The following is a 277,929-nucleotide window of genomic DNA, read 5'->3' on the forward strand; positions in this document are numbered from 1 at the left end:
GAGAAACCAGAGAGAGAGTGAGAAACTAGAGAGAGAGTGAGAAACCAGAGAGAGAGTGAGAAACTAGAGAGAGAGTGAGAAACTAGAGAGAGAGTGAGAAACCAGAGAGAGAGTGAGAAACTAGAGAGAGAGTGAGAAACTAGAGAGTGAGTGAGAACCCAGAGAGAGAGTGAGAAACTAGAGAGAGTGAGAAACTAGAGAGTGAGAAACTAGAGAGAGAGTGAGAAACCAGAGAGAGTGAGAAACCAGAGAGAGTGAGAAACCAGAGAGAGTGAGAAACCCAGAGAGAGAGTGAGAAAGTAGAGAGAGAGTGAGAAACTAGAGAGAGAGTGAGAAACCAGAGAGAGAGTGAGAAACTAGAGAGAGAGTGAGAAACTAGAGAGTGAGTGAGAACCCAGAGAGAGAGTGAGAAACTAGAGAGAGTGAGAAACTAGAGAGTGAGAAACTAGAGAGAGAGTGAGAAACCAGAGAGAGTGAGAAACCAGAGAGAGTGAGAAACCAGAGAGAGTGAGAAACCCAGAGAGAGAGTGAGAAAGTAGAGAGAGAGTGAGAAATTAGAGAGAGTGTGAGAAACCCAGAGAGAGTGAGAAACCAGAGAGAGTGAGAAACCAGAGAGAGAGAGTGAGAAACCAGAGAGAGAGTGATAAACGGGCGAGAGAGTGTGAGAAACCCAGAGAGAGTGAGAAACCCAGAGAGAGTGAGTGAGAAACCAGCGAGAGATTGAGATACCAGAGAGAGAGAAACCCAGAGAGAGAGTTAGAAACCAGAGAGAGAGTGAGAAACCAGAGAGAGAGAGAGAGAGAAACCAGAGAGAGAGTGAGAAACCAGAGAGAGAGTGAGACACTAGAGAGAGTTAGAAACTAGAGAGAGAGAGAGAAAAACTAGAGAGAGAGTGAGGAACTAGAGAGAGAGTGAGAAACAAGAGAGAGTGAGAAACCCATAGTGAGAGAATGTGAAACTAGAGAGAGAGAGTGAGAAACCAGAGAGAGAGTGAGAAACTAGAGAGAGAGTGAGAAACCAGAGAGATAGTGATAAACGAGAGAGAGCGAGAAACCCAGAGAGAGTGTGAGAAACCTGTGAGAGAGAGTGAGAAACCCAGAGAGAGTGTGGGAAACCAGAGAGAGAGAGTGAGAAATGAGAGAGAGAGTGAGAAACCAGAGAGAGAGTGAGAAACCAGAGAGTGGGTGAGAAACCCAGAGAGAGAGAGAGAGAGAAACTAGAGAGAGTGAGAAACTAGAGAGAGTGAGAAACCAGAGAGAGTGATAAACTAGAGAGAGTGAGAAACTAGAGAGTGAGAAACCCAGAGAGAGTGAGAAACTAGAGAGAGAGTGAGAAACCCAGATAGAGTGAGTGAGAAACCAGAGAGAGTGAGTCAGAAACTAGAGAGAGAGCGAGAGTGAGAAACTGGAGAGAGAGAGAGTAAGAAAGTAGAGAGAGAGAGTGAGAAACCCAGAGAGAGAGAGTGAGAAACTAGAGAGAGAGAGAGTGAGAAACAGGAGAGAGAGTGAGAAACCCAGAGAGAGAGAGTGAGAAACTAGAGAGGGAGAGAAACCAGAGAGAGTGAGAAACCAGAGAGAGTGAGAAACCAGAGAGAGAGTGAGAAACCAGAGAGATTGAGAAACCAGATACAGTGAGTAACTAGGGAGAGTGGGAAACTAGAGAGAGTGAGAAACTAGAGAGAGAGTGAGAAACTAGAGAGAGAGTGAGAAACTAGAGAGAGAGAGTGAGAAACCCAGAGAGAGAGAGAGTGAGAAACAAGAGAGAGTGAGAAACCCAGAGAGAGAGAGTGTGAAACCAGAGAGAGAGAGAGTGAGAAACCAGAGAGAGAGTGAGAAATTAGAGAGAGAGTGTGTAACCAGAGAGAGAGAGAGTGAGAAACCAGAGAGAGAGAGTGAGAAACTAGAGAGAGAGATTATGTATATAGAGAGAGGGAGAGACTGGAGGGAGAGGAATAAACCAGAGAGAGAGTGAATAGAGAGCGGGAGAATGAGTGGGAGAGAGCAGAGAGACAGATGGAGAGTTTTCCACGGGTGCTATTGTCTTTCTGATGAGTGTCTCTGGTTGCAGGAGAACAACACTCTGAAGAATTTCAGAAAGTGAACATACTAAAGAAGGTGCCAGTGATAAAGGATGGGGACTTCACCCTGGCTGAGAGGTAAGCTGCACACGGGCACTAGGAGCTTCATGAGTAACATCTGAAGGCAGGCTAACAGGAGGGCGGTGCCACAGGTAAAATCAACTGACTTTCTGACTATCCTGATGTCTCTGATTGGGGACTGTCTGCTTTCAGATGGACCTCCAGTGTATCAATTACTCATCACTTCAATGATCATTACCTTCATTAACCAAACAGAGCCAGCAAGATCAACAGTGCCTCTCTGGGACCCTGTACAATGAAGCACAGCATTTCTACAGCACTCACCATGACCTGCAGATGTCCCAAAGCAATTTATAGCCATATGAAAACTTTGGAACGGTAGCTACTAGTTTACTGTAAGATGCATATTTGCTCAACTCAAACCCCACTTCAAACAGCTTTGGAGTCCAGGAAAGAGCAGGTTGGGTCCATATTTCAATATCACATTTGAAAGACAACAACTCCAACAGTGCAGTACTCCATCAGTACTGACTCTCAGTCAGTGCAGTACTCCCTCAGCACTGACCTTCTGACAGTGCAGCACTCCCTCAGTACTGACTCTCTGTCAGTGCAGCACACCCACAGCACTGACCCTCTAACAGTGCAGCACTCCCTCAGTGCTGACCCTCTGTCAGTGCAGCACTCCCTCAGTACTGACTCTCTGTCAGTGCAGCACACCCACATCACTGACCCTCTAACAGTGCAGCACTCCCTCAGTGCAGACCCTCTGACAGTGCAGCGGTCCCTCAGTACTGACCCTCTGACAGTGCAGCGGTCCCTCAGCACTGACCCTCTGACAGTGCAGCACTCCCTCAGCACTGACCTTCTGACAGTGCAGCACTCCCTCAGTACTGACTCTCTGTCAGTGCAGCACACCCACATCACTGACCCTCTAACAGTGCAGCACTCCCTCAGTGCAGACCCTCTGACAGTGCAGCACTCCCTCAGCACTGACCCTCTGTCAGTGCAGTACTCCCTCAGAACTGACCCTCTGACAGTGCAGCCCTCCCTCAGTACTGACCCTATGTCAGTGCAGCACTCCCTCAGCACTGACCCTCTGTCAGTGCAGCACTCCCTCAGCACTGACCCTCTGTCAGTGCAGCACTCCATCAGTACTGACCCTCTGACAGTGCAGCACTCCCTCAGCATTGACCGTATGTCAGTGCAGCACTCCCTCAGTACTGACCCTCTGACAGTGCAGCACTCCCTCAGCATTGACCCTATGTCAGTGCAGCACTCCATCAGTACTGACCCTCTGACAGTGCAGCACTCCCTCAGCATTGACCCTATGTCAGTGCAGCACTCCATCAGTACTGACCCACTGACAGTGCAGTACTCCCTCAGTACTGACCCTCTGACAGTGCCACACTCCCTAAGTACTGACCCTCTGACAGTGCAGCACTCCCTAAGTACTGACCCTCTGACAATGCAGCACTCCCTCAGTACTGACCCTCTGACAGTGCAGCACTCCCTCAGTACTGACCCTCTGACAGTGCAGCACTCCCTCAGTACTGACCCTCTGACAGTGCAGCACTCCCTCAGTACTGACCCTCTGACAGTGCAGCACTCCCTCAGTACTGACCCTCTGACAGTACAGCTCCCTCAGTACTGACCCTCTGTGAATGCAGCCCTTCCTCAGTATTGACCCTCTGACAGTGCAGCACTCCCTCAGTACTGACCCTCTGAAAGTGCTCACTCCCTCACTACTGACCCTCAGTCAGTGCAGCACTCCCTCAGTACTGACCCTCTGAAAGTGCTCACTCCCTCACTACTGACCCTCTGACAGTGCAACACTCCCTCAGTACTGACCCTCTCACAGTGCAGCACTCCCTCTGTATTGACCCTCTGACAATGCAGTAATCCCTCAGTACTGATCCCCTGACAGTGCAGCATTCCCTCAGTACTGATCCTTTGACAGTGCAGTACTCCCTCAGTGCTGACCCTCTGACAGTGCTCACTCCCTCAGTACTGACCCTCTGACAGTGCAGCACTCCCTCAGTACTGATCCTCTGACAGTGCAGCACTCCCTCAGTACTGACCCTCTGACAGTGCGGCACTCCCTCAGTACTGACCCTTGACAATGCAGCGCTCCCTCAGTACTGACCCTCTGACAGTGCAGCTCTCCCTCAGTAGTGACCCTCTGACAGTGCAGCTCTCCCTCAGTTCTGACCCTCTGACAGTGCTCACTCCCTCAGTACTGACCCTCTGACAGTGCAGCACTCCCTCAGTACTGACCCTCTGACAGTGCAGCTCTCCCTCAGTACTGACCCTCTGACAGTGCAGCACTCCCTCAGTACTGACCCTCTGACAGTGCAGCACTCCCTCAGTACTGACCCTCTGACAGTGCAGCACTCCCTCAGTACTGACCCTCTGACAGTGCAGGTCTCCCTCAGTATTGTCCTGGTGAATCAGCCTGGGTATTGTGCCCGTGTTTGTGAGCAGTACCTGAATTCACAAGGCACTGACCTGAGGTAAGAGTGATACCATCTGATGAAAACTGAAGGTTCAGATTGAAGCCCTACATTTTACCTGATATCGATACCAGACCCTCCCAACCAGCGGTCAAAACCACTCCAGTTCAATGGTGAAAGTCTTTGCTTCTGGTAGGTAATTGAACCACAGTGAACACAATGAATGGGGCTTGCCTCTTTGCCAATGATGTTTTGTTGCTTCTGTTGAAGGAAAAACAGCCAGGCTCCCTGCTCCAGATTACCATTCAATCAACAATTCGGGAAGGTACCTATCCAGTCTGAAAGTTGGCCCGAGCCTGGCATCACATCTGTTGGGGACGATTAATGAAGCACTGGAGAAGGGGGAGTTGCCGGAGCCGATGAAGCAGGCAGCAATCACACTAATCCCCAAAAAAGGGAAGGATCCGGTGGAATGTGGGTCGTATAGACCCATATCACTATTGAACACGGATGTGAAAGTATTGGCTAAGTTGTTGGCGGGGAGGATGGAGGATTGTGTCCTGGGGGTGGTTGCAGCTTGTTTATCTTTCAGGCTCTCCCGATCTTCATACCAAAGACCTTTTTTCGGAAAGTGGACACAATCATCTCTGACTTTGTACAAGCGGGGAAGGTGCCGAGGGTGGGGAGGACCCTGCTACAGAGGCAGAGGCAGCAGGGGGGGTTGGCGTTGCCAAACCTGCTTCATTATTATTGGGCGGCGAATGTAGACAAGGTGCAGCGGTGGTGGAAAGGAGAAGGGGTAGAGTGGGTTAGGATGGAGGAGGAATCTTGTAAGGGGTCTAGTTTGAGGGCTATGGTGACGGCAGCATTGCCAATTGCTCCGAGTAGGTGTTCAGGGAGCCCAGTGTTGCAGTCCACGGTGAAGATATGGAATCAGCTGAGGAGGCATTTTAGAGTGGAGGGGATGTCGGTGCTAACGGCGCTGTGTGAGAATCATGGGTTTGAGCCGGGGGGGGATGGATAGTGTATACAGGAGGTGGAGGGAAGTGAGGCTGGTAAAGGTGAGGGATTTGTATTTGGAGGAAGGGTTCGCCAGTCTAGAGGAGCTAAGGGAGAGGGTAGAGCTGCTGACGGGTAGTGAGTTCAGATATCTACAGGTTAGGGACTTTGCACAAAAGGTCTGGAAGCGGTTCCCTAGATTGCCGGGATACAACCTGCTGGAGCGACTGCTGCTTCCGGATGTGGAAGGGGAGGGAATAATTGGGGATATATATAAGTGGCTGGGGAGCAAGGAGGCGAGCGGGTGGTGAAGATCAAGGAGAAATGGGAAGCGGAGTTGGGTGGAGATCAATTGGGGAGTATGGAGTGAGGCACTGCAAAGGGTAAACGGGATCTCCTCTTGCGCAAGGATGAGCCTGATACAGTTTAAGGTGGTGCACAGGGTGTATATGACTCGGGTGAGAATGAGTGGGTTCTTTCAGGAGGTAGCAGCTGAGTGTGTGAGGTGTGGGCGGGGGCCAGCGAATCATGCGCACATGTTTTGGGGTTGGGAAAAATTGCGAAGGTTCTGGGCGGGAGTGTTGCGGTCTTCGCCAGAATAGTGGAGGAGGGAGTGGACCCGGACCCTTTGGTGGTGATATTTTTTTTTTTTTTTTATAAATTTAGATTACCCAATTATTTTTTCCAATTAAGGGGCAATTTAGCGTGGCCAATCCACCTACTCTGCACATTTTTGGGTTGTGGGGGCGAAACCCACGCAGACACGGGGAGAATGTGCAAACTCCACACAGACAGTGACCCAGAGCCGGGATCGAACCTGGGACCTCAGCGCCGTGAGGCGGTTGTGCTAACCACTAGGCCACCGTGCTGCCCTTGGTGGTGATATTTGGGGTTTCAGAGAAGCCGGAGCTCATGGAGAGGAGGATGGCCGATGTCACGGTGACAAATTTTGCTGGAGTGGCGGTCGGCATCGTCACCGGGGGGTAGCAGCATGGTTGGATGACCTGTATGACTTCCTGCGGTTAGAGAAGTTAAAGTATGAGTTAAGGGGCTCAGCAGGGGAGTTTGAGAAAAGGGGGGGATGTTTGTGACCGTGTTTGAGGAGCTGTTCATCACAGGGGGGTGGATGATGGGGGGGGGGGGAATGGGACAACTCATCGCCGCCGACTCATCGCCGCCAACTCATCGCCAGCCCAACTCATCGTCAGCCAACTCATCGCCAGCCAACTCATCGCCAGCCAACTCATCGCCAGCCAACTCATCGCCAGCCAACTCATCGCCAGCCAACTCATCGCCAGCCCAACTCATCGCCAGCCAACTCACCGCCAGCCAACTCATCGCCAGCCCAACTCATCGCCAGCCAACTCATCGCCAGCCAACTCATCGCCAGCCAACTCATCGCCAGCCAACTCATCGCCAGCCCAACTCATCGCCAGCCAACTCATCGCCAGCCCAATAAAAACAGTACAGTCAACAGACTTCTTAACAGCGCTCTGGAGTGAATGGAATCTATTTAAACCAACAGACTTCTTAACAGCGCTCTGGAGTGAATGGAATCTATTTAAACAATTTAAACCTATAGAAAACAAAGGACATTTTAACATATTTTTCAGTAAGTTGACTCTATATATATTGCATATATATTTATTAACATGATAATCCTCCCACATCTATCCACGCAAACGCATCCACACACACACACCTGCATAGGGTTATCAATCGTGGCATCTCAAAGAAACTTATTAGCATGAAACCAGTGGCATATATCAGCTGACTTGTACCAGAGTGCACTTTGCAACTCACAAAGTTGCTCAATGTATATTCGCACCTGCCACATATAATTTTGTGCTTTTCGTCTGAATAGCTGAAATTGACAAACACCAGGGTTATGGAACATGCGAGCGACAAATGTGAAATTGATTAGGTTCAGATTTGGTCAGTTGACTGTTTACTGTATATTTTTCAGTAAATTGACTCTATTTAAAAAGTGCCCAATATAAAAACGATTGTATTTAACCAGAGACGGACGGAAAACACAATACAAAAAACAGTAACTTACAATTAACAGCGTCTATTTCAATAGAGCCCGACAGTAAACAGTCAACTGACCAAAATATGTTAAAATGTCCTTTGTTTTCTATAGGCTTAAATTGTTTAAATAGATTCCATTCACTCCAGAGCGCTGTTAAGAAGTCTGTTGGTTTAAATAGATTCCATTCACTCCAGAGCGCTGTTAAGAAGTCTGTTGCCTGTACTGTTTTTATTGGGCTAGCGATGAGTTGGGCTGGCGATGAGTTGGGCTGGCGATGTGTTGGGCTGGCGATGAGTTGGGCTGGCGATGAGTTGGGCTGGCGATGAGTTGGGCTGGCGATGAGTTGGCTGGCGATGTGTTGGGCTGGCGATGAGTTGGGCTGGCGATGAGTTGGGCTGGCGATGAGTTGGGCTGGCGCTGAGTTGGGCTGGCGATGAGTCGGCGGCGATGAGTTGGGCTGGCGCTGAGTTGGGCTGGCGATGAGTTGGGCTGGCGATGAGTTGGCTGGCGATGAGTTGGCTGGCGATGAGTTGGGCTGGCGATGAGTTGGCTGGCGATGAGTTGGGCTGGCGATGAGTTGGGCTGGCGATGAGTTGGGCTGGCGCTGAGTTGGGCTGGCGATGAGTTGGGCTGGCGATGAGTCGGCGGCGATGAGTTGGGCTGGCGCTGAGTTGGGCTGGCGCTGAGTCGGCGGCGATGAGTTGTCCTAGACCCGATTTGGGGGGGGGGGGGGGGGGGGGTGAAAAAGGAGAAAAATCTGAACAAACTGTACAATTGATTGTTGGGAAGAATGTTTCCCGGGGTGTTTATTTGCTGTAACCTACTTTGATACAAGTTTGAATAAAATGCGTTTATAAGAAAAAAAATAAAGTTGGCCCGAGATTGTCATCAGGCTTGACCATGATGCATTTCCCAGTTGAATATCCCAATTCTATTAATTGTGTTGAAAATGGCCATTCAGGCTGCACGGCCAAATGTCAGAAGTAAATTGGGAAGAGAGAGAGTACATTGATGTCAATATTGACGGTCAATGGCCTGGATTTTGTGCTCAGCAGTGAATGATCAACGTCCACCATTCATTACGCTCACCCACAGATTTTCTGTGGGATTTTACATTGGAACTTACTGTGAATTGAGAGGCATTTTGGTGCAGTGTCATTGACCGGGACTGGGGACCTATGTGTATCTCTTCAACCAGCAGATTACAGGATGTTACTCAGTGTGAACCAGGAACTTTCAATGTCAAATCCGGTCGAGAAAGTGAAATAAAGTGAGGGAATGAAAGATAGGTTGAGGAGAGAGAGAGAGATATAAGAGATGAAAAGTTTTTAAACATGTATTTTTTCAAATCTGCAATAATAGTTAAAATCTGAAGGGATAACTCTTCTGGCTTAAATGTAATTTTCAGTGCCAAAGTCTATAATTAAGACTATCCCATTGTTAAAAGGGTGCACACACTGAGATATACACCTTTTTCAGGTGAGCCTAGCTGGTTAATTGGTTTTAGAAATGACATTTATGGGGCGGAATTCTCCCATCGGGCGGCTAAGTGTTGACGCCGGCGTAGAAACGGGAGTGTTTTACTCTGGCGTCAGTGCCCGTTCCGGGACCCCATTCCCCAGCCCACAGGGGGCTAGCACAACGCTGGAGCAGCCAACGCTGCTCCAGCTGCCGCTCCTGACGTGAACCCGGCGCTGCGGGGTCCGCGCACGCCCTGTTGGGCCGGGGCCAACTAGCGCATGCGCAGTGGCCTTCTTCCCCGCGCGGCCCCGGCGACAAATGGCGCAGGAGCCGGCGCGGAGGAAAGGAGGCTCCCAGCCAGAGAGGCCGGCCCACCGATCGGTGGACCCCGGTTGCGGGCCAGGCCGCTACGGAGGCCGCCCCCGGGGTCGGACCAACCCCCCACCCCCCCTCCACAGGCCACTCCTGGACCCTTCAACGCCAAGGTCCCGCCGGCTCAGAGGATGTTAGAACGGCGCCAGCGGGACTTGCATTTTTTGTGATGGTCGCTCGGCCCATCCGGGCCGGAGAATCGGTGCTGATGGAGAGTGACTCTAACTCTTTCTGTTGCAGTGTGGCGATCCTGAAATATCTGGCTGGTAAATACCAGAGCCCTGACCACTGGTACCCAGCAGACCTGCAGAAACGGGCTCGGGTGGATGAATATCTCTCCTGGCAGCATACTACACTCAGACCTCAAGCTGGCAATATCTTCAGGATGAAGGTGAGACATTTTCAGCATAATAGACAGTGTACAATAGTCTACTTAACCAGCCCGTGCTGGCAAAACCCAAATGAAAACATGTACTGTGAGATGTGATTCTGTGATGGACAGCACTGCTGAACAATCCTGAGTGCATTGATAGCTACATAAACAACCAAAGGCAGCACAGTGCCACAGTGGCTAGCACTGGTGTCCCACAGCATCATGGACTTGTGTTCAATTCCGGCCTTGTATGACTCTCTGTGTGGAGTTTGTACGTTTTCCCTGTGTCTGCGTGGGTTTCCTCCGGGTGCTCCGGTTTTCTCCAGTAGTACAAAGATAGATGTGCAGGTTAGGTGGATTGATCATGCTAAGTTGCACCCTAGTATCCAGGGAGGTACAAGTTAGATTGTGGGGTTACGGGGATAAGGAGAAGTGGGGCGGGGGGGGGGGGGGGGGCCTAGATGGAGTGCTCCTTCGAAGTGTTAGTGCAGACTTGATAGTCAAAATGGCCTCCGTCTGCCCTGTGGGATTCTATAATTTAAGATAATAAGTCAAACGCATAACGTGGCTCATTTACACTTTCTAGAAACAACATGGGCGAAATTCTCCCCCCCCCACGACGGGTGGGAGAATAGCGGGAGGGCCTTCCCGACTTTTTTGACGCCCTCCCGCTATTCTCCCCCCCCCCGCCGAAATCCCGACACGAATCGCTGCCGCCGTTTTTTTACGGCCGGCAGCGATTCACAGCTGTTAGAAGGGCCGAAGTCCCAGCCCTTTACGACCTTTTTACGAACGGCAAACACACCTGGTCCTGCCGTTCGTAAAAACGTCGTGACCACCTGGAAAAAAATAACCATGGCACCGATTGGCACGGCAGTACCACGGCCGTGCCAAGGGTGCCATGGGCCCGCGATCGGTGCCCACCGATCGCGGGCAGCGGGCCCGATGCCCGCGCACTATTTGTCCTTCCGCCGCCCCGCAGTATCAATACGCGGGGCGGCTGAGGGGCAACCCGGACCGCGCATGCGCGGGTTTCGCGCAAAAACACGATGACGTCACCCGCGCATGCGCGGGTGGAGTCTTCCCACCTGCGCATGCGCGGCTGATGTCATATGACGCGTCAGCCGGCGCTAAGTCCGACAAGCGGGCTTAACGATTTTCGTTAAGCCCGACTTGTCGGAGCCTCCGATGTCGGGCTGCTAGCCCCGACGGGGGACCAGAATCGGTCCCCCGTCGGGAAGGGGCGCGATGCCGTAAAACCCGCCCGGGTTTTACGGCAGTTTGACGATTTCTCCCGTTTTGGGAGAATTTCGCCCCATGTGTTCTTATACAGGGACCCACTCACTGCAAAAGGAGCTTTTGGGAGCTTGGGAAGCCTTTAGTTCTCCATGGCTCTCTCTTATGGCAATACCTCAGCCAATCAGAAGCAGCATCCAATTTTTCCTGCAGTATAAATTGCTGTAATTGTTTGAAATTTGGTATTCTTCCATTTGTCCTGGCGAGTGTAAGGTGACAACCATCGGTAACATGTCTCTCTTTTCAGCGATAATCCCGTTCTGTACTACATAACACTAGTCCACCTCTCCCAGGGTAAATACCCCCATGGTTCTGCCCACCAGGGTAAATACCCCCATGGTTCCTCCCCCCCAGGGTAAATACCCCCATGGTTCCTCCCCCCCAGGGTAAATACCCCCATGGTTCTGCCCACCAGGGTAAATACCCCCGTGGTTCCTCCTCCCCAGGGTAAATACCCCCGTGGTTCCTCCCCCCAGGGTAAATACCCCCATGGTTCCTCTCCCAGGGTAAATATTCCATGGTTCCTCCTCCCCAGGGTAAATACCCCATGGTTCCTCCTCCCCAGGTTAAATACCCCCATGGTTCCTCTCCCAGGGTAAATACCCCCATGGATCCTCTCCCAGGGTAAATACCCCCATGGTTCCTCTCCCAGGGTAGCTGCCCCCATGGTTCCTCTCCCAGGGTAAATACCCCCATGGTTCCTCCTCCCCAGGGTAAATACCCCCATGGTTCCTCCTCCCCAGGGTAAATACCCCCATGGTTCCTCCCCCCCCCCAGGGTAAATACCCCCATGGTTCCTCCTCCCCCCCAGGGTAAACAACCCCATGGTTCCTCCTCCTCCCAGGGTAAATACTCCCATGGTTCCTCCTCCCCAGGGTAAATACCCCCATGGTTCCTCTCCCAGGGTAAATACCCCCATGGATCCGCCCACCATGGTAAATACCCCCATGGTTCCTCCTCCCCAGGGTAAATACCCCCATGGTTCCTCCTCCCCCCCAGGGTAAACACCCCCATGGTTCCTCCTCCCTCCCAGGGTAAATACCCCCATGGTTCCTCCTCCCCAGGGTAAATACCCCCATGGTTCCTCTCCCAGGGCAAGTACCCCCATGGATCCGCCCACCAGGGTAAATACCCCCATGGTTCCTCTCCCAGGGTAAATACCCCCATGGTTCCTCCTCCCCAGGGTAAATACCCCCATGGTTCCTCTCCCAGGGTAAATACCCCCATGGTTCCTCTCCCAGGGTAAATACCCCCATGGTTCCTCCTCCCCAGGGTAAATACCCCATGGTTCCTCTCGCAGGGTAAATACCCCCACGGTTCCCCCCCCCCCGGGTAAAGACCCCCATGGTTCCTCCTCCCCAGGGTAAATACCCACATGGTTCCTCCTCCCCAGGGTAAATACCCCCATGGTTCCCCCTTCCCAGGGTAAATACCCCCATGGTTCCTCTCCCAGGGTAAATACCCACATGGTTCCTCTCCCAGGGTAAATACCCCATGGTTCCTCCTCCCCAGGGTAAATAACCCATGGTTCCTCCTCCCCAGGGTAAATACCCCCATGGTTCCTCTCCCAGGGTAAATACCCACATGGTTCCTCTCCCAGGGTAAATACCCCATGGTTCCTCCTCCCCAGGGTAAATACCCCCATGGTTCCTCCTCCCCAGGGTAAATACCCCATGGTTCCTCCTCCCCAGGGTAAATACCCCCATGGTTCCCCCTTCCCAGGGTAAATACCCCATGGTTCCCCCTTCCCAGGGTAAATACCCCCATGGTTCCTCTCCCAGGGTAAATACCCACATGGTTCCTCTCCCAGGGTAAATACCCCATGGTTCCTCCTCCCCAGGGTAAATACCCCATGGTTCCTCCTCCCAGGGTAAATAACCCCATGGTTCCTCCTCCCCAGGGTAAATACCCCCATGGTTCCTCCTCCCCAGGGTAAATACCCCCATGGTTCCTCCTCCCCAGAGTAAATACCCCCATGGTTCCTCCTCCCCAGGGTAAATACCCCCATGGTTCCTCCTCCCCAGGGTAAACACCCCCATGGTTCCTCCTCCCCAAGGTAAATACCCCCATGGTTCCTCCTCCCCAGGGTAAATACCCCATGGTTCCTCCTCCCAGGGTAAATGCCCCCATGGTTCCTCCTCCCCAGGGTAAATACCCCCATGGTTCCTCCTCCTCCCCAGGGTAAATACCTCCATGGTTCCTCCTCCCCAGGGTAAACACCCCCATGGTTCCTCCTCCTCCCCAGGGTAGATACCCCCATGTTTCCTCCTCCCTCCCAGGGTAAATACCCCCATGGTTCCTCCCCCAGTGTAAATACCCCTATGGTTCCTCTCCCAGGGTAAATACCCCCATGGTTCCTCCTCCCCCCCAGGGTAAATACCCCCATGGTCCCTCCCCCCCCCAGGGTAAATACCCCCATGGTTCCTCCTCCCCCCCCTGGGTAAACACCCCCATGGTTCCTCCCCCCCAGGGTAAACACCCCCATGGTTCCTCCCCCCCTGGGTAAACACCCCCATGATTCCTCCCCCCCAGGGTAAACACCCCCATGGTTCCTCCTCCTCCCCAGGGTAAATACCTCCATGATTCCTCCTCTCCCAGGGTACATACCTCATGGTATCGCCTCTCTGTGTAAATACTCCATGGTTCCTCCTCTCCCAGGGTAATTAACTCCATGATTCCTCCTCTCCCAGGGTAAATCCCCCCATGGTTCCTCCTCTGTCTAAATACCCCCATGGTTCCCCCTCTCTGTATATCCCCCCACGGCTGCAGCTTTGTAGATTCATGTCTTCTGCTTCTTCCTGTGAAATCTCTGTGGGGGTCAGTGTTTGATGTGCTTTGATCCAACTTCTCTGAGGCTGGTTTCACTGGAAGATGCTCCCATTATTTGGCCCAATTGGCTCTATTTTACAGCCAGGGCTGATGTTGTGCACCACGTGTCCTTTACGAGGGCTGCACACGGGGTTGGAGTCACAGAGGTAAGAGAACTTGGGCCTTCCCTTTCAGACCTGACCCACCTGATTACTCTGACCCATCAATGGTACTCGTCCTCAGGAGGATATGACCCCCTCTGATAGTTCTCGCAATTGGCTGAGCATTTTGGACAGCTTTATCGCTGTTGGACGATTCCCCATCCCACCCCACCCACTCAGTTAGTAGCTCTGGATCAGAAAGTCGTGGGTACAAGTCCAACTCCAGGGATCTGAGCACAAAGCCAAGGCTGACACTCTAGTGAATGCTACACTGGCGTGGGTGCCATCTTACATTAAACCCAGGTGTGATAAGGAGCAAGGTTCTACAAACAGCGATATGTCAATGACCAGACAAACTGCTTTAGTGATTTAAGGAATAAGAGAGTGCCAGGAAGCTGGACAAGATCCCCTGTACTGCAGACGGTGCCAGCTAATCTGATCCTCAGTTTAACGTTATCTGAAAGGTGCCACCTCTGACTGTGCTGTACTCCCTCAGGGCTATACTGGAGTGTCTGAGTTCATCATGAGCTCAAGACTCTGGGTCGGGATTTAAACTCCAAGGCAAAGCCATTGGGTGGGATTGTGGTGCGATGCCCCCCCACCCCCCCCCCCCAGCAGCGGGACTCTCCGTCCCTCCAGCCGGCCATTGTGGGCACCCCACGCCGTTGGGAAAGTGTCCGCTCGAAAAGGTGCCATTTGTGTTTTATTTCTGGCAGAGGTGAAATGTTTGGGCTGGAAGATGTGGAAACATGGAAGGCAGTGATGCTAAATCAGCAAAACCTTCCCCACAAGAACAAAAATATGAATTTTGGGATCAGAAAGCAAACTGAATGGGGGCTCAGGCAGCAATAATTTGTATTTATCTGGTGCCTTAATGGAGAAAAATGTCCCAAAGCGGCGATCAGACTGAATAGGAAGAGATGTGAGGGCAGAAAACCCCCTTGGTCAAAGAGGTAGAGGGAGATAGAAGCGGGGGGAGGGGCGGGGGGGAGGTTAAGGAAAGGAACTGCAGAACTTGGCACCAAGGCAGCTGAAGGCACGACCATCATGAGTGGCACTTTGGAAATCGGGCACCAGAATTCGAGGAACGCCTGAATCTTGAAAGATTGTCGGAGGAGGCTACAGAGGTAGAGAGATGAGGCCCTGGAGTGAGCTGGAGATATTAGACTGCTTTTGGGATTTGGTGGGTAACTGGGGAAGAGCACAGACGAGCTGTCCATGCCAACTGTTAACCATCGTGCTGCAAGTTGGAAAATCGTTCCCACAGGTTGGGAAGGTGGGGTGTGAATCAGTATTCCTCTCGTGGTGGCCGTTTCTGATTCCTCACAGGATCTCCAACTGATGGCCCACAAGATCAACCCAGAGTTCCCAGTCTCCCTCTCCAGCTCCTGACAATGACCTGCTTGTCAGGAAGTTTAGTTGGGACTTGCCTGCACTTGTTCTCTCCCCGCCCTAGCCAAAGGAAATTAACCATCAACATTTGTAGATTCACACAGATAAAGAACTCAGAACTAATCACTTTGTTTTTGGTTTGTTGTTTGGCATTGCCCAAGGAAAATGAGCAAATATGCAGTTCATAAACCTCTCCTTTATTTGTTTCCTTCCCAAGGTTTCGAGTTACAGACGTGGTGTTGTAATCCGATAATAGCTAAACACACAAATGTTCTCCATGCACCACACTCAACCCTAAAACCAAGGCCTCACCACCCCCGCAACGGAGACCCCGCCCCTGTGAGGGAGACCCTGCCCCTGTGACGGAGACCCCGCCCCTGTGAGGGAGACCCCGCCCCTGTGACGGAGACCCCGCCCCTGTGAGGGAGACCCCGCCCCTGTGAGGGAGACCCCGCCCCGGCCCTGTGAGGGAGACCCCGCCCCTGTGAGGGAGACCCCGCCCCGGCCCTGTGAGGGAGACCCCGCACCGGCCCTGTGAGGGAGACCCCGCCCCTGTGAGGGAGACCCCGCCCCGTGAGGGAGACCCCGCCCCGGCCCTGTGAGGGAGACCCCGCACCGGCCCTGTGAGGGAGACCCCGCCCCCGGCCCTGTGAGGGAGGCCCCGCCCCTGTGAGGGAGACCCCGCCCCTGTGAGGGAGACCCCGGCCCCCGGCCGCGTGACGGAGACCCCGGCCCCGGCCCAGTGACGGAGACCCCGGCCCCGTGACGGAGACCCGGCCCTCGTGACGGAGACCCCGGCCGCGTGACGGAGACCCCGGCCCCGTGACGGAGACCCCGGCCCCCGGCCCCCGTGACGGAGACCCCGGCCCGTGACGGAGACCCCGGCCCCGTGACGGAGACCCCGGCCCCCGGCCCCGTGACGGAGACCCCGGCCAGTGACGGAGACCCCGGCCCCGTGACGGAGACCCCGGCCGCGTGACGGAGACCCCGTCCCCCGTGACGGAGACCCGTCCGCGTGACGGAGACCCCGGCCCAGTGACGGAGACCCCGGCCGCGTGACGGAGACCCCGGCCCAGTGACGGAGACCCCGGCCCCCGGCCCAGTGACAGAGACCCCAGAGCACCTTCTACTGAAATGAATGATCACCAAACTCATTCACTGAGTTACCTATTCTGTTACTCATGTTGTTGGGGTCTTGTGTCCACAGGTCCTTTTCCCAATCATGACTGGAGGTCCAGCCCCCGAAGATAAAATGCAAGAGGCTCAGGATGAACTGACCAAAGGACTTGAGAGTTTTCAGGAGAAGTTCCTTCAGGATAAACCCTTCATTGTTGGAACGGAGATCTCCTTGGCGGACCTGGTTGCCATTGTTGAGCTGATGCAGGTAGGTGTCGGTGACAGGTATCAGTGAACAGGTGAAGGCTTTTTGATCCTTTGTGTGAATGCTAGCTCTTCACCTGAAGCTGTCTGCTCTAACCCTGGATTCCCATGTGGTGAGATATCCGTGTATGAAGAGCTCTCCGTGGGAACACACTGCTTTCATTCTACCTGTGAAAACTCTGTCTGCCTTGTTAATCATTCACCAATCAGTGGAAACAATCTGTACTTGTTACTCTCTCGGGAACTTACATTAGTTTCGAAAGCTGCTGTTAGTTTCTCCCCCAATATTCTCTGTTGCAGCAATTCTCAACTTTTGTGAAATATTTTATTTGAATAATAGTCGTGTCAGGTATTCAGCTGTAGCTACACGAGCAGATCAGAGACTGGGAATTCTGCATAGAGTAACTCACTCCTGACTCCCTGATGTGACCATCAATTCACTCGAGACACGCTAGGAAGTAAACTGTGGCTTTAATGGACTTACAACTGAGCCTGCCTGCAACCAGAAGAACTGAGGGCAGACTCACAAGGCTGCAGCATGTTATACTTCCGGCAGAGGGAGGGGCCATGGGCGGAGCCGAGGGTGGAGCCCTGTACAAGCTCCTCATCTCCCCCTGTGGGCAGAGCCGCGCAATGGCTCACATACAGAGCCCACAGGGACACAATGCTATACAGTGTGAACACAATACTATACAGTGTGAATTACATGATGTACATTCACCACACTCCCTAAAGCCTGTCCACCATCTAAAGTGCATTGGTCAGTTGCTTATTCTCCCCGTATCTGTGTGGGTCACACCCCCACAACCTAAAGGTGTGCAAGGTAGGTGGATTGGCCCCTTACTGGGCCACCTGTCTGGATGATGCAGTTCCAACAATACTCAAGAAGCTCAGCATTGTCCAGGACAAAGTTTGATTGGCACACCATCCACCACCTTAAACATTCACTCCCTCCTCCACCGACTCACAGTGACAGCCGTGTGTACCATCCACAGGATGCACTGCAGCAACTGACCAAGGCTCCTTGGGCAGCACCTTCCTAACCCATGACCACCACCATGAGTTAGTTGGAGCAGTGATAGGTGATCTATAACAGACCTGGGGCTCGCTGCGAATAGGGGAGGTGTGAGTGGAGGATGAAATATGGAATCAGTTGTTATTCCCTGTGGCTTGTGCGAGAAAATGCACACACATTGATTTTAGAATTTAGAACAGTACAGCACAGAACAGGTCCTTCGGCCCTCGATGTTGTGCCGAGCAATGATCACCCCACTCAAACTCACGTATCCACCCTATACCCGTAACCCAACAACCCCCCCTCCCCTTAACCTTACTTATTAGAACACTACGGGCAATTTAGCATGGCCAATCCACCTAACCCGCACATCTTTGGACTGTGGGAGGAAACCGGAGCACCCGGAGGAAACCCACGCACACACGGGGAGGACGTGCAGACTCCGCACAGACAGTGACCCAGCCGGGAACCGAACCTGCTGCTTGATTGGCAGCACGACTATTTGCTGCTTGATTGGCAGAGATGTCATCTGGAGTTGGAGAGTCTGCTCAAAGTGAATGCTAGACTTTGCGCCCTTGGCTGAATAGCTCATCAACAATTGGCTCACACTAGGAGAAGGTTGGGAACTGAGAAGTGCCTTTCATATAAAACCACAGGATGTTACCAATGGGGCTTGGGACCAGAGGCAGGCCTTAATTTAACAATATTCACTGGATGCCAACAGTGCAGGTGGGCACTTTGGGCACCTAACAGGAAAGCCAATGCAGCATAAAATGGGGTGAACTTCTGGCCCTGGATTGTTCGGTTAAGCTGTGACCCAAATTGTGAGGTTTAACACTGACATTTTCAGTTGTAAATTGCCCTGTCATTAATGCTTCTCCCTCTTCTGCTTCCTAAACCCTACCCAATGTTAACCAATTCTTTCCTCCCCTCCCCCCGACTGTAGCCTCTCGGTGGCGGGTATGACCCGCTGGAAGGTTCGGCCACGCTCACTGCTTGGCGTGACAGAGTGAAGACGGCAATCGGCAAAGATTTATTCAACAAGGCTCATGAAGCAATCCTCAACGCTGCAGAGACACTAAAATTGCTGACCCAGGGCCAGCCCGAGACATTGGCAGCTGCCAAAGCCTCCTTCAGGAAATATTTCAAATAAAATGATGGAGTGTAATAAAATCACAATTCTATAATCCTAATAATCTTTATTAGTGTCACAAGTAGGCTTACATTAACACTGCAGTTAAGTTACTGTGAAAATCCCCATAACCAGACTGTGCGGTTTATGTGTAAAACGACTAATTCCATATAGATCTGCTCAGTAGCATGGTGGTTAGCATAAATGCTTCACAGCTCCAGGGTCCCAGGTTCGATTCCCGGCTGGGTCACTGTCTGTGTGGAGTCTGCACGTCCTCCCCGTGTGTGCGTGGGTTTCCTCCAGGTGCTCCGGTTTCCTCCCACAGTCCAAAGATGTGCGGGTTAGGTGGATTGGCCATGCTAAATTGCCCGTAGTGTCCTAAAATGTAAGGTTAAGGGGGGGTTGTTGGGTTACGGGTATAGGGTGGATACGTGGGTTTGAGTAGGGTGATCATTGCTCGGCACAACATCGAGGGCCGAAGGGCCTGTTCTGTTCTCTATGTCATATAGAATCAGCGAATTCCTACAGTGCAGAAGGAGGCCATTCGGTCCATCGAGTCTGCATCGACACTCCGAAAAAGCACCCCACCCAGGCCCACTCCCTGCCCCATCCCTGAAACCCCACCTAACCTTTGGACATTAACGGGCAATTTAGCATGGCCAATCCAGCTAACTGCACTGTGGGCTGGGGGAACCCGAGGGAGAAAGTACAAACTCCACACGGATAGCCACTAGAGGCTGGAATTGAACCCGGGACCCTGACACTGGCGATGCACCAGTGCTAACCACTGTGCTGCCCCACATAGTTCTATTTGGACCTGCTCATCATCTGGTACCACAAAGACCTATTGATCATATAGATCTATATGGACTTGTTGATCATATAGATCTATATAGGCATGCCCAGTTAACATGTCAAGATAACAAGAATAACAAGAAACATACAGTGCAGAAGAAGGCCATTTGGCCCATCGAGTCTGCACCAGCGCACTTAAGCCCTCAGTTCCACCCTGTCCCCGTAACCCAATAACCCCTCCTAACCTTTTTTGTCACTAAGGGCAATTTATCATGGCCAATCCACCTAACCTGCACGTCTTTGGGCTGTGGGAGGAAACTGGAGCACCTGGAGGAAACCCACGCAGACACAGGGAGAATGTGCAGACTCCGCACAGACAGTGACTCAACAGGGAATCGAACCTGGGACCCTGGAGCTGTGAAGCCACAGTGCTAGTCACTTGTACTACTGTGCTGCCCAAACATGTCCCAAACATGACTACTTAAACATGTATTCAGCTGCATAAGGATTCCCACATTCTTGTTACTTAAAGGACCAGGTATCCAATTGATAGATGAGGTGCTTTTGACTTCCGATTGCTGAGAGTATGTGGTGGGTTTGTGGAGGATGTTTGATGGCCTGTTGGACTTTGAACAGAGTGTTGGGCAGCACGGTTATAGGGGTTCAAGTTGGCTTGTAACACAACAGATAGGTGGAGCACGGCTGCAGAGAGGAAGCTGTGCACAGAGGGAGGAGAAGGCCGTACTCAGCAGTTTTTCAGGAGGTATATCTCTCCAACTCAGCCAGGACAGAGAAAGAAGGTACCTATGATTCAGCAAAAAGGTGGTCATTGAATTGAATCCCCGCCCCCGCACTCAACGGGACTTGCACAGCAGAGCAAGGACAGCACAGTTGGGGCGATGATGAGGTTGTGGTGATGTCACTAAGCTAATCGGTACAGCAGGTGGAGGTAGGAACTCCCGAGGGGTGGAATGTCGGAGGGCAGACCCCCCCCACCCAGGGACTATCTGTCGTCCAGGCGGGTTTCCGGCTTCTGGAAGGAACAGTCCCAACGATAGTGGAGATGCAGCCACAGACCCAGGGACTACCGGAGGGGATGTCAGTGAACGTCCAGTATCTGCAGGCACAGTTGGAGAGGTCCAACTGCATGCAGCACAGCAGGAGGTGGCGCCACCCAGGCCAACAAAGCCCAGGTGGCATCTGCGGTGCAGGCATTGGAGGCGAAGGGTTTGGCTGCGGATCAGAATGCCCAAGGGGCATTCTGTGCAGGCGCTGGCTGAGGCCCAGGACAGGGTTGCCACCTCATGGCAGCCATGAGACACTGGGAAATTGCAGCGGCGCTGCTGAGCATGGCTCAGTCACAGCAGGCCATGGCAGCATTGCCCAGGCCGATGTGGTGCAGACACAAAGGAGGTGGCCCAGTCCCAGAGGGATATGGCGCAAACACTGGCTGGTGTGACACAGGCCCAGAAGGTGGTGGCACAGTCAGTGGGTGATGTAGCGCAGTCCCAGACGGTGATGGTCTACTCTCTGTGCTCCATGGCCACAAGCATGCAGACCCTGGTCGAAACCAGAGCGGGTCTCCAGGACTGGCAGCGCTATGTGTCGGGGGAGACTCAGGGGCTTGCTCCGCATACACCCCTGTCCCATGGAGTAGCCTGGGGCCATTGGGCATCCCGAGTGAGGAGGAGATAATGGGGCCCGTGCCGGGGACTCCCGCAGGGGAGGTGCCGGAACATTGCAGCACCTCAGACTCCCCCGCCCCCAGTGCATCTGGTGGACAGTGGGCAAACCAGGGCAGTTCCGTGCCACCTGAGATACCTGCCCAGCCGGGCACGGTCACCCCAGAAGACGGTTGCCATCAAGGACCCATGTCGCAGGGAATCAGCAGGCCACCTCCACTCCCGATGTCCAATCTGGGGACCCACCATAACGTAGCATTAGGGCCCATAAGGCCAAAAAGGTAGACACCAGTTAAGTCGGCATGGGTGTAGGGCACAATATAGTGATAGTGGCCAGGGCCCATACCTGTAAATATTTGTGCACATTAAACACCTGTTCACGCTGTTACAACCTGTCTCGATGCTCTGTCAGGTGGGTGGGCTGATCTGGGCTGGCCGGGGGAGGGACAAGAATAGGCAGGTGTTGTGGGTTGGCTGGGCTCCTCACCCTCCACCTCGATCAACCGCAGCAGTGTCATCCCAGGGATCCGATGGCACCGAGTGATGGAATGATCAGCTCGCATGCAGGGATCACTCAGGTGGACAGTGGGAAGTGCTACTGTGGGCAGGAGTCAGACTTTGTCCTACGATCTGGAACACCAGGGCTCATCGCAGAGCGAGTTTTCATCATCCATAATGGACCAGACCAGGTGTTACTGCCAACCCAGGGCCCGCACCCTGTACTGCAGCAGGTATGTTTCACAGAGGTTGCAGGCTGGGGGCTGTGGGCAGGGAATGTGGGGGTGGATTGCCATGTCCATGCCTCTGGCCAGTTCCCCCCCCCCCCCCCCCCCCCCCCGCCCAGTCGGTGAACCTGGAGATGATCAGAGCATCCCATGCACATTGGTACTGGCACACATGTCATGCGGCCACCTGTGTCTGCCTGGGCCCCATATTATGTCCATCCTTGCCATCCCCTCCCCTGCATTTTCCTCATCAGACGAAGCCTGGTGTTCATCCTCCTCCTCAGCATGTTGCCTTTCTGCTGCACGATGTGGAGGACACAGCAGGCCACCACGATGCGGGCGATTGTCTCATCATTATACTGGAGGGCCCCTCCAGAGCAGTCCAGCATCTGAACCGCATCTTCAGGCGGCCAAAGCACCGCCTCGATCATGCCCCTGGTCGCTGCATTGGTGTCATTATAGTGGGTCTCAGTGTGAGACTGTGGCCTCCGGATAGGCATTCATCAGTCACAAACGCATTGGATAACCCATTGCCCAGGAGCCAACTCCCCAGTCGGAGGGGCGGCACAAACATGTCAGGAATCGTCATGTGCCAGGATAAAGGCATCATGCATACTGCCCGGGTAGAAACAAAATATCAAACAATACATTAAAAAGTCAAGCACGTGACAAATAGCATAAGGCACAAATAAATCACTTTAAACACAAACAAACAGATGATGATTCAAGAATTCAGGAACAAAGACCTTGACCACAGGGTCCTACTTTTAAGGGAATACTTATCTCTGGTTTAATCCCTCATTTACTTTCATTGGCTTCTAATTCTCAGCTGGTTTGTTCAAATAAATGCCTATTACTTCGAAGATGATTTATGAATCAAACATTGGACATTACTTAAGATTTGGGCTGGTTTAGCTCAATGGTCTTTATAGGTGGTTTGTGATGCAGACCAAGGCCAGCAGCGCGGGTTCAATTCCCATACCAGCTTACCCAAACAGGTGCCAGAATGTGTTCACAGTAACTTCATACTTGTGACAATAAAAGATTATTAGATTGACTGGTGCCTATCAAAACTAGCTTAGCGTCTGCGAGCGCAGTCTGAGGAAAATTACTGGATATATTTCTCACGCGTTCCATGTTATGCAGCTTGGCGGAGACCTTGCTGTAACTGATTAGTTGATTAGACTGAGAACAATACCTTTGTAGTGCTGCATACAATGGTTAATTCATTATGTGAAACAATAATTGGATTCCCACAGTCAAGACACTTTTAATAATTTTACTCCTCGCTAAATGCATTCAACTAGCACCTATATGAATAAAACTATGAATAAATCAATACTTTATCAGTGGTGTTCTGCGCCCGACCATCTCAGCTGCTTCATCAATGACCTTCCTTCCATCATAAGGTCAGAAGTGGGGATGTTTGCTGACGATTGTACAATGTTCAATCTCATTCTTGACTCCTCAGATGCTGAAGCAAGCCTGGACAATATCCAGGCTTGGGTTGACAAGTGGCAAGTAACATTCATACCACACCATTGCCAGGCAATGACCATCTCCAATAAGAGAGAATCAATCCATCAACCTTTGACATGTAATGGCATTACCATCGCAGAATTCCGCATTATCAACATCTTGGGAATTGCCATTGATCAGAAACTGAATTGGACTAGCTATATACATACAGTGGCTACAAGAGCAGGTCAGCGGCTAGGAATCCTGCTGTGAATAGCTCACCTCATGACTCCCCGAAGCCTGTCCACCATCTACTAGGCACAAGTTAGGGGTGTGATGGAATAGTCTGCATTTGCCTGGATGACTGCAGCTCCAACAACACTCAAGAAGCTCAACATCTTCCAGGGAAAAGCAGCCCGCTTGATTGGCATCCCATCCACAAATATTCACTCTCTCCACCACCGATGCACAGCAGCAGCCATCTATACTATCTACAAGATGCACTGCAGGAACTCACCAAGGATCCTTAGGCAGCACCTTCCAAACCCACGATCACTACCATCTAGAAGGACAAGGGCAGCAGATACCAGTAACACCACCACTTGGAGGTTCCCCTCCAAGTCACTCACCATCCTGACTTGGAAATATATCGTCGTTCCTTCACTGTCGCTGGGTCAAAACCCTGTAACTCCTTACCTAACAGCACTGTAGATGTACCTATACCTCATGGACTGCAGCGGTTCAAGAAGGCAGCTCACCACCATCTTCAAGGGCATTTAGGAATGGGAAGCAAATGCTGATCTAGCCAGCGAAGCTCACATCTCGTAAAAATTACATTTTAAAAATTCATGTTTCGAATCATAGAATTTACAATGCAGAAGGAGGACATTCAGCCCATCGAGTCTACACCTTGAAAGAGCAATCTACCTAAGCCCATGCCTCCACCCTGTCCCTGTAACCCAGTAACCCTACCTAACCTTTGGATACGAAGGGACAATTTAGCATGGCCAATCTACTTAACCTGTCTTTGGACTGTGGGAGGAAACCAGAGCACCCGGAGGAAACCCATGCAGACACGGGGAGAAAGTACAGACTCCACACAGGCAGTCACCCAAGACTGGAAATGAACCAGGGTCTCTGGAGCTGTGAGGCAGCAGTGCTAACCACTGTGCTACTACTGTGCTACCGTGACACCCACAACATCCTTTCGACTCACCACATCTGAGTCCTTTTCAGCTAAATGACAGAATACAGTATATCAGGTGCATCTCCTCAGATCCTGGTATCTCCATCAACAGCCTATCAGCCTATCCAATTCCTCCTCTTTATCAATTTTAAACCCTTCAGGGTTCTGAATAACCTACTTTTTCGCCATGATCTGTGTATCACCATCCTGACCATCTTCCTTGGTAAAGTATTAGTTTAATACCTCAGCCATGCTCCCTGCCTCCATGCAGTTTCTTTTCCTGAACAAACCCACTTTCTCCTCTCTGCCCTCTACATTACTATCTTGGTCTATATTCAGGTAATTAAAGGCCCCCATTATAACTACTCAATAATTCTGGCTCCTTTGTGTAATTTCCTTGCAAACCTGTTCCTCCACCAGTTGGTGGCCTATAGGCTACACCGAGCAGTATTCTAATTTCAATTCTCTTCCCACACCTAGTGGCATGTTAAGACAAACTTTCGTCTGTGCCCATAACTAGGTATTCCTGGAACAGATTGTCAGTCTGTCGCTAGAGGCTGATAGCTTGGGGGGTACCACTACCCATCAAGTGTGGCTGACCAGGAGTCTCTTCCGTTCTTACCACCAGCCATTGGAGTGTTTGGAACAGTTTTTCAGATTGACACTCAACCTGTCTTGGCCACATTGTGGTAAAATGGCGAACGACGTGAATTTTAGGCCCGATCCAGAATTGACACTTTAAATTAAAGCCACAGTCAGAACCACAGACACGCCTGATGGGAAGTCAAATACACTGGACAGAGACAGACGGCTGAGGCAAGTCTGGGATAAGGTTACATGCTGACAATGCTCCTGAGCAGGGCTTCCGGTGTGGACCATGGAGTAAGTGGTCACACACAAGGCAGCTCCTGCCCAAGGTTACAGAAAAGAGCTCTTTTTTAATCAATACGGGGTGGAATTTTGATGAAAAGATGTAGGTGAATGTTGGGGGAGTACTTTCCCCCAGGAATGGTATGTTTCTTGGTTACCAGACCCGGCAGAAACAGTGAAAAATTTGGATGGAGCTGCAGCAAAGACAAAAGCCTCTTCCAGCATTCAGGCGGGGGAGGGGCAAGCTTAAAGGCTTCAAGCTGACTTGAGGGCCTTTATTAAAGCTGAATTCCAGCAGCAGAGGGAGCAACTGTGAAAAGATCTCGCCAAGGCCATTGAAGAAGCGGTGACGAGACTTCCTGTGGCGGCCATGGAGGAGTAGGTCGCGCATTCGGCAGCTCCCGCCTGGAATGGACTCTCTGACCTTTTTCAGGAGTTTTCACAGACCTTTTGGGGCAGATTGGTGAAGCGAACACTGCCAAAAGGATTCCCTCTCTGTTGTATGGATAGCTGGACCAGGAGTGGCCAGGTGAGGTGTTTAAGTCCCAGCAGACAGCAGCGTGGGGAGCGGGCGCCGAGGCACGGCATGGCGGCCGGTATAGACCAGGGTGTGTGGTGAATGTAACTTAGTAATTCACACTGTATTTACCAATACCATTGTAAGTGCAGTAGCGTTATCCGACCACTAGGGGGAGTAGCTCTGGGAATGCTGAGGAGTTTGTACAGGGCTCCACCCTTGGCTCCATCCACGACTCCTCCCCTGGACTGCTGTATAAATATCCTTGTCCAGAGCCAGCCTGCAGTTCATCGAGAGTTCAACAGGTAACAGGCTGGCTCTGTAGTAAGTAGATTAAAACCACTGTTCATATCTTAAAGCACGTGTCTAGTGAATTGATGGTTCCACCAGGGTCCATGGGCGCAGTGGGCACAGGAGTAACAGGAGTTCCTTAGGGGCTGCTTTGCTGATCTTAAAAAGGACATACTGGCCCCGATGAAGGCATCAATAGATCAAATGATCGGAACACAGGCGACACAAGGGAAAGCGATTAAGGAGATGGAGAAGAAGCTGTCCGACCATGAGGACGAGTTGGTCGTATTGGCCCTGAAGGTGGAGGCGCAGGATGACCTCCACAAGAAGTGGCAGGAGAGGCTGGAGGAGCTAGAAAACAGGTCCAGGAGACAGAACTTGAGAATTGTGGGCCATCCCAAAGGTGTGGAGGGGTCGGATGTGGGAGCATTTGTGTCCAAGATGCTGGAGACGCTGATAGGGACGGGGGTATTCCTTCAACCCCTGGAGCTGGGCAAGGCGCACAGAGCCCTCGCAAGGAAGCCCAAGGCGAATGAACCACCGAGGGCCATGGTGGTGAGATTTCATCGCTTCTCGGACAATGAACCTGTCTTGCGGTGGGCAAAAAAAGAACAGAGCAGCAGGTGGGAGAACAGCGTGATACGCATCTACCAGGACCTGGGTGCGGAGCTGGCCAAGAGGCGTGCTGGATTCAACTGGGTGACGGCGACCCTCTTCAGCAAGGGCGTGAATTTGGGATGCTACACCCAGCGAGGCTATGGGTCACGTACAAGGAACGGCATCACTATTTTGAGACGCTGGATGGGGTGTGGTCATTCATCAAACAAGAAAAGCTGGACTCGAATTAGAGGACAGTTAAGTTTTGGTGGAATGCGGCGGTGGGGCTGGGTAACACGGTACCGTTTCTAATATACGATTGTATACAATGTTGGGTGCGTGTAAGGGCTGTGGTGGTGGCTGGAGGGTGCAGTGTTTTCGGCAAAGTTGAGATACGGTGGGGGGGGAGGGGGGGAAGTTGGAGCCTTGGCTCAACAAGTGTCTCCTCACGGGGCAATGTTAGTGCCTTCTGTTTATTTTTCGTTTTGTATTACTATTTACTCACTGGGGCTGGAGAGGTAGTTTAATTGGTTTATTCACGTTGGGAGAGGGGTCCGGACAATGAGGCGACAGTCTGATTGGTGGCAGGGGCGGGAGCTGCCGGTGTCAGCATGGGTCAGCTGACTCTCGGGAGCGTAGTGGGGGGTGAGCAAGTGCCCAGCTGGTGCTTGGCGGGGGTTTTTGGGTCGTGGAGCTGTTGGGGCGAGGAGGGGAGGGGGGATGCTGCTTTGCTGACAGCGAAGGTATCAATTTCGGGGTACCAATTGAGGGTCGGGGGCGGTGGCTCCCTGTGGGGGCGCTCGAGGAAGCGAAGGGCACGGGCTCAAGGGTGGCCAAGAAAGGGTGATGGCTAGTCAGCCGGGGGGGGGGGGGGGTTAGCCCCCATCCAGGCTGATTACGTGGAATGTGAGGGGTTTAAATGGGCGGGTCAAAAGAGCGCGCATGTTCGCGCATCTAGAGGGGTTAAAGGCAGACGTAGCAATGCTTCAGGAGACACTGGCAGATCACACAAGATTGAGAAAGGGATGTGTAGGCCAGGTGTTCCATTCAGGGCTGGATTCCAAGACCAGGGGGTAGCAATTCTGATCCGTAAGGGTGCGGCATTCGAGGCTGGTAGAATTGTGGCAGATAAGGGGGGCAGGTATATAATGGTGAGTGGAAAATGGGAGGGGGTCCGGGTGGTATTTGTGAATGTCTATGCTCCGAATTGGGATGATGTGGAATTTATGGGACGCATGCTAGGCAAAATCCCGGACTTAGAGTCACACCACCTGATCATGGGGGGAGACTTTACCAGAATCATCGACCCTGAGCTGGACCGGTCGAAGTCCAGGACAGGGAAGCGACCGGCAGTGGCTAAGGAACTGAAGGGTTTGATGGAGCAGATGGAGGGGGTGGGACCCTGGAGGTTCGTGCGGCCGAGGGCGAAGGAGTTCTCTTTTTTCTCCCACGTTCATAAGGTTTATTCCCGCATAGACTTAGCAGGGCGTTAATCCCAAAGGTGGCTGGGACAGAATACTCAGCAATCACAGTCTCGGACCATGCCCCGCACTGGATGGGCCTGCGGCTTAGTGAGGAGAGAGGGCAGCACCCACTCTGGAGACTGGATGTGGGGCTGCTGGCGGACGAAGAGGTTTGCGGGCGGATTAGCAGGAACATCCAGGATTACCTGGAAACAAACGATACGGGTGAGGTAGCAGCGGCAATGGTCTGGGAGGCTCTGAAGGCAGTTGTCAGATGGGAACTCATCTCAATTCGATCCCATAGGGAAAAGAGAGAAAGAGCCGAGAGGGAGAGACTGGTGGAGGAGATACTCCGAGTGGACAGGAGATACGCGGAGGTCCCCGAGGCGGGGCTACTGAGGGAGTGGCGGAGTCTGCAGGCGGAGTTTGAACTGCTGACCACAGGGAAAGCGGTAGTACAGCTGAGGAAGGCAAGGGGGGCAGTCCATGAGTACGGGGAGAAAGCGAGTAGAATGCTGGCACACCAACTGCGAAAGAGGGAGGCCGCCAGGGAAATCGGGGGAGTAAAGAATAAGGAGGGTAACACGGTCTTGGATCCAGGGGGTTAACGGAGTCTTTAAGGAGTTCTATAGTAAGCTATACGAGTCGGAGCCCCCGACGGGGGAGTGGAAGGGATGAGACAGTTTTTGGACCAGTTGAGGTTTCCAAATGTGGAAGAGGACCTGGTGGAGGGGCTGGGGACCCCGATTGAATTGGAGGAGATTGTCAAGGGTATAGGGGGCATGCAATTGGGTAAAGCCCCGGGGCCGGATGGTTACCAGGTAGAATTCTATCAGAAATTTTCGGAAATATTGAGCCCATCCTTGTCAGGATGGCCAAGTGATCTAAGGCGCCAGACTCAAGGAGTGTGTTTCCTTGCCTTGTTTAAGCCGGGTGATTTCTGGTCCCTTTCTAGGGGCGTGGGTTCAAAGCCCACTCCTGACATTGTCCTTTTACATAAGGGGAAGAGTCGACAGGGAAGAGATGATGAACGCAAAGGGACAGGTGGTCTGAGGTGCATTTGTTTTAATGCGAGAAGTGTAGCAGGTAAGGCAGATGAACTTAGGGCTTGGATCAGTACCTGGGAATATGATGTTATTGGTATTACTGAGACTTGGTTGAGGGAAGGGCAGGACTGGCAACTGAATATCCCAGGGTATAGATGCTTCAGGAGGGATAGAGAGGGAGGTAGAAGGGGTGGAGGAGTTGCATTACTCGTCAGAGATGATATCACAGCTGTGATTAAGGAGGACACTATGGAGGATTCGAGCACTGAGGCAATATGGGTGGAGCTGAGAAATAGGAAGGGTGCAGTAACATTGTTGGGACTTTACTACAGGCCTCCCAAAAGTGAGCATGAAGTAGAGGTACAAATATGCAGACAGATTATAGAAAAATGTAGGAGCAATAGGGTGGTTGTGATGGGAGATTTTAACTTCCCCAACATTGAATGGGAATTGTGTAGTGTTGGAGGCGTAGATGGAGCAGAGTTTGTAAGGAGCATCCAGGAGAGTTTTTTTAGAGCAGTATGTAAATAGTCCAACTCGAGAAGGGGCCATACTGGACCTGGTATTGGGGAATGATCCCGGCCAGGTGGTTGATGTTTCAGTCGGTGATTACTTTGGGAATAGCGATCACAATTCCGTAAGTTTTAGAATACTCATGGACAAGGACAAGAGGGGTCCGAAAGGAAGAGTACTAAATTGGGGAAAGGCAGAGTATAACAAAATTCGGCAGGAGCTAGGGAATGTGGATTGGGAGCAGCTGTTTAAGGGTAAATCCACATTTGAAATGTGGAAGTCTTTTAAGGAAAGGTTGATTAGAGTGCAGGACAGACATGTTCCTGTGAAAATGAGAGATAGAAATGGCAAGATTAGGGAACCATGGATGACGGGTGAAATTGTGAGACTAGCTAAGATGAAAAAGGAAGCATATGTAAGATCGAGGCGACTCAAAACTGATGAAGCTTTGGAGGAATATCGGGAAAGTAGGACGAATCTCAAACGCGCAATAAAAAGGGCTAAAAGGGGTCATGAAATATCTTTGGCTAACAGGGTTAAGGAAAATCCCAAAGCCTTTTATTCGTATGTAAGGAGCAAGAGGGTAACTAGGGAAAGGATTGGCCCACTCAAAGACAAGAGAGGGAATTTATGCGTGGACTCAGAGGAAATGGGTGAGATTCTTAATGAGTACTTTGCATCGGTATTCACAAAGGAGAGGGACAAGACGGATGTTGAGGCTAGGGATGGATGTTTAAATACTCTAGGTCAAGTTGTCATATGGAAAGGGGAAGTTTTGGGTATTCTAAAAGACATTAAGGTGGACAAGTCCCCAGGACCGGATGTGATCTATCCCAGGTTACTGAGGGAAGCGAGGGTCGAAATAGCTGGGGCCTTAACAGATATCTTTGCAGCATCCTTGAGCACGGGTGAGGTCCCGGAGGACTGGTGAATTGCTAATGTTGTCTCTTTGTTTAAGAAGGGTAGCAGGGAAAATCCAGGGAATTACAGACCTGTGAGCTTGACGTCAGTGGTAGGCAAACTGTTGGAGAAGATACTGAGGGATAGGTTCTATTCACATCTGGAAGAAAATAGACTTATCAGTGATAGGCAGCATGGTTTTGTGCAGGGAAGGTCATGTCTTACAAACCTAATAGAATTCTTTGAGGAAGTGACAAAGTTAATTGATGAGGGAAGGGCTGTAGATGTCATATACATGGACTTTAGTAAGGCGTTTGATAAGGTTTCCCATGGCAGGTTGATGGAAAAAGTGAAGTTGTATGGGGTTCAGGGTGTACTAGCTAGATGGATAAAGAACTGGCTGGGCAACAGGAGACAGAGAGTAGTGGTGGAAGGGCGTGTCTCAAAATGGAGAAGGGTGACTAGTGGTTTTCCACAAGGGATCCGTGCTCGGACCACTGTTGTTTGTGATCTATATAAATGACCTGGAGGAAGGTATAGGTGGTCTGATTAGCAAGTTTGCAGATGATACTAAGATTGGTGGAGTTGCAGATAGCGAGGAGGACTGTCAGAGAATACAACAAAATATAGATAGATTGGAGAGTTGGGCAGAGAAATGGCAGATGGAGTTCAATCCAGACAAATGCGAGGTGATGCATTTTGGAAGATCAAATTTAAGAGCGGACTATAAGGTCAATGGAAGAGTCCTGGGGAAAATTGATGTACAGAGAGATCTGGGAGTTCAGGTCCATTGTACCCTGAAGGTGGCAATGCAGGTTGATAGAGTGGTCAAGAAGGCATACAGCATGCTTGCCTTCATCGGACGGGGTATTGTTACAGTTGTATAGGACTTTGGTTAGGCCACATTTGGAATACTGCGTGCAGTTCTGGTCGCCACATTACCAGAAGGATGTGGATGCTTTGGAGAGGGTGCAGAGGAGGTTCACCAGGATGTTGCCTGGTATGGAGGGGGCTAGCTATGAAGAAAGGTTGAGTAGATTAGGATTGTTTTCGTTGGAAAGACGGAGGTTGAGGGGGGGCCTGATTGAGGTATACAAAATTATGAGAGGTATGGACAGGGTGGATAGCAACAAGCTTTTTCCAAGAGTGGGGGTGTCAGTTACAAGGGGTCACAATTTCAAGGTGAGAGGGGGAAAGTTTAAGGGAGATGTGCATGGAAAGTTTTTTTACGCAGAGGGTGGTGGGTGCCTGGAACGCTTTACCAGCGGAGGTGGTAGAGGCGGGTACGATAGCATCATTTAAGATGCATCTGGACAGGTATATGAATGGGCGGCAACAGAGGGAAGTAGACCTTGGAAAATAGGAGTCAGGTTTAGATAAAGGATCTGGATCGGCGCAGGCTGGGAGGGCCGAAGGGCCTGTTCCTGTGCTGTAATTTTCTTTGTTCTTTGTTCTTTGATGAGGACCTTCAATGAGGCTAGAGAGAAAGGAACCCTCCCCCCAACAATGTCACAGGCTTTGATCTCACTCATTCTTAAACGAGGGAAGGACCCGGAACATTGCGGGTCATACAGGCCGATTTTGCTTTTAAACGTGGATGCCAAATTGCTAGCTAAGATTCTGGCCACATGAATTGAGGATTGCGTCCCAGGGTGATAGAGGAAGACCAGACTGGGTTTGTTGAAGGCAGACAACTCAATACCAATGTCCGGAGACGTTTGAATATTATTATGATGCCCTCAGAGGGAGGGGAGGCGGAGGTGGTAACAGCGACGGACGCAGAGAAAGCCTTTGACCGGGTGGAGTGGGAGTACCTGTGGGAAACGCTGGGGAGGTTCAGGTTTGGTGAGGGCTTTATTGGCTGGGTGAAATTGCTGTACCAGGCGCCTGTAGCAAGTGTATGTACAAACCGGTTGAGGTCGGGGTACTTCGAGCTTCATCGGGGAACGAGGCAGGGGTGTCCCCTCTCCCCGTTACTATTTGCCCTAGCTATAGAACCACTAGCTATGGCACTGAGAGCCTCGAGGAACAGGCGGGGACTGGTTCGGGGGGGGGGGGGGGGGGGGGGGGGGGTGGAACATCAGGTCTCACTATACGCGGATGATTTGCTCCTGTACATTTCGGACCCTGTGGAGGGGATGAGGGAGGTTTTGTGGATCCTGAGGGATTTTGGTAGTTTTTCAGGGTACAAACTGAACATGGGAAAGAGTGAGTTGTTTGTGATCCAGGCCAAGGGGCAGGAGGAGAGACTGAAAGAGCTGCCGCTCAGGATGGTAGAGAAAAGTTTTCGTTACCTGGGTATACAGGTGGCCAGGAAATGGGATGCCCTGCACAGGCTCAACCTGATCCGGTTGGTGGAGCAAATGGAAGGGGACTTTAAAAGGTGGGACATGCTCCCGCTGTCACTGGCAGGGAGGGTGCAGACCGTGAAAATGACTGTCCTCCCCAGATTTTTGTTTGTCTTGCCGTGCCTCCCCAACTTCATCCCTAAGGCCTTTTTAAAGCGGGTGAGTAGGATCATTACGGGCTTTGTGTGGCCGAATAAGACCCCACAAGTAAGGAGATCGCTGTTGGAGCGCAGTCGGAGGGGGGGGGGGGGGGGGGGGGGGGGTTGGCTGCTGCCGAACTTTCACAACTACTACTGGGCAACCAATATAGCTATGATTAAGAAGTGGCGGATGGGTGGGGGGGAGGTTGGGTGCGGCGTGGAAGCAGCTGGAGGCGGTGTCATGTAAAGGTACTGATGTGTTAGGCAGGTTGGTTCAACGTTGACTGCAACTGGATGCAGTGAAGCTAGAAACAGACGTCTGACACAGGAGCTGATCCAACACTGTTTTATTTAATTAGTGTGGTGAACCACTGTGTGCACCTGTATTAGGGGATGTAAGGTAGGACCTGTACTACGGGTTCGCCGGTAGCCCCTGCCGGCTAGCTCCGCCCACAAGGAGCCGTATAAATATGCGTGTCCTCCTCTGATCTTTTTTAAAAATAAATTTAGAGTACCAATTCATTTTTTTTTCCAATTAAGGCGCAATTTAGCGTGGCCAATCCACCTAGCCTGCACATCTTTTGGGGTTGTGGGGGCGAAACCCACGCAAACACGGGGAGAATGTGCAAACTCCATACAGACAGTGACCCAGAGCCGGGATCAAACCTGGGACCTCGGCGCCGTGAGGCAACAGGGCTAACCCACTGCGCCACCGTGCTGCCTTCCTCCTCTGATCTGCCATTTCGCCAGCTGCAGTAGGAGGCCACGCATCTGACTGCAATAAAGCCACAGTTGTACCAATCTGAGTCTTTTGTGCAATTGATCGTGCATCAATTTATTACAGTCAGATTTTCTAAGAGATGGATATCAGAATCAAACCATAGAACATAGAACATAGAACATTACAGCGCAGTACGGGCCCTTCGGCCCTCGATGTTGCGCCGACCTGTGAAACCATCTGAAGCCTATCTGACCTACACTATTCCATTTTCATCCATATGTCTATCCAGTGACCACTTAAATGCCCTTAAATTTGGCGCGTCTACTACTGTTCTAGGCAGGGCGTTCCACACCCCTACTACTCTCTGAGTAAAGAAACTGCCTCTGATATCTGTCCTATATCTACCACCCCTGCAGCTGGATCCGCACTCGCTCGACGCCAGAAAGAACTTTAATCACTGGCTAGCTTGTTTTGAGGCTTACATCAACGCAGTGACCCCCACGCCGACGGAAGCTCAGAAGATTCAGACCTTATACTCCAGGTTGAGCTCCAACATGTTCCCGTTGATCCAGGACGCCCCGAATTACGCGGAAGCGATGGAACTCCTAAAAGAGAACTACGCACAGAAAGCAAACACGCTCTTTGCCAGGCACGTACTCGCCACTCGCGCTCAACTCCCTGGTGAGTCTATCGAAGACTTCTGGCGGGCCCTAATCCCACTTGTACGGGACTGTGACTGTCAGGCCATTACAGCCACTGAACATTCCAATCTCCTCATGCGCGACACGTTCGTAACAGGGATTGCGTCGGACCCCGTCTGACAACGACTGCTGGGAGGGGTCACACGCGACCTAACGGAGACACAAACTTTAGCGCTCTCCATGCCGGTCGCATCTCGCAATGTCCAGGCCTACCCCGCTCGCCGCGAGGCCCACCCTTCCTACCCCTCCTGGACCCCGCAAATGACCCCCTGGCTGGGGCCCTGCCTACTCAATACGCCTGCGCCGCCCGCCAATCCGCGTACCCTGGGGGTCCCCGCTGCTACTTCTGCGGTCAGCAGAAGCACCCCCGCCAACGGTGCCCGGACCGCGCCGCCACTTGCAAGTCCTGCGGTAAAAAGGGCCACTTTGCAGCTGTGTACCAGGTCCGTGCAGTTGCCGCTACCGCGCCCGCAATCGCCCACTTCCTCCGGCTGAACGCACAATGGGCTCCGCCACCTTCCCCTCCCGGGGCCACGTGCGGCCAGTGGGCACCGCCATCTTCGCCTCCCAGGTCCACATACGGCCAGTGGGCGCCGCCATCTTCTCCTCCCAGGCCCAGGTGCGGCCAGCAGGCGCCGTCATCTCCCCCCCTCAGTCCACATGCGGCCCATGGGCGCTGCCATCTTGCCCCGCCCCTGCAACATGCGCCCCATGGGCGCCGCCATTTTGTTCCCCACAGGACCTCCGGACGCCGCCATCTTGTCTCCCCCACGCGGCTGTTTAATGAACCCAGCCATGTCACTGATCCAGGAGTCCGGGCTTGGGGGCCTCGCGTACCTCCACTCTAGAAGGATTCTGCGCTGGGCTACTAGGGACGCAAAGGCCAGAATACCGGCCTCTCTCGCCTCCACCCTGGAACCAACCACCCTGGACAGGATCCCCGCCACCCCCTTCCTGAAAACCCTCCAGAGCCGGACACGCCCAGAACATGTGGGTGTGGTTCACTGGGCCTCCCAGACACCTCCCACACCTGTCCTATCCCTCAAAGAACCGTCTCAGCCTGGTCCCAGTCATATGCGCCCTATGCAGCACCTTCAGCTGAATTAAGCTGAGCCGAGCGCAGGAAGAGGACGAATTCACCCCCCCCAGGGCGTCTGCCCACGTCCCCTCGTCGATCTCCTCCCCCAGCTCCTCCTCCCACTTCGCTTTCAGCTCCTCCACCGAGGCCTCCTCCTCCTCCTGCATCACCTGATAAATTGCCGAGATCCTACCCTCACCGACCCACGTCCCCGAGAGCACCCTATCCTGTACCCCCCTAGGCGACAGTAGCGGGAACTCCGCCACCTGCCACTTAACACACGCCCTAATCTGCATATACCTGAAAGTATTCGCGGGGGGAAGACCCCACTTCCCCTCCAACCCCTCTAAAGTCGCAAACTTCCCGTCGAGAAAAAGGTCCCCCATCCGCTTGATGCCTGCCCAATGCCAACTCAAAAACCCACCATCTATTCTCCCTGGTGCAAACCGATGGTTGCCCCGTATCGGGGCCCACACTGAGGCCTTCACTTCCCCGCTATGCCGCCTCCACTGCCCCCAGATTTTGAGGGAAGCCACCACTACTGGACTCGTAGAGTACCTTGCCGGGGGGACTGGGAGCAGGGCCGTCATCAATGCCTCCAAACTCGTACCCACACAGGACGCCACCTCCAACCTCTTCCATGCGGCACCCTCCATATCTCCATCACCCACCTACAGATCATTGCCACATTCGCAGCCCAGTAGTACCCACACAGGTTGGGCAACGCCAAACCACCTACCCTCCTGCCTTGCTCCAAGAATACCCTCCTCACTCTTGGGGCCTTCCATACCCACACGAACCCTAGAATACTCTTATTCACCCTCCTAAAAAAGCCTTCGGAATCAAGATGGGGAGACACTGGAAGAGAAACAAAAACCTCGGGAGCACCGTCATCTTAACCGACTGGACCCTACCCGCCAAGGAGAGTGGCAACACATCCCACCTCCTGAACTCCTCCTCCATCTGTTCCACCAGCCTCGAAAAGTTTAGCCTATGCAGGGCTCCCCAGCTCCTGGCTATCTGGACACCCAAGATATCTAAAGCTCCTCTCCGTCCTCTTCAACGGGAGCTCTCCTATCTCCCTCTCCTGGTCCCCCAGGTGCAACACAAACAGCTCACTCTTCCCCACGTTGAGCTTATAGTCCGAAAAATCCCCAAACTCCCCAAGTATCTATAACACCTCTGGCATCCCCCCCGCCGGATTCGCAATGATGTACAGCAGTAAATCATCCGCATACAACGACAGCCGATGCTCGCCCCCCCCCCCCCCCCCCCCCCCCCCCCCCCCCCCCCCCCCCCCCCCCCCCCCGCACAATCCCCCTCCAGGTCTTCGAATCCCTCAGCGCCATGGCCAGGGGCTCAATCGCTAACGCAAAGAGCAGGGTCGTCTCCCGGGACAACCGAAAGTCCTCTGACCTCCTCCCGTTTTTTATCACGCTCGCTACCGGAGCACTATACAGCAGCTTCACCCACCTAATGAATCCCTCACCAAACCCAAATCTCCTCAGCACCTCCCACAGGTAGCTCCACTCCACCCTATCAAAGGCCTTCTCCGCATCCATCGATGCTACTATTTCCGCCTCCCCATCCGCCGCCGACATCATTATAACATCAAGTAGCCACCGCACATTGACATTTAGCTGCCTCCCCTTCACAAACCCAGTCTGGTCCTCATGGATAACCATCGGGACCGCATCTTCCACCCTCCTGGACAGTATCTTAGCCAACAACTTTGCATCCACGTTGAGGTGCGAGATCGGCCTGTAAGACCCACACTGGAGGGGGTCCTTATCCCGCTTCAGAATCAGTGAAATTATTGCCCTGGACATCGTCGGGGGCAAAGCCTCATTCAGGGTCCTCACTAACAGCGAGCCCAGCAGGTCTGAGAACTTCTTATAAAACACCACCGGAAAACCATCCCGGTTCTTTCCCTGTCTGCATGCTCCCCAGTGCCTCAATCAGCTCCTCCAACTAGATTGGGGCCCCCAGCCCCTCAACCCGCTCCTCCTCCACTCTTGGGAACTCCAGCTTGTCCAGAAAGCGGTCCATCCCGCCCCCCTCCCTAGGGGGCACCGACCGGTACAGCTCCTCGTAGGAGGACCTGAACACCCCATTAATGTCCCTAGCACTCCGCACCAGGTTCCCTCCTGCATCCCTAACTCCCCCTATCTCTCTCGCTGCCTCCCGTTTCCGGAGCTGGTGGGCAACCGACTTGCCTTCTCCCTGTACTCGTATACCGCCCCCTGCACCCTCCTCCACTGCGCCTCCGCCTTCCGGGTGGTCTGTATATCGAACTCCGCTTGGAGACTACGACGCTTCCTCAAAAGCCCCTCGTCCGGGACATCCGCATACCTCCTGTCCACCCTTACCATTTCTTCCACCAACATCTCCCTCTCAACCCTCTCCCCCCTTTCTCCCTAACCACTGCCTTCGGATTTTCCGTTTTGGTCACTATGTCCCCACCCTGTCGTGAAAACGATGGTCTTTTACACCAGGAAAACTGGCGTCAATCCACCATCTTGCAGGGGGTTAGCAGGCAGCTGTCGTAGAGCTCGCATCTCCAGCTGCCGATATGGCCCCCCGCACTTACCGGGTCAGAGGCCGCACATGCACAAAGCGGTGGCCTCCAGTGGCCGCGCTGTGCTCCATGGTGGACTCCTGAACTGCCGAAATAGTGCCCTGCATCGGCCACTCGCTCACCCTGGACTGCCCACACACATAGCCCCCATTTCCAAATGAAGGCCCTCCCCGACTGTGGGCGCCCCGGACAGAGTCCGCAGCGCCATCCGAGGTTCCCGAACGCCAGGACCATGTTAGAGTCATGCCGTTGAGAATTCAGCATGGCGAGGATGGAGAATAGCAATGGCTGAGGTGGTGGACACTCGGTGTGGTGTACTCCACGAGTACGCCGATTCCGGGGGGGGGGGGGGGGGCGGAGAATTGCGAAACCGGTGCGGTCCCGATTTCGTGCCCAAAAACAGATTCTCCGCCCCGTCGCTGAACACAGTTTTGCCGTCGGGGTGTGGAGAATCCAGCCCCTGATGTCCTGCCAAGTTGCAATTGGCAACTCCATTGGGTGTTGCAACCCCCGCCCAGCGACATCATTGGCTGAGGGCCAGAGAAGCTTCTGGAAGGGTGCAAAGTGGGTATAAGAAAGAGGCATCCAGAGACCCACCCCAGCAAAGACTCAACAGTGAGGCAGCGGAGAAGACTCGATGTTGAACCAGAGGACAGAAGGAAGCAGTGTGTGAGACCCACCTTCGCAGACGAGAGCCCTGAGATGACCGAGACTCAGAGGGTTGGACCCGCTGCATCGACACAGGCAGTATTAGAATCCTGGGCATATATAATCCTGGGAAAATTAAGGAGGATAACTGTTTTGTTGTATTTGAAAATAAACTTGGGTTGAATTGTGAACCTGTGTCTGTCCTTTGTTCATCTCGCAAACAAGGGCACCTGGGTAAAAAGTTGAATAATAAACTGGTCAAAGTGTCTGAATTTTACATACAACGATATGAAGGCCATTGTAGTAACTCCAGGAGGCACAGAGTGAAAGGCCAAACTGGTTTATTTAAAACTGAAAATAGAACCACACCAAAACAAAGGTCAGCCCAGGACTGTCAGGAACTGCGGGTCCGGGTCTGGGAGCTTCATCTAAAGGTCCCGCTAACCAGCCCCAGCTGGACTGGGCCTCCGCCTGCTCACCACAGGAACCCGTATTCGATGACAGGGAGATCAATCAGTGATTCCCCGTGGCCCTCGTGAGGGTTATCACAGCCAGTAGGACTTGAACCAGGAACATCCGGCTTAGAGGCAGGGAAGATACCCAATGCACCACAAGACCTCCCAGTGCAACGTAATTGCACCTTTTTTATTCCTTAGTTCTAGCCAAATAGATTCTGTCCGCGACCCCTCTAGAACACCCTCTCTGTCCAGCACTGCAGTGTTATCCTTCAATACTGCCACCTGTCCTTCCTTCCTGAGCACCGTGTGTCCGGGAATATATAATACCCAATCCTGCCCTTCTTTGAGCCAAGTATATTTCCACAATGTTATCTGTGTTTACTGTGTTTTGTTATGCTCTTGACGTAGCATAAGCTGCTTCCTTGATGTGCACTCTAACAAAGGAAGGCTCAGACTTGGAAATAGCTTTAACACATTTATTAAGCTGTTAACGATTCTCCTACTTGGATTCGACTCTCCTGTTAATCTTGCTATAGCTACTCAGACTGACGAAGCAGTCTGCTACAATCCATGTGGTGGGTGTAATGTGTTTCAAATCAACCCTGTGTACTCACTGAGTGTCTCCACTGGAAAGAGGAAGATCATGTGTGCTGTGTCCATTTATATGGGTTGGTGTGATGCCCTCCTGTGGTAGTGTCACCTCTGTGTGTCGTGAATGCCCATTGGTTGTGTCCTATCTTACTGACCTATTGGTTGAATGTCTGTGTGTCATGTCTCTGGTGCTCCCTCTAGTGTCTATCTAGTCTACGTGTATTTTCATTAACCCCTTGTGTATTTACAGTGATGCACATCACCACATACTGATCTGATTTAACACACTCTGTGCATTCCCATACGTGCTCAGTAAACCCACTTTACACTTTATTACTGTCCACCTTACTCTGAGCCCAGAGAAAGACTTGTCTGCGACCTTGTGCTTTGAGGAGCTGGCACACAAACCACCTACCCCCTTGGCCTGGTTGAATTCCACATTTACCCTGTGACTCCCCATGTGCTGGTATCGACCCTATACAACGCTGTAAGGTAGGCTCTGTGCAGTATCTCAGCTGACAGCTGTGAGTGTCAGATCAACCTGTGGTTCTTCATCCTCTGAGGCTTGGAGCAGCTCTCACCCATATTCACGAGGTTGTAGTATCAGGTTAGGAAGCAGCTCTCGAGTATCTGAAAGTAGAACTATAGAAGGGGAGAGTTGGGATGAGGGTGGGAATGTGTAATGGTACACAGGATATCCATGGATATCCATGGTCACTCTGGAGGGTCTGTTAGCTGGGGGCCCGCAAATTAGTGAGGGAAGACAAGGTGTGAAGTGCCCATCTTCTTCCCACTACCATGTCATCTTACCAGCAGCGGGAAAGGTGGAGGACGGACCTCGCCAAGCCTAGAGGCCGGCTGATTCAGTTACCAATTAAGTTCTGTTTCCCACTGCATTGGCATTTTACCAATGTAGCCCCTCTCTGTCACACAGAGAGACAGCCAGGTGAAGCCTGTTTGCAGGGCTTTTGAGCCCTCTTAATTTGGCCCATAAAGGGCTTTCCCCACCTTACCCCAGTGACAATGGCTATCTCAGAGGCAATGAAGCCACCTGCAATTGCCAACTACCTATCCAGCTTCCCCCAGCTGAGTCAGCCTGACTAGCACTGCACTCTCAGACTCCAGGGAGGGTGCCCTATTCCATGGCGTTCTCTTACTCAGGTGAAGTCCCAACAGTGACCATCACTCCCGATGGCGCTGCTGAGTTTCTGGCCTACTGGTGGGCTGGCAGCTCCTGGAAAGGGCTGAGGATGGTGGTGGGGTGAATGTCATCTTTTAAAGGCACAGCAGCCCTGATGTCAACTAATGAGTCACCTAGCTTCCATAAAATATGACCATGGGTCCCACAAATAGCCCACAAACCCCACCCCTTTCTGCTCTTGTCTGCATGACACTGCTCCTAGATTATAATTCTGTCAACTAGATGCAATTTACCCTTTCGCAGATAGCAAGTTGAAAGTAAAAGGAGAAGTTTTACAAGGCAGGAACATATCAACATCCCAAAAACGTGGAGAGATTTTAAGCACAGACGGAGACCATTTAGTCCATTATAAGACTTAATAAATAAGAGTCGGAGTAGATAACACTTCCGATCAAGCCTGCTCCGCCATTCAATATCACTATGGCTGATCTGTGAATTTAACTTCACTTTCCCGGCTGCTCCCCCATCCCTTGATTCCACGCGAGGCCAAAAATCCTCATCATTAAATATGTTCAATGATTCCACAACCCTCTGGGGTAAAGAATTCCAAAGGTTCAAAGTCTTTAAATGAAGTTACTTCTCCTCATCCTCAATAGGGTGCTCTTTCAGAGGGTTGGTGCAGACTCGATGGGCCAAATAGCCTCCTTCTGCACTGTAGGGATTCTATGGTTCTCAGTCCTAAATGATTGTAATAAATTGATTCCATGTGCCCCCTTGTTCTAGATTCCCCAGCCAGAGGAAGCAACCTTTGTGTCAACCCTGCCTAGCCCCTTCAGAATCTTGTTCCAACGAGTTCTCTGCTCATTATTTTTAACTCCAGAGGATAAAGACTCAAGTTACTCAGCCCTTCATCATAGGGCAATGCTCTTATCCCAGGGACCAAGCTAGAACTCCTGCACTCCACTGCCTCCATTGCAAGTATATCCTTCCTGAAGGATCAACACCACAACTGTGCACAGTAATCCATAGTGCTACACAATGTGGGCAGCACGGTAGCACAATGGTCAGCACTGTTGCTTCACAGCTCCAGGGTCCCAGGTTTGATTCCTGGCTCAGGTTTGTGCGGAGTCTGCACGTTCTCCCCGTGTCTGTGTGGGTTTCCTCCGGGTGTTCCAGTTTCCTCCCACAAGTCCCGAAAGACGTGTTGTTAGATAATTTGGACATTCTGAATTCTCCCTCTGTGTACCCGAACAGGCGCCGGAGTGTGGTGACTAGGGGCTTTTCACAGTAACTTCATTGCAGAGTTAATGGAAGCCTACTTGTGACAATAAAAATTATTATTAATTGGAGCAAGAGTTGGCAGGGTCAGAGAAGGGAAAAACATGAAGTAAAAGCAAATGAGAAAAACACAGGAGTTAATGTTCTCGTTGTTTCGGACAGTTTATTTGATTGTAGGAGATGTTGGAAGACTCTAAGATAAACTGCAGTGGACAGGCACCACAGACATTATGGTTTCTGACTCATCCTTTATTTATATCTTTTTTGCAGGGTTTTTGCAAGTTGTTGCATCATAGGAGAGTTACAGTCCAAAGCCTTTATCGAAATCTTACTCTTCATCAACGTCGCATGGGCCTCATCGAATAACGCCTTGCCCACATCACCTTTGACTCGCTCCCGCCATTCGATGAGTTTGGGCCAGCCTTCCAAGGGATCAACTCCAGTACCTAGAGGCTGTAGGGGAAGAACAAGAGATGCAAAAGTGAACCAGAGACTGGGACTGAAAAATTAGAGAGAGAGTGACTGGAACTAAGGGATTAGAGAGAGAGAGAGAGAGAGGCAAGGCCTGAGAGATTAGAGAGAGAGACTGGAACTGAGGGATTAGAGAGAGCGAGAGAGAGACTAGGCCTGAGGGATTAGAGAGAGACTGGAACTGAGAGCTAAGAGAGAGAGAGAGGGATTAGGAGTGTGAAATTAGAGAGATTGGGATTGAGAGAATCATAGAATCACAGAATTTACAGTGCAGAAGGAGGCCATTTGGCCCATTGAGTCTGCACCCTACCTAAATCCACACTTCGACCCCATCCTCATAACCCAGTAACCCCACCTAACCTTTTTTTGGGCACAAAGGGCAATTTAGCATGGCCAATCCATCGAACCTACACATCTTTGGACTGTGGGAAGAAACCGGAGCACCTGGAGGAAACCCATGCAGACACAGGGAGAACGTGCAGACTCCACACAGACAGTAACCCAAGCTAGTAATCAAACCTAGGACACTGGAGATGTGAAGCAACGGTGCTAATCACTGGGCTACCTTGCTGCCTTTAGAGAGATTAGAGAGAGAGAGAGACTGGGACTGAGAGATTAGAGAGAGAGAGCGAGACAGGGACTGAAAACTTTGCGAGAGAGAGAGATTGGGTTTGAGAGATTAGAGAGAGAGAGAAACTGGTCATTTGAATAATGTATTGAAGAGCTGGCTAGGCTACTGTCAAGGAATAATTTCTGAAAACTCTCTGGATCCATCAAGACCAATTGATCTCTTTGTAGGACCATGATGTCACTCTATTAATTGGAAATGTAATTTAGCTGATTCCAATTCTCTCACCTGCATCAATTCAACGAGTGCGACCAGGTCTGCCAGGGATACTTTCTCACCCACAATGTACGGTTTGCCCTGAAGGAATTTATCTTCGAAGATCTGCATTGATTTTTGCAGATCCTCCAGGGCCTCATCCATTCTGTCCTTGGGAATTGGCTGCCCAGTTAAAGCTGGCAATAGGCCCTAGGATAAAACAGATGAAGACAGGTCAGCAGCACAAGGTGCTCTCACAAGATGGTAATACACAGCCCTGAGGACTTCCGGTTGCGGTGATGCGGAGCTAAGCCGCACGGTCGGTGGCTCTCGCTATTTTCGGACTTTTGGGCTCTTTTAAGGGCCCGTAACGGCGCTGGTTGGACTTTTCCCGGTGTGGGAACACATCTGCTGCGCCTATCTGCCGGTGGATGGACTGGACCAGGAGCGGAGCGGTCAAAAGATCGGCTTTGGAAAAAAAAAGAAAAAAAAAAAATTGGCTTTGGAGCAGAGAACGATGCGAGGCAGGAAGAGCAAGATGGCGGCAGGCGGGGAACCGGCAGCGTGGCAGCAGTGGGCGCGGGAGCAGCAGGAGCTGCTCCAGCGCTGCCTCAGAGAGCTGAAAGTGGAGCTGCTGGAACCGCTAAAGGCCTCACTGGATAAGCTTACGGCGATCCAGACGACCCAGGGTGCAGAGATCCGCGAGTTACGGCAAAAGGCCTCGGAGAACGAGGATGAAATCCTAGGCCTGGCAGTGAAGCTGGAATCGCACGAGGCGCTCCACAATAAAGGGCAAGCGAGGATGGAGGAAATAGAGAACCGCTCAATGCGGAAGAACTTGCGGATCCTGGGCCTTCCGGAGGGGCTGGAGGGATCGGACCTGGGGGCCTATGTGGCCTTGATGCTGAACTCGCTAATGGATCGGGGTCCTTCCAAGGGCCCTTGGAGCTGGAAGGTGCCCATCGGGTGTTGGTGAGAAAGCCCAGGCTGAACGAGCCGCCAAGGGCGGTGCTGGTCCGTTTTCACCGCTTCGTTGACCGTGAGTGTGTGCTGAGATGGGCTAAAAAGGAGAGAAGCAGCAGGTGGGAGAACGCAGAGATCGGATTAATCAGGACTGGAGCGCGGAGGTGGCGAAGAAAAGGGCTGGTTATAACCGGTCGAAGGCAGTGCTGCACAAGAGAGGGGTGAAGTTTGGCCTGCTACAGCCGGCACGCCTCTGGATCACTTATAAAGATCGCCAGTACTACTTTGACTCCACGGAAGAGGCCTGGGCCTTCGTCCAGGCAGAGAAGCTGGACTCGAACTGAGGATTGAGGGGGGGTTGGAGGCTGATGTATATTGTCCGGAGGCTCTGTTCTCCCTTGTACTTTTCTGTTTTCTGTTGGTTTTTTGGTTTAAAAAAAATTTTGGTTCCTTTCTTTCTGGTGGAACGCTGGGGAGATGTTTAGTAGGCCCGTTGGGGCGCACGCCTTTTCCTTTCCCGCGTTTGGGTTAAGGGGCGGGGTTTAAGTTGGAAGCGCGGGCTTTTTCCCGCGCTGGAGTCGGAATGGGCGGGGTCTGTACCGGTCGGGGGAAGGGTGGTTGGCTTACACCGGGGCGGGGAGGGGGTGGGCTGGGCGGGGAGGGGAGGGGGGGGGTCATTGGGGTGGCTGGAGCAGCCAGGGTCAGCAGGAGTCGGCGGAAGTACGATGAGAGGGGCAACGCAGCTAGGGGGGGCCCTAGCTAGGGGGTGGGGGGGCTGGGGGTACCAGGTTGCTGCTGGTAGAGCCGTAGGGGAACAGATGGTGCTGGGGGGGGGGGGTCGAGATGGGGATCTGCCACCGTGGGTTTTGCGGGCACGTGGTGGACAAGGGAGAGTTATGGCTGACCGGCGCAGAGGGAGGGGGAATATCCCCCCGATTCGGCTGGTCACATGGAATGTAAGGGGGCTGAATGGGCCGGTCAAGTGGGCCCAGGTGGTTGCGCATTTGAAGGGGCTGGGGGCGGATGTGCCTATGCTCCAGGAAACGCACCTTAGGGTGACGGATCAGGTTAGGCTGAGAAGGGGGTGGGTTGGGCAAGTGTTCCATTCGGGGTTGGATGCGAGGAACCGGGGTGTGGCGATTTTGGTGGGGAAGAGTTTGTCGTTTGTGGCGTCGAGTGCGGTAGCGGATAGCTGTGGCAGATACGTTATGGTGAGCAGTAGACTCCAGGGGCTGGTTTAGCTCACTCGGCTAAATCGCTGGCTTTTAAAGCAGACCAAGCAGGCCAGCAGCACGGTTCGATTCCCGTACCAGCCTCCCCAGACAGGCGCCGGAATGTGGTTTTTCACTAGGGGCTTTTCACAGTAACTTCATTGAAGCCTACTTGTGACAATAAGCAATTTTCATTTCATTTCAAGGGGAGCGGGTGGTGCTGGTTAATATGTACACCCCAAATTAGGACGATGCAGGCTTCATGCGGCGCATGCTGAGCCGGATTCCAGACCTAAAGGCGGGGGGGCTTGATAATGGGAGGAGATTTTAATACAGTGCTGGACCCAGTGCTGAGGGGGTTCATGGACCAGATGGGGGAGGTGGACCCTTGGAGATTTTTGAGGCCGGGGGGTAGGGAGTTCTCGTTCTTCTCCCATGTCCATAAGGCTTACTCCCGGATTGGCTTTTTTGTCCTCAGCAAGGCGCTGATTCCGAGGGTGGTAGGGGCGGAGTATTCGGCGATAGTCATATCTGACCATGCTCCGCATTGGGTGGACCTGGAGCTGGGGGAGGGGAAGGACCAATGCCCGCTGTGGAGGTTAGATGTGGGGCTGCTGTCGGATGAGGAGGTATGTGGGCGGGTCCGGAGGGGTATAGAGGGGTATTTGGAAACTAATGCCAATGGGGAGGTGCAGGTGGGGGTGGTCTGCGAGGCGTTGAAGGCGGTGGTTAGAGGGGAGTTGATTTCTATTAGGGCACACAGGGAGAGGCGGGAGAAAAGGGAGAGGGAGAGGTTAGTGGAAGAAATGGTAAGGGTGGACAGGAGGTACGCGGAGGTCCCGGAAGAAGGGCTTTTGAGGAAGCGTCGTAGTCCCCAAGCGGAGTTCGATATACTGACCACCCGGAAAGCGGAGGCGCAGTGGAGGAGGGCGCAAGGGGCGGTATATGAGTATGGAAGAAGGCAAGTCGGATGCTGGCCCACCAGCTCCGAAAGCGTGAGGCGGCGAGGGAGATAGGGGGAGTTAAGGACGGAGGAGGGAATCTGGTGCGGAGTGCAAGGGGCATTAACGGAGTGTTCAGGACCTTCTATGAGGAGTTATACCAGTCAGTGCCCCCTGGGGAGGAGGGTGGAATGGACCACTTTTTTGACAAGCTGGAGTTCCCGAGAGTAGGGGAGGAGCAGACGGAGGATCTGGGGGCGCCAGTCGATCTGGAGGAGCTGGCCAATGCGATGGGGAGTATGCAGTCAGGGAAGGCACCGGGGCCTGATGAGTTCCCCGTGGAATTTTATAAGAAGTTTTCAGACCTGTTGGGCCCGCTGTTAGTGAGGACCTTGAATAAGGCAAGGGCCTTGCCCCCGACGATGTCCAGGGCATTAATTTCATTGATTTTGAAGCGAGATAAGGACCCCCTCCAGTGTGGGTCTTACAGGCCGATCTCGCTCCTCAAGGGGCTGCTTTAGCTCACTGGGCTAAATCGCTGGCTTTTAAAGCAGGCCAGCAGCACGGTTCAATTCCCGTACCAGCCTCCCCGGACAGGCGCCGGAATGTGGCGACTAGGGGCTTTTCACAGTAACTTCATTGAAGCCTACTCGTGACAATAAGTGATTTTCATTTTTCATTTCAATGTGGACGCGAAGCTGCTGGCCAAGATACTGGCCAGGAGGGTGGATGAGGTGGTCCCGCAGGTTATTCACGAGGACCAAACGGGTTTTGTGAAGGGCAGGCAGCTGAATGTCAATGTGCGGCGGATTCTCAACGTCATAATGATGCCGGCGGTGGACGGAGAGGCTGAGATAGTGGCATCGATGGATGCGGAGAAAGCCTTTGACAGGGTGGAGTGGAGTTACCTGTGGGAGGTGTTGAGGAGATTTGGGTTTGGTGAGGGATTTATTAGGTGGATGAGGCTGTTGTATAATGCTCCTGTGGCGAGCGTGGTGACGAATGGGAGGAGGTCGGAGGACTTTCGGTTGTACCGGGGGACGAGGCTGTTCACGTTGACGATCGAACCCCTGGCCATGGCGCTGAGGGACTCGAGGAACTGGAGGGGGATTGTGCTGGGGAGGGGGAGCACCGGCTATCGCTGTACGCGGACGATTTACTGCTGTACATTGCGGATCCGGCGGGGGGAATGCCAGAGGTGATGAGGATTCTCGGGGAGTTTGGACACTTCTCTGGCTATAAGCTCAATGTGGGGAAGAGTGAGCTGTTTGTGGTGCATATGGGGGACCAGGAGAAAGAGATAGGGGAGCTCCCGCTGAAAAGGGCAGAGAGGAGCTTCAGATACCTGGGAGTCCAGACAGCCAGGAGCTGGGGGGCCCTGCATAGGTTAAACTTCACGAGGCTGGTGGAGCAGATGGAGGAGGAGTTCAGGAGGTGGGATGTGTTCCCACTCTCACTAGCGGGCAGGGTCCAGTCGGTTAAGATGACGGTGCTCCCAAGGTTTCTGTTCCTCTTCCAGTGTTTACCCATTATGATTCCGAAGGCTTTCTTTAGGAGGGTTAACAGAAGCATTACGGGGTTTGTGTGGGCGCAGAAGACCCCGAGGGTGAGGAGGGTATTTCTGGAGCGAGGTAAGGAAGTCGGTGGGTTGACGCTGCCCAACCTGTGTGGGTATTACTGGGCTGCGAACGTGGGAATGATTCGGAGGTGGGTGATGGAGGGGGAGGGAGCCGCATGGAAGAGGATGGAGGCGGCGTCCTGTGTGGGCACGAGCTTAGAGGCGCTGGTGACGGCGCCATTGCCGCTCCCCCCGGCAAGGTACTCTACGAGTCCGGTAGTGGTGGCTGATGTGACCATCAATTTACTCGAGACACGCTAGGAAATAAACTGTGGTTTTAATAGACTTACAACTGAGCCTGCCTGCAACCAGAAGAACTGAAGGCAGACTCACAAGGCTGCAGCACTTTATACTTCCAGTAGTGGGAGGGGCCATGGGCGGAGACATGGGCAGAGCCGAGGGTGGAGCCCTGTACAAGCCTCTCATCTCCCCCTGTGGGCAGAGCCGCACAACGGCTCACAGACAGAGCCCACAAGGACACAATGCTATACCGTGTGAACGCAATACTATACAGTGTGAATTACATGATGTACATTCACCACATTCACCCCCCGTAAAAAAATCAAGTCCGGCGGGGGTGACGGGTCTACAGGTTGAGCCGATCCGGTGGCCGAGTCGTCCTTTGGGATCGGCGGAGCACCGGGGTTGCAGCCTCTTCGGGTAGCTGGGTGGTGACGGGCGTTGTGGATATGAGGACGGACTCCGGGGGTGGTTCGGTCCGAGCTTCGTTCCTGACTGGTGCGACGGGCGAAGGGGGGCGCAGGAAAGCTATAGGCGTGGGGGCGCAGGGCGTGGGGGGTCGGGTGGGGTGTGGTGTGAGGGGTACCTCGGCGGTGGTGGTGGTAGTGGTGGATCCTGCAGGCGCCAGGTCCCGGAGGGAAACGGTGTCCTGATGGCCGTTGGGGTGTTCCATAAAGGTGTAGTGTGGGTTCGAGTGTAGCAGTAGTACCCTTTCTACTAGTGGGTCCGTTTTATGTGTCCGGACATGCTTCCGGAGGAGATCCGGGCCCAGTGTCCTCAACCAAGATGGGAGCGAAGCCCCCATGGTAGTGCCTCTAGGGAAAACAAATAATCGCTCGTGAGGGGTGTTAAGTAATGGGTTAAGAGACATTGCAATTAGTTGTCTCATTTATGTTAAGTGTTCAATGATTGTCTCATTCATGTTAAGTGTTCAATGATTGACACTGATATTTAAAGGGGCTTCCGGTGGACTCTTGAGCTTGTGATGTGATGATTGAGTTTAGTGCAGAGTCTGTTAAAGTGAAATAAAGGTGTTTGTGAAAAGGAGCTGGACTTTTGTCTCTTCATATCACAGCATCCATTTGTTTAACAAGTGGTCTGGTTAGTGGCCGTGCACAGGAGGGACCTAATTGCATGGAGCGCATCGGGGAGGACCTCCTGCCAATGGGAGGTCGGGAGATTCCTGGACCGGAGGGTCAGTAGGACGGTCTTCCAGACCGTCGCGTTCTCTCTCTCCACCTGCCCGTTCCCCCTGGGGTTATAGCTGGTAGTCCTGCTCGAGGCGATGCCCTTGTCGAGCAGGTACTGATGCAGCACGTCGCTCATGAAGGACGAACCCCTGTCGCTGTGTACGTAGCTGGGGAAGCTGAACAGGGTGAAGACACTGTGCAGGGCTCTGATGACTGTGTGGGAGGTCATATCGGGGCATGGGATAGCAAAGGGGAAGCGGGAGAATTCGTCTATGACGTTGAGTAAATACACATTTCGATTGGTCAAGGGGAGTGGCCCTATGAAATCGATGTTCAGGCGTTCAAAGGGCCGGGAGGCTTTTAACAGGTGGGCCTTGTCTGGTCTATAGAAGTGCGGTTTGCACTCCGCGCAGATCGGGCAATCCCTGGTGATGACTTTTACCTCCTCGGTGGAGAAAGGCAGATTTCGGGCTTTGACGTAGTGGGCGAGCTGGGTGACCCCCGGGTGGCAGAGGTCATTGTGGATAGCTTTTAAGCGGACGCCTTGCCTGCTGGCACATGTGCCGCGGGACAAGACATCTGGGGGCTCGTCGAGCTTCCCCGGCCGATATATGATGTCATAATTATAGGTGGAGAGTTCGATCCTCCACCTCAAGATTTTATCGTTTTTTATTTTGCCCCTTTGCGATTTGTCGAACATGAAGGCAACCAATCTCTGGTTGGTGATGAGGGTGAACCTCCTACCTGCGAGGTCGTGTCTCCAGTGCTGTACGGCTTCCACAATGGCTTGAGCTTCGTTTTCGACTGAGGAGTGTCGAAGTTCCGAAACGGAGAGGGTTCGGGAGAAGAAAACTACTGGTCTCCCTGCCTGGTTCAGAGTGGCGGTGAGAGCGCCCTCTGAGGCGTCGCTCTCCACCTGGAAGGGGACGGATTCATCCACCACCCTCATGGCGGCTTTGGCGATGTCCTCTTTGATGCAGTTGAAGGCCTGGCGGGCCTCTGCTGACAGTGGGAAGAGTGTGGTCTTAAATAGTGGGCGGGCTTTGTCCGCATATTGGGGGACCCACTGGGCGTAATAGGAGAAGAATCCCAGGCACCTCTTGAGGGTCCTGGGGCAATGAGGGAGAGGGAGTTGTATGGTCCGGGTCGGGGCCCAGGACTCCGTTTTCCACGACATAGTCGAGGATGGCTAGTCTGGTAGTGCGGAAAACGTATTTCTCCTTATTTTGTAGGTGAGATTGAGTTTCAGGGCGATTTGGAGAAATCGGTGGAGGTTGGCATCGTGGTCCTGCTGGTCATGGCCGCAGATGGTGATGTTATCCAAGTACGGAAACGTGGCCCGCATCCCGTACTGGTCCACCATTCGGTCCATCGCTCGTTGGAACACCGAGACCCCATTGGTGATGTCAAAGGGGACCCGGAGGAAATGGAAGAGGCGGCCATCGGCCTCGAATGCCGTGTAGTGGCGGTCCTCCGGGCGGATTGGGAGCTGGTGGTATGCAGACTTCAGATCCACCGTAGAGAAGATGCGGTACTGGGCGATCTGGTTGACCAGTCTGCAATTCTGGGGATGGGGTACGCATCGAGGTGCGTGAACTGGTTAATGGTCTGGCTGTAATCAACCACCATCCGGAACTTTTCCCCGATCTAGACGACCACCACCTGAGCTCTCCAGGGGCTATTACTGGCCTCTATGATTCCCTCACGTAGGAGCCGCTGGACTTCGGCTCTAATTAATACCCTGTCCTGCAGGCTGTACCGCCTGCTGCGACTGGCTACTGGTTTACAGTTAGCCATTAGGTTAGCAAAGAGTGGAGGGGGGTCGATTTTCAGAGTCGCTAAGCTGCGTATAGTGAGAGGAGGTAGGAGTCCGCCGAAGCTGAGTGTGAGGCTCCTGAGGTTACACTGAAAGTCGAGTCCGAGTAAGAGTGGGGCGCAGAGCTCTGGGAGTATGTACAGCTGGAAATTAGAGTAGCTGGCACCCTGTATCGTTAGGGTCGCAACGGTGCGCCCTTGTATTTGGACCGAGTGAGACCCCGAGGCGAGGGAGATAGTTTGCCGTGCGGGGAAGATAGGGAGCGAACAGCGTCTTACCAGGTCAGGATGTACGAAGCTCTCGGTGCTCCCGGAGTCGAAGAGAATTTGAGAGCTATAGCCACCAATGGTGGGGTAGGACGTGAGGACTCCCAAAATGCCAAACAGGGCAGCGAGTCATTCCATGGAGTTTTGGGAATGATTCCTCAAAGGGGAATGTGAATGTGGCTGCTTTGTGGGTGAGAATTGAATCAATCTTTTCCCAGAAATGTACCGAACAAATAGCTGATTTTACCCTGAACATGAAAATCCTGGATCCGTGATAACGAATTGTCATGTGCTGCCAGGAGAGATATTCATCCACCCGAGCCCGTTTCTGCAGGTCTGCTGGGTACCAGTGGTCAGGGGTCTGGTATTTACAAGCCAGATATTTCAGAATCGCCACACTGCAACAGAAAGAGTTATTCTCCGTCAGAGTCATTGTCTGTCAGAACATTCTGCATCAGAGTCATTCTGCATCAGAGTCACTCCTCATCAGAGTCACTCTCTATCAGAGTCACTCTCTATCTGAGTCACTCTCTATCTGAGTCACTCTCCATCAGAGTCACTCTCCATCAGAGTCACTCCTCATCAGAGTCACTCTCTATCAGAGTCACTCTCTATCTGAGTCACTCTCCATCAGAGTCACTCTCCATCAGAGTCACTCCCCATCAGAGTCACTCTCTATCAGAATCACCCTCCATCAGAGTCATTGGCCGGGATTCTCCCCTACCCGGCGGGGTGGGGGGTCCCGGAGTGTTGGAGTGGCGTGAACCACTCCGGCGTCAGGCCGCCTCAGAGGTGCGGAAGTTGCCGCGCCTTTAGGGGCCAAGCCATCACATTGAGGGTCTAGGCCCGGGCCGGAGTGGTTGGCGCTCCGCCGGCTGGCGTGAACGGCCTTTGGCAACAGGCCAGCTGGGGCCGATAGCACTTCGCCGGCCGGCGGAAGTCCGCGCATGCGCAGGAGTGTCAGCGGCGGCTAATATCATCCCGGCACATGCGCAGGGGAGGGGGTCTCCTCTGCCTCCGCCATGGTGAAGACCGTGGCAAAAGCGGAAGAAAAAGAGTGCCCCCACGGCACAGGCCCGTCCGCCGATCGGTGGGCCCCGATCGCGGGCCAGGCCACCGTGGGGCATCCCTGGGGTCAGATCGCCATGCACCCCCCAGGACCGCGGCGCCCGCTCACACCACCAATCCATCCGGTCAGGTAGGTGTTTTGATTCTCGCCGGCGGGAGAGGCTTGACAGCGGCAGGACTTTGGCCCATCGCGGGCCGGAGAATCGCCGCGGGGGTCCCGCCGACCGGCGTGGCACAATTCCCGCCGAATCTCGGGTGGCGGAGAATTCGGCACACGGCGGGGGTGGCATTGACGCCGGCCCCGGACGATTCTCCGACCCGGCGGGGGGTCAAAGAAGCCCGCCCATTGTCTGTCAGAACACTCTGCATCAGAGTCACTCTGCATCAGCGTCGCTCTCCATCAGAGTCACTCTCCATCAGAGTTACTCTCCATCAGAGTCACTCTCTATCAGAGTCACTCTCTATCAGAGTCACTCTCTATCAGAGTCACTCTCCATCAGAGTCACTCTCCATCAGAGTCACTCTCTATCAGAGTCACTCTCTATCAGAGTCACTCTCTATCAGGGTCACTCTCTATCAGGGTCACTCTCTATCAGGGTCACTCTCCGTCAGAGTCACTCTCCATCAGAGTCACTCTCCATAGAGTCGCTATCCATCAGATTCACTCTCCATCAGAGTCACTCTCCATCAGAGTCACTCTCCATAGAGTCACTCTCCGTCAGAGTCACTCTCCGTCAGAGTCACTCTCTATCAGAGTCACTCTCCATCAGAGTCACTTTCCATCAGAGTCACTCTCTATCAGAGTCACTCTCTATCAGAGTCACTCTCCATCAGAGTCACTCTCCATCAGAGTCACTCTCTATCAGAGTCACTCTCTATCAGAGACACTCTCTATCAGGGTCACTCTCTATCAGGGTCACTCTCTATCAGGGTCACTCTCCGTCAGAGTCACTCTCCATCAGAGTCACTCTCCATAGAGTCGCTATCCATCAGATTCACTCTCCATCAGAGTCACTCTCCATCAGAGTCACTCTCCATAGAGTCACTCTCCGTCAGAGTCACTCTCCGTCAGAGTCACTCTCTATCAGAGTCACTCTCCATCAGAGTCACTTTCCATCAGAGTCACTCTCTAACAGAGACACTCTCCATGAGAGTCACTCTCCATCAGGGTCACTCTCCGTCAGAGTCACTCTCTATCAGAGTCACTCTCTATCAGAGTCACTCTCCATCAGGGTCACTCTCCATCAGAGTCACTCGGCATCAGAGTCACTCTCCATCAGAGTCACTCCCCATCAGAGTCACTCTCCATCAGAGTCACTCTCCATCAGAGTCACTCTCCATAGAGTCACTCTCCATCAGAGTCACTCTCCGTCAGAGTCAAACTCTATCAGAGTCACTCTCCATCAGAGTCACTCTCCATCAGAGTCACTCTCTATCAGAGACACTCTCCATCAGAGTCACTCTCCATCAGGGTCACTCTCCGTCAGAGTCGCTCTCTATCAGAGTCACTCTCCATCAGAGTCACTCTCCATCAGAGTCACTCTCCTTCAGAGTCACTCTCTATCAGAGTCACTCCCCATCAGAGTCACTCTTCATAGAGTCACTCTCCATCAAAGTCACTCCCCATCAGAGTCACTCTCTATCAGAGTCCCTCTCCATCAGAGTCACTCTCCATCAGAGTCACTCTCTATCAGAGTCACTCTCTATCAGAGTCACTCTCTATCAGAGTCACTCTCCGTCAGAGTCACTCTCCATCAGAGTCACACTCTATCAGAGTCACTCTCCGTCAGAGTCACTCTCCATCAGAGACACTCTCCATAGAGTCACTCTCCATCAGAGTCACTCTCCATCAGAGTCACTTTCCTTCAGAGTCACTCTCCATCAGAGTCACTCTCCATCAGAGTCACTCTCCATCAGAGTCACTCTCCATAGAGTCACTCTCCATCAGAGTCACTCCCATCAGAGTCACTCCCCATCAGAGTCACTCTCCATCAGAGTCACTCTCCATCAGGGTCACTCTCCGTAAGAGTCACTCTCTATCAGAGTCTCTCTCCATAGAGTCACTCTCCATCAGAGTCACTCTCCATCAGAGTCACTCTCCATCAGAGTCACTCTCCTTCAGAGTCACTCTCCATCAGAGTCCCTCTCTATCAGAGTCACTCTCTATCAGAGTCACTCTCCATCAGAGTCACTCTCCATCAGAGTCACTCTCAATCAGAGTCACTATCCATAGAGTCACTCCCCATCAGAGTCACTATCCATAGAGTCACTCCCCATCAGAGTCACTCCCCATCAGAGTCACTCTCCATCAGAGTCACTCTCTATCAGTCACTCTCTATCAGAGTCACTCTCTATCAGAGTCACTGTCTATCAGAGTCACTCTCCATCAGAGTCACTCTCCATCAGGGTCACTCTCCGTCAGAGTCACTCTCCATCAGAGTCACTCTCCATCAGGGTCACTCTCCATCAGAGTCACTCTCTATCAGAGTCACTCCCCATCAGAGTCACTCTCCATAGTCACTCCCCATCAGAGTCACTCTCCATCAGAGTCACTCTCCATCAGAGTAACTCTCCATCAGAGTCACTCTCCATCAGAGTCACTCTCCGTCAGAGTGACACTCCGTCAGAGTCACTCCCCATCAGAGTCACTCCCCATCAGAGTCACTCTCCATCAGAGTCACTCCCCATCAGAGTCACTCTCCATCAGAGTCACTCCCCATCAGAGTCACCCTCCATCAGAGTCACTCTCCATCAGAGTCACTCTCCATCACTGTCACTCTCTATCAGAGTCACTCTCCATCAGAGTCACTCTCCATCAGAGTCACTCTCCATCACTGTCACTCTCTATCAGAGTCACTCTCCTCAGAGTCACTCTCCATCAGAGTCACTCTCCATCGGAGTCACTCTCCGTCGGAGTCACTCTCCATTAGAGTCACTCAACGTCAGAATCACCCTCCATCAGAGTCACTCTCTGTCAGAGTCACTCTCTATCAGAGTCACTCCCCATCAGAGTCACTCTCCATCAGAGTCACTCTCCATCACTGTCACTCTCTATCAGAGTCACTCTCCATCAGAGTCACTCTCCATCAGAGTCACTCTCCATCACTGTCACTCTCTATCAGAGTCACTCTCCTCAGAGTCACTCTCCATCAGAGTCACTCTCCATCGGAGTCACTCTCCGTCGGAGTCACTCTAAATTAGAGTCACTCAACGTCAGAATCACCCTCCATCAGAGTCACTCTCTGTCAGAGTCGCTCTCTATCAGAGTCACTCTCTATCAGTCACTCTCTATCAGAGTCACTCTCTATCAGAGTCACTGTCTATCAGAGTCACTCTCCATCAGAGTCACTCTCCATCAGGGTCACTCTCCGTCAGAGTCACTCTCCATCAGAGTCACTCTCCATCAGGGTCACTCTCCATCAGAGTCACTCTCTATCAGAGTCACTCCCCATCAGAGTCACTCTCCATAGTCACTCCCCATCAGAGTCACTCTCCATCAGAGTCACTCTCCATCAGAGTCACTCTCCGTCAGAGTGACACTCCGTCAGAGTCACTCCCCATCAGAGTCACTCCCCATCAGAGTCACTCTCCATCAGAGTCACTCCCCATCAGAGTCACTCTCCATCAGAGTCACTCCCCATCAGAGTCACTCTCCATCAGAGTCACTCTCCATCAGAGTCACTCTCCATCACTGTCACTCTCTATCAGAGTCACTCTCCATCAGAGTCACTCTCCATCAGAGTCACTCTCCATCACTGTCACTCTCTATCAGAGTCACTCTCCTCAGAGTCACTCTCCATCAGAGTCACTCTCCATCGGAGTCACTCTCCGTCGGAGTCACTCTCCATTAGAGTCACTCAACGTCAGAATCACCCTCCATCAGAGTCACTCTCTGTCAGAGTCACTCTCTATCAGAGTCACTCCCCATCAGAGTCACTCTCCATAGTCACTCCCCATCAGAGTCACTCTCCATCAGAGTCACTCTCCATCAGAGTCACTCTCCATCAGAGTCACTCTCCATCAGAGTCACTCTCCGTCAGAGTGACACTCCGTCAGAGTCACTCCCCATCAGAGTCACTCTCCATCAGAGTCACTCCCCATCAGAGTCACTCTCCATCAGAGTCACTCCCCATCAGAGTCACTCTCCATCAGAGTCACTCTCCATCAGAGTCACTCTCCATCACTGTCACTCTCTATCAGAGTCACTCTCCATCAGAGTCACTCTCCATCAGAGTCACTCTCCATCACTGTCACTCTCTATCAGAGTCACTCTCCTCAGAGTCACTCTCCATCAGAGTCACTCTCCATCGGAGTCACTCTCCGTCGGAGTCACTCTAAATTAGAGTCACTCAACGTCAGAATCACCCTCCATCAGAGTCACTCTCTGTCAGAGTCACTCTCTATCAGAGTCACTCTCCATCACTGTCACTCTCCATCAGTTTCACACTCCGCCCAGTACCAAATCAGTCAGTACCGTACCCCTTCCCGGTTATAGCCTGGATTGATGCCTGTCTCCACTGTGTTGATTCCGCTCTTCAGCTGAATATCACCTCTCAGTGTTTCGGGTGGATGGACGGTTGTAAACAAAGTTCTCAAAGAGAATCCCAGTTTCAAGGTTTTTGATTTCTGGGGCTAGATTTCCATAAGGATTTCCATCTGTTTCAATAGTAGCAGGCCACCCCGCTCCCACATCCTCAAATCAAGGATGACACTGTAGTGCAGAGATGAGAGGGAGCATTGCCAGAGACACTGGGCGGGATTCTCCTTTAGCCAACGCCAAAATCAGGAAATGCGATTGGGCAGAGAATAGCTTCCAATGCCAAAATCACAGCAGATGCCGATTTGACGCCAAATTGTGATTCTCCATGTGGTAAACCACTGTTGTACATATATTAGGTGATGTACGGTAAGACCCTGTACTACAGGTACAGCGGTAGTCCCTGGCTGCTGGCTCCACCCAGTAGGCGGAGTATAAATATGTGTGTCCTCCGTGCAGCAGCCATTTCGCCAGCTGCTGTGGGAGGCCACACATCTTAGAGCAATAAAACCTCAGTTGTATTCAACTCTCGTCTTTGTCCAATTGATCGTGCATCAATTTATTACTCTAAGATTTTCAAAAGGTGAACCTCCATATCAAGCCGGATCGCCTTCAGCTGGATCTGCAATCAAGCAATGCCAAAAAGGACTTTCAGCACTGGTTAGCTTGTTTCGAGGCGTACATCAGGTCTGCTCCAGACCCTATTCTGGGAGCTCAGAAAATACAGATACTGTACTCAAGGTTGAGCTCCAACGTCTTTCCTCTAATTCAGAATCTGCCAAACTACAACGAAGCCATGGTGCTACTTAAGGAAAATTACGCCCAGTGGACAAACACGGTCTTCGCCAGACACGTACTCTCCACTCGCTGTCAGCTCCCTGGTGAGTCTGTAGAAGACATCTGGCGGGCCCTAATCCCACTAGTCCGGGACTGTGATTGTCAGGCTGTTACGGCCACGGAACATTCGAACCTCCTTATGCGGAACGCTTTTGTTACGGGGATTGGGTCGGACCTCATATGCCAGCATCTTTTAGAAGGGGCCACACTCGATCTAGCAGAGACAAAGAAGCTAGCGCTATCTATGACAGTTGCCTCGCGCAATATTCAGGCCTACACCCCCAGCCGCGTGGCCCACCCTTCGTGGACCCCACATCGCATCGTGGACCCCACAGACAGCCGCCCCAGTGGGGGTCTTACCCAGCCAATACGCCTGTGCCACGCACCAACCAGCCAACCCGGAGGTCCCCGATGTTATTTTTGCGGCCAACAAAAACACCCCCACCAACGCTGCCCGGCCTGCGCTGCCCTCTGTAAGCTTGCGGTAAAAAGGGGCACTTCGCCGCGGTGTACCAGGCCCGCGCAGTCACCGCTATCGCCCCCACCCCCTCGCTTACACAAAATGGGCGCCGCCATCTTCACCCCACGGACCACGTGCGGCTAATGGGTGCCGCCATCTTCTCCCCCTCAGACTAAGCGCGGCCATTGGGTGCCGCCATATTCCCCTCCGCGGAGCATGTACGGTCCATGGACACCGCCATCTTTCTCAACCCCCACCACGTGCAGCCCATGGGCGCCACCATTTTGTCCTCCCCATGATCTGTAGGCACCGCCATCTTGTCTCCCCCATGGCACATGGGCACCACCATCGTTCCAGGACCCATGCCCCCCCGCGCACCCCATCATCCGACACCAGCGACGACCAGCCACGACTCACCCCGGTGGCCATCGACCAGTCGCGTCCGCACAACCTGGCCACCGCATTGACCAGCATTAAAATCGATGGACACGTGACATCTTGCCTACTGGATTTGGGAGCACCGAAAACTTCATCCACCCGGATATGGTAAGGCGCTGCTCCCTCGTGGTACACTCCGCCAATCAAAGAATCTCCCTGGTCTCCGGATCCCATTCTGTCCCGAGCCAGGGATACTGTACGGTCACACTCACAGTCCAGGGCGTAGAATTCAGCGGCTTCCGCCTCTACGTGCTCCCTAACCTACTCAGCCTGGACTTCTAATGTAACCTCCAGAGCCTAACCCTGAAGTTCGGCGGGCCCCTAGCACCCCTCACTGTCTGCCGCCTCGCGACCGTAATGGTCGATCCACCTTCCCTTTTCGCAAATCTAACCCCGGATTGCAAGCCCATCGCCACCAGGAGCAGACGGTAGAGCGCCCAGGACAGGACCTTCATCAGGTCCAAGGTCCAGCAGCTGCTTCAGGAAGGCATCATCGAGGCCAGCCCAAGTGGAAAACTAAATTAAAACTGGGGAGAAACACAGAATGGTCGTGGACCACAGCCAGATCATCAATCAGTACACGCAGCTCGACGCGTACCCCCTCCCACGCATATCTGATATGGCCAATCAGATTGCACAGTACCGGGTCTTCTCAACAGTAGACCTCAAATCTGCCTACCACCAGCTCCCCATCCGTAAGGCAGACCGTCCATACACTGCCTTCGAGGCAGAAGGTCGCCTCTACCACTTTCTTAGGGTTCCCTTCGGCGTTACCAACGGGGTCTCTGTCTTCCAAAGGGAGATGGACCAAATGGTTGACCGGTATGGTTTGCGGGCCACCTTTCCGTACCTAGACAACGTCACCATCTGCGGCCATGATCAGCAGGACCCTGATGCCAATCTTGCCAAATTTCTCCACACCGCCACTCTCCTAAACCTCACCTATAACAAGGAGAAGTGCGTGCTCAGCACAAACCGCTTAGCCATCCTCGGCTGTGTGGTCCAGAACGGAGTTCTGGGGCCCGATCCCGACCGCATGCGCCCTCTCATGGAGCTCCCCCTTCCCCACTGCCCCAAGGCCCTCAAACACTGCCTCGGGTTCTTTTCATACTGCGCCCAGTGAGTCCCAAACAAGGCCTGCCCACTCAGACAGTCCACCCATTTTCCCCTGACGGCCGAGGCTCAACAGGCCTTCGTCTGTATCAGAGCCGATATCGCCAAGGCCGCGATGCACTCAGTAGACGAGACGCTGCCCTTTCAAGTGGAGAGCGACGCATCAGACATCGCCTTAGCCGCCACCCTCAATCAGGCAGGCAGGCCCGTGGCATTCTTTTCCCGCACCCTTAATGCCTCTGAAATTCGGCACTCATCCGCCGAAAAAGAGGCCCAAGCTATCGTTGAAGCTTTGCGGCATTGGAGGCATTACCTGGCCGGCAGGAGATTCACTCTCCTCACTGACCAACGGTCGGTAGCCTTCATGTTCAATAACACACAGCGGGGCAAGATCAAGAATGATAAAATCTTGAGGTGGAGGAACGAGCTCTCCACCTACAATTACGAAATTTTGTGTCGACCCAGCAAGCTCAACAAGCCCCAGGACGCCCTATCTCGAGGTACATGTGCCAGCGCACAAGTAGACCGACTCCAGACTCTACAGTCCAGAGCTGGTGGTAGGCAGATTTCAGGTCTACTGTTGAGCCTTTGTCACCCGGGAGTCACACGGTTGCACCATTTCATAAAGGCCCGCAATCTGCCCTATTCCGTTGAGGAAGTACGGACAATCGCCAGAGACTGCCAGGTCTGTCCTGAGTGCAAACCGCACTTTTACCAGCCGGACCAGTCGTGCCTGGTGAAGGCCTCCCGCCCCTTTGAACGCCTCAGCGTGGATTTCAAAGTGCCCCTCCCCTCCACTGACCATAACACGTATTTTCTCAGTGTGGTCGACGAGTACTCCAGGTTCCCCTTCGCCATCCCATGCCCCGACATGACGTCTGCCACCGTCATCAAAGCCCTCAACACAATCTTCGCTCTGTTCGACTTTCCCGCCTGCATCCACAGTGACAGGGGATCCTCATTCATGAGCGATGAGCTGCGTCAGTTCCTGCTCAGCAGGGGTATCGCCTCCAGCAGGACGACCAGCTATAACCCCCGGGGAAACGGACAGGTAGAGAGGGAGAATACAATCAGACAGAGTCAACATGGTTTAGGGAAAGATAAATCATGTTTGACAAATTTATTAGCGTGCTTTGAAGATATAACAAGCAGGGTGAATAAAGAGGAACCAGTAGATGTAGTGTACTTGAATTTGAGAAGGTGCCATAGCAAAGGCTACTGCCCAATAAAGAGCTCATGATGCTGGACGTGATATATTCCCATGGATAGAGAATTGGCTAATTAACAGGAAACATAGAACTGGGATAAATGGGCCATTTTCGTTAGTAAACTGTAACTAGTGGAGTGCCGCAGGAATCAGGGGCTGGATTCTCCACATCCCGACACCAAAATTGCGACCGGCACTGGGGCAGAGAAACCATTTTTGTGCACGGATTTGGGACCGCCTCCGGTTCCACGATTCTGTGGGCCCCGAAAAGCGGCGTACTCAGAGAGTACGCCACGCCGCCTAGCACCTACCTGGGGCCATTGCTGGAGGCCCGCTCCGCCATTCTTCGTCCCCGACCGGCCGAAGTCCTAACGGCGTGGATCTAATGTGGTCCAGCCAGTCAGGATTACCAGCGTGGCAGCTGAGGACTCAGATTTTCTGGCATGAAAGTCCACAGTTTTGACACCGATGTCGGGTCATAGTCCCCAAAACAGAGAATCCAGTCCCAGTTGTAGCCATCTAAGATGTTCACTGCAAAGGACCATAGGAATTATGGCCAAATTAGGCCTCAGACAGATACATAGCCTATGTGTATCTAAAACCCAGGAAACCAAACCTGATCGAAACTCCTCGCTCGTTTGCATTTTAATGGCCTATTTTCCCAGGACAATAGAACTCCAATCAAGCAACCGGTGCAGCCACAGACTGATCGCCACCACTCCCCTTACTCAGAAAGCACAACTGCCAAGTTCAATGACCGCTAAGGACCCGCCCAGCTACCAAGGCACCTGCCCCTTTATTGGCCGAAATCGAAGAGAGTGGTCAGAGCCCTGTCGAACTATTGGGTCCAAGGTTAAGGACCGCCCCAAAGAGCGCAAAATCCCAGAGGGATAAAATAGGACACAGCCATGTGTTCTGTGTCTTTTGGATCTGGCCTGTGCCACCCAATTGCAGCAGGAACAGCCAGCTAAGTTCAAGACCAACGATGGCTACCTGACGGATGTGCCCAGCATAGACAGAGCCACTTTCTTCGAACCAGCCAAGTGAAATCCAGATAAAGGCCTTATCCATTTGCACAGTGCCGGTTGCTCTGAAGTATAGGTTATTGTAGCTTATATGTGTAGTTTAACTCGTAGTAGATATTGTGTTTGCATGTTGAGATAACTCTTGTGTATGTAAATAAACCATCTTTTGAACTAACTAACTGGTTGTGTGATCATTTGATCGATATAAAGGAAGACTTGGGGTTCACAAAGATAAATAGAAATACCCACAGTATTGGCGACACTGTTGGGACTAAAACACAGCAACACAGTGCTGGGGTCTGAACTATTTATGATTCATATTAATGACTTGAATGAAGGGACCGACTATATTGCTGTCAAATTTGCTGATGAGGCAAAGATGGATAGCAAAGCAAGTTGTGAGGATGATACAGAGAGTCCCCAAAGGGGGTACAGATAGGTTAATTGACTGGGAAAATATTTGACAGATGGAGTATAATGTGGGAAAATGTGAGGTTGTCCACTTTGGATGGAAGAATAGGAAAACAGAATATTATCTAAATGGAGAGACTGGAGAATGCAGCAGTACACAGGAATCTGGGTGTCCTTGTACACGCATCACGAAAAGTTAGCATACAGAAAGTAATTGGGAAGGCAAATTAAATGTTGACCTTTATTGCCAGGGGAATGGAGTACAAAAGTAGGGAAGTCCTTCTGCAACTTTACAGATCATTGGTGAGATCAAACCTGGAGTACTATGTACAGCTTGGTTCTCCTGACTTAAGGAGGGATATGTTTGCATTGAAGCAGTTCAGAGAAGGTTGATTCCTGGGATGATGGGATTGTCTTATGAGGAACGTTTGAGCAGGTTGGGCCTATACTCATTGGAGTTTAGAGGAATGAGAGGCAATTTTATTCAAACATATACAATTCTGAGGGGGCTTGACAGGGTAGATACTAAGAAGATATTTCCCCTCGTGGGGGACTCAAGAATGATGGGGCACTGTTTCAATATTAAGGGCCTTCCATTTAAAACTGAGATGAGGAGGAATTTATTCTCTCAGACGGTCATTGGTGTTTGGAATTTTCTTCCCAAGGGAGCAGTGGAGGCTGTGGGTCATTGAACATATTCAAGGCTGAGTTTGACAGATTTTTGAACGACAAGCGTGGATTATGGGTGGGATGTCAGGAAAGTGAATGGCAGAGCCAGCTGAAAGGGCTGCCTACTCCTGTTCCTGCTCCTATATCCTTATGTTTTTATGGTATTCACTCCCTCACATGCTCTGGTGCAATAACCTTTATGAATTGACAAAATAAATCTTTCCCCTTTCTCAACACCAAAACCCCGCACCTTGGTCTGCACATAATCCATTTAGAGTCTGGGATTCGAAGCATGTTCTCACCTCTCGCCCAGTGTGAAGTCTCCATCCTTTATCGCTGGCACCACTCTCAGGGCATTAACTTTTCCAAATTCCTCACTGAACTGCTGACCTGGGGACAACAGAAGATCATCAGAGATAGGGGCAGGGAGCCATTCGGCCTTTCAAACCTGCTCTGACATTTAATAAAATCATGGCTGATCATCTACATCTACTTCATCTTGCTGCACCATGTCCCTTAATTTCCTCAGCTCCCAAAAGCTTATTGACCTCCATCTCGAATATACTCAATGACTGAATAATCGCAGTCTTTAGCGTCAAAAATTCCAAAGTCAATCCCTTGAGTAAAGAAAAGTCTCCAAGCTCAGTCTTTTATCCTGTCACTGTGGCTCTTTCTTCTAGACATCCCCAGCCAAGGGAATTATTTTCCCAGCATCTATCCCGTCTACTGTTTTTAACAATTTTATATGTATCTGTGAGGTCATCTCTCATTCTTCTAAATTCTCGGGCATATAAATCTAGTCTATTCCATATCTCCTCATGGGACAATTCTCTTCACCCCAGCATTCAGTCTAGTGAATTTCCGTTTAACTCACAATCGGGAAATTGTGTCCTTCCTAAAGAGACCAAAACTATACACAATATTCCAGGTGTGGGTTCATCAAGACCTTAAATCATTGTAGTTGAAAATTCTTCACCCTTATACTCTAATTCCCATACAAAACAGGCTAATGTCCTATTTGATTTCCTATTTGCTTACTGTATCGGAATGTTAACTTTCTATGATTCATGTAGAAGGATGCTCGGGCCCTCTCGGTGCAAACATTTCCTGGTTTCTTACCATTTAAAAATTATCCCACTTCCTTCCAAAGTGAATAACTTCCTGGCATTACGTTCTACCGACCACAGCCCTGTCTACTCAGCTAACTCTTTGCAGACCTCCAGCCAATCTTTCCACCCATCTGTGCATTATAGATACAATTCACACAGCCAAGTGAATTGCTGAGGCCCAAGAATTGAAAATCCAAATATATCACATTTACTGGTTTCCCTTATCTCCCCTGCTAGCTAAGACCTCAAAAAACTAGGGGATTTTCATAGAAACATAGAAGATAGAAGCAGGAGGAGGCCTTTTGGCCCTTCGAGCCTGCTCCGCATTTCATCACGATCTTGGCTCATCATCCAACTCAATAGCCTAATCCTGCTTTCTCCACATAGCCTTTGATCCCATTCTCCCCAAGTGCTATATCCAGCCCCCTTTGAATATATTCAAAGTTTTAGCATCAACTACTTCCTGTGGTAATGAATTCCACAGGCTCACTACTCTTTGTGTGAAGAAATGTCTCCTTATCTCTGTCCAAAATGGTTTACCCTGAATCCTCAGACTGTGAGCAGACCGTGGACAACACGGTAATACAAGTGGCTAGTACTGTGGCTTCACAGCGCCAAGATCCCAGGTTCAATTCCCAGCTGGGTCACTGTCTGTGGAGTCTGCACATTCTCCCCTTGTCTGCGTGGATTTCCTCCAGGTGCTCTGGTTTCCTCCCACAGTCCAATGACGTGCAGGTTAGGTGGATTGGCCATGCTAAATTGCCCTTAGTGTCCAAAAAAAAAGGTTAGGAGGAGTTACTGGGTTACGGGAATAGGATGGAAGTAAAGGCTTTAGTGGGTCGGTGCAGACTCGATGGGCCAAATGGCATCCTTCTGCACTGTATGTTCTATGAGACGCCTGGTTCTGGACACACCCATCATTGGTAGCATCTACCCTGTCTAGTCCTGTTAGAATTTATAAGTTTCTATGAGATCCCCCCTCATTCTTCTGAACTCCAGCAAGAACAATCACAACCTAGTCAATCTCTCCTCATATGACAGTCCCGCCATCCCTGGAATCTGTCTGGTAAACCTTCGCTGCACTCCCTCGAAAGCAAGAACATCCTTCCTCAGAGAAGGAGACCAAAATTGCACACAATACTCCAGGTGTGGCCTCACCAAGGCCCTGGACAATTGCAGCAACACATCCCTGCTTCTATACTTGAAACCTCTTGCAATGAAGGCCAACATACCATTAGCCTTCTTTACCGCCTGCTGCACCTGCATGCTTACCTTCAGCGACTGGTGCACAAGGACACCCAGGTCCCGCTGACACTCCCCTCTCCCAATTTACAACCATTCAGATAGTAATCCGCCTTCCTGTTTTTACCTCAAAGTGAATAATCTCACACTTATCCAAATTATACTGCATCTGCCATTGATTTGCCCACTCGCCCAACCTGTCCAGATCTTGCTATAGGATCCCTGCATCCTCGTCACAATTCACCCTCCCACCTAACTTGTATCAACTGCAAACTTTGAGATGTTACATTTTGTTCTCTGATCCAAATCATTAATATATTTTGTCAAACACCATTTTGTGTTGACTTTGTTTAATCTTGCTATGATATTCTCTGTGGCCTGGCATCACACCTCAAATAAGAAATTCTAATGCTGATTTCAGGCCTATAATTTCCTGGTTTTTCTCATTCCTTCTTCTTGAATGGCCAGATTATGTTTACAACTTCCCAGCCCATGGGGAGTGTTTTAGAATCTGCAATGTAAGGGCTTAATTCTAACTGTGAATATATTAATGAGAAGTGATGCAATGTTCCATGATCTTGCTCTCTCTTACAGAACCTCATGGTAAGATGAAGCCACAGTGATAAAGCTTACTTTGTTTTTTAATAAAGCTAACCTTGTGCTTGTCTCAGCAGACTCTGTATATATTCTGTGTTAGCCCGACAGGGCCCAGAATATTTTAGAATCTTGGATATTCTGTGTTATATTCTTGAAAACCAGTTTGTGAATGATAGATCTAGTGCCACACTTTACACACATTTTGAAACATTTATTTGCAAAGTTACACATTACAGGCACGTACTTCCGAACCCAAAAACCATAGTTTCGATCTGTGTCCATTTATAGAGGTTTAGATGAATTTCCAGTTATAGTCCACCATTTCCATACAATTGATCACAATTTGTATATGATTACCATTCTGGAAAATCAAAGCCAATATATCTGCCCTCTTTGTAAATTTTAAAACCCTATTCTCCAGATGGTCAGATCCAGAACACTTATGAACTATCAGCTCCATTAGTTTCTCCAATATTCCCAAGAATATTAACACAGCTGCCTCAGATCACCAGGGACCTGGGTTCAATTCCGGCTTTGGGTGACAGACACGGGGAGTGTCTGCACGAGCTTCCTCTGGGTTCTCCAGATCCTCCCACAGTACAGAGATGTGCAGATGAGGTGGATTGACCATGCTAAATTTCCCCTTAGTGTCAGGGATGTGCAGGTTATGTTATGGGATTACAGGGATAGGGTGGGGTGGACGGGAGGGTGGGCCTCGGTAGAGTGCTCTTTCGGAAGGTTGGATGGCCTCCTTCTGCACTTCAGGGATTCTGTGATTCGATGAACAATTTCTTTAAGTTCCTAATTCTCACGAGCTCCTTTGTTACCCATTATCCCCAGAATGATTTTTGTGTCTTCTATTGTAAAGACAGATCAAGTGTAAAGTTTCTGCTATTTGCTTATTTCCTATTATAATCTCCTATCTCAGCCTTTAATAAGCCCATGGTTATTTTAAATAATGTATTTCCATTCAAATACCGATAGAAACATTTAAAATTGGTTTGATGTCTGCTCTAGTATGTCTCTTTGCTTTTCTCAATTTATTGATCAGCTTTGCTGAATTTTAAAATCCTCTCATTCCTCAGACTTACTATTGTTTCTGACATCATTGTAAGCATTTTCCTGTGATCAAACACTATGGGAGGAATTCTCCGTTGACCAAATGCAGTGGTGGGCAGCTTCAGCAGCGCCTTTCCCGCTGGCCAGAACAGTGGGATTCCGCTCACAATTCTGCGCTTATTAATTATGCACAGGCGAGTTCGCCTCCGAAACACCTGGTGGGCTTGCAGCTGATTCGTCCACCTGCTGTCAGCTGACAGGTTCGAAGGTCCCGGCGCCATATTTAAACATCAGTCCGTTAGAATCATATCAATCTCTCCACACCACCTGTTTTCATCAGGCCGTACTGGAGAATGAATCATAGAAGTTACATAAGAACATAAGAACTAGGAGCAGGAGTAGGCCATCTGGCCCCTCGAGCCTGCTCCGCCATTCAATGAGATCATGGCTGATCTTTTGTGGACTCAGCTCCACTTTCCGGCCCGAACACCATAACCCTTAATCCCTTTATTCTTCAAAAAAACTATCTATCTTTACCTTAAAAACATGTAATGAAGGAGCCTCAACTGCTTCACTGGGCAAGGAATTCCATAGATTCACAACCCTTTGGGTGAAGAAGTTCCTCCTAAACTCAGTCCTAAATCTACTTCCCCTTATTTTGAGGCTATGTCCCCTAGTTCTGCTTTCACCCGCCAGTGGAAACAACCTGCCCGCATCTATCTATAAGATCCCCCCTCATCCTTCTAAATTCCAACGAGTACAGTCCCAGTCTACTCAACCTCTCCTCATAATCCAACCCCTTCAGCTCTGGGATTAACCTAGTGAATCTCCTCTGTACACCCTCCAGTGCCAGTACGTCCTTTCTCAAGTAAGGAGACCAAAACTGAACACAATACTCCAGGTGTGGCCTCACTAACACCTTATACAATTGCAACATAACCTCCCTAGTCTTAAACTCCATCCCTCTAGCAATGAAGGACAAAATTCCATTTGCCTTCTTAATCACCTGTTGCACCTGTAAACCAACCTTCTGTGACTCATGCACTAGCACACCCAAGTCTCTCTGCACAGCGGCATGCTTTAATATTTTATCGTTTAAATAATAATCCCGTTTGCTGTTATTCCTACCAAAATGGATAACCTCACATTTGTCAACATTGTATTCCATCTGCCAGACCCTAGCCCATTCACTTAACCTATCCAAATCCCTCTGCAGACTTCCAGTATCCTCTGCACTTTTCGCTTTACCATTCATCTTAGTGTCATCTGCAAACTTGGACACATTGCCCTTGGTCCCCAACTCCAAATCATCTATGTAAATTGTGAACAATTGTGGACCCAACACGGATCCCTGAGGGACACCACTAGCTACTGATTGCCAACCAGAGAAACACCCATTAATCCCCACTCTTTGCTTTCTATTAATTAACCAATCCTCTATCCATGCTACTACTTTACCCTTAATGCCATGCATCTTTATCTTATGCAGCAACCTTTTGTGTGGCACCTTGTCAAAGGCTTTCTGGAAATCCAGATATACCATATCCATTGGCTCCCCGTTATCTACTGCACTGGTAATGTCCTCAAAAAATTCCACTAAATTAGTTAGGCAGGACCTGTCCTTTATGAACCCATGCTGCGCCTGCCCAATGGGACAATTTCTATCCAGATACCTCGCTATTTCTTCCTTGATGATAGATTCCAGCATCTTCCCTACTACCGAAGTTAAGCTCACTGGCCTATAATTTCCTGCTTTCTGCCTACCTCCTTTTTTAAACAGTGGTGTCACGTTTGCTAATTTCCAATCCACCGGGACCACCCCAGAGTCTAGTGAATTTCGGTAAATTATCACTAGTGCATCTGCAATTTCCCAAGCCATCTCTTTTAGCACTCTGGGATGCATTCCATCAGGGCCAGGAGACTTGTCTACCTTTAGCCCCATTAGCTTGCCCATCACTCCCTCCTTAGTGATAACAATCCTCTCAAGGTCCTCACCTGTCATAGCCTCATTTCTATCAGTCGCTGGCATGTTATTTGTGTCTTCCACTGTGAAGACCGACCCAAAAAACCTGTTCAGTTCCTCAGCCATTTCCTCATTTCCCATTATTAAAACTCCCTTCTCATCCTCTAAAGGACCAATATTTACCTTAGCCACTCTTTTTTGTTTTATATATTTGTAAAAACTTTTACTGTCTGTTTTTATATTCTGAGCAAGTTTACTCTCATACTCTATCTTACTTTTCTTTATAGCTTTTTTAGTAGCTTTCTGTTGCCCCCTAAAGATTTCCCAGTCCTCTAATCTCCCAGCAATCTTTGCCACTTTATATGCTTTTTCCTTCAATTTGATACTCTCCCTTATTTCCTTAGATATCCACGGTCGATTTTCCCTCTTTCTACCGTCCTTCCTTTTTGTTGGTATAAACCTTACAGTGCAGAAGGAGGCCATTCGGCCCATCAAGTCTACACCAGCACTTAAAATAACACTCTACCAAAGACCACGCCTCCATCCTAGCCCGTAGCCCAGTAACCCCACCTAACCGTTGGACACTAAGGGGCAGTTTAGCGTGACCAATCCGCCCAACCTGTACATCTTTGGACTGTGGGAGGAAATTGGAGCAGCCGGAGGAACCCCACGCAGACACAGGGGGAAAGTGCAAACCGTGGCCTCCATAGGGGCTACTGTGGGCGTTGACCTGGATGGGCCATTGGCAGGAGGTGGCCGGGTAAGGAGGGGAGTGGGCACCCACAAGGCCGGTGTCACTCTGCAGAACCAGGGGCCAGGGTGGGTGTTCCGTGGGTCACCAGCAAGATAGCCACAGTAATGGTGGTCCATGCCTGGGCACCGCCCCAGTCCCGTGGGGGATACCCCAGCCACTTGGCCTGTTGCACCCCCACCCCCGGCCCTGGTGAGGCCCCCCCCCCCCACCGCAGCCAGTGCTCACTGCCCGGTGCTCACAGTCGCTCCCCTCTGTCATACCTCCTCTCTCTCTCCCTCATCTGCCATGACGCCGGTTTCACGAGTTTTAAAAGCACAAGTGGATGGCAGTCAGATGGCAAATTTCTGCAGGCAGCACTGGTGGAGATGCAATGGCAGGCGGTGGAACATCAGGCAGATCTTCGAGAGTCTCCCAGCACACGACAGCAATCAATGGAGTCTGATATTGTGGCTCCGACATGTGAGCATCACTAGACCCCTGTGGGAAGGCTGGCAACCACCATGGAGACCGTGATCCAGCAGATCCAGCTGGATATGCGCTCGGTCATGCACTCCATAGCCACACACTCTGGTGGGTCCCATCAGGATACAGACGACATGGGGTTGAGGCACTGTGACATCCTTTCAGGTGTCCCAGCTCCTGTAGGAGTCAGGTCCGGACCCTCTGGCACCTAACGGAGGATGCACATTAGCTAGAGTGTCCTCCACTCAGGACACTCCAAAGATGTGCTGCTGCCCAGATCCCCTTTGCCTGTCCCCGCATCAATTCCAGCAGTGCAAGCCACCAAAGGTGACTCCGCCCTGAGCAGGAGACCCTTGTTTAAAAAAAATAAATTTAGAATACCCAATTCATTTTTCCAATTAAGGGGCAATCTAGCGTGGCCAATCCACCTACCCTTTTGGGTTGTGGGGCGAAACCCACACAAACATGGGGAGAATGTGCAAACTCCACACAGACAGTAACCCAGAGCCGGGATCAAACCTGGGACCTTGGCGCCGTGAGGCAGCAGTGCTACCATAGCAGGAGATCCCTTTGAGGCCGGGGCCTTCTGGGGCTTGGCCCACCAGAGGGGATCTGTGCCTCTGACGTGCCTAGAGCCCGCAATGTGCAGGAGGAGATGCCCACCTGTTATTCTCCAGCCTTGCCCCACTAATACCGGATCCTGGCCAGGGTGAGCGTGAGCATCAACTGGAGGTGGGAGCAGAGATCCATTCAATGGAGGTTATTCACAACACTCAGGGTCTATCATCCATGAGTCTAATTTCTAAAAATGAGTGGGTGGCAGTGCAGGGCAAGGCTGCGATTCTCCAGAGATCTGGGACTGGATTCTCCGATTTTGAGACTAAGTGCCGACGCCGGCATGGGAACTGTGGTGTTTTGCAACAGAAAAAACGGAGCAACAGCTGCACCAATTCAGCTACTTTGATTGGGCTAGCATCTTCACCACGTGGAACGCAATCAATTCCATGGAAAACGGTGCCGGATTCGCCGGGTCCGTGATTGGCGCATGTGAGGCTTACACGCCACAGCCGCACTTAACGATCCATCCCGCCACATGCATCGTCCCAACTAGATGGCTGGAAGGAGAGCAGCGACATGGTTCAGGGACGCTGAGTTGGACACCCTCATGGACGCCGTGGAGGAGAAAAGGATGGCCCTGTACCCCGGCCCGGGAGGAAGGCCGCCAGGCGCCACTGTTCGCCGTGCATGTTCGCTGGTGGCTGAGGCGAACAGCGCCGTGGGCAACGTTGTCCGGACTGGCATGCAGTGCCGGAAGAAACTCCACGACCTCCTCAGGGTGGCCAGGGTGAGTTGGCTGCTCCGTGCCCCTAGCACTAACCCCCGCCCCACACACACCCGTAACCCAGTCCCAACCCCCACATGCCAGGGCCATAACCGGGTACCCTGGTCACTGAGGCCACCATCTACCTAACCCCTGGGCTGCATGCGTCGGAACGTCTAACGTTTTTGTGTTTCCCCGCACCCCCCACAGGAGAAGGCCACACACAACCACCGGGAGCAGGAGAGGACCGGGGGTGGGGGTGGGACCACCAGACCTGCGGCCCCTCACCATGCCCAAGCACAGGACACTGGACATGGTCGGTGGCCTGGGGGAAAGGGAGGTCACTGAGGTGGGGTTTGGCGGCAGGCGAGAAAGTGAGACCTTGCTTAGTTGCCGATCCCCATGACACATGTGTGGACAACCCCCCCCACGAACACCCCCTTCAACCTGTGTGCCCCTCACCGCACACCCCTTTCAGCCCTCAAGTAGTTAGCACTCTGCCTCACAGCGTCAGGGATCCGAGTTCAATTCCAGCCTCGGGTGACTGTGGGTTTCCTCCAGGTGCTCCGGTTTCCTCCCACAGTCCAAAGATGTGCAGGTTGGTGGATTGGCCAATGCTAAATTGCCCTTAGTGTCCAAAAGGTTAGGTGGGGTTACTGGATTACGGGTTAGGGTGGAGGTGTGGGCTTTGGTGGAGTGCTATTTCAAGGGCTGGTGTAGACCTGGCAGGCCGAATGGCCTCCTTCTGCACAGTAACTTCTATGATTCTGTGAACCCATACAGCCCCTCGAGTCACCTCACCCCCCCCCCCCCCCATCCCCCTCTCTACTCATACATGTCGTCTTGTGTCTTACAGGACCTGCCGGAGATGGGGCGAGTCCATGCAGAGCCGCCCGCCCCAGAAAGTGCCAGAGCCGATGCCCCCAAGATGGGCGAGTACTGGCAGGGAAAGCAGCCCCAACACCAGCCCTCTGCCCTAGACCCAGGACACCCCGGAGTTCGGGTCGGAGGAGGACATGGACATTCCATCACTTCTGTCTCCTATACCCTCCACCATTCCAGAGACTACCACCTCGGTTGGGCACGTTAGTGAAGAGGCTCCTGGGACACTATCTGGTGCGCACCACACATCGCATCCGGTACAGCAGGTGGAGGTAGGAGCAGCCGAGGGGCCGGACGGTCAGAGGGCAGCCCAGCCCCAGAAAGCAGCTGCCGTCCAGACGGATCCCAGGATCCTGGAACATCCAGTCTCAGCCACAGTGGAGATGCAGTCAGAGACCCAGGGACTACAGGAGGGATGATGGCCAGCATCCAGCACCTGCAGGTATGGGTGGAGGAGTCCATCCGCGTGCAGGAGCTCGGGTGGTGCAAGTCATGTGTGCCACGCAGGCCGACACTGCACGGGTGGGGTCCGCGGTGGAGACATCGGGGCGACAGTTTTGGCATGGATCAGTGTGTTCAAGGCCTGGGAAATTCTGTGCAGGTGGTGGCCGAGGCTCAGGACAGGGCTGCCATGTACCAGAGCCACCGGGACATTGCAGCGGCGCTCCTGAGTGTGGCCCAGTCACAGCGGCTCAGTCACAGCAGCGGCAGCATTGCTCAAGCACTGGCCAGCGTTGCGCAGACCCAGAGGGAGGCGGCCCAGACCCAGAGGGAGGTGGCCCAGACCCAGAGGGAGGTGGCCTAGACCCAGCGGGAGGTGGCCCAGACCCAGAGGGAGATGGCCCAGACCCAGAGGGAGGTGGTCCAGGCCCAGAGGAAGGTGGCCCAAACCCAGAGGGAGGTGGTCCAGGCCCAGAGGAAGGTGGCCCAAACCCAGAGGGAGGTGGCCCAGACCCAGAGGGAGTTGGCCCAGTCCCAGAGGGAGGTGGCCCAGACCCAGAGGGAGGTGGCCCAGTCCCAGAGGGAGGTGGCCCAGACCCAGAAGGAGGTGGTCCAGGCCCAGAGGGAGGTGGCCTAGACCCAGAGGGAGGCGGCCCAGACCCAGAGGGAGATGGCCTAGACCCAGAGGGAGGCGGCCCAGACCCAGAGGGAGGTGGCCTAGACCCAGAGGGAGGTGGCCTAGACCCAGAGGGAGATGGCCTAGACCAGAGGGAGGCGGCCCAGACCCAGAGGGAGGTGGCCCAAAACCAGAGGGAGGTGGCCCACACCCAGTGTGATGTGGTGCTGCTCCAGACGGAGATGGTCCACTCCCTGTGCTCCATGGCTGTGAGCATGCAGACCCTAGTTGAAATAAGAGTGGGCCTCCAGTACTTGTAGTGTCACGTTGGGGGGAGGGCCCTCAGAGAATGGCACCGCTCGCACTCCCATCCAATGGAGTAGCCCGGGGGCTATCGGGAACCCTGAGGCAGGAGGAGGTGTTGGGGCCTGTGCCGGTGACTCCTGAGGGGAGGTCCCGGAACACCGCAGCACCTCGGACTTCCCCCTCCTGTCTCTGGTGCATCTGGTGGGCAGCGGGAAGAACGGGGCGGCATCACGCCAGCCGGGATACCCGAACAGCGGCCGGGCCCATCCAGGCGGGTCACCCCAGGAGACACGCGTCAATTGCGACCCTCCTCGCAGGGCAGGAATCACAGCAAGGCCGCCTCCACTCCTGCTGTACCGTCTGGGAAACCACTTAGGCGTAGTGTTAGGGCCCGTAAGGCCAGAATATTAGACACCAGTTTGGTTGGCACGGTGCACAGTTTAGATATAGGGGCTAGGGCACAGACTGTGTATTTATTTCTGCACGATAAACCTCGGGGTGGGGGTGGCGGGGGACCTGTGCAGGCTCTGTGGGAGGACCGTGCTCGCCCCCCCCCCCCCCCTGTCCCTGACCGTCCCCAGCACCACCACCGCAGGGATCCGATGGGACCGTGTGATGGACTGGTCAGCTTGCATGAAAATTTAACCCATGTGGAAGGTGCTACTGTGGGCAACAGTCAGACGTTGTCATATGACCTGGACCACCAGAGCTCATCGCAGAGAGGGTTGTCATCATCCTCCACCCATGGATCAGACCGCTGACACTGCCAACCCAGGGCACCCAGCTTGTGACGCCATAGGTCTTTGGGTGACCTGTGAGGGTCGGGAGCTATACTTTGGCTCGCCGGAGGACATGGCGGACTTCATGAAGGACAATGACCTGGTAGACAAAGAGGGATCTTAAACCTTGACTGTGGAGAGCTGAGTTGGAAGCTATGCATTGCCCTTTTAAAAAAAGAGATATGTCTTTATTCACCTGAGGAAGGAGCAGTGCTCCGAAAGCTCGTGTTTGAAACAAACCTGTTGAACTTTAACCTGGTGTTGTAAGACTTCTCACTGTGCTCACCCCAGTCCAACGCCGGCATCTCCACATCTGGTTTTTTGAGGAAGTGAAGGATCGGTGCGGATGCTCTGGGGGAAGCCTTGCGGAACATGTACATATGTTCTGGGTGTGGCGCTAACAGTTATAGTCAAATACGAGAGACAAGTTCAATCGAGGCTTTATTGCTGTGTGATGCTATTCCTCCGGCTGCAACTGAAGACTAGAGTCTGAGTGACTCACACGCATATTTATACACAAGCTCCCTGTGGGCGGAGCTAGCCGGCAGGGGCTTACCGGAGGAACCTGTATTACAGGTACAGCCATACATCCCCCTACTGCAAGTATGCATATCTACAGTGGTTATCACCACGCTGGGCATATCCGAAGCTGAGGGGATTTTGGCAGGGATTTGCAGACGTCATGTCAGAGGTCCTGGAAGGGAGGGTAACTCCGAGTCCAGAATTGGCACTATTTGGGGTATCGGAAGATCCGGGGCCCAGGGGGGAGGAAGGACTATGTTCTGGCTTCTCCTCTCTGGTGGCCCGGAGACGGATTTTGCTGGGATGGAGGGACTTGGAGCCTCCAATGCCAGGAGTGTGGGTCAGTGATATGGCAGGGTTTCTCAGGCTGGAAAAGATTAGTTTGCCTTGAGAGGATCAATTCAGGGGGTTCGCCCAGAGGTGGCAGCCGTTCATAGACTACTTCAAGGAAAATTGAACGTCAGCAGTAGGAGGGGGGGGGGGGGGGGGAGGAGAGAGAGAGAATGGGAGGCATGGTGGTGTAAGACAAGGACAGGGAACTTAGTACACAGGTAATTAGGAAATAGGGCGAGGGTAGTAGGGGTCATTGGTTTTTTTGTGTGTGTCGGCCCGTGAGGTTGTTTAAGGAATGTTAAAGTGTTAAACTGCAAACTGTGAAAATTACAATACAAATGCTTCAATAAAATATTTTCTAAAAAGCAAAAGATACTTCGAGGCCCTGGCCGAAGAGCTCCGAGCGGAGAGGAAAAAGCTACAAATGGACTTTGTCCTGCTTTCCACTAGGAATGCGGAGCACCAACACCGCCAGATACGGGGACCTTTTATGAACACGGAGACAAAGCAAGCTGCCTGCTGGCTCACCAGCTGAGAAAGCCGGCCACCACAAGGAAAATAGCACAAATTAAGGACAACAACGGCAGAGGGTGAGTTTGTATCCCGAGAAGACTGCAAAGATACAGAAGCATGGGAGACCTGCATTACTACCACTGGGCGGCCACAGCAGAAAGAGTGGGGATGGGTAAGGGAGCCAGAAGCAGAATGGGTAAGGATTAAAGAGAGCTCCAGCATAGGAACATACCTCCGGGCCCTTGCCACAGCAACACTCCCATCAATGCCAGTCAAGCACTCAAGAAGCCCAATGGTAATAGCCACACTCCGGACATGGAACCAACTAAGGCAACACTTCGGCCTGACCGAAATGTCCACAATGCAACAATCACAAGTTCATGCCAGCCACAATGGATTGCACCTCTAAAAGGTGGAGTCAGGACGGGGCGATATTGACAGTGACTTGTACATGGACAATACATCAGCAAAGCTAAATGAACTGATGGAGAGGGTTCAACTGCCCAAAGGGAACAAACTATAATAGTAATAATCTTTATTGTCAGTAGGCTTACATTAACACTACAATGAAGTTACTGAGAAAAGCCCCTAGTCACCACATTCCGGCGCCTGTTTGGGTACATAGAGAGAATTCAGAATATCCAAATTACCTAACAGCACCTGGAGGAAACCCACGCAGACAAAGGGAGAATGTGCAAACTCTACACAGACAGTGATTCGAGCCGGGAATCGAATCTGGGACCCTGGAGTTGTGAAGCAACAGTGCTCACCACTGTGCTACCGTGAACTACAGCACATACAAATCAAATACTTCCTCCAGAAGGAAACGACAACATACCTGCGGAGGCCAGAACTCACTGATAGAGGAGCTGTTAGATGTGGGGGACTTAGGGAGAGAGAATTGCAGGGACCTTTATGGGCGACTGTTAGAAGAGGCACACACCCTGCTGGACAAGGGAAAAATGGGAGGAAGAACTAGGGACAGAAATAGGGGACTCTGGAGCGAAGCACTGAGCAGGGCTAACTCCACCTCCACGTGCGCCTAATGCAGCTAAAGTTGGTGCACAAAGTGCACCTAACCAGAACCCAAATTAGGAGGTTCTTCTTGGGGGTGGAGGACAAATGTGAACGGTGCCAAGGAGGCCCGGCGAACCACACCCACATGTTATGGTCTTGCCCAAGAATTGTTGGGTTCTGGATAGCCTTCTTCAGGGCAATGTCCAAGATTGTGGGGATGAGGGTGGAGCCAAGCCCAAAAGTGACAGTTTTTGGGGTATCAGAACAGGCAGACCTCTTTATGGGGAGGGGGGGTCGATGCCCTGTCCTTTGCCTCCCTAATCACCCGCTGGAGATTCCTGCTCGGCTGGTGATCAGCAGCTCCACCCAAAGCTGCGGACTGGCTGTCCGACCTGTCGGAATTTCTTCAGCTGGAGAAAATCAAATTTGCCATCCAGGGGCCGGAAAAGGACTTCCACAAGACGTGGAAGCCACCCACCCAACTTGTTCCAGGACCTGTTTGTAGCCAACAGCCAATAGAGCGGAGGTGTGGGGGGAAGGGGGGCACAGACAAGCCACAGATTGTAAAGAAAAGGGAAGGGGGGGGGGGGGGGGGGTGGTCAAAAGCCTATAAGAAAGACCACGTGACACAAGGGGCATAGCCGCAGGGACAGGCCCAAAGGCAAATGGAGATCCAAAAGGAGCAGCAATATGTGGGGAAATACACGCTAACACATGAGGGTAACTGAGGCACTGGGCCCCACAGCCACAAAGGGGGTGCAGAACATGTAGATGTAAATATGTATAGTGACCCTCATTTGTTTGTGTTTTGTTTTTCTCACTCTTTGGTCTATCTCTCTTTTGTCATTTTCATTTTGCCTTGGTTGCTTTTGTTTGATATTCTGCGCGGTTATGACATTTGTAATTTAACATACAAATGTGTAACATAAAAATGGGAAAACCAATAAAAATATTTATAAAAATAAAATTTGCTCAGCTTCCTGTGGCTCTCGTTCTCATCCATAGGCAGCTGTGAGATCATAACAGGTAACAGGCAAAGTGTGAGGCTCGTCCAGCACTACACCAGGGGGCCCTTACCCACCTCATTCACAAACAAAAACATTACAGAATCAACCTTTTCTTTCATCAGGTATCACACCATTAGGAATGGCACCTTGTGTATCTGGTTAAGCACATGCAGGATGACAGAAGAGAGAGGCGGAAGAGATAAAGGAGATGGGAGACAAGAACGGATGAGAGAAGAGACAAGTGGGGGAGAAGAGGGTGCAAAGGGTGTGAGCAGAGAGAAATGAAAGAGGGGACAAGAGAAAAGAGGTAGGAGAGGAAGGGTGGACGGGAAAAGGAAGAAAAAGGAGAAGAGAGAATGTGAGGAGATGAGAAGGAAAGTAAGGAGTGGGGAGACAGGCAGGGGAGAGGAAGGGAGAAGGGTGGGGTAGCATGAGAAGAGAAAGAGAAGAGGGGGAGAGGAGAGGTAGAAAAATGAATAACAGTAAAAGCTGAAATGAAAAATAAACATTATCAGGCAGCCGATGGCAGATGATCTTGTGAACTGCAGCCTTGGCATTCCACCAACCCTTACCTGCTCTAAGATCAACAAGTTTAAACTCAAATGCAATGTTGTTCTTCTTGGCAAAAATGTAGACTGCTCGGCAGGGCTGAGAATGCAGATCTAAGTACAGCTCCAGGCCCATTTTGTTCTTCAGACTTTTGAGAGTAACAGGACTCAAGGTCCTAGCGGTTCAGTCCTTGCTTATATAAAGTCAATCCCTCCCCCAATGCTCAGGAAACGACTAGTTGGAAATAGAGACCAAAGATCAAGTGATATAAATCAACAAGGGAGAGAGGAAGCAAATTCCTGCTCCACAGTGAAAAATAACTAAACCCTTGGTGACTTGCCAAATCCAAAAATCTCAGCACGCACAGGACGAGGAGAAGTGATCATATTACTTAAAAATTGAATATCTTTATTTTCCTGAATGTTTGAAAATATTTAAACTGTACAGAACATAAGAACAGGGGTAGGCCATTCAGCCCCTTGAGCTTGCCCTGCCAGTCAATGAGATCATGGCTGATCTCTGACCTAACTCCATATATCTGCCATTGGCCATATCCCTTAATATTTTTGATGAATAAAATATCTCAGATTTTAAATTAACTGATCCAACCCTCTGTCACTCTTTGAGGGGAGATGTTCGACCTAGCATCTCACCAAAATGGTTGAGCTGTAATTTTTAGACTATGCCCTCTCGTCTTCGAATCTCCAACTAGTGGAAATAGTTATCTTTATCTACCCTGGATGGGATTCTCCGTTGTCTGTCGCCGAAATCAGGAAACACGATTGGGCAGAGAATAGGTTCTGGCGCCAAAATCGCAGCGTGCGGCGATTTGACGCAAAATCGCAATTCACCATCACCTCAACAGCAGCGTCAATGTGTTCCAGAACGCACATATTTGTATATCATTAGCGGCCCGACCCGGTGTTCTCCAGGGCCTCCACGATTCTCTGCCTCCGATGAGCCGAGTTGCCGACGGCGCAGTTCCATTTTGCTTTTTAAAATCGTGAAATCGGCGTTTGACTGATGAGGGAGAGAGAGGAGGTAGGACATGGAGAGATGCAACCGTGGGCTGTCGGGCCAAACACTGGCCAGGCTGGCTGGGGTAGTTGGGGCCCTGCCAGGCCAGGAGAGAGGGGGATGACGGGAGAATGGGCTGAGTGGCCAGGGTGACTCCCCACAGGATTGGGGCGGTGTCTAGGCAAGGACCACCATAGCCGCGGTCTGTAAGGCAGTCAACTTGCTGCACGCCATACTGACCACCCACCTTGGCCCCTGGTTCTGCAGAATGACACCGGCCATATGGGTACACCCACACCATTCACCCACCCTTCGACATACCCCACCCAGCCACGACTCACCAGTGGGGCATCAGGCAGCCCACCAGGGCAACAGTCACTTTAGCCCCTAGAGGGGCACTGGACAGGGCTGCGGAGTATACCATTGACATAGGCAGTGCCAGGTGACAGAATTAGGGATAGGCGCCAGAGCCCGCGTCCCCATGGTACCAGGCAAAAATGGGGCCAGGGGTGCGGAGATGGTGGGAGGGGGAAGACATGCAGGAGCAGAGCCAGCAGTGCAAACCAAGGCCACCATGTAGCCGGTTGGACCTGGTTCGGCAGGGGGTACGCACCATGCTAACATGTCGGTCTTTCACACACTGCAGACAATGGATATGGAATTCAACCAGCAATGGCGGCCTCCCTGCTAATCACCACAGCCCCGGGGGAATTCCATGCGGCTGTAGAAGCTGGAGCTGCTCGAGGAGGAGGGATGTGTAACAGCAGAGAGTGCAGCAGGGGAGCATGCCCCAGAGGAACAGGAGGCAGCCACCCAGGATGGAAAGCCACCCGCCCAACAGGCTGAGGAGGAGGAGGTGCCAAGGAGGCACCACATGAGGCCTCGTGTGTATCAGCAGCGTCTTTCATTCGTGGACCTAACAGACTGGGCATGTCGTCAAAGACTCCGGCTGAGCACGGAGACAATGCGACATATCTGCCAGATCATGACACACCTGACACCGCGGGGGTATGGGGGAGGACACCCGCTCTCGATGGCTGTCATGGTGACGCTGGTCCTGAGCTTTTGTGCGTCGGGGTCCTTCCAGGCGCCGAGTGGGGACTTGTGTGGGATCGCACAGACCTCAATGCACAGGGGTATCCGTGCCATCACGGAGGCCCTATATGCCTAGGCGGCTCAATACATCCACTTCAATGAAGACCGAGCCCACCAGGATGCACGGGCAGCAGCGTTCTGCACATTGCCAACATGTCCTCGATCCAGGGTGTGATTGACGGTATGCATGCCCCCCTTCAAGCACCTGCCGATGACAGGCCGCTCTCCACCAGCCAAAAGGGGTAGCACTCGATGAACGTGCAGCTGCTTTGTGGCCATCAGCTGTGCATCATTCACATCTGCGCTCAATATCCAGCAGTGCGCATGATGCCTTCATCCTGACATGTTCAAGATCCCTTCCCCCGACTGGGGAGTTGGCTCCTGGGTGACAGGCGTTATCCACTGCTATCATGGCTGATGATGCCTATCCAGAGGCCACACATTGACGCCGAGACCTGCTACAACGAAGCCCTTGCCGCAACCAGGAACGTGATTGAGCGATGCTTCAGCATCCTGAAGATACGGTTCAGGTGCCTGGACCGCTCTGGAGGGGCCCTCCAGTATGATGTTGAGAGGGTTGCCCGCATCATGGAGGTTTTCAGTGTCCTCCGCAACATCAGAGGGACGATGTGCTGGAGGAGGAGGATGAACATCACACCTCCTGCGACGAGGAGGATGCGGAGGGGACGTTGGGCAGGTCATCGGGCCCAGGAAGCCACCCGAACTGGGCCAACTTGCACGGGATGATCTGATCCGGTGGGAGGCGGGGGCATGGGTATGGACACCACATCCCACCCTCCCCCCACCCGGCTACCCCCCCTCCGTGATACATACCTGCCAGATTACAGGGTGCGGGCCCTGGGTTTGCAGTAGCACCAGGTCTGCATAGGAAGGAGGATGATGGCAACCAGCTCTGCGATGAGCTCTGGTGCTCCGCATCGTTTGACAACGTCTGACTCCTGCCCACAGTAGCACGTTCCACCATCCACCCAGGTGATCTCTGCATGCTAGCTGGCCATTCCATTCGATGGGGGGGCGGGGTCTTCCACTTTAAGATCATTCATTATTGTACTCAACTCTTAAGACATTAAAACTCACGTCCGGTCTAATCTGTCGACCTAACCAATTCAGTTGCCCAATTAAACTTCGCAGTTACTCTTTTTCCATCTTTGAAACCACCACATCTTTTTGTGAAACCCGACCACGGCTAATTGCTATTGGGCTGATGCTTTCCAAATAAGATTGCCTACGTAAAGTTGCACCTAACCTAGTCTGTCCGATTTCCCGTCCAATATATTTAAATGCACCGGAAGCCTGACTTCCAACCCTGAATTCTTTCCTCAACCCAGAGATTATAATAGCTTCGAAATCAGTAGTTCCACCTCGTAAAAAATCATCGACATGCATCATAAAGATGCCAGAAAGATTTCCTTTACAGTGCCAGTAAGACATTGCCGGATCTGCTTTCAATTTACAAAAGCCTAACTTTAACAAAACTGACCTCACCGAAAAATACCAGACTCCAGACGCATCATTTAATCCATATACACATTTGTTCAACTTCCAGAGTACCCCTTCTGTGTTAGCTGCCTCTTGAGGAGGACGGAGAAAAAAGTCTCTCTGAAGCTGATGCCCCTGCAAAAAGGCAGCTTTTATAAATACAGATTTGCATTCCCATGCCTTTGTGGCTAACAGAGCCAAGAAGGTCTTTAAAATAACCTTTCCAGCCCAAGGTGAATCTAATCTTAAATCCTGATCTTCTAAGTTTTCTTCAAATCACCTCGCCACAAGCCTGGCCTTTGCCTTATAAGTTCCATCCAGAAGAACCTTTTCCATGTAAATCCATCTGTGGGATAGAGCTCTTTGTCCCCTATCCGGTACTTCCGTGCATACCCTAAATTCACTCCAACTATGCAGTTCTTGCTGTTTGGCACCTTTGATAACTTTTTCATCTAATTTATTGGAGGCCACCAAAATGTCAGAAGCATGTGGGCTTCTACTCCGAATAGCATTCGTAGTTTTACTCATGTTCTGAGACATTGACAAACTACGTCCCCAATTCCGCCTGGTATCTCCTTCTGTACTGCTACTGCTTGATCTTTCCTTCCTGCTGTGGGATGTCCTTTCCATAGTTCTCGGCCTTTTCCTGTGAACCTGTTCACTATCCGATGTACTATCTGAACTGGCACTGCGTTTCTGTGCCCTCCATTTATGAACTTCGTTTTCCCATTCCATTGTCTTGACTCCCTCCCCTGAATGCTGTACATTCAACCAATGTTTATACTTTCCAGTGGCCTTCCCTGCTCTACTAATAACAGTTGCATCCTTAGGGGCAGCACGGTGGTGTAGTGGATAGCACTGCTGCCTTACGGCGCCGAGGCCCCAGGTTCGATCCCGGCTCTGGGTCACTGTCCGTGTGGAATTTGCACATTCTCCCCGTGTTTGCGTGGGTTTTGCCCCCACACTTCGAAGATGTGCAGGCTAGGTGGATTGGCCACGCTAAATTGCCCCTTAATTGGAAAAAATTAATTAGGTACTCTAAATTTATTTTTAAAAATGGTTGCATCATTTTATAGACAAGACCCTTCAGGCAAATATGTCACTTTTGAACAAACTTTTGCAGTTATTCTTTCGGAAAAATGGCCTGTTCTAATTCATCAGAAGTATTGTGGTCCTCTACAGGTACTCTGTTTATATCAGTTAACTGGTCCTCATAGTTCTGTAAAAGATGACCCTGAGTTCCTCATCATGTTTCATGCTGTGTTTAAATTTGAAAGTTTGTAATCTGTACCCATTATCCTTGATGAATGTACCCAAACAGTTTGATTGCCATGTTGCAAAATAATTGTTTTGCCATCTATGCCTATGATCTTCCCTGGACCTTTCCATTGTCTCTCTTATAGTATACTATGTCTCCTTGCTGAAAACGGTATTTGATGGCCGTACATTATGCCTTAAAGCTCAGCAAATTCTTTCAGAGACTTCTGCTTCCAAAAAAAACTTTTCTACTGCTATGTAATGCATTTAAATGCTCAGCAAAGGCAGAGGTAATTGTAGTCAGTTCCCAAGCTGAAGGCTGGTCATCCAAAATGGACGGAATTTTAGGATGTTTACCAAACACTAATTGATAGAGACTATGGGCGAAATTCTCCGCAATGGCCAATGCCGGCGTGAAACCCAGAGTGTTTCACGCCACGTCGGAGGCCGCTCCTCTCCCCCTATTATTCCCCCCCCCCGGGGGGCTAGGAGCGGCGTTGGGAGAAACTCGGCCGCCGGGCCTTGACGCTTGCGTCAAGGCGGCGCGCCGAGAATGACGTGGCCGGCGGGGCCTAAGTTACATCAGCCGCGCATGCGCAGGTTGGCCGGCGCCAACGCGCGCATGCGCGGTTGCCGTCTTCCCCTCCGCTGCCCCGCAAGACGGGGCGGCTTGATCTTGCGGGGCGGCGGAGGGGAAAGAATGCGGCTCTTAGAGACACTGGTCCTACGATCGGTGGGAACCGATCGCGGGCCAGTCCCCTCACGAGCACGCCCGTGGTGCTCGTTCTTCTCTCCGCCCCCCCCACAGGCCCCACACTTACCTGTCGTGCGCTGTTCAACGCCGGCAGCGACCAGGTGTGGTTGCCGCCGGCGTGAGCAGGTCGGGATCGTCAGGCCGCTTGGCCCATCCGGGCCGGAGAATCGCCGGTCGCCGTGAAAAACGACCGGCGTCGTTTGGGGGGGGTGGGTTGGAGAATCGCGGGGGGTGCCAGAGCGGCCCTCCCGCGATTCTCCCACCCGGCCTGGGGAGCAGAGAATCGCGCCCTATAGCTCCAACCATCTGCAACAAATTCTTCGCATTTACACCCATGCCAAGGTGGAATTTAACTTGCTATTTGGTCGATCTGCCAAAATTGTCCGGAGCATCTCATCTATTACAGCATGATGTCTTTCACACATACCATTACTAAATGGACTTTCTGCAGCCGTATTCATAACTGTGATATTCACGTTTTCACACATATCCCGAAACACATCATTAGCAAATTATCCCCCATTGTCCGTAAGGAATTTTGCTGGTGGGCCCATTCCTGTCCCTATCTATTTTTCCATGATCTGATCCAGGATTACACTCTTTTCTTCACTACGTACAATGGTTGATTGACTAAATCTGGTCTCTAAATCTACAAAATGCAAAATAAATATGTTGTTAGCTTTATCCCAGTACTTTTTTTAAAATTTAGATTACCCAATTTTTTATTTTCCAATTAAGGGGCAATTTAGCATGGCCAATCCACCTAGCTGGCACATTTTTGGGTTGTGGGGGTGAAACCCATGCAAACACGGGGAGAATGTGCAAACTGCACATGGACAGTGACCCAGAGTTGGGATCAAACCTGGGACCTCGGTGCCATGAGGCAGCAATGCTAACCACTGCGCCACCGTGCTGCCTTGTTTATCCCATATCTTAAGGTCCATGGCCACAATGTCGTTAAAATCCCTGGCCAAGACTTCCGGTGGCTGTGATGGATCAGTAAGCCACACATTTGGAAGCTCCCGTTTTAAAGAGATTTTTCGGCTCTTTTGAGAGCCCAAAACGGAAATTTTTCGACGTCTCCCGGTGGGGGAAGGTGTGCTGAACGACTTTCCCTGCAGTCCATGACTCGAACTCGGAGTGGAAAGGTGGAAAAAACAGCAGCAGCTCATCAGAAAAAACGGGGGAAGGGATCCAAGATGGCCACTGACAAAGCTCCAGAGGGGTGGAGACTCTGGGCCCAGAAACAACAAACTGATCTCCAGCGCTGCTTTAAAGAATTCAAGGATGAAGTACTGAGCTCTCTGCAGGAAACAAACAGAAGGCTGTCAGAGATTCAGTCCACCCAGGGTGCTGCCATCAAGAAGTTGCAGACGCAGGCCATTGAACGAGAGGAGGAGGCCGTGGTCCACGTGAGTAAGGTGGAGGGGCACGAAGCACTCCACAAGAAGTGGCAGGAACGCTTTGAGGAGCTGGATCACCGCATGAGGCGGAAAAACCTGCGGATCTTGGGCCTTGCAGAGGGGCTGGAGGGATCGGACCTGACAGCCTATGTGGCTGTAATGCTGAATTCGCTAGTGGGGGCCAGATCTCTCCATCTGCCCTTGGAGCTGGAGGGAGCGCACAGGGTGCTGGCCAGGAGGCCCAAGGAAGATGAACCCCCGCGTGCGGTGCTGGTGAGGTTCCACCGGTTCAGTGATCGGGAGTGCGTGCTGCGCTGGGCCAAGAAGGTGAAGAGCAGCAATTGGGAGAATGGGGTAGTGCGGATCTACCAGGATTGGAGTGCGGAGGTGGCTAAGCGGCGGTCCGGATTTAATCGGACGAAAGAGGTGCTTTATAGAAAAAAGATAAAGTTCGGAATGTTGCCGCCCGCGCGCCTGTGGGTAACTTATTCGGACCGGCATTATTATTTTGATTCCCCGGAGGAGGCGTGGGCCTTCGTGCGGACGGAGAAACTGGACTTGAACTAGGGGTTGGGGGTTGCGAGGTCGGCTGTAAGATATTAGTGCTGGATTCTGCTGTTGCTGTGTTCTCTTTTTCTTCTGTTGTTTTCTTCTTGTTTTAGTACTTTTGCAATTTTGATATGGTTATTTACGGAGGGGTTGTTCTGCTATGTTTTTGTTTTTGTGCTGTGGGACATTGTTTGGGCTGTGTATCTTGAGGGGAGGGTCGGGGGGGTTTGTTGTATTCTATGTCGGGTTGGGGGTAGGGAGTGGGGCTGGTATTTGGGAGCTGCGTCAGAAGGGTGTGGTGGGGCAGTGCGAAAGCGCGGGCTTTCCTCTGGTTTCCCGCACTGCGGGGCTGGGGGGTGGAGATGGTGACGGGGGAGGCGGGGCCTTAACTGGTTCTTCCCCGCGCTGGAGCGGTGCCAGGAGGAGGGATAGATTGGGGGATGATCCCACTTCGGGAGGGGTCGGGCTATTGGCGGGAGTTTCCGGGGTCAGCAGAAGTTAGCTGACCCACGGAAGTACAATGGAGGACGGTTCGCGGCTGGGAGGGTTCCTAGCCTGGGGGGGAAGGGAGGGGGGGGAAAGGGGAATACCGGGTTGCTGCTGGTAGGGTCAAGAAGGAGCTGGTGGGGGCTGGGGGGACAGAGGTGAGGGGTTGTCGCTATGGGGACGGGGTCGAGCAGGGGTGCTGGCCTGGGGCGGGCAGTCGACGGGCTATGGCTAGTCGACGGGGGAGGGGGGCGGGACGCCCTCTGATCCGGTTGGTCACCTGGAATGTGAGAGGGTTGAATGGGCCGGTGAAGCGGTCGAGGGTACTGGCTCACCTGAAGGGGCTAAAGGCGGATGTGGCAATGCTTCAGGAGACCCACCTGAGGGTGGCGGACCAGGTCCGCCTGAGGAAGGGATGGGTGGGGCAGGTTTTCCACTCGGGGTTGGATGTGAGGAACCGGGGAGTGGCGATTCTGGTGGGGAAAAATGTGTCGTTTGAGGCATCGGAGGTGGTGGCGGATAAGGGGGGTAGGTATGTGATGGTTAGGGGCAGGCTACAAGGAGAGAAGGTGGTACTGGCTAGTGTGTATGCCCCAAATTGGGACGATGCGGGCTTTATGAGGAGTATGTTGGGACGGATCCCGGATCTGGAGGCGGGAGGTCTGATCATAGGGGGGGACTTTAATACGGTGTTGGATCCTTCACTGGATCGGTCCAGCTCTAGGACGGGTAGGAGGCCGGCGGCGGCCAAGGTACTGAGAGGGTTTATGGATCAGATGGGTGGAGTGGATCCATGGAGGTTTGTGAGGCCGAGGGCACGCGAGTACTCTTTCTTCTCCCACGTACATAGGGTCTACTCTCGGATAGATTTCTTCGTGGTGAGTAGGGGACTGATTCCGAGAGTGGAGGAGGCCGAGTATTCGGCCATTGCAATCTCCGACCACGCTCCGCATTGGATAGAGTTGGAGATGGGAGAGGTGCGAGACCAACGTCCGTTGTGGCGGTTGGATGTGGGGTTGTTGGCGGAGGAGGAGGTGTGTAGGAGGGTCCGGGCAAGTATTGAGGGGTACCTTGAGGTGAATGATACGGGGGAGGTTCAGGTGGGGATGGTCTGGGAAGCCCTGAAGGCAGTAATTCGTGGGGAGCTGATATCCATCCGGGCACACAGGGAGAGGAGCGAGAGGAGTGAGAGGGATAGACTGGTGGGAAAGATGCTGGAGGTGGACAGGAGGTATGCAGAGGCACCAGAGGAGGGACTGTTGGGGGAGAGGCGCAGCCTGCAGGCTAAATTTGATTTGCTGACCACTAGAAAGGCGGAGGCACAGTGGAGGAAGGCACAAGGGGCAGTGTACGAACATGGTGAAAAGGCGAGTAGGATGCTGGCTCATCAGCTGCGTAAGCGGGATGCGGCTAAGGAGATTGCTGGAGTGAGAGATAAGAGTGGGAATGTGGTGCGGAAGGGGGTAGAGGTGAATGAGGTCTTCAAGGATTTTTACGGGGAACTGTACCGGTCGGAGCCAACGGGGGAGAGGAGGGGAATGGAGAGGTTCCTGGACGGGCTTTCTTTCCCGAAGGTGCAGGAGGAGAAGGTGGAGGGGTTGGGTGCGCCGATTGAGCTGGAGGAGCTAGTTAAGGGGATCGGGCAGATGCAGTCAGGGAAGGCACCGGGGCCGGATGGGTTCCCGGTGGAATTTTATAAAAAGTTTGTGGATCTAGTGGGCCCCTTGCTGGTGCGAACACTCAATGAAGCGTGGGAGGGGGGGACTTTGCCCCCGACGATGTCACGGGCGCTGATCTCGTTAATTTTAAAGAAGGACAAGGATCCCCAGCAGTGTGGTTCATACAGGCCCATATCTCTCCTCAACGTGGACGCTAAGGTGCTGGCAAAACTCCTGGCCACCAGGATAGAGGACTGTGTGCCAGGGGTTGTGCACGAGGACCAGACAGGTTTTGTGAAGGGAAGGCAGCTGAACACGAATGTGCGGAGATTGCTGAATGTCATTATGATGCCGGCGATTGAGGGGGAGGCAGAGATAGTGGTGGCACTGGGTGCGGAGAAGGCCTTCGATAGAGTGGAGTGGGGGTACCTATGGGAGGTGTTGGGGAGGTTTGGATTTGGTGAAGGGTTTATTAGATGGGTGAGGCTGCTATATGAGGCCCCGATGGCGTGCGTGGCCACGAATAGGAGGAGGTCGGAGTACTTCCGGCTTTACCGAAGGACCAGGCAGGGTTGCCCCCTGTCCCCCTTGTTGTTTGCACTGGCAATCGAGCCGCTGGCGATGGCATTGAGAGATTCAGAGAGGTGGAGAGGCTTGGTGCGAGGTGGAGAGGAACATAGGGTGTCGTTGTATGCCGACGACCTGTTACTGTATGTGGCGGACCCGGTGGGAGGGATGCCGGGAGTGATGGAGTTACTAGCCAAGTTTGGGACCTTCTCAGGTTATAAATTAAACTTAGGCAAGAGCGAGGTGTTTGTGGTGCACCCTGGAGACCAGGAGGAAGGAATTGGTAGGCTCCCGCTTAGGCGGGCAGGGGAGAGCTTTAGGTACCTGGGGTGCAAGTGGCCAGGGACTGGGGGACTCTCCACAAGCATAACTTTACCAGGCTGGTAGATCAGATGGAGGAGGAGTTCAGGAGGTGGGACATGCTGCCATTGTCGTTGGCGGGGAGGGTGCAGTCCGTCAAAATGACAGTGCTTCCGAGGTTCTTGTTCCTTTTTCAGTGCCTGCCCATATTTATCCCCAGGGCCTTCTTTAGGAGAGTGACTAGCAGTATTCTGAGTTTTGTGTGGGCACATGGGACTCCGAGAGTGAGGAGGGTGTTCCTGGAGCGAGGAAGGGATGGAGGTGGGTTGGCACTGCCCAACCTTTTGGGGTACTATTGGGCAGCCAATGTGTCAATGGTGCGTAAATGGGTGATGGAGGGGGGAGGGGCGGCGTGGAAAAGAATGGAGATGGCGTCATGTAGAGGTACGAGCCTGGGTGCCATGGTAACGGCACCATTGCCGCTCTCCCCTAAGAGGTTTACCATGAGCCCGGTGGTGGCAGCGACCCTAAGAATCTGGGAACAATGGAGACGGCATCGGGGGGAAACAGGGGGCTCGATGGAGGCTCCACTGGGTGGCAACCATCGGTTCATCCCGGGGAACACGGATGGGTCATTCAGGGGGTGGCAAAGGGCGGGCATCAGCAAATTGAGGGACCTGTTTATTGGCGGGAGGTTTGCGGGCCTGGGGGAACTGGAAGATAAATTTGGCCTTCCCCAGGGGAACATGTTCAGATACCTGCAGGTAAAGGCGTTTACTAGGCGACAGGTAGAGGGATTCCCTTTGCTGCCCTCGCAGGGGACGATGGACAGAGTGCTTTCGGGGGTGTGGGTAGGAGAGGGGAAGGTGTCTGACATCTATAAGGTAATGCAGGAGGTGGAGGAGTCGTCAGTGGAGGAGCTGAAGGCTAAATGGGAGGAGGAACTCGGGGAGCAGATAGAGGACGGGACTTGGGCGGATGCCTTGGAGAGAGTCAACTCTTCCTCCTCATGTGCGAGGCTTAGTCTCATCCAATTTAAGGTGCTGCACCGGGCCCACATGTCCGGGACTAGGATGAGTAGGTTCTTCGGGGGTGCGGACAGGTGCACCAGATGTTCGGGGAGTCCTGCGAACCACGCCCATATGTTCTGGGCATGCCCAGCACTGGAAGAATTCTGGAAGGGGGTGGCGGGGACGGTGTCGAGGGTGGTTGGATCCAGGGTCAAACCAGGGTGGGGACTCGCGATTTTTGGAGTTGCGGTAGAGCCGGGAGTGCAGGAGGCGAAAGAGGCCGGTGTCCTGGCCTTTGCGTCCCTAGTAGCCCGTCGAAGGATTCTGTTACAATGGAAGGATGCAAGGCCCCCAAGTGTGGAGACCTGGATCAGTGACATGGCGGGATTTATAAAATTGGAAAAGGTCAAATTTGCACTGAGAGGATCAATACAAGGGTTCTATAAACGATGGCAGCCTTTTCTGGACTTCCTGGCTCAGAGATAGGTAACTGGGTCAATAGCAGCAGCAACCCGGGGGGGGGGGGGGCGGGTGCATTATTGTAGTGTTTATTCTGTAACTTTATAGTGTGTTAATTTGCATTGTTGTTAAAATGCTGGGTTGTTCATGGGGATGGGGCGAATGTATATGATTGTTAATATTATTGTTATTTTCGGTATTTTACTAAGGTGCGTCAATGTTGTATAAAATCAAAATTTCTCAATAAAAATTATTTAAAAAAAAAAAAAAATCCCTGGCCAAAAGTAGGGTCACTATCGGTCGTGATGGTGTCCTTCTGTACTTCCTACAAACCTCACAGCGTTCACTAACCTATCAACTAAGTATAGTCTTTATCCCTTACCCCTGCATCCTTTAAGAAATCTTTCAGCCTCCGAGGAGACAGATGTGCAAATTGTCTATGCAGTTTCAATACAATGAGCTTTTTATCAGCTAAAGTCCCATTTCCAGCTGCTAATAACACATCCTTAACAACTGTAGTTGAAATATTATTTGTCAGTAATGGAATACAATAGTGTCCAGAATGTGTAAATTGTGAGTGCACCGTCTTTCCAAAACTGTTGCCTTATCCTGTTCCATAACCAGTTTCATGTGTGCTTTCTTCATCGACGGTCTGCTCAGAAGCAAAGGTATCTTACTTGATACAACATCCGTGCTAACGAAATGATTCACTCCGGCAATATTGCAAGGGATCACCACTCTTTTCAGCGAATTCAGGATATTATCATCCCCAAAACTGAAACTTGCGGAACTTTCAAATTCCTTAACCTTGTTACGATTTTCAGCATTCAAAGAGTCCAGATAACATTTTAACCAGTCAATTCCACACACAGTAGATGTGCAGCCACTGTCCAATACAGCACAATTGTAGGATTCTGGAACCAACACTCTCATTACCGGAGTAAAACTGCTCGCTAATAGAATGCTTTCTTTCTGGTCACTACCTTTTTCCTCTTCCAACTCTTCCGTGTCATGTGTAGCTTCAAACACTATTATAATGTGTTGGACAGTTGAGAGTCACACCAAAAACATTGATTTATCATACCCCGGGCATTTCTGGGGTTCATTTTCCTATTTCCATTCTCCGTGTCCCTCCTTCTATTATAAGTTTTAAATGAGTTTCTGTTCTCATAATTTCCAGGTCCTGATTTCCTTCCATACTCTCGTAACCTGTTTGTACCCGTACAAACTTACCATCCTGTCAGTAGTGGATCTTCCACAGTCTGCTTTATTGCTGACTGACCCATTTGTGTCATAAGAGCAATAGGAATTGAATGTTTCCCCAGAAACCTTTTTTAAGGCCTCTATCGTCTGATCGAATAAGGTATCATTATCTGCAAACTTAACTCCTGTCAAAACCAGGAGCCTATCCATATTGGTCCATCTAGCACAGTCCAGTAACTTAAATAGCTACACGGACTGTGGAAATTCCAAGTGGTGTTTGTGCCGCCTTTTGTATAGTCTGCTAAATTCCATTAACTAGTCCTCAATAGAGATATCCTCTGTTTTCCAAAATCTATCAAATTCTGGCCAGGCTTCATACGCACTTAATAAGTCATCCTTTTGATAAATCTTATCCATAAAATGCAATAAAGTCTCCAGACCTTCTTCTGAGTCTAACCGTTCCAATTCCAGTTCAGAAAACACTTTGCTTTGGATTTTACTCTCGTAAGGTAGAGAGTCAATGCCATACCGCGTTTCCTCTTTCCCAGTCCAAATAATAACTGCACTTCTCCATTGGTCGTACGATCCCCTTTCAGAAAATAATGGCCGATAATCATATCCTGACACCTTTAGTCTAGGTTCAGCCATATATTTTTTTTTTCACTCACTCCTTGGTTGATGCAGAATTTTTTCTTCTTCTTCTGGAAAAGTTGTATCTTTCAACCCTTTGCTTTTGCACAGCAAACATCCTCTGCTACCATTGTTAGCTTCTGGCTGCCGTTGAGTAAAGAGTCAAGAGGTCTGTTCCTTTCCCAAACACCTTTATTTTTCTTGAACACACTCTATACAAACTCTATCATCACACCACCTGCAACCCCTTTACATAATATCAGTGTCCATTATTGGATACTTCACATCAATTTGGCATGTAATTGGAATGTCTCAACGCATTCCTAACACCTTCATCTTCTCACTCTGCTCCCTCACCTCGGCCGACACCTTTGCAACAGCTACCTTCACCGGGGCAATTGCCTCCTTCACCAACGCCCTCAGTGCCACCGCCATCTTCTTTCTCATCACCTCCATATGTTTTGCAAACTGCTTTTCGAGCTCCAGAGACGTCAACTCAGCCATCTTCTCTGCTGTGAGCAGTGTGGCCCCACCCAGCATCCCGGCCTCCGCCCTCTTGTCAGCCCCTGGGCTGGTCCTCACGCTCGGCGGCGAGCTCTCATTCTCTCCCTTTCTCACTGCTGTTTTCCTCTGGTCTTTGGACATCTTTTGCCTTCTTTACAGCTTCTTAATCCTTCATGAACTGCCCCCAGGATTGGGCATTAAAAATTCCCAAAAAGAAAAAAAAACATATGCGCCTCAAGCAGGAGCCATTCAACGTGTGACGGCCCCTCTACAAGCCACTTTGGCTGCCTCGTGTTCTGGACCCAGCTCCGCAGTTTAGGCTGCCTTGTGTTCTGGACCCAGCTCCGCAGTTTAGGCTGCCTTGTGTTCTGGACCCAGCTCCACAGTTTAGGCTGCCTTGTGTTCTGGACCCAGCTCCGCAGTTTAGGCTGCCTTGTGTTCTGGACCCAGCTCCACAGTTTAGGCTGCCTCGTGTTCTGGACCCAGCTCCGCAGTTTAGGCTGCCTTGTGTTCTGGACCCAGCTCCGCAGTTTAGGCTGCCTTGTGTTCTGGACCCAGCTCCGCAGTTTAGGCTGCCTTGTGTTCTGGACCCAGCTCCGCAGTTTAGGCTGCCTTGTGTTCTGGACCCAGCTCCGCAGTTTAGGCTGCCTCGTGCTCTGGACCCAGCTCCGCAGTTTAGGCTGCCTTGTGTTCTGGACCCAGCTCCGCAGTTTAGGCTGCCTTGTGTTCTGGGCCCAGCTCCGCAGTTTAGGCTGCCTTGTGTTCTGGACCCAGCTCCGCAGTTTAGGCTGCCTTGTGTTCTGGACCCAGCTCCGCAGTTTAGGCTGCCTCGTGCGCTGGACCCAGCTCCGCAGTTTAGGCTGCCTTGTGTTCTGGACCCAGCTCCGCAGTTTAGGCTGCCTCGTGCTCTGGACCCAGCTCCGCAGTTTAGGCTGCCTTGTGTTCTGGACCCAGGTCCGCAGTTTAGGCTGCCTCGTGTTCTGGACCCAGCTCCGCAGTTTAGGCTGCCTCGTGTTCTGGACCCAGCTCCGCAGTTTAGGCTGCCTCGTGTTCTGGACCCAGCTCCGCAGTTTAGGCTGCCTCGTGTTCTGGACCCAGCTCCGCAGTTTAGGCTGCCTCGTGTTCTGGACCCAGCTCCGCAGTTTAGGCTGCCTTGTGTTCTGGACCCAGCTCCGCAGTTTAGGCTGCCTCGTGTTCTGGACCCAGCTCCGCAGTTTAGGCTGCCTTGTGTTCTGGACCCAGCTCCGCAGTTTAGGCTGCCTCGTGCTCTGGACCCAGCTCCGCAGTTTAGGCTGCCTTGTGTTCTGGACCCAGCTCCGCAGTTTAGGCTGCCTCGTGCTCTGGACCCAGCTCCGCAGTTTAGGCTGCCTTGTGTTCTGGACCCAGCTCCGCAGTTTAGGCTGCCTCGTGCTCTGGACCCAGCTCCGCAGTTTAGGCTGCCTTGTGTTCTGGACCCAGCTCCGCAGTTTAGGCTGCCTCGTGCTCTGGACCCAGCTCCGCAGTTTAGGCTGCCTTGTGTTCTGGACCCAGCTCCGCTGCTCCGGTTGTTTCAGGCACTGTCCTCAGTCTCACTGCTCCAGCTGCCTCACACTCTGTGAACACTATGTGTACTAGTATGAATACTATCCATATTGGTGTGAACAAACATGCACTACTATGAACAGCTAGGGCGGCACAGTGGTTAGCACTGCTGCCTCACGGCGCCTAAGACCCAGGTTCGATCCCGGCTCTGGGTCACTCTCCGTGTGGAGTTTGCACATTCTCCCCGTGTTTGCGTGGGTTTCGCCCCACAACCCAAAGATGTGCAGGCTAGGTGGATTGGCCACACTAAGTTTCCCCTTAATGGGAAAAACAAGAATTGGGTACTCTGAAGGTATTTTTAAAAAATAGTATGAACAACATCCATGTTAGTGTGAACAACAGGTGTACTTTTCTAAAAATTTAGAGTGCCAAATTATTTTTTCCCAATTAAGGGCCAATCTACTTACCCTGCACATCTTTGGGTTTGTGGGGGTGAGACCCACGGAGATACGGGGAGAATGTGCAAACACCACAGTGACCTGGGGCCATGAGATAGCAGTGTTAACCACTGTGCCGTCCCTGAACAGGTGTACTAGGATGAGCAATATCCGTATTAGTGTGAACAGCACGTGTACGAGTATGATCTGCGTATTAGTGTGAACAGCATGTGTATTAGTGTGATATTAGCATGAACAGCACGTGTACTAGTATGAATAACATCTGTGTTAGCGTGAACAACATCTGTGTTAATGTGGCCACTGAAGGATTATGGATCTTTTAATACAAATTTTAAGGAGACTAAAGAATTCCTGGAATTCTCAGAAAGCAGAATTTGACTGAAAATTTAGCAACAAAAAATTGAAAACAATTGTTAATCCAATTGCTTAGCAGGCTAAGTAACAGCTCCCAGTTTCCCCCTGAGACACTGAAAACATTCAAAAAATGTTTTTGCAGCACACAAAGAGGTGGGGGAGGATGGACGCTCATTGGGAAGTCTGGTTTCCCAGCAGCCAGGATAAAAAGAAGGACACAACCCTCTAAAGGATAAGGGAAAAAGCTGCCTTCTGCTGGGAAGGAGTCATAGAATCACTACAGTGCAGGTCATCCGGCCCATCCAGTGTACACCGACCCTCTGAAAGAGCACCCTACCTAGGCCCAAGCCCCCACCCCATCCCGTAAATCAGTAACCCCACCTAACCTTTTTGGACATTAAGAGGCAATTTAGCATGGCCAATCCGCCTAACCTGCACATCTTTGGAGTCCAGCCTGTCAGAACAACGATGAGCTCTGAGATTCTCTGTTGGCCAATGCTGAAATCAGGAAACGCGATTGGGCGGAGAATAAGTTCCGATGCCAAAATCGTGGTGGGTGCCGATTTGATGCCAAGTTGTAATTCTCCGTCGCCTCGACAGTGGCGTCAATGCAGTCCAGAACGCACCTACAGTAAATACCGTTTGCATATCATTAACGGGCCCGCCCAATATTCTCCGGGCCCTCCGCGTTTCTCTGCTTCCGATTGGCTGAGCTCCCGAAGGCGCAGTTCACTTGTGCTTTTAAAAATTGTGAAACTGACGTTGTGGCTGATGAGGGAGAAAGAGGAGGTAGGACACTGGCCAGGGTGGGAGTGCCAGGGCCGGAGAGGAGGGTGGGTGAAGAGGGAACAGATTGAGTGGCCGGGGTGACACCCCCCGGGTCTGGGGCAGTGTCCAGGCACGGACCGCCTAGGCCTTCAAAGCAGCCATCTTGCTGCACACCCCACTGACTACCCACCCTGGCCCCTGGTTTGGCAGATAATCCCAATCCTACCATCCCCACACCCCAACCTCCGCCATACACCCCCCATCCGCCACTACCCACCAGCGGGGCAACAGGCGACACACCCAGGGTAACGCCCACTGTAGCCCCAATGGTGCCGGCCAGCGACAAGGCCAGGGGTGCAGAGATTGGGGGGGGGGGGGGGGGGGGCATGCGGGGGCAGAGTCTGCAGTGTCAACCAGGGGCAGTGTATACCCCGTTGTACCTGGTTGGGCAGGGGGATATGTACCATGCTAACATGTCGGACTTTCAGCCCCTGCAGACAATGGATAGTGGAATGCAACCAGCAATGGTGGTGTTCCTGCTAGTCGCTGTAGCCCTGGGGGATGCCCTGCAGCTGTACGAGCTGGCGCTGCTTGAGGAGGAGGAAGCTGCAGCAGCAGAGCATGCCGCAGAGGAACAAGAGGCCACCCACAATGGAGAGCCAGCAGCCCAACAGGCGGAGGAGGAGGAATTGCCAAGGAGGTACCGCAAGAGGCCTCGTGTGTACCGGCACCGCCTGTCATTCGATGACCAGTCAGACCGGTCATACTACTGAAGACTCTGGCTGAGCAGAGAGACAGTACAACACATCTGCCAGATCATGGCAAACCTGGCACTGGGGAGGGTACGGAGGGGAGGGGGGTATACACGCTCCCAGTGGCCATCAAGATGATGGTCGCCTTGATCTTTTACGCCACAGGGTCCTTCCAGGTGCTAAGTGGGGACCTGTCTGGAACTCACACACTTTGGTGCACAGGTGCATCCGCTCCTTCATAGAGACCCTATATGCCCAGGGGGCTCAATACATCCATTTCAATGTGGACCAACCCATCAGGATAGCCGGGCAGCAGGGTTCGCCTCCATCGCTGAGATGCCACGGGTCCAGGGGGTGATCGATGGGATGCATGTCCCCCTATGAGCACCTGCAGATGACAGGCCGCTCTACACAAACCAAAAGGGGTTCCACTCGATGAACATGCAGCTGATATGTGACCGTCAGCCGTGCATTATGCACGTCTGCGCTAGATATGCGGGCAGCGTGCAAGATGCGTTCATCCTGGCACACTCACCGATTTCTGATATGTTCGTGATGCCCCCCTGCCCCGGGGTTGGTTCCTGGGTGACAGGGGTTACACACTGCGGTTGTGGCTGATGACGCCTATTCAGAGGCCAGAGACCAACCCTGAGACCACAAAGACACCCATGCCGCCACCAGGTCTGTGATCGAGCAGTGCTTCGACCTCCTGAAGAGGTTGTCAGGTGCCTGGACCGCTCTGGAGGACCCTCCAGCATGACACTAAGAGGGCTGACTGCAACGTGGCAACCTGCGGCACCCTCCACAACAGCACGCAGCAGAGGGGCAAGGTGCTGCAGGGGGATGATGAATACCAGTACTCCTCTGAAGACGTGGGGAGGGCGAGTATGGGAAGGACATGGGGCCCAGGCAGGCACAGGAGGCTGCATGATGTGTGCACCAGGGCCAAAGTGTACAGGACGTTGTGATCGCCTCCAGGTTCACCGACTAGGGACGGAGAGGAAACTGGCCAGAGGCACTGTCACCACATCCCATCGCCACGCCTCCTCATTCAAGGCCACACCCCGCCTGCACCCCTCCGTGATACATACCTGCCACACTACAGGGTGCGGGCGCAGGGTTGGCAGTAACCCCGGGTCTGGTTCTTGGGATGGAGAGGGATGACAACCCGCTCTGCGAGGAACTCTGCTGCTCCACATCATTTGACAAAGTCTGACTCCTGTCCACGGCAGCACTTTCCATCGTTCAGCTGGGTGATTCCTGTATGCGAGCTGGTCATTCCATTACACTGTCGCATAAAATCCCTGGGATGACGGTGGTGTGGACAGTTGTAAGGCAGGTTAAAACAGTGTGAACAGGTGTTTAATGTGACAACGTATATACAGATTTGTGCCCTAGCCCCTATAACTGAACTGTGCCCTGCAACTTAACCGGTGCCTACTTTTCTGGTCTTATGGGCCATAACACTGTTATCACTGGATACCCAGATGGTACGGCAGGAGTGGAGGCGGTCTGCTGTGATTCCCACCCTTCGATCTGGGTCCCCGTTTGCTGCCATCTTCTGAGGTGACCGGGCTTGGATGGGCCCGGCTGCTGCTCGGGTGCCCCAGGTGGTGTGGTGCCGCCCTGTTCTGCCCGCTGTCCACATGAAACCAGGGACAGGAGTGGGGGGAGTCTGAGGTGCTGCGGTGTTCCTGCACCTCGCCTATGGGAGGTACCGGTAAGGGCCCCATCACCTCCTCCTCCTGTGTCTGATGGCCCTCGGGTTACTCCATGGGGCAGGCGTGCAAGCGGAGCTATCCCCTGAGGCTCCCCTGCTACCTGGCGCTGCCAGTCCTGCAGGCTCACTCTGGTCTCGACCAGGATCAGCATCCTCGTGGTCATGGAGCACAGGGAGTGGACTATCTCCATCTGGGATTGCGCCAGATCACGCTGCGACTGTGCCAGCACCTTCTGGGTGTGTGTCACATCAGCCAGTGACTGCACCACCTCCCTCTGGGACTGCACCACCTCCCTCTGGGACTGGGACACCTCCCTGTGGGACTGGGCCACCTCCCTGTGGGACTGGGCCACCTCCCTGTGGGACTGCACCATCTCCCTCTGGGACTGGGCCATCTCCCTCTGGGACTGCGCCACCTCCCTGTGGGACTGGGCCACCTCCCTCTGGGACTGGGCCACCTCCCTGTGGGACTGGGCCACCTCCCTCTGGGACTGCGCCATCTCCCTCTGGGACTGCGCCACCTCCCTCTGGGACTGCGCCACCTCCCTCTGGGACTGGGCCCCCTCCCTCTGGGACTGGGCCACCTCCCTCTGGGACTGGGCCACCTCCCTCTGGGAATGGGCTACCACCCTCTGGGACTGGGCCACCTCCCTCTGGGACTGCACCACCTCCCTCTGGGACTGGGCCACTTCCCTCTGGGACTGCACCACCTCCCTCTGGGACTGGGCCACCTCCTTCTGGGACTGCACCACCTCCCTCTGGGACTGGGCCACCTCCCTCTGGGACTGGGCCACCTCCCTCTGGGACTGGGCCACCTCCCTGTGGGACTGCACCACCTCCCTCTGGGACTGCGCCACCTCCCTCTGGGACTGGGCCACCTCCCTCTGGGACTGGGCCACCTCCCTCTGGGACTGGGCCACCTCCCTCTGGGACTGGGCCACCTCCCTCTGGGACTGGGCCACCTCCCTCTGGGACTGCACCACCTCCCTCTGGGACTGGGCCACCTCCCTCTGGGACTGGGCCACCTCCCTCTGGGACAGGGCCACCTCCCTCTGGGACAGGGCCACCTCCCTCTGGGACAGGGCCACCTCCCTCTGGGACAGGGCCACCTCCCTCTGGGACAGGGCCACCTCCCTCTGGGACTGGGCCACCTCCCTCTGGGTCTGGGCCACCTCCCTGTGGGACTGGGCCACCTCCCTCTGGGACGGGGTCAGCTCCCTCTGGGACTGGGTCACCTCCCTCTGGGACTGGGCCACCTCCCTCTGGGACTGGGCCACCTCCCTCTGGGACTGGGCCACCTCCCTCTGGGACTGGGCCACCTCCCTCTGGGACTGGGCCACCTCCCTCTGGGTCTGGGCCACCTCCCTGTGGGACTGGGCCACCTCCCTCTGGGACGGGGTCACCTCCCTCTGGGACTGGGTCACCTCCCTCTGGGACTGGGTCACCTCCCTCAGTGTCTGCACCATGTCAGCCAGCGCTAGGGTATTGCCGTCGACGTTCCCAACCTTGGCCTGCTGTGACTGGGCCACACTCAGGAGCACCGCTGCAATTTCCAGATGGCTCTGGCACATGGATGCCTGTGAGGTGGCAGCCCTATGGTTTTGATCCATAGCCAAAACCGTCACTCCCAATTCTTCCACCGCGGATGCTACCCATGCAGTGTTGGTCTGGGTGGCACGCATGGTTGGCACCACCTCCTGTTCCTTCATGCGGTTGGACTCCTCCACCTGACTCTGCAGGTGCTGGATGCCCGCCGACAATCCCTCATGTGGTCCCTGACTCTGCGACTGCACATTCACAATCGATGGGACTGTCCGTTCCGGAAGCCCAAAACCCGTCTGCATGGCAGCTAGTCCCTGGGTCGGCCCACCCACCGTCCGCCCCCTCGGCTGCTCCTACCTCCATCTGCTATACTGGAGCAGCTGTGTGGTGAGCACCAGAGAGTGTCCCAGGAGCCTCTTCACAAAAGTGCCCAACTGAGGTGAGTGTTGCTGGGATGGTGGGGGGTGTTGGAGGCAGCTGTGATGGAAAGTCATTATCATCCTCAGACTCAAGCTCCTGTGTCTCGGCCGAGAGATGTTGTCCGAGCTGCTCTCGTCATCAGTGCTCAGCTCACGGGGGCTTCTGGCTGTCGCACTGGCTGGGGAGGGGGACAGCGGATGGATCCGCCCCATCTCCAGCAGGTCCTGCAAGACACAAGACAAACACAGGGCCTGGGGTAGTCGGGGCGGTGAGGGGATGGTGAGGGTGAGGTGAGGATGGTGCGGGTTGAGGGTGAGGGTGGGGGTGAGGTGAAGGTGGGGGTGAGGGGGTGGTGTGTGGTGAGTTTGGGGGTGTTTGAGGGTGGGAGTGAGGAGGTAGTGAGGGTGGTGTGGGGTCAGGTTGGGGTTGAGGGGTTGGTGAGGGTGAGGGTGAATGGGTGGCGATGGGCAAGGGTGGGGTGAAGGTGGGAGTGAGGTGGTGGTGGTGAGGGGTGAGGAGGTGGTGAGGGTGGGGGTGAGGAGGTGGTGTGGTGTGAGTTTGAGGGTGGGTGTGAGGAGGTGGTGAGGGTGGTGTGGGGTCAGGTTGGGGGTGAGGGGGTGGTGAGGGTGAGATGAGGGGGATGAGGGGGTGATGAGGGTGGGGGTGAGGGGGTGGTGAGGGTGCGGGTGGGGGTGAATGGGTGATGATGAGTAAGGGTGGGGTGAAGGTGGGAGTGAGGGGGTGGTGAGGGGTGAGGAGGTGGTTAGGGTGAGGGTGTGATGAGGGTGAGAGGGTGGGGGTGAACAGGTGGTGAGGGTGGGTGTGAACGGTGGTGATGGGTAAGGCTGGGGTGAAGATGGGAGTGAGGCGGTGGTGAGGCATGAGGAGGTGGTGAGGGTGGGGGTGAGAGGGTGGGGTGAGGGGGTGGTAAGGGCGGTGTGGTGTGAGCTTGGGGGGTGTTTGAGGGTGGGGTGAGAAGGTGGTGAGGGGGTGGTAAGGGCGGTGTGCTGTGTGTTTGAGGGGTGTTTGAGGGTGGGGGTGAGAGGGTGGTGAGGGTCGGGGTGTGGGTGGCAGTGAGGGGTGGTGAGGGTGGGGGTGGGAGGGTGGTGAGGGTGGGATGAGGGGGTGGTAAGAGTGGTGTGATGTGTGTTTGAGGGTGGGGGTGAGAGGGTGGTGAGGGTGGGGGTGAGAGGGTGGGGGTGAGGGTGGCAGTGAGGGGTGGTGAGGGTGATGTGGTGTGAGTGTCGGGGGGGGGGGGGGGGGGGGGGGTTGGGGGGGGGGGTGTGGGTTAGGGTGAGGGTTTGGATGGTGGGGATGGTGTGGAGTGAGGGAATGGTGAGTGTGAGGGGATGGTCCAGTGGTAGAGACTGCAAAAGAGTGGGGCTCCAAGTCTCGTTTTACAGAGTTGACAACCATGGCACAAATGACTGTCTCTTGAGATGCAAAGCTGTCAATAGTAACATACCTTGGCAATGTTCCACATTGTTGGGTAGATGCCAGTATTGTCGCTGTAATGGAACAGCTTGACGAGGGGTGCAGCACTTTTGCAGTAGAAGTCTTTAGTACTATTGCTTGGATGTTGTAAGGACCCATTGACTTTGCTGTATTCAGAGCCTTCATCTGTTTCTTGACATTATGTGGAATTAATTAAATTGGCTGATGTCTGGCATCTGTGATGCTCGAAGGAGCCTGAGATGGATCATCTACTCCACACTTCAGGCTAAAAATGGTTGCAAATGTCTTTTGATGTACTGGGTTGTGCTATCATTGAAGATGGTGATATTTGTGAAGCCTCCTCTTCCAGTTTGGTGTTTAATTCTCCACCGCCATTCACAACTGGATGTGGTAGGACTATGGATCTTTGATTTTTTTAAATGTGTTGTGGTGTCCCTATGTATCTGCTGCCTTTGTCCTTATAGATGGTAGTATTTGTGGGTTTGGAAGGTGCTGTCCGAGGATCTTGGTGATTTCCTGAAGTGTATCTTGTAGGTGGTACACACAGCTGCTACTGTGGAGGGAGTGAATGTTTGTTGGTGGGGTACCAATCAAGTGGGACTGCTTAGTTCTGGATAGTATCGAGCTTCTTGAGTGTTACTGGAGCTGCATTCATCCAGGCAAGTGGAGAGTATTCCTTTTTTTAAAAACACATTTTATTCAAACTTGTATCAAAGTAGGTTACAGCAAATAAACACCCCGGGAAACATTCTTCCCAACAATCAACTATACAGTTTATACAGATTTTCCTCCTTTTTCATCCCCCGCTCCCCATCACCTACCCCTCCACCCCCCTGCGACGAACAGCTCCTCAAACACAGTCACAAACATTCCCCACCTTTTCTCAAACTCCCCTGCTGAGCCCCTTAACTCATACTTTATCCTGTCTAACCGCAGGAAGTCATACAGGTCACCCAACCATGCTGCTACCGACAGTGGCGATGCCGACCGCCACTCCAGCAAAATTCGTCACCGTGCAATCAGAGAGGCGAAGGCCAAGACATCGGCCTTCCTCCTCTCCATGAGCTCCGGCTTCTCTGAAACCCCAAATATCAGCCCCAAAGGGTCCGGTCCACTCCCTCTTCCACCATCCTGGCTAAGACCGCAAACACTCCCGCCCAGAACCTTCCCAATTTTTCACAACCCCAACCGTGGACTGCACCACTGGGCTCCCTGAATACCTACTCGGAGCCATTGGCAATGCTGCTGTCACCACAGCCCTCAAACTAGACTCCTCACAAGATTTCTCCTCCATCCTAACCCACTCTACCCCTTCTCCTTCCCACCACCGCCGCACCTTGTCCACATTCGCCGCACAATAATAATGAAGCAGGTTTGGCAACGCCAACCCCTGCTTGCCTCTGCCTCTGTAGCAGGGTCCTCCCCTCCCTCAGCACCTTCCCCGCCCATACAAAGTCAGAGATGATTGTGTCCACTTTCCGAAAAAAGGCCTTTGGTATAAAGATCGGGAGAGCCTGAAAGATAAACAATAACCTCGGCAGAATATTCATTTTCACCACTTGGACCCTCCCCACCAACGTTAAGTGCAGTGTATCCCACCTCTTAAGATCCTCCCTGGCCTCCTCCACCAGCTTTGTTAAGTTCTATTTATGGAGCCCCGTCCATTCCCCCACTACCTGAATCCCCAAGTACCTAAACCTATCCCTCGCTGCCTAGATGGCATCCCCTCTAAATTAGCCCGCTGTGCCAGCTCATTCACCGGGAATACCTCGCTTTTCCCAACATTCAGCTTGTATCCCGAGAATCCTCCAAACCTCCCCAATAGGCCCATAATCCTTCCCATACTCTCCAACGGATCCGAAACATACAGCAAAAAGTCATCGGCATAGAGTGACGCCCGATGCTCCCTCTGTCCCCTCATTATCCCCTGCCACTCTGCCGACCCCCTGAGAGCCATCGCCAACGGCTCTATGGCCAGCGCAAACAGCAGCGGCGACAGCGGGCACCCCTGCCTCGTACCCCCGTGTAAGTCAAAGCTTTGTGAGCTCATATCATTCGTCCTCACCCTCGCCCTTGGCGCCACATAAAGCAACCGTACCCATGCCACGAATCTCTGCCCAAACCCAAACCTTCCCTAAACTTCAAACAAGTACCGCCATTCCACCCGCTCAGATGCTTTCTCCGCGTCCATGGACACCACCACCTTCGGTACCAGAGCTCTCGACGGATTCATCACCACATTGAACAGCCGTCTTATATTACTAGCGAGCTGCCAGCCCTTCACGAAGCCTGTTTGATCTTCTGCAACCACCCCCGGGGCACAATCCTCCATCCTCCCCGCCAACAACTTAGCCAATACTTTCACATCCGTGTTCAATAGTGATATGGGTCTATACAACCCACATTCCACTGGATCCTTCCCTTTTTTGGGATTAGTGTGATTGCTGCCTGCTTCATTGTCTCCGGCAACTCCCCCTTCTCCAGCGCTTTATTAAACGCCCCCAACAGATGTGGTGCCAGGTCCACTGCAAATTCCTTATAAAATTCTGCCGGATACCCATTCGGCCCAGGGGCCTTCCCAGACTTCATACCCCTGATACTGTCCAGCACCTCCCTCAGTCTCAGGGCCTCCTCCAACGCCAGCCTCTTTGCTTCCTCCACCTGGGGAAATTCCAGCTCATCCAGAAACCACCCCATGTCCAGCTCCTCTCCTCCTGGGTCTGCCTCACAAAGTCCCTGGTAATACTCTCTAAATGTCTCATTTATCTTCCCTGGCTCTGACACCACATCCCCAGCCCCAGTCCGGATCTTCAATATTTCCCTGAATGCAACCTGACTCCGCAGCTGGTGGGCCAGCATGCGGCTCGCCTTCTCCCCATACTCGTACTGCACCCCTCTTGCCCTACGCACTTGCCCTACCGCCCTCCCCATTGTCAGTCTATCAAATTGCCGGTGCAACTTTTCACTCCTCGCCAATCCCTCCACGGTGGGCACCCTCGAATATTCCCTGTCCACCTCCACTATCTCGCTCATTAGACGGTCATGTTCCGCCCTCCTTTCCTTATTCGCACAAACGGGTAAATGAGATAATTTCTCCCCGGACCACTGCCTGCAGTGCTTCCCAAAAAATGCCCACCGACACCTCCCCATTCTGATTGAACTCCACGTAATCCCTGATCGCCAACCTTATCACAAAAGCCTCCATCCGCCAACAACCCCGAGTCAAGCCTCCACCCCGGCCTCTGCTCTCGTCCCGTTCTGAATCGAATCTCCAGCTAGTAGGGCGACAGGTCCGAGATAACTATCCCCGAATACTCTGCCCCCTCCACCCTAACCAAAATCTCCCAACTCACTACAAAGTAATCAATCCTCAAATACACCTTATAGACGTGTGAAAAGAAGGAATACCCACCCCATGGTTCTGAAAGCGGCATAGATCCACCATACCCATCCTCTCCATAAACCCACCCAGCTCCCTTGCCATTCGTACCCTACCCATCGACCTGGGGCTCGATCTATCCACCCTCGGCTCCAGGACACAGTTAAAATCTCCTCCCATGATCAACTTGTACGTGGTCAAATCTGGGATTGCTGCCAGCAACTCCCTCATAAAACCCACATCATCCCAATTTGGGGCATACACATTTCCCAACACTAACGGTGCCCCTTCCAATACCCCACTCACAATCACATATCTCCCACCTGGATCCCTCACCTCCTTCGCACTCACGAATCCCATTTTTTTGCTCATTAAAATCACATCGCCCCTCGATTTCGAATCAAACCCCGAGTGAAAGACCTGCCCGACCCACCCCTTCCTTAACCTAACCTGGTCCTTCACACGGAGGAAGTGGAGAGTATTCCATCATACTCCTGACTTGTGCCTTGTAGATGGTGGACAGACTTTGGGGAGTCAGGAGGTAAGCACTAACCTGGGGGTTACCATATGACATAGGAGCAGAATTAGGCCACTCGGCCTATTGAGTCTGCTCCGCCATTCAATCATGCCTGATATTTTACTCAGCCCCACTCTCCTGCCTTCTCCCCATAACTCATGATCCCCTTATTAATCAAGAACCTATCTATCTCTGTCTTAAAGACACTCAGTGATTTGGCCTCCGCAGCCTTCTGTGGCAAAGAGTTCCACAGATTCACCACCCTCTGGCTGAAGAAATTCCTCCTCATCTCAGTTTTAAAGGATCGTTCCTTTTCTATCCAGACCTCGCAGTATCCTGTAAGTTTCAATAAGATTCCCCCCTCATCCTTCTAAACTCCAACGAGTACAGACCCAGAGTCCTCAACAGTTCCTCAAATGACATTCCAGGGCTTCATTCCAGGGCTCATTCTTGTGAACCTCCTCTGGACCCATTCCAAGGCCAGCACATCCTTCCTTAGATACGGAGCCCAAAACTGTTCACAATACTCCAAATTTGGTCTGCCCAGAGCCTTATACAGCCTCAGAAGTCCAGTAGCCTCAGTGGTCTTGTATTCTAGCCCTCTCAACATGAATGCTAACATTGCATTTGCCTTCCTAACTGCCGACTGAATCTGCACGTAGTGATCTTTATTTGGGTATGTACATAAGGGGTTAATGGGAAATTGAAAGATCACTAGGGGGCAGCACTGGCGGGTATAAAAGCCAGACGCAAGCGGCTCTCAGCCTCTCTTGGTGATTAGACTGTGACGAGAGCAGGAGCATAGATCTAGCTCAGGGCTACTGGTGTGGTCAGACATAGCTACTGTATATAAAAGTTGTAACCTTTCGAATGGTCTTGATCTTAAAGTAAGAACTCACACAGTTGTTAAATTCTGTTACTCAATAAACCTTTCAACACCTCTGGACGACTTTGAGCCCTCTTCATCAAGGTACTGAAAGCCTCTGCTGCAACTGGATTGAGTAACGCATGTTACCTACAGTTAGTGCTGCCAACCACACTGCAGTAAGGTAACAAAAGATGGTACCAGGCTGGCTTTAAACGAACAATACCAGCTAGTTAGGTTAGAGACAAGAAAGAAAAAGAAACAGAAATGAAAGTACCGACCGCTCGACTGTGGAAGACTTCGCAGCATTTGGATCCTAGACAACCAACCGACACAATGGAATACGTGCAAGCTCCACGGCAGCTGAAAACTACCGGTAACTTAAATAGTAACTGGACAATGTTTAAACAACAGTTCCAAATATACATGGCAGCTACTGACTTAAACACAGCCTCCGACGAGAGAAAGAATGCACTACTACTAGCAAGGGCAGGCCAGCAAGCTGTAGACATTTATAACTCTTTCATTTACGTTGTAAATTAAGACAAAACTATAAAACACGGTCGAATGAAATAATGGAAAGATTTAACCTACGAAACAGGTTCCAAAAAGACGGCGAGACAATTGTGGTGAATTATATACCTCGTCATTCACACTGTATTGCCTTACATGTATTGTGTCCTTGTGGGCCCCGCGGAGTCGCTGGAAGACTTTCTGCGCGATTTAAAAGCCCTAGCTACGTACACAGCGACAGGGGTTCATCCTTTATGAGCGACGAGCTGCGTCAGTACCTGCTCGATAAGGGCATCGCCTCGAGCAGGACTACCAGCTACAACCCCAGGGGGAATGGGCAGGTGGAGAGGGAGAACGCGACGGTCTGGAAGAACGTCCTATTGACCCTCCGGTCCAGGAATCTCCCGACCTCCCATTGGCAGGAGGTCCTCCCCAACGCGCTCCATGCTATTAGGTCCCTCCTATGCACCGCCACCAACCAGACCCCTCACGAGCGACTATTTGTTTTTTCTAGGGGCACTACCACGGGGGTTTCGCTCCCATCTTGGTTGAAGACGCCGGGCCCGGTTCATCTCCGGAAGCACGTCCGGGCACACAAAACTGATCCACTCGTAGAAAGAGTGCTTCTACTCCACTCGAACCCCCAATACGCTTTCATCGAATACCCTGACGGCTGTCAGGACACTGTTTCCCTCCGGGACCTGGCGCCTGCAGGATCCAACTCCACCACTACTACCGCCGAGGTACCCCTCACACTACACCCCACCCAACCCTCCGCGCCCTGCAACCCCGCACCTATAGGTTCACCGCCCATGATCCGCGCCTATAGGTTTCCTGCGCTCCCCACCGCCCGACGCACCAGTCGGGTACGAAGCTCGGACCGAATCACCCCCGGAGTCCACCATCGTACCCTCGCCCCCCGCCCCCACCCAGCCACCGAAGAGGCTGCAACCCCGGTGCTCCGCCGATCCCAAAGGACGACTCGGCCACCGGACCGGCTCAATTTGTAGACCCATCACCCCCGCCAGACTTGATTTTTTTTACAGGGGGTGAATGTGGTGAATTATATACCTCGTAATTCACACTGTATTGCCTTACATGTATTGTGTCCTTGTGGGCTTTGTATACGAGCCGTTGCGTGGCTCTGCCCATAGGGGGAGATGAGGAGTTTGTACTGGGCTCCACCCGTGGCTCCTCCCACTAACCGGACATATAAAGCACTGCAGTCGTAAGCCTGCTCTCCGTTCCTCTCGTTGCAGGCAGGCTCAGTTGTAAGACTATTAAAACCACTGTTTACTTCCAATCACGTGTCTTGTGAATTGATGGTCTCATCAACAATCTCTAATTTTGTCACAGATCTCCGATTAATATCACAAGGCTGTAACTATGCTGATGTAACAGATTCCATCATCAGAGATCAATTAATCTATGGACTCTCCGATGAACACTTAAGGGAATCACTAATGCAACAAAATGATCTAACTCTAAAAACCACCATAGCAAAGAAATTCCTCCGTGAGGTGGAAGAAGTTAAAATGGTGTCCTCTCCACACAGGCATCTTCTTCCGGTCGCCAGCTCCAATTCAAATATGTACGTGCATGCGCACAGTCAAGAGAGACATGACCCAGCGAGATCCCGTTATGCAGATGCACAAGAAGCTGTGCGCATGCGCACTACGCAAAATACCGAGCTCAGCCAGAGGAACGATTCGCACATGCGCAATCACTTCCTATGCACGACGTCACGAACGTCATGACATGCTACCGCTGTGGCAACGCCCACTTAAAAGGGAAATGTCCTGCACAAGGGAAAAGATGTTTAAAGTGCTCCAAACTGAATCATTTTGCCTCCCAGTGTAAGTCAACAGCAAAATATCACTCTCCAACACAAAGACATGGAAACTTCAAGGTTCGCATAGTGGATACAATGGAAAACCAAACACCCGAAGAAAATTTTCCGACCATGAAGATTTCCACGCCTGGGAGAACACATACTTCGTCGGAATAATAGATTCGGCAGAGGAACTTCAAGCGGCTACCATGAATCCTCAATACGTTAATGCCATTGACTCCAAAAGTGAATGGAGCGCCACGGTGCAAATGAACAACTCCCCAATTGCGTTCAAGCTTGACACGGGAGCGTCCGCAAACTTGGATGACAAGCAAAGATCTCGCATCCATCCCAGTGACACCTGCTGCATGCAAGTTAAACGACTATAATGGCAACCAGATCACCTCAAGAGGATCATACCACCTACAAGTAGTCAATAAGAGGGTCACGAAAGGACTACGCTTCGAGATCGTGGACGACAAAAAGACGTCGCTGTTAGGTGCTCAAGCCTGCAAGGACTTGCGGCGGTTCCAGAGAATATTCATGCACACAAATGACTCATCACAACTAGACGATGACATCCAGCTGCTGCTCAGCAAGTATCCTGACGTCTTTCGTGGCATGGGTACGTTACCGTACAAATACAAAAACCTGCTCAAGGAAGATGCAAAACCTGTCATTCATCCACCTAGGAGAGTAGCAGCTCCCTTGCGGGACAGGCTAAAATCAGAGCTCCTACGCCTACAATCTCAAGGCATAATATCAAAGGTCACACAGCCGACTGACTGAGTCAGCTAGCTGGTGTGTGTCAAGAAGCCATCAGGTGACCACAGAATCTGTTTAGATCCCAAAGATTCGCAGGGAACATGATCCCATCCCCAAGCGAGAGGAGATAACATGTGAAATGGCAAACGCTCGCACCTTCACCAAACTTGATGATTCCCAAGGCTTCTGGCAGATGCAGCTCGACGATTCCAGCAGACGGTTGTGTACGTTCAACACGTCGTTTGGATGATACTGTTATAATCACATGCCTTTCGGGATCATCTGCACATCAGAAATCCTTCACAGACTCATGGAGCAGATGACGGAGGGCATTGAAGGTGTCAGAGTATATATCGATGACATCATCATATGGTCAATGACGGAAGAAGACCTCATCGCTCGATTAAGACAAGTCTTCAAAAGAATTCACCAATTTGGGTTGAAACTCAACCAATCCAAGTGCACCTTCACACGCACATCTCTGACCTTCCTGGGTGACACGATATCAGCGCAAGGGTTGAGGCTGGATAATGAAAAGATCGCGGCAATCCAGAACATGCAGCAGTCAAGAGACAAGAAAACTGTGCTCGGGTTTCTTGGATTAATCAACTTCCTAGGCAAGTTCATACCGACCTTATCAACAAGGACATCAGCATTATGAAACGTGATAAGGAAGAACACAGAGTTTGACTGGACTCCACGCCACCAAGAAGAGTGGGTGGATCTAAAGCACCAATAGATGGCAGCTCCAACTCTGACATTCTGCGACCCAATGAAACCCACAAAGATCTCCACCGACCCCAGTCAACATGGAATTAATGTGGTACACCTCCAACAGGAGTAGGTCCCCCAATCGGACTGGGTCCCAGTTGCATACGCGTCTAGAGCGATGACCGCCACAGAGTGCAGGTATGCAGTTAGAGAAGGAGTGCCTGGGGCTGATCACAGGTATAACAAAATGCCACCACTATGTGTACAGCCTTCCCACGTTCCTACTTGAGACTGATCATAGACCGCTGGTCAACATAAATGAAAAAAATCTCAATGATATGACGCCTTATCTACAATGCATGATGATGAAGCTGAGGAGGTGTGACTTCACACTGGTCTACACTCCTGTGAAGGACCTCATCATAGCTGACACACTGTCCCGGGCCATTGTCACTGACAGCTCAGCTGCTGCGTCCATTGACGATGTAGAAGCTCAAGCACAGTTGTGCAGGGAGACTCTCCCGGCATCTGATGAGAGGCTGCAGCAAATTTGTCTGGCGACACGAGAAGATGCGACCTTGCTCCAGGTCATGCACAACCTTCAGCATGGCTGGTCAAAAGGACAGTGCCCGCAGTTACAAAACATCAAAACTGAACTGTCAGTAGTGGACGGAGTAATATTGAGAAATGACAGAATCGCCATTCCACCAACGCTCAGGTCAGACATGCTCCACAGGATTCACGTGGGACATCTCGGAATCAAAAAATGCAAAAGAAGAGCAAGGCAATCCGTGTACTGGCTGGGATAAACGAGGACATTACAAACATGATACTCACATGTGACTCGTGTCAAAAACATTAACTGGCACAATGCAAGGAGCCATTCCAGCAGCATGAGATGGCTACGCACTGTGGAACAAAGTTGGCATAGATTTGTTTCACTCCATGGGTCGAAACTATATTCTTATCATTAATTATTACTCCAACTTTCCGGAAGTAATGAAACTCCTGGGTCTCACGTCCGCATCAGTTATCAAAGCCTGCAAGGAAACATTCTCGAGGCATGGTATTCCACAAACAGTCATGTCCGATAATGGTCCTTGCTTTGCAAGCTGGGAGTGGATGGAATTCTCCAAGAAATACAACTTTAAACATGTGACATCGAGTCCATACTAACCCCAATCCAACAGCAAAGTAGAGAAAGGTGTGCACATTATCAAACAACTCATAAGCAAGGCCACTTTCGAATTCCGACATACACTCGGCTCTATTTTTTTTTAATATAATTTTTATTGGAATTTTTTACAGAAAATATAAAACGTAACGACAAACAATGAAATGCAACAAAATAACCCATAATAACTGTATCACCCCCAGACCGTATCGACGCATGTATCCAATCCCCCACCCCCCAACCCCAATGAACAACAGAAGAACTTAAAAATAAATTTAAATTAAATAAACAAACATAGTCATCATTCCGCCCCCCCCCCCCCCCCCCCCCCCCCCTTTTCCCTCCCCCTTCCCCCCTTTTCCCTCCCCCTTCCCCCCCACCCCCCCCGGGTTGCTGCTGCTACTGTCCCCGTACCCTATCGTTGAGCCAGAAAGTCGAGAAAAGGTTGCCACCGCCTAAAGAACCCTTGCACCGACCCTCTCAGGGCGAATTTGACCTTCTCTAGCTTAATAAAACCCGCCATGTCATTGATCCAGGTCGCCACGCTTGGGGGCCTCGCATCCTTCCATTGTAGCAAGATCCTTCGCCGGGCTACTAGGGACGCAAAGGCCAGCACACCGGCCTCTTTCGCCTCCTGCACTCCCGGCTCCACCCCAACCCAAAAATCGCGAGTCCCCATCCTGGCTTGACCCTGGATCCCACCACCCTCGACACCGTCCTCGCCACCCCCTTCCAGAACTCCTCCAGTGCTGGGCATGCCCAGAACATATGGGCATGGTTCGCTGGACTCCCCGAGCACCTGACACACCTGTCTTCACCCCCAAAGAACCTACTCATCCTCGTCCCAGTCATGTGGGCCCGGTGCAGCACCTTGAATTGGATGAGGCTAAGCCGCGCACATGAGGAGGAAGAATTAACCCTCTCCAGGGCATCAGCCCATGTCCCGTCTTCGATCTGTTCCCCCAGTTCCCCCTCCCACTTAGCTTTCAGCTCCTCTACTGACGCCTCCTCCGCCTCCTGCATAACCTTGTAGATATCAGATATCTTCCCCTCTCTGACCCAGACCCCCGAAAGCACCCTGTCGCTCACCCCCCTCGCGGGAAGCGAAGGGAATCCCTCCACCTGCCGCCTAGCAAATGCCTTTACCTGCAGATACCTGAACATGTTCCCCGGGGGGAGCCCAAATTTCTCCTCCAACTCCCCCAGGCTCGCAAACCTCCCATCAATAAACAGGTCCCTCAGCTGTCTGATGCCCGCTCTGTACCAACCCTGAAATCCCCCATCAATGTTCCCCGGGACACTTGGCTCTATTAACATACAGATCATCACTGTTGAGCTCAGGGCTATCACCAGCTTAAATGCTCTTCAATCGGGATGTGAGAACAATGCTACCAGCGTTACACTTCAGCAATCCGGATCACTCACAAGTGCTTGACAAGATACGACACCAACGTCACAAACAAAAGCAGCACTATGACTGGCATGCAAAATCGCTGCAACCATTAGCGATCAATTACATGGTTCGATTGTGACACCCAGGTGGAGGATGGTCCAACACGGCAAAAGTGCTACGACAAGTAGCGCCACGATCATACATTGTAAAGTCCGACTAAGGTGCGCTGTTCAGATGCAATCAACAAGACCTGCTAAAGGTTCCACTTCCTGAACATGTCTTTCCGACATTAAATCTACAGGACTCACTCACTCGACAACACGTGACACCATCAGCCGGTGAACAGACGCACATTAAAACCTCAGTGTCTCCATGCCCACTTAGGAGATCAACTCGAATCAGATGCACACCCAACCGTCAGAACCTGTGAACACTGGGCTGATGCAATCACTGATTTCTGTAATGCATTTGCACACGATACCAACTATGTTTGTTCCATTCTAGTAACAACACTGAAACTATGTAAAAAAAAAAAAGAAAAAAGGGGGCAATGTAGTGATCTTTACATGCGTATGTACATAAGGGGTTAATGGGAAATTGAAAGAGCACTAGGGGGCAGCACTGGCGGGTATAAAAGCAGATGCAAGCAGCTCTCTGCCTCTCTTGGTGATTAGACTGTGACGAGAACAGGAGCATAGATCTAGCTCAGGGCTACTAGTGTGGTCAGACATAGCTACCGTATATAAACATTGTAATCTTTCTACTGGAATTGTTCTAAAGTAAGAACTCACACAGTTGTTAAATTCTGTTACTCAATAAACCTTTCAACACCTCTGGACGACTTCGAGCCCTCTTCATCAAGGTCCTGAAAGCCTCTGCTGCAACTGGATTGAGTAACGCATGTTACCTACAGTTAGTGCTGCCAACCACACTGCAGTAAGGTAACAAAAGATTAACCTTAAGAGAATCGTGAACAAGGACTCGAAAGTCCCTTTATGCTTCTGATTTACTAAGAATTTCCCCATTTAGAAAGTAGTCTATGCCTCTATTCCTCCTTCCAAAGTGCATAACCTCATTTTCCACATTGTATTCCATCTGCCACTTCTTTGCCCACTCTCCTAGCTTGTCCAAGTCCTTCTGCAGCTCGTCAGCTTCCACAATACTCCCTGTCCCTCTACAGATCTTTGTATTATCTGCAAAAAAATTTTTTTTTAGAGTAACCAATTCATTTTTTCCAATTAAGGAGCAATTTAGCGTGTTCAATCCACCTACCCTGCACATCTTTGGGCGTGTGGGGTGAAACCCACGCAGACACGGGGAGAATGTGCAAACTCCACACGGACAGTGAACCAGAGTCAGGATCGAACCTGGGACCTCGGCGCCGTGAGACTGCGGTGCTAATTCACTGCGCCACCGTGCTGCCCCTTATCTGCAAAATTAGCAACAGTGTCTTCAGTTCCTTCTTCCAGATCATTAATATACATTGTGAAAAGTTGTGGTCCCAGCATCGACCCCAGAGGCACACCACTAGTCACTGGCTGCCATACTGAAAAAGACCCCTTCATCCCCGCTCTCTGCCTTCTGCCAGTCAGCCAATCCTCTATCCATGCCAGGATCTTACCATTAACACCATCGGCTCTTAACTTATTTAACAGTCTCCTATGTAGCACTTTGTTAAATGCCTTCTGGAAATCTAAATAAATCACGTCCACTGGTTCTCCTTTGTCTAACTTCCTTGTTACTTCCTCAAAGAAACAACAGATCTGTCAGACATGACCTCCCCTTGACGAAGCCGTGCTGACTCAGTCTTATTTTATCATGCACTTCCAAGTACCCCGCGATTTCATCTTTAATAATGGACTCTAAAATTTTACCAGTGACCGAAGTCAGGCTAACCGGCCTATAATTTCCCATCTTCTGCCTCCCTCCCTTCTTAAACAGGACTTTGTGCTCTACGGGCTGTTCCCAAGGACGCTGTTCCCACTCCAAAACAAACATCAGCTGCAGCTGGAGGAGCATCATCTTGGTGAAAGACGCTCTTTGGTCTGCCCGAAACTTGTTGGTCTAACAGTGCAAAGAGTTGTCCCTGACCGAGTGTTGCAGACTGGCATATTCCAAAGCTCAGGACTATGTGCTGAGAAATGCACTAAAGCTTGGGCCAGCCGTCACAGAGGCACAATGGGGAAAGACCACTGTGTAAGACCTTTCACCCATATTACACCGAGGAGCTGGGAATTGTATAAAGCCTCTCGGGCTGTGTGACTCACATTGAATGTTCAGCAAATATTACAGATATCACAATTGTAGAACTGCAGGGTACAATATGATCATTGTAGAAAATTTCAAAGTCATTGTAGTTTGAATGTTTGTTGGAAATATCTTTCAGATATTTTATGAATAAAGTATATTTTTGAAAAAATCAAAATGAGGTGGATTGGGTGTTGCGTAAAACTCTTAGAGCTGTAGGATTTACATAGAGTTTACAGTGCTGAAGGAGGCCATTTGGCCCATCGGGTCTGCACCGGCTCTTGGAAAGAGCACCCTACCCCCTACCCAAGGTCAACACCTCCACCCTATCCCCATAACCCAGTAACCCCACCCAACACTAAGGGCAATTTTGGACACTAAGGGCAATTTATCATGGCCAATCCACCTAACCCGCACATCTTTGGACTGTGGGAGGAAACCGGAGCACCCGGAGGAAACCCACGCACACACGGGGAGGATGTGCCGACTCCGCACAGACAGTGACCCAAGGCGGAATCGAACCTGGGACCCTGGAGCTGTGAAGCGATTGTGCTATCCACAATGCTACCGTGCTGCCCATAATGATTGACATAATTAATATTGTAAATATTAACTGCAACTATAAATGTAATCAGTTGCATTCAGAATTAAAAGAAACTGATCTGATTTGTACTTTAAATTCTATAACTTTGAGCGGCAGGTAATGTGCTTTATAAATTTTTATCAATGAAGTATATTTTTGGGGGGTGGGTAATGAGGTGAATTGGGTCTTTGGAACGGCTGGTATGAGAACAGAAAATACTCAGCAGGTGTGGCAACATGGGTGGAGAGGGGCAACAGCTGGAAGTTTCAGATTGGCAGCTTAAGTAGGGTGCTCTTTCGAAGGGACCTTGCAATCTGGACGGGCCGAACGGCATCCTACACTGTAGGGATTCTGTGACCTTACATCAGAGGTGGGACGTGGACTTTGTCCCGCCTCTTCCTCACGCAGCTTCGTGCCCACATCCTGGACTGTAGCGGTTCGTAGTCTGTAACAATCCCGTCTGAGTGGGGAAAATGCCTTTCATCGAGCTGGAGAGTAACCTGCCAGCGAACCGCTTCTCCGAGGACCTAATGAACAAGCTGTGCTGCGCGGCCGCCACTATCCTGGACAAACCCAAGGAGGCAGGTTCCTATCTTTAAAGGGGGAATTTTCACATGGACTGAGCTGACTGCAGGAAGGGACTGGAATACTGCCTTCCCCGGAACAGGAAATTCACAACCCCTGACAGCTTTTCTCTCCCTGTGGAGACTCACACCACTAACTTAAGTACAGAGGGCGTGATGGCTGCGGGTTATCAGCCCCCCCAACCAACCACCTAGCCAAATGTGACCAGTTTAACACAAAGAACTGAGCTAAACTCTTAGCTGACAGCTAAGCTTATGAGAAATTGCTCCCAACCTTCCCATGACAAGTTTGACCACCTCCAGCTCAGATCCCATTGGAGTCACAGGGCTTCCTTCCTGTTTTTACCACTGCCCTCGGGTAGTGCAGGCCTGTCTGCTTTCGGTACTGGAATATTGGGTCTGTAGAAGTTTACGTTAGAAGCATGCACTACCGTGCCGTTAACAATAATTTGGATTTGTGCAGCATCATAATTTTAAGAATGTCTCATGGCAGAGTGGTAGTGGACAGAAATGCCAAAGGGGATGTTTGGAGCGATGACCAAAAGCCTGGGCAGAGAAGTGTGTTCAAAGCAGGGCAACAGTGCCATTTGCAGGGTATGGAAGCATTCCAATGTGGGACCTATATGGTTGAAAGCAGTTATCAGTAGTGGGCAAAGGAAGATGTGTGGGTGGGGCTGGTGAGCCAAGTGGGCAGAATTGTAAGAGTTTTCAGAGTTCTAGAGCTGGAGGAGAGGTTACAGAAATTGGAAGAGGTGAGGACATGAAGAGATTTAAATAAAAGGTTGAGAGTTTTAAATTGGAGGCATTGGAAATTTGAGAGCCAATGTAAGTTAGCATCTGTTACAATGAACGGTTTTAACCTTTATTAAATCTCCTTTGCTCTGGTGAAAATTGTTTCAGAATCTCACTTTATTTTTTGTAATTTAGTGAGCCATCTCTTGACATTATTCGCATGAATTTATACTCTATGTTCTCTATATCCTCTACATAATAGAACACCCAAAAGCACACGTATAACACCTGTGGTCGAGTTGACCTCAACTTATACTGCTAATGGGCAGCATTGTGGCGCAGTGGGTTTGCACTACTGCCTCACGGCGCCGAGGTCCCAGGTTCGATCCCAGCTCTGGGTCACTGTCCGTGTGGAGTTTGCACATTCTCCCCGTGTTTGTGTGGGTTTCGCCCCCACAACCCAAAGATGTGCAGGGTAGGTGGATTGGCCACACTAAATTGCCCCTTAATTGGAGAAAAATAATTGGGTGCTCTAAATTATAAAAAAAAACTTATAACTGTTAATGTCTCTTTCAGATTTGGACTTGTCATGTGTCAGACAAGCTTAACTCACACTGTGGATTTTCTGACACTGGAAACAATTAAAATAAATCAAAATTACTCTTTTCCACCTGTCAGCATGATGCCAAAGTTTCCAAGTTGGCAGTGCCATTTCCCAGAACACCCCCTACCCCGTTCCCAAATATATTCAGCTAAGTCCTATTTTCTGGATTTGCCCTGCCCCTCCAACTTTCGCCTTTAAAACCAACAACAATTTGTATTTATATACTACCTTTTTAATGTAATGAAATATCCTCTCATCCCAACGCAGTTCACTGGATCATTAAAAAATGTGACATCGAACCACAAAAACAGACATTAGGGTAGATTTGCCAAAACATTGATGAAGGAAGGAAAGTGAGGCACAGAGATTTCTGGAGGAAATTCCAGAGCCGAGGTCTGAGGCAGCTGAAGGCACAAATGGTGGCGCAGTTAAAACTGAAGCTGCTCAAGAGGCCAGAACTCGAGGTTTGCAGATATCTTGGAGAGGGGTTGTAGGACTGGAGATTACAGAGATAGGGAGTGTTATGGCCAGAGAGGGATTGAAAACAAGGATGAGAATCTTAAAATTGAGGTCTCATTGAAAATGAAAATCGCTTATTGTCACAAGTAGGCTTCAAATGAAGTTACTGTGAAAAGCCCCTAGTCGCCACATTCCGGCGCCTGTTCGGGGAGACTGGTACGGGAATTGAACCGTGCTGCTGGCCTGCCTTGGTCTGCTTTCAAAGCCAGCTCTTTAGCCCTGTGCTAAACCAGGAGCCAAATTAGGCCAGCGAGCACAAGGGTATTGGGTTATGACATTAATGAAAGTTAGGGCACGAGCAACAGAGTTTAGATGGGTTGGATGTGAGAGGCCAACCAGGATAACAATAATATTATAATAATAATAATAATTGCTTATTGTCACAGTAGCTTCAATAAAGTTACTGTGAAAAGCTCCTAGTCACCACATTCCGGCACCATGTTCGGGGAGGTCGTAATGGGAATTGAACCCTTGCTGCCGGCATTGCAAGCCAGCTATGTAGCCCACTGTGCTAGTTAAGTTTGGTGGTAACAAGGCCAGGAAAAGGAATGGAATTCATGGTGAAGGACACAGTTTGTGGTGGGGACAAAATGCAGGGACATAGTTTTTAATTGGGAACAATTTCTGCTCCTCCAGTCCTGGATGCTGAATAAGCAGTCTGGCAAATGGACGGGTCAAAAAAGGTGCATGGTGCTGAGGGAGAGCTGGGTGTCTTCAGCATACATATAGAAACTGCTTTTGGAAGATGTGCTGAGGAACGCATGCAGATGAGAAATAGGAGTCCAAGGGTAAATCCTTGGGAGACATCAGAAGTCACTTTATGGGAATGGGAAGACAAGCCATTAATGGCCATTCCCTGGCTAGTGTTTAGACAAGAATGGACAAAGCTAGTGCAGTCCAACTCAACTGGGCAATGGTGGAAAGGTGTTAAATGCAGATGGAGTAATTCAACAGTTTTTGAAGGCTGCATTGAGAAAAATTTTAGTTTTTATGATTTAGAGAACCCAATTCATTTTTTTTTCCAATTAAGGGGCAATTTAACATGGCCAACCCACATACACAGTGCCAGGGTCCCAGGTTCGATTCCTGCTTGGGTCGTTGTTGTGCAGAGCTTGCACTTTCTCCCTGTGTCTGCGTGGGTTTTCTCCGGGTGCTCTGGTTTCCTCCCACAATTCCCGGAAGATGTACTGTTAGGTGAATTGGACATTCTGAATTCTCCCTCTGTGTACCCGAACAGGTGCCGGAGTGTGGTGACTAGGAGATTTTCACAGTAACTGCATTGCAGTGTTTGCATTATTATATCACACGGGGAGAATGTGCAATCATCCCACACGGACAGTGACCCGGGGCCGGTATCGAATCTGGGACCTCAGCGCGTGAGGCAGCAGTGCTAACCACCGTGGCCGCCCAACACATTGCGAAATATAGCTTGTCTTTGTTGCAATACATAGGGTGTAATTGTGACTTGAATAGAGCCATTTCTGTACTGTGGCAAGGGAGAAATCTGATTCGAGAAATTCCCACATAGAGTTCCAGGACAGATGGGCACAAAATTGAATGTGACTTTGGAGGAGAAAGGGAGCTTAGAGATAGGATGGTAGTTTGCAAAGACAGAGAAGTCAGGATGTGTTCTTTTTAAGAGTCGAGGGGTGATGACAGCAGATTTGAAGGAGGGAGGAACAATACCTAAGGAGAACTGGTCACAATATCTGCTAAAAGAGTGGCACGAGGCGCAGTGGTTAGCATTGCTGCCTCCAGCGCTGAGGACCGGGTTCGAATCCCAGCCCTGGGTCACTGTCCTGTGTGGAGTTTGCACATTCTCCCCGTGTCTGCGTGGGTTCACCCCCACAACCCAAAGATGTCGCAGGGTAGTGGATTGGCCACGCTAAATTGCCCCTCAAATGGAAAAAAAGAATTGGGTACTCTAAATTTATAAAAATAAATAAATAATATCTGCTAACATGGGAGCCAGGAAGGGAAGTTGGGTGAGCAGTAGTTTAAGATCCTCCTTAAAACTTATTCCTGAAGCAAAGTTTTTCTTTTGTAGAGGATCAATGTGACTGTAAAACCAGGCCAGTTAATGATCGTTGGAGGCAGTATGACCCCCTGTGCTCAACTGGTTGTGTCTTCTATTGGTTGGTGGGGCACAGCCGAGCAGAACAAGCACACAGTGCCAAGTTCTTTGAGTTCCTCACACAGGAAGCTGGGATTAACCGCAGACAGGTTAGTATTGAAGATGTCAAATGTGGCTGAGCTGTCATCTGTTCCCAGCAGTGGCCCACTCCCCGCCTCTTGAGTCAAAGGGTTGTGGGTTCAAATCCAATACTGGCAGACTGGAGAATTGAGGATGACACTTCAGCTGTTGAGGATATGGACTTGTATTTCTATAGCACCTGTCATGACCTCAGGACATCCATTTTGTGAAATAAGAGACTTACACACACACACTGCATGCTGTTGGAATACTCAATGAGTCCATCTGAGACATAAGAACATAACATAAGAACAAGGAGCAGGAGTAGGCAATTCAGCTCCTCAAGACTAATCCGCCATTCAACACGATCATGGCTGATCTCAGCCTCAACTCCACTCCTGTGCATTCTCCATAACCCTTCAAACCAATTACTAATCAAAAATCTGTCTATCCTCCTCCTGAAATAAAGCAAATTACTGTGAATGCTGGAATCTGACCCAAAAGAGAAAATGCTGGAAAATCTCAGCAGGTCTGGCAGCACCTGTAGGAGAGAAAAGAGCTAACGTTTCGAGTCCAGATGATCCTTTGTCAAAGCTAAAAGGCACGGAAAGTGGGAGATAGTTATACTGTGGGGTAGGGAATGAAAGATGAGTCATAGCCACAGAAACCAAGGGAAAAAGAAGTGCTCATAGCCACAGAAAGCAAGGGAAAAAAAGTGATTGTAGCCACAGAAACCTAGGGAAAGTGTGCTAAGGCAGTCCGCAGAGAAACCTCCTTAAGTTTACTCAATGTCCCGGCATCCACTGCACTCTGGGGGAGTGAATTCCACACATTGACGACCCTTTGAGAGAAGTACAGTAGTCCCCCGTTATACCGCGCTCCGCAATACCGCGGTTCGCGATATATGGCGGGGGGGGGGGCTTATGGACTCCAAACTGTCAGCTTCCCTCTCCGGATCAAAGTGAGCCGGCCGCTGAAATTGACACTGCCGGCTGCTCTCTCCCTCCAATCAGCCGGCAGTGTCAATTTCAGCGGCCGGCTCACTTGATCCGAGAGGGAAGCTGCTCTCTCACTGAAACAATCAGCCGCCGCTGAAAATTGACACTCGCCGGCTGCTCTTCCTCCAATCCAACTTTTAAGTTGTTAAAATGCAGCAGTGCTTGTTTTAATTAAGATCCACGATGGGGGTTTTAAATTTATTTAAAATCTATGCATGGCGCTTCCCATTGTGAGTCTACGGGGGTCTGACCTCTCCCCCAGCCCCCTAGACTCACAATGGGAAGCGCATGCATAGATTTTAAATTAATTTAAAAACCCCCATCGTGGATATCCGCGATCGGATGCAACACGGGTGGCTGTCTTGGACCCCAACACCCGCGTTATAAAGGGGGACTACTGTAGTTTCTCCTCATCTCTGTTTGAAATCTGCTTTGATGTGGAGAGGCCGGTGTTGGACTGTGGTGGGCACAGTAAGAAGTCTTACAACACCAGGTTAAAAGTCCAACAGGTTTATTTCGAATCACTAGCTTTCGGAGCACTGCTCCTTCCTGAGGTGAATGAAGAGGTAGGTTCCAGAACATCTATATATAGACAGAGGTCAAAGATGCAAGACAATACTTTGAATGCCAAGGAGGTGCCGGATGAGGCCACGCGGTCTACCGCGACCGCCATGTCCTTTGAGGACCTCACAACGGGGCATGCAGTGGAGGACTGCAGATGAGCAGGGAGACTGTCGGACACACCTGTCATATGATGGCACACCTGGCATCGCAGGGGAATGGGGTAGGACACCCGCTCCCGTTGGCCGTCAAGGTGTACGGTGGCCCTGAACCTTTACGCGACGTGGTCTTTCCAGTCACCGAGTGGGACCTGTCCGGCATCTCCCAGACATCGGCGCACAGGTTGCATCCGCGCCTTTCACAGATGCCCTGTACGCCCTTGTGGGACCGGTACATCCAGTACCCTGTGGACCCCATCCACCAGGATGCCCAGGCAGTGGGGTTCGTTGCCGTCACCGGATGTCCCGGGGTCCAGGGATAATCAATGGGTGATATCGCCCTGCGGCCACCGGTGGATAACAGGCCGCTGTTCACCAACCGAAAGGGGTACCACTCCATGAACGGTTCCAGGTGACGCACCATATGCGGATCTGCACGTCAGCGCCTGGTACCAGGGCAGGTGTACATGACTCCTCAACTGGTCGCAATCTTGATTCCTGACATGTTCGAGGACATGTTCCCCGGACTGCATTGAGCTGGCCAGTCATCACATGGCTCTGTCGAATAGCTGGGATGGAGTGATGGGTGACGGGGGAGGGGAGGGGCTCACGGTCCACCCACTGGGCCGTACTCGTTCACCACCCCTCCCTCCCAGTGGCCATCACTGACCCGCCCCAACCCCACACCATCATAGAGCACAGAGGCAGTTTTAAAGGTGTTTACATGTGAAGAGGTAAATACAGTCTGTGCCTAGCCCCTATAACTAAACTGCGCCCTACACCCGTGCCAACTTTCTGGCCCTATGAGCCCTAACATGGTTCCCAGGTGGTTCTCATGGCAAGTGCAGCAGGAGTGGAGGCGGACCGCTGTGACTCCTGGCCCTGCGCGCGAGGGTCCCCGTTGGCGCACGTCTCCATGGGGTGGCCCGGCTGGATGGGCCCGGCTGGTCCTTGGACAATCTCGGGGGGTGTTTGTGCCAACCGCTGCTCTGCCCGCTGTCCACTGGGTGGGAAGGAGGAGTGTTAAATGTAACGGATTTGTGTGTGGACCAAGACGCAAAGCTCAACACTCTGTGCAGGCTGGGGCCGAGGCCCAGGACAGGCTGCCCACTCACAGGCAACCATGTGCCAGAGCCTCTCATCTTGGTCAGTTGCTGTAGACAGAGTGACTGGTGTTGGCCACTGCCCCAGTGACATGTCTGTGTTTATGCTTCTGCTCAGTTAAGACTAATTTTTAAAATGTAATATAAGGTCTCAGCAATTATGTCTTTTGGTCAGAATTCTTCCGTTGTCCAATGTCCCCACTCTCACATGTTCCACCCGGTGTTGAGCTTTGCCTGTTGGTCCACACCGCAATTGTGTTACCATTTACGCAACAAACAGACAATACAAGGAAGACATATAAAATGCCGGCAGGAAATGACAAGAAATACCAACAAAATATCAAAATGCTCTTGCAGTATACACCATGACATATGGACCACTTCGTCCAGTTCGACACAGGGAGTCCTCTTTGATAAATGGGGGAGGTGGGCTTTGAGGACTAACTGTTTAAAGAGCATCCAGGAAGACAAAAATAATATGTTTTCTCTGCTTCATCAGGAACCCCCTTGTTAAATCACCACATCCATGATGCTCCCCACCCTCAGCTCTAACACTAAGTGTGTGCTTGCTTTTACAATGATGGAGACTGTCTAATCAGACTGTTTCCATTCCTTCTCCTAGCCCACCAGGCCTAACTGTTTCTAAGATACCCTCTGCCTGAACCTCTGAAATTTGCACCTTTCTTTAATTTATTTCCTATCATGCCACATTCCGAGCTCATCACACTGGCATTGAAAAGACATTCTGCCGCATCACACTATTGAGCAAGGCTGTGTATGAATTCTTGTGCAGGTCTGGCGTTTCAGGTATGTACGCCATACATCTCAACGATGGACTGATTGAGTTATACAACATCTTCCTCTGGCCGTTGAGTACTGACAGTACTCAACGGCCAGAGGAAGATGTTGCATAACTCAATTGAGTACGGACAGTACTCAACCAACCCTTGCTTGCAAAACTGTTAGATGTGATTCCATGATTGAGCAGCACTTGCTGAATAATCATGTATGCTAATTGTCCACTAACAACCATTTGGTGTATGTGATACCATACTGTGCCTTGATTTATCTAAATAGGTATCTTCTTTTAAAAACAAGAAATTTAGAGTACCCAATTTATTTTTTCCAATTAAGGGCAATTTAGTGTGGCCAATCCACCTACCCTGCACATCTTTGGGTTGTGGGGGCGAAACCCAAGCAAACATGGGAGAATGTGCAAACTCCACACGGACATTGATCCAGGGCCGGGATTGAACCTGGGGCCTCGGCGCTGTGAGGCAGCAGTGCTAACCACTGCACCACTGTGCTGCCCACTAATTAGGTACCTTCTAACAGAAACATACACAATGGAACAATAATTCGCTGTTCGCTAACTTTTTAACTACTTTCTTTCCAGAATCCTGATTCGATTTTACCCAGGTGGAGAAGTGGCAGATTGGGAAAAATGGAACCGTCCTGACCTTTCTGTAGACATTGGACTGGAGATCTTGTGTATGCCACGCACTTGTTTGTCCTACCATGCTTGTAGCGAGCATTCATGTTCTTGAGTATGCTACAATATCTAATATTAAACATTTCCAGTGATGAAATGAACTTTTGACGCCTGTTACTGATTCAAAGGGCAGTGGTTCAGAGGTTAAGAAAGTGATTTTGGCTTCAGAAAAACTAGGTACTCTCGCAATGTTAGCAGAACCTTGGGCTAGAGAGGGAGAAGACCCGCACTTGATCATGATTCATTGATCTCCAACTTTGCATATGAACAGGACTAGGTTCTGCAGTCTGTCGACATTGCTGATTAAGGATCCCAATATGGCCAAGGTCCATTAGTCAGTATGTATTGTATCGTCAGCAGAATGGAGACATTGGAGTCTTCTATAGAGATCATTGCAACACATAGTGGTTTTAATAAAATCCTCTGAAGCATGGGAGTAGATCCAATGGCAGGAAAGAGATTGCCAAGTCAGGGAGGCAACTCTTTTTTCAGAAAAAATAGCAGTGAGCCTGTTTCAGGGGCCAAACCCGTATACTACCTTCATGGCACACTCCAACAACAACTTGCATTTGTACAGCACCTTTAACAAAGCAAAGCATTGCCAATCGTTCTACACAAATACCATCTCTTGAAAGTACTTACACTAACTGCTTCATTGACTGTTCCTGGCCAGTGTGATTTTCCACTGCAGCAACTTGTATTTATATGGCACCTTAGTAAAATGTCACAAAGTGCTTTATGGGAGTGAAATAAGACAAGGAAATTGACACTGAGCCAAAGGATCATTTGGAGAGGTGACCAGATGCTTGGTCAAAGTTGTAGATGTAAGGAGTGTTTAAAAGGGGACAGAGTTGATCATAGATCACAGAATTTACAGTGCAGATTGGGGAGGCCATTTGGCCCATCGAGTCTTCACTGGCCTTAGAAAGAGCACCCTACCCATGCACACACCTCCACCCTATGTCCGTAACCGCATCTAGTCTTTTTGGACACGATGGGCAATTTAGCATGGCCACTTGACCTAATCTGCACGTCTTCGGACTGTGGGAGGAAACCGGAGCACCCAGAGGAAACCCACGCAAATACGGGGAGAATGTGCAGACTCGCAGACAGTGACCCAAGCCGGGATCCTGGAGCTGTGAAGCAATTGTGCTAACCACTGTGCTATCGTGCTGCATTGGTTTAGCAATGGAATTCTAGAGCTTACGGGCTCGAAGCCCTCAAAGCAGGGGTAATGGGGTGAAGGACTTCAAGATGCACAAGATGGCAAGAATTGGAGGAATGTAAGTGGGTTGTAGGTCCAGAGGAAAGCCTCCAAAGATAGGGTGTGTGAGACCCACAGTGGGAATTTCAACATGTCAGAACTTTAAAGTTGAGGCACTGATCTCAGCTGGGGTACTCAAACTGGAGCTGCGGGAGCCTCGCAAGGGGCCCATGCATGATCGACCACTTTCAAAATATACTGCAGAATTGCTCGTCTAATAAGAAGCTGGCTTCTGGACATCAGAGGATGGGATGTGAGGGTCTTTTGAACAGAACCCGGAGCAAACACCAGAGAATGATGGGGAGTCCAGAGCAAGCATCGGAGCAGGGGACCATCCATGCGAGTCCTGTAGCAGGGGTCTGGCCAGTGAAGGGCCTCAGAACAGAGGTGGGGGAACCATTCATGTCTAGGAGGAAGTGAGGTGTCCACTGCAGGTCTCGGGGGGGGGGGGGGGGGGGGGGGGGTGGTCAAGCTCAGAGCGAGGGAAAGAGGGGTGAGTGTGTGTGAGAGGGAATGCGTGCATGTGAGAGAGTGAGTGAGTATGTGAGAGAGGGAGTGAGTGCGTGTGAGGGGGAGTGAGTGCGTGTGAGGGGGAGTGAGTGCGTGTGAGGGGGAGTGAGTGCGTGTGAGGGGGAGTGAGGTGCGTGTGAGGGGGAGTGAGTGCATGTGAGTACGTGAGAGGGAGTGAGTACGTGAGGGGGGCAGTGCGTGCTGTGTGAGGGGGGCAGTGAGTGCTGTGTGAGGGGGGCAGTGAGTGCGGGGTGAGAGGGAGTGAGTGTGAGAGGAGTGAGTGTGAGAGGAGTGAGTGTGAGAGGAGTGACTGCGTGGTGAAGGGAGTGAGTGCGGTGAGGGAGTGATGTGCTGAGAGAGGGAGTGGTGTGAGAGAGGAGTGCGTGTGTGTGAGAGGAGTTGTGTGAGTGCATGTGAGAGGGAGTGAGTGCTTGTGAGAGGAGTGAGTGTTTGTGTGAGAGGAAGTGAGTGTGAGAAAAGGAGTGTGTGCGTGCGTGAGAGGGAGTGAGTACATGAGAGGGAGTGAGTGCGTGTGTGTGAGGGGGTTGAGTATGTGGTGTGGGTGAATGTGTGCGAGAGACGGGATGAGTGTGTGAGGGACAGGGTGAGTGTGTGTGTCTGGGGGAGAGGTGTGTGAGAGAGGGGGACCCTGGCTCTGGGTTACTGGCTGTGTGGAGTTTGCACATTCTTCCCGTGTTTGTGTAGGTTTCGCCCCCACATCCCAAAGATGTGCAGGGTAAGTGGATTGGCCATGCTAAATTGCGCCTTAATTGGAAAAAAAATGAATTGGATACTCTAAATTAAAAAAGAGAGGGAGATGTGTGTGTGAGCGAGAGAAAGAGAGGTGAGTGTGCGTATGAGAGAGATGTATGTGTGCATGTGGGGGAGCAAGTAAAGTGTGTGAGCCCAATAGGACAATCAGTTTTCCAGCATCATTCCTCCCATTAAGAATGACAAAACGTAAGACTTAAGTATTTAAAAAAGATAACTTATGATTAGCAGGTTGGATGTGGGGATACATGTGACAGACGCGTTATTAAACCAACTTTAGGTGGGTCCTCTTCTGCAAACTACCACCAAAGCCAAACATGCCGACTGGTTCCTGTATGCCACAGTCATGTGGGTGATTCCCACAATGGCCAACGGCTCTCCAATGTACGTTGCCAATCGGGCAACCTGTCCCGAAGGTTCAGGGTCTGGAGACCGGACTTAGTGTTGAACGTTCTGCACTGATCACTGAGACCACTGCTCTGGTATCGAGTTCTATGTCAACGGAGTGTCATTTTTAATGCAATTCGGATGGGCCCGACCCTGGGGACAGTAACGCAGTGTAATTGCTGATATCCTTCCTCCTGGCCCTCCACATAGAACGCCTGGGGTTCTGGCGGGGAATGGGGCCCTCCTGGGCTTGTTCGGTTTTGGCCCTATTCGCACCTTCCACCAGGTGAAGCCCCTTTCTGTCGACCTTGTATCCCAGATAGGTGACCTCGGGGTCATTTGGTGTTCTGTTTTTGGGGAATTCTCCTGGCCATGCCGAGGTGCACCATAGCGACGGTCTTGGGTCCTGCGGTCGATCTCGCCTCGCGGCAGCTCGCACTGTCCTGGTCTGGGAGCCAGTCGGTTGGCAGTCACTCCGGCGGCCGACGTTCAGGATTGCCAAGCCCTGCAACTCTTGAAGCCCATGCTCTGTGCTCTCTTGCGACATCCACTGCCCTCTGGAGGATTAAGTCGGCCTCCGTAAGTCAACTTCGGATATCAGCGTCTCGGAGCCCACAGACGAAACAGTCCCACAAGGATTCAGACAGTGCAGCCCCAAACTCACATGTGGCGGTGAGTGTCCTCAAGTGAACAAAAAGTCGCCATTTGATTCTCCTTGGGCCTGCGAGGAACCGGAACCGGCAGACCATTATCGGGGATTACGGGGTTAAGGTATGTCTCAACCAGGGACACTAACATGGTGAAAGGCTTGGAGTCCAGTCTGTCCGGATGCATGAGGCTCTTGACGAGAGCATAGGTAGGTCCCCGACTGCCGCCAGCAGGATAACGGTCTGCCTTTCATCCCCAATGATTGCATTTGACTGAAATAAATTACACCCATTCTATGTATTGGGTCCAGTCATCGGTACCTGTGTCGAACTGGTCGAGTTTCCCGATGTGCGGCATCTCCTGTCCAGAGTAGACTTGAACAAAATGGGTCGATTTCAGAACATCACAAAGTGTTTCACAGACGCTGAGGTAGTTTTGAAGTGCAGTCACTGTTGTAATGTGGGAAGACATTAAATAAGCAAGGCACTAGCTCATTTTCATTATTCACATGGAAGCAGTGCTCGTTGCAGTGGATATGTAAAGGGAAACAAATGAAGGTGGTGGGGTGAGTCTCCCAATATACACTGACAATGGAGAAACCAGCTCAAGAGCACTATATGTTATTTTCAATGCATGTGAGCTTACTCCAAGACAGATGTGACCATCTGGTAAATTTACTGGAAACATAAAAGTCCGAGATTTTTCCCACTTTAGATATTGTTACATTGTCGAACTGTTTTCTTCGCACTTAGTGAAAGAGCCGGAAAACTCCCGAGAAAATAACAAATTAAATGGGTACAGATGTATTAATTAATTAATTAATTAATGAGTACCCAATTCTTCTTTTTTTCCAATTAAGGGGCAATTTAGCGTGTTCAATCCATCTACCCTGCACATAGAACATAGTGTTGCGCCGATCTGTGAAACCAATCTAAAACCCATCTACACTATTCCATTACCATCCATATGTTTATCCAATGATGATTTAAATGTCCTTAATGTTGGCGAGTCCACTACTGTTGCATGCAGGGCATTCCACTCCCTTACTACTCTCTGAGTAAAGAACCTACCTCTGATATCTGTCCTGTATCTATCTCCCCTCAATTTAAAGCTATGTCCTCTCGTGCTAGACATTACCATCCGAGGAAAAAGGCTCTTACTGTTCACCCTATCTAATCCTCTGATCATCTTGTATGCCTCATCTTTGGGTTGTGGGTGTGAAACCCACGCAAACACAGGGAGAATGTGCAAACTCCACACGGACAGTGACCCAGAACCGGGATTGAACTTGGGACCTTGGTGCCGTGAGGCAGCAGGGCTAACCCACTGCGCCACCGTGCTACCCTGACAGATGTATTAATGAGAACTAGCAAGCAACTGTGAGCTTTCACTGCACAAAGAGATTGACCCTTTTATTGAAAGTTATTTCAGTCCCAATACACTGTAATTAGAGCCACAGTAAATGTTGGTTTCCACTGGATGGAGTGTGTCCTTGCCCCATAAGAAATTGAAGCAGGAGTAGGCCATTCGGCCCCTCGACCCTGCTCCACCATTCAACAAAATCATGGTTAATCTGATTGTGTCCTCAACTCCATTTCCTGCCTGCCCCCCATAACTGGTGACTCCCTTATGGATCAAAAAGCTACCAGCTCAGCCATGAATATATCCAATGACCAAGTCTCCACTGCTCTGAGGTAGAAAATTCCAAAGATTAACAACCCCTCTGAAAAATAAATTCCTCCTCGCTTCCATTTGCCCCACAAGGCTGCGTACATAGCCCCCTACTATACTCCCTGTACACACACGGCTGCGTGGCAAAATTTGGTTCCAACTCCATCCACACGTTTGCTGACGATACGACCATATATACAAGAGGGAGATAGTGAACCTAGTGAAGTGGTGTAACAACAACAATCTCTCCCTCAATGCCAGCAAAACTAAAGAGCTGGTCATTGACTTCAGGAAGCAAAGTACTGTACACACCCCTGTCAGCATCAATGGGGCCAAGGTAGAGATGGTAAACAGTTTCAAATTCTATGGGGTACACATCTCCAAAAATCTGTCCTGGTCCACCCACGTCGATGCTACCACCAAGAAAGCACAACAGCGTCTATATTTCCTCAGGAAACTAAGGAAATTTGGCATGTCCACATTAACTTTTACCAACTTTTACAGATGCACCATAGAAAGCATCCCATCTGGCTGCATCTCAGCCTGGTATAGCAACTGCTCGGCCCAGGACCGCAAGAAACTTCAGAGTCGTGGATTACGAGGAGAGGTTGAGTAGACTGGGACTGTACTCATTGGAATTGAGGAGGATGCGGGGGGGGGGGGGGGGGGGGGGGGGGGGATCTTATTGAAACATATAAAATTATGAAGGGAATAGATAGGATAGATGCGGGCAGGTTTTTTCCACTGGCGAGTGAAAGCAGAACTAGGGGACATAGCCTCAAAATAAGGGGAAGTAGATTTAGGACTGAGTTTAGGAGGAACTTCTTCACCCAAAGGGTTGTGAATCTATACAATTCCCGCCCAGTGAAGCAGTTGAGGCTCCTTCATTAAATGTTTTCAAGATAAAGATAGATAGTTTTTTGAAGAATAAAGAAAGGGTTATGGTGTTCGGGCGGGAAAGTGGAGCTGAGTCCACAAACGATCAGCCATGATCTCATTGAATGGCGGAGCAGGCTCGAGGGGCCAGATGGCCTACTCCTTCCTCTAGTTCTTATGTTCGAATCACTGTACCACTATGCCACCTAAGTTTAAAGTTTTTTAAAAAGGTGTACTAACCGACGCCTGCGTGATTTCTCGTTGGGGAGCTGGTTAATTCGCAGGAGGTCATTACATTTGACTTCAATCTCACTAATGAGATGGAAATTAATGCAAATTGGGGTTAATAATACGCTTGTCATATTCGGGCAAGATCCGGGAACTCGTCAGCAAGAGCGGGCCGGTTAGATGGCAATCAAGCCTAGCACAAATCTCAGTTTTAGACATAGACATACAACATACAGTGCAGAAGGAGGCCATTCAGCCCATCGAGTCTGCATCGACCCATTTAAGCCCTCACTTCCACCCTATCCCCATAACCCAATAACCCCTCCTAATCACTAAGGGCAATTTATCATGGCCAATCCACCTAACCTGCACGTCTCTGGACTGTGGGAGGAAACCAGAGCACCCGGAAGAAACCCACGCAGACACGGGGAGAACGTGCAGACTCCGCACAGACAGTGATCCAGCGAGGAATTGAACCTGGGACCCTGATGCTGTGAAGCTACAGTGCTATCCACTTATGCTACCGTGCTGCCCCCGCTATTGGACTTTTCCGCTATTTAACCAGCATGCCCAGATCCGCAACGGGCACAGCGCAGTGGTTAAATCGCATCCAGTACAACAAATTGAAGAAGGTGCAAATGAAACATTGCTTAATCTGAAAGAGGTGTTTGGGGCCTCGAATGGTGAAGAGGGAGAGCTAAAGGGGCGGTGTTGCACCTGCTGCAATTGCAAGGGAAGGTGCCATGGGAAGGCATGTTGAGAGTGACGGAGGAGTGGACCAGGGTGCCATGGAGGGAGCAGACCCTGCAGAATGCTGAAAGAGGGATGAGGGAAAGATGCGTTTCATAATAAACATATGAGTAGCTTCATAAGAACATCGTAGTAGCTTCATAAGAACATAAGAACTAAGAGCAGGAGTAGACAATTCAGCCACTCAAGCCTGCTCCGCCATTCAATCCGATGATGGCTGATCTCATCTCGGCCTCATCTTCACATTCTTGGCCTTTCCCTACAACCCTTCATCCCGCTACTAATGAAAAACTTATCCATCTCCTCAAATTTATTGGATGGCGGAGGCGTAGTGGTACTGTCACTAGACTAGTAATCCAGAGATCCAGGGTAATGCTCTGGGGTCCCAGGTTCAAATCATACCATGGCAGATGGAGAAATTTGAATTCAATAAAAATCTAGAATTAAAAGTATAATGATGACCATGAATCCATTGTTGGTTGTCGTAAAAACCCATCTCGTTCACAAATTTATTTATTTTTTAAATTTAGAGTACCCAATTATTTTTTTCTAATTAAGCGGCAATTTAGTGTGGCCAATTCACCTAGCCTGCACATTTTTAGGTTGTGGGGGCGAAACCCACGCAAACACAGAGAGAATGTGCAAACCCAATACGGACAGTGACCCAGAGCCGGGATCGAACCTGGGACCTCGGCGCCGCGAGGCAGCAGTGCTAACCCACTGCGCCACCGTGCTGCCATCTGGTTCACTAATGTCCTTTAGGGAAGGACATTTGTTCTCCTCACCTGGTCTGGCCCATATTGTGACTCCAGACCAACACAGTGATGCAGTTCACTCTTAACTGCCCCCCTCTGAAATGGCCTAGCAAGCCATTCAGTTCAACGGCAATTAGGGATGGGCAACAAATGCTGACCCAGCCAGCAACGCCCACGTCCCAATAACAAATATTCTTTTTAATGTTCCGGCAGTCTGGGTAGAGAATTCCACAGATTCACGACCCTTTGGGACATGTAATTCCTTTCCATTTCTGTTTTAAATCTACCTAAAACTATGGACTCTCGTTCTAGAATGTCCAACAGGAGAATCATCCACTCTATGTCTACCTTGTCAACTCCCTTTAGCATCTTATATTCCTCAATTAGATCTCCTTCAATTCTTCTAAATTCCAGCAAGTATAGGCCGAAAACGTCTCAATCTCTCTTCATAAGACAAATCCTTCATCCCTGGTATCAATTTAGTGAACCTTCTCTGAACAGCCTCCAATGCATTTACGTCCTTCCTCAAGGGAACCAAAACTGTGCACAGTACTCCAGATGCTGTCTCACTAATGCCCTATACAATTGTGACAGCACTTCCCTACTTTAATACTTTATTCCATTCGCAATAAATGCCAACATTTTATTTGTCTTATTACATGCTGCACCTGCAAACCAACTTATTGATTCATTCAGGACGCCCAGATCCCTTTGCATTAAAGAATTTTGAACTTTCTCTTCATTTAGATAAAAAGTTGCCTTTTTATTCCTCCGACCAAAATGGATCAGCTCACTTATTTATTTATTTAATTTAAAGCACCCACTTCATTTTTTTTTTCAATTAAGAGGTAATTTAACGTGGCCAATTCACCTACCCTGCACATCTTTGGACTATGGGAGGAAATCGGAGCACCCGGAGGAAACCCACGCAGACATGGGGAGAATGTGCAAACTCCAGACAGGTTTGGAATTGAACTTGGGTCCCTTGCTCCCTGCCTTAATTTGTGCCCCGCTATCCTTTCCCCCCTCTAAACACACGTCAAACCCCGTTGTGATTTTGACTTTAATTATGGTAACTATTTCATCACCATTTTAAACTTTCCACTTCTTCACTATTAGGCCCTATCTGTAATGACAACCTATTCTTGCCCTCCATGCTTGACTCGACATTTGCCTTGTGGAGAAAGGATTCAACATTTTACTGACCTGTTAGTGGATGGGAACTTTGTCGGCTTTAATGAGTTGCAGCCAAATTTAATTTACCTCAACATAGTCTTTACTGCTTTTTTCAAGCCTGTGGTTTTGTTCGCTCGTACTGTCCATACTTTCTTAAACTATCATAGAATCTGCAGTGCAGAAGGAAGCCATTTGGTCCATTGAGTCTGCATCGAACCCTTTGAAAGACCACCCTACCTATGCCCAATCCCCCGCACTAATTCTGCAACTCCACCCGAAGGAGCAATTGAGAATGGCCAAACAACCTAACCTGCACATCTTTGGACTGTGGGAGGAAACCGAAGCACTTTGTTTGAATAAAGGAATAAAGAGTTATGATGTTCGGGCGGGAAAGTGGAGCTGAGTCCACAAAAGATCAGCCATGATCTCATTGAATGGCGGAGCAGGCTTGACGGGCCAGATGGCCTACTCCTGCTCCTAGTTTGCATGTTCTTATGAAACCCACACAGATACAGGGAGAAAGTGCAAACTTCAGACAATCACCCGAGGTTGGAATTGAATCCGGGTCCCTGGGACTGTGAGGCAGCAGTGCTGACCACTGTGCCACCACGTTGCCCCTTGCCAAGTATTGTTGGAAGGGGTTTTGTCATTGCCTCAAACTAGCAGTGGTTCTATTTCAAGGTTGTACGATCTCTAGACCCTCCCCTCTAGAGCTTGGGCTCAACCTTACTGATGGGTGGAGGCCTATTTTAGGGATAGCGCCACATCTTCCTGTGTTTGGTCAAGCTTAATTCAGTTTAACATTCTGCACAGAATTCACTTGACCGAAGCCAGAATTAGTATGTTTTTCTTCAACTCAAGCAACAGGTGCTCACTCACCCCTGCAGGCCATACCCACATGTTCTGGCAATGCCCAAAGCTGGCTGTTTTTAGGTCATCCTTATTTGACACTCTTTCCAAAGTTCTAGATATTGACCTGCAGCCTTGTCCTTTTATGGCCTTTTTGGAGTCTCATCTGCACTGGTCAGTTTCACTAAGATTGACGCAGATGTCATTGCATTTGCCTCATTAATAGCCCGCAGGCAGATTCTATTAACCTGGAAGTTCCCCAAGCCACCCAATGATTTATCCTGGTTGGAAGACCACTGTGCCACCATGTCGCCCCTCACCAAGTACATTGTTGGGAGGGATTTTGTCACTACCTCAAACCAGCAGTGGTTCTATTCCAAGGTTGTACGATCTCATATCATCTGATCCCTCCCTTTTCTATATTTGGAGACGATTTAGTATGCTAGAAGATGATCCACCAAGAATTTTCTTTTTGTAGATGGCGACCATTTGTCTCTTTCTTGTGTAATTTCAAGAAGGAATTAGATATAGCTCTTAGGGCTAAATGGATCAAGGGAAATTGGGGGTGGAATCAGGCTATTGAACTTGATGATCAACCATGATCATAATGAATGGCGTGCAGTCTCGAAGGGCCAAATGGCCTCCTACTGCTTCAATTTCTTATGTACGTTTCTATATAAGAAATTGTTAATTATTGTTGACTGTTAACTTTACTGTTTTTTCTTATAGGATCCTAACCCTTTTAGCTCCTGATCTTACTTTCATCTGTATGTGCACTGTTACAGCCACCTTTTCACAACGTTTCAAGCCTCTGACTCAGATTGTGTCCCTTCCCAAAGGCTTGAGCCTGGAAGGTACACATATGCTGATTTTCCAATAAAAATGCAAAAGCATACATGAAATCTTGTTTGTTTAAACTGTTATTTCTTATCAAATGGGAGTATTTTTGTTAAACACATACTGGTTTAGTGGAAAAACTTTATTTAATGATTGAAGTATTGGGTCCATGTGTTTTGCTTGTGATTACAGAAAAAAATGTTACCAACCTATTAAATTTTCAGGTTGTTGGTTTTGTCATATTGCATTCTGGGAAACTGGGTACATGTACCATTTTAATGTATTTTTTCAAGCCAGACAGGAGCGTACTCTATTTCAGGGTTTTTCAAACTGTGGGCGGATGTTGAGAGGGTCGCGAGCAATCGGTCTTGACATTCCCAACGACCGCAACCGGCTTTTAAATTAGGAATGCTGGTCGCGACTGACTTTTAAATAGAACGATGCAGTCTTCCAGCTAGAAGTGGGGACATAGAGCAGGTCACGCACCCGTGCCCTGTACGTCTGTGCTTTTCACACAAAATCAGAACAGAAATTCCTCTATTTTCTAACTGCCAGCAAGCAAGGCAACAGGACTATGAACAACTGAAGATGGATTGTTTTAAACAAAGAAAAAACTGAAATCGGGAACAAAGCAGTGTAAAGATATTTCTTAAGATATGGCTTTGTTAATTATGCCAATGCAAATTAGAATCCAAAGCCATGTGTGTTATATGCGGTACTGACGAATGAGAGTTTAAATCCTCAAAATGTCAAAGACATTTGAAGACGAAGCATGGCGAGTTCAAGGACAAACCTCTTTCCAAAGGATATAACAAAAACGTACATCATGGTGGTGCAGTGGTTAGCACTGTTGCCTCAGCACCAGGGTCCCAGGTTTGATTCTGACCTCGTGTGACTGTGTGGAGTTTGCACTTTCTCCCCATGTCTGCGTGGGTTTCCTCCGGTTTCTTCCCACAATCCAAAGATGTGCAGATTAAGGGAATTGGCCATGCTAAATTGCCCAAACGTTGGTGGGGTTACGGGGCTCGGAGTGGGGGATTGGCCCTAGGAAGGGTGTTCTATCGGAGCAAGGGCCGATGCAGATTCAATGGGCCGAATAGCCTCCTTCTGCATTGTAGGGGTTCTCTGATCAGCTGAAGCCCTTGACAGAAATGTAACACTGAATGACTAAGAAAGTGAGATTGTGAGGACCAAGCAGGCTCTCGTGTCGCATTAAAGGCAAGTTAAAATGGTGTGCCACAAAGGTCGGACGGTGTGGGTCGCGAAGGTCGTCCAGTAAAAGTGGTTCCTGGGAAACAAAGTTTGATAAACACTGCTCTCTTGCAAGACCTGAGCATTTTGTTAAATTGCCCTCTCAGTTGTGGAGCTATAAATAAATTATAATGGCTGCTAGCTGTGTTAATCTTTTTGAAGTGTAATACATAACAGCTCAGTTGGTAGCAAGCACTCTTGCCCCTCAGTTCTAGGTTGTGTCCGATTCCAGGTCTTGAGCACAAAATTCTTGGCCGCCACTTGCGAGGGGCTTTTTTTTTTTAAAGATGAGATATTGAACTGAAGCCCCATCTGTCTGCTTGGGTGGGCATGAAAGATCCTCTGGTACTATTTATACAAAGAGCAGGGGGATTGTACCCAGTGGTTTGGCCAATATTTATCCCTCAATCAACATCACAAGAACAGATTATCTGGCCATTATAACATTGCTGTTTATGGTGTGCTCAAAACTGGTTGGTGTATTTCTATATTGCAACAGGGACTACAATTATTTTTCAGGTAAGGGTAATTAGGGATAGAATAAATGCTGGTTTGAAGGGAATAAGTGCTAAACAAACTGTTGGGATTGAAGGCAGACAAGACCCCAAGGCCTACAGCCTATGGTCTTAAAGGAAGTAGCAGTGAAGATAGTGAGGATCCATTGGTTATAATATTCCAAAATTTCCTGGATGAAGGAAAGGTTCCAATGGATTGGAAAAATGCTAATATAATGCCCTTATTCGAAAAAGGAGGGAGGCAGAAAGTAGAAAATTTGAAAATTAGATGAATTAGTTTAACATGTCATTGGGAAATTGTTAGAATCCATTAAGGAAGTAATAGCAGGACATATAGAAAGTCAAACTGCAATCCACCAGAGCATGGTTTTCTAAAGGGTAAATCGAGTTTGACTAATTTGCCAGAGTTCGAAGATGTAACAAGCCAAGTGGATAATGAGGATCCTGTAGATGTGGTGCACCTGGACTTGCAGAAGGCATTTGCTAGGGTGCCACACAAAAGGTAAGATCACATGGGATTTGGGGTAATTTATTAGCTTGGATCGAAGACTGGCTAACCAACCAGGTAGCATGGGGATAAATAGGTATTTTCCTGGTTGGCAAGGTGTAACTAATGGGGTGCCACATGGTTCGGTCCTTGGAGCCCTAACTATTTACAATATATATTAATGACTTGGATGCAGGGATAGAAGGCCATAGTAAAATTTGCAGATGCACTAAGATGGGTTAGCAAGTTGAATTGAGGAAATAAGAAATTTACAAAGGTATATAGATAGGTTAGGTGGGTATGCCAAAATTTGGCAGATGGAATTTAACGTGGATAATTGAGAGGTTATCCATTGTTGTAAAGAAAATGGAAAGGCAATTTATTATCTAAATGGAGATAAACTTCAGTGCTTTGGCGCAGAGGGATCTGGGTGTCCTCGAGCATGAATCGCAGAAAATTAACATGCTGGTACAGCAGGTAATAAGGAAGGCAAATGGATTAGAATATTAAAGTAGGGCAGTGTTGCTGCAACTGTACATGGCATTGATGAGACCACACTGAAGTACTGTGTAGTTTTTATCCCCTTATTTAGAACATAGAACATACAGTGCAGAAGGAGACCATTCGGCCCATCGAGTCTGCGCCGACCCACCTAAGCCCTCACTTCCACCCTATCTCCGCAAACCAATAACCCCTCCCAACCTTTTTGGTCACTAAGGGCAATTTATCATGGCACGGTAGCATTGTGGATAGCACAATCGCTTCACAGCTCCAGGGTCCCAGGTTGGATACCGGCTTGGGTCACTGTCTGTGCGGAGTCTGCACTTCCTCTCCGTGTGTGCGTGGGTTTCCTCCGGGTGCTCCGGTTTCCTCTCACAGTCCAAAGATATGCAAGTTAGGTGGATTGGACATGATAAATTGCCCTTAGTGTCCAAAATTGCCCTTAGTGTTGGGTGGGGTTACTGGGTTATGGGGATAGGGTGGAGGTGTTAACCTTGGGTAGGGTGCTCATTCCAGGAGCCGTTGCAGACTCGATGTGCCGAATGGCCTCCTTCTGCACTGTAAATTCTATAATCCACCTAACATGCACGTCTTTGGACTGTGGGAGGAAACCAGAGCACCCAGAGGAAACCCACACAGACATGTGGAGAATGTGCAGACTCCGCACAGACAGTGACCCAGCAGGGAATCGAACCTGGGATCCTGGCGCTGTGAAGCCACAGTGCAATCCACTTGATGAAGTGGCATTGGAGGCAGTTCAAAGGAGATCACTTGATTGATTCCAGAAATGTTGGGTTTGTCTTACAAGAATGAGCAGTTTAGTCCTTTACACTCTCAAGTTTACAAGAATGAGAAGAGATGTAATTGAGGTATATAATACAAAAGTGTAGTGATCTTTGTACAAGTTAATACATGTTTAGTTAATATGAAGTCAGTACAGACAGACGTTCACTAGATGGCAACACTAACAGGACCTATACAAGGAGATTCCCGCTCTTTCTTTAGTTAGTGTGTGTAGGACAGCTAGAGTGAAGACATAAACAGATCAGAGTGTCGTGTATTATCATAATTGTTAGTTCAATCTAATCTTATTTGTTTTACTCATCAAAGTATTAAAGTGAAAGAACTCAAGTAGATTTTATTACTTGCTAAATAATTTGTCATTATCTGGAAGACTTCGACTATTTATCATTAGAATTCAATACAACTCAGCAAGACAGAAAAGTTATTTATATTACAATTCAGTAATATAACAAAAAGGTATTGACAAAGTAGATGTAGAACGGACGCTCCCTCCTGTGGGGCAATCTGGAGGAAGAGGTCATCATTTTAGGATAAGGGATAACCGTTAAGAGGAGAAATTACTTCTCTGAAAGGGTAAATCTGTGGAATTGACTACCACAGAGTGCAGTGGATGGACAGAGTAAATGAGGAGAAAGACAGATTTTTAATTAGTAATGGGTTGAAGGGCTATGGAGAACAAGCAGGAAAGTGGAGGTGACGCCAAAAGGAGATGCATTATGATCGTGTTTAATGGTGGAAGGGCTGGAGGGGCTGAATTGCCTAACCCTGCTCCTAGTTCTTGCCAGTGACACTGACATGTCCCATTAAAGAATCAGAAGCAAGTGTTCCATAGGAGTGGTCGTGAAAGGTGCTATTGAAATGCAAGTCGTCCTAATTTACAACAAAGTGGGTTGATTCATTGGGAAGTTTATTATCCTCTTCATAATTCTCCTCACCCCGCATGATTGGATTGAGCGGCAAACACGAGCACTGGGAACGAGTAAAGGTCTCCCGCACAATCTCTCATTGAACACATCACAACACGGGATAAAGATTTGCGGTGATCATCCACGCTCGCTGATGCTGCCTGCGGCGAAACGAAGGGAGCCCAATTTGTAATGAAGGAATAAAGCACTGGTGACACTCACACTCCCCGCACATTTACTCGCTCTTGCCGGCTCCACACGCTTCTCTGCTGCGAATTTTCTGGACGGGCGCCAACTGCCAGCCCCCGGGCGCGCCTGCGTGCGTCATCGCCGCCATTTTGTGAGCGGAGAGGCGGAGGGAGGGAGGCAAAATGGCGGCAGGCGGACTCCGTCTCACCTGGTTCGGGCCTTAAGGCTGATCTGAGGGTATCCCCACAACATGAGTTACCTTTAATAAAGCAAAAGGTAGGTGTCACTTATTGAGTTCTCACCAATAGCTTCGAAGGCAGTGTTGCCTCCATTTTTTTTGTAGCTTAAAATGCAATTGTTATTTATTTCAGCATCCGTCAGTCTCTCTCCTCTTCCCCCCTCCCCCTATTCTCTGGCACTTTCACTGCATCATTGCTGAACACACTTGAAGCAAATAGATTTGCCAATTCGTCACTGATTTTATTGGTTCGCTTTGAGGCAAATCCCAGCTGAGACCTTCTTAAATATTCAAATCTCACCTCCTCCCCCTTTTTAAAACTCCTCCCATTTCTTTAACCCTTTCCATTCCTCTAAACCCTTTATTGCAATGGACCCTCCCATTCCTAAACCACTCCAAATCCCAAAATCCCTTACATTCCCAATGCTCTCCCATTCCCTTAAATCTTTCCATTCCCATAACCCACTCATTATCATGGTCTTTCCCATTCCTGAACCTCTGCTACATAGCCCCTGTGAGGCATGGGTTTAGCTTCCGCATATGGCAATGGGAAACCTCCACCATCTCTGGTGTTGTCGATAGACTCTCTGACATGCAAACAAAGATACAAAAACATCACCCAGGAGACAAGCTGGTCCATGGGCCGGCTTCTCCATTCCGGAGTCTATAAGTGCTCCTGCGAACATAGAATTGGGACTGGTCTCTGCTGGTGCTTGGAGTGGCACACAATGCAAGTCTCACTACTTAACCATGCAAATTTATGCATGGTGGAGAGGTTGCCGGATTCCATTGGAATTCCAGTATCGGTTTGCTATTTTGAGCGGATGGCCTGATCACAAAATCCGCCAGCAAGCCCTCCTCCCCCCATAATGCAAACCCTGACCCCCCCTCCCCCCCTCGACAAGGAAGGACTTCCTCTTCACCCCCCTTCCCCGTGTGTATTAACACATACAGAGATCATTGCCCTCTGACATCATGGCACCTACACCCTGGCAGTGAAACCCACATCTGGCATGGCGGACCCCAAGGGGTGTCACGCCATAGGTCATGTGCTCCTCTGCCGCTGCCAGGCTGCAGAGGGAGGGTTCCTCCCAAGGGTCTTGGGGTTGGGTGGACTCCGACTGTAGGTGAGGGGTTTACCCCGGACCCTCACCCCGCAGAATGGGTGTCCCGTGACTGGTCTGCCGCTGCCAGCCTGGGCATGGTGATCTCAGGCAGCCTTCTGCTTAAAAGCCTCCTGAACCTAAATTGTTCTGCCTGACAGCTGAAGAGCAGTCCAGGCAGCCCAGTGAAGAATCAAAGCAGAAACACTTTAGTTTCATAACACTTGATTCTTCATTCACAGTTGCATTTAAAATTGCAACAGTTACAAGTATCAAAGGCTTCCTGGTAAGCCCAAAACACATGGAAAGGCTTCAAATCCCCTGACACCCCTTTGAACTGCAAAGGTTCCATTCAATTTCACAGAGAAATGCCTTTCACAAGCCTATGATTGACAGTTCAATGGTTCAGCTGCCTGGTGATTTGTATATTTATCTTTCCCTTCATGCTTGAATGCATCTCATGCTTTGATGCTAACAACAATGTTTATAAGTGCTCTTGCTAGGATTGATAGCTCCTCACCACATCAAATGAGCTAAGTGCTTTTTGCTACGAGTAAAGAGAAAGTGAACCCACTTAGCTCCATGTAGTATCCTGGAACTGCCAAAAAAAAACAATACAAACCAAGATCAATTAGGGTGGAAACATCTGGAACATGTCTTTCCAACATCTCTTTGGTGATTAAAACTATCCAGGAAAGCATATTGACCATGAATTATTTTTGTTGGCATGTGCCTCTCATATGTTGTGATTTTCACCATGAACAGTGATCAAGTTCCCTCTTGAAGGCATGCAGTGAATCAGAATTCAGTAGGTAAAAATCAGGTGGCACGGTGGTTAGCACAACAACAGGGACCTGTGTTCAATTCCTGCCTAGGTGACTATGTAGATTTTGCTCACTTTTGCTGTGTCTGCGTGGGTTTCCTTCAAGGTGCTCTGGTTTCCTCCCAAAGTTCAAAGATGTGCACGTTAGGTGGATTTGCCATGCTAAATTGCCCCTTAGTGTCCAAAAATGGTTAGGTTAAGTGGCTACTGGGATAGGGCAGGGGAGTGGGCTTGGATGGAGTACTCTTTCAGAGAGTCAGTGCAGATATGATGGGCCGAATGATCTCCTTCAGCACTGTAGGCATTCAATGATTCTAGGTAACCTGTTCCATAGGTCTGCTATTTTCTGGGAACAGAAGAGCTACCAAACATTATTGTAATGTCATAAATATCATCCCTTAACACTGACTACGTCCACCAATGGGTGAAGCCTTGTGGCGAGATTCTCCGCAAATGCGGAGAATCGTAAAGGCTGCCGTGGGACAGGCCGTGACCCACGGCAGCCTTCACGGCCACTTCCGGGGCCGATTCTCCCCCCCCGGGCGGGGCTAGGAGCGCGGCTCCGTGCGTCACGGCGGCGCGGCCATGACGACGGTCGTCAAGGCCGCACGTCAAGCGTCACGGCGGCCGATGTCGTCAGCCGCACATGCGCAGGTTGGACAACGCCAACCCGCGCATGCCCAGATGGCGTCTTTCTCCTCAGCCGCCCGGCAAGACATGGCGGCTTGATCTTGCCGGGCGGCGGAGGGGAAAGAGTGCGTCTGTTTTGGACGCTGGCCTGACGATCGGTGGGCACCGATCGCGGGCCTGTCCCCTCCCGAGCACAGTCGTGGTGCTCCCGTGCCAATCGCGCCTCTAGATGCCCCAAACGGGCATCTGGCGCCCGTTTCACGACGGCAGTGAGCAGATGTGTTTGCTGCCGTGGTGAAACGGGCGTGAAGGGCCGGCCGCTCGGCCCATCAGCCTCGGAGAATCGCCGCTCGCCGTAAAAAACGGCGAGCGGCGAATCGTGGCGTGGGTTGGGCGTGGGGGGGGGGGGGGGAGAATAGCAGGAGGGCGTGAAAAATGTCGGGAGGCCCTCCCGCTATTCTCCCACCCGGCGTGGGGGGCGGAGAATTGCACCCTTGGTGTCACAGTTACAAAATCAGAAAAGAGGGGTGATGGAAGCTATTTGTCCGATCTGAATTCATCCATCTGAAAAGATCCTAAACCTCTCCCTGCCCAAAAAAAAAGCTTCAGCTGTTTCTTGACAGATTCCAGTCAACCTATTCAGTATGTTGATCAATCTATGTGTGAAAAATAATTGTCTGACAATTTTGTTTTGATAAAGAGCTGAGCTTCAAATACCTCATCACGTGCAATGCCAAGACTTATTTCCACCTTTGCCTTTGCTTCAACCCTGCTTTAGTCAGCCATAGCTTCAACCTCTCCTGCATTATCATCTTCTTCTCCTTGGCTTTCTAGAGGTCTCCATTTTTACCTCACTCCAGCTGGTCCAGTAAATTATTGGAACATTGGCCCAGTTGTAATCATGAATATCAAGCCCTCAAACCTTCGGCCCCCACCTACCTCCCCGATGCCACCTCCATGTCCCCCATAACTTCCATTCCCCCTGTGTCTTCTTTCTCTGTACCAATGCCCATCCACGCAATGAAGCTGGCAAGGGAGGGGTGCAGTGTTCAGGCTGGTTTCCAACATCGGAACGGGAATCCCAGAATTGGGTCGTACCCACCATTTTTAAAGGCCTCTCAACTTGACCTGACTCCACAAAAATCTGTGTGCAGGTCTCATTTGCTGAATACAAAGTCACCACAGAAGCCTCTGGTTTGATAGGGTTATGGATGAGATTAGCACAAAGATTGCATAAATATACATTTTCTACTACCAGGCCAAATAAAGATTTAGGAGGTAAAAACAGGAAATGCTGGGCATACTCGCCAGGTCTGGCAGCATCTGTGGAAAGAGAAACAGAGTTAACATTTCATGTCATTGACCTTCCACCAGAGTGGTGGAAATGTGGAACTTGTGACCACATGGAGCAGTTAAACGTTGATGTATTTAAGGGGAGGCTTGATGCATGAGAGTGAAGGGAAGCGAAGGAGTTGGGGTAGAATGGGGAGAGGCAACCAGAGTGGGAGGAGATTTGTGTGGAGTATAAAAACTGCCGTAGACCGGTAGCACAAAATAGCATGTTTCTGTGCTGTAAATCTGATTGCATTTCTTTATATGGCTCTTCTGTGTTTTTTTCCATAGCTTTGGCAATGACTATTGGGAAACAATATCACAACTCTCATTCAGCTTCAGAGACCCGGTTATGTGCACCTTGGATGATGAAAGCAACAGCCTTTGGGAGGTCTTATGACCAGTACACATGCATTAATCATGTCTATATATCTAAATAATATGGGAAACAATGATGTGAGAATACACCATATATGGAATACGTTATCACAAGGATGCTCTCTTGAATTTTAATATTCCTTCAACTATTTGGGGAAGCAAAGCACTTAAAAACAACCACTTAACAGACACTGATGAGCATTTTATACTTGGTGAAATGGTTAATCTGTCTTCAGTGCCACTGGAAATTGTGCTTGAAGGCTTAAAAAAAAGTGACTGCTGAAATAAAAATAGGAAGTGCTGGAAATACAAGATCTGTCTGCATTTGAAAAAGAGAAAGAAGTTCATGTTTCAGGTGGAGGAGACCCTTTGTCAAATCTTGTGGTTGGGTAGGTCTGATTCTAGTCTGTTGTGCAAAGTGTTGTGGAACTTTCTAAAAGGCTTTTAATTTTAAATTTTAGAAGTGTGGCTCAGTGGTAGCGCTGTTACCTCCGAGTCAGAAAATTGTGGGTTCAAGCTCCACTCCAGGGATCTAATAATCCAACACTAGTGAAGTACTGAGAAAGGTGCTGTGTTTTGCATAAGACTAAAATGTGCTATGTTAATGCAAATTCTTCCTTTTAAAACAAGTATATCATAAGGAACCAGATTTATTAACAAAGTCAAACCGTACCAAGATTCTGAAGGAGGTTAGTAGGCTAGATGGTGAGCGATTGTTTCTGGTTGGGGAATCTTAAACGTGAGGGTGTGGTCTCAGGATATGGGGCCAAGCCTTTAGGACTGAGATGAGGAGAAATTACTATATTTAAAAGGGCATGACTCCTTGGATTTCTGTACCCAGAGGGTTGTGGATGCTCCATCGTTGAATATATTTAAGGCTGGGATAGACAGATTTGTGATCTCAGGGAATCAAGTAATATGGGGAGTGGGCAGAAAAGGAGTTGAAGCCCAAGATTAGCCATTTGTATTGAATGGAGGAGTAGTCTTTATGGTCTACTGCTCCTACTTATTGTATTACCTGATGAACAACAACGTTGTTGCCGCTTGTGCCCTCAACTATCCAAGCCCCATGCTCTCAATTTCCTTGATCCCTTAGGCTCTCCAACTCCCTCTTTTCCTTTAAGATCCTGCTTAAACCCAACTCCTTAGCCAAGCTTTAGATCACCCTACTTAATAGCTGCTGGCTCACTGCACATTTTCTTTGATTACATCTCGGGAAAGTGCTTTTGAATGTTTTTATATGTTAAAGGGACTAGATAAATGCAGGCTGTTGTTGTTATTACAACAGTGCACAGTGGCAGTTAGTGACCCAATGAAGTCCCATTCTCTGACAACTGGGGTTCATAGCTACAATACCAAAGTTTTCACTTTAACATATATAAGCCTGAAAATTACCACTAGAAAATGAATGCTTATTGCATATTTGCAATATTTCTTTGTCACCTTTGTTGGCTGGCACTTGGTGAGGGTGGAATGGTGGAAGAATTCTCTTGTGTAATGAGCCCTTCCCCAAAAATGCTTAATGTACCACTATTGTCCTGGAGAGAAATGGTCAAGTTGAACTGCAGGAAAATACACCAAGTGTTCAGAACAAAATTTCATTTGTACAATTTGGTGCACACTTTGTTATTTGATAATTTTAGACATTTCTTCCTTCCTTTCATGTATTAGACCTCATTTTCCTGCGTGTAAATATCTGATGGTCAACATACTTATAACTTCCATCTAAGTTGTACTTTTGGGTTGTCCCTTTACATTTAACCTCTACCTGGATTCCTCTGCAGCACTTTAACTTCAGTATGGTGCTCTGCTCACATTGGTTGAAAAGTATATTGATTAGAATTTTACATTTTTGCAAAAAATTACAAAATGAATATATCGCAGTAAGCAACAAGAGAAATGTTTCAACATACATGAATACTGAAGGAACTGGAGAACAATATTATAACCGGCACGATACAATCATTAGACATAGCTCGATGTCTCAATAAGCCGTAGCAGAGACCAATGGAGAAACAGAAAGCATAATGGTGCACAACCACCCACAACCCATCTGCTAGCAATTAGCAAGAGAGTTCACGATAAGTTTTCAATGCCATGTTCTGGCGCGCACCAATATATATCTCCCTCAACTGCAGCAGAACCAAAGGCATCAATGACACACCACATAGATTTCATAGAATTTACAGTGCAGAAGGAGGCCATTCAGCCCATCGAGTCTGCACCAGCTCTTGGAAAGAGTACCCAATCCCACACCTCCACCCTATCCCCATAACCCAGTAACCCCACCCAACACTAAGGGCAATTTTGGACACTAAGGGCAATTTAGCATGGGCAATCCACCTGACCCGCACATCTTTAGCTGTGGGAGGAAACCGGAGCACCCGGAGGAAACCCAAGCACACACGGGGAGAACGTGCAAACTCCGCACAAATTCCCAAGCCGGGAATCGAGCCTGGGACCCTGGAGCTGTGAAGCAATTGTGCTAACCACTATGCTACCGTGCATCATCTCCTCGGATACCAACCCCGCCTGTACCCAATCAGGAACCAATCACCCTTTTGTATACCCACCCCTACAAACAAAGACAAAGAAAATATGCGAAAACCCACGTTGCAAAGGGGAGTTACTTATACCACACAATGCAACTAAAGCCCAGTCTCAGGCCCGGTACATAACCAAAATCATTCCATACGTTAGTATGGGGCGACAAGCCTGCAGCGTTAGGGAACTGGTTTCAATTATGGCCTTGGGTAACTGTGGATTTTGCATATTCTCTCTGTTTCTGTGTGGATTTCTTCTGCGTGCTCTGGTTTCCTTTCACAGTCCAAATATGTGCAGGCTACGTGGATTGGCCATGCTAAATTGCCCTTTAGTGTCCAAAAGGTTAGATGGGATTTAGGGTGGGGGCGTGGGCCTAGGTAGGGTGTTCTTTCGGAGGGTCGGTGCAGACTCGATAGGCCAAATGGCCTCCTTCTGCACTGTAGGGATTCTATGATTAGTACAGAGAGCACTGACAACAACATGCTTGGATAAGGATCAAGCCTTAGGGCCTTCTAAGAAAAACAGAAAGTCAAATGAGCTAGAACTGCCAGAAGTAAACTACAGGATAACAAAAGATAAGGTCCCAGCCCTCGTTCCACATTCCCCTGGTGGCACGCCGACCACTCAACAATGAGGAAGAGAACAAGTTGCTCAATCAACCAAGAAAGCATCCCACCTCCCCATGGGGGGTTACAGGACTCAAAATACAGGTCTCAGCTCAACCCCTCGCCCTGGCGCACTGAAGAAACAATACCCAGCCTCTCAAGATGTCTCTCATAGGCACCATCAGGAAGGGACATCCCAAGCTCCAAGGGGACAACAGGATACCAGCCACTGGTCCTGGCCGAGCCCAAAGACTTTCAACACACAGGAATCAAAACCCTCAGGACCTCCAGCACACTCCAGAACCCAAACCCCAGCTGGACCTGCACTTCTTCAACCACACCTGGGCAGTGCATCGCTCCACGTCAACACTGAAAAGAAGAAACAATGATCGCATCAGCCCCAGCCACAAAGGACCCCATTGCCGAAGAGAGGAAGAATCATCAAGACACCCAACATTTGGGCGCCCTGGGTCTGGGGCCAATTTCCTCCTCCTCGATACAACCAGGGGATGCTCCCCATAATCACTGGACCGAACCAGGATTAGTAACAGCACCCTGCTAACCTGGATGAAGAAAGGAAGGAATGATAAAAAAGGAAAATCCCAAGGCTTTTATGCATATATTAGAGAAAGAGTAGGCCCACTTAAGGACAAGGGAGGGAAGTTATGTGTGGAACCACAGAAGTGGGTGAAATCCTTATGAGAACTTTGTATCGATATTCACCAGGGGAAACGACATGATGGATGTTGAGGTCAGGGATAGGTGTGTAAACTCTCTTGAGAACGTCAATGTATCAAAGGAGGAAATGTTGAGTATCCTAAATTGCATTAAGGTAGACAAGTCCCCGGGGCAGGATGGGATCTATCCCACGTTACTGTGTGAGGCAAGGGAAGAAGTAGCTGGGGCCTTAACAGATATCTTCACATCCTCTTTGACCACAGGCGAGGTTCCAAAGGACTAGAATAGCCAATGATATTCCATTATTTAAGAAAGGAAGCAGGGACAATCCAGCAAATTATAGGCAGGTGAGGCTGACATCAGTGGTGGAGAAGCTTTTGGAAAAGATACTGAGGGACAGGAGTTCTGCCCATTTGGAGCAAAATGAACTAGTTAGTGACAGACAGCATGGTTTTGTATGGGGAAGGTTATGTCTCACCAACTTGATTGAGCTTTTTGAAGAGGTGACAAAGAAAATTGATGTCTTTTCCCCTGGTGAATATCGATAAGGGAATGGCTGTGGATGTAGTTTATATGGACTTTAGTAAGGCGTTTGACAACGTCCCACATGGCAGACTGGTACAAAAATTAAAATCACATGTGATTCGGGTGGGTTGGTTAGATGGATACAGAACTGGCTTGGTTACAGAAGACAGAGAGTAGCCGTGGAAGGGTGTTTTTCTGAATGGAGATCTGTAGCTAGTGGTGTTCCACAGGGATCAGTGCTTGGACCTCTGTTGTTTGTAGTATATATAAATTATGTGGAGGAATATGTGGGTGGTCTGATTAATAAGTTAGCGGATGACACGAAGATTGGCGGAGCTGCTGATAGTGCTGAGGATTGTCAGAGGATGCAACAGGATGTAAATAAATTGGAGGTTTGGGCACAGAAATGGCAGATTGGGTTTAATCCAGACAAATGCAAGGTGCATTTTGGAGGATCACATCTAGGTATGAATTATACTGTAAATGGCAGAACCCTTAGGAACATTAACATACAGAGGGATCTGGGCGTGCTGGTCCACAGTTCCTGAGAAAAGTGGCAACACAGGTGGCCAAGGTGATTAAAAAGGCATATGACATGCTTGCCATCATCAGCTGGGCATTGAGTACAGGAATTGGGAAATGACGTTGCAGCCATATAAAACCTTGGTTAGGCAGCATTTGGAGTATTGTGTGGAGTTCTGGTCACCACATTATCAGAAGGACGTGGAAGCTTTGGAGAGTGCAAAGAAGGTTCACCAGGATGTTGACTGGTCTTGAGGGTGTTGGCTATGAGGACAGATTGAATAAACTAGGATTGTTTTCACTGGAAAGAGGCTGAGGGGAGACCTGATAGAGGTCTACAAAATTATTAGAGGCATAGACAGAGTGGATAGTCATAGGCTTTTTCCAAGGGGGCAGAGGTTCAAGGTGACAGAGGGAAAGTTTAAGGGAGATATGCGGGGTAAGTTTTTCACGTAAAGTGGGAGTCTGGAATGCGCTGCCAGATGATGTGGTGCAAGCAAGCACATTAGCAACATTTCAGAAGCATCTGGATGGATACATGAATAGGGAGGAAATAATAGTAATCTTTATTGTCACAAGTAGGCTTACATTAAAACTGCAATGAAGTTACTGTATAAGCCCCTAGTCACCACATTCCAGCGCCTGCTTGGGTGCACAGAGGGAGAATTCAGAATGTCCAAATTACCTAACAGCACATCTTTCGGGACTTGTAGGAGGAAAGCGGAGCACCCGGAGGAATCCCACGCAGACACAGGGAGAACGTGCAGACTCCGCACAGACAATGACCCAAGCTGGGAACTGAACCTGGGACTCTAACACTGTGAAGCAACTGTGCTACTGTGCTGCCCGTAATAGAGGGATAAATAGAGGGATATGGATCAAGTAAGGGCAGAAAGATGTTTTTTAGTTAGGGCATCATGATCGGCACAGGCTTGGAGAGCCTTAGGGCCTGTTCCTGTGTGCTGTACATTTATGTGGACTTTGTTGAAAACAAAAACCCTAAGGGGAGAACGCCCGGACTGATCTAAAAATCTTAACCATCACCCAGCACTGTCTGCCATCACAGAGCAACAATCTCACTCTTTAACAAACCAGCCAAGGATTAACCAAACCCAGATCAGTGTGCGCTACCACATATCCTCCCATTCTAATATCAATTTTTAAAAAGGACCCAGAAGAAAAACTCCAGCCTCAAGGAAGAGTCAGAAGTAACCCAGTCCTCCCCAGATACATAATCTGCTCAGTCCACTGAAGAAGAAAGACTCGGATTCCCTTAAGGCCGACACCACCACTGGGCTCACAGAGTACCTGGCCGGTGAGAATGGCAGAGGTGTTAACAACAAAGCCCTCAAATTTGTTCCCTTACACAATGCCGTCTCCATCCGATCCCATGCTGACCCCTCTCCCATGACCCATGGCGATGTTCGCCGCCCAGCAGTAGATCTTCATGTTCAGCAGCACCAGCAACCCCCCCCCCCCCCCCCCCCCCCCCCACACACACACACACACACACACACACACACACACAAACCCAGAGATCAGGGCATTAACATTCTTGAAAACCGACTTTGGGATAAAGATGATAGGTTCTGAAACACAAACAGAAATCGTTATTTTTACTGTCTGCACCTGTCCCGCCAGTGGCAACTCATCCCACCACTTTCAGCCGAGTCAGGTGCAGCTGTGCCCAACCCCGGGTCACTTGGATAACCAATTATCTAAAGCTCGCCCCACCACGTTGATCGGCAGCTCCCCTAGCCTCCTCTCATGCCCAAGTTTCAATCAGGAACACCTCGCTTTTTCCCATATTCAACTTGTACAAGGAGAACTGGCTAAATTCCTCCAACATCCCCATTGAGTTCCCGATACTGCCCAATGGATCTGAGATATATAGCAGCAAGCCGTCTGCATACAGTGAGACCCTGTGCTCGGTGTCTCCCCGCACAATGCCTCTCCAGTCCCTCGACATCCTAAGCACCATTGCCAGTGGCTCTATTGCCAAAATGAAGAGCAATAGGGAGGGCGGACATCCCTGCCTCGTCCCCCGATGCAGCCCAAAATATCCTGAGCTCACTCGGTTCTTCCGCACACTAGCGACTGCACCTTGAATAACAAACCCCGACTCGAACCACCCCAACACCTCCCACAAATACTCCCAGCCGACCAAACGCCTTCTCCACGTCCATCACCACCACTACCTCCACCTCCTGCCCCTCCGAAGAAATCATCATTGAACAGCCTCTTCACATTCGCCATCAACTGCCTCCCCTTCACAAACCCCGTTTGGTCGTCGCCTATCACCCCTGGGACACAGTCCTTGACTCGCAAGGCCAACATCTTCGCCAACAGCTTAGTGTCTACATTCAGTAAAGATATCATGCGGAACGACCCACACTGCTCTGGATCCTTGTCATTTTTCAATATCAAGGAGTTGGAAGCCAGCGACAGTGTTGGGGCAGGTTTTCCCATTTCCCTTGTTTCATTATACGCCCTCACAGGCAGTGGCCCCAGTTCTGCCCAAATGTTTTATTAAGCTCCACTGGGAACCTGTCTGGCCCCAGGCCTTCCCTGATTGCGTTGCCCCCATACTGTCCATCACCTCCAAATGTCTCCAAAGTTTCCTGGTCAATATCCTCACTCTTCTAGTCAAGTGTCCCATATAAACTCCATTGGCTCTTCTGGCGTGCCAAAATAGCACTCCCGTTTCTGGAAAGTCACCCAGAGGCGGGCCTATCTACTCCAAACTTTACGTGAGCCTTATGTCAGTGGTAGGTAAATTACTGGAGAGAATTCTTCGAGACAGGATCTACTCCCATTTGGAAGCAAATGGACGTATTAGTGAGAGGCAGCATGGTTTTGTGAAGGGGAGGTCGTGTCTGATTAACGTGAGAGTTTTTTGAAGAGGTCACAAAGATGATTGATACAGGTAGGAGATGGATGTTGTCTATATGGACATCAGTAAGGTCTTTGACAAGGTCCCTCATGGTAGAGTGGTACAAAAGATTAAGTCACACGAGATCAGGGGTGAGCTGGCAAGGTGGATACAGAACTGGCTAGGTCATAGAAGGCAGAGTGAAGCAATGAAAGGGTGCTTTTCTGATTGGAGGGCTGTGACTAGTGGTGTTCCGCAGGGATCAGTGCTGGGACCTTTTGCTGTTCGTAGTATATATAAATGATTTGGAGGAAAATGTAACTGGTCTGATTATTAAGTTTGCAGACGACACAAAGGTTGGTGGAACTGCAGATAGTGATGAGGACTGTCAGAGGATACAGCAGGATTTAGATATTTTGGAGACTTGGGACGGAGAGATGGCAGATAGGGTTTAATCCGGACAAATGTGAGGTAATGCATTTTGGAAGGTCTAATGCAGGTAGGGAATATACAGTGAATGGTAGAACCCTCAAGAGTATTGAAAGTCAGAGAGATCTAGGTGTACAGGTCCACAGGTCACTGAAAGGGGCAACACAGGTGGAGAAGGTAGTCAAGAAGGCATACGGCATGCTACCTTCATTGGCCGGGGCATAGAGTATAAGAATTGGCAAGTCATGTTGCAGCTGTATAGAACCTTAGTTAGGCCACACTTGGAGTATAGTGTTCAATTCTGGTCGCCACACTACCAGAATGATGTGGAGGCTTTAGAGAGGGTGCAGAAGAGATTCACCAGGATGTTGCCTGGTATGGAGGGCATTACCTATGAGGAGCACTTGAATAAACTCGATTTGTTCTCACTGGAACGACGGAGGTGGAGGGGCGACCTGATAGAGGTCTACAAATTTATGAGGGGCATAGACAGAGTGGATAGTCAGAGGCTTTTCCCCAGGGTAGAGGGGTCAATTACTAGAGGGCATAGGTTTAAGGTGCGAGGGACAAGGTTTAGAGATGTACGAGGCAAGTTTTTTACACAGAGGGTAGTGGGTGCCTGGAATTCGCTGCCGGAAGAGGTGTTGGAAGCAGGAACGATAGTGACATTTAAGGGGCATCTTGACAAATACATGAATAGGATGGGAATAGAGGGATACGGACCCAGGAAGTGTAGTAGATTTTAATTTAGATGGGTAGCCCCCACCCCCTTTTAAAGAGGGTAGTCTCGAACCGGTTAAATCCAGCCCTCCTCTTTGCCAGTTCTAATTCCAGGTCCTGGTACGCCCACAGCTCGTTCCCTTCCCAGGTGCATTTCCTAGTCGCCTCGCCTATCAGAGAATCTATTACTTTGTCCAGAAAGCGGTGCAACCGCACCACCATCGCCCTTGGCGGCTCACCCGCCTGCGATTCCTCATCAGCACTCTGTGCGCTCGGTCAACCCCCAGGGGTCGGTCCATGGCCTCCTCCCCCATCAACCTCTCCAGTATCTTGGCCATGTACACGCCGGCCTTCACACCTTCGATGCATTCGAGCATCCCCAGATTTTGCCTTCTGGAATGATTCTCCAGATCCTGCACCTTCTCTTTTAGCCTCTTTTGGGACTCCTGCATCATTCCCACCTCAGCCACCACTGAGGCGAACTGCTTGTCGTGCTCCCCTATCACCTGGATCCGCTTTCTGGGTCGCCTGGCCCTAGGGCTCCAGCCTCTGCTCCACTCTCTTGATCCCTGACTTAATCGGTTCCACCACCTTGGCCAAATCTTCCAGGGCCTCTTTCCTCTGCTGAAAGAACTTTTCATTTAGAAACTCTATTAACTTCTCCATTGACCACTGAGCGGGCAGGGCAGCTCCCTTGTCCTCCGGCATCTTATCCCGTAGCGCACCACGAATAATCTCCTGCTCCAGCAACTCTTCTTGCCCCACTCCAAGTCCATGGATCAACCTACCAGCCACACTAAAGGAGTACAACCTTCCCAGGCACTCCTGCACCTTTTGCACTAAAATACTTTGCCCTTCCGGAGGGGAAAAAACGGAAAAATCCGCCTTGAGTGAGAGCCAACAAATGTGCAACGGCTCACTCCATGGCCGCCACCGGAAGTCCCCATTGATCTTTATTATAAACGGGATAAGGGGTGTCAAAATGCCACTCCCCTCCCATAACCACATGGATTATAACACATAATGACAAAAAGGAGGAAAATTGTGTACAGACCGTGAGCGCATGGCCTCGTTTTGTCCCACTCGGGATGCGATGAGGCCATTACATCTCGCGCGAGGCCTCCTGTGAGATTTGAGATGCTCGGGATGCCTCGCGAGGTCTAAGGAGATCTCGTGAGATGTCACAATCTGGATCTCGCCCTCATTGGGTGGATCCAGAATTGCATATTTAAGTAAGCAGTTAGCCTCACTTAAATATGTCTGCGCTGCAGTCTCCCAAGGCCCGGAGTCGAACGCTTGCGCCTGGGAGACCCCGCCGTGGCATCGTTTAGCACTGATCCACAATAACGTAAACCAGACGTCACGGCACCTGGGGGGGTATCCCAGGCCATCAGAGGCCCCCGGGTTGCCGGGCTCTTGGCAGGATGGTACCCTGGCACTCCTGCCACCTGACACATTCAGTGCTCCCCTAGCAGTACCACCCTGGGACTGCCAGGATGCATGGGTGGCACTGCCAGGCTGGCAATGCCAAGGTGCCCGGGTGGCAGGTTGCCCAAACCAGGCCGGGGGGTGCCTTGCCCTTATGATTGGATTGGATTTGTTTATTGTCACGTGTACCGAGGTACAGTGAAAAGTATTTTTCTGCGAGCAGCTGAACAGATCATTAGGTACATGGGAAGAAAAGGGAATAAAATAAAATACATAATAGGGCAACACAAGGTACACAATGTAACCACATAAGCACTGGCATCGGATGAAGAATACAGGGTGTAGTGTTAATGAGGTCAGTCCATAAGAGGGTCATTTAGGAGTCTGATGACAGTGGGGAAGAAGCTGTTTTTGAGTTTGTTCGTGTGTGTTCTCAGACTTCTGTCCGATGGAAGAAGTTGGAATAGTCAGTAAGCCGGGTGGGAGGGATCCTTGATTATGCTGCCGCTTTCCCCAGGCAGCGGGAGGTGTAGATGGAGTCAGTGGATGGGAGGCAGGTTCTTGTGATGGACTCGGTGGTGTTCACGACTCTCTGAAATTTCTTGTGGTCCTGGGCCGAGTAGTTGCCATACCAGGCTGTGATGCAGCCCGATAGGATGCTTTCTATGGTGTATCTGTAAAAGTTGGTAAGGGTTAATGTGGGCATGCCAAATTTATTTAGTTTCCTGAGGAAGTAGAGGCGCTGTTGTACTTTCTTGGTGGTAGCGTCGACGTGGGTGGACCAGGACAGATTTTTGGAGATGTGTACCCCTCGGAATTTGAAGCTGTCAACCATCTCCACCTCGGCCCCGTTGATGCTGACAAGGGTGCGTACAGTACTTTGCTTCCTGAAGTCAATGACCAGCTCTTTAGTTTTGCAGGCATTGAGGGAGAGACTGTTGTCGCTACACCACTCCACTAGGTTTTCTAACTCCCTCCTGTATTCTGACTCGGCGTTATTCGAGATCCGGCCCACTATGGTCGTATCATCAGCAAACTTGTAGATGGAGTTGGAACCAAGTTTTGCCATGCAGTCATGTGTGTACAGGGAGTAGAGTAGGGGGCTAAGTACTCAGCCTTGCGGGGCCCCGGTGTTGAGGACTATTGTGGAGGAGGTGTTGGTGTTCATTCTTACTGATTGTGGTCTGTTGGTCAGAAAATCGAGGATCCAGTTGCAGAGTGGGGAGCCAAGTCCCAGGTTTTGGAGCTTTGATATGAGCTTGGCTGGGATTATGGTGTTGAAGGCGGAGCTGTAGTCAATAAATAGGAGTCTGATGTAGGAGTCCTTGTTTTCGAGATGCTCTAGGGATGAGTGTAGGGCCAGGGAAATGGCGTCTGATGTGGACTGGTTGCAACGGTATGCGAATTGCAGTGGATCAAGGCGTTCTGGGAGTATGGAGGTGATGCGCCTCATGATCAACCTCTTGAAGCACTTCATTACGATTGAAGTCAGGGCCACCGGACGGTAGTCATTGAGGCACGTTGCCTGGTTCTTCTTTGGTACCGGTATGATGGTGGTCTTCCTGAAGCAGGTGGGGACCTCGGAGTGGAGTACGGACAGGTTAAAGATGTCCGCGAATACCTCTGCCAGCTGGCCTGAGCAGGCTCTGAGTGCACGACCAGGGATCCCGTCCGGGCCCGTCGCCTTCCGAGGGTTCACTTTCAGGAAGGCCGATCTGACTTTGGAAGCTGTGATGGTGGGTATGGGTGAATTATGGGCTGCTGGGGCACTCGACAGCGGATTGTTGGTTACCTGCTCGAACCGAGCATAGAATGCATTGAGTTCATCGGGGAGGGGTGCGCTACTGCTAGAGATACTGCTCGGCTTCGCTTTGTAGCCCGTTATATTGTTTAGTCCTTGCCACAACCGCCGAGAGTCTGTCTGTGACTCTAGCTTGGTTTGATATTCTCTCTTGGCATCTCGGATGGCTTTGCGGAGGTCGTACCTGGATTTCTTGTATAGGTCAGGGTCGTCTGCCTTGAGCACCTCAGATCTGTCCTTCAGTAGGGAGTCAATCTCGCGATTGAGCCATGGTTTCTGGTTGGGGAACGTACGTACTGCTTTCTTTGGCATGCAGTCGTCCACACATTTGCTGATGAAATGGGGTGAGGGGGACGCGAGGTCCCCCGAACAAGTAAGTTGAGGCATCCGGGGTGTTCCTCGCCGAGGCCAGAAAAAAGAGTCCCGTTGGCGCTGAGAAGCACCCGGTGAATCGCCCCCGAAACGGGACTCTTTTTTTCCCCATAAATCGCGGCCCACATTTCACGTAATCGACTCAATATGGTTTTAGCTAGAACAGGATAACAGACGACATTGATCCTTGTGCTCATATCGTGCGCGCCTTGCAAGAGAAGACCGTAATAAATAGTAACAATATGATCATGGGGGAATAACAGGATTATAGAAGAATTGCAGAATAATGACACCATTTATGTTGCTCGGGAAGGCGGACGCCAAGACAGGATCAATGAATACTTCTCAGGATCTCCCAAGAATTCCAATGAACGAAACTTCTTCACTTACACCGTACTGCTGCTCTGTCGCCCAAGCAACACACATCCTATGCCTTGGCCAGTGCAATGGCTTGATCTGTTTGGCCACTCAGTCCCTCACAACGAGCATTGAGGATAGAATAAAATAGGGCCAGTTGTTGGGGGGCCCAACCAACCCCAGGCCACGAAGATCGTATACTCTGCTCCGTTGAACCTGATGCGCCCATCCTCCAAATCAAGATTACTAAAATATGGCAGCCAATCTTCAAACTCAGTTGGGAATTTGCCTCCCACTTCTTACCTGGCCATCAGGATAAAGCATATGGCATGCTTTCCTTCATCGAGTATAAAAGCTCGGAAATTATGTTACAATTATATAGTACGTTGGTTAGGCCACATTTGGAATACTGTGTCCATTTCTGGTCACCGCACTATCAGAAGAATGTGGAGGCTTTGGAGAAAATACAGAAAAGGTTTATCAGGATGTTGCCTGGTATGGAGGGTATTAGATATGTGGATAGATCGAATAAACTGTGATTGTTCTCCCAAGGGAGACGGAGGCTGAGGGGTGACCTGATAGAAGTGTATAAAATTATTAGGGGTATAGATAGGGTGAACAGTTGGAGGCTTTTTCCCAGGGTGGAAATGACAATTACAAAGGGGCACAGGTTCAAGGTGAGCGGGGAAAGGTTCAGTGGAGATGTGCAGGGGAAGTTTTTTACACTTGAGTGTGATGGTGGTCTGGAATGCACTGCCAAGTGAGGTGGTTCAAGCAGATACGTGAGCGACCTTTAAGACTTATCTGTATAGGCACATGAACAGACAGGGTACTCAATGGGCTGAATAGCCTCTTTCTGCACTGTAGAGATTCTATGATAAGCTGGGCCCACCCTGCCCACTCTGACCGCCACACTGAAAGTAGGATTTTATGCAATTTATATCGGCTCACATTGGTCTAGATAGGACACGTGATTGGCGCAGGCATGGAGGGCCGAAAGGCCTGTTCCTGTGCTGTACTTTCTTTGTTCTTTGATAAAAGACACCCCATGCAGCAGGATCTCAATGTCCCAATGGCAGGTCCTTACCAGTTGAAGTGCAAGAACTATCTCATGGGCTTCAACCATTCTCTCAAGAGTATCTCGCAAATCTTCAAAGTGAGGTGCAAAGACCTGCACCAGAGCCGCGTTCCTCATACTCAAAGGTGGCCATCATCTGGATGCACACAGCACTGCCGAGGCACAAGCCCGCTCACCGGCAAGAATTACAATTCACAGCGCCAGAGACCTGGGTTCGATTCTGGCATCGGGTGACTGTGTGGAGTTCGCACATTCTTCCCATGTCTGCGTGGGTGTCCTCCGGGTGCTCCGGTTTTCTCCCACAGTCCAAAGATGTGCAGGTACGGTGGATTGGCCATGCTAAATTGCCCCTAGGTGGGATTACAGATGGGGTATTAGGCCTAGGTAGAGTGCTCTTTCAGAGGGCCGGTGCAAACCCAATGGGCTGAATAGCCTCTTTCTGCACTGTAGAGATTCTATGATAAGCTGGGCCCACCCTGACCGCCACACTGAAAGTAGGATTTTATGCAATTTATATCGGCTCACATTGGTACGCCTTTCCTGCCAGTGGATTTGAAGGATTTTGCAGAGGCAACGTTGGCGATAGCTCTCCACGAATTTCAGGTGTCCGTTTTACATTGTCCATGTTTCTGATGCATACAGGAAGGCAGGGACCACGGCTACTCTGTAGACCATGAGCTAGGTGCTGAGTTTGAGGTTTCGGCCTTCGAATATTCGGTGCAAAACGGGCATCAATTCTTCTTTTGGTGGGGGTCTAGTAGGCAGGCAGTGTAGAACACCCGGCTCTAGCTGCCGATATGGATGGAGAATTGCTGGGTTCGTGGCCGCGCATGCGCAAGGTGGCGACTGCGCTCGGACCCGGCCTGCCAAAGAGTGCAGGCCGCGACCCTTTGGTCAGGCTCGCGACCCCCAGACCACTCCCCAATAGTGCCCCCAGCCCCTGCCAAAGTCCCCCCTGCCCGCAGATCGGCTCTCCAACTGTGGCAGCCCTGGACTGAGTCCGCAGCCATCATGCCGAGTTCCCGACAAAAAATAGCATGAGAGACCCATGCTGTCAGGAACTCGGCCGGTCGAGGGTGGAGCATTGGGGGAGGGCCTCGGGCAACGTCCTGAGGCTGGCGTGCGGTGTATTCCTAGACAACGCTGCATTGGAGGGGGCGGAGCATCGCGAAAGTGGCGCTGCCCCCGATTTTGGCACCAACATTGATTCTCCGGCTGATCACTGAAAGTGATTTTGGCATCGCTGACTGGAGAGTCCCGCCCTCTGTTCCTTGGGAAAAAGACTGCACCGGTGCACTGGAGTCGATGAAGTGTAGTCGCAGTTGTATTATAAGAATGTGGCAACCAATTTCAGAACATCAAGGTTCCACAAACAATAATGTAACGATGACTGGATAATCTGTTTTAGTGATGCTGGTTAACAGATAATATTGGCTAATTATTATGGGCCAGGGTTTAGAGAACACCAAAGTATATCATGGAGTTCACCTGACCCACAATTTTTAATAGATTTTGGTTATGGGGAACACAAGGGCCCACTTTACAGGTGTGATGCATCAGAGATCGAAAGTATTTTTAAACAAAAACAATGTTTATTCTATGAATCCAGTTAACATTTTATAAACACACAGTAAACATCTTGTCAACTACCAACAACATCCATAAGTCAAATACCCTTTTTAACAAAGACAGTAGGTTTGCATTCCTTACAGAAACAGGTATTACTTTGAAAACATCAATTGATCTGGAGTCATTCTTTAGCATGCAGAGAGAGACCAAAATACACCTCCTTGGTTTGAAGGCAGCTCTCCAACTGAAAACGAAACAAACTCAGAGCCAAAAGCAACTTCCAGCTCAAAACGAAAGTAAAAAGCAGAGCCAGAACCCAGCTCCACCCACACACAGACATCACTGCAGCCACTTGAGAAGATAAACATTTCTTAAAGTGACATTCCCATGACACAATATATCAGGGAGAATTTTCATAGTCTTTTCACAATGGGTTGTGAGCTTTTACATCCATCTGAGCTGGTATGTTGGACCTCGGTTTAAAGTCTTAACTGAAAACTGGCATCTTTGGAAATGCAGTACTCCCTCATTACTGCAGTGAAGTCAACCTCGGTTCACGGTTGCACAGTGACTAGCACTGCTACCTCACAGCAAAAGGGATCCAAGTTCGGTTGCAGCCTTGGGTAACTGTGGAGTTTGCATTTTCTCCCCATGTCTGAGTGGGTTTCCTCCAGGTGCTCCGGTTTCCTCACACAGTCCAAAGATGTGCAGGTTAGGTGGATTGGCAATGCTAAATTGTCGCTTAGTTGAGGGGATAGGACAGGTTACAGGGATAGAGCAGGGGAGTGGTCCTGGGTAGGATGCACTTTTAATGGTTGGTGCAGACTCGATGGGCCAACTGCCCTCCTTCTGCACTGTTGGGGTTCTATGGATTCTATAGATTATATGCTCAAGCCTCTGGGGTGGAACCTGTACCCACAGCCTTCGGATTCGGAGGAAAAGTTTTACTATTCACCATACAAATGTTTTTGGAGTCAAGGAATTTAGGGAGGAGGCAAGGAATTGGAGTTGAGGCTGTCATAATATACACACAAGTATACGATGGTGCACAGACAGACACAGGTGGTGATTGACACACAGGATGACCAATGAACACAGCAGCCAATCACCAGACAGGACACGGCCACTATAAAGCCAGAGGGTTCTAGTTTTCCCGCTCTTTTGGGATGCAGCCTCTGAGACAGTCAGTGCCTGTGAGCAACAACTCGAACATCCACCATCTGGTAGTAAGATAGACTGGTCAGGTTAGCCTCCGGTCTCCAGTCAACTCGGCTAAGTGTCAACCCACAGTTAAAATATGTTTAATAGTTAAGAGTTCAATAAAATAGAGTTGCATTTCTCCAAGTGTTGGAAGCCTGTCTCTCTCTCTGCTATAGTAAATGCAGTCCTCGCAGACCCAGCATACCCAACACATCATGGTACCAGTGCGTGATGTTAGAGTTTGACGGACCTACCTTGAGATAGACTGCCTTTGACCAGCGATCAGCCATCCGGTAACATGGACAGCATCCGCCCTCCCCCGCCGCTCCGCATCGCCGGCAACCTCGGTGCCAACTGGAAGATTTTTAAGCAGAAGTTTCAGCTGTAGCTTGAAGCCACCGACCTCAAAGCCGCATCGGATGCCAGAAACATTGCTCTCTTCCTCTCTACAGCCAGGGACCACGCTATCCACATTTTTAACTCCCTCACCTTTGCTGAAGGTGGGGACAAGACCAAGTTCAAAACAGTCCTGCTAAAGTTCGACAGCCACTGTGACATCAAAGTCAATGAGAGCTTTGAAACTCTATGTGTTCCAGTCGAGGCTTCAGGGTAAGGATGAACCTTTTCAGTCCTTCTTAACCCATCTCTGTATCCTCACGTAATCCTGTAACTACCGCTCCACTTCCGACTCCATGATCGGCGACCAGATCGTTCCCGGGGTCCACTCAGACCCCCTTCGCCAGCAGCTCCTTAAAGTGAAGCAGCTCACCCTTGCCATCGAGTCCTGCGTCCTACATGAGCACGCTACTAACCGGTACTCACATATCAAGGCGGCAGAGACGGCGCGGTAAGGCCCCCATGATGCAGAGCGGGTGCAGGACGTAAAACAGCTCCAGGCCCTGAGTCTGGATGACGGCAGCCATTTCGCGCACTTTTCCCGGGCTCCTGCGCATGCGTGCACCGACCGAGGGGACGGCGAGGCCGAGGACCGAACTGCGCAGGTGCGCACATCGTTCGACCGCACCGCGCATACGCGGTGGCGCATGGAGCGTCCTGACGTCGGCGCCATGACGTGCAACAACTGTGGCTCCTCCCACTTAAAGCGGCAGTGTCCCGCAAAATCTTGACACTGTCTCCAGTGTGGCAAGCTTGGCCACTACGCAGCCCTGTGCAGATCTGTTCAACTGCCCACCACACACCGATCCCAGCAGCAGCGCAGGACCGTTCGGTCAGTGCAGCAACCCGCTGCAGACTCTGACATGGTTCCAAATCCCGGCACCGAGGGTCTCACATCCCCATTCCGGGTGGGCATCATTACCAAACATACGATGCTTTCCTCAAAAAAGGCCAAACCCCTCCCAGTGATGAGCATTGATCCGGACGACGAGTGGTGTGCCACCCTTACGGTCAACAAATCTCGCATACGCTTCAGGCTGGACACGGGCGCTTCAGCTAATCTAATTTTGCAGTCTGACCTGGATAACATCCACGTCAAGCCGAACATTCTTCCATCGGCCTGCCAGCTTCTCGACTACAATGGCAATGCCATTGCTGCCAGTGGCTCATGCCAGCTTGTGGTATCACATCATTCTTTAAATAGCCACCCTGCCTTTTCGAAATTGTAGGGTCCAACAAAGCTTTCTTGCTTGCTGCTCAGGCCTGCAAGATCCTGAATCTTGTGCAGTGGGTTCACGCCATCAGCCTCGCCAGATGCCAACTTCCAAATCCAATTAAATGACATCATAGCACGATACCACAACGTCTTTGAGGGTATGGGCACACTCCCCTACACATACAAAATTCTTTTGAAACCGAATGCCACACCTGTGGTTCATGCACCCCATCGGGTGCCGGCGCCCCTTAAGGACCGCCTCAAGCAGCAGCTGCAAGACCTCCAGGACCAGGGCGTAATTTCTAAGGTCACGGAATCCACGGACTGGGTTAGCTCCATGGTTTGTGTCAAAAAACCGTCAGGGGAACTGCGCATTTGTATCGACCCCAAAGATTTGAACCGTAACATCATGAGGGAACACTACCCTATCCCTAAGCTCACCAGTGAAATGGCTCACGCCAAGTTTTTCATGAAGCTGGATGCCTCCAAGGGGTTTTGGCAGATACAACTTGACACATCCAGTCGAAAGCTCTGCACATTTAACACCCCGTTTGGCCGGTATTGTTACACCCGGATGCCCCTTGTTATCATCTCCGCCTCGGAGGTGTTCCACCGAATAATGGAGCAAATTATGGAGGGCATCGAGGGGGTGCGGGTGTACGTCGATGACATAATTGTTTGGTCCACAACTCTGCAGGAACACATTGATCGCCTCAAGCGAGTGTTCCAGAGGATCCATGAGTATGGCCTCCGACTCAACAGAGCCAAATGCTCATTCGGTCAAGCAGAAATAAAGTTCCTCAGTGACCATATTTCGCAGTTAGGTGTGCAGCCAGATGGAGATAAGGTGTCGGCTATCAATGCTATGAAGACATCGGAGGACAAGAAGGTGGTCCTCCGCTTCCTGGGGATGGTCAACTTCCTTGGGAAGTTTATCCCCAACCTTGCATCTCACACCACAGCTCTCCGCAATCTTGTAAAGAAAACCACTGACTTCCAGTTGCTCCCCGCTCATGAGCGAGAGTGGCGTGAGCTCAGGGCGAAACTCACCAAGGCCCCGGTACTGGCGTTTTTTGACCCTGCCAAGGAGACGAAGATCTCCACTGATGCAAGACAGTCTGGCATTGGGGCAGTACTCCTCCAGCGCGATGATTCCTCCTCCTGGGATCCAGTCGCATATGCATCTAGAGCCATGACACCTACTGAGCAGCGCTATGCTCAAATCGAGAAGGAGTGCCTGGGCCTCCTCACGGGGATTGACAAATTCCATGACTACGTGTATGGACTCCCCAAATTTACGGTCGAAACGGACCACAGGCCACTGGTTCACATCATACAGAAGGACCTCAACGATATGACGCCCGCCTATGACATATCCTCCTCAAACTCCGACGCTATGATTTCGACCTGGTCTCACCCCGGGCAAGGAGCTCATTGTGGCCGATGCACTCTCTCGCTCCATCACCACGCTGTGCGAGCAGTCGGACTTCATCTGCCAGATCGATGCCCATGTTGAGTTCTGCGCATCCAACTTTCCGGCCACTGACGAAAGGGTCGTACAGATTAGTCATGAAACGGCCAGGAATCCTCTACTCCAACGGGTCATGCGCCACCTCACAGACGGTTGGCAAAAGGGCCATTGCCCACAGTTCCACAACATTAAAGATGATCTGGCAGTGGTCGATGGCATACTGATGAAACTGGACAGGATAGTAATACCACAGAGTATGCGAGAGCTCGTCCTCGGCCAACTCCACGAGGGTCACCTGGGGGTGGAAAAGTGTCGCCGGCGAGCCCGAGAAGCAGTATATTGGCCTGGCGTCAATCAGGACATCGCCAACACTGTCCTCAATTGCCCAACGTGCCAACTGTTCCAGCCGGCTCAGCCGAAAGAGACTTTGCACCCGCATGAACTGGTATCGTCCCCATGGACCAAGGTTGGCATTGATCTCTTTCACACAAAAGGCCGGGATACGTCCTCATTGTGGATTATTTTTGAAACTACCCCGAGGTGGTCAGACTGCATGACCTCACATCAGCAACAGTCATCAGGGTGTGCAAAGCGATCTTTGCCCGTCATGGCATTCCACTTACGGTCATGATTGATAATGGCCCGTGCTTCTTCAGTCAGGAGTGGCCGGATTTTGCCCGACGGTACAATTTCACGCACGTCACCTCGAGCCCCCACTACCCCCAGTCAAATGGGAAAGCTGAAAAGGGGGTACACATTGTCAAACGACTGCTGTGTAAAGCGGCTGATTCGGGTTCAGATTTTAACCTGGCACTGTTAGCCTACAGGGCGACTCCCTTGTCCGCTGGTCTGTCCCCAGCACAGCTGCTAATGAACCGCACACTACGGACGACGGTGCCGGCAATCCACATCCCGGACCTTGACAATTTTCCGGTCCTGCAAAGAATGCAACTGTCTCGGGCCCAATGCAAGTCGGCGTATGGCATCCACGCCACGGATCTCCCTGCTCTCATCCCTGCTGACCGAGTTCGTGTTCAGCTACCTGACGATGGCTGGTCAGCCACAGCTGTGGTGGTCAAGCAAGTGGCCCCAGATCATTTCGCGTTCGCATGCATGATGGCTCTTTTCTTCGGCGTAATAGGCGGGCACTGCGGCTGCTTCCACGCTCGCCACCTGAACGTGATGTCCCGCCTCGCCTGCTGATTCCTCAGGACACACTTTCCAAGAGGTCACCGATCTGCCGCTTCTTTTGCCACCCTCTACATTGGAGGCAGCTCCGCCCATTCCAGTGCAGGTGGCCCCTGACCCTCCCTTGAGTCGGTCAACCAGAATACGTCGCCCACCACAGAGACTGAATTTATAGACTGAATGGTTCGTTGCCTTGGGCTTCGTTTACACGTCTGTACATATTGTTCTTCCTAATTTGTTGTATGCACTCTATCTGCACTAGACACCTTCCCATGTAAATACTTTCACATATTTTGTATATAGTCAGGCTCCTAATCCTGTAAATACACTCGCATACTTTGTACATAGTCAGACACATTTACATACTCACTATTTATTGACATATACACATTTTTTTAAAAGGGGGAGATGTTATAATATTTTTTTTTTGTTTTTTTTAAAATTTAGATTACCCAATTATTTTTTTCCAATTAAGGGGCAATTTAGTGTGGCCAATCCACCTACTCTGCACATTTTTGGGTTGTGGGGGCGAAACCCACGCAGACACGGGGAGAATGTGCAAACTCCACATGGACAGTGACCCAGAGCCGGGATCGAACCTGGGACCTCAGCGCCGTGAGGCTGCTATGCTAACCACTAAGCCACCGTGCTGCCCGAGATGTTATAATATATACACAGGTATATGATGGCGCACAGACAAACATTGATTGACACACAGGATGACCAATGAACACACAGAACATAGCAGCCAATCACCAGACAGGACACGGCCACTATAAAGCCAGAGGGCACTAGCTTTCCCGCTCTCTTGGGATGCAGCCTCTGAGACAGTCAGAGCCTGTGAGCAACAACTCGAACATCCACCATGTGGTAGCAAGATAATCTGGTCAGGTTAGCCTCAGGTCTCCAGTCAACTCAGCATAGTGTCAACCCACAGTTAAAGTATGTTTAATAGTTAAGAGTTCAATAAAATAGAGTTGCATTTCTCCAAATGTTGGTAGCCTGTCTCTCTCACTGCTATGGTAAACGCAGTCCTCGCAGACCCAGCATACCCAACATACCAGAGGCCAAGGATCATTGAATGGTGGAAAAGACTCAATTCGGGACTATTCCTGCACCTATTTCTTATGTTCTTATGAAATCTTCAAAAGTCTTGTGGCAGTCAAAGAGCAAAGAAAGTTACAGCACAGGAACAGGCTCTTTGGCCCTCCAACCATGCTGCCCATCTGAACTAAAACCTCCTACCCTTCTGAGGACCATATCCCTTATTCCCATCCAAGTCATGTATTTGTCAAGACACCCCTTAAAATCCTGGTTGATTTCTTTCTCTCTTTATGCAGAGCACTGAGGCCAATTGCAGGAACTCCCTTTCCACCTTTAAGATCCTCCTCAAACCCATGTCTTTCACCAAACGTTTGGTTATCTGTCCTAATTCTTCCTGATGGAACTTCATGTTCAATCATGCTTAATTACATTACTTATGAAATGCCTTGGGACATTTTACTATGTTTAAGGTTCAGTAGTAATTGTGGAGATCAGCTAATCCAACATTAACCAGGTAAATTTCTGAAAAACTCTATTCGTCTCGCTGAAGTCAGTGGAATTTTGGTTGGCCTGTCGCCCCCCCCCCCCCCCCAGCAGGTGGAAAATCCCAACCTCAGACACTCATGGAATATCCTCACTTATCCACTCTGGAAAAGTCTTTGTATATATTTTCTGTTTAAAGTTGTTGAAGTTAGGCAACCACCCCTTTTAAATGTGACAGTTAGCAATTTATTACTCTTGAAATCTGAAACCATTATTTGACCAATGGCTTGATTTGTTTAAGTTTGTGAAACAAGAGTAAAAGTGAAACTGTCACTCGGTGTTTATCATAGTTCGGACTATTAGGGAACTTTGTGCAAATGAAGGTTCCTCTGTGTAGTTTTTCCAGTTCTCTGAAGGTCACAATAGTGTTGCACTGTATTGCAAAGTGAAATTTGCAACCGTGGTATTTTTCTAGAGTCACTGCACATCGCTGGATAGTTTGAGTAAGTTATATGACGACTGTAATCTTTGCCTTTCTCTTGATTGCTGAAATATATGCTTGTTCGTTTGACTTCAATCTTCATGCGTTTAGTATTCTTTAGTTTATCATTTTTAAAATGTTATTATCGAATGACGCAGTGCAGAGGGAAGCTAATCAATCTGTTGTGCCTTCGCAGGCTGTTTGAAAGAACTGTCCGATTACTCACGTCCCTTGCTTTTCCCCGACAGCCTTGTGATGTTTTTCCCCTTCAAGCATTTATCAAATTTCCTTTTGAAAGTTACGATTGAACCTGCTTTCACTATCTTTTGAGCCATGCATTCCAGATCGCAACAACTTGTTGAGTAGCTTGTAACTTGTATCTTGTGAGCTTTGATTTCTCAGAGCAGTTAGTGTGAGTAGTGACCTTGGGCTTTGACTGAACTTTTGGTCACCTGTCCCAAGTTTTTTTGTGTGGCTCTGTCACGTTTTTTCTGATAACATTATTGGAAAATGTTCCAAAATGTTTCACATGTTAAAAGTGCCATATAAATACAAGTTATTATTAAAACTGAAGAAACGTCTGCTACAGTTCCCATTTCCTGCCTGGTTTACTCTAGAACTCGGTCAGCACGAAAGCACTGTTACGAAATCTGAATGTGGGGGAAGGATTATTTTTGGATCAATAATAGTCAATAGCCCCCTCATTTTGTGAGGGACAGGAAGATGAAAAAGACAGAAACCATAGATTTTAGAAGCATGTTTGAACAGGTTACACTTTAAAGTTTACACTTCCTAATACAATCATAAAAGGTTGTGGCACAGAAGGAGACTTACTTGGCCCATCATGTATGCGGTGGTCACAAAAATGAGTCACCCAGCCGAATCTCTCTTTCCAGCATTTGGTCCATAGTCCTGCAGGTTACGGTACTTCAGGTTCTTTTCTTTTTAAAAATAAATTTAGAGCGCCCAATTCTTTTTTTCCAATTAATTTAGCGTGGCCAATCCACCTACCCTGCACATCTTTGGCTTGTGGGGGTGAGACCCACGGAGACACGGGAAGAATGCAAACTCCACACGGACAGTGACCCGGGGTCGGGATCGAACCCGGGTCCTCGGCGCCATGATGCAGTAGTGCTAACCACCGAGCCACCATGCCGCCCCTTCAGATATTTTTCAAGGCACCTTTTAAATTAGATAAAGTTTTCTGCCTCAATCACCCTTTCAGGCAGTGAGTTCCAGACCCCTATCACCCTCTGGGTGAAAACAAATTTCCTCATCTCCTCTCTAATCCTTCTACCAATCACTTCAATCTATACGCCCTAGTCACTTACTTCTTACAAAGAGCCCTTCCCATCCACTCTATCCAGGTCCCTCACAATTTTGTACATCTCAATCACAGTTCCCCTCAGTCTCCTCTGTTGCAAGGAGAAAAACCCCAGCCTATATAAGTTTACCTCATACCTGCAATTTTCCAGCCCTGGCAACACTTAGTGCAATTACAAACTTTCTGTAATGAGGTGACCAGAAGTGCACGTAGTATTCAAGTTGTGGCCTAACTAATGTTTTGTATAGTTTCAGCATAATCATAACAGGGTAATTACATTAGGTGATTTCAACTTCACAACATTAATTGGGATAGTCATCGTGTTACGGGCTTAAATGGAGTGAAATTCTTAAAATGTATACAGGAAAACCTTTTAGCTCAATAAGTAGAGGGTCCAACAAGGGACGCTGCAGTGCTGGACCCAATTCTGAGGAATTAAGCTGGAAAAGTGGTTGATGTGTAGGTGGGGGAGTATTTTGGCGATAGTGTCCACAACATGGTACAATTGAACTTTGTTATGAACAAATGAATAGACAAGTTGCAAAAAAGGTTTTAGATTGGGGGAGAGCGGATTTTAGTAAAATAAGGCCACGGTAGGTAGACAGGGAAGAGTTACTTGTGGGGAAATCTACAGAAGAGCAGTGGGGTATTAAGAAATGAAATGTAGAGGATACATTAAGAAATGAAATGTGGAGGGTTCAGGCACAACATGCTCCCTCCAGGGTAATAGGAAGGAGTAAGAAGCCCAGAGAACCATGGGTGACCAGAGATATATCATGAGAAGGAAAAGAGAAACTTTTAGCAAGTACAAGGGAAGCAAATCAGCGGAGGCAATATTGAAGAATAGAAAGTGCAGGATGGAGCTAAAGAAAGCAATTAGAAGAGCAAAAGAGGATATGGGAAAACTCTGGATGGTTAAAGTAGGGAAAATCCCAAGATATTCTGTAAGTATATCAGTGGGAAGAGGATAACCAGGGAAAGAGTAGGGACCAAGGGGGAAATCTGTGGGTGGAGCCAGAGGACATTGGCAGGGTGTTGAACGAATACTTCACATCTGTCTTCACCCAAGAGAATGAGGAGGTAGAATTGGGACTCAGGGATAGAGAATGTGAGGTTCTTGAGCAAATTGTCATAATGAGTCACAAGGTATTGGAGGTGCTGGCAGGCTTAAAAGTGGACAAATTTACAGGTCCAGATGAATTGTGTCCAAGGATGCTGTGGGAGGCAAGGGAGGATATTGCAGGGGCTCAGGCCCAAATTTTTAATTCCTCTCGGGAAACGGGGGAAGTGCCAGAGGACTGGAGAACAGCTAATGTGGCCCATTATTTAAGAAAGGTTGTAGAGACAAGCCAGAGAACTACAGACCAGTGAGTCTCACGTCAGTAGTACGGAAATTATTGGAGAAAGTTCTCAAGGAGAGAATCTATCTCCACTTGGAGAGGCAAGGTTTGATCAGGAATCGTCAGTATGGCTTTGTCAGAGGGAGGTCATGCCTAACAAATTTGATTGAATTTTTTTAACATTTGACGAGCTATGTGGATGAGGGTAGTGCAGTTGATGTCGTTTACTTGGATTTCTGCAAAGCATTTGAATAGATCCCACATGGGAGACTTATAAAGAAGGCAAATGCGCATGGGATACAGGCTAACTTGATACGGTGAAGTCAAAATTGGCTTAGCTGTAGGAGACAGAGGATGATGATAGACGGCTGCTTTAGTGACTGGAAGCCAGTGGCCAGTGACGTATCACAGGGTATTTGTGCTAGGTGCCCTATTTGTCATTTTATATAAACGACATAGGTGGGACAGCACGGTGGTGCAGTGGTTAGCCCTGCTACCTCATGGAGCCGAGGTTCAATACCAGCCCTGGGTCACTGTTCGTGTGAAATTTGCACATTTTCCCCATGTTTGCATGGGTTTCGCCCCCACAACCCAAAGATGGGCAGAGTAGATGGACTGGCCACGCTAAATTGCCCCTTAATTGGAAAAATGAATTGAGTACTCTAAACCTTTTAAAAAACGACACAGTTCACTATATTGGGGCGGTGGGGTGGGGGTAGGATTAGAAAGTTTGTGGATGACACAAATATTGGCCAGGTGGTTAACAGTGAGGTTGAGTGTCTTCGGTTGCAAGAAGATATAGACGGGATGGTCAAATAAGCAGAAAAGTGCCTGAAAGGTATGAGGTGATACACCTTGGAAGGAGTAATGTGACAAGGAAGTATTCAATGAGTGGCCTGACTGGGAAGTTCTGAGGAACAAAGGGATCTTGGAGTGTTTGTCCATAGATCTCTGAAGGCAGAAGGGCAGGTTAATAGGGTGGTGAAAAAGGGCATATGGGACACTTGCTTTGTCAATCGGGGCATAGATTACAAAAGTAGGGAGGGCACATTGGAGTTGTACAGAACTTTGGTGAAGCCACAGCTAGAGTACTAAAGAAATAAAAGTACATAGGATCCAGGGGAATGTAGCAAGCTGGATACAACACTGGCTCAGTGGCAGGAACAATGCGTATTTGTTGATGGGTGTTTTGAGACTGGAACGCTGTTTCCAGTGGATTTCCAGCAATTCTGTTCGCCACATTATATGAAGGATGTGATTGCACTGGAGGGGATGCAGAGGCAATTCACCAGGATGGAACATTTAAGTTATGAAGAGAGGTTGGATAGGCTGGGTTGTTTTTGCTGGAGCAGAGAAGACTGAGGGGCGACTGGATCGAGGTGTACACGATTATGAGGGGCATGGATAGGGACATCTGTTCCCCCTTAGTTGAAGGGTCAGTTACGAGTGGACACAAGTTCAAGTTATGAGGCAGGAGTTTTATGGGGGATCTGAGGCAAACGTTTTTATCCAGAGGCTGGTGACGGTCTGGAATGCACTGCCTGAGATAGATGCGGTTGCCTCACGTCCTTTAAAAAGTACCTGGATGAGCACTTGGCATGTTATAATATTCAAGGCTGTGGGCCAAGTGCTGGCAACTGGGATTAGGCAGATAGGTCATGTGTTTTTCATGCGTCGGTGGAGAACTGATTGGCCAAAGGGCTTCTGCACTATTATTCTGTGATTTTGCGATCCCTTTTCGTATATTCTCTGCCTTGGCTAATAAAGGAAAGGATTCTATGTGCCTTCTTAAGCACATTATTGACCTGTTCTGCTACCTTCAGGGGTTTGTGGACATTCACTCCATGGTTCCTCACTTTCTTAACATATCTCAGTATCCTTCTATTTATTGTGTATTACTTTGCTTTGCTTGAACTCTGCAACTGCATCACCTTAGGCTTCTCTGGGTTGAATTCCATTTGCCACTTGAACAGTCCATTGATATCTTCCTGCAGTCTACAGCTGTCCTCCTCACTAACAAACACATGGCCAATTTTTGTGTCGTCTGCAAACTTCTTGACCATTTCCCCTTTAGACATTTCCGTCCAAATTTTTAACATGTACCATGAAAAGCATAAATCCCAATACTGAGCCCTGCGGAAATCCACTGGAAACAGCGTTCCAGTCTCAAAACACCCATCAACAAATACGCATTGTTCCTGCCACTGAGCCAGTGTTGTATCCAGCTTGCTACATTCCCCTGGATCCTATGCACTTTTATTTCTTTAACCTACTGCCATGTGGGACCTTGTCCAAAGCCTAACTAAAATCCGTAAAAACAATGGGCCGGATTCTTCAGTCCTGCCTACCGCAAGATGACCACGGCCGGTCATGGACCGCATAAAGGTCCATTGACCTCAGGTGGGAATTACCTGTCGCTGGGCAGGCGCGGCTGGAGGTTCCCGCCCCACATCAATTGTCCTATCTTCATCAACCCCCCCTTGTTACTGCCTCAAAAACTCAATCAAGTTCGTCAGACACAACCTTCTCTTAACAAATCTTTGCTGACTATCTTTTGATTAACCTGTGCATTTCTAAATCACACCTAATCCTGTCTTTCAGAATTGAGTCTCATAATTTTCCCAAGGTTAGACTAACTGGCCTGTAATTATATTTTTTTAATAAATATTTTTATTAGCTTTTTCAAAATGTTTTTTTACATAAATTACATTACCCATATTTAACTAACATTTAACAATCCCTCCCTCAACCTGAAAACAATTACTTAACTAACTGACCAACCCCCGTTTTACCTGCCGACTGAGGCTAATTCCTTAAAGTGATATATGAACAGACAACGGGCTGGATTCTCCGTTTCAGGGACTATGTTCCCAAGCCGTTGTGAAAACGGCAGAAAAACAGGCAGCTGTCGTGGAGCTCGCAGCTCCAGCTGCCGATACGGCCCCTGCACTTCCAGGTCAGAGGCCGCGCATGTGCACGGCGTGGCCGATGGAGGCCCTCCCTCCATGGCGGACTCAGACCGTGGACCTGTACCGTGGAAATAGTGGCCCGATCGACCGTGTGCCCAACCCGGACCGCCCCCTCAAATATACCTCAGTCCCGAATGAGGCCCCCTTCCCCTCCGATCAGCCCGCCGAGGACTGTGTCCACAGCCACCTCGCGAGTTTCCTGAATGGCTGGGACCACATTAGAAATACACCGTCGGGAATTCAGTCGGTCGGGGGTGAAGAATAGCGGGACGGGCCTCTGGTAATGACCTTAGGTGGTGGATACTCTGCACGGCGAACTTCCTGAGTACACTCCTTTTCGGGGGGGGCAGAGAATCGCTGAACCGGTGCAGGAAACCGGATTCTCCGCCCCCTTGACGAATGCGATTTCGGAGTCGGGGTGCAGAGAATCCAGCCCAACATCTTTTATGAAACCCCTCCTCATTCCCTCTGTAATTATTCCGGGCGTTATTCTCAGGAAAAATTTCTAAGTGTGGTAACGATTCGGAATTGCCACGAGTTTCCTGGTGCTCGGCCCAGCGAGGCCGGCAACACAATTCAAATGTTAATTGGTCCACTTAACGAGGCACCATGGGCTTCGTGCAGCAAATGAAGACTTGCCAGCTTCGCCAGGACCGTGCTCGCCAGCTCCCCGCTAACAAGGTCGAGCAGCACTTAAGCTGTACTTGCTCAAGCAACCCGAGCCAACTCGCAATAATGGTGCTGAGGAGACCAGCCCCAGGTTTCGTGGATGCTGACCTGGCGAGGCTCCTATATCACAGTGGATGCCAGGAGGGATGTCCTGTTCCCGTGAGGGTCCCAGAGGGTGAGCCATAGGGCAGCCAGTGCTGCCTGGGATGAGGTGGTGGCAGCTGTGAGCTTGGGGAGTGTGACCAGGTGGACTGGCCTCCTGTGCAGAAAAAGGTCAACGTCCTACACCGACCAGCACAAGTGAGCAGATACCAAACCCCCCCCCCCAAGGGAGCATCCACCCCCCACGTGACCCCAACCCTCCCTTCAACCCCCCTGCCCAACCATCCCTCCACACACCTCTTCCCCCAACTGTGAAGCAAGCGTGTGGCTAACGATGCCCCCTCTTGTGTCTCCTCAGGAAAAGATCTCCCATAACCATCAGGAGAGGCCCCAGACTGGCGGTGGGGTGCCGGACTTGAAAGTCCTCACCTCCTTCGAGGAGCGTACCCTGAAGGTGACTGGAGTGGCCAGGACAGAGGGGGTCACCCACGCGGAGGCTAGTGGACGCCGCAGAGGTGAGGAACCACCAGGCTCCGCTGTCAAACATGAGTTCTTATTGCCTTACTGACTGACCCATCCGTCCCACTGACCACATGCCCATTTTCCCGCAGGTCCTCCAGCCGACGGTGCCAGCACATCCCTCCCTTTCCTCCCAGGAGACCAGCAACCATTATAGTCGTGGCATAGTGTTATAGTCATCCCCACCCTCCACCAGCGCAGATACACACGCCTCGGTGGGACATGTTAATGGACAGGCTTCGGGGATCACAATCTGGTGGCCACATTGCTGCTGACGCACACCAGGGAGAGGCAGGAACCTCCAGAGGAGACAGCGGAGGTCTGATGGATCCCAGAACCCAGCTGGGTCTTAGTCTGATGTTGAGCAAGTGGAACAGTTACCCAGAGCTGAAGGAGACATTAGGGAATGATGGGAAATTCAGAGGGAGATGCCAGCATCAGTCCAGCAGATCCATAGCCGCTTGGAGATGTCCCAGAGACTACGGGCATTGCCGAGGGCGTTGACATCATGGTGTAGACCATGGGGAACCGCCAGGGTTGGCAGAGCCAGATGATGCAGGGATAGCCAAGGCTTGAACCAGCTGCCCCTCCGTCCCAAGGTGAACTCAGGGTCCAATGGGCACTGAACGGAAGGAGGGGGTGCCGAGTGCCAACATGAACCTGTCCCATGGAGTGGCAATGGTGCCCCCCCCCCGGTTCCACCCCTCTGATGAGGTTGCTTCTCAAATTCAGCACACAGGATAGGGCAGCACGGCTGTGCATGTGTCGTCCGGCCTCAGAGCCACCAGAGGACGCCTGCCAGTGCCATCGAAGGTCACAGGTCAAAGTAAGCAGCTGACTGCCTCCACCTCAGATGCGCATCCTGGGGAAACACCTAGACATAGTGGTAGAGCTGGGAAGGCAAAGCACATTGAGGATCACTGAAGGCACTGGGTGAGGGGGGAATGGGATTGGGGAGGTGTGTGGTGTGGTGGTAGGTTGTGCTCCGGCACCTTCGGGAGAGGGGGGACTTGTATGACAGAATAAACACCCTTGTGCACAACCACTATGATGCCTCTGTCATTTTCTTCCACAATGCGGGTCGACCTTTGGCCTCCCATATCTCCAGGCATCTCCACAAGCCCCGAGCACACCGTATGCAGGTGCTGGGTGCGAGCGAGCACTCAGCAGATAGGCAGGGTCAGACTATGGCATAGATTTAGGAGCATTGGTGCTCAGCCCTCTGCGGGTTATCATCACCCCCTTCCCTCGGCAGTCACCCGCTGACGGTGTCGACATAATCCCAGCACCCTGGAGTGATGTGACACAGACCCTGGGAATGTGGGAAATGGGAGTGGGCGGGTGACGGGCCAGGCCACGTCCTAAGTGAATCGGGCGAGTATGAGGACCTCCCTGACCCTCTGGGCTTGTCGGACCCTTGCCACTGCCGCCTGTCCTTCAGCCTCCGGCTGGTCCTCCGGTTCCTCCCCGGCCTCGTCCTCCAGCCTTGCTGGTCCGGCGCTACCTCATCATCCTCGTCCTCCTCTTCGGAGGTGGCTACATGTTCGTCATCACCAACCTCCATCATGTTCCACTGCTGCTGTGCGAAGTTGTGGAGGGCACAGCAGGTCACCACAACACAGGCAGCCCTCCAAAAGGTATACAGGAGTGCACCACCGGAGCAGTCGAGGCATCAAAACCGTACCTTCAGGAGTCTGATGCACCGCTCGATCACAGCCCGGGTGGCCACATGGGCCTCGTTGCATCAGGTCTCCGCTTCAGTCACCGGCCTCTGTACTGGCGTCATTAGCCAGGCCCTCAGCGGATACCCTTATCCCCCAAGAGCCAGCTGTACATCCTGGGGTGCTCCTCGAAGAGGTTGGGGATAACCGACTGCCCAGGATGTAGCTATCATGCACTCTCCCCAGGAAGCGGGCACATGTGTGAATTATCTTCATCTGGTGGTCTCATATGAGCTGGATATTGGGGGGTGGAACCCCTTTCGGTTAAAATAGGGCACCCCAGATGGCCTGGTGAGTGCAGGGCAACATGCATGGCATCTGTGACCCCTGGACCTGGGGCATCTTGGCGATAATGGAGAAACCTGCTGCCCGGGCATTTTGCTGGGCTTGGTCCATGTCAAAGACGATATAGTTTTCTGCCCGGCATACAGGGCATCCGTGACCTGTCAGATGCACTTGTGGGCTATGGCCTGTGAGATACCACACAGGTCCCCACTCGAGCCCTGGAGTGATCTGGAAGCGTAAATGTTCAGTGGTGCAGTGACCTTAACGACCACAGAGAATGGGTGTCCTCATCCTCCATATGGTGCCACGTCCGCGACGACGTGGCATAGGTGTCGCACCGTCTCTTGGTTGAGGCGAAGCCTCCTACGGCATGTGCTGTCCATCATCTGCTCAAACGACTAGTGGCCCCTGTACACCATGGGCCGTCACGGGACTCCCCTTCTGGGACCCTCCCTGACCTGATGGGTGTCCAGGTCCGAGGGTGTGGGACATGGTCCAACACATGGTCTGCCACCTCAAGCATCTGCAGACGCTGCTACTGCTGCTGCTGTCGTCTTTGGCGTCTGGCCGCCCGGCCGAGCAGCAGCATCACTAGGGCAACCTCTACGTCCAATATCCCTGCTATAGCGTTCAATATCTGTAAGGAATTGGGAGAGGGTGTTAGACTGACAAACAGCAGTGGACCCCACCCCGGGACCCTCCATTCCCCCATTGATACTTCCTCCTCCCCTCCCACCCCAACCTGGCATGCCCTGCCCACGCACCCCCGGCAACAGCAGGACCAGACCCCAGACTCTGTACCCTGGACACCCGCTCATAATGTCACTTGGACTGGCCGCTGGTCCCCTCCCCATGGCACCCACCCACCCTCCGGCCGTGGACGTCCCCGGAGCTGTGTCCCATCCCCTGGGTGTTTGGATGTTGGCTGCTGCGTGTATGGTGTTGCCTCCCGCAGTGTTTGGCACAGTGTCCAGACATCAAGGTGTGATTTGGATGTGAGGTAATGACTTCCACATGCTGCATTGCCCGCCTATCCACGGGGATCCACTTGGGTTGCGTGAATTGCCAAGGCCCTATTAGCAATAACCTTCAGCCATGCAGCCAGAAGCCTCGGCAATTGTGGGGGTTATGGGTGGTCGTTGGGGCAGACGGGCAGGGACAAGGATTGCCCCCAGAATGGGTACACAAGATCCAGTGGTTGGCATGGTGGTGCTGCAAGTGGTTGCCTCCCGTGCACCCCCCCCCCCACCCTCACCCTCCAATGGTGGCCCACCCTTACAGAGGGGCACCCACCTCCTGCCGAGCACAAGGACAGCAGGCCCAGTGCCCCTGAGCTCTTTGGCTGTGAGCAAAGATGGTTACTCACCTCCTCGGCTCCCCACAGGAGCTCTTCCGCCAGCTTCACGTAATCCAGAAATTGCTACCTATGGGATCCTGCTTTTCAGAGTCTTACCTAGCTCCCTAAAATCTGCTTTCAGGACCGAATCCTTCTTTCTATCCATGTTCTGCCTACCAATGCGAACCATGACCTTTAGCTATCCACCCCCTACTTAAGAATGTCCCTCAGCCGGTCTGTGACATCCTTGGCCCTGGCACGAGGGAAACCATAATCCAATACATCTCCCAATGTGGTCTCCTCTATATTGGAGAGACCAAACGCAGACTGGGTGATCGCTTTGCTGAGCATCTTCGGTCTGTGCGCATTCAGGATCCTGACCTTCCTGTTGCTTGCCATTTTAACAAAAGACCCTGCTCCCATGCCCACATGTCTGTTCTTGGCCTGCTGCAATGTTCCAGTGAAGCGCAACGCAAACTGGAGGAACAACATCTCATCTTCCGGTTAGGCATGAAGCAGCCTTCCGGCCTGAACATCGAATTCAACAACTTCAGATGATCAGCCCCACCTCGACCCGTTTGTTTTCATTTCATTTTAACTGTATTTTACCATTTCTTTCTTTCTTAATATACATTTGATTCCCCCCCCCCCCCCAATCTTATCCACCTTTCTTGCACCATTCTCCTCTTTGCTTCCCCCTTCCCCTCCCCCCACACCTACAGTTCATCCTCTGATGTTAGTTTCCCTGCTGTTTGACCTTTCACATCTTTTGTCCTCTCTGGGGACTGCCCCACTCTTTCCCCCCACTCTTGCTAGGGGACACTCTTTCCCCATGGTATCTGTGGCCATTAGCACCCGGTTTCCCTGGGTTTCTGTGGCTATGACTCATCTTTCATTCTCACTCCACAGTATAAATATTTCCCACTTTCTCTGTCTGTTAGCTTTGACAAAGAGTCATCGGACTCGAAACGTTAGCTCTTTTTTCTCCCTACTAGATGCTGCTAGACTTGCTGAGATTTTCCAGCATTTGCCCTTGCGTTTCAGATTCCAGCATCCGCAGTAATTTGCTTTTAAACAATATACCATCCTGGAGACACATTTACAGCTGCAGAAACACCTGTCTATTACTCTAACTATTGAATTCCCTACCTTTCTCTTGCACCCTTCTTCCTTGCTGCATGAGCAGCCAACTTATGATGCCCCAAACTTGGCTCTTGTAACACACCTCTGAGGACTACCACTCTCACCAGTATCCAAATGGAAACTGGTTCATGAGTGAGTCCTCATGATTCAGAGGACTCTTGCACTACCTGCCAGGACCTACTAGACATTTGATGGTCTTCCGATTCCTCTTCTGCCTCCATGTTGCTCACCTGTGGTGTGACCACCTCCCGAAACGTGCTATCCACATATTCCTCAGCTTTGTGGATATGTCATAGTCATTCCAGCCATTACTTGAGTATTGAGACATCAGGGCTTGGTTCTCTGTTCTGGAGCCGAAGTGCTCCTGCCAGCGGAGTATCACTACTGGTCTCTGCTGTCGTGAGGAACAGGGCGCGGTATGTGATTCTTTCCCCTTCACCATGCAAATTTATGCATGGGACAGAGCTCGCTGGATTTCATCAGAATCCCGGTATCGGGCTGCCATTTTGAACGGGTGGCCTGATACAGGGGTCCGGCGGAGAGCCCTCTCTGCCCCACAGTGCAAATCTTGCCCCCCCCACCCCGACAAGTACAGCTTATGATGTTTGTGTGGAAGGACCCTGTGATACGTTGCAGGGTATTACAATAGAGGGAGCAACACAATTACTCAGTACCCACTGAATACAAATACTCAAGGTCAACTAGACTCTTGCTCATTCATGGATAGGAAATGTGAGAGTTTGGGGTAAAGACAACATTGGGCTCACAAAGTGGGGTGAATCAATAAGACAAAGTTGGCATCAACCAGGGTACTTTGTGAGGGAGAGGATCAGAGTAGGAAGTTCAACTCAGGATGAGATGTGACAGTGAGACAGTGGCCAGAGAGGTAAATGGAATCAGTGGCAAGAGGATGGAATTGTTACTTGGATTTCACTAACCTCAGATTTATACCCTTCTGTCTTCCTTGCTCCAGCAAATATCCCTGCTTTTCCCTGAGGCAAATTATTTCTGTAAAATATAAACTGCTAGAATAACTCCCTCACACAGCTATCTATGCTTTATGCGTGAGTCTAAAGTATTTGGTCAGCGCTGCTGCCTCACAGCGCCAGGCACCTGGGTTTGATTCGGACCTCGGGTGACTGTGTGAAGCTTGCACATTTTCCCAGTGTCTATGTGGGTTTCCTCCGGGTGCTCCGGTTTCCTCCCACAGTCCAAAGATAATGCAGGTTAGGTGAATTGGACATGGTAAATTGCTCCTTTGTGTCTAAAGGTTGGGTGGGGTTAGGGGCGGGGGATTTGGCGTAGGTGGGGTGCTCTTTCGGAGAGTCGGTAAAGATTCAAAGTGCCGAGAGGTCTCCTCCTGCACTGTAGGGATTTCACAATTTTAGGATCCTACAATTTGCTTATGTGAAAGACTGTTTGAGGCATGATTGATGCAGTCTCCATTGGATGACCACAGGCTATCATTTCCAGTCTGAGTAAAACTACAAAGGCTAGGTGTGGGAACCCTAGTTGATGCTTATTTTTCTTCCTTACTAACCCAACTTTTGCCAGATCACAAAAGTTTTAACCCATTTCAACTCATTCATTCATAACCCTTGGTTATGAGGCAATTAGCACAGAAAAGACAAATCCAGAGTCATTCTGATCTTTATTTGTGACATTCCAATAACACACACCCAGTTTGTTGCCCACTGAATGATTTTGGGCATTTTCAATATTTTTCAGAAGAGACAGTGTGGAAAGCTGTCTGTTGGCAAAACGTTTTCCTGAAAGCTGGGTGTCTTTGGCAGCAATCGAATGACCATGGCAGAAGAACGCGAGGTCAAACAGCAAAGTCAGAAAAAAGTGAGCCAGACCTATCAGAGCTCGGCACATTCCCAGTCTCTGCTCGATGGACTAGTCGCACTCCGAAACAGTGCAAGCCTATTTGATGTTACACTGATTGTAGAGGGGAAGTCCATCGAAGCTCACCGCATACTTCTGGCAGCATCATGTGACTATTTTAGGTACTGCACCTGTCTCGTGGGTGTGGATATGTGTTTGTGTTTGGGGGATGGATTTCTGTGCTGTATATATGTTTCAGGGATTTTGCTCATGGGTTTGTGGGATATGTGTGCACATATTTGGGTTTGTGTGTTTTACCGTGTTTGGAGTCGTGTGTATGTGTATTGTGTGCTTGTATCTGGGGGTTTGTGTTTGTGTGTTTGTATTTAGAATTATGTGTTCAGAGGTATATTTTTGTGGTTGTGCAATGTTATACTTATTGATGAAGTGTAGTGTTATGGGGAAAAGCAGTTACCCATTTATTTATTTTCCGTGTGTCTTGATAGTTAACAATGGGCTATGCTTAATTCAATTTTTTGTCTCAAATCAAATAGCATCATATGGTTATCCCCAATCCCAGACTGTCTACAGCCCTGCTCACAGATTAGACAGCAATTCTTTATTTATTGATAATCAGTGCTGCTTCCTGTACTGCCACACTCGGACGCTTTCAACTTGTGATGCTTTCACTATCTTTAATGTCACCCTTAAGGTGAAAGTTTTGCCAGATCACAAAAGTTTTAACCCATTTCAACTCATTCATTCACCATACCATCTTTCACGAGCTGTGTTGTTATATCAGTGGTAGGTTTTGTGTTTTTACTGTTCGGACCGAACGTAGTCCTAGCATTTTGCCCCACAAGTTAACACGGTCTGCTTATCTGGTCATGACATTTTGTCCTTGACGATAGGTAGGTTGGTTGGCTGTGCACTTGCCTCCTCAGTGCATCAGAATTGGGTCTGAAGTCCATGTTTCAGAAACAAGCCCAGCCTCTTCAGATCACACACTCTAGTGCAGTACTGAGGAAGTACTGCAGAGTTGGAGATGACGTTTTTTGGATGAGATTTTAAACTGTCTGCCCTCAGCTGGAGGCGAAGAATCCCATGGCACTATTTCAAAGAAGAGCAGTGGACTTCCAGATAGATAGATAGAACATACAGTGCAGAAGGAGGCCATTCGGCCCATCGAGTCAGCACTGACCCATTTAAGCCCTCACTTCCACCCGATCCCCGTAACCTAATAACTCCGCCTAAACTTTTTGGTCACTATGGGTAATTTATCATGGCCAATCCACCAAACTTGCACGTCTTTGGACTGTGGGAGGAAACCGGAGCACCTGGAGGAAACCCACGTAGACACGGGGAGAACGTGCAGACTCTGCACAGACAGTGACCGAAGCTGGGAATCGAACCTGGGACCCTGATGCTATGATACCACAGTGCTATCCACTGTGCTACCGTGCTGCCCTGGTGGTCTGGCCAATATTTATTCCATCACAAAAAACAGATTATTTGGTCATTATAACATTTTATTTGTAGTATAGTGCTGTGCACACATTGGCTGCTGAGTTTCTTATATTACAACAGTTAGCAACTCAAAAGTATTTAATTGATCGTAAAGCCCTTTGAGAGGTCCTGAGATCATGAAAGCTGCAGTAGAACTGCAAGGCTTTCTTTTTGAATCTCAGGCACCATACTTGCTCACAATAAAGATATTTTCCCAAAGCATCTGAGAAAGTGGATTTTGTGTTGTCTTAGTTGGTTGAGATATGGCAGTCTGCGAGCTGGAAGTTTATAGCTTGCATTCTATAATTGCTATGGGGCTCTGGTGCAACGCTGGGCCATAATCGTCTCAGTTCTTCAGGGAAGAAGTCATAATCCCATGCTTCCATCGTAAATTCTTTCAATTGAGAATCTGGTCGGGAGCAGAAATCTGTGGCTGTGGTAGCCTGACTTATCATTTGTAATTCCATATGGGTTTGTAAACTGCTCTAAAGATGGTGACTGGTTGCTACTGCGATTTTGGATATGGGACGGGATTCTTCATCCCACCTGCCCCATTTTCCTGTGTGGCGCGCCCTCGCTGGCAACAGGATTCTCCGTTCCTACAGCCGGCCAATGGGGTTTCCCATTGTGGGCCACCCCAACATGCCATTCGGAAATGTGCGGGCATGGGTCTGCTGTTGGGGCAGAGGATCCCACAGCTGGAGACTGCGGTTCTGGATATGGGACTGGAATCTCTGGCCCACCAGCCCAGTTTTCCTGTGTGGCACGCCCTCACTGCCAGTGGGATTCTCCGTTCCTGCAGCTGGCCAATGAGTTTTCCCATTGTGGGCCACCCCACCACACCATCGGGAAATGCAAATGCGTGGGTGTGCTGCTGCGGCAGAGGATCCCACTGCTGGTGACTGTCGTTCTGGATATTGTGACTGCGGTTCCAGGTGTTGTGACTGTGGTCCTGGGTGTTGTGACTGTGGTCCTGGGTGTTGTGATTGGTGTTGCGGGTGTTGTGACTTGTCTGTGGGTGTTGTGACTGAGGATGTGCGTGCTGTGACTGGGGATGCGGCTTTGGGGCCTGGGAATACGGGTGTTGTGACTGGGGATGCGGGTGTTGTGACTGCAGTTCCGGGTGTTGTGATTGGGATGGCAGGTGTTGTGACTGGGGTTGCGCATGTTGTGACTGCGGTTCCCGGTGCTGAGTCTGAGGTTCCGGGTGTTGTGACTGGGGATGCGGGTGTTGTGACTAGGGTTGCGGGTGTTGTCACTGCGGTTCTGGGTGTTGTGACTGGGGTGGCAGGTGTTGTGACTGAGGTTGCGCCTGTTGTGACAGGGGTTGCGCATGTTGTGACTGGGGTTCCCGGTGCTGAGTCTTAGGTTCCGAGTGTTGTGTCTGGGGTTCTGGGTGTTGTGACTGGGGTTCCGGGTGTTGTGCCTGAGGTTCCGAGTGTTGTGACTGGGGTTGCTAGTGTTGTGCCTGAGGTTGCGCCTGTTGTGACTGGGGTTGCGAGTGTTGTGGCTGGGGACCGGGTGTTGTGACTGGGATGGCAGACGTTCTGACTGGGGCTCCAGGTGTTGTGACTGGAACTATGGCGGTTGTACTGGGCTTCTGGGTGTTGTGACTGAGATTGCGGGTGTTATGACTAGGGCTGTGGGTTTTGTGACTGGGGTTCCGAGTGTTGTGACTGGGGTTATGGGTGTTGTGATACGGGTTAGGAGTGTTGTGACTGGGGTTCCGGGTGTTGTAACTGGGGTTGCAGGTGTTGTGACTGCGGTCTGGATTTTGAGAGTTGGTTTTCAGGTTTTGTAACTGGGGTTCCGGGTATTGAGTCTGGGGTTCTGGGTATTGAGTCTGGGGTTCCGGGTGTTCTGACTGGGGTTACAGGTGGTGTGACTCAGGTTAGGGGTGTCGTGACTGGGGTTCCGGGTGTTGTACTGGGGTTCAGGGTGTTCTGACTTGAGTTCCAGGTGTTGTGACTGGGGTTGCGGGTGTTGTGACTGGAGTTCCGGGTGTTGTGACTGGGGTTCCAGGTGTTGTAACTGGGGTTGCTGCTGTTGTGAGTGGGGTTCCGGGTGTTGTAACTGGGGTTGCGGGTGTTCTGACTGTGGTTACGGGTGTTGTGACTCGGGTTAGGGGTGTCGTGACTGGGGTTAGGATTGTTGTTTCTAGGGCTCCGGGTTTAGTGACTGGTGTTCCAGCTGTTCTACTGGGGCTCCGGGTGTTGTTTCTGGGGCTCCGGGTGTTGTTTCTGGGGCTGCGGGTGTTGTGACTGGGGTTCCGGATGTTCTGACTGGGGATCCGGGGGTTCTACTGGCCATTGTGTGTTGTGACTGGGGTTGCGGAGGTTGTGACTGCGGTCCCCATTTTGAAATTTGGGTTCCAGGTGTTGTGACTGGGGTTCAGGTTTTGAGCGTTGGGTTCCGGGTCTTGTGCCTGGCATTCCGGGTGTTGTGACAGGGGTTCCGGGTGTTGTGTCTGGGGTTCCGGGTGTTGAAACTGGGGTTACGGGTGTTGTGACTAGGGTTGCAGATGTTGTGACTGGGGTTCCGGGTGTTGTGTCTGGGGTTCCGGATGTTGTAACTGGGGTTACGGGTGTTGTGACTAGGGATCCGGGTGTTGTAACTGGGGTTACGGGTGTTGTGACTAGGGTTGCAGATGTTGTGACTGGGGTTCCGGGTGTTGTGACTGGGGATCCGGGTGTTGTGAGGGGTTCCGGGTGTTGTAACTGGGGTTACGGGTGTTGTGACTAGGGTTGCAGATGTTGTGACTGGGGTTCCGGGTGTTGTGACTGGGGATCCGGGTGTTGTGAGGGGTTCCGGGTGTTGTAACTGGGGTTCCGGGCATTGTAAATGGGGTTGTGGGTGTTTTGACTGAGGTCCAGATTTTGAGAGTTGGGTGCCAGGTATTGTGTCTGGGGTTGCGGGTGATGTGTCTGGGGTTCAGGGTGCTGTGACTGGGGAACCGGGTTTTGTGACTGGGGTTAGTGGTGTTGTTTCTAGGGCTCCGTGTGTTGTGCCTGGGGTCCGGGTGATATGTCTGAACTTCCTGGTGTTGTGACTGGGGTTGCAGCTGTTGTCACTGTGGTCCAGGTTTTGAGAGTTAGGGTCCAGGTGTTGTGACTGAGGTTCAGGGCGTTGTGACTGAGTTCCGGGTGTTGTGACTGGGTCTCTGGGTGTTGTTTCTGGGGTTCCGGGTGTTGTAACTGCGGTTCTGGGTGTTGTGTCTGGGGTCCGGGTATTGTGTCTGGGGTTCCGGGTGTTATGACTGCGATTCCGGTGTTGTAACTGTGGGTCCAGGTGTTGTGACTGGGATTGCGAGTATTGTATCTGGGGTCCGGGTGTTGTGACTGGGGTTCCGGGTGTTGTGTCTGGAGTTCCGGGTGTTGCGTCTGGGGTTCCGGGTGTTGTGACTAGGCTTGCAGGTGTTGTGACTGGGGTTCCTGGTGATGTGTCTGAGATTCCTGGTGTTGTGACTGGGATTGCGGGTGTTGCGTATGGCGTTCCGGGTTTTGTGACTGGGATTCCAGGTTTTGTAACTGGGGTTCCGGGTGTTGCGTATGGGGTTCCTGGTGTTGTGACTAGGCTTGCAGGTGTTGTGACTGGGGTTCCTGGTGATGTGTCTGAGATTCCTGGTGTTGTAACTGGGATTGCGGGTGTTGTGTATGGCGTTCCGGGTTTTGTGACTGGGATTCCAGGTGTTGTAACTGGGGTTGCAGGTGTTGTGACTATCGTCCAGGTTTTGAGAGTTGGTTTCCAGGTGTTGTGACTGTGGTTCAGGATGTTGTGTCTGGGGTTGGGTGATATATCTGAGGTTCCTCGTGTTGTGACTGGGGTTCCGGGTATTGTGACTGGGGTTAGGGATGTTGTTTCAAGGGCTCCGGGTGTTGTGACTGGGGCTCCGGGTGTTGTAACTGCGGTTCCGGATGTTGTGTCTGGGGTTCTGACTGGGGTTCTGGGTGTTCTGACTGGTTTTCCCTGTGTTGTGACTGGGGTTCCGGATGTTGTAACTCGGGTTCTGGGGGTTGTGACTTGGGTTTCAGGTGTTTTGACTGGAGTTCCGGGTGTTGTGACTGGCGATCCGGGTGTTGTGACTGGGTTTACGAGTGTTGTGACTGACTGGGGTTACAGCTGTTGTACTGGGTCTCCAGGTGTTGTGACTGGGATTTTGAGTGTTGCAACTGCGGTTCCGGATGCTGTGTCTGGGCTCCGGGTATTGTGTCTGGGGTTCTGGGTGTTGTGGCTGGTGTTCCAGGTGTTGTAACGTGGGTTCCCAGTATTCTGCCTGGGCTTACGGCTGTTCTGACTGGTTTTCCGTGTGTTGTGACTGCAGTGCCGGGTGTTGTGACTCAGTTCAGGGTGTTGTAACTCGGGTTCTGGGTGTTGTGACTGGGGTTCCGGATGTTGTGACTGGGATTTTGGGTGTTGTGACTGGGGTTCTGGGTGTTGTGACTAGGGTTCCGGATGTTGTAACTCGGGTTCTGGGGGTTGTGACTTGGGTTTCAGGTGTTTTGACTGGAGTTACGGGTGCTGCGACTGGGGTTCTGTGTGTTGTCATTGGAGTCCCGGGTGTTGTCATTGGAGTCCCGGGTGTTGTCATTGGAGTTCCGGGTGTTAAGAACAAAGAAAAGTACAGCACAGGAACAGGCCCTTCGGTTCTCCAAGCCCGTGCCGACCATGCTGCCCGACTAAACTACAATCTTCTACACTTCCTGGGTCCGTATCCCTCTATTCCCATCCTATTCATGTATTTATCAAGATCCCCTTTTTTTTTAAATAATTTTTATTGAGAAATTTTTATTTTATACAACATTGACGCACCTTAGTAAAATACCGAAAATAACAATAATACTAACAATCATATACATTCGCCCCATCCCCATGAACAACCCAGCATTTTAACAACAACGCAAATTAACACACTATAAAGTTACAGAATAAACACTACAATAATGCACCCCCCCCCTCCCCCGGGTTGCTGCTGCTATTGACCCAGTTACCTATCTCTGAGCCAGGAAGTCCAGAAAAGGCTGCCATTGTTTATAGAACCCTTGTATTGATCCTCTCAGGGCAAATTTGACCTTTTCCAATTTTATAAATCCCGCCATGTCACTGATCCAGGTCTCCACGCTTGGGGGCCTTGCATCCTTCCATTGTAACAGAATCCTTCGACGGGCTACTAGGGATGCAAAGGCCAGGACACCGGCCTCTTTCGCCTCCTGCACTCCCGGTTCTACCGCAACTCCAAAAATCGCGAGTCCCCACCCTGGTTTGACCCTGGATCCAACCACCCTCGACACCGTCCCCGCCACCCCCTTCCAGAATTCTTCCAGTGCTGGGCATGCCCAGAACATATGGGCGTGGTTCGCAGGACTCCCCGAACATTGGTGCACCTGTCCTCACCCCCGAAGAACCTACTCATCCTAGTCCCGGACATGTGGGCCCGGTGCAGCACCTTAAATTGGATGAGACTAAGCCTCGCACATGAGGAGGAAGAGTTGACTCTCTCCAAGGCCTCTGCCCAAGTCCCGTCCTCTATCTGCTCCCCGAGTTCCTCCTCCCATTTAGCCTTCAGCTTCTCCACTGACGACTCCTGCACCTCCTGCATTACCTTATAGATGTCAGACACCTTCCCCTCTCCTACCCACACCCCCGAAAGCACTCTGTCCATCGTCCCCTGCGAGGGCAGCAAAGGGAATCCCTTGACCTGTCGCCTAGCAAACGCCTTTACCTGCAGGTATGTGAACATGTTCCCCTGGGGAAGGCCACATTTATCTTCCAGTTCCCCCAGGCCCGCAAACCTCCCGCCAATAAACAGGTCCCTCAATTTGCTGATGCCCGCCCTTTGCCACCCCCTGAATCCCCCATCCGTGTTCCCCGGGATGAACCGATGGTTGCCACCCAGTGGAGCCTCCATCGAGCCCCCTGTTTCCCCCCCCGATGCCGTCTCCACTGTCCCCAGATTCTTAGGGTCGCCGCCACCACCGGGCTCGTGGTAAACCTCTTAGGGGAGAGCGGCAACGGTGCCGTTACCATGGCACCCAGGCTCGTACCTCTACATGATGCCATCTCCATTCTTTTCCACGCCGCCCCTCCCCCGTCCATCACCCATTTACGCACCATTGACACATTGGCTGCCCAATAGTACCCCAGAAGGTTGGGCAGCGCCAGCCCGCCTCTATCCCTTCCTCGCTCCAGGAACACCCTCCTCACTCTCGGAGTCCCATGTGCCCACACAAAGCTCAGAATACTGCCGGTCACTCTCCTAAAGAAGGCCCTGGGGATAAATATGGGCAGGCACTGAAAAAGGAACAAGAACCTCGGAAGCACTGTCATTTTGACGGACTGCACCCTCCCCGCCAACGACAATGGCAGCATGTCCCACCTCCTGAACTCCTCCTCCATCTGATCTACCAGCCTGGTAAAGTTATGCTTGTGGAGAGTCCCCCAGTCCCTGGCCACTTGCACCCCCAGGTACCTAAAGCTCTCCCCTGCCCGCCTAAGCGGGAGCCTACCAATTCCTTCCTCCTGGTCTCCAGGGTGCACCACAAACACCTCGCTCTTGCCTAAGTTTAATTTATAACCTGAGAAGGTCCCAAACTCGGCTAGTAACTCCATCACTCCCGGCATCCCTCCCACCGGGTCCGCCACAAACAGTAACAGGTCGTCGGCATACAACGACACCCTATGTTGCTCTCCACCTCGCACCAAGCCTCTCCACCTCTCTGAATCTCTCAATGCCATCGCCAGCGGCTCGATTGCCAGTGCAAACAACAAGGGGGACAAGGGGCAACCCTGCCTGGTCCCTCGGTAAAGCCGGAAGTACTCCGACCTCCTATTATTCGTGGCCACGCACGCCATCGGGGCCTCATATAGCAGCCTTACCCACCTAATAAACCCTTCACCAAATCCAAACCTCCCCAACACCTCCCATAGGTACCCCCACTCCACTCTATCGAAGGCCTTCTCCGCATCCAGCGCCACCACTATCTCTGCCTCCCCCTCAATCGCCGGCATCATAATGACATTCAGCAATCTCCGTACATTCGTGTTCAGCTGCCTTCCCTTCACAAAACCTGTCTGGTCCTCATGCACAACCCCTGGCACACAGTCCTCTATCCTGGTGGCCAGGATTTTTGCCAGCACCTTAGCATCCACGTTGAGGAGAGATATGGGCCTGTATGAACCACACTGCTGGGGATCCTTGTCCTTCTTTAAAATTAACGAGATCAGCGCCCGTGACATCGTCGGGGGCAAAGTCCCCCCTTCCCACGCTTCATTGAGTGTCCGCACCAGCAAGGGGCCCACTAGGTCCACAAACTTTTTATAAAATTCCACCGGGAACCCATCCGGCCCCGGTGCCTTCCCTGACTGCATCTGCCCGATCCCCTTAACTAGCTCCTCCAGCTCAATCGGCGCACCCAGCCCCTCCACCTTCTCCTCCTGCACCTTCGGGAAAGAAAGCCTGTCAAGGAACCTCTCCATTCCCCTCCTCTCCCCCGTTGGCTCCGACCGGTACAGTTCCCCGTAAAAGTCCTTGAAGACCTCATTCACCTCTACCCCCTTCCGCACCACATTCCCACTCTTGTCTCTCACTCCAGCAATCTCCTTAGCCGCATCCCGCTTACGGAGCTGATGAGCCAGCATCCTACTCGCCTTTTCACCATGTTCGTACACTGCCCCTTGTGCCTTCCTCCACTGTGCCTCCGCCTTTCTAGTGGTCAGCAAATCAAATTTAGCCTGCAGGCTGCGCCTCTCCCCCAACAGTCCCTCCTCTGGTGCCTCTGCATACCTCCTGTCCACCTCCAGCATCTTTCCCACCAGTCTATCCCTCTCACTCCTCTCGGTCCTCTCCCTGTGTGCCCGGATGGATATCAGCTCCCCACGAATTACTGCCTTCAGGGCTTCCCAGACCATCCCCACCTGAACCTCCCCCGTATCATTCACCTCAAGGTACCCCTCAATACTTGCCCGGACCCTCCTACACACCTCCTCCTCCGCCAACAACCCCACATCCAACCGCCACAACAGACGTTGGTCTCGCACCTCCCCCATCTCCAACTCTATCCAATGCGGAGCGTGGTCGGAGATTGCAATGGCCGAATACTTGGCCTCCTCCACTCTCGGAATCAGTCCCCTACTCACCACGAAGAAATCTATCCGAGAGTAGACCCTATGTACGTGGGAGAACATAGAGTACTCGCGTGCCCTCGGCCTCACAAACCTTCATGGATCCACTCCACCCATCTGATCCATAAACCCTCTCAGTACCTTGGCCGCCGACGGCCTCCTACCCGTCCTAGAGCTGGACCGATCCAGTGAAGGATCCAACACCGTATTAAAGTCCCCCCCTATGATCAGACCTCCCGCCTCCAGATCCGGGATCCGTCCCAACATACGCCTCATAAAGCCCGCATCGTCCCAATTTGGGGCATACACACTAGCCAGTACCACCTTCTCTCCTTGTAGCCTGCCCCTAACCATCACATACCTACCCCCCTTATCCGCCACCACCTCCGATGCCTCAAACAACACATTTTTCCCCACCAGAATCGCCACTCCCCGGTTCCTCACATCCAACCCCGAGTGGAAAACCTGCCCCACCCATCCCTTCCTCAGGCGGACCTGGTCCGCCACCCTCAGGTGGGTCTCCTGAAGCATTGCCACATCCGCCTTTAGCCCCTTCAGGTGAGCCAGTACCCTCGACCGCTTCACCGGCCCATTCAACTCTCTCACATTCCAGGTGACCAACCGGATCAGAGGGCGTCCTGCCCCCCTCCCCGTCGGCTAGCCATAGCCCGTCGACTGCCCGCCCCAGGCCAGCACCCCCCGCCCGACCCAGTCCCCACAGCGACAACCCCTCACCTCTGTCCCCCCAGCCCCCACCAGCTCCTTCTTGACCCAGCAGCAACCCGGTATTCCCCTTTCCCCCCCTCCCTTCCCCCCCAGGCTAGGAACCCTCCCAGCCGCGAACCGTCCTCCATTGTACTTCCGTGGGTCAGCTAACTTCTGCTGACCCCGGAAACTCCCGCCAATAGCCCGACCACTCCCGAAGTGGGATCATCCCCCAATCTATCCCTCCTCCAGGCACCGCTCCAGCGCGGGGAAGAACCAGTTAAGGCCCCGCCTCCCCCGTCACCGTCTCCACCCCCCAGCCCCGCAGCGCGGGAAACCAGAGGAAAGCCCGCGCTTTCGCCCTGCCCCACCACACCTTTCTGACGCAGCTCCCAAATATCAGCCCCCCTCCATACCCCCACTCCGACATAGAATACAACATAGCCCCCCGACCCTCCCCTCAAGATACACAGCCCAAACAATGCCCCACAGCACAAAAACAAAAACATAGCAGAACAACCCCTCCGTAAATAACCATATCAAAATTGCAAAAGTACTAAAACAAGAAGAAAAAAACAGAAGAAAAAGAGAACACAGCAACAGCAGAATCCAGCACTAATATCTTACAGCCGACCTCGCAACCCCCAACCCCTAGTTCAAGTCCAGTTTCTCCGTCCGCACGAAGGCCCACGCCTCCTCCGGGGAATCGAAATAATGGTGCCGGTCCAAATAAGTTACCCACAGGCGCGCGGGCTGCAACATTCCGAACTTTATCTTTTTTCTATAAAGCACCTCTTTCGTCCGATTAAATCCGGACCGCCGCTTAGCCACCTCCGCACTCCAGTATTGGTAGATCCGCACTACCCCATTCTCCCAATTGCTGCTCTTCACCTTCTTGGCCCAGCGCAGCACGCACTCCCGATCACTGAACCGGTGGAACCTCACCAGCACTGCACGCGGGGGTTCATCTTCCTTTGGCCTCCTGGCCAGCACCCTGTGCGCTCCCTCCAGCTCCAAGGGCAGATGGAGAGACCCGGCCCCCACTAGCGAATTCAGCATTACAGCCACATAGGCTGTCAGGTCCGATCCCTCTAGCCCCTCCGCAAGGCCCAAGATCCGCAGGTTTTTCCGCCTCATGCGGTGATCCAGCTCCTCGAAGCGTTCCTGCCACTTCTTGTGGAGTGCTTCGTGCCCCTCCACCTTACTCACGAGGACCACGGCCTCCTCCTCTCGTTCAATGGCCTGCGTCTGCAACTTCTTGATGGCAGCACCCTGGGTGGACTGAATCTCTGACAGCCTTCTGTTCGTTTCCTGCAGAGAGCTCAGTACTTCATCCTTGAATTCTTTAAAGCAGCGCAGGAGATCAGTTTGTTGTTTCTGGGCCCAGAGTCTCCATTCCTCTGGAGCTCTGTCGGCGGCCATCTTGGATCCCTTCCCCCGTTTTTTCTGAGGAGCTGCTGCTGTTTTTTCCCCCTTTCCACTCCGAGTTCGAGGCATGGACTGCAGGGAAAGTCGTTCAGCACACCTTCCCCCACCGGGAGACGTCGAAAAAATTCCGTTTTGGGCTCTCAAAAGAGCCGAAAAATCTCATTAAAACGGGAGCTCCCAAATGTGTGGCTTACTGCTCCATCACAGCCACCGGAAGTTCTATCAAGATCCCCCTTAAATGTCACGTTTGTCCTTGCTTCCACCACCTCCTCCGGCAACGAGTTCCAGACACCCACTGCCCTCTGTGTAAAAACCTTGTCTCGTACAACTACTCTAAACCTTACCCGTTGCACCTTAAACCTATGCCCCCTAGTAATTGACCCCTCTACCCTGGGGAAAAGCCTCTGACGATCCACTCTGTCTATGCCCCTCATAATTTTGTATGATGCGGAGAGGCCGGCGTTGGACTGGGGTGAACACAGTAAGAAGTCTTACAACACCAGGTTAAAATCCAACATGTTTGTTTCAAACACTAGCTTTCGGAGCACTGCTCCTTCACCTGAGGAAGGAGCAGTGCGCCAAAAGCTAGTATTTGAAACAAACATGTTGGACTTTAACCTGGTGTTGTAAGACTTCTTACCATAATTTTGTAGACCTCTATCAGGTCGCCTCTCAACCTCCGTCGTTCCAGCGCGGTGGCACAGTGGGTTAGCCCTGCTGCCTCACGGCACCGAGGTCCCAGGTTCGATTCTGGGTCACTGTCCGTGTGGAGTTTGCACATTCTCCCCGTGTGTGTGTGGGTTTCGCTCCCACAACCCAAAGATGTGCAGGGTAGGTAGATTGGCCATGCTAAATTGCCCCTTAATTGAAAAAAATGAATTGGGCACCCTAAATTTATAATTTAAAAAAACCTCCGTCGTTATGTGAGAACAAATCGAGTTTATTCAACCGCTCCTCATAGCTAATGCCCTCCATACCAGGCAACATCCTGGTAAATCTCTTCTGCACCCTCTCTAAATCCTCCACATCCTTCTGGTAGTGTGGCGACCAGAATTGGACACTATACTCCAAGTGTGGCCTAACTAAGGTTCTATACAGCTGCAACATGACTTGCCAATTCTTATACTCAATGCCCCAGCCAATGAAGGCAAGCATGCCGTATGCCTTCTTGACTACCTCCTCCACCTGTGTTGCCCCTTTCAGTGACCTGTGGACCTGTACACCTAGATCTCTCTGACTGTCAATACTCTTGAGGGTTCTACCATTCACTGTATATTCCCTACCTGCATTAGACCTTCCAAAATGCATTACCTCACATTTGTCCGGATTAAACTCCATCTGCCATCTCTCCGCCCAAGTCTCCAAACGCTCTAAATCCTGTTGTATCCTCGGACAGTCCTCATCGCTATCCGCAGTTCCACCAACCTTTGTGTCGTCTGCACACTTACTAATCAGACCAGTTACATTTTCCTCCTAATCATTTATATATACCACGAACAGCAAAGGTCCCAGCACTGATCCCTGCAGAACACCACTAGTCACAGCCCTCCAATTAGAAAAGCACCCTTCCATTGCTACTCTCTGCCTTCTATGACCTAGCCAGTTCTGTATCCACCTTGCCAGCTCACTCCTGATCCTGTGTGACTTCACCTTTTGTACCAGTCTACCATGAGGGACCTTGTCAAAGGCCTTACTGAAGTTCATATAGACAACGTCCACTGCCCTACCTGCATCAATCATCTTTGTGACCTCTTCGAAAAACTCTATCAAGTTAGTGAGACACAACCTCCCCTTCACAAAACCATGTTGTGATTGGAGTTCCGGGTGTTGTGACTGGGATTTTGGGTGTTGTGACTGGGGTTTTGGGTGTTGTGACTGGGGTTTTGGGTGTTGTGACTGGGGTTTTGGGTGTTGTGACTGGGGTTTTGGGTGTTGTGACTGGAGTTCCAGGTGTTGTGACTGGGGTTTTGGGTGTTGTGACTGGGGTTTTGGGTGTTGTGACTGGAGTTCCAGGTGTTGTGATTGGAGTTCCAGGTGTTGTGATTGGAGTTCCAGGTGTTGTGACTGGAGTTCCAGGTGTTGTGATTGGAGTTCCAGGTGTTGTGATTGGAGTTCCGGGTGTTGTGATTGGAGTTCCGGGTGTTGTGACTGGGATTTTGAGTGTTGTGACTAGGGTTTTGGGTGTTGTGATTGGAGTTCCAGGTGTTGTGATTGGAGTTCCGGGTGTTGTGACTGGGATTGTGAGTGTTGTGACTCTGGTTCTGGTGTTGTGACTGGAGTTCTGGATGTTCAGACTGGGGTTTTGGGTGTTGTGGGGGAGGTTCCAGAAGTTGTGGCTGTGGTTTCCAGGTGTTGTGATAGAGCATCCAGATGTCGTGACTGGTGCTTCTAGATGCATATTGCGCTTGAGATCCTGGATTATGTGAACGAGATTCTGGATGGCGTGACAGGTGGTTCTGTATGCTGTGATGGACTGACTGATTCTTTCTGGATGAATGAGATCCTTAATGCTTACTTTTATTTATCTGCTTGCATTGTTTCTGGGTCAGATGGTTTTGATTTAACTTTCAGACTGCTTATTAAATCAAACGCCAGTTGTTCCAGGACACTGATTGGCACTTCTCAATCTGTATTGCTCAAATTCTTCCTCGGAAACGGGCCATGCACAATGGTTTCCCTGGTGGGAATGTGATTAATACCTGTTTTGGGAAAATAGTTGGTGACATGTCAGTTGAGATGATTATTTTTCTCTATGTAGTGGGGAAGTATTCTGTATAGACATTGCCCTTTAATTTCACCGTGTGAAGACTGATCAGTGTCTGTCCTGTTTACAGGGGGATGTTTGCTGGTGGGCTACGTGAGATGCAGGAGAAGGAGATATTGTTACATGACATATCCTATATGGCTATGTGCAAAATCTTGGACTTCATCTACACGTCTGAGATGGAGCTGAACCTGAATAATGTACAGGACGTGCTGGTGGCTGCTTGTCAGCTGCAGGTAATTGAGCCGTAATCTTTTAACCACAGGATTGAACACAAATATTAATACTCCTACATTGAGGGTATCAATCAAGAACTGAATGTGATTCTATCCATTTGGGAGCTCATAGGGATGGTCTCCTGTGATGGGTGAATCTTTACATAGCCATTGTCGCATATCAGAATCTCCAGTCACCATATCTACAGGGAACGCTTGGAAGATTTAACTTCCTGGATTTCTGATTTCATAGAACTACTTTTGCCACATTCTATCAAGTGGAAGTGCCTCACTGACAAAACAAATAAAGGGCAACCTCAAAGGACCAGTAGCAAAAGTTATATGGTTGTGGAAATGGCTGACATAAAAGATGCCTACCGTTCCTATTTCCATTTGTCTCTGTCCTTGCACATCCCCTACCTTCAGAGTCACAGCTATTGCGTCAGGCTATTTATCTTATTCCTTCTCTCGGCCTCCAGGTTTTCACACATGGCTCCCTTTCTTTTGAAATGGCATAGCAAGGCACTCAGTTGTATCAACTGTAATAATTGAATTGTAAGAATAAAAGTGAATGGACCACCTGATATCAACCTGGGTGCCAGACAGAACAAAAGCAAACCCGCCCAGTTGACCCTGCAAGGTTCATCTTACTGACATCTTTGGGCTTGCACAAAGATTGGGAGAACTGTCCCACAGTCTAGTCAGATGCAGCCTGATGTCGTCATACTCATGAATCATCTTTCAGCCAATGTCTTGCACTCCTCCATCAACCTCACTAGGTGTGCCCTGGCCCACCGGTACGACAGACCCACCAGTCAAGGGGGCACAGTGCTATACAGTCAGGAGGGAGGTTTTTTTTATTACTCATTTATGGGATGTGGGCTTCGCTGGTTAGGCCAACATTTGTTGCCCATCCCAAGTTACCATTGAGACGGTGGTGGTGAGCTGGCTTCTTGAACCGCTATAGACCCTGAGGTGTAGGTACACCCACCATGCTGTAAGGGAGGGAATTCAAGGATTTTGACACAGCAATATATTTCCAAGTCAGGATGGTGAGTGACTTGGAGGGGAACCTACAGGTGGTGGTGTTCCCAGGTATCTGCTGCACTTGTCCTTCTAGATGGTAGTGTTGGGGGGTTTGGAAGGTGCTGCCTAAGGAACCTTGGTGAGATCCTGCAGAGCATCATGTAGATGGTACATACGGCTGCTACTGTTTACCAGTGGTGGAGGGATTAAATGTTTGTGGAAGGGGGAACACTCAAGCAGGACTGCTTTATCCTGGATGGTGTCGAGCTTCTTGAGTGTTGTTGGAGCTGCACTCATCCAGGAAAGTGGAGAGTATTCCATCACACTCCTGACTTGTGCCTTGTAAATGGTAGACAAGCTTTGGTGAGTCAGGAGGTAAGTTACTCACTACAGGATTCCTCTGATAGCCACAGGATGTATATGGCTCGTCCAGTTCAGATTTTGGTCAATGGTAACTCGTAGGATGTTGATAGTGGGGGATTCAGTGATGGTAATGCCATTGAATGTCAAGGGGTAGTGGGTTAGATCCTCTCTTGTTGCAGATGGTAATTTCATGGCACTTGTGTGGCATGAATGTTACTTGTCAGCCTGGATATTGCTCAGCCCTTGCTGCATTTGGAGATAGACTGCTTCAGTATCTGAGGAATCGTGAATAGTGCTGAACATTGCGCAGTAATTCAGCAAACACCCCACTTCTGACCTTATGATGATCTGAGAATCCTCAACCTGACTCCTGCTGATTATCACTACAACCTTCCCTTGGCTGATGAATCTTTGCTGCTCCACATTAAACATCACTTGGAATTGGCATTGATTGTAGCAAGGGCACAGAATGATGTCTGAGTGGGAGACATAGAACATAGAACAGTACAGCACAGAACAGGCCCTTCGGCCCTCAATGTTGTGCCGAGCCATGATCACCCTACTCAAACCCACGTATCCACCCTATACCCGTAACCCAACAACCCCCCCTTAACCTTACTTTTATTAGGACACTACGGGCAATTTAGCATGGCCAATCCACCTAACCCGCACATCTTTGGACTGTGGGAGGAAACCGGAGCACCCGGAGGAAACCCACGCACACAGGGGGAGGACGTGCAGACTCCACACAGACAGTGACCCAGCCGGGAATCGAACCTGAGACCCTGGAGCTGTGAAGCATTTATGTTAACCACCATGCTACCCTGCTGCTACATCAATGTCCATCACCAAGAGTGGAGCGCCACTACTGACCGAGCTGGCTGAGTTCTAAAGGACATATCTTGGTTTACAGTAGCTGGTGAAGGAACAAACATGGGAGAAAAACCTACTTGACCTCGCCCTCACCAACCTGTCACAAATGCACCTGTCCATGACAATATCGGCAGGAGTCACCTCCACACAGTCCTTGTGAAGACAAAGTCCTGACTTCACAATGAATATGTTTCTCATCATGTGTGGCACTGCCAAAATGTTAAAAGGGATAAATTCAGAACAAAACTGGCAGCTCAAAATTGGACACCCTTGCGACGCTTTGGGCAATCAGCAGCAGAGTTGTATTCCATCACAACCTGTAACCTCATGGCTTGGCATATGCCTCACTCTATCATTACCATCAAATCAGCAGACCAACCCTGATTCAAGGAGCAATGTCAGAGAGCAGACCATGGGCAGTACCAGGCATATCTAAAATTGAGGTGCCAACCTGCTGAAACTACAACACAGCTCTACATGCATACTAACAATGGACATAGCAAAGTACAGACGGAGCTCAGTGATTCCATAACCAATGGATCAGATCAAAGCCCTGCAGTTCTACCCAATCCAATCATGAATGCTGGTGAACAATTTAATAATTAACCAGAGGAAGAGGAGGCTCCCATTAACATTTGTTCTATACATTCAGAATGACAGGGAGTGGGATAGCTTGATCTTGGTTTCGGACAATGCTCAGCACAACATCGAGGGCCAAAGGGCCTGTTCTGTGCTGTACTGTTCTATGTTCTATCCCCATCCTCAATGATAGCAGAGCCCAGCATGTCAGTGCAAATGACAATGTTGAAATATCTTCAGCTAGAAGTGCCATGTTTTTAAAAAAAATTCTAAAAATAAATTTAGAGTATCCAATTCATTTTTTCCAATAAAGGCTGTGACAAAATCCTGGTTCTCATAAGTAGGCTTCAAATGAAGTTAGTGTGAAAAGCCCCTAGTCGCCACATTCCGGCGCCTGTTCGATGAGGCTGGTATGGGAATTGAACCCGCGCTGCTGGTCTTATTCTGCTTTACAAGCCAGCTGTTTAGCTGAAGACTTGTGCTCCAGAAAAGCCTTGTCTCGAGCCAAATTGCTCCACAACAGCTGCAACACTGGCTTCTACCTGACAATATGAAAAATTGCTGAGGTATGTCCTACTGACAAAAAGCAGGACGAATCCAGCCTAGCTAATTACTGCCATAGGAGACTACTCTGAAATCATCAGCAAAGTAATGGAAGGTGTAATCGACAGTGCTATCAAATAGTACTTACTGAACAATAACCTGCTCACTGATGCTCCAGTTTGAATTCTAGCAGGGCAACTTGGCTCCTGACTTACAGCCTTAGTCCAAATATGAAAAAGAGCTGAATTCAAGAGGTGAGGACAATGGAACCTGATCGCAAGACAGCGTTTGACCAGATGTTATATCAAGAAGTCTATGTACCACTGACATTAATGGCAATTAGGGGGAAACTCTCCACTGTGTTGATGTTATACACAGCACAAAGGAAGATGGTTGTGGTTGTTGGAGACCAACTCATCTCAGCCCCAGAACATTGTTGCAGGCAACATCACCACCTTAAAGTTCCCCTCAGAGTCACACAGATTCCTGACTTGTAACTATATTGTCGCTCCTTCACCATCACTGGGTCAAAATCCTGGAGTTCCATCCTAACGGTACTGTGGGTGTATGTACACCTACAGACTGCAGGGCTTCAAGAAGGCAGCGCACCAGTATTTTCTCAAGCGATATTAGGGATGGGTTATCAATGCTGGTCTAGCCAGTGCGGAAAGGACAAGCTTCATTGACGAATTTGGGTACTGAATGGGATGGATTTAGATGGAAGAGTTACGTTTCTGGAGGGATAAATTTAGATCGGATAGTTAGGGCACCAGAGCCGTCAGTGGGACAAATGACCTTGCCCTGCTTTTAAACTTTTTATTATTTTCAAGGTTTTTCCAGTCAACTGCCAGCAAGATGTTGCATTTCTGCAATATTCAGCTCCTGCCACTAGGTGGCATACAGCCGCTTTGTATCTGCAAAAATGTATCAAAACCACAGTTCAGAGAAAATGCATTAAAACTTCGATTTATTCTCACGTGTACCGAAGTAAAGTGAAATGTATTGTTATGCGTACAGACCAGGCAGATCGTTCCATACGTGAAAAAAAGGACATACTTAAATACGCAGGGCACGTTTCAATTGCCATGCTGCACCAGAAAAACAACTCGCCTTGACGCAGCATGGCCAACAAAACCCGGGAGACCCTGCTCCCGGGAACTACCTGATTCGCAAAACCTTGCAAGATCCAATGCAATCTTGCGAGACATTGCACTGTAAATCTCGCCTATTGTAGGTGGGATCACCTTTTGGCAAATCTGCATATTATAAATAAATAAATAACCTTTATTTTCACAAGTAGGCTTTCATTAACACTGCAATGAAGTTACTGTGAAAAGCCCCTAGTCGCCACATTCCAGCGCCTGTTCGGGTACACAGAGGGAGAATCCTCAGCTGGTACAGGAATTGAACCCCCGCTGCTGGCCTTGTTCTGCATCACAAACCAGCTGTCTAGCCCACTGAGCTAAAGCGAGACAACGGTAGCATTGTAGATAGCACAATCGCTTCACAGCTCCAGGGTCCCAGGTTCGATTCCGGCTTGGGTCACTGTCTGTGCGGAGTCTGCACATCCTCCCCGTGTGTGCGTGGGTTTCCTCCGGGTGCTCCGGTTTCCTCCCACAGTCCAAAGATGTGCGACCATGTGCGGTGGATTGGCCATGCAAAATTGCCCTTAGTGTCCAAAATTGCCCTTAGTGTTGGGTGGGGTTACTGAGTTATGGGGATAGGGTGGAGGTGTTGCCCTTGGGTAGGGGGTAGGGTGCTCTTTCCAAGAGCCGGTGCAGACTCGATGGGCCGAATGGCCTCCTTCTGCACTGTAAATTCTATGTAAAAAACTAGTCTCACTCTAATATGCAGATTCCCGAGATACCTGAGGCTTTGGGATTCACCCCCTTCGCCTCAGAGATCTCGGGTGAGCGCCGTTCAGCAATGGTCCCCACAGATGGATTTAGGGGGTGGCAAAGGGCGGGCATCAGCAAATTGAGGGACCTGTTTATTGGCGGGAGGTTCGTGGGCCTGGGGGAACTGGAAGATAAATTTGGCCTTCCCCAAAGGAACATGTTCAGATACCTGCAGGTAAAGGCGTTTGCTAGGCGACAGGTAGAGGGATTCCCTTTGCTGCCCTCGCAGGAGACGATGGACAGAGTGCTTTCGGGGGTGTGGGTCGGAGAGGTGAAGGTGTCTGACATCTATAAGGTAATGCAGGAGGTGGAGGAGTCGTCAGTGGAGGAGCTGAAGGCTAAATGGGAGGAGGAACTCGGGGAGCAGATAGAGGACGGGACTTGGGGGGATGCCTTGGAGAGAGTTAACTCTTCCTCCTCATGTGCGAGGCTTAGTCTCATCCAATTTAAGGTGCTGCACCGGGCCCATATGTCCGGGACCAGGATGAGTAGGTTCTTTGGGGGTGAGGCAGGTGCACCAGATGTTCGGGGAGTCCAGCGAACCACGCCCATATGTTCTGGGCATGCCCAGCACTGGAAGAATTTTGGAAGGGGGTGGCGGGGACGGTGTCGAGGGTGGTTGGATCCAGGGTCAAACCAGGGTGGGGACTCGCGATTTTTGGAGTTGCGGTAGAGCCGGGAGTGCAGGAGGCGAAAGAGGCCGGTGTCCTGGCCTTTGCATCACTAGTAGCCCGGCGGAGGATCTTGCTGCAGTGGAAGGATGCGAGGCCCCCAAGTGTGGAGACCTGGATCAGTGACATGGCGGGATTTATAAAATTGGAAAGGGTCAAATTTGCCCTGAGAGGATCAATACAAGGGTTCTATAAACGATGGCAGCCTTTTCTGGACTTCCTGGCTCAAAGATAGATATCTTGGTCAATAGCAGCAGCAACCCGGGGGGGGGGGGGGGGTGTTCATTATTGTAGTGTCTATTCTGTAACTTTACAATGTGTTAATCTGCGTTGTTGTTAAAATGCTGTGTTGTTCATGGAGGTGGGGCGAATGTATATGATTGTTAATATTATTGTTTTTGGTATTTTTCTAAGGTGCGTCATTGTTGTATAAAATCAAAATTTTTCAATAAAAATTATTGCAAAAAAAAATAAAAGAAAATAAAAAAAATGGTCCCCACAGATGGCACTCGTGGGGCTCTCTCAGGGGATTGGAGGCCCCCAGCTGCATGTCCCTGGGCATGGTGGTGCCCTGGCACTACTGGTGCCACCTGGGCACTGTGGTAGTGCCACCCAGGTGCCTGCTTGGCATTACCAAGGTGCTCAGATGGCACTGCCAGGTTGGTGCTGCCACGGTGCCAAGCTGGCATTTCTTATGCACGCATGATCAGGCCGGGATTCCCTGCGTGAATGTTGGGGGGTGCGGGGAGGGCCGGAGACTCTCCTATTGTGCGTTCAGGCTGGGAGGGAGGTCGGGGATCACTTCGAGGGCCTCGGAGATCGGAACGCCATTTAAAAATTCTTATCAATGAACAGCAATCCTTTCATTCCTGTGGTATCTTAATTTTTAAAAATGAAAAAAAGTTAACATGTTTTGGTGACTACATTTGAGTGGTCAGTTGGTGTCACTATTGCCTGGTACTTCTCTATTGGATTTTGTCTTAATTAAATTCAGTTAGGTTTTTATATATATTCAGTGTTTAAAAAGTTGCAGGCATTGTAACATTACATCAAGTTGGGACAGTTTTAATTTCCTTGTCCTCTGTTTGAACTGTCAGTTTGACTCTCATGCTAAAAGAAACTCTTGCATTGATATAGCATCTTTCATTGGCACAGGTAGTAGGGAAGTTGCTAGAGTTCATTATCAAGGATTTCACAGCAGAGCATTTGGAAAATGGTATAATCAAACAAAGTCAGCATGGATTTACAAAAGTAAAATCATGCTTGACAAATCTACTGGAATTCTTTGAAGATGTAACTAGTAGAGTTGACCAGGGAGAACGGGTGGATGTGGTTTATTTAGACTTTCAGAAGCCTTTTGACATAGCAGATTACAATGTAAGGTTGAAGCGCATGGGATTGCAGGCAGTGTCTTGAGATCGATAGAAAGCTGGTTAGCAGACTGGAAGCAAAAAAGTTGGAATAAATGTGTCTTTTTCCGATTGGCAGGCAGTAACTAGTGGGGTACCACAGGGATCTGTGCTGGGACCCAGCTGTTTACATTATATATTAATGCTTTGAATGAAGGGACATCTGCTTGTGACCATGGAGTGATTGGTCACATAAAGGGCCGTTCCTGTTCAAAGTCACAGAAAAGGGCTCTTTTCACCCAGATCCGGGTGGAATTTTGATGAAAAGGCTTAGGTGAATGTAAGAGGAGTAGTTTACCCCTGGAATGGTATGTCTTCTGATCACCGGACCTGGCAGAAAATAGTGAGAGTCTCTTCCAGCATGCAGGCGGGGGAGGGGCAAGCTGTAAGGTCCCAGATACAGGAACTGATGACTTTTCTCAAGGAGGAATTCCATAAACAGAGGAACGAAATGCATGAGGATCATGCAAAGGCCATTGCAAAATCTGTGGCACCCCTGAAGAGTATTTTGGAGTGGATGGAGAGGTATTTGGAGGTGCAGGGATCACAGATTCGGGAGATCGAAGGAGTGATCTCGGACCACAGCGATCGTGTGGTGGCTCTGGAGGCGGAGGTGGGGCTCCGAGGAGACCTTTGTAAAACGCTGAGGTCAAAGGTTGAGGAGCAGGAGAATACCTTGAGAAGACAGAACCTGCGAATAGTGGGCCTGCCTGAAGGAGTGGAAGGTGTGAGTGGCCCGAGGTACGTCTCGAGGATGCTGGCGGGGCTGGTGGTAGAAGGGGTGCTGGATAAGGCCCCTGAAGTGGACCGAGCGCATAGATCTCTGAGGCAAAAGCCTAGAGCTGGGGAGCTGTCGCGGGCAGTGATCGTGAGACTCCATGAATTTGTGGAGAAAGAGAAAATTCTGCGATGGGCCAGGGAGAAGATTAGCTGAAATAACATCCAGATTTATCAGAGTTGGCAAAACGGCAGGCAGGTTTCAACAAGGCCAAGGCAGTGCTGTACCGGCGGCAGATCAGGTTTGAGGTGCTCTACCCGGCGAAATTATGGGTGACGTTTGGAGGCCGGGAGTATTATTTCGAGACCCCAGAAGCGGCCGAAAACTTCATTAAGGAGCGTAAACTGGGGGAAAACTGAGTGGACAATGCTTGGGAACCGGGGTGCTGGCACTATGTAATGGTCGGGAGCATGTTTGAAGTGGGTGTAGGGATTGGGGGATTTCCGCCTTTCTTTGTGGGGGGGGGGGGGTTCTGTTCAATGTTGAGATTGTAAGGAGTTGTAGGGGCGAAAAGTTTCTGTGGGGGTGCATGTTCCCATTCCCCCTCCTGTTTTATGGGACTGTTTGTGTTTAACATCTGTTTGTTTGCTTTTGGAGAAGGCTACCTGGAGTTCAGGAGATGTCCTTGTTTGTGTGGGGGAGGGTAAGGCCAGCAGGAGGCCTTCTTCTTGGAGCTGAGGAGTGGGGGTGGAGGTCATTAGGATGTGCCTTTGGGCAGGGGCAGCCGTGCTAGCAGGTTATTCTGGTGAATGGAAGTGAGGTGGTGGGGGAGAAGGCCAAGAGGGGTGGCCGGGAGGAGGGGGGAAAGGGTGGGGGGGAAGAAGGGGAAAAACAGGGGGACGGGGGTTTCTGCGATGTGGCAGGGGGTGAGAGATGACATGGTCAAGGGCGAAGAAAGGGGCCATCTGGGATGGGCTAGATACAGAGTGGAATTAAAGGGGCAGGAGTTAAGTGGGGAAGATGACGGATGGTAGAGGGGATTGGAGGCGCAAGCCTCTGGTAAGGTTGGTAACGTGGAACGTCCGGGGACTGAATGGGCCGGTTAAAAGGTCGCGGGTGTTAGCGCACCTCAGGAGCTTGAAAGCGGGGGTGGTCTTTTTGCAGGAGACACATCTCCATGTGAAGGACCAGGTTAGGTTAAGGAAGGGGTGGGTCGGGCAGGTTTTTCACTCGAGGTTTGATTTGAAATCGAAGGGTGTGGTGATTTTAATGATCAAAAAAATGGGATTTGTGAGTGCGAAGGAGGTGAGGGATCCAGGTGGGAGATATGTGATTGTGAGTGGGGTATTGGAAGGGGCACCGTTAGTGTTGGTAAATGTGTATGCCCCAAATTGGGATGATGTGGGTTTTATGAGGGAGTTGCTGGCAGCGATCCCGGATTTGGCCACGTACAAGTTGATCATGGGAGGAGATTTTAACTGTGTCCTGGAGCCGAGGGTGGATAGGTCAAGCCCCAGGTCGATGGGTAGGGTACGAATGGCAAGGGAGCTGGGTGGGTTTATGGAGAGGATGGGTATGGTGGATCTATGCCGCTTTCAGAACCATGGGGTGGGTATTCCTTCTTTTCACACGTCTATAAGGTGTATTTGAGGATTGATTACTTTGCAGTGAGTCGGGAGATTTTGGTTAGGGTGGAGGGGGCAGAGTATGCGGGCATAGTTATCTCGGACCTGTCGCCCTACTAGCTGGAGATTCGATTCAGAACGGGACGAGAGCAGAGGCCGGGGTGGAGGTTTGACTCGGGGTTGTTGGCGGATGGAGGTTATTGTGATAAGGTGGGGTTGCCGATTAGGGATTGTGGAGTTCAATCAGAATGGGGAGGTGTCGGTGGGCATTTTTTGGGAAGAAATGAAGGCAGTCGTCCCGGGAGAAATGATCTCATTTACGGTTCATGCGAATAAGGAAAGGAGGGCAGAATATGACCGTCTAGTGAACGAGATAGTGGAGATGGACAGGGAATATTCGAGGGTGCCCACCGTGGAGGGATTGGCAAGGAGGAAAAAGTTGCACCGGCAATTTGATAGACTGACAATGGGGAAGGCGGTACGGTAACTGCGTAGGGCAAGAGGGGTGCAGTACGAGTATGGGGAGAAGGCGAGAGGCAGGCTGCGTTCAGGGAAATATTGAAGATCCGGACTGGGGCTGGGGATGTGGTGTCAGAGCCAGGGAAGATAAATGAGGCATTTAGAGAGTATACCAGGGACTTTATGAGGCAGACTCAGGAGGAGAGGAGCCGGACATGGGGTGGTTTCTGGACAAACTGGAATTTCCCCGGGTGGAGGAAGCAAAGAGGCTGGCGTTGGAGGAGCCCCTGAGACTGAGGGAGGTGCTGGATAGTATCAGGGGTATGAAGTCGGGGAATGCCCATGGGCTGGATGGGTACCCGGCAGAATTTTATCAGGAATTTGCGGTGGACCTGGCACCACAGCTGTTGCGGACGTTTAATGAAGCACTGGAGAAGGGAGAGTTGCCGAAGACGATGAAGCAGGCAGTAATCACACTAATCCCAAAAAAGGGAAGGATCCGGTGGAATGTGGGTCGTATAGACACATATCACTATTGGACACGGATGTGAAGGTATTGGCTAAGTTGTTGGTGGGGAGGATGGAGGATTGTGCCCCGGGGGTGGTTGCAGAAGATCAAACAGGCTTCGTGAAGGGCTGGCAGCTCGCTAGTAATATAAGACGGCTGTTGAATGTGGTGATGAATCCATCGAGAGCTCTGGTACCGGAGGTGGTGGTGTCCATGGGCGCGGAGAAAGCATTTGATCGGGTGGAGTGGCGGTACTTGTTCGAAGTTTTGGGAAGGTTTGGGTTTGGGCCGAGATTTGTGGCATAGGTGCGGTTGCTGTATGTGGCACCAAAAGCGAGGGTGAGGACGAATGATATGAGCTCACGAAGCTTTGACTTACACAGGGGTGCGAGGCAGGGGTTCCCGCTGTCGCCGCTGCTGTCCATAGAGCCATTGGCGATGGCTCTCAGGGGGTCGGCAGAGTGGCAGGGGTAATGAGGGGACAGAGGGAGCATCGGGTGCCGCTCTATGCCGATGACCTCTTGCTGTATGTTTCGGATCCGTTGGAGAGTATGGAAAGGATTTTGGGCCTTTTGGGGAGGTTTGGAGGGTTCTTGGGATACAATCTGAATGTAGGGAAAAGCGAGGTATTCCCGGTGAATGAGCTGGCACAGCGGGCTAATTTAGGGGGGATGCCATTTACGGTAGCGAGGGATAGGTTTAGGTACTTGGGGATTAGGGAGCGAGGGAATAGATGGGGCTCCATAGTGGAACTTAGCGAAGCTGGTGGAGCAGGCCAGGGACGATCTCAAGAGGTGGGATACACTGCACTTAACATTGGTGGGGAGGGTTCAAGTGGTGAAAATGAATATTCTGTCGTGGTTCTTGTTTATCTTTCAGGCTCTCCCGATCTTCGTACCAAAGGCTTTTTTTCAGAAAGTGGACACAATCATCTCTGACTTTGTACAGGCTGGGAAGGTGCCGAGGGTGGGGAGGACCCTGCTACAGAGGCAGAGGGAGCGAGGGGGGGGGGGGGGGGGGGGGGGTTGGCATTGCCAAACGTGCTTCATTATTATTGGGCAACGAATGTGGACAAGGTGCGGCGGTGGTGGAAAGGAGAAGGGGTAGAGTGGGTTAGGATGGAGGAGGAATCTTGTAAGGGGTCTAGTTTGAGGGCTGTGGTGACGGCAGCATTGCAAATGGCTCGGAGTAGGTATTCAGGGAGCCCAGTGTTGCAGTCCACGGTGAAGATATGGAATCAGCTGAGGAGGCATTTTAGGGTGGAAGGGATGTCTGTGCTAACGCCGCTGTGCAAGAATCATGGGTTTGAGCCGGGGTGGGGGGGGGGATAGTGTATACAGGAGGTGGGAAGTGAGGCTGGTCAAGGCGAGGGATTTGTATTTGGAGGAAGGGTTCGCCAGTCTGGAGGAACTAAGGGAGAGGGTAGAGCTGCCGAGGGGTAGTGAGTTCAGGTATCTACAGGTTAGGGCCTTTGCACAAAAGGTCTGGGAAGAATTGGGGATATATATAAGTGGCTGGGGGAGCAGGGAGGCGAGCGGGTGGTGAAGATCAAGGAGAAATGGGAAGCGGAGTTGGGAATGGAGATCAATTGGGGAGTATGGAGTGAGGCACTGCGAAGGGTAAACGGGACCTCCTCTTGTGCAAGGATGAGCCTGATACAGTTTAAGGTGGTGCACAGGGTGCATATGACTCGGGCGATAATGAGTGGATTCTTTCAGGGGGTAGCAGATGAGTGTGAGAGGTATGGGCGGGGGCCAGCGAATCATCCGCACATGTTTTGGGGTTGTGAAAAATTGTGAAAGACTCTGGGCGGGAGTGTTCGCGGTCTTAGCCAGGATAGTGGAGGAGGAGGTGGACCAGGACCCTTTTGTGGCGATATTTGGGGTTTCAGAGAAGCCAGAGCTCATGGAGAGGAGGAAGGCCGATATCTTGGCCTTCGCCTCTCTGATTGCACGACGACGAATTTTGCTGGAGTGGCGGTCGGCATCGCCACCGGGGGTAGCAGCATGGTTGGGTGACCTGTATGACTTCCTGCGGTTAGAGAAGATAAAATCTGAGTTAAGGGGCTCAGCAGGGGAGTTTGAGAAAAGTTGGGGAATGTTTGTGACCATGTTTGAGGAGCTGTTCGTCGCAGGGGGGTGGAGGGGTAGGGGAGCGGGGGATGAAAAAGGAGGAAAATCTGTATAAACTGTGTAGTTGATTGTTGGGAAGAATGTTTCCAGGGCGTTTATTTGCTGTAACCTACTTTGATACAAGTTTGAATAAAATGCGTTTTTGAAAAAATGATTTGGACGAAGGAACTAAATGTATTATCTCCAAATCTGCAGATTATACAAAGTTGAGTGGGAGGGTGGGCTGTGAGGAGGAAGCAGAAATGCTTCAGTGGGATTTGGACGGGCTGAGTGAGTGGGCATATGCATGGTAGATGCAGTTAAATGCGGATAAATGTAAGGTTATCTGCTTCGGTTACAAAAATAGGAAGGCAGATTATTATTTGAATGGGTGTAAATTGAGAGAGATGGATACTCAGCGAGGCCTTGGTGTCCTCATGCACCAGTTGCTGAAAGTAAGCTCGCAGGTACAGCAGGCAGTAAAGACGGCAATGGTATGTTGGCCTTCATTGCGAGAGGATTTGAATATAGGAATTAGGGATGTTTTGCTGTAATCGTATATATAATCAAAAGTAATTAAGGCCAAAATGTTGTGTGATTTCAACAAGGAATTAGCTCTTGGGGCTAAAGGGATATGGAGGGAAGGTGGGATCAGGCTATTGAACTTCATGATCAGCCATGATCATAATGAATGGCAGAGCAGGTTCCCACAAAGAGTAATGTTAGAATGTTGCTTGAGGGATATATACTGGCCAGGACACCAGAAAGAACTTGAAAGAACTTGGTGTAATTGGAAAGATGGTGGACGGGATTGTTCGGTCCTCCAGCCACGTTTTCCGGCGTGTCCCCGTCGGCAGCAGGATTCTCCGTTCCCGCCGCCAGCCAATGGGATTCCCCAGTTTGGCCACCCCACCACGTTGGGAAACCCGCGGACCAGAGGATCCGGCCGACAGAGAATTCCGCTCAGTGTCCCCGCCGTTGCTGCACTCCCTCAGGAGGTGACTGCACAAATACGTCTATCCTCAATGATAGCGGAGCCCAGCACATCAATGAAAAAGGCAAGGCTGAAGCATTTACAACCATCTTCACCAAGGGGATCATCCATCTTGGCCTCCTCCGAAGATCACAGTTGCCAATCTTCAGCCATTTCAACTCACTCCACCTGATAGCAAGGGGTGGCTGAAGGCACTGGATGCAATAAAAACTCAAGGCCTGCCTGTCATCTGAAGACGCATGTGTCCTGTCAACAAAAACCAGGAAAAATCCAATTCCGTAAATTACTGTCACGTTAGTCTACTCTCAGTGAGCAAATTGATGGAAGGTGTCATCTCTATAGCAGTAACCTGCACACTGATGCAGTGTGGCCAGCGCCACTTGGCTCCAGCCTTCATGGCAGCGTTGATCAAAAAATACAGAAAGAAAGTTGAATTTCAGAGATGAAGTGAAATATTGAGACAGTATTTGATTGATTGTGGCATCAAGGAAAATTAAAGTTAGTGGTGACCAGTGGGGGAAAACGCTCCACTGGCTGGAGTCATACCTAGTTGAAAGAAAGAAGGTTGGCCCCAGGCATTCTGCAGGAATTCCTCAGGGTAGTGCCCTAGGCCTAACCATCTTCAGCTGCTTCGTCAATAAGTTCCCTCTGTCACAAGATATATAGAGGTGTTAGTTGATTGTGGCACAATGTTCAGGGCCTGGTTCAGTTAGTTGGCTGGACAGCTAGTTTCTAATGCAGGGCAAAGGCCAACAGCATAGGTTTAATTTCCTTACTGGGTGAGGTTATTCTACCTAGCTCCTCGTCTGAAGTGTGGTGATCCTCAGGTTAAATCACCACCAGTCAACTCTCCCCATCAAAGGGGAAAGCAGCCTATGGTCATCTGGGACAATGGCGACTTTACCTTAATGTTTAGTATTATTTGCAAGTCTTTAGATACTGAAGCAGTTTGTGCCAAAATGCAGCAAGACCTGGACAACATTCAGACTTGGCCTGATAACTCGCAAGTAAAACTTGTACCACACAAGTGCCAGACATTGACCATCACCAATAATCCCAGGCATTATATTTTGCATTAACACCCCTAAGCTGGGAGAAGATGGAGAGAATCTCTAACTTGTGATGCCTGCCAGAAGGTGCATGTGAGTGGATGTCAGATTAGGACACACTTGGGCTGATTGTGTTGCACTCCGCAGTTGAATAGCTTGCCAACACTCACGTCTAGGCTCATGGTGAAGAATAGTAATTTACTTGAGGTACCAGTTAGAATGGGGCATGGATCTGGGGCAGAAACTATTGAGAATAAAGCAAAGAATGGTACAGGAAAGAATGAAACCTTTCAGCCCACATTGCCTATGCCAGCTCTTAAAAGAGCTATTCAATCAGTCTGTCTCCCTTAACCTTTCAAATGTTCCTTTTTCAAATATATATCTCATTTCCATGGGTAGAAATAGGCAAGAGCACAGTCATTCCGGAGTTAATTGAGAGGTAACACTAGTGGCTAGAAAGTGTTGTGCTGCTCCATATAGCTTGAGACCCGTAAAACCATAAAGAGCATCCTAATTCTCAAAGTAGGTGCGTACCATAAAATAGAACCATAGAATCCCTACGAGGCATTTGGCCCATCGAGTCTGCACTAACCCTTTGTATGAGCATTTATGAGTGTCCACCCCTACATATCCCCATAATCCCATAATTTAACCTGTACATCCCTGGACACTAAGGGGCAATTTAGCATGGTCAGTCCACCTAACCCGCACATCTTTGGACAGTGGGAGGAAACCAGAGCACCCGGAGGAAACCCAGGCAGACATGGGGAGAACATACAAACCCCACAATGTCACCCAAAACCAAAATTGAACCAGGGTCCCTGGTGCTCATAGGTAGCAGTGCTAACCACTGTGCCTCCCACAAACACAGAAAAGGGTTTCAAGAGCAGGTGCTGATGATCTGATTGCAGCCTAATGCCCATGTGTTGGTGAACTGACCGCCAGGAGCACACTCACTGCTTGTTCATCATTTGTCCTCACTCCTTGGGCGGCATTCTTCCCTACCCGGCGTGACGGAGGGTGCCGGCGTAGGGGAGTAGCGCCAACTACTCGGGTCGGGCCTCCCCAAAGGTGGGGAATTCCAGAGGTGGTCCCAGCGGCGGGACTTCGGCCCATCCGGGCCGGAGAATCACCGCAGGGGCCTCTCCGATTGGAGTGGCGAGATTCCTGCCACCGCCACTTCCCAGGTGGCGGAGAATCTCTGCCACGGCGGGGGAGGGATTTTCGGCGGCCCCAGGCAATTCTCCGACCCTGCTGGGGGTCGGAGAATTTCGCCCCTTTCCTGTAAAGAAGTGAGATCAGAAATCTTTGATGTGCATGTACATAACAACAAGCTTAAATCCAATACTTTGCAGCCCATGGTGAATCCTATTGTACTGGGCAGTCGAAAGACTGTGGACTGAGAAGAGTCTCTGGGGGCAGGTTTTCACACTATACTCTTGAGTGCTCACAATTTCTCTTTTTCTTTGATTCAGATTCCAGAGGTAATTGATTTCTGCTGTGATTTCCTCATTTCCTGGATTGATGACGATAATATTATTGAGCTGTACAGGTTGGCTGAGCATTACAGTCTGATCCAGCTGAGCAATAAGATCGACTTTTACATCCTACAAAACTTCCTGACCATCAGCAAGACTGAGACATACCGCCGGCTGCCCCTCACCAAAGTGCAGAGCCTGCTTAGCAGTGATAAGCTCCACGCCAGCTCCGAGAATGAAGTCTACGAGGCAGCCTTACTCTACCACTACACTCAGGACGAGATTGACAGGGACCAGGTCTCACTGCATGACCCTCCAAAGCTGCTGGAGATGGTCCGTTTTGCGCTGATTGAACAGCAGACTTTCCAGAAACTGTACAACCGGCTGAGCCCCTGTCCACTCAAGGAGGTTTTGGCAGATGCCCTGGCCTACCATCAGAATGAAATCCTCCAGCCGGTCCTGCAGACATCTCAGACACAGCTGAGGTCAGAGTTCCGTTGTGTGGTGGGATTTGGAGGAATGTACTCCTCCCAGGGCGAAGACTTGAGTGATGAGGTCAAGTTTCTGAACCCATTGACCCGAGAATGGCAAACTCTCACCCAGGCACAAATGCCAAAGATGTCAAACCAGGGCATTGCAATTTTAAATAACTTTGCTTATCTCGTGGGTGGGGACAACAACACTGCAGGGTACAGAGCAGAGGTGAGCTGCTGGAGGTATGCCATTTTTCCTTTCCCAATTTAAACTTTAGAGAATGAACTGTGGTGAAGAACAATTTACAGCACGGTGCAGCACATGATTAGGAAGGCAAATTGAAAGAGAAATGGAATATAAAAAAGATGTTTTGCTACAATTGTATAGGGTATTAGTGAGACCCATATCGACAATACTGTGTATAGTTTTGGTCTCCATTTTTAAGAAAGGACATAATAGCATTTGAAGCAGTTCAGAGAAGGTTCACTCAACCTATTTCTCGAATAAGGGATAAGGAAAGGTAGAGGCTGGGCCTATATCCATTCGAATCTAGAAGGAGAGGTGACCTTTTTTTGAGACATATTAGATCCTGACAGGCTGAAAGGATGATTCTGCTTGTGGGAGAAACTAGGACTAGGGGACACAGTTTAAAAATAAGAGGTCTCCCCTTTAAGATGGAGTTGAGGATAAATATGTTCTCTCAGAGGGTCGAGACACTGTGGAACTCTCTTTCCCAGAGAGTGGTGTAGGCAAAATCAGCAAATATTTTTAAGGCTCAATTAGATAGATTTTTGATTGACAAGGGAGTCGAATGGGAAGGAAAGTGGAGTTGATGCCTCAATTGCATTGGCCGTGACCTTATAGAATGACAGAACAGGGTCGAGTGTCCGAATGGCCAACTCCTGCTACTAATTCATATGTTCCTATAAAATTAGACGTCATCACCATTCTGCTGGAGGAACAATGTCACATAGAATAGAATAGAATAGAACAGTACAGCACAGAACAGGCCCTTCGGCCCTCGATGTTGTGCCGAGCAATGATCACCCTACTTAAACCCACGTAACCCGTATCCCAACAATCCCCCCATTAACCTTACACTACGGGCAATTTAGCATGGCCAATCCACCTAACCCGCACATCTTTGGACTGTGGGAGGAAACCGGAGCACCCGGAGGAAACCCACGCACACACGGGGAGGACGTGCAGACTCCACACAGTCAGTGACCCAGCCGGGAATCGAACCTGGGACCCTGGAGCTGTGAAGCATTGATGCTAACCACCATGCTACCGTGAATGTTGATACACTTTCCCCTTCTTCCAAACTTTCCTCACCTTCCATCCACTTTTCGTCTTGAAGAAGCAGATTGTGTGTTGGGGTCAGTCCAATCACTCCTGCTATCCTTCCTATGTTTTTCTTGCTTGAAGAACGATTATGTTTGTACCTGGCTTTCACACTCGCAATCTAGAGAGAGTGAGTCATGGGATAATGGAAAAGAGCGAAATCTTGAGCTTATCCCCACGGATTCCTATTACAGCCACAATAGAGATGATTGTGTATTCAAGGGGCTGGTTTAGCACAGTGAGCTAAACAGCTGGCTTGTAATGCAGAACAATGCCAGCAGCGCGGGTTCAGTTCCCGTACTGGCCTCCCCGAACAGACGCCAGAAGGTGGCGACTATGGGCTTTTCATATTAACTTCATTGAAGCCTACTTGTCACAATAAGCGATTATTATATTAAATGGCTGCCTTTATTATTCTGAATAATTTGTCTTAGTTATTTTCTACTACTGTTTCTTGGTCCATTCCTTCAACCATGAAAGATTCTCAAACAGAGTTAGTACCAATAAACTTGCTCCAGCTCTCCCTGTCCTGTATCACAGGGAGCAGAGTCTGTGTACGGTGAACTTGCTCCAGCTCTCCCTGTCCTGTATCACAGGGAGCAGGGTCTGTGTACAGTGACTCTGCTTCAGCTCTATCTGTCCTGTATCACAGGGAACAGAGCCTGTGTACAGTGACTCTGCTCCAGCTCTCCCTGTCCTGTATCACAGGGAGCAGAGTCTGTGTGCAGTGAACCTGCTCCAGCTCTCTCTGTCCTGTATCACAGGGGGCAGGGTCTGTGCACAGTGAACCTGCTCCAGCTTTCCCTGTCTTGTATCTTAGGCAGCAGATTCTGTGTACAGCGACTATGCTCCAGCTCTCCCTGTCCTGTATCACAGGGAGCAGAGTCTGTGTACAGTGACTCTGCTCCAGCTCTCCCTGTCCTGTATCACAGGCAGCAGGGTCTGTCTACAGTGAACCTGCTCCAGCTCCCCCTGTCCTGTATCACAGGGTGCAGAGTCTGTGTACAGTGAACCTGCTCCAGCTCTCCCTGTCCTGTATCTCAGGGAACGGGGTCTGTACAGTGAACCTGCTCCAGCTCTCCCTGTCCTGAATCACAGGGGGCAGGGTCTGTGTACAGTGAACCTGCTCCAGCTTTCCCTGTCCTGTATCACAGGGAACGGGGTCTGTACAGTGAACCTGCCCCAGCTCTCCCTGTCCTGTATCACAGGGAGCAGAGTCTGTGTACAGTGAACCTGTTCCAGCTCTTTCTGCCCTGTATCACAGGGAACGGGGTCTGTACAGTGAACCTGCCCCAGCTCTCCCTGTCCTGTATCACAGGGAGCAGAGTCTGTGTACAGTGACCCTGCTCCAGCTCTCCCTGTCCTGTATCACAGGGAGCAGAGTCTGTGTGCAGTGAACCTGCTCCAGCTCTCTCTGTCCTGTATCACAGGGGGCAGGGTCTGTGTACAGTGAACCTGCTCCAGCTCTCCCTGTCCTGTATCACAGGGAGCAGGGTCTGTGTACAGTGACCCTGCTCCAGCTCTCCCTGTCCTGTATCACAGGGAGCAGATTCTGTGTACAGTGAACCTGCTCCAGCTCTCCCTGTCCGGTATCTCAGGGAGCGGGGTCTGTACAGTGAACCTGCTCCAGCTCTCCCTGTCCTGTATCACAGGGAGCAGAGTCTATGTACAGTGACTCTGCTCCAGCTCTCACTGTCCTGTATCACAGGCAGCAGGGTCCGTCTACAGTGAACCTGCTCCAGCTCCCCCTGTCCTGTACCACAGGCAGCAGGGTCTGTGTACAGTGAACCTGCTCCAGCTCTCCCTGTCCTGTATCACAGGGAGCAGAGTCTGTGTACAGTGAACCTGCTCCAGGTCTCCCCGCCCTGGATCACAGGGAGCAGGGTCTGTATACAGTGAACTAGCTGCAGCTCTCCCTGTCCTGTATCACAGGGAGCAGGGTCTGTGTACGGTGAACCTGCTCCAGCTCTTTCTGTCCTGTATCACAGGGAGCAGGGTCTGTGTACAGTGAACCTGCTCCAGCTCTCCCTGTCCTGTATCTCAGGGAGCGGGGTCTGTACAGTGAACCTGCTCCAGCTCTCCCTGTCCTGTATCACAGGGAGCAGAGTCTGTGTACAGTGAACCTGCTCCAGCTCTCCCTGTCCTGTATCACAGGCAGCAGGGTCTGTCTACAGTGAACCTGCTCCAGCTCTTTCTGTCCTGTACCACAGGCAGCAGGGTCTGTGTACAGTGAACCTGCTCCAGCTCTCCCTGCCCTGTATCACAGGGAGCAGGGTCTGTGTACGGTGAACCTGCTCCAGCTCTTTCGGTCCTGTATCACAGGGGGCAGGGTCTGTGTACAGTGAACCTGCTCCAGCTCTCCCTGTCCTGTATCACAGGGAACGGGGTCTGTACAGTGAACCTGCCCCAGCTCTCCCTGTCCTGTACCACAGGCAGCAGGGTCTGTGTACAGTGAACCTGCTCCAGCTCTCCCTGTCCTGTATCACAGGGAGCAGAGTCTGTGTACAGTGAACCTGCTCCAGCTCTCCCTGCCCTGTATCACAGGGAGCAGGGTCTGTATACAGTGAACCTGCTCCAGCTCTCCCTGTCCTGAATAACAGGAAGCAGGTTCTGTTGGCGGGATTCTCTGATCGCCGACGCTGAAATCGTTTTCGGTGATCGGCCAGAGAATCAATGTTTGTGCCGAAATCAGGGCGGCGTAGCATTCGCGATGTTGACAGGGTGCTGAAAGTTTGGTTCGTGCAATCTAGACTCGTATTGTATCTTGCGCTGTTTGCAAAAATTCAAGGCAGGATTCTCCGACCGCCGGAATCGCGTCTGCTGATCCTTCGGAAAATCCATTTTTAAGCCGGAATCGGGGCGGTGCCATTTTTCCGATGCTCCCCCTAAAATCGACGTACTCGAGGAGTATACCCCATACTGTCGGACGGCCTCAGGACGTCACCTGAGGCCCTCCCCTGAAGCTGCGCCCCCAAAGGGCCGAATCCTTGACGGCGTCGGTCGCATATCCTCTCACATTTTGGGGGCCTCGCATGGTGGCTGCGGATTGTGTCCATTACCGCCACAGTCGGGGGGGAGCCGTTCCACTGGCAGGGGTTGCTTCAGCTGGGGGGACTGGTGAGGGGGTGTCTGGGGGTTGCAAGGTGGGTTACAAGCGGACAGTATTTGGCAGGCTGGATTCACGCGCAACCAGTGCTATGTTGTACGGCACGGCCGCTGCATGCCGCTGCTGTGCGCATGGGCGGCCACGAACCCCAAAATTCTGCGTCCATATCAGCAGCCCTTTACGTGGTGCACTGCTAGCCCCCTGCCCGACGGAGCATCGGTGCCGCCGCGCCGCCGCCGTTTTGGTCATAAGACGAGACGGGTCTTGAGGATATAGCCACAAAATCGGAGAATCTAGCCCTCAGTCTTTGCTGTGTGTCTTTCCCAACAGTCTGTAGAAAGCTCAGGATTATTAGATCAGGAAGAGCAGGAATAGATTTGAGTTCCATTATTGTGCATTGCAGTATCGCAGCAGCCTACTTTTAGTTCAGCATTTCAGAGATTTCTGGTTTTTATCCTGTCATTACTCTTGTCACCAGTTTCAAATTTGTTTTTCTGTGTTGAAGTAGTGCTTTATCTGTTCTGTTGCAAGTATCTCTTTCTATTTATGTTGTTGGTTTGTATCTTAATAAAATTGACTTTGAAGAAGTGACATTTATCTCAGGGTGTGTGGGCTGCAATAATGTGGCTTTCCTGTTGTTTTAACTACCATGTGGGGAGTTGGGCACTGTGGTTTGATTTCAGAGCAGTTTGCATTGGTTGCTTCGTCTCTTGTTTCAAGGTATGATCCGCGGCACAATAGGTGGACACGAATCCAGTCGCTGCAGCAGCCACATGCTGACCATTGTGTATGCGTGGTGGGTGAGCATCTGTATGCCATCGGAGGCCGAGACTACCACCAGGAGTTAAACATGGTGGAACGCTATGACCCCCGGTCAAATACTTGGGAATATGTGGCACCACTAAAAAAAGAGGTACGTGCAAACTCTCTCTGACAACTATTGGAAGCTTCAAATCCAGGCTGAGGTGAAATCAGCATTATTTTGCTTGTCACTTTCCTTCACTAATACTGCAGTTTTGGATAGAAGGGCAGACTGTTCTATTCCTGGGCACTCAGTAGTGGAATTGCAAACCAGGATGGGGGAGTATGTGCGGGAACAATCCAGATTTACGTGTATAGCAGAAGATTATTAGGTTTAGGGTACTGTGAATGGAAGATGACGACCAGAGCTGTATGTTAAACTCCACTCACAGAAAAGTGTGTGCTGATACATTTAGGTAAAAAGAATAAAAGACAATACAAGCTAAATGGTACACCAACTGCATTTATATAGCGCCTTTGACATACAGTTTTGATGAGGGTGCAAGAAGAGAGGGGCTATGGGAGGTGCAGGGTGTTTAAGTACAGGACAGGTTAACTAATCAGTTAATGAACTATGTAAGATGCTGGGCTTTATAACTAGAAGCAGAGAATACAAGAGGCAGGGTGTTATATTAAACAAAAATAAAACCACTTTTAAGCCACAGTTGGAGTATTGTGTCCAATTCTGGGCTTTAGGATGGACATGAAAGCCTTGGAGAAGGTACTGATGAGATTTACTGAAATGGTTCCCAGGTCAAGGGATCACAGTTATATAGAGGGACACAGGAAGCTGGGATTGTTGGAACAGATAAAACTAAGATTTGAAAGAAGTTTTTTACTTCTTGTCAATTTTAGAGTAAGTAAATATAAAGAAAATATTTCCAACGGACAAAGTATCAATCACAGGACAGGTTATAGATTTAATGTTAGATTGGTATGAACCTGGAGAAGGTTGAACCTTTGGGGCAGCACAGTAGCACAGTGGTTAGCACAGTTGCTTCACAGCTCCAGGTTCGATTGGGCTTGGGTCACTGTCTGTGCGGAAGCTGCATGTTCTCCCCGGGTATGCGTGGGTTTGCTCCGCGTACTCCAGTTTCCTACCACAGTCCAAAGATGTGCAGATAAGATGGATTGGCCATAATAAATTGCCCTTAGTGTCCCAAAAAAGGTTAGGTGGGGTTACGGGGATAGGGTGGAGGCGTTGGCTGACGTAGAGTGCTCTTTCCAAGAGCCGGTGCAGACTCAATGGGCCGAATGGCCTCCTTCTGCACTGTAAATTCTATGAACCTGAGGTGAAAATTTCTATGTTGTTAAAATGACAAAAAACCTTTCTGTGCATGAGTCATTCGGATTTGGAATGCACTGCCCGATAGGGAGATGGAGACATATTAAATTGTAGCCTTCAAAAACAATTTGGATTAGTATTTGAAGGTTAAAATTCTAGAGATTTGGGGAAGGAGTGGGACTAACTGGATTGCTCTTCGAAAGAGCTGGCATAGATTTGTTGGCCCAATGGTCTCCTATGATGTACTACTGCATTCTTTGAATTTACGATTTGTTCCCCTGCAAAGAAGCTCTACTTTCCACTTCAGCTCTTAGTGTGGAGCTGACACAGTGGGGTAACATAAGTTGTGTGCTCCCTGTGGAATATTTTCACTTCTCAGAACATCATAAGATCTGAAGATGAACTGAAGACCCATATACTCACCTAGGCTTAGTTCCTTGCATCACTGTATTCATAGCTCTTTAAACTTCCAATAGGTTTATCTTCTGATCAGTTAGTTTTGACCAAGAGCCAGTTTCCAGAAGCAGGCCAAGTCGCCTATGAGTAGATCCTACATGCCAAAGTCCTTATTATGTTGTGTGCTGAAGGCCATGATGCCACATTCCCTTGTGAAATATGGTAAACGTCACACTGCAGTCAGGCTAAAATTAATGGTAGATTTATTTCAAAATAAAATGATTGCACTGAAGTATAAAGACTCAGTAAGCAGCTGTGGTGTGATTCCTCACTTATACACAACTCACAAACTTTCAAAACAAAACCAAAGGGTTGAATTTTCCACTGCCCATCACCGTTGGCGGAGTTCCTGGTGCGACAGAGAAACCCATGTTGGGGGTGGGGGAGGATTGGCGCCTGTTCCGGTCCCTCACTGGTGGCTGCATCAAGGTTCACATCCCAGGCCGAAATGGGATAGGCACTGGATTCTCCACGCTTCTGGGCCGGGATTCACACGGACGTGGATTGGTGCAAGTATTTGCCAGCTTGGCCCGGTCACAGTGCACCTTGCTGTGGGCCAAGGAGGGAAGTATTTAAGGTAGGTGTCCCCAAAGTCCATCGGAGGGCCCCCTCCCTCCACACAATGCAATTCCTGCCTAGCTACCCCATCAGAGATTCTCCCCAGCAGATACCTCCCACATCAGAGAATCCCCCCATAACAGGGAACCCACCCCATATCAGAGAACCCCCCCATAAAAGGGAACCCTCCATAGCATAAACCCATTATAACAGGGAAATCCCCATAGCAGAAAATCTCCCTCCATAGCAGAGAGCCTACCCCCCCCCCCCCCCCACATCAGTCATCCCCGAACGCAATGTTTATAAACATCTAGGAGTTAAATGCTTTCAATTCTGCTTTTTCTCAGCAAAAAGCACTCAACTGATTTTGATGTGATGATGACCTGTCAATCATAGCTAGATGTTTATAAAAAATGCGGTTAGGTTCAAAGCAGGCTACCTGAGATGCATTCAGTTGTGAAGGGATGAAAATAAACAATCCAGACATCTGGCTATCTGGAAACTGTCAATTACAGGCTATTAAAAAGTATTTCCTTTTGAAGTAAACAGAAGCCTTGCAGATCAAAGGCTCCAAGGGGGTTTAGAAACTTGTGATGTGGTTTTAGCTTTCTATGAAGCAATAGCTACTGCGTTCTAGACATCTGTCTGAGGCAGCAGGTGTAAGGATATTTTTTCACTGTTTCTGCCCGGACACTCTTTGGCTCCCAGGCAGGGGTGACTGATGGGGAGGGAGGGTTAACTGATATTGGGGGTTCTCTGTTATGGGGGTTCTCTGTTATGGGTGGGTTCTCTGCCCCCTACTAGTGGAATGCCTCCCCCCACCCAAAAAGTTAGACGACACGCGCCGTGTGCCATTGGGGACTCGGCCCATCGGGGGCAGAGCATCGGGGGAGGGCCTCAGATGACGACCTGAGGTTGCCCCAACGGTATGCTGTTTTTGAGCGGCGGAGCATTGGAAAAATGGCACAGCCCCTGATTCCGGCATAAAAATGGATTCTCCAGCCAAAATGTTTTATTGTTTTATTCTGTAGCTTTGACAGTATTTCCGGGGATTTTGTCGGAGTTCATCCCACATGAATCTCCATTTAAAAACTTGTTTGCTTAGGGCAGTATGGCGGCACAGTGGTTAGCACTGCTGCCTTGTGGCTCTGAGGACCCGGGTTCGATCCCGACCCTGGGTCACTCTCCGTTTGCAGTTTGCACATTCTGCCCGTGTCTGCGTGGGTCTCACCCCCATGTGCAGGGTAGGTGAATTGGCCATGCAAAATTGCACCTTATTTGGAAAAAAAATAATTGGGTACTCTTAAATTATTTAGAAAAACTTGTTTGCTTGAATCAGTATGAAGGATAGAACTTGAGATTAGACAGCTCATCAGATAGATGTCTGATTTTATCTTGATGCTAAACAGGCTCTTTAGATCAAACCCATTCTGGCTAATTACTCCTAAACATGTAAGCAGATACAGTGCAAGTGGTTACCTCATGCCCATTTAATGGCCCTTTTGCTGTTGCCATTTGATTGTCCTTAGAAAAAAGCTGAAATATTGTTCAGGCTAAAACCAAAAGATTCATTTACAAGCATGATAATTACTCATAAATAAAAACTAGTGATGCAATATGTGACTTAAACAACTCATAAGCTGCTTCAGCATTAAAAAAAATGAATTTTATATCCTTCATTTGGTTTCTAGACTTGGATATGTTGTCATGAACAGAATATATTTGCTCTCTTACTGTTGTAATCAGTATGTTTTGTATGGAAAGAGCTGTGTCTTTTACCATTGGAGTGTGTTTTTCAGTTAAATTATTCAGTCGCAAACTTTCATGAGTTTAAAAATAATAAAGGTTATTTATTCTCACGCACTTACCCTGAATTAATATGCCACGCAGTAAGTCACACACATTCTCAGAGACAAAGAACGGATATGGAAAAGAAAGCGCATGTTTACAGAATGCTGTTAATTCAGGGCGCGATCTTCCAACCACGCTGCGCCCGGAAAAGCAGCTCGCTGCGGCGCAGAGTGGCCAGTGAAAGCCGGGAGACCCCGCTCCCGGATCTACCCGGCTCGCAGCACCTTGCATGATTCAACCCAATCTCGCTAGACATTGCAAGGGGAATGCAGCCCACAATGGGCAGGATCAGTTGTTTGTAAATCTGCACATTAGAGTGAGGCGGTAAACCTTACTCTAATGTGCAGATTCCCGAGATACCTGAGACTTTGGGATTCAATCCCGTCACTTCGGGCGAGGGCCGTTTGGTACTGGTCCCCACTAGGGGACCAGATGAAACAACACTCAGGGGGTCTCCAAGGGAATCAGAAGTCCCCCGCTGCATGCCCTTTGGGCAGGGTATTACCCTGGCACTGCTGGTGCCACCTGGGTACCCTGACAGTGTCACCAAGGCGCTGGGGCTGGGGTGGGGGGGGGGGAGGTCAGGGATTTTTTTATTGGCCTCTAAGATCGGGCGGCACTTAAAAATTATGTTCCCATCTCTCGCTACAATGGGGAGTTCAAGCGAACAGCGCTCTTCATTGCAAAAAATGGGGCTTTGTGTGGCCTCGGCCGCTCCTTATTCAAAGTGAGTCGCATTGGATAGCCACGTGCCTCACGCTGCTAAATGCGCGCGCTCGGGGACTTTGTGCCCTTTTGGGAAGATATTACAATGGAATCCCACATGGCAGACCTGTGGTTTCTTGAAAGAATTTGATTTAATGTTGAAGTGAGGGCCTTGTAAAGCTAAGGGTTCACAGCAGGTTTCAAGGTATTTTACAGTCAAATATTTGGAGGTTGGTTCTCAGTTGAACTTTGAAACTGGAACAGGGTATGTACTCTGGTTGCTTGATGATTTGCAGCTAATTTCAGATTGTGGTTTTCCTACTGGATGGTCCTTAAAAGGTAAAGATGACGCAGCCTTTTCTGCAGCTGTTTTCTTGTTGGTGTTCTTCAGGAGTCTTCCCTGGACCTTCTCAGTCATAGAATTATCATAGAATCTACAGTGCAGAAGAGGCCACTTGGCCCATCGAGTCTGCACCGGCCCTTGGAAAGAGTACCCCCCCACTTAAATCCACCCTATCCTAGTAACCCCAACCAACCTTTTTTGGACACTGAGGGCAATTTAGCATGGCCAATCCACCTAACCTGCACATCTTTCGACTGTGGGAAGAAACCGGAACGCCCGGAGGAAACCCACGCAAACACGGGGAGAACGTGCAGACTCCGCACAGACAGTGAGCCAAGTCGGGAATCGAACCTGGGACCCTGGAATTGTGAAGCAACTGCGCTAACCGCTGTGCTACCATGCAGCGCAGTAAAGGCCCTTCGGTCCATTGCGCCTGCACTGGTCAAAAACCACCTAACCATTCAAATCCCACTTCCCAGCACTTGGCCCAGAGCCTTGCATGCCCTGCGATGGCAAATGTACACCTAAATGATTCTTAAATGTTATGAGGGTCTTTGCCTCCACCACCATTTCAGGCAGTTAGTTCCAAGCTCCTAACACCTTCCAGGTAAAAACGTTTTTCCTCACATCTCCTGGTCACTGATCCCTCCACCAAGGGGAAAAGTTTCTTCCTGTCTCCTCTTTCTATGCCCCTTATAATTTTATACATCTCAATCATTCCCCCCCTCAGTCTCCTCTGCTCCAAGGAAAACACTCCAAGTCTATCTAATCTTTCTTTATAATTAAAACTCTCCAGCCCAGCCCTGGTAAATCTTCTCTGCACTCCTTCCAACGCTTTCGCATCCTATGATGTGGATTCCAGCCCATCTGTATAATAGTCTATATAATAATCTTTATTATTGTTACAAGTAGGCTTACATTAACACTGCAATGAATTTACTGTGAAAATCCCCTAGTCGCCACACTACAGCGCCTGTTCGGATACATAGAGGGAGAATTCAGAATATTCAGTTCACCTAACAAGCACGTCTTTCGGGAGGGAACCCACGCAGACACGGGGAGAACGTGCAGACTCCGCACAGTGACTCAAGCCGGGAATCAAACCTGCGTCCCCATCCTCCTGTAATCAAAGGCTATCCTCACTATTTACCACCCCACCAATTTATTATCATCCGCAAACTTAGTAATCAACCCTCCTACATTATCTAAACCATTCTTTTGATAAAGCACGTTATCTCAAGCCGGTTTTGATCCCACCATCAAAGTAGAATGGTTTGGAAGTCCAAAGCATCACTACACAAAAATAGGAGATAGATGGTGGTGTTTCATACATTTTAGAAAATAAATTTAGAGTACTCAATTATTTTTTTTTTTTCCAATTAAGGGGCAACTTAACCTGGTCAATACACCTACCCTGCACATCTTTGGGTTGTGGGGGTGAGACACACGCAGACACGGGGAGAATGTGCAAACTCCACACGGACAGTGACCGAGGGCCGGGATTCGAACCCGGGTCCTCAGCACTGCAGGCAGCAGTACTTTAAAAAAAAATTTCGAGTACCCAAGTCATCTTTTCCAATTATAGGGCAATTTGGCATGTTCAGTCCACCTACACGGCACATCTTTGTGGGTTGTGAGAGCGAAACCCATGCAAACTCGGGGAGAATGCGCAAACTCCACACGGACAGTGACCCAGAGCCAAGATCGAACCAGCGACCTCGACGCCGTGAGGCCTGCAGTGCTAACAACTGCGCCACCATGCTGCCTTTTGGTCTTTCATACTTAATTTGTAGATAAACTGGTCTCATCAGCTTTCTTTTGTAAAATTGCAAAACATAGAGTCGAGGACACCGTTGACCTTGAGTAAGCTTTGAATTTGTGTGAATTTCACAGAAATTGGGAAATCCATTCCAGGGGAAGGCCTCATGCATGGTTATTCAATCTGGAACTTTTAGACGTTTGATAGTCTGTGTTGAATAAGCTCAACAATTCATCAGTATCCATTTTAAACAAATAAAAGACAGTTCCAGAAGCTTCAATATCAGCTCAGACCTTGCACAAAGTTATGAATATGACATGCCTTTACTGGGAATGATCAGATTAGCTTTACAAAGAATATCACCTTGCAATATTTCATGAATGATAAAGCTTTGGAGGACAGTGAATCAGTTGCCAACTGGTTATACAGGAATTCAGTCAGAGATCTGGGAATGTGCTGCTAGTCCTCCGGGAGAGTTATGCTGAGATGGGAAGCATAAATAAGAATGGGAAGCTATAATGAGCAGTCAGTAATCATAGAATTTACAGTGCAGAAGGAACTATTCGACCCATCGAGTCTGCACCGGCTCTTGGAAAGAGCACACTACTTCAGCCCACGCCTCCATCCTAACCCCATGACCCCAACTAACCTTTTTTGGACACTAAGGGCAATATATCATGGCCAATCCACCTATCCTGCACATCTTTGGACTGTGGGAGGAAACCCACGCAGACACAAGGAGAACGTGAAAGTAATGAGCAGTGCTTTTTCTTGTGAGCATGATATTTGTGAACAGGTTTGTGTGAGGCTGTTGAAGGATCCAGCATAAATGCAGCAAAATAAAATTATTGATCATTTTATTTTTATGTTGCAAGTAACCCTGGTGTCCATCTTCTATTCAATCAGGTGTATGCCCATGCCGGAGCAGCACATACAGGGAAGATATACATAGCCTGTGGAAGAAGCGGTAGAAATTACTTGAAGGAGCTCCACTGTTATGATCCAGAGGCAAACCAATGGGAAATGAAGGCCAGTGCCCCTGTGGAACGGGCCTGGCATGGAATGGCTGTGGTGCGAGGCCAGCTTTACCTAGTTGGTGGCAGCAACAATGCCAATGGATACAGGCAGGACGTCATGGAGGTGAGCTTTGAGTAGTTTCCCCTTTCGGAGTTCTTTCTCCTCACCACCTGATCAGCCTAGGTGAAAGGTTTGAGTGTCAGAGATTTACAGTATGAATCCAAGTATCATTGGCAGGGATAGGTTCAAAATTGACAATTCAGCATCTGGAAGAAGTCACAAATGACAAAAGCTGCCTCGTTTACGTGATGAGGGTGCTTCTGATTTGCTCGTCCCTAATTTTAATTGCTCCACCATTGATAGTTGTGCCTTAATCTGCATAGATCTTGGGCACTAGAATTCCCTCTCTAAGCCTCTCTGTCATTTTACACCTCTCTCTTGCTTTAAGATGCTCCATAAAGCCTGTCTATTTTGATGCTTCTTAAAGCCTGTCCTAACATCCGTTTATGTGAATCGGTGGGGCATTTTGCTACATTAAAAGCACCCTGTAAATACAAGTTATTGTTGCTAAATTGTGTCCGTTGCTGACACATTGGGCCTGGGTGTGGCCACCAACTAGCCTGGCACGTTTGCTCAGACTGCCACCAGTCCTCAGGAACTGAGCATCTTGGTTACTTTGAAATTACATGTGTGCCTTCAGGAGTATTAGCTTGTAATGTGTTACACTGTCTGATGTATCCTGCATCCTCACACCTATAATTGCCACCTTTGTCAATCTTTTAATGCTTTTCTTCCTGTTGTGTTTGTGAAGGTTTCCTGTTACAGCCCCGAGCAGGACCAGTGGTCAACAGTGTCCGAAATGCCCTTTGGCCATGGGGAGCCAGGAATTGCTGTCTTGGACGATAAAATCTACATCTTGGGCGGGAGGTCACATGACCGCTACACACGCACGGAATATGTCCACATATACAACGTGGCGGAAGGATGCTGGGAGGAAGCGCCCAATATTGAATGTGCCAATTCTGGGATGTCCTGCTGTGTTCTGACTCTCCCAAGGCAGCTGGTTGAGGACTGGGAAAATCAGACACCTCAAAAACGTGCCCAGCGTGCTTGCCGACGTCGCCGTGCCTACATGCTTCCCGAAGTGGTTGGGCTTTCCGACTTTGAGGAGTTCAGCTCCAGTGAGGACTGAACTTTGGATAAATAGACTGGATTGTCACAAATTCTGTTCCTAACATGGCACAACCTGTGGATATTCACCTTCTCCCTTCTATTTCTTTTGCATATTCTCAACCTTGTTCCTGAAGGTTCTGCGTCACGCTGGGGCACTAGGGAGGGAGTTGCAGAGGTGTCACATGAACAGAATTTCTCCCCGCCTGCTCCACATTACCTCATCCAAGTGGTCATTCTTCAGCAGACGAGCCTGAACAGCGTGCCTTGATAGATTGTGGGACGTGGGAGGCCATTGCATTTAAACCTGATCCAGTCATCATGCTGAAGTTTATACTCGCTCCAGGGGGCTTGCTGACAGCCTCATTATTCGTCCCAGCCTGAGGCCACTGAGGTGAAATATAAACATCCAAACTGAGAATTGCCAGCTCAGCACAGCAACCGGAATCAAACCTAGGACTATATGATTTACATTACTTAGAACAACATCAGGACATTATTAGGGAACTTTATTCCATCGCTTGAAGGTGGCTATTTTTTTGTTCCCTGTTAGCTCATGGCAAGTTCAGCTGTAAGCTAGGCGACAAATCCCCATCATTCTCTCTCTGCATCTTCCCCTATTATAACCTCTGTCCCCTTTCAGTCCCATTTAACAATATTACAATATTGTTTTGATGGTACTCGTGTGAATAGTAGCTCAGAATCTTCTCCCTCCACTCTCTTTTTTGAAATTAATACTCATTCCATTTTCTCTTATTTTTTTCCCAGGAGCCTAGAATAGTGTATCTCCTCCTCCGTCCCCCCTTTCTCATTCTCCTACACTTCATACTACAAAGAAAACTGAGCTTGGTGTCACAATGGCACTCTCACTTCTGAATTAAACTGGCACTTTGTGTTGTACAGCAGAAGCGCTGCATTGACAGAGATGCCGTCTTTCAGATGAGACTAAACCAAGGCGCTGCCTGTCCTTTGAAGAGAAGATAATCTGTTCACCAGAGAGATGGAGGCCTGTAAAAGATCACGTGGTACAATTTTGAAGAGTAAGGTTGTCCTTGGTATCCAGGCCAATATTTGCTTCTTCAGCCAACATCTAAAACTGATGATCTGACCATTCTTATCACATTACAGTTTATGAAATCTTGCTATGTTCAAATTGGCTGCCAAGTTTCCTACATTTCAACAGTGCACTTCACAAATACTTCATTGGCTGTAAAGTGCTTTGGAGCAATCTGAGGTGCAAGTCTTTATTTAACTGATTTCGCCTTTACGCACTATTTCATGCTTTCCTTCACTCAGATCTGCACTGTGCACCTTGTTTTTTTCTCAACACATTCACAGTGATGAGATTGCTGGCTTGTACATGGTCAGTGTTTACAAGATCCAATTTCCCAGCCCTGGTCCAAAAAAATTAAAGAGCATTCTAATTGACCTTAATGTTCATCTTCTGTGTGCACAATTGTGGACATGGAGTAACTCGCATCCTCTTAATACTGTACGTCTTCCTTTGGCTCAGCATCCACTTTCCTTGCTTCTGTGAAGTGCCTTGGGATATGTATCCACATTCAAGGTGCTATAGAAATGCAAGATGCTGATGAAGTGATTATGTTTAATTTATTGACAAGTTTTAAGGGGCATAAACTGCTTATGTTCAGTTCATGCATGGTTAACTTTTTAAAGTCTGTACAATCCATGAGCTATCCCATGGGAGATTCGCAAGTATTGTTTTTCCACATTCCCCTGCACGCATGTCAACACTCTCGTACTCTTCACGGTGGCAAGATTTGAGGTTCATCTCACTTAAATATGCTCCAAGCCAAGTCTGGGAGGTGACTTGACAAGCCACTCGTAAAGGTAGCTTGATTTACATCAAGAATTGTCTGACCAGATAAACAACAGGGGCTTTTGTGAAAATCTAAACTGGTCCAAAGATTCAGGCAAAGAACTATAAGTGAGAAAAGCTTGCAAGGATCTGGGAAGAATGGAGGAGGCCTGTGCGTATTTTTGAAAATGCATGTTATTTGCTTGGAAAGAGCTTGTTAAATGTGTGAAGTCTGATTTATCAAAGATTAATCAGCTGATGATGTCATGAATATAATTGGAAAAGATGTTGTATAGAATTCTTCAAATCATGAAGCTATTGGTGTGTTGACAGTGAGTGAAATTTACTCTCAATTTTACAGAGCTTCGAAGTGTCACACATTAGAAACACCATTCATTGTTTTTAAAATGTAACCCACTCTGCTAAATACAACAATAAACATAACTTTTTAATGTTTAAGTGGACTTTCAATCTGCCTCACTTTGTGATACTTAAACTGACATCACAATATTATCTTGATGCAAATGTATCCATATAAACAGCTTTATATAGCAAGGAAATCTATTTGTTTGTCTCTAAAAATGTTTAAACTCCAAGAATGTGGGGTTGTGTGGCATTACTGGGATCCTCAGGCAGGTCTCTGATCCACTGGCAGGTTTGGAGAAACTTTATCATGGGTTTCAATTGTCAAAAATTAACATCTCTGTTCTTGTGAGATACAGGCCGACTTCCACAGGCTCAGCCCAGTTTACCCAAAATCAGGAACTCCCTTCAATTATGGGATAACATGAACCTGGCGGAAGGGCATTGTGGGGAACCGAGGAGGTGAGTAGCCATCTTTGCTCACAGACAAAGTGATCGGTGGGGGGGGGTGGGGGACCCTCCACCGGGGTGGGTCACCATAGGGGGGTGGAGGGAGAGGCGCTGGGGGAGGGGCATCCGCTCGCAACATCTCCATGCTTACCCCTAGAACGTTTCCCCATTCCGGGGGCAACCCTTGTCCCTATCGTCTACCTCAATGACCACCCGTAACTCCCACCGATTGCCAAGGCCTCTGGCCATGCAGCTGAAGGCTATTGCTAATCGGGAATTGGCAATCGTGGTTAAGTGAGCACTTCACACAAGTGCTGCTCGGCCTTGTTAGCGGGGGTGGGCTGGTGAGCGTGGTCCCAGCAAATCAGCTGGCGAGCCTTCATTTGCGGCGAGAAACCCATGAGGCCTCGTTATTTGGACCAATTAACGTTGAATTGCGGGGCGGCACGGTAGTGTAGTGGTTAGCACTGCTGCCTACACCACTGAGGACCCGGGTTCGATCCTGGCCCTGGGTCACTGTCCGTGTGGAGTTTGCACATTCTCCCCGTTTCTGCGTGGGTTTCACCCCCACAACCCAAAGATGTGCAGGGTAGGTGGATTGGCCACGCTAAATCGGGGGCAGCACGGTAGCATGGTGGTTAGCATAAATGCTTCACAGCTCCAGGGTCCCAGGTTCGATTCCCGGCTGGGTCACTGTCTGTGCGGAGTCTGCACGTCCTCCCCGTGTGTGCGTGGGTTTCCTCCGGGTGCTCCGGTTTCCTCCCACAGTCCAAAGATGTGCGGGTTAGGTGGATTGGCCATGCTAAATTGCCCGTAGTGTCCTAATAGTAAGGTTAAGGGGGTGAGTTGTTGGGTTACGGGTATAGGGTGGATATGTGGGTTTGAGTAGGGTGATCATTGCTCGGCACAACATCGAGGGCCGAAGGGCCTGTTCTGTCTGTACTGTTCTATGTTCTAAATTGCCCCTTAATGGGGAAAAAAATAATTGGATATTCTAAATTCATTTTTAAAACGTTGAATTGCATTGCTGGCCGAGCGCCAGGAAGCTCGTGGCAATTCCTGCTCGCTACCATACTTAGAATTTTTCTGGAGAATCGAAGCCACTGTCTGTTAATTTATTTGTTTCTCCTTATGCCTAACAACTGAAGAGAATAAGCTTCATCAAGTCAGAGTTGTCATATTAAGACAATTTCTCTTCTGATTGTGTCTTTATTTTGAGGTGTTGGGAGGGGCTTGATATTTGTTATTCCATTATCCCCATTGGGCAATATGGGCATCCTTCTCCTTCACTGCAGAAGTCGAGAATCTTTAACAATTAATCTTCAAACATAAAGCACAACAATCCCCTCAACAAAAGCACTGGCCCATATACTTTTGCGTTTTTGCCGGGGGGGGGGGGGGGGGGGGGGGGGTGGGGGGAGGAGAGGAAAGTACCCCAAAGATGCACTGGTGACCACCCGCCATCCAGAATTCCTCACGAAAGGATTTCCTGGCAATTTCCCAGGAAGTTCACACTTCCATTGGGCAATTACCCTGCAATGGGAACCAACTGAAACATCGATTTAAATTGCAAACTGTCTTACAGGAATAGTTATCCGGGAAAGGTTTGAAGGAATTAACACCACTCTGAACTCCTAGGTTTAGTACTGAAGCCCCCACCCCAAACCTCTATGGGAGTCCTCACCATCCCATAACATTCCCCCTCCGTCCCCCCACCGACAACACACCCCCATCCGTGACCAACCAACTGAACACTAACCCCCTCCTGACTAACTGCCGCTGCATCCCACCACCCCACCAATCCTACCCGCTAACCTGACAAACCTACTTTCTCCCTGGCTTGAAAGTGACTGGACCTTTAAACTTACCTGCCTTATGTAACTGCCAGGATGGCATCGAGATGCCAGGGTACCATTCTGCCCAGAGCCCAAACACCCAGGAGCCCCCAATTGCCTGGGGACCGCACCCCTCACACAAGTGTTGGTATACCTGGTCCCCGTTTATAGAGACTAGTACTAACCAGCGCTCGCTCAGGGTTTCCGAGGCGCAGTGGTTAGATCCTGCGCCTTGGGTAACTTTGGCGAGTCCATATTAAAAAGGTGATGCTTACTGCAACACTTGAATATGCAAATTCACCTAATCTGGATCAGGTGGCGACGTCTCGCGAAGTGAGCCGGGTCAATCTCGCAAGATTTACAGGCAGTACCACACCTAGAATTGGACGCAATGCGGCCGTTAGACTGCGCTCCATGACAAGTCAATAATGGGTGTTTCACTGCAAATTAGACTGCATGTCAGCATTAGATGAGTGGGAATTGTTGCTGGGATGAGGGACTGCAATTAAGTGGAAAGGCTGGAGAAGTTGGTTGCTAGTTTTCCTTACAGAAGATTAAGAGGTGATTTGATAAAGATGTTCAAAATGATGATGGGTCTGGACAGAGAAGATAGCGTGAAACTGTTTCCATGGGTGGAAGGGTCGAGAATCAGAAGGCACAGAAACAGAAAAAAAAACAAAGGCATCAAGTGTTTTTTACACAATGAGTAGTTAGGACCTGGAATGCATTGCCTGAGTGTTGTGGAGGGAGGTTCCATCATGGTTTACAATGAAATGAAAATCGCTTATTGTCACGAGTAGGCTTCAACGAAGTTACTGTGAAAAGCCCCTAGTCGCCAAATTCCGGCACCTGTTCGGGGAGGCTGGTACGGGAATCGAACCGTGCTGCTGGCCTGCTTTAAAAGCCAGTGATTTAGCCCAGTGAGCTAAACCAGGCAATTGCATCATTACCTGAAGAGAAAAGAATCGCAGGGCTACAGGGAAAAGGCAGGGGAGTGGGACTAGTTGAATTGCTCCTGCAAAGAGTTAGTACAGGCATGACAGGGCAAATGGCCTCCTGTGCTGCATCCATTGTATGAAAGAATTTACTTTTGTGCAGAACCTTTCATGACCTCTGGGGACCCCAAAGACAAAATTGATGGTAAATCCTGCATATGTTGTCCATCCTTCGTTGTCCTCAAGAAGTAGGCAGTGAATCATCATCTTGACAAGTGAGTGATTGCTCGATCATTTCAGAGACCAGTTAGGAATAACCACATTGCTGAGAATCTGGAGTCACATATAGTTCAGATTGGTAATATGACATTTGTTGGCACTGATGCCACACTTCAATATTAGTGCACGTAACAAAATTAATCTGTACATGGATGGAAAAAAACCAACTAACCACACAATCACTTGTCTTTTTTCTTAATAATAATCTTTATTGTCACAAGTAGCCATACATTAACACTGCAATGAAGTTACTGTGAAAAGCCCCTGGTCGCCACATTGCGGTACACAAGGGAGAATTCAGAATGTCCAAATTACCCAACAGCGCGTCTTTCAAGACTTGTGGGAGGAAACCGGAGCACCCGGAGGAAACCCACGCAGACACAGGGAGAACGTGCAGACTCCACTGTATGTGGGACCTTGGCTACAAATTGGTTGTGTTTTCTCTATATTACAACAGTAAATATCCTCTCCACGTTCACTCTATTCAGGCTGTGAAACATTTTGGAACATGCTGGCGTTTTGAAAGTGGCTACATGAATTTAAGTCTGTCCTTCTTTCTGAGTTGTGACACTCGTCAGTTTACACCTGAGCTGGCTGCTCTCAAAGGTTAGTAAGCAGCAAAAGGTGATGCTCAAACAAATGGTTTTATCAGCAGTCCTGTGTCACGTTTTAATGCTCTGCAGTTCTGTAATGTGGTCCAGTATCTCAAGCTCTCTCAAAGGCTGCCTATGTTGTACTAAAACGAAATTAAAGCTTTGTTATTATAATCATGGGCTAGTGAGCTGGTCAGTTGATTTGGGTATTGTTCTGCTCAACCACTTCCTCACTGATTCTGCATTGAGCATTTTGCACAATGGTGTCTGCATTAAACCCCATTGGAAAGTGACGTGATCAAACCAGCCCCGTCCAGAACTATGGCTTTCAGCCAGTAAGTAGGTCAGCTCCCCAACAGTTAACGCCTCAACTGCTGCAACACTCAGACATCAAGCACCAAAAGGCTTGCATTCTGCACACAGCACATTCTTCATCAGGGCAGTTTGAGAGATAGATGCCCTGTGATTCAATGATTACCTGAGGCATATTGCCCTGAAGCCTCTGCCGATGCTGGTCAGGGTGGGGCTTTATATAGAACAGTACAGCACAGAAAAGGCCCTTCGGCCTTCGATGTTGTGCCGAGCATTGCCCGAAACCAAGATCAAGCTATCCAACTCCCTGTCATTCTGGTGTGCTCCATGTGCCTATCCAATAACCACTTGAAAGTTCCTAAAGTGTCTGACTCCACTATCACACTTTAATAGACTTCTCTGCCTTGTGCTTACGGAGATGGAGTGCCCAGGATTCTGATGCCTGATTCCTAATGCAGGCAAAAAGCGTGTTTGTACAATGAGGACAAGGTTAAGTTCAGATGTGAAGGTAGTTGCAGCTGAATAATTTTTAAATATTAGTGTACCCAATTCATTTTTTCCAATTAAGGGTCAATTTAGCATGGCCAATCCACCTACCCTGCCCCTCTTTTTGTGGGGGCGAAACCCACACAAACACGGGCAGAATGTGCAAACTCCACACGAACAGTGACTGAGAGCCGGGATCGAACCTGGGACCTCGGCGCCGTGAGGCAGCAATGCTAACCACTGTGCCACCGTGCTGCCCTGCAGCTGAATAGTTGGCTAACATGCACAATAAAGGCTTATACCTCAGATAAACAACCATTTGAGAAAGATTTGGAGGGCAAGGAGCACCTCCAACCCATCAGGGAGGTGCTGCATAGGAGACTCTTAAAGAAATTAAGAGCCCATGATGTTGAGGGTAAGATCCTGGCATGGATAGAGGATTGGCTGACTGGCAGAAGGCAGAGAGTGGGGGTAAAGCGGTCTTTTTCAGGTTGGCAGCCAGTGACTAATAGTGTGCCTCATGAGTCGGTGCTGGGACCACAACTTTTCACAATATACATTAATGATCAGGAATAAGGTACTGAAGGCACTGTTGCTAAGTTTGCAGATGATACAAAGATCTGTAGAGGGACAGGGAGTATTGTGGAAGCAGGCGGGCTACAGAAGGATTTGGATAAGCTAGGAGAGTGGGCAATGAAGTGGCAGATGGAATACAATGTGGAAAAGTGTGAGGTTTTGCAGTTGGGAAGGAGGAATGGAGGCATAGACTATTTTCTAAATCGGGAAATGCTTAGGAAATCAGAAGCACAAAGGGCCTTGGAAGTTCTTGTTCAAGATTCTCTTTTTTTTTTGTTTTTTATAAATTTAGATTACCCAATTATTTTTTCCAATTAAGGGGCAATTTAGCATGGCCAATCCACCTACTCTGCACATTTTTGGGTTGTGGGGGCGAAACCCACGCAGACACGGGGAGAACGTGCAAACTCCACACGGACAGTGACCCAGAGTCGGGATCGAACCTGGGACCTCAGCGGCGTGAGGCGGTTGTGCTAACCACTAGGCCACCGTGCTGCCCATCAAGATTCTCTTAAGGTTAACGTGCAGGTTCAGTCTGCAGTTAGGAAGGCAAATGCAATGCTAGCATTCAAGTCGAAAGGACCAGAATACAAGACCAGAGATGTCTGAGGCTGTATAAGGCTCTGGCCAGACCCCATTTGAAGTATTGTGAGCAGTTTGGGGTTCCATATCTAAGGAAGGGTGTGCTGGCCTTGGAAAGGGTCCAGAGGTTCACAAGAATGAACTCTGGAACGAAGAACTCGTCGTATGAGGAACAGTTGTGGACTCGGCGTCTGTACTCGGGAGTTTAGGATGGGGGGGGAATCTTATTGAAACTTACAGGATACTGCGCGGCCTGGATAGAGTGTAAGTGGAGAGGATATTTCTACTTGTGGAAAAACTAGAACCAGAGGACACCATCTCAGACTAAAGTGATGGTCCTTTAAAACAGAGATGAGCAGGAATTTCTTCAGCCAGAGGGTGGTGAATCTGTGGAACTCTTTGCCACAGAAGGCTGTGGAGGCCAAATCACTGAGTGTCATTAAGACAGAGATAGTTAGGTTCTTGATTAATAAGGGGATCAGGGGTTATGGGGGAGAAGGCAGGAGAATGGGGATGAGAAAATATCAGCCATAAATGAAAGGCGGAGCAGACTTGCTGGGCCGAGTGGCCTAATTCTGAACCTATGTCTTATGGTCGCAATACCTTCAGCCTGGGTCGCACAGTGGTTAGCATTGTGGCTTCATAGTGCCAGGGCCCCAGGTTTGATTCCTGGCTTGGGTCACTGTGCGGAGTCTGTAGGTTCTTCCTGTGTCTGCGTGGGTTTCCTCCAAATGCTCCGGTTTCCTCCCACAAGTCCCAAAAGACATTGTGTTAGGAGAACTGGACATTCTGAATTCTCCCTCTGTGTACCCAAACAGGTGTCAGAATGTGGTGACTAGGGTATTTTCACAGTAACTTAATTGCAGCATTAATGTAAGCCTACCTGTGACAATAATAAAGATTATTATCGGAGCTCACTACCTGGTTTCCCTGTAATAGAGCTGTGTTGTCGTTGATTTCTGTTACCAGTGACAATGTTATGGTTTCCTCAGTGCCATTGTAAGGTTCTTGGTCTCAATGCCAATCGTAGTTTGTTTATCAAATTAACATTTTGGATGTAACTCTTTATGTTGTGATTTAGCCCCTCTTTTGAATTTAAGTAGCAACCCTCCATATATAATCACTATTGAGATCCATTAGTTATAGTTATCTTTCTTATCCTGAATGTTTGCCATTATCCCTATTCTTTGTCTTTTGATGTGTTAACTGTAGAGATTCTGCTAGTTCTGATATGTAATATGAATATAACATATAGTCATTCTAGAATAAGAGATCATGGTCTCAGGATAAGAGGTCGAAAATTTAAAACAGATAAGGAGAAACTATTTCACCTACAGGGCAGTGAATCTGTAGAATTCGCTACCCGGAGTGCAGTGGATGCTGGGACAGTGAGTAAGTTTAAGCTAGAGTAGACAGATTTTTAATTAGTAACAGGATGAAGGGTTAGGGAGAAGGGGCATGGTGGTGGAGTTGAGACCATGATGAGACCTGCCATGATCATATCCAAAGGTGAATCAGGCTCCAGAGGCTAAATTGCTTACTCCTGCTCCTTGTTCTTATGTTCCAAGGAATAACTATTTTGCAAATTCCACCTTCCAGCTCTTGGTCTGTAGCCCTGTAGGTAACAGCACCTCAAGCACAAATCTAAGAAGGGAATATGGGTTATGTGGAGAAAGCAGGAGAATGGAGAGGAGGGACATATCCGCATGATTGACTGGCAAAGCAGACTGGATGGGCCGAATGGCCTAATTCTGCTCCAATATTTTATGATCTACCGTACCAATTATCTGCTTATTGCGATTATACAATTGATGTAAACTATTTTCACATGTTCTTCTCAACTCCATGCAAGCTCACCTGCACATCTCCTGGGACCTGTTTTTATTCATTTGTACTAAGTGGGTATCACTGGCTAGGCCAGCATTTGTTGCCCATCCTGAATTGCTCAAAAAGGTAGTGATGAGCTGGAATGGATGTTACTTGTCATTTATCAGCCTAAGCCTGAATGCTGCCCGGGTCTTGCTGCATATGGACACAGACTACTTCAGTACCTAAGCAGATACAAATGGCACTGAACAACACTGTAATCACCAGCAAATATGCCTACTTCTAACCTTGTGTTTGACAATATTTAGGCCTGGGCTGAGTGACAAGTAATACTTGCACCACACAAGTGTCAGGCAATTACTATCTCCCACAACAGAGAATCCAACTGTTTTCCTATGACATTTGCATACATCTCTTGCTATCACATACCATGAATCAAATTGGTTGAAGACTGGCAACTGCTTGTAGGGGTACTCGGGAAGAGACCAAGATGGATAATCCGCTCAGCACTTCTGGTTGAAGATAGTTGCATGTTTAAACCTTGCCTTTTACACGGATGTGGTGGCTCATTGGGAGATGATACTGGGAGATCTAGCCATACACATTGTGGGCCAGATCCTCTGGAAAAATAAGTGTTCACACTGCAATTAATGTGAAAAATGGGGAAGAGATACACGAGTTGTGCATTTCCTCACATATGACATTTCACCCTTATCCTCCCATTATTTTTAAGAACTTTCTGGATTTGAACATTAATTGTCCATTAAACTTGCTGCAGTGTCTCAAGCTTCATAAGAGTATCCATTTGACATGATCATTGTTAATCCAATGCCAATTTACCTCCCTGGTCCAGAAAGTGATGGGATTGGACCTTTTTGAGCTTCATTGCAGATGTAACATCATCATAGAGTTGGAGGCCAGTTTATCTTAGTTGGCTAGACAACGGTTTTGTGATGCAGAGCAAGGCCAACAGCGCGGCTTCAATTCCCGTACCGGCTGAGGTTATTCATGTAGGCCCCACCGTCTCGACCTCGCCTGAGGTGTGGTGATCCTCAGGTTAAATCACCACCAGTCAGCTCTCCCCCTCAAAGGTGAAAGCAGCCTATGGTCATCTGGGATTATGGTGACTTTACCTTTACTCACCAGAAATGAAGGGAGGAAGGCATCATTGTGGGACTCTTTCCTCCCATTCTATTGATGTAAATTCAATCTCAGTACTATGTCAGATGACTCTTCAATGCTGCACCTTCTCACTCTGAAGGATGAGGGCACTGTAATTCCAAGGGAGGAATTTGCAGATCTGGTCTGAGTAATATTACTGCAAAGAAATTAAACCTGCCTGATTATTGTACAGTGGGAATTAAGTCACAATATAGTGTTTAATGTCCTCTGACAGAAAGGAAGACTCGCATGTAAATAACACATTGCACAGCCTCAGGTGCTTTACACCCAATGAAGCACCTTTGAAGTGTAGTCGCTGTTGTAAGAAATATGGCAAGCTCCAACAAACAACAGTGTAATAATGACCAGATACTGTTTTAATCATGTTAATCAAGAGGTAAATATTAGCTAGAACATGGAGGATAACTCTCCTGCTCCTCTTTGAATTGTGGCATGGGATCTTTTCATAGAATCCCTACAGTGCAGGAGGCCAGTCAGCCCATCGAGTCTGCACCGACCATTCAAAAGACCTCCCTACATAGGCCCTATCCCTGTAACCCCACCTAACCTTTGAACACATGGGGGCAATTTAGCATCACCAATCCACATAAACTGCACATCTTTGGACTGTGGGAGGAAACCAGAGCACCCGGCAGAAACCCATGCAGATACGGGGGAAAAGTGCAAACTCCACAGTCACCAGTCGCAATTTAACATTCATCTGAGAGAAGACATGGCCTCAGTTTAATATCTCATCTGAAAGATGGCATGTCCTGGCACTGGGGGCTGGTTTAGCATAGGGCTAAATCGCTGGCTTTGAAAGCACGGTTCAATTCTGGTACCAGCCTGCCCGAACAGGTGCCGGAATGTGGTGACTAGGGGCTTTCCACAGTAACCTCATTTGAAGCCTACTTGTGACAATAAGCGATTTCTTCTTCCTTCTTCTTCTGGGGTAACAGCACAGGTCGCTGGAATGGGGTTTGAACTCACCAAGCTGACTCGAGGCAAATGCTACCTGTTAGGTGACAGCTGTAATTAACTCTCGGGTCAATGTAGGGCAGCACGTGGCACAGTGGTTAGCACTTCTGCCTACAGCGCTGAGGACCTGGGTTTGCATCCCGGCCCCAGGTCACTGTCCGTGTGGAGTTTGCAAATTCTCGTGGCTGCATGGATTTCACCCCCACAACCCAAAGATGTGCTGGTTAGGTGGATTGGCCACGGTAAATTGCTCCTTAATTGGAGAAAAATTTTTTTTAAAAAAAACTCTAGGATCAGTGTATGGGAATGATTATTACAAACAGGAAAGTTAAGGAAGTTAGCTTTGTAAAAATAATGGAGGTGATTGAAGTTTTCAGAATTCTGAAGGAATTTTTGAAACTGCTACAATGTCCAGTATAATGGGATACAGACTTTCCCCAGACAACACAAAAAATTATGCAAAATTGCAGCTAAATCACACTTGAATCGCATTCTGAGCCCATCTCCAGAATACCTTGAGCAAATTCTTGGCACCTTACAGAGGAGGTATATAAGCAGCATGTTTTCATTTAATTAGGTTTAATCCACTGGTTAAAAGCCAGCCTGTCAAAGTCTGGAAAGTAAAGCATTCCAGGCCATTATATTCCCCAGCGGTATTTTCTAAATTAATCTAATGGGTAGCACTATAAAGTGGAACAGAAGATGATCATGTGAATTGTGCAAAGGGATGCTACGACTCAGCATCTCGGCAACTTGTAGACATTGAGTATACAAAGAGGATCTACAGGTGAGCCCACAGATATGATATATTGGCATCTAACATCACCCTTCATTCTGGCACAAAGCCAACTCCATAAACACAAGAGTTACTTAATTATTCTCTGCATCATTAATTACTCTCGGGCTTCTCATATGTTGGCAGCAGTGACTTAAAAGCAGCACAGCTGTGGGTGGCCATTTGTTTCACACGATAAGCTGTCCTATCCTGTCAGGAAGTGCAGGAACCACAACGGTTCTTCCCCAGTGAATACATGAACATTAATAATTTAACTTTACATTACTTGTATCTAACCAGATATTTACCTGCCAGTGATAACACCAGGACCATGGTGCAGTGGTTAGCACTGCTACCTACGGCGCTGAGGACCTGGATTCAATCCCAACTCTGGGTCATGTGGAGTTTGCACATTCTCTCAGTGCCTGCATAGGTTTCACCCCCACAACCCAAAGATTTGCAGATTCGGTGGATTGGCCACACTAAATTGCCCCTTAATTGGAAAAAAATTATTGGGTACTCTAAATTAATTAAAAAAAACACCAGGCCCAACAGAAAAATAAAATGACCTGACTAACAACATGGGAGTGAGACAGCAACGTCTAGAACAGGGCATGGGCAAAACAACATCTGACCAAACAATTACAACAGCTGCTCGCTTTGAAACATCTGCAAAAACATCTCCAGGACAGAACTTTGTAATAAAAACAAAGTGCGAGAAAAACTCTACACATCTGGCAGTATCTGTGGAGAGAAGCTGAGTTAATGTTGAGTTCAATATGACTTCTTCAGACACAACTTTGCATTGGAAGCAGGACATGTTTTTCTAGATAGTGTGATTCTGAAACTCCAGCTGCAACCGAAGCACTAAACTTATAAACTGAAGGCAGAAACACCGTCTGTCGAAAGCAATGATGACAAGGCAGAAGGACAAGAGCTGGACACTTGGAATGGTTCAGTCTGAATGAACTGCTCTGTTGCACAGAGCTGGAGATTAGAAGGCACTAGGTTTTGATCTTCAATTTGAATGTAATTAGTTCAAACAGATCACTTTTTTCCCTTCAAACAATTCTCTCTTGAAAAGAAAAAACCTGTAATTTAGAAAAGGTGCATTGGGTATTCTTCCGTCCCTTGCTAAAGTGCTCGTCTGTGATTGCAGAGCCCCGAGGTTAACCAACTGTGAATGTCAAAGTAGAGCCAAGGATCTCATCCCTGCCTGTTGCTACTCTACAACTTACTGCACTCTTCCCCTGCATTACTACCCCCCTCCACTTCATCTGATGAAGGAGCAGCACTCCGAAAGCTTGTGATCTCAAATAAACTTCTTGAACTTTAATCTGGTGTTATGAGACTTCTTACTATGTGGTATAGGTACACCTAGTGTTTTTAGGAAGGGGGTTCCAGGATTTTGACCGAATGAAGGAACAATGATATATTTCTAAGTCAGGACAGTGAGTGACTTAGAATCATTACAGTGCAGGTGGTCATTTTGCCAACGGGTCTGCACCCTACTTAAGCCCACGCCTCCACCCTATACCCGCCTAACCTTTTGGACAGTAAGAAGTCTTGCAACAGGAGCCTCAAGTCCAACAGGCTGGTTTTGAATCACTAGCTTTCGGAGCGTAGGGCAGCACGGTGGCGCAGTGCTTAGCACTGCTGCCTCATGGCGCTGAGGTCCCAGGTTCGATCCTGGCTCTGGGTCACTGCCCGTGTGGAGTTTGCAAATTCTCCCCTTGTCTGCATAGGTTTCGCCCCCACAACCCAAAAATGTGCAGAGTAGGTGGACTGGCCATGCTAAATTGCCCCTTAATTGGAAAAATAATTGGGTAATCTAAATTTATAGATAAAAAAAAGCTTCAGGAGCATAGCTCCTTCCTCAGGTGAATGTGCTCCAAACGCTAGTGATTCAAAACAAACCTGTTGGACTTTAACCTGGCATTGTAAGACTTCTTACTGTGCTCACCCAGCATCCCCACATCATAACCTTTTGGACACGAAGGGGAAATTTAGCATGGCCAATTCACGTAACATGCACATCTTTGGACTGTGGGAGGAAACCGAAGAACCGGGAGGAAACCCATGCAAACACGGGGAGAAAATGCAAACTCCACAGTGACCAAAGGCCAGAATTGAACCTGGGTTCCTGGAGCTGAGGCAGCTGTGCTAACTACTGTGCCACCCTTGGTAGGGAACTTGTGTGTGGCATTCCCAGGTATCTGCTGCCTTCATCCTTTAGATAGTAGAGGAAGGTCGAAGGAGCATTGGTGAGTTGCTGCAATGCATCTTGTAGATGGTACACACTGCTGCCACTGTGCGTTGGTAGTGGAGGGAGTGGGTGGGTACTGAAGGTGGTGGATGGAGTGCCAATAAACCAGGCTTTGTCCTGAACGGTGTCCATCTTCTTTAGTGTTGTTGAATAACTTGAGATAAAATGAAATAGCTTGTCAATTGGAACAATTCTGGATCGGTCAGGGAAACAATTGTATGATTATAGAATAAGAGTTAATTTCATTTTATTGTACACATTTTAGCCCAAACAGCCCTAATATCATTTCAAACCATTCGGTATTGATCATTTGTAAACACCTCAAGAACTATTTTTGCTAAAAATGCTCTCTAGACCAAAAATACCAGGAATTTCGGTGGAATGGTAACAGAAAATCCGAACCATAATTGTTGATGTTAATATGGGAGATATTAAATGTGTTCCCAAAGACACAGCAGCAAACATCCTTGCAAAAGCTACATGTGAGAAGTTAACCAAAGGCAGTGGTGAGGTTGTTACTATCCAGCCAGGGTGTGGAGATGCCGGCGTTGGACTGAGGTGAGCACAGTAAGAAGTCTTACAAAACCAAGTTAAAGTCCAACAGGTTTGCTTCAAACACTAGCTTTCGGAGCACTGCTCCTTCCTCAGGTGAATACTGTATCCAGCCAGGCACAGGGATGCAAAACCTCTCGAGGGCTGCACTATAGGGCACTAGATCTTCCACACTATGGCTTTTACCTGCTACACACTGTCCACTTGAAGAGCTGTAAAGCAAGATCTGTCTGCTGACACTGAAGCCAAATAAACAATGGCCCCCTTTCAACTGGGAGTTGTTTTTACATTCCGCACAGTAACATTGTGGATAGCACAATTGCTTCACAGCTCCAGGGTCCCAGGTTCGATTCCGGCTTGGGTCACTGTCTGTGCGGAGTCTGCACATCCTCCGTGTGTGTGCGTGGGTTTCCACCGGGTGCTCCGGTTTCCTCCTACAGGCCAAAGATGTGCTGATTAGGTGGATTGGCCATGATAAATTGCCCTTAGTGTTGGGTGGGGGGGTTACTGGGTTATGGGGATCAGGTGGAGGTGTTGACCTTGGGTAGGGTGCTCTTTCCAAGAGCCGGCGCAGACTCGATGGGCCGAATGGCCTCCTTCTGCACTGTAAATTCTATGAAATGGAGAGAGGGCTAACCCGAAAAGTGTCCTAAATACTCATTATGGATTAATTACTCAACTGTTTGTGGAACTTGTGGGTCATTTTAGCAAAGTTCTACAAAGGTTTGACTGCCCCACACACCAGGGCTGCACTGAAGACTGAAATGGGGAGGCTGATAGTTGCAGCTTTAGTCACTGAATAGCAGCCATTCCCACGAATGAACGGTTTATTTTGCAGAAACCTGTAGCTCAAGAGGCAAAATAAGTCTTACAACACCAGGTTAAAAGTCCAACATGTTTGTTTCAAACATTAGCTTTCGGAGCACTGCTCCTTCCTCACCTGAGCATCTCCACATCAAGAGGCAAAAGCAAGCTTTTCCACAGTTCTACAGAGCAAAGGGGCATGGAGCTAAAATTAGCTCAGCACCACCATCACCACTTTAGTAATGAGTCAAAATGCTGTTGAAAGCAATGCCGCAAACTGAAAGATGCATTTGCTGTGGCCTGAAACGAAGAAATCTTTAACAGCCTGTGGTTTCAAGGAACATTCAACTTCAACAGCTGATTTCAAACCCGCATTAGCAATTAAGTATTAGTCACTGATCTAAAACGTAGGTTACAGGTAGACTGCAGATAAAATAAACCCAGAATTCAAGTTGTTTGGCTGCAAGTATTCCTTTAACATAATCAGACTGCCTTCCATTCTACTATCTGAATTGCTCATTTTCTTACTGAGTCCACCAGTAGGCCTGCCTTGATTCCTGGCTCCACGCTGCTCGGATCAAATAGTTCTGGGTGTATTTTACACGAGCCGTATTTTTCCTTCACTCTTTTAGCTTTCGCCCACTGTCAACATCAGTTTCAATGTTGTTGCTTCAAGATTGCAGAGGGGAGGAGATGTGAATTGTCAATTTTATTTAATAATGTACAAACATTGGCTTCAACAACGGGGCATTTCGATATTTGACCCAAATGAAAACTAATCAACATAGCCACCCCCTCAGTGAAACCTGCAAATACTGCAATACTGGTGAACCCCTGAAACACACAAACTAAAAGCACCCAAAACAGCCCATTTAAGCAAATGGCATTTTATAGATTACTGGGTCTGGTCAGCAGTTTACAGTTCTAGACACTTGCATTTCCAAACACTAGATTTATTCAATCAGGGTTAGACATAATCCGTACTGTACACAGGCAAAAAGCTCCCATTCCCAGAATGTTAAACAAAATGCATTAATAATTCTCCTGGAACAGACAGCACAAAGCTTTCTACAAAAATAAGAAACTAACATGCATGGAGGCCACAGACATTTTCAATAGTTTTGTAAGCTATTAGCACATATTAAAAACCTGTTGTGAATTTGCTGTGTTGTAAACAATTTTTTATTAGCAACAAATCCAGTGGGAAGGTAGGCAAGTGATGCAGGCTGAATACACACACACCCTCCACAATATGATTCACGCTCACCCTCCACAGTATGATTCATCACTTTATTACTGCGCGACGTTTACAAGAGGCGCGGACATGTGTTTTATTTCCTTCCTGTAGTGCACGAGCCTGGTTACAATATTATGGAAGCTGATAAGCTAAGAAGGAAAAGAAGCAGGCCAGGTTCTAATAACCTGAAAGGGGAAACACTCAAACTGGAACTGAATCATCAAGAGATGAAGGGTGCGGGGGGGGGGGGGAAATGTAGGACATCGTCCATTCTCACGAGGCATTTCTGGCAACCAGACAGAATTTTAGGAGTCCAGTGTAATAGCTTGGCAGGCAGGCCAAGGGAGCTATAGTGGTTTGACAAAGGAAACAAAAACAACAAGGCACAAAGCTAGTAGCAAAACTGAGGCATATCCAAAGAATCTGTGATTCTGTAATAAAAAGCCTGCTGGATCAATACTACTATGTCATGGTTAATCCGACAACCCAGGATCTGTCTGAAGAGTGGAGGGAAAGGCAAATAAAAATGTTGGTTCTAAAATGTCTGAAGCCACAATATGATCACCCCTACGAAAATATGAATTCTAAAAGACTCCTTCAAAAAGTAACCAGGACAGTGATAACTAATCTATCTCAACCTGCCCACTGATACGGCAGCGGACACTTTGATTTTAGGCACTAGGTACATACTTTGGTTTGATGGTGAACTGACCTCAGGAAGTCATCCGGTCCCCTCCCCCCATTACACCAAGTGATTTCCTCAATGTTCAGAATACGCAGGGAGCTTCAGGAAGATGCGGAATGCCAAGGTTTCATTTTAATAACCAGTAACTACGGTCTATTGTGAAAACAGTGAAAAATCAACACTGTTAAGCAGCCAGTTACATTAGCACACATTCGCCTATAGCTCTTCATGGGGAAGGACTGCTCAAGCTACCAAGTGGGAGAAGATAAAAGCTCACGTGGACTTGTTACAACTGCAAGTGGATAAAATACATTAATAACAATTTTCCATGGGGAAAAAAAACTGCAAATGCCCATTACTGGCAGCTACTGTACACCCACCTGATTAAGCTGCAGTCTGATATGCTGGCTGGGAATGAGCAGCAATGGAGATGATCAATTCCCCACCGTTACCTCTGGGGATATATCAATGGTGCGTTTCTGCTCAATTCGGCAAAACAGTTTATGTACAATTACTCCACAAGCATCGTCTGTGTTGCCACTGAAGTACCACTTCCAGAGCAAAGGGTCAGGATTACCACCTCAAAGGACTGCAGCAGCTTCAGTAATCGACAAGGTGGGGTGAGAGCTTGTCAACAGCGTTTGAATTTAGTGTTGCACTGCAGGTGACAATTCTTTCACCCAGGTTATTAAATAAAGCAGTCAGTGCACAGATATTAAAACATATAAGGCGTGAACTTCTTCATCTAAATTACTAAAAATGAGTTTGTCAAAGGAAGCCGATTTCAATACAGATTACCTTGGACTTTCAATTTGCAAAAACTTGTTTGGAAGATGGATCAAATCCTGACTCTTCGTGTGCAATGCAAAAGAGAAAAAAGGCAGGAGAGTGGCAGCGCCGGCAGGTGAGGAAGGGGGAAGAGAGAGGGCGAGGAGGCGCCAGTGGACGAGAGCGAGGGAGTGATAGTGAGGATGCCACAACGGATGAGGGAGAGAAGTCACCAGCGGGCAAGGGAGAGAGAGGCCCTGCCAGCGAGAAGAAGGAGGAGGCACTGAGAGGCATGAGAGGGAGGTGGCCCCAATGGGCAAAGGAGAAAGAGGAAGCACAGGCGAGTGAGGGAGAGAGGGTGCAGGCGTGTGCAGGATCAAGATAAAGAAAACATGAAAGAAGTAAACTCAGTGAGCACGTGCACAAGAAACCAGAGTGTGGATATTCAAGCGTGCCCATTCCAACAGGCAGAGGTTAAACAGGACTCAAACGCACTGCACCCTATCAAACTGTCATCCACTGGCTCCACACAAACCTTTCTGGCCGCATTGAGTAGGTGAAGACCATCTGACTTGAGTTGGATATCGGTATAAGTCAGGTACACTGTATTTGCTGGATATGAGGTTACCAAGGGAGCTGTCCAACATTGAGCATCATCACAGAAATGCAGATCAAGAAATTGCTTTTAGAAAAATCTTCCAAAAGGGGAAGGCACTAATACCTCCATTGAAATATTTCTGCCCATTAGCCAGATATTTTGTCATCCCAGATATTCTGAAGGCCTTTCATCAAATTCTGACCCACAATCGCCATGTTTAGACATAGGAAAAAGTCTGCCTTCCGGACTCGGGAGCCCACGAGCCAATCCTTTTGCAGCTAATCTGCAGCCAAGCCCACTTACGGCTGTGAATCATCAGTCTATCCAAGACCCTTGTGCCTCAGCCAGCCTACACCTGGCAACCTATCTAGATTCCCACGTGTGAGCAATTCTGTTCCCATTTAGCCAGAGTGTTTCCTCTTTCAAAGCTCAGTCTTTACAGGTGTTACAGAACTGTAAAAGTGACTTATTCATGATTGTTTTCTACAGCTATCTATCTGATTGTATCCAAAAAAAAAAAAAATTGTGACTCCTCTACATATTGGATATGGCACCACAGACTAACGTTATATAGACTGTACTCCAAACCATTTTAAAATCATTCTCATCAGTCCGATGCCTCAGTTATTCACTCAGCTCCTTTACATTAAGCATTCAAGATAATAATTGAGGCTAGATAACTCTAGTCCCAGTAGCATCCCTAAATACCACAATCAATAAGTTGGCAAGGGATCACCACATTTACATGCCTGTCACAGGCAGGAGGAATATCCAACAAGTGTTCCAAGTGTGAGGGGTGCAGCCAGGATACACTCGGTTATCCCTTTGACTTCAAACTTGTACTGAAGCATCATCTATTGTGGCACTGAGATCAAGACTGTCTCTCTCCCGTCCTTTTCTCCATTTATTGTTAGTAATCATATAGCTTTAATGGTACGTGGGAAGAGCTCAGACAGAAACATTAAATTCCAGCAGGTAAGCAGATACTCAAAAATCCAATCGCGGTTCCATGGCAAAATGATGGTTTCCCCATTAGTCTGGAAGCGATGCACCAGATGTGATGCTGATACCGTGTGCGATGAACAGGCAGATGGAGGTGACCACATGTTCCCGGACCTTTAGGTCATTCATTCTCTTCAGGGTTTTGGGGATCGATGATCTGCACGTGCGTGAAAGGGAACAGTCCTTGCCGGCCATTCACCTCACCTTCCCATTGGCCGCTGATGTTCATCCTGGTCACTTTCACAAGGTCACCAACCTGTTAGAGAGAAAAATAACCAGAGTTCAAGTCACTGCATGGAATCAGAATTCAGCCAATCAACATAATTAAATGATGTGGGACAGTCATAGCCACGTTGCGGTGATCTTCTATTGCCTCTTACCTGTCACCATGCACAGTTTACTCTCAATTTAAAATTGCTTCATTCAAACCATCTGACAACTCAAAACTAGTTTCATCATAAATATCTGCCCAGGCTGCCTTATTTACGTCACTCAATTGCAATTACTGTACAATTCTGGGGTTTGAGTGAAAACCGACAACTTTGAGCCCTCTGGGATTTACTGCATAACTGAAAAAAAAACAAGTAAATATATTTTTCATTGTGTGACATCGTAACGTTATCGTTACTGGGTCTGTACCCATGCCATCCTCACCAGCTCTGATTTGGTAGGTACACCACATGTCACAATCTTACAGTACCCACAGAGTTCCTACTGTTAATGTAACAAGCCAACGCTAACCGTCTGCATATACCGTCAAAAATATACTAAAACAATTCCAACATGGGGACTTCCGGTGGTGGCCATGGTGTGAGTGGTCGCTCACAGGGCAGCTCCTGCTTGAAGGCACAGGAAAGAGCTCTTTTTACCCGAAATTGGGTGTAATTGCGACAGAAAAGTGTAGCTGAAGGTCAGAGAAGTTCCCTCTCGGGAGTGGTATGTCTGCCGGTTACCAAACTCGGCAGAAGGTTGAAAGACCTGGCCAAGGAGTTGGAAGAGACCTGTGGCGCAGCAGCCAGTGGAAGGAAGGGCCAGTGCAAGTAGCAACGCCCCAGATGGAACAGTCGATGGCCTTGATCGAGGAAGCATTCCACCATCAGAGGAAGGCGATGCACGAGGATCGCTCAAAGGCCATTGAAGGGGCTGTGGCACCCCTGAAGGGCTCGATAGAGAGGGTGGAGAAATGCTTGGAGGCACAGGAGTCGCAGATCCGAGAGATTGAGAAGATGGTGTCGGACCACAGAGATCGGGTGGTGGCACTGGAGGCAGAGGTGGGGCTCTCAGTAGACTTTGCAAGACGTTGACAGCAAAGGTGGAGGAGCAGGAAAATAGATCGAGAAGGTAGAATTTGCGAATAGTTGGCCTACCTGAAGCAGTGGAAGGTACAAGTGCCATGAGGTATGTTTCGAGCATGCGGGCAGGGGTGTTGGATAAGGCTCCTGATGTGGACAGAGCGCACAGGTCCCCGAGGCAGAAGCATAGAGCAGGAGATCCACCGTGGGCGGTGATCGTGAGGCTCCACAAGTTTGTGGAGAAAGAAAATTCTGCTGTGGGACAGGGAGAAGCGCATGTGTGAATGGGAGGGGAATAGGGTCCAAATATACCTGGTCACTGGAACTGAGCTGACAAAACAGCATGCGGGGTTCAACAGAGCCATGGCAGTGCTACATCAGATCAGGTTTGGGATGCTTGGCCCGGTGAAACTATGGGTACTGATGAAGGTCGGGAATACTACTTTAATACAGCAGAAGTCAATGGAGCCTAAATTGGGAGACGGAGGTGCTGGCACTTTGAAGTAATTGAGAATAGCGTCGAGTGGGGGTTGGGGAGAGGGTTCTTTTCCTCGGATGTGGAGGCTTTTTTCTATTGGATCAACAAAGGGTAGCAGGCATGAAAAGTTTGTTAGGGGCCGTCTGTCCCCACCCACCTCCTGCTGCCTGTGGCTCTGTTTTTTCTTCGTTTGTATTTGGGAGAAGTGACCTGTGGTTTGAGATGTGTGGGAGGGGGGAGGCCAGCTGGGAGCCTTCTTCAAAGAAAACAGAGGTGGTGGGGAGGGGGGGTCAGTAGGAGGAGCCTCTGGGCAGGAGTTGCTACGCTGGGAGGTAATGCTTGTGAACGGAAGCAAGGTGAGGGAGAAGACCAAGAGGGGTGGCCGTGGGGGGTTGGGGTGTGATGTGACACGGGGAGGTTGGAGAAGAAACATGGTCGGGGCGGAGAACAGGGCCATCTTGGATGGGCCAGGTACAGGGTGAAATTAACATGGGTGAGCCAAAAGGGGAGGATGGTGGATGGTAGAGGGGAGTAGAGGCGCAAGTCCCCGGTAAGACTGATAACATGGAACGTGCGAGGGCTCAATGCACTGGTGAACAGATCTTGGGTCCTGGCGCACTCAAGAAGTTTAAAAGCGGTCTTTCTGCAGGAGACGTACCACCGCGTGAAAGACCAGGTTAGGCTACGGAAGGGGTGTGTGGATCAGGGTTTCCACTCGGGGTTTGAATCAAAGTCGACGGAGGTGGCAATTTTAATGAATAAGAAATCGGGGTTTGTGAATGTGAAGGAAGTGAGGAACCTGGGTGGGGGATATGTGATTATAAGTGGGATATTAGAAGGGACGGCAATGGTATTGGTAAATGTGTATGCACCAAATTGGGACGATGACGGTTTTATGAGGGTTGCTAGCAGCGATACTGGACTTGGCCACCACCAGCTGATTATGGGAGAAGACTTTAATTGTGTCCTAGAGCCGCGGGTAGATAGGTCGAGCCCCAGGTCAATGGGTAGGATTCGTATGGCAGCGGTGCTGGGCAGGTTTATGGAAAAGATGGGTATGGTGGATCTGTGGCGCTTTAAGAACCCATAGGGAAGGGAGGCACGGTGGCATAGTGGTTAGCACTGATGCACAAAGCTCCAGGATCCGTGTTCAATTCCGGCCTCAGGTGACTGTCTGTGTGGAGTTTGCACGTTCTCCCTGTGTCTGTGTGGATTTCTTCCGGGTGCTCCGGTTTCCTCCCACAGTCCAAATATGTGCAGGTTAGGTGGATTGGCGACGCTAAATTGCCCAGTGTCTAAAAGGTTAGGTGGGGTTATTGGATTACGGGGATAGGGTGGAAGCCTGGATTTAAGTAGGGTGCTCTTTCTAAGGGTGGGTGCAGACTCGATGGGCTGAATGGCCTCCTTCTGCACTGTAAATGCTACAATTCTATGATTCCTGAGTATTCCCTTTTTCTTACATGTTTATCGGGTGTAATCAAGAATCAACTTTTTTGTGGTGAGCCGGGAGGTTTAGGCTGGGGTGGAGGGGGCAGAATACACGGGGATAGTAAGCTCGAACCATGTGCTCCACTGGCTGGAGATTCAGCTTAGATCAGGATGGGAGCTGAGGCCGGGGTGGAGGCTCGATTCGGGGATGATGGCAGATAGAGAGTTCATAGAATCATAGAATTTACAGTGCCAAAGGAGGCCATTTGTGACAAAGTGCGGGTTGATATTAAAGATTATGGAGAATTGAACCAAAACGGTGAGTTCTAAAAGCGATGGTCCGAGGAGAGATTATCTCGTTCAAGGCACATGCAGATCGGAAAAGGAGGGAGGAATATGAATGGCTAACGAACGGGATGGTGGAGGTAGATAGGGAGTACTTGAGGGTGCCCACCACGGAGGGATGGCGAGGAGGAAAAAAATACAGGGGCAATTTGATTGGTGACAATGGGAGGGCGGTAGGATAGCTATGTAGTGCAAGGAAAGTGCAGGAGGAATACGGGAAGGCGGCGAGTTGAATGTTCGCACATCAACAACGGAGGCAGACCGTGTCCAGGGAAATATTGACGATGCGGACTGGGACCGGGCAGGATAAACGAGGTGTTTAGGGATTACTTAAGGAGCTGTACAGGGCGGACCGGGGGTGAAGAAGCGAACATGGAGCAGTTCTTAGACGAACTAGAGTTTCCACAGTTGGAGGAAGAGAAGGGGCAGACGCTAAGAGGCGCCCCTGGGGCTGAGGGAGGTATTAGACAGCATAAGAGGTATGAAGTCAGGGAAGGCCCCAGTCGGCCGGAGGGGGGGTTTGGCGATGCCGAATCTGTGTAGCTACTACTGGGCAGCAAACGTGTCGATGATTCAGAAGTGGATGATGGAGGGAGAGGGGGCAGCATGGAAAAGACTAGAGGAGGCATCTTGTGTAGGTACTTGTCTGGGGGCACCGGTGACGGCACCGTTGTCGCTTCCGCCGATGCGGTATACCACAAACCCGGTGGCGGCAGCGACGCTGAAGATTTGGGGGCAATGGAGGCAGCACAGGAGGGAGGCGGGGGCCTCAGTCTGGTCCCCTATATGGAATAACCATAGGTTTGTCCTGGGCAGGATAGATGGTGGGTTCCGAAGCTGGCACCGAGCGGGAATTAGAAGGCTGGGGGATCTATTCATTGACGGGACTTTTGCCAGCTTAAAGGCACTGGAGGAGAAATTTGGGTTACCCCCGGGAAATGCCTTCAGGTACATGCAGGTTCGGGCGTTTGTTAGGAAGCAGGTAGGAGAATTTCCAAGGCTGCCTGCCCGAAGGATACAGGACAGGGTGATTTTGGGTGTGTGGGTCGGAGAGGGTAAGATCTCGGAGATATACCAGGAGCTGCAGGAGGCGGAGGAAGCCTCGGTGGAGGGGTTGAAGGGCAAATGGGAGGAGCTGGGTGAGGAGCTGGATGAAGGCCTGTGGGCTGACGACCTGGGCAGGGTCAATTCCTCATCTTGCGCCAGGCTCAGCCTGATCCAGTTTAAAGTGTTACACAGGGCGCATATGACAGGGGCGAGAATGAGTAAGTTTTTTGGGGCGGAGGACAGATTTGTGAGGTGTTCGGGGAGCCCAGCAAACCATATCCATATGTTCTGGGCGTGCCCGGCGCTTGCGGAGTTTTGGAAGGGCTTTGCAAAGGTTATATCCAACGTCCTGGACACTCGGGTAAAACCGAGTTGGGGGAATAGCGATATTTGGGGTATCGGAAGATCCGAGAGTGCAGGAGTCGAAAGAGGCCGGAGTTCTGGCCTTTGCCTCGTTGGTACCCGGAGAAGGCTCTTGTTAATGTGAAGGGACGCGAATCCCCCAGGCGTGGAGGCTTGGGTCAGTGACATAGCTGGGTTTCTTAGGTTGGAGAAGATAAAGTTTGCCTTGTGAGGGTCCTTACAGGGGTACTCCAGGCGGTGGCAACCGTTCCTTGACTTTCTCGCAGAACGTTAGGTGGAGGTCAGCAGCAGCAGCAGCAACCCGGGGGGTTGGGGGGGGCCTGATTTCTTTTCCATTTTTTTTTTAAAAGGGGCGCTTGCCCTATTTTGTTTTGGGTTGGGTGTTAATTTGTTAAACTGTTAATCGTTTTGAGGGTTAAGTTGTTTTGTTCGGTAGGCATGTTGCCCGTTTCTCTTTGTATTACTTTCCTTTTGGAGTGCTCTGTAAAACGTTTTGAAAAACTTTGACTAAACACATTTTTAAAAAAAAGAAAAAACAAATTTGCCTTGGGTGTGCACGGCATGACACAAATCGTGATAAATTTTAGCAATTAGTGGGTGCACCAGAACCAGGCAAGCTCTGTACTGACCTACGAGCTTTTTATACCAGCACCATACTCAAAATAGAACTACTTCTGACTAACCACGAACAAAGGAAACCAGAAACACAAAGATAACAAAGAAAAAAATGTATAAACGCCTTAGAAAAGTTGCAAGATTACTCAAACTGTAGCTTGGATATTAATCCTCAGTGTGCAGCTGAGCTGCCTTAAGAGGCGAGGAATTCTGTGGTGAGTAACTCACCTCCTAACTCCCCAAAGCTGTCGACAATCTATAAGGCACAAGTCAGGAGTGTAATGGAAGACTCTCCACTTGCCTGGCTGGATGAATGCAGCTCCAACAACACAAGCTCAACACCATCCAGAACAAAGCAGCCCTGCATGATTGGCCACCTACCCACAGTCACTCCCTCCACCACCGATGAACAGTAGCAGCCGTGTGAATCATCTACAAGGTACACAAGAACTCACCGAGGCTTCCATGGCAGCACCTTCCAAACCCAGGAACTCTGCCCATCTAGAAGGCCAAGGGCAGTAGACACACAGGAACATCACTACCTGGAAGTTCCTCCAAGTCATTCACCATCTTGACTTGGAATTTTATCGGCCGTTCCTTCACTGTCGCTGGCTCAAAACCCTGGAACTCCCTCCCTAACAGCACTGTGAATGTGCCTACACCTCATTGACTACATCGGTTCAAGGCAGTAGCTCACCACCACCTTTTACAGGGCAACTAGGATTGTGTAATAAATACCAGCCTAGCCAGCGACACCCACATCCCATGAATGTCTTCCTTATCCTAGAAATAAACTTGCAACCCAAAAAAAAAACAGGTTCTTCAAATCTTCAGTGAATATGTAATTTAAATTGCTGGTCTGCTCTGTTTACAAACAGCTCCCGAGTTACTGCCACCAGCCACTGGGAAAATAAACAGATGAGCAACTGGAGAACAGCTTGGCACAGGATGGCAGTGACTGAGACTACCCCTGAGAGCAGCAGATGGCAGCCCACTCACTGCAAATAAAATCTGCCTGGTTTATCCCCCACATGGTATTCACAAGTCACCTTACACCCACCCGAGAGATTCACCATGGGACTGATCACAGTTATTTCATTGCCCTGGCCCATGATTAAACAGCCTTTCTTCAGATCATAAGGATTTTATCAGAGGCAGTGAAAAAATAAAAGGAGACAATGTGATCAAAACAATATGGGAAAAGGGAGAACACAGCCATAGTCTAGTGATGCAAAAACAAGGTAGCACAGCGGTTAGCACTGTTGCTTCACAGCACCAGGGACCAGGGTTCGATTCCCGCTTGGGTCACTGTCTATGCGGAGTCTGCACATTCTCTGCATGGGTTTTCGTCGGGTGCTCCCGTTTCCTCCCACATGTCCATAAAGGCATGCTGTTAGATGAATTGGACATTCTGAATTCTCCCTCTGTGTACCCGAACAGGCGCCGGAATGTGGCGACTCTGGGATTTTCACAGTAACTTCATTGCAGTGTTAATGTAAGCCTACTTATGACACTTAGAAAGATTATTATTACAAAGTCAGTGACCTGTGTACTAATAGGGCCAGCAGAAATTGGAACATGTCAATACCGTACACACCGCTAACCAATGGAGCCTCAGTACTGCCTCCTCGCGTGGCTCTGGACCTCTCCTCTCACTGCTACCAAAGTTTGAGCTGCATCAACTCAGGAAGGGAATTGGTAAATTGATAGCAAGCTCTGCATATGTGAAGAGCAATCTTTTAAGAAATTGAGGAAACTTGCACCCATAAAAACCTCATGCTAACCTGGCATCCTTCCTCATTCAGTTTGGAAAACAAAGTGCAAAAACTAGCAATCCCATGTGCTGGCCAGACAGTTTGGTTAAAGGCATAAACTGATGCCAGTAGTTGTTTGGCACAAGAGTCCTGAGGAAGAGAAAAGAAGCTCCATGTTTTTTATTATTGCCCATCTCGCTGTGGAAATACTAAGTACATAGAACCCACTACTGATTGTGGAAAGATGTATGGGTATTGCTGGAATGAGTGTAGATGAGCTTGGAGCTCTGACTGAGTGTCTCTGTAGTCCAATGAAACAGCTTGCTGACCCTCACCATTTAGAACAACTCAGGGAGGCCTGTCAGTATCCATGTGTAAGCGTGAGTGAATCTTTATTTGGGAGAAACAGTGAATTTGGAGACTTGTCACTTGATGCACCTTGGACTTGCTGGCTCCACATCCAGGGGTTTGATCTAAATAATGGGATGACAAGCAGCAGTTCCCAGGGCTTCCTGGAGTCTGGGGAACTAACTGTTAGTTACAGCACTAACCTCAGGGAAATCCTCAAGTTCTGAAAGTTTGCAACACTGGATGGAAGTATTTTACCAACTGCTGTTGTGATCATTTCATCTAGCTGGGATGTCATCATCGCTCCCAAACAAAAGCCCGTGATCTCTCCATCCTGGCAAACTACCATCTCCAACACTCTTTCTGCTCCAAGGTTTAATAAAAAGGAAATAATGTTGAACAAATTTATTAGAGTTCTTGGGGAATGTAATGTGCAGTCAATAATGGGGAACCAGTAGATGTGATTTCCAAAAGGCATTCAATAAGGTGCCACAGCAAAGCTAACTGCACATGGCGTTGAGGGTGATATATTAGCTATCCATATTATGTATATGGATAGAGGATTGACTAACAGACAGGAAATAGAATTGAGATAAATGGGATATTTTCAGCTTGACAAAGTGTAGCAAACAGGGGTCAGTATTGGAGCCCACGATCCAGATTAATGGCTTCGATGAAGGAGCCGATTGTACTGTTGATAAATTTGCTGACAACACAAAGATAGGTAAGAAAGCAAGTTGTGAGGACAGTCTGCAAAGGGATAGCAATAGGTTGAAGGGGGGGGGGGGGGGGCAGATTTGGTAGATGGAGTATAATGTGGGAAAATTAGAAGTTGTCCACTTTGGCAGGAAGAATAGAAAAGCAGAATATTATTTAAATGGAGACTGTAGATTGCTGTGGTACAGAGGGATCTGGGTGTTACTTGAATTACATAAAGGTTAGCATGCAGGTTCAGCAAGTAATTAGGAAAGTATATGGAGTGTTGGTCTTCATTGCAAGTACAAAAGTCTTGCTGCAACTGTACAGGGTATTGGCAACACCACACCCTGGAGTACTGGGTACAGTTTTGGCTTCCTTAATTGGGAGATAGACTTGCATTGGATGCAATTCAGTGAAGGTTCATTAGGTTGATTCCTGGATGAAGTGATTGTCTTATGAGGAATGATTGAGCAGGTTGAGCCTATACCTATTGGAGTTTGGAAGAATGAGGGGTGATATTGGAGACACAATGGGGAGAGGTTGACATGATGAATGCTATTGAGATGTTTCACATCATGGGGGAAATCTAAGACGGGGCCACATGTTTCAAAATAAGGAGTCGCCCATTTAATACAGGGATGAAGAGTTTCTTCTCTCACAGGGTTAAGTTTGGTATTATAACCCAGAGAACAGTGCCACTGAATATATTCAAGGATGAGTAATAGATTTTGGGGAGTGAAAGGTTATGGGGTGCAGACGGATACGGCCACCTTTAGATCAGCCACGATCTTATTGAATAGTGAAACAGTCTCAAGCAGCCACACAGCCTCCTGCTCCTAATTCGGATGATCTTATATTCTTCAAAAGTTCTGGAATATGCTGACACCTCACAAATCAGTGTCCATCTTTCCCGGAACACCATGCTCAAATTAGAACAAAGAAAATTATAGTAAGAAGTCTTACAGCACCAGGTTAAAGTCCAACAGGTTTGTTTCAAACCACTAGCTTTCGGAGCACTGCTCCTTCCTCAGGTGAATGAAGAGGTAGGTTCCAGAAACATAGACAAAGTCAAAGATGCAAGATAATGCTTAGAATGTGAGCATTTGCAGGTCATTAAGTCTTTACAGATCCAGAGAGAGGGGTAATCCCAAGTTAAAGAGGTGTAAATTGTCTCAAGGTGTGCGACCTCAACCGGGACCTCGGATTCATGTTGCATTACATTCACCCCCCCCCAACAAACCATCTGGCCTGGGCTTGCGAAATCCTACCAACTGTACTGGTTTGAAACAATTCACACTTCTTTAACCTGGGATTACCCTTCTCTCTGGATCTGTAGATTTAATAACCTGCAAATGCTCGCATTCTAAGCATTGTCTGGCATCTTTGACTTTGTCTGTATATATGTTTCTGGAACCTGCCTCTTCATTTACCTGAGGAAGGAGCAATGCTCCGAAAGACTAGTAATTTGAAACAAACCTGTTGGACTTTAACCTGGTGTTGTAAGACTTCTTAGTGTGCTCACCCCAGTCCAACGCCGGCATCTCCACGTCAAAGAAAATTACAGTGCAGAAACAGGCCCTTCGGCCCTCAAAGCCTACGCCGACCATGCTGCTGTCTAACCGATCTATATCCTGCTGTATCCTCCGACAGTCCTCATCGCTATCCGCAATTCCACCAACTTTTATGTCATCCGTAAACTTACTAATCAAACGAGTTACATTTTTCTCCAAATCATTTATATATACCACTGTTCCAGCACTGACCAGAACTGATCCCTGCGGAACACCACCTCCATTCAGAAACCGCACCATTCCACTGCTATGCTCTGTCCTCCATGACCGAGCCAGTTCTGTATTCATCTTGCCAACTCACCTCTGATCCCATGTGACTTCACCTTCTGTATCAGTCTGCCAAGAGGGACCTTGTCAAAGGCCTTACAGAAGTCCATGTAGACAACAGCCACTACTCTACCTTCAATCATCTTCATCACTTCCTCCAAAATCTCATCAAATTAGTGTGACACAACCTTCCCTTCACAAAACCATGCTGCCTCTCACCAATACATCCACTTGCTTCGAAATGGGAGTAAATCGTGTCTTGAAGAATCCTCTCCAATAATTTCCCCCACCACTGACCGACATCACCAAACTGTAATTTCCTGGATTATCCTTGCTATCCTTCCTATTTTGTTCAAAAAGTACCCAATTAATTTTTTCCAATTAAGGGGCAATTTTGTGTGTTCAATCCACCTACCCTGCACATCTTTGGGTTGTGGGAGTGAAACCCACGCAAACACGGGTAGAATGTACAAACTCCACATGGACAGTGACCCAGAGCCGAGATCGAACCTGGGACCTCGGCGCCGTGAGGCAGTAGTGCTGCCCAAATGCTATCCTTCTTAAACAAAGGAACAATATTAACTATTCTCCAGTCCTCTGGGACCTCATCTATAGCCAGTGAGAAGACAAAGCTTTCGGTCAATGCCCCTGCAATTTCTTCCCTTGCCTCCCTCGGTATTCTGGGGTAGATCCCATCAGGCCGCAGGGACTTGTCTATCTTCATATTTTTCAAGACGCCCAACACTACCTCCTTCTTGATCTCAATGTGGACCAGACTATCTACACACCCTTCCCTAGACTCCTCATCCACCAAGTCCTTAACTTTGGTGAATACTGGTGCAAAGTACTCGTCCTCGCCCATTTCCTCTGCCTCCATGCACAGATTCACTCCCCTGTCCTTGAGCGGGCCAACCCTTTCCCTGGCTCCCCTCTTGCTCTTTATGTATACATACGTGGGATTCTCTTAATCTTGTTTGCGTGATCCCTTTGAGTCCTCCTGACTCCATGCTTAAGTTCCTCCCTACCCTCCTTATATTCATTACGGGCTTTCTCTGTACCTAGTGTTTAAGCCCTTAATTCATCCTTTTTCTTTTGAACTAGGCTCACAATATCCCTCCCTCGTCATCCAAGGTTCTTGAAATTTGCCATACTTGTCCTTCATCCTCACATGCCAGTCCTGAATTCTTATCAACTGACATTTGAAAGCCTCCCACATGCCAGATGTTGATTTACCCTCAAAACATCCACCCCAATCTAGATTCTTCAATTCCTGTCTAATATTAGGTTTCTGTCCTAGTGACAGGACTGAAGCAGCTCTTAAAAGTCACAAGGGACATTCTATGTGACTGTGATAAGGATAAACTTTCCTTCCTTGTCCTTCTAGGCCTGTCTGTTACCTCTTACACAGTCGACCACATCATCCTCCTTCAACACCTCTCCACTGTTGTCCAGCTGGGTGGGTCTGCTCTCCCCTGGTTCCATTCTGAACTAGTCATAGCCAGAGAATCACTTGAAGTGGCTTCCCTTCCTGCTCCTGCAATTACCTCTGGTGTGCCCCAAATACTTAACCTTGTCCCTCTCCTATTCCTCATCTACTTGCGGCAACATCAAAAAACAGTTAGTTTTCACGTGTACACTGATGACACCAGATCTACCTCACCACCACCTCTCTTCACTATCTCTAAATTATCGACTCCTGTTAACAACCAGATCAGTCATTTCGTCCTAACAAATATTGGGAAGACCAAAGTCATTGCCACAAACTCTTCATTAACTACTGACTCCATCCCTCTTCCTGGCAACTGAGGATGAAAGCATCCTATCCACAATCTCACCGTCATACCAGACGCCGAGTGGAGCTTCTGACCACACGTTCACACCATGACTGCTCACTTGCACCTCCATAAACATACCCAGCTCTGCTCCTGCCTCAGCTTATCTGCCAGTGAAACCCTCATCCATACATTTAACTCTAGCCCCTCCGTATCGCTAATCTCTCCAAGCCCTGTAACCCTGAGAAATGGACACTCTTCCAATCCTGGCCAATTCCAGTATTTCTGATTTTTATTAATGGCTGTATCTTCAACTGTTTGGCCCCAAGCTCAATAAAACACCTCTCTGCCCTGAGCTACTGCTCAAAGACATGCTATTCTGGCCAGGCTTGTTGGATACGGGTGGAATACAAGCTGCAGGGAGATTCTGGCTGCCCCTATTGTTTCGATTACCTGAGGTCATGGTAATGTGCAATAAACTTCCTGGCTTATGAAGGTCTGCTAGGATTTCATGTGTACTTCCTTTTCACAGGTTCTCACATCAGATTTTAAGTTTGATTCCAATTGAGCTGATGTCAAGTGATGAGCTGATGAGGGGCAGCATGGTAGCATTGTGGATAGCACAATCGCTTCACAGCTCCAGGGTCCCAGGTTCGATTCCGGCTTGGGTCACTGTCTGTGCGGAGTCTGCACATCCTCCCCGTGTGTGCGTGGGTTTCCTCCGGGTGCTCCGGTTTCCTCCCACAGTCACAAAGATGTGCAGGTTAGGTGGATTGGCCATGATAAATTGCCCTTAGTGTCCAAAATTGCCCTTAGTGTTGGGTGGGGTTACTGGGATAGGGATGAGGTGTTGACCTTGGGTAGGGTGCTCTTTCCAAGAGCCGGTGCAGACTTGATGGGCCGAATGGCCCCCTTCTGCACTGTAAATTCTATGATGTCAGGATCATTTGAAACTATGGATTCCCGATTTTTTTTTTAATCCTTAAGATTGAGGGCGCGGGCGAGGGCGCGGGAGGGCGGGGGAGAGCGGGAGAGAGCGGGAGAGAGGGGGAGAGCGGGGGGGGGGCGCGGGAGAGCGGGGGGGGCGCGGGAGAGCGGGGGGGGCGCGGGAGAGCGGGGGGGGCGCGGGAGAGCGGGGGGCGCGGGAGAGCGGGGGGGCGCGGGAGAGCGGGGGGGGCGCGGGAGAGCGGGGGGGGGCGCGGGAGAGCGGGGGGGGCACGGGAGAGCGGGGGGGGGCGGGGGAGAGCGGGGGGGGCGCGGGAGAGCGGGGGGGCGCGGGAGAGCGCGGGAGAGCGGGGGGGCGCGGGAGGGCGCGGGAGAGCGGGGGGGCGCGGGAGAGCGGGGGGGGCGCGGGAGAGCACGGGGGAGCGGGAGAGCACGGGGGAGCGGGAGAGCACGGGGGAGCGGGAGAGCACGGGGGAGCGGGAGAGCAGGGGGGAGCGGGAGAGCACGGGGGAGCGGGAGAGCACGGGGGAGCGGGAGAGCACGAGGGAGCGGGAGAGCACGAGGGAGCACGAGGGAGCGGGAGAGCACGAGGGAGCGGGAGAGCACGGGGGAGCGGGAGAGCACGGGGGAGCGGGAGAGCACGGGGAGCGGGAGAGCACGGGGGAGCGGGAGAGCACGGGGGAGCGGGAGAGCACGGGGGAGCGGGAGAGCACGGGGGAGCGGGAGAGCACGGGGGAGCGGGAGAGCACGGGGGAGCGGGAGAGCACGAGGGAGCGGGAGAGCACGAGGGAGCGGGAGAGCACGAGGGAGCGGGAGAGCACGAGGGAGCGGGAGAGCACGGGGGGAGCGGGAGAGCACGAGGGAGCGGGAGAGCACGAGGGAGCGGAGAGAGCACGAGGGAGCGGGAGAGCACGAGGGAGCGGGAGAGCACGAGGGAGCGGGAGAGCACGAGGGAGCGGGAGAGCACGAGGGAGCGGGAGAGCACGAGGGAGCGGGAGAGCACGAGGGAGCGGGAGAGCACGAGGGAGCGGGAGAGCACGAGGGAGCGGGAGAGCACGAGGGAGCGGGAGAGCACGAGGGAGCGGGAGAGCACGAGGGAGCGGGAGAGCAGGAGGGAGCGGGAGAGCAGGAGGGAGCGGGAGAGCAGGAGGGAGCGGGAGAGCAGAGGGAGCGGGAGAGCACGAGGGAGCGGGAGAGCACGAGGGAGCGGGAGAGCACGAGGGAGCGGGAGAGCACGAGGGAGCGGGAGAGCACGAGGGAGCGGGAGAGCACGAGGGAGCGGGAGAGCACGAGGGAGCGGGAGAGCACGAGGGAGCGGGAGAGCACGAGGGAGCGGGAGAGCACGAGGGAGCGGGAGAGCACGAGGGAGCGGGAGAGCACGAGGGAGCGGGAGAGCACGAGGGAGCGGGAGAGCACGAGGGAGCGGGAGAGCACGAGGGAGCGGGAGAGCACGAGGGAGCGGGAGAGCACGAGGGAGCGGGAGAGCACGAGGGAGCGGGAGAGCACGAGGGAGCGGGAGAGCACGGGGGAGCGGGAGAGCACGGGGGAGCGGGAGAGCACGAGGGAGCGGGAGAGCACGAGGGAGCGGGAGAGCACGAGGGAGCGGGAGAGCACGAGGGAGCGGGAGAGCACGAGGGAGCGGGAGAGCACGAGGGAGCGGGAGAGCACGAGGGAGCGGGAGAGCACGAGGGAGCGGGAGAGCACGAGGGAGCGGGAGAGCACGAGGGAGCGGGAGAGCACGAGGGAGCGGGAGAGCACGAGGGAGCGGGAGAGCACGAGGGAGCGGGAGAGCACGAGGGAGCGGGAGAGCACGAGGGAGCGGGAGAGCACGAGGGAGCGGGAGAGCACGAGGGAGCGGGAGAGCACGAGGGAGCGGGAGAGCACGAGGGAGCGGGAGAGCACGAGGGAGCGGGAGAGCACGAGGGAGCGGGAGAGCACGAGGGAGCGGGAGAGCACGAGGGAGCGGGAGAGCACGAGGGAGCGGGAGAGCACGAGGGAGCGGGAGAGCACGAGGGAGCGGGAGAGCACGAGGGAGCGGGAGAGCACGAGGGAGCGGGAGAGCACGAGGGAGCGGGAGAGCACGAGGGAGCGGGAGAGCACGAGGGAGCGGGAGAGCACGAGGGAGCGGGAGAGCACGAGGGAGCGGGAGAGCACGAGGGAGCGGGAGAGCACGAGGGAGCGGGAGAGCACGAGGGAGCGGGAGAGCACGAGGGAGCGGGAGAGCACGAGGGAGCGGGAGAGCACGAGGGAGCGGGAGAGCACGAGGGAGCGGGAGAGCACGAGGGAGCGGGAGAGCACGAGGGAGCGGGAGAGCACGAGGGAGCGGGAGAGCACGAGGGAGCGGGAGAGCACGAGGGAGCGGGAGAGCACGAGGGAGCGGGAGAGCACGAGGGAGCGGGAGAGCACGAGGGAGCGGGAGAGCACGAGGGAGCGGGAGAGCACGAGGGAGCGGGAGAGCACGAGGGAGCGGGAGAGCACGAGGGAGCGGGAGAGCACGAGGGAGCGGGAGAGCACGAGGGAGCGGGAGAGCACGAGGGAGCGGGAGAGCACGAGGGAGCGGGAGAGCACGAGGGAGCGGGAGAGCACGAGGGAGCGGGAGAGCACGAGGGAGCGGGAGAGCACGAGGGAGCGGGAGAGCACGAGGGAGCGGGAGAGCACGAGGGAGCGGGAGAGCACGAGGGAGCGGGAGAGCACGAGGGAGCGGGAGAGCACGAGGGAGCGGGAGAGCACGAGGGAGCGGGAGAGCACGAGGGAGCGGGAGAGCACGAGGGAGCGGGAGAGCACGAGGGAGCGGGAGAGCACGAGGGAGCGGGAGAGCACGAGGGAGCGGGAGAGCACGAGGGAGCGGGAGAGCACGAGGGAGCGGGGGAGCACGAGGGAGCGGGAGAGCACGAGGGAGCGGGAGAGCACGAGGGAGCGGGAGAGCACGAGGGAGCGGGAGAGCACGAGGGAGCGGAGAGCACGAGGGAGCGGGAGAGCACGAGGGAGCGGGAGAGCACGAGGGAGCGGGAGAGCACGAGGGAGCGGGAGAGCACGAGGGAGCGGGAGAGCACGAGGGAGCGGGAGAGCACGAGGGAGCGGGAGAGCACGAGGGAGCGGGAGAGCACGAGGGAGCGGGAGAGCACGAGGGAGCGGGAGAGCACGAGGGAGCGGGAGAGCACGAGGGAGCGGGAGAGCACGAGGGAGCGGGAGAGCACGAGGGAGCGGGAGAGCACGAGGGAGCGGGAGAGCACGAGGGAGCGGGAGAGCACGAGGGAGCGGGAGAGCACGAGGGAGCGGGAGAGCACGAGGGAGCGGGAGAGCACGAGGGAGCGGGAGAGCACGAGGGAGCGGGAGAGCACGAGGGAGCGGGAGAGCACGAGGGAGCGGGAGAGCACGAGGGAGCGGGAGAGCACGAGGGAGCGGGAGAGCACGAGGGAGCGGGAGAGCACGAGGGAGCGGGAGAGCACGAGGGAGCGGAGAGCACGAGGGAGCGGGAGAGCACGAGGGAGCGGGAGAGCACGAGGGAGCGGGAGAGCACGAGGGAGCGGGAGAGCACGAGGGAGCGGGAGAGCACGAGGGAGCGGGAGAGCACGAGGGAGCGGGAGAGCACGAGGGAGCGGGAGAGCACGAGGGAGCGGGAGAGCACGAGGGAGCGGGAGAGCACGAGGGAGCGGGAGAGCACGAGGGAGGCGGGAGAGCACGAGGGAGCGGGAGAGCACGAGGGAGCGGGAGAGCACGAGGGAGCGGGAGAGCACGAGGGAGCGGGAGAGCACGAGGGGAGCGGGAGAGCCGAGGGAGCGGGAGAGCACGAGGGAGCGGGAGAGCACGAGGGAGCGGGAGAGCACGAGGGAGCGGGAGAGCACGAGGGAGCGGGAGAGCACGAGTGAGCGGGAGAGCACGAGGGAGCGGGAGAGCACGAGGGAGCGGGAGAGCACGAGGGAGCGGGAGAGCACGAGGGAGCGGGAGCACGAGGGAGCGGGAGAGCACGAGGGAGCGGGAGAGCACGAGGGAGCGGGAGAGCACGAGGGAGCGGGAGAGCACGAGGGAGCGGGAGAGCACGAGGGAGCGGGAGAGCACGAGGGAGCGGGAGAGCACGAGGGAGCGGGAGAGCACGAGGGAGCGGGAGAGCACGAGGGAGCGGGAGAGCACGAGGGAGCGGGAGAGCACGAGGGAGCGGGAGAGCACGAGGGAGCGGGAGAGCACGAGGGAGCGGGAGAGCACGAGCGAGCGGGAGAGCACGAGGGAGCGGGAGAGCACGAGGGAGCGGGAGAGCACGAGGGAGCGGGAGAGCACGAGGGAGCGGGAGAGCACGAGGGAGCGGGAGAGCACGAGGGAGCGGGAGAGCACGAGGGAGCGGGAGAGCACGAGCGAGCGGGAGAGAGAATGCAAGAGCGCTGGAGTGTGGTTTAAACTCAATTTTCCTTTAAACAGACTTACCTTAAGTCACTTACCGTTTCATTTTTTGCAGGTATTGGTCGGCCTCAAAGGTCATGCATATTGATTGGGTAAACCAACTGCTCGGGCCTCGTATTAAGTAATACCCAAACAGAACAGCCATTTTTGCCCCAGGTCATGACACCAAAACCTCATCTCATGACCCCAAATGCAGTCATGACCCACAGTTTGGGAAGTCCTATTCTGAGGGTTTCAAAACCTTGCTGTCAATTCAATGGCCCCTAACAGCTCTCAGTAAGCTTGTGTAAACAAAACCAGAGTTCACCAACGTAGCCCTGTCACAATCACCATGTAATCAAAGTGTATCATGTTCCAGAAAAATCAGTAATGTACTTTGAGAATTTTAAAAACCTTCTCTCCAGACTTCTACTCTGCAAGTTGACAGCAATGTAAACAACACAATCATCCACTTCACTTGTCTGTTGTTCAGTCACCAGGTTGCTTTCGGCCTTTCTACAACTGTTGCAAGTTTCTGCAGAGTTCTGCCCATTACACACAACAATGTATCCATGCATTGAAGATAGGTCTGCACATCAGACAGGTATGATAATGGGACAAAATGGAGGTCAAAGCTGCCTTCCCAAATTGAATTGCGAAGGAACTTTTAGTATGGATTCCAGATAATTCTCAAGTCCCACATTAGAAAACCGAGGAATTACAATCACAATCAGAAACCTAACTCTGACCTAACTCAGCATAATTGCCAGCAAGACTTTATGAAATGGTACATTAAACTCGGATAGATCACAGTTCAAAACTGACCAAAATTACTCAATTACTGTTGATTAAATGGAATTACTGGTTTCTAAACTGCAGTCATCACATTTTTTAAACCTGTGCCTTTTTTCTGTGATAGCAACAGATCTACAATCTTGGTCACAATACAAGGATCACACACTAGGAGCTCAGCCTGTAAACCAATCTGCCAGCAGATAATGAAATGCTGCCATATGTGCACATACACACACTAGATTGCAAAGCCAAAATCTGCCTATATAGTGCTAGTCAGATCTGTATGTGAACCAGGCTGGTTCTGTAATATTAGAGGTTTGCAGAAAGCAATGTTAAGAATCAGAGCGTTTTGTGAATTTGATCTTTTGGAGGGGGAGTTGCCACTGACAAGGATTGGAACCAAATTCCAGTAAGACTTAATGCACAGACTAGTAAGAGGCTTCAATGACGATGAAATGATTTTTGTATTAAAGTCCAGAATCGTGAGTTTATATCTGTTCTCCTCATTCGCTCTCATCCAAAAGACAGCATCTTCACAAAATAGGACTTTCTGTTGCTTCCCTTTCCCGCTTGTTAAAATACAAATATAGTTCTCAAATACTAGGTTCAAGGTTCAAATATCTCTAAGTTTCAGTTTCTATTCACGGGTGACCTCTCGTAGTCATTTCCATCATCTACCCCAGGGGTGGGCAAACTACGGCCCGCGGGCCGCATGCGGCCCGCCAAAGGTATTTCTGCGGCCCACCAAGTCATTAAAAAAAAAAAAAAAAATTTTTTTTTAAAATTTTTTTTTTTTTTTTTAAATTTTTTTTTAAAGTTAATGGGGGGGGGCTGTTGGGTTACTTACTGGTATAGGGTGGATACGTTGACTTGAGTAGGGTGATCATTGCTCGACACAACGTCGAGGGCTGAAGGGCCTGTTCTGTGCTGTACTGTTCTATGTTCTATATGAGGCGCCCAGAATCATAACCGGGTGAAGTAATTATTTTACTTAATATACTATGCGGCCCTTTGTGAATTGTGAATTTCTGAATGTGGCCCTTGCACGGAAAAGTTTGCCCACCCCTGATCTACCCCCTCCCCCGGTCTCTGTAAGCTCCCCCAGCCGTACAACCTTCCAAGATCTCGGCAGTGAATCAATTCTGGCATCTTCTGCATCTCTCAATTTGTTTTGCCTCTCGATTAGTGGCTGTGCCTTCAGCTGCAAGGCATCAAGTTCTGTAATTCCCACTATAAAATTCCCCAGCTCGCTCTCCTCTTGAAGCTCCATCTCCTGGACTGAGCTATTGGGCAGCTGCCTAAACATCTCCTCATGCAGCTCAGTATCAAATTATTTTCCAAATGTTCCTGTGGGACGGGTTATAATGTTAATTTGTTGCTGCTGGGAACTGAACGAGCAGTTGTGAGCAGGGTCTAATTGTCTTTCTGTGGCCAAGTGGCCTATGGTCAGTCATTGCCTATTGCTGAACTTCCATTAATTCAGCACGTGCTGGGAATCAAATCTGGGATTTCCCTATGCTGGTGAATACCTTTCCTCATCACTGAAGCAACATGCCTGTCTGTCTTCCACGTCAACTAAGCTTTTGTTAAAAATGTAGCATTTCAATAGGTTGTGATACCAGTGTACATAATTCAGCTATAACCAAGCTGCTCCACTATACTTGTGTTCTGTTGGAATAGGATGGTTACAGGTGAGGAGGCAGCCATTTATCCAGTCAGGTCTGTACCAGCTCCCTGCAAGAACAATTCTGCCCATCCCATTCTGCCGCACTTTCCTCACAGCTCTGCAAACTTTATTTCCTCTTTGGTCACTTATACAGCTTAAAATCTCCATCCTCTAGCTATATAGAAACATACATAGAATATAGAAGCAGGCAAAAGCCATTCGGCCCTTCAAGCCTGTTCTGCCATTCATTATGATGGCTGATCATCAAGTTCAATACCCTAATCCTGCCTTCCCCCCATATCCCTTTAGCCCCATGAGCTATATCTAATGCAGACGCGGGGAGAACATGCAAACTCCACGCAGACAGTCACCCACAGCCGGAACCGAACCTGGGTCCCTGGTGTTGTGAATCAGCAGTACTAACCACTGTGCCATCATGTTGCCCTAATTTCCTTGTTTTTATACTCTATACCTCCATTTATAAAGCACAGAAGCTTTTCTAACTACTTTCGCAACCTGTCCTGCCACCTTCAATGATCGGTGCACATTTACTTTGAGGTTCCTCTGATCCTGCACCCCTTTAGAATTGCACCCTTTATTATGCTCGTTTTTCCGAGCAAAATCACTGTTCATGACTTCACATTTCTCGGCATTAAATTTCACCTGATCCACCCATCCCACTAGCCTATGGTCTTGTGAAGTTTATGATTGACCTCCTCATTAAATTTTAAAAAAACAGAGTACCCAATTATTTTTTTCCAATTAAGGGGCAATTTAGCGTGGCCAATCCGCCTAACCTGCACATCTTTTGGATTGTGGGGGTGAAACCCACGCAGACACGGGAAGAATGTGCAAACTCCACACGGACAGTGACCCAGGGCCGGGATTCGAACCCAGGTCCTCAGCGCCGTAGGCAGCAATGCTAACCACTGTGCCACCATGCTGCCCCCGACCTCGTCATTGTTCAAATATTTACAAGTTTTCATCATTACTCTGTTCCCTGTCACTCCTACCACATCGTGTCCATTCTGCTGGTATCCATTTTATTTCATGCGCTTTTATGGCTGAAGAAGAATTTCAATTTTGAGAAGTCAAATTCTCGCCAGCAGGAACATCTGACACGATTGCCTTTTTTATGACTAGTCATGAATTGCAGCCTGTTCCAAAGTTGTACAAGACAATTCTATTCTTGTGCTATGGCTGCACCTGCCATGATAAATCCTCTCTGTACAAAAAAATAAACAAACCAGTTGGTACAGTAGCAGGGGCTGGTGGTGGCACAGTGGTATTGTGACTGGACTAATAATCCAACGCCCCAGGGTAATGTTTTGGGTTGGATGGTGGCATAGTGGTTGGCTCCGCTGCCTTCCGCTGCCGTCAGCGCAAGGGACCCTGATTCGATTCCGACCTCAGATGACTGTGTGGAGTTTGCACTTTCTCCCCGTGTCTGCGTGGGTTTCCTCTGGATGCTCCAGTTTCCTCCCACAGTTTGAAAATATGCAGGTTAGGTGGATTGGTGATGTTAAATTTGCCCGAGGTTAGGGTTATGGGGATAGTGTGGGCTTTGGGCCTAGTTAGGGTGCTCTTTCAGAGGGTCGGTGCAGATTCAATGGGCTGAATGGCCTTCTTCTGCATTGTAGGGGTGCTACAATTCTATGATTTGGGTTCAAATCCCACCATAGCAAATGGTGAAATTTGAATTCAATACAAATCTGTAATTAAATCCAATGATGACAATTGCGATTTCCCTTTAGGGAAGGAAATCTGCTACTCTTACGTGGCCACATGCAACTCCAGGTTCAATGCAATGTGACTCTTAAATACCTTCTGAAGTGGCAATTTCATCCCAGGAGATTTTAAAAAGGCCACCGAATATGAAAGGAAATACTTATACTTGCATCTCTAAATTACCTTTTAAAATTTCAGTACTTCATAGTCAATATAGTCAGTACTGTGATGTCGGAAGTGTGACAAAGACAGTAATGGGTAATGATTAGACCTGTTTCTTTGATGTATTTGATATTGGTCAGCACAGGGTAGAACCTTCCTGTTCCTCTTCAAAATTGTTTTGCCAGCCTGCTTTAATCCACTGTGACATTTCTATTGTTTAAATACTTAGACTCTGCTTCTCCAGTCGATGACATGAAATGGGTGGCATGGTAGCACAGTGGTTAGCACTGTTGCTTCACAGCACTAGGGTCCTAGATTCGATTCCCGGCTTGGGTCACAGGTCTTTGTAGAACCTGCACGTTCTCCCCGTGTCTGCGTGGGTTTTCTCCGGGTGCTCCTGTTTCCTCCCACAAGTCCCGAAACATGAGTTGTTAGGTGAATTGGACATTCTGAATTCTCCCTCAGTGTATCCGAACAAGCACCAGAATGTGGCGACTAGACACAGTAATTTAACAATAATAATCTTTTATTGTCGCAAGTATGAAGTTATTGTGAAAAGCCCCTTTCATTGCAGTGTTAATGTAAGCCTACTTGTGACACTAATAAAGATTATTGTTATTATAGAAATGCTGTATTTGCTGGCCCAGGCACTACTCTGTTACACTCGTGCCTTTTCAGATACTTCAATTTGCCAATTAACAACAGAAAATGTTATCAATGCTCAGCAGCTCAGGCAGCATCTGGACAGAGCTAATGTCTCAGAACTGAGCACAGGTCTCTGACGAGGAACATTAACTCTTGTTTTTCTCGTTCCATAGATGCAGTGCAGTGACAGCATTTTTAATTAAGATTCTGGCGTCTACAGACCAGTCCAAGCACTAAAACACAAGCGAGATCATAACAGGGATTCCAAGTATTAAAGACCGCGTATCAATTTTTTAAAAAAAGAACTTGACTGGATGTTCTACATTGTGAAAGCCTGATTAATATTAACTGAGGGAAACAGGATAATTTCCAGTTGATTTATGCCCTACAGTACAGTGTCTGAAACCAGACTGTCCAAAAACTGTCTTTATCTGAAAACTGGACATTTTTCAGACTGCCATGCATCAATTTTAATCGAATATAATGCAAAAACAAAACTTTACCCGAGCGATTCAGTAAGGTATGCATTGGTGCAGAGAGGGCCCAGACCAGTTAGCCCTTTGCTGACTGGGTGCCAGTCTATTGCCACGTTGAATGACCCAGGACCCCACCCAACCCTGGTTGATTACAGTCACACATCAGCCGAACACCCCAATCCAAAATCCAGCAAGGTGTGAAATCTGGCCAGGCCTCAGCACCGAAGTTGCTAGTTTTAAGACACTGTACCGCGTTTCAAAGGCTTGACATAACCAGCAAAACATGGCTTTTAGCCAATGAAATATCCAGTTAATAAGCAAATTTCTGAACTACAACAGAATGGTTACCAGCTAATAGTATTACATGGGAAGAGCTGATCCTGGAATCCATATTAAAATCTCTTCCTTTAGTTATGTAAGCTGGCAGAATCAGTCCATGCAATTCAATTCAACATCTAAAATACAAAACTAATTCTCAAAAGCTTACACATCATACTTTCTTAATCTACACATAATCATTAGCCAATGTGCAACATACACGGCTCATTACAACAACATTGCATATTTGGCATGTTTCCAATTTTGTAGAAAAATCTTGTGTGGTAAGCATTACCATAACTGCGTTTGTTGCATCACTGGTTGGGTTGTGAAACAGGACAAATCGATGAGGGAAGTTCAGAAATACAGCAGGAATGTAACTCCAAATCACTTCTCCATAAAAGAACTCTGGCTCAAAAATCAAACAGGTATATTCACATCCAAGAAGTTGATTGAACGACTCAGTGAATATAATGGTTGCGGAGACAAATCATGTTTCGAGGTTCAATGGGGGGGGTTCGAGGGGTGGGAGGGTTCGAGGGTGGGAGAGTTCGGGGGAGAGGGTTCGAGGAGGGGGAGGGTTAGAGGGGGGAGGGTTAGAGGGGGGAGGGTTAGAGGGGGGAGGGTTAGAGGGGGGAGGGTTAGAGGGGGGAGGGTTAGAGGGGGGGGAGGGTTAGAGGGGGGGGAGGGTTAGAGGGGGGGGGAGGGTTAGAGGGGGGGAGGGTTAGAGGGGGGAGGGGGGGAGGGTTATGGGGGGGGGGGTTCGGGGGGAGGGGGGGGGTTTCGGGGGGGGGGGGGGTCCGATTGTCGTAAAGACCCATCTTGTTTGCTAATGTCCTTTGGGGAAGGAAATCTGCCGTCCTTACCTGGTCTGACCTACACATGACGCCAGATCCACACAGCAATGTGGCTGACTTAAATGCCACTCAGCTCGAGGGCCATTAGGGATGGGCAACAAATGCGGCCTTTGCCCAAGATAACCACATTCTATGAAATAAGAAAGGAAAAAAAAAGACAGTATGGATAGCACTGCACATAACCCTGGCATCAAGTCCTTCATGTACACCACCTGTACCATTCCCCATGGTCAAACTTTCACCAATTTTTACATGTAGCTCTAAGTCTAGAGTCCTGGCCAACATTCAACCCTCTGCCAATAGCACAAAAAAACAAGTTAGTTGGCCAGTTTGGACATTCTGTTCGTCAAGCACACTGACTGCTGCATTAGCCGACATAAAACAAGAATGATGACACTTCAGAAGAATGTGAAGCCGTCTGAGACCTTACATTGCAAGAAACAGTTACTTCTTTAAGCAACAAAATGGCAAATATACATGGCGGTTGGCTGAAATATATACCATTAAGTAGCAAGGGACAAGTTAGAGGAAGTAACTAATGGCAATGGTTGATGAGAAAGAGAAGTAATAAAGTTGCTGGGTTTAGAAGAGAAAGGGCCTTGGGTTCATACCTTCCTATTTTTCCACCTCCACTGCTGTCATCACCGCTAACAGCCCAGACAGGGGGTCAAATGGACCAGCGTGAGTGTGGGTGTCAATCCAAAGGCGTGAAAATGTTTTAAAATGATTAAGTTCTTGGGCTTCTTTCTCCAGCCCCAAACAGAATGCTATAATTTTACCATAAAAAGTAACACAGGAAATATTTCATTCTTTGTGGTAAGTTTCCTCCATTACAATCAGGCAGTGATGTTCTCCCCCCCCCCACCTCACCAATCTTGCCTCACATTGGGCAAAGTAAAGCAGAACCGCTATTGGATCACAACCCAGCACCAGCCAGACCTTCAAGTCAGGGCTGGAAGTTATCAAATTATAAAAATAGTCTAAATTGGCCCATAGCAATTTCTTCAAATAACTTGCAAACAGGTACTGGCTTGCAATGTATGACAAAATAGTATGCTGGACATGCATTCATTTTCTTTAATCTGCTCTCAAAATGTCAGTGTACCTCAGCAGGTCAGCATTCATCGCTCCATCCCTTATTGCCTGCCAGATGGTGAGCTGCTTTCTTCTGCTGCAGCCCACATGGTGTACACCCACAGTGTTCTTAGTGAGAGAGACCCAGAAACAATAAAATAATAGGGATTTATTTCTTCGAGAGGATCATGCTCGATTTGGTGGGGAATTAATAAAAGTTGTGCGCCTGTTGCCTTTTTCAGTCTTGGTGGCAGAGATCATGAGCTTGGACGATGCTGTCCAAGGCACCTCAGCAAGTTGCTGCAACGTATTTTGTAGATGGTCCAACTGGAACTGCATTCATCCAGGCAAGTGGAGAACATTCCTTCTGTGCCTTGTATATGCTAGAAATGTCCTGACAAGTCAGAACATCCAGCCTCTGACCAGCTCTTGTAGTCTCAGTGCTTTTGTGGCTGGTCCAGATTTTGGTCTTTAACTTCCAGGATGTTGATGCTGCAGGATTCAGTGATGGTAATATTAAGGGGAGGAGGTTAGCTTCTTACTTGTTGAGGGCAGTCATTGTCCGGTACTCAGAGCCCAATAATCCCAGGCTAAACTTTCAAATTGTCGGGATACATCACAAATTACCCAGAAGAATCTATCAGAAAGAGGGTGTGCAGTCGGAGGGATGAACAATCCTGGCTAGTTGAGGAAGAGCAGCGTTTATCTACCTCTCCACTTCCAACGATATGAAGGACAAAATTAGGCTGGCATGGGACAAATTCCACCCCCCCTTCCCCCATTCAATAACTTCCACACAGTTATGGCCCCAGGAGGACATGGGCAGAAAACACATGGAAACCCCACCACCTGCAGGATCAACATACTCGAATTCCCTCCTTAACAGCACTGTGGGTGTACCCACGCCACATGGAGTGAAGCAGTGCAGGGCAGCAACTTACCACCACCTCTGCTGGCCTAGCCAGCGACACCCAGATCCACTGGAAGAAATTTGAAAAATTATCCAATAAAGAGATGAGAGGCAAAATATTAAATGCAGCCGAAATCCTCATCCTTGGTGCAGTTTAAACTGAAGGTATTGTAATAAGTAATAATAATAAATAAATAATCTTTATTGTCACAAGTAGGCTTACATTAGCACTGCAATGAAGTTACTGTGAAAAACCCCTAGCTGCCAATGTCCCTGTGGTAAATTTTCTTCCTTGGAGTAATGTTAAATTGGCTGTCTTACTTCAGGATTGTTTCATTCAATAAAGTGAATGAATAATTTACTCCTCTGCCTTACCTACAGCCCATGCCAGTTAGTAGCAGCACGTCACAGATGGTAATATTCTAACCGGAGTCAGAAGGTCCAGCTGACTCCAGTGTGGCACCGGTGTAGTGTTCCATTAGAGGTAGCCTTTAGGATTGCATGTTAATCAGAATGTCAATTGCAATGCTGATGATTCCATACAACAATCCATTGAGGAAAAGTGAGATCTGGTTCCCTGATCAAAATTCCACCATCAAAACATCACCAAAAGCTAATTATTCACATCATTGCTGCTTTGTGGAATTTTAGTATGTACAAATTGGCTCCTGGGATTGACCATGTAGTAACTACTGTACAACTCCCCTGAGGTGCTTTGGATGTTTCATGGTGTGCTACATAAATGGAGTTTTCTTTTCTACATGCTGCATAAAGCATTTCCAAGACATTGTGCAAGGGGGGAGGGAGTACGGTACAGCTCCGTCCTGTACTGCTCACGGTTACGTCAACCTAGCAGCAGCATTGGCCAGATCGGAGAAGCCTGTCTGATGAATAGCAAGTATGATTTGGGGATTTTTGAAATGAGGGAAAGTGGAGTAGAGTAAACAAGCCCATTTATTAATCCTTTCCGATCACAACTGATCCAAAATGAGTGGCGACCTACAATAAGAACGTTGACAATCCACACAAACTCCTCTTAAAGGCAAATAAGAAAAACTGACAGCAGGTGCCAGACCAAGGGGTCAGGTATACAGAAATCTAGTTACTGTGCTCTGAATTAACATTTATTTACCTACACAAACAAAACTACCCCAAGGCTATTTCATTAAAAATTAACTATATTTGCAGTGAAACTAGTACACTGAGCACACTGAATAGTTCATAAGGACATGGGTTACTTTGACTAATTCCACTGGCATACAGCAAAGTTAAGATAAGATTTCAGATATTTAAAATTACAAAGGGTTTGCAGAATTACTATTTCTAATGGTCGTAGATTTCAACGAGCTGCCATTAATTTAAATTCGCAAACGCAAAGCAAATTAGGTTAGGAAAAGTGTTTTAGGCAGAGCTATTGGGAGTCTGCAATGCTTTGAGCTGAATGCGACTGATACAGACTATTGCACCCACATTCAAATGTGATGTCACAAGGCTATTAGGGCAGAGCAATGCGACTCATTTGGAATTATACTAAAAAGAGCTAGACTGATATGATGGGAAATGGCCATCGTATATGCTGTAAACGTCTATGGTAACCCTTTCCTTTTAAATGTTATATGAATGGTGGTATATCAATAAGCAGTGCCCTGAAATACATCACTAGACTTCACATTGATCTTCACATCATTCAGTAAATCCTGTTGGCACATTTCATTTCGGGCCAAATTCAGGCATTGGTGCACAGAACCCAATAATGTTCCTAGCTGACTTTCAAAGGAAGAGAGAGTAGGGCAGCACATGTGGATAGCACTGTGGCTTCACTGCACCAGGGTCCCAGGTTCGATTCCCTGCTGGGTCACTGTCCATGCTAAATTGCCCTTAGTGTCCAAAAAAGGTAAGGAAGGGTTATTGAGTTATGGGGATAGGGTGGAATAGAGAGCTTAAGTGGGTCGGTGCAGACTTGATGGGCCGAATGACCTCCTTCTGCACTGTATGTTCTATGCTCTATATGTGGGTAAGGATAGTGACAAAGATTATCTTCCAGTGAACTAAATAAATTAAATGAAAGTCGCTTATTGTCACAAGTAGGCTTCAAATGAAGTTACTGTGAAAAGCCCCTAGTCGCCACATTCTGACGCCTGTTCAGGGAGGCTGGTACGGGAATTGAACCATGCTGCTGGCCTGCCTTGGTCTGCTTTCAAAGCTAGCGATTTAGCCCTATGCTTAATCAGCAATTCAGCAAGAAGGCTGGAGGGTGTGTGCACAGAGACACTGAAGCCTTTATTTAAGTAGTTCTATTAGTCAATGATAATACTCCTGATACACCAAAAGAGGGGAGCTGAGTGAGCAAGTGATCAAGTTCACATTTTCCACTGCAGCCGGTTTAGTGTTACACAATCTCCAACTCACCTTCCCCAATATCACACCACAATTCTAGCAGTCTGAAGTGAAATGGGGATTTACACCACAAGGGTTAATGTTTAAATATACACCAACCAGTCACTAGCCAGAGCAATGAAGCAGCACAATTAATGTAAAGCATACTTCCTGCTAAAGACACGTCAACCCATATGTAGCAGTAATGGGCCAGCATTTGAGTCTGGCACCACAGCTCATTGCTCTCCTGAGCACAGCTTTCCTTGAATCTCAAGGGGATAAACAAAAGTTCCCAGAATGATTCAGTGTTGACTGAGCATAACCACTGGAAGTGTCATTAATGGCGCAACATTTAGCATGGGCATACTGTACAATCAACTCCATGTGTTCACAGGCAACTTGGGATTTAACCCACGCATAGACAGACAGACAGACTCCCAGGGATTTGCTTGCTGATATATTCTGTTCAATAAAAGATGAACTTTAACATTTTGTACCTTATCCATAAAGTGGAGTTCATCCAAAGGTCTGCTGGCTGTATCCGAACACACAAGTTCCATTCCCTCTTTGTCTACATTTGCTGACCAACATTCCCCCCCCCCCCCCCCCCCCCCCCGGACCCCCAAACATCAATTTTTAATTCTCATCCCGTTTTCAGATACCTTGATGCTTTGCCCCCCCCCCCCCCCCCCCCCCCCCCCGCGCATATATGTAATTTGCTCTGGACTGACATCTCTCCAAGATTTCTGCACAGTCCTCTGATTTCCACCAATCGATCAGTGGCTCCAAGCTCTGTATTCCCTCCCTGAACCTTTCCACCTTTTACCCATCTCGGTGACAAATATTGTGGATAACAGTTCTGCAAAGCACCGTTTGCCAACAAGCTGTTGTTGCTATTTAGTCTGATACTGCAGACCATGTTCATGCATTTACTGACTCAGCATCATCAGACAATGACCATCATA

At 50.0% G+C, this 277,929-nt stretch overlaps 5 protein-coding genes and 1 non-coding gene across 11 annotated transcripts in view; 4 read left to right on the forward strand and 2 right to left on the reverse strand.

Annotated features, from left to right (window-relative positions):
* LOC119969671 (glutathione S-transferase theta-1-like) overlaps window positions 1-19,030 on the forward strand; it is a 67,616-nt gene extending 48,586 nt beyond the window's left edge. Inside the window, exons 3-6 of the mRNA XM_038803931.1 lie at window positions 2,053-2,155; window positions 9,653-9,803; window positions 16,650-16,826; window positions 18,784-19,030. Coding sequence (XP_038659859.1) covers window positions 2,053-2,155; window positions 9,653-9,803; window positions 16,650-16,826; window positions 18,784-18,990 — 638 coding nt within the window. The 3' untranslated portion in view covers window positions 18,991-19,030. The remainder of the gene's footprint in view (window positions 1-2,052; window positions 2,156-9,652; window positions 9,804-16,649; window positions 16,827-18,783) is intronic.
* Window positions 19,031-29,418: 10,388 nt separating this feature from the next.
* Window positions 29,419-29,537, forward strand: trnal-caa. Its single transcript has 2 exons — window positions 29,419-29,456; window positions 29,492-29,537. It is a non-coding gene; the product is annotated as a tRNA-Leu (tRNA).
* A 13,294-nt stretch (window positions 29,538-42,831) lies between these two features.
* On the reverse strand, window positions 42,832-141,282 carry LOC119964326 (glutathione S-transferase theta-1-like). 2 transcript variants are annotated; one of them, XM_038793649.1, is made up of 5 exons: window positions 141,183-141,282; window positions 64,301-64,388; window positions 52,481-52,631; window positions 44,022-44,198; window positions 42,832-43,147 (listed from the first exon to the last, which is right to left on the reverse strand). In XM_038793649.1, the coding sequence occupies exons 1-5, from the start codon at window positions 141,193-141,195 to the stop codon at window positions 42,944-42,946; spliced, it is 633 nt and encodes a 210-aa protein (XP_038649577.1). In that variant the 5' UTR covers window positions 141,196-141,282; the 3' UTR covers window positions 42,832-42,943. The 2 variants fall into 2 exon arrangements, with proteins under 2 accessions (XP_038649577.1, XP_038649567.1); XM_038793639.1 differs by lacking the exon at window positions 141,183-141,282 and adding an exon at window positions 79,494-79,706.
* ddt (D-dopachrome tautomerase) lies at window positions 117,192-125,876 on the forward strand. The gene is given in 6 exon segments (XM_038793662.1): window positions 117,192-117,411; window positions 121,317-121,431; window positions 121,434-121,471; window positions 121,473-121,492; window positions 125,680-125,701; window positions 125,703-125,876. Coding segments are annotated over 6 exon segments (354 nt in total). The 5' UTR covers window positions 117,192-117,303; the 3' UTR covers window positions 125,754-125,876.
* klhl22 (kelch-like family member 22) lies at window positions 141,277-230,054 on the forward strand. 5 transcript variants are annotated; one of them, XM_038793592.1, is made up of 9 exons: window positions 141,277-141,425; window positions 145,567-146,042; window positions 175,395-175,551; window positions 181,769-182,049; window positions 196,459-196,624; window positions 212,905-213,623; window positions 218,552-218,744; window positions 226,496-226,729; window positions 227,418-230,054. In XM_038793592.1, exons 4-9 carry the CDS (start codon window positions 181,841-181,843, stop codon window positions 227,796-227,798), a joined length of 1,902 nt encoding a protein of 633 aa, XP_038649520.1. In that variant the 5' UTR covers window positions 141,277-141,425; window positions 145,567-146,042; window positions 175,395-175,551; window positions 181,769-181,840; the 3' UTR covers window positions 227,799-230,054. The 5 variants fall into 5 exon arrangements, with proteins under 5 accessions (XP_038649520.1, XP_038649546.1, XP_038649529.1 ...); XM_038793618.1 differs by lacking the exon at window positions 181,769-182,049; XM_038793601.1 differs by lacking the exon at window positions 175,395-175,551.
* A 15,005-nt stretch (window positions 230,055-245,059) lies between these two features.
* The window catches only part of crkl (v-crk avian sarcoma virus CT10 oncogene homolog-like), an 81,785-nt gene continuing 48,915 nt past the window's right edge, over window positions 245,060-277,929 (reverse strand). Inside the window, exon 2 of the mRNA XM_038793675.1 lies at window positions 245,060-248,915. Within this exon, the coding sequence (XP_038649603.1) occupies window positions 248,781-248,915 (135 nt within the window). The 3' untranslated portion in view covers window positions 245,060-248,780. The remainder of the gene's footprint in view (window positions 248,916-277,929) is intronic.

This window comes from Scyliorhinus canicula, chromosome 1, assembly GCF_902713615.1.
Source record: "Scyliorhinus canicula chromosome 1, sScyCan1.1, whole genome shotgun sequence".
In the NCBI taxonomy this organism is placed as follows: domain Eukaryota; kingdom Metazoa; phylum Chordata; class Chondrichthyes; order Carcharhiniformes; family Scyliorhinidae; genus Scyliorhinus; species Scyliorhinus canicula.

What these genes read in the sequence shown, in the direction of transcription:
- LOC119964326 (XM_038793639.1), bottom strand. Translation starts at nt 79,605, where the DNA reads ATGGGCCTGGAGCTGTACTTAGATCTGCATTCTCAGCCCTGCCGAGCA. An exon ending in CCAGGATTTTCATGTTCAGG is followed by an intron (nt 44,199 to 52,480) that starts GTAAAATCAGCT and finishes GTTTTATCCTAG; the next exon opens with GGCCTATTGCCAGCTTTAAC. An exon ending in CACTCGTTGAATTGATGCAG is followed by an intron (nt 43,148 to 44,021) that starts GTGAGAGAATTG and finishes CTTCCCCTACAG; the next exon opens with CCTCTAGGTACTGGAGTTGA.
- klhl22 (XM_038793592.1), top strand. Translation starts at nt 181,841, where the DNA reads ATGACCATGGCAGAAGAACGCGAGGTCAAACAGCAAAGTCAGAAAAAA. An exon ending in TGGCTGCTTGTCAGCTGCAG is followed by an intron (nt 196,625 to 212,904) that starts GTAATTGAGCCG and finishes TCTTTGATTCAG; the next exon opens with ATTCCAGAGGTAATTGATTT. An exon ending in TGGCACCACTAAAAAAAGAG is followed by an intron (nt 218,745 to 226,495) that starts GTACGTGCAAAC and finishes CTATTCAATCAG; the next exon opens with GTGTATGCCCATGCCGGAGC.